This window comes from Sciurus carolinensis, chromosome 9, assembly GCF_902686445.1.
Source record: "Sciurus carolinensis chromosome 9, mSciCar1.2, whole genome shotgun sequence".
Taxonomy (NCBI): domain Eukaryota; kingdom Metazoa; phylum Chordata; class Mammalia; order Rodentia; family Sciuridae; genus Sciurus; species Sciurus carolinensis.
The window spans coordinates 132034034-132322391 of NC_062221.1; the positions used below are offsets into that span (position 1 = coordinate 132034034).

At 46.7% G+C, this 288358-nt stretch overlaps 1 protein-coding gene across 3 annotated transcripts; it reads right to left on the reverse strand.

Moving 5' to 3' along the window:
* Positions 1-7434: 7434 nt before the first annotated feature.
* Positions 7435-238260, reverse strand: Runx1 (RUNX family transcription factor 1). Of its 3 annotated transcripts, XM_047563271.1 has the most exons (9): positions 238127-238260; positions 237806-237917; positions 101173-101211; positions 95090-95343; positions 89119-89275; positions 70322-70426; positions 49066-49257; positions 18246-18407; positions 7435-11979 (listed from the first exon to the last, which is right to left on the reverse strand). In XM_047563271.1, exons 2-9 carry the CDS (start codon positions 237861-237863, stop codon positions 11504-11506), a joined length of 1443 nt encoding a protein of 480 aa, XP_047419227.1. In that variant the 5' UTR covers positions 237864-237917; positions 238127-238260; the 3' UTR covers positions 7435-11503. The 3 variants fall into 3 exon arrangements, with proteins under 3 accessions (XP_047419227.1, XP_047419228.1, XP_047419230.1); XM_047563272.1 differs by lacking the exon at positions 101173-101211; XM_047563274.1 differs by lacking the exons at positions 49066-49257; positions 101173-101211.
* Positions 238261-288358: the final 50098 nt, after the last annotated feature.

The window sequence follows — 288358 nt, forward strand, 5'->3', positions numbered from 1 at the left end:
TCTTCGACTGCTTGTCAAAGGCTTTTAAAAAGTCAGAAATGTCTGTAGACATATTGAATAGTTGAATGGACAAGATGGCAGATGAGGACCGGACATAGGAAAGAATGTAAAAAAGCTTTAAATTTGGGTGTAATTTTTAAGGGAACCTGATTACCAGGCAAATGGGTCACAGGCAAAGTGGGTTCTAGCAAAGTGAGAAGGGTATTTTTGGGTTTTCACACACCTTAGGGCAGAGGCCAGGGAGAGCTAGCAGTGTAGGCCTGTCATGGTAGATCTGGAGCTACCTTCCCTCTCCTCCCACTTCCCCATTGCTCTACAACCCCAGAACCCTGGAAGGCCCTTAGGAACCTGGAAGGAATCAGAACGCAAGAGAAAGCACTTTTTCTCCTGGTCAAAACTCCTGCCAGAGATGCCTCGTGGACACAGTTTATGTGTGTCAGTTAGTACTGGACTTGTCTGTAGTGACGGACAGACCCACAAAAGGAGGGGTTTATGGGACAGATGGATGTCTAATATTCTTCCATGTAGCTGAATCCAGACACAGGTGGTCCAGGGCATCCATGAGAGCTCCACCAGACATAGGGTCAAGCTCCTTCCAATGCCATCCTCCCTCTGTGGGGAGTGGTGTTCTTGTTTTAACCACCTCTACTCATTTCAGGGAACAAGACTGAGGAAGAGATGGAAGACCAGGGGAGAAGTATGCACACTGACTCTCTTTTAAGGAGGTTTCTGGGAAGCTGCCACACTCCACCTCTAATTAGATAACATTGGCCAGAAATTTGTCAGTTGGATCTCCAAGCTGCAAGGAGGTTGGGAGGTGTGGTCTTTTTCCCATGAAGTCATGTGCCCAAGGAAAGCTATTACTATGAAAGCCAGATTGGGGTAAACAACTAGCCATTTTTGTCTTTCTAAAGTTCATTATCTACACATATCCTGTTGTCTTGCAGGGATTAACCTAAAGGCCATCCTATTTGACAATAAAAATCAAGGCACACACAGGCTCAGTGAAAGTCGGCTTCTGTTTTCGAGTAGCAGCTGGGGTAGAGAGAAGGCGAAGCCCACCCTCAGGCTCCCAGTGTGGTTTTGTCTGCACATGAGCAGGAGGGACAAAGGAAGAGAAAATTCCTCTTCTGTGGACTTGGACAATGAGGAGAATATGGGGAGGAGAGTTCAAGGGTTCCCCTGACTTTGCAAAGGATCAGCTCTTGATCACTGAGTACTTGTCAGAAGATGGAAGACTGCTTTTTGACTAAACCTACATGTTTAAACCTACAGTGCTCTCAAGCAGCATTCCTGTTAAGGGAAGAGCAATTTTTTTTTTTTTCAGCTACCATAGTTTCCACTTGGGTAGATTCTCCATAGTTGGATCTGGAAGAAATACCAAAGAGTATTTAGTCAGCCTCTCCTTTTCCCACCTCAACATCAGCCTGGATCCCTAGGAAAACTTATCAGTCCCCAGATTTCCCTCTCAGGAAATGGCCATTTCATTCTTCTGGTTGCTTGAGCCAAAGACCTTTCTCGCATGCCATATACAATCCATATCCTCTTGACTCAAAGTTCAAGAGAGATTCAGAATTCAACCACTTCTCACCTCCTCTACTACAGTGTGGGTGAATGGAAACTGGAATCCAGCCCTGCTCCACTTACTGAGCTGGGTACTTTGCTCCAACGGCTGTGTCAACCTGGAAGAAGAGGTACCCTTATCAATTTTACCAAGATGCCCCATAGACTAGCAACTTCCCAATAAATTAGCCCAAGTCATCTCTCTACTGAAAAACCTCTTGCTCAACAGACAAGTCAAATGCCACAGTGGTGGCTCTATGACCTGTCCATGCCATCTCTGTGATTGTGTCTCCTTCTACTTCAACCATATGAGTCTCCAAGCCAGATCCTGCCATGGGTCCTTTGCACTTGCTGTTTCCTTTGCCTTTCAGGGCTCACTGGCACATCACAGGGAGCATGTCCCTGGATCCCACCCCATATCTTGTGTGGTGCATTCCACTCCCCTCCATAACCATATACATGTCTGCTGTGGGTTGAATCACATCTCCCAAAAGATACATTCAAGTTGTAACCCCTGGTACCTGTGAATGTGGCCTTATTTGGAAATTGTCTTTGCAGATAAAAATCAAGTAAAGATAAGGTCACACTGGGTAGGCTAATCCAATGACTGGTGTCATAAGAACATAGAAATTTGGGCACTAAACATAGGGGAGAATGTAGGAGGAGGAGATTGGGGTGATGTGTCAAGATGAGTGTCTCAGTCCATTTGTGCAAGCCTCTGAGACAGGGTAATTTAAAAACTACAGAAACTTGCTTCTCTACAATTATAGGGGACGGGAGTCCAAGATCATGGTGCTGGCAAGTTTGGAGTCTGGTGAGCTCTGTCTCTATTTTCAAGATGGTGCCTCATTGCTGAGCCCTCTAGAAGGGAGAGATGCTGTGTCCTCAGGTGGCAGAAGATACAAGCAGTTACAGAGGACCTGGCTGGTTCCTCCTAGTTCCATTCATGAGGGCTCAATCCTTATGACTTAGTTCCTTCCCAGCTTTTAATACTATCACATTGTGCTAAATAATATGAATTTCTACCTATGAATTTTGGAGTATACATTCAGATGATAGTAGCAGGGAGCACAAAAGATTGCAGCAGTCAGCAGGATTTGAAAACCTGGAACCAATTCTTTCCAAAAGAATCAACCTGGCCGACACCTTGATTTTAGGCTTCTGGCTTCCATACTGTGAGACAATAAATGTCTGTTGTTTTAAGCCACCCGGTTTGTTGTTCTTTGGTGTAGCAGACCTGATGCACCCGTCATATATTACTTATCACTTTGTTTCTCTGTCTCCTCGTTAGGTGGGAAAGGGTTTTCTCTGTGTTGTTCACTGCCATGTCTCCCAAGGATGGCATGGTGCTTGGCACACAGTAGATGCCACAAATACTTCCTGGAAAAATGAAAGTTTATTCAGCTGGGCCTGGCATGTGGACTCTCTGTACTGACTGTAGTCATTTTCTGCTGCATCCGCTGCCTCTCTTATCTGCAGTGGGTGGCTGACCCATCAGTGGCAGAGGAATGACTCAAATGGCATAGGTGCACGTCACTGAGGTGTCTGAACCTGGTGTCTTTCCAGGCTGCTGATAGGTCAGTGCCTCAGGGGTCTTAACAAGCCCTGCTTTCTGACTAAACCTACATGTTTAAACCTACAACGCTCTCAAGCAGCATTCCTGTTAAGGGAAGACCCTTTCCACCAGAGATGTGGCTCTTTCCTCTGGAACCAGAACTTAGGGAGAGTGAGAGTTATTCTAGGTCATGGTCTAGGTCTTTGTCACTTTGGAATTACCAATCATGATCAAAAAGGAAGCTCTCAACACACAGTTGTGAAATGAATTAATAAATAAGAACAGCTTACATTTTCAAAGAACTCATCATGTAGCAAGCAGTGTTCAAAGAACCTTATGTGCCTCCATGCATACCAATCTCACAACAAAACTATTTTACAGATTTACAAAGTGAGACTCAAAGACGTTTTCTTGGAATTCATGCTAAGAACCCTGGGGAGTCTATGGTAGTGTTACAGTCTAATAGAACTCCTTCTCTTTATGATCTGTGCAGGACAATAAGGCTTCATTGTGAAGACTGACAATGGCAACCCAGAGGGAATCCTCAGTGGCTGTTCAACTGTATTTGTACTAAGTGAAAAAATTAGGAACAATTCTGGAACAATTCTCTTCTCTCTTTCCAGTGCATTGTGTAGGTTTTTATTTTTTTTCTTCTCAGCAAATTGACTCTATGAGTTATACTTTGCTGAGCTAACAGGGTCTTTCATTTGCATGCACTCAGGAAAAAGTGCTGGTGAGGGAGGCAAGCCAAACAGGATAAACTCCCATGAGTCACCTGGTGGATAACGCACCTTGAACACCTGAGAGGGGAGGGTTGAGGTCATGTCTCTTCCTATGAGACTAGTCTTTGGGAAATGAAGTTGGTGAAAAACACAGCACATGAATACTCATACCAGCTCCATGGCACCTACTCGAACTCTTCTGTGCAGGGGACAATGCAAAGGCAGGTGCAGGTCAGCCTCAGAGCCAGGAAAGGAGGCAGAACCCCTGCAAACCTGAGCTTCCGGCAGTCTGCTATCTCTGGGGCTCCTTGGCTTACAGAAGCCTCACCTCAGTCTCTTCCTTCATCTTCACATGGTGTTCTCCCTAAATGCAAGATTTTGAGTAGGAATTTCTCTTTTTTATAAGAATATCAGTCAAATTGGATTAGGGACCCACCCTAATCCATTATGATCCCAACTAATTATATCTGTGATAATCTTATTTCCAGTTAGGACATTCAGAGGTACTAGGGGTTAGGATCATGAGTTTTGAGGGGACACAATTTGACCCATTATGGAAACTCTGCTGCTTTCTCCTTTTTGGCCAAATGACTCTGTGTGGGAGTATTTCTGTGTGTCTACGGTAGGTGGAGGGCATAGTGCTGCTTGGACTGTGGTTGAGATAGCACAGCCTGAGGCTGGGAGACAAGGCGGGGTCATGGCTTAGAGCAAAACCTGTGGGCTTGTACAGGGATCTGAACCCAGAATTTCATCCAATGTCGTTTAATTCAGTGTGTTCAATGACTCATATGACCTTGGCCTTCCCAGCCTGGTGCTCCAAGCAGCTGACCTCCTGGTGTGTGTACGTTCGTGTGTGCTCACTGGGTACGTTGGGTGCACATAGTGTGGGAGACAGAAATAGCTCTGAGAATGGTCCCTTTATTACCCTCCTGATAAAATTATTCTTACCCTTTTGGGTCTGGTGTTTCTTCATTTGTGTGTTTTCACTTTTTTTTTTTTTTTTTGGTTGGGGGTACTAGGGATTTGAACTCAGGGTTGCTTTACCACAGTACCACATCCCCAGCCCTATGATTTTTATTTTAAGACAGGGTCCACTAAGTTGCTTAGGGCTGTGCTAAATTGCTGAGGCTGGCCTTGAACTTGCCATCCTCCTGACTCAGCCTCCTCAGAGCCACTGAGATTAAAGGCATGGGCCACCACACCCGGCCTGCATTTCTTCCTTCTTGACATGACCATTCCTGTCTTTTGAAAATAAATGCCAATTATTCATTGAAGTCTTCCTCAGTGTTTTCAGGCTGTGTTTCATTAGTACCTTTTTGAATTTTTTTCATGCAATGTTATGACTCCACATTCTGTACTTTGATGTCTTGTTTATCGGTCTATAGTCTAATGTGTGGGTCTTGTGCAGAATAGAAATGCAGGATTCCTTACTTTAAAAGTTATTAATAAATTCAGAATGGCAGCAGAAGAAAATAAACCATTTGGGGCTCTCCTAAGAGCACCAGCCACAAGGTTGGCCTTGTCTACCCACCTGGCTCATGGGTTCAGAGTATCCTCAGTGCCAATAACTCAGCAAATATTGGCTGCATCAATCAATCAATCAATGAATATAAGAGTACACTTAAAAAATATGAAGGGCTGTCATTTTGTAAGAGAGACACTGCAGTTTTTAAAGCCTGCAGAACCCGTCACAATCACTGAGGTGAGAGAAAAGAGCGGACGTGTGCAGTCATTTGTAATAACAAATAGTCATACTTTGTATTCATGTTAAGACTTTTCATCTTCAAAACACTTTCAAAACATTAATTAATCCTTACAACAGCATCAATGAAATTGAAACTTGAAGGAGAATTTGAGGCATCCAAAGTTTAATTACCAATATTAGAATTTGGCACACTACTAACACTCCTCCTACCGGGACAGTCAACACATTCCGCTCCATCTCCCCTCCCGCTGAACAACAATGGGCACTGGGAGCTTAATCCTATGATATCAGGCAGGAAGGAGGCAAAGCTACCCAGAGAAGCTCTGGGGATGGGGAGAGGGACGCCTGCATCAGAGACAGAATTGCCTTTATTGGCTTCCGAGTTTCCTGACGATCTGGGATCTGTAGTCACAAACACAGGGTGGGCTCATTTTGAATGAAGATGTGGAGAATTCTACAAGGTCATAGGGCTTAGCCACTTATCCTGATCAGAAAGAAAAAATACATTGTATGTATGATACTCAGAGCACACATGTGCATATTTATATATATATATATATATATATATATATATATATATTATATATAATCATGGGTACGAGTTCTTGGAATCCTGAGGCACACTCGTATACTATGAGAGGACTTTTATCTGTATGACTTTGGAGAGTGAAGAAAAGCCTGGTGTTGCACAGTGCACAAAGAGCCAACCTAGTGAGCCCGTAGTGACAACAACATGGAACTGCTTCTAGAACCACAAGCATTTTTGACCTTTTGGATTTTGTAGGCTGGAGAGATGGGACCAGGCGCTGGTGCTCTCAACAGCAAGAGAAGCCTGTCCCCTCTAGGACTGTACTGTTGTTCTCCTGCCCCCCGAAGGGAGATGGAGCTTAACCTTCCCGTTTCTTAAGAGTCGACTATACGCGTAGTGACTCTCAGAAAGGACAGAATGGAAGGAGGGTGTAACAGGGTAACTTTGCAGAGAAGAAAACTGACAGCCACTCCCTCGGCCAGGGTATCAAGGTCAACATCAGAGTGCAAATGTTGTTATTTTCTTCTTCAGGGATAGATTCCTCCTTTGAGTCTTCAAAAGGTACAAAATCTGACACTAAAGTTCAGTTTAAAAGCCTGCTACAGAGAGTGGAAACCAACAGCCCCTGGCAAGCTCTGTTTTCTTCTTCCCAGGGCAGAGCCAAGACTAGAGAACCTGATCCTATCACCTGTTTCCTACCTCTGCTCCTTGGCTGTTGCCTCTAGGTCAGATCCTCTCTTGTTGACCCCTCTTGCTTTGCTTCCTGATACTTTTTGTGGTCACCTTGTGGACCATTTAAGACCACTTGGCAGTCCCATGAGATGGCAGGGACAGAGCTGAAGAAGCTCTTGGCAGTGGTTCTTGGGAGGAAGGTGCCTTGGATCCCACCAAGTCTTGAGACTGCAACATGCTACTGACACTGTGTGCAGGGATGGTGGTGCGGAAAGAATTTCTTTAAAAAAAACAATTCCCAACTACTACCTGAACCTGATTTGTGCATTTATAGAAATGAAGGTAGATGTGTATGACTGGTCTCAGGTTAAACATTCACCCTTTCTACCTTGTGTTTGAAAATCTCTTACAATTACTTTTCTTTCTTTGTCTTATTTTTATTCTAAACAAGCATTAAAACATGCTTTCAAGCTCCTTCATGCCCAAAGACTCAAGCCCAGGTGTCTGGGCCTTCTCTGGGCTATCATGCCTCAGAAACCAGGGCATGCTGGAAGGATGGAAGGGTGAGGGCCCAGACTTGGGCTTGAGATCACTTGTGGAAAATGTTTCCATGGTGTGTTGTAATGGGCTTCACTTCATATCGCAGGCATCCATCTCAGAGAAAGACAAAACCAATTTGATAGGGTGTACGTACTTGTCAAATTGTTTATTTGCCATTCACACTAGTTATAATATTGGATTTACAGAAGAAATTGTGGTACAAAGAAAGTAAGGCTGCAACGGCTCCTGGGCAGCAGCAGTCCACTGCCCTGCACAGGCTGGGCATGATGGACCCTCCCAGGAGAGGGGCAGCTGCCCACCCTGACTGTGTACAGTGGACTGTGCACAATGGAGTACCTACTCTCCTGTGCTACTTAGAAACACCTTGGAGAGGGGTTCTGGGGTATTCTCTCATCTTATCTGGTTGAAGACCTGAGCTTGGCAATTCCCTTCAGGAAATGTTCAGAATGTCAGTACCATGGAGAAAGAAGCCCACGCACCAATTTCCAGATGCTTGTAACCAGATCTAACAATTGTCGCACAAACAGACACTAGGTGGGGGCTTAAGTAGAACTACGTTTTCCATTGTTTCTCCAATAGATGTGTTCTATTGTCATTTCAATTTGGAAGTTTATTTTTCCATTAATTTTTATACATCCAGAATAACACAAATAACCAACAGTTCTTTTTGTTTTTGCACATTCATTTCCCCTAGAACAAAAAGTGAAACTTAAAAAAAAAAATTGGAACCATGCTATTTGCTGTTTACAAAAGTGAATAAGAAGTAGCTTGTTTTTAAGTCTAAAATAAACAAAATAGAAAGAAGCATTTTTCCCCTAGTATTTAGCAAACGTAAGAAAAAGTCCTTAGAAACACACACAAAAAAATTGAAAAAAGTTATTACAGGCATTAACAATATTTTATAATGAAGCTTAAAATCTATTTACATACATAAATACAATTAACTTTGTTGAACCCTTCTGGAAGGGGGAAAGAAAAAACAAGCCAAATGATCAGCTTCATCAATACTGACCTGGCTTAAGGGAGGGAAGAAATTCCCAACAAACAAACCAACAAACAAAAAACCTCAAACAAATGTATACTCCAAGGTAAACAAAAAGGTATTTTGTTCAGATGTAAAAAAAAACGTTTCTGTCTGAGATTATTGTTAAACCAATCTTTTTTCATGTATAAAAGACCCCAAACATGTCATCTCCCTAAAAAAAAAAAAAAACAACAAAAAACAAAACAAAACAAAAAAACCGTCAAAACCAAAAATCACCAGGACGGAATGTCCCAAGGAAATAGGAATCTGCAATCCTAAATTGCAGGACGTTTGAGTGAAACCATTCATTTCCTTTCTAATCAGAGCATTTCTGTTTATCTGCCCAGAAACCTTAGGCAGCAGAAAGGCTCTTTACTCCCTGATTGTAATTTGCCGAGGAAGGTTTCTCTTGCTGCATTTGGACAGCAAGCAGATCCAAAATGGTTGGCAATGTCTCTCTTCTGGAAGAAACCCATAAGCAGGAGAAAGGCTGACTCACCCTGTTCTTTATGCATAGGGAGAAGAACTGGACCTCCTGTGTTCTGGACATTTGGTATGGGGCAGGCTACTTCCTTCCAGAGAATGGGAGAATGCAGGAGGGAGAAGGTGGAGCTTGGAGGGGAGGGGAAGAGAAATGCTTTTCCAGATAGTGAGCAAAACAGAAAGAACTGAAATATGTGTCCATGTTGCAATCATATATAAGGGCGTGAATAAGCAGTAGAAATGGTGTGTTCAGTCTTTCTTCTCCTGGACAAATGCTCCCAGATACATCCAGTTATTACATGGTTGGCTTAAGTGTCTTACCAATATCTTAATTTACCTGAAGGCAGTGAATGCAATTCCTCAGGGGCAAAAATGTGTTTGTGTGAGACCTATCTTCAAAACAACTAATTTTTTTTCCAAAATGATTAAATACTGTAATATGCTGGTAAGGGTTTGTGAAGCTCTGAATGGCCAAGTAAATGAGTCTACAACAAAGCAATAAGCCCTCTCCACACATGGCTTTGCGAGTAAAGATTCAATATGAGATGATCCGATTCCCCTCTTAGGGTATTAGGCTGGTTTTGAGTTGGAATATCTTCAGGTACCAGAATTAAAGTGAAAAATATAATTTTTTTCCTTCATCTTTTTCTCAGGTAATATACAGAAACATGGGCTGAAAAGAACATTTAAGTTCTGTTCAGGGGAAATGGGCTAATGGTCCTTTTCAGAAATTAATTTTTAATTTTTCTTATATTTGATGGTAATTTAGCTGCAAAAAAGTGTGATATGGAATAATTTATTGAAACTGAATTGTGGTGGGAGTTTTATCTAAAATGAAAATGAATATACTCTGAGTTTCTCCAAGACCTGCTATAGCTCTTCTAGATAAGAACAACCTGACATCACAAGCTGCTTTACTCTTAAACTCTTACCAAAGTGCTACTGCATCTGTGTAAAACAAATAATCAATATATATATATAACTCAAGTTGTTTTAAATAAGTCCAGCTGTTTTGCTGCCTGCAGCCAAAGATCTAATTTGAATGCTTAAATTTATAAAATAAAAATCAAACACTGTTCTGAAGTCCTGCTTTCAAACACTCTTCAGAGTTGACCTGAAATTGTTTCAACTAATTAAGAGGTACATTAAATAACAACCAGACCATTTTGAGCACACGTCAAAATCAGCAGTTCGTATTTATGAGTTGTACAACAACTGCATTCTGACCAAGTCCTCCAATAAAAATAGTGCTATAAAATTTACAGTGACATTGGATACATTTGAATTGTAGCCATGGGCAGCAGTGTGAATGAACTTTCCTGTCATGTGCACAGGTAGAAGTGCACACACCCTGTAGGGCAGGGTCTCAGCCTGGTGGAAGAAACACAAAGCTGTTGGTGAGTGAACAACTGGAGATGGGGGTCCTGCAGAGGTGACATGAGGTTTTCCCACGATTCCTCTGAAGAAGGCAGAGGGAAATTGGCTTCTTCGGGCCTGGTTTTGGGCCCACCCTCTGAAAATCCAGTTGGAGACCTGTGGCCCTAAAAACACCCAGTTTTATTTCTTCTGCTCCCACTTTTTGGGGATAGTCACAAGTCCTATTCTGCATCAATAAATGGGTACTATATCAAAAAGAAATCTTTTCTTGCTACTCCAGAATTGAGTAGGTAAGAAAATGCTAAGTTCAATCATTTGGTTCCTAAGTAAATACTGCTCCTTCATACAGGTTAGTTTGGATATGTTCTGTTACAAAAAAATGTCTGAAATTCTCAGAAGGCCATGGAGTGAGTATAACCCCAGGCAGAAATAAATTCTCTTCATAGGTGTAATCATTAGCACCTACAGGACCAGATTTAACCTCTGAAAAGAGGGAGCCAGATATGAGACCCTGTGTTGAGCCTAGCAGAAAATGTCATACTTCTGATGTTTGGGTGATCCTCAGTGTTCTATTTAAAACATTGCTGCATTAGCTACCAACTTGTTTGATTAACATGAAAGGGAGTTTAATGTAAACAATATTTCTAGATAACCAAGCAATCACATTACCCACTCTTTTTTTCCAGCCTTCTTCAATGTGATACATTTAACTTTGGCTACTATAAAAAAATGTAGTACTTGATATTTTTCTTAATATAAGTACACTTAAATAGTTAAAAAAAGTATCAACACATAAGCAAATGTCTGAACATCAAGATACATAAATATCTAGGGATTCCTTGTGGGAATACAGTAGTTAAAAAATGACCCAAAGCTGTAGCTGTCTCTCAAAAACAAAAATTCTACCCAAAAGTCCAAAAGAAAAGTTAAATAAAACTTACAGAAAAGGGAATCATTTCTTTCAATTGTCAAAGCAAGAAAGAAGCAAGCTCAAATTCATATATATGTCTGTAAAAATAAAAACCACCCAAATGCAAATTTGCATTTTGCAATTTATAAGGTGCGGAAAAGAAAATTAGAAATAAGAATCAAAGAGGCCAAACAGGGTGAATTGCGTCCTCCCTGCCCCCCCGCAACCAAAATTCCACACTTTGGAATACACAACTTGGTTAAAAAGTTAAGTCACGGGTATAAAATCTTTCTTTTATTCACAGCATTGCTAAATCAGAAGCATTCACAGTTTCCCTCCGGGAACTTCCTGCGGGCCGGGCGACGCGCCCACGTGGCGCAGGGCTGGCTGCGCAGCCCGCGCTCAGTAGGGCCGCCACACGGCCTCCTCCAGGCGCGCGGCCGGGGCCATGTTGGTGGGCGAGTTGCTGTGGCTGCCCTCGGCCTCCACCACCTCGCTCTGGTTCGGGAGGCTGGGGTTGAGCAGCGCCGAGCCCGTGGAGGCGTTGGTGCAGGGTGGCAGGATGCGCGGCGGCGAGCGCTCGCCGCCCACCATGGAGAACTGGTAGGAGCCGGCCGAGGCGCCGTAGTACAGGTGGTAGGACGGCGAGCTGGCCTGGAACGGGCCGCCCTGCGCCTGCGACGAGCCGGGGTAGGGCGGCGGCAGGTACGTGTGGTAGCGCGTGGCCGAGCCCATGGCCGACATGCCGATGCCGATGCCCGACGTGACGGGCGTCGGGGAGTAGGTGAAGGCGCCGGGGTAGTGCATGCGAGGGTCTGAGATGGAGGGAAGCGCGGGGAACTGGCGCGGGTCGCCGAAGGCCGTCAAGTCCGGGGCCGCTGCGGGTGGAGGAGAAAAGGCCGCGTGAGTGTGGTGTTGGGAGGCCACGCCCCTTCCACCAGAAGGCCGCTGCCCGGGAAGTGAGGGCGCTTACCCAGAATGCTACTGCCCAGGAAGTGAGGGGGCTACCCTGAGTGCTGTGCCCCGGGAAGTGAGGGGGCTACCCAGGATGCCATGCCCCAGGAAGTGAGGGGGCTATCCAGAATGCTGCTGCCCAGGCAGTGAGGGGGCCACCCAGAGTGCCGTGCCCCAGGCAGTGAGGGGGCTACCCAGGATGCCGTGCCCCAGGCAGTGAGGGGGCTACCCAGAGTGCTGCTGCCCAGGAATTGAGGGGGCTACCCAGAATGCTGTGCCCCAGGCAGTGAGGGGGCTACCCAGAGTGCTGCTGCCCAGGAATTGAGGGGGCTACCCAGAGTGCTGTGCCCCAGGCAGTGAGGGGGCTACCCAGAGTGCTGCTGCCCAGGAATTGAGGGGGCTACCCAGAGTGCTGTGCCCCAGGCAGTGAGGAGGCTACCCTGAGTGCCATGCCCAGGCAGTGAGGGGGCTACCCAGGGTGCCATGCCCCAGGCAGTGAGGGGGCTCCCCAGAATGCTGCTGCCCAGGAAGTGAGGGGGCTACCCAGAATGCTGCTGTCTAAGAAGGCGGGGTTCTGCCCAGAATGCTAATCACCCAGGAAGGTGGTATGTAAAATGAATAGTGAGACAGTAATATAGGCTGCCATGTAATATGACGTATGCTATATGAAATGATGCGGTAAAATAAATACATGTACTATAGAGATATGCAGATGTGCTACAATGTAATATGTATAATATAGACAAAATAGTGATTTAATCTTAAATGGGCAAACTGCAGCCTATCAGCCAAATGTGTCTGGGGCCAAAGTTTTTTTTTTTTTTTTTTTAATGTTCTGGGAATTACAAATCAGTTTTACTTTTGTTTTTTTTTAATGGTGGGGAATAAAAAGTCCAAAGAATAATAGTATTTTCTGATGTAAAAATGATAGGGAATCCAAAATTCATTGTCCATTAATAAAGTTAGTGCCTCACTCTTTTATATATTGCCTGTGGCTGCTTTTGAGTTACCACTTTTGAGCAAAATTGAGTGATCATGAGGGAAACTGTACGGCCTACAGCCTTAAATATTTATTCTCTGGTTCTTCACTAAAAATAAAAATAAAAATAAAAAATAAATTGTCTACCCTCTGTATATGTTAATCAATACTAATGCCAACTAATATATTGATAATATGAATGTTAATGTATCAACAGTATACAATGACATATACTATGTGACAGAATAGATACACTGATATATTACTAGTGATCGAATATAACAGTATTAATATACACTATTATGTTATACATAATATTTAGGTTGAATCAGAAAACGCTTCCATTTTTGAAAGCCTGTTCTGAACAGTTGAAATTGGTACTTTCTTATTACCCAATATATGCATGCCATAGTGATGATTAAAAGTGAATGTAGGTATCATTAGCACTCCTCTCTCCCCATGTCTGTCTTCAGACTGGTTCCACATTTTTAGAAAAAATACAGTCTTGATTTCACTTGATATTCTCTAATATGTGCTCCAGGAGCTTGTTGAACCAAATTACCTTGATTTATCTATTCTAGTTTTGCACACATGGAAATTTTACCAGAAACAGTTAACCTTTTTATAAAATTCATTTCATAGGATTGGGAATTTACCTGTATCAACAAATGCTTTGGGTATCTGTTGTTCATTGTATCCCTCTGCATTTTTCTTACCCACAGGCTGCCCTTGGGAATTTCAAGCGGTTATGAGTGCAGGAAGGGTTTCCTATGTCCTGAAGATCAGAGTTTATCAGAAGTTGCACTTTAACTTCTTCAGTCAGATTATTTGTAGGGGTGACTGGGAAGTGTCTTGTGTATTGTAAGATGTTTGGCAGCATCTCTGGCCTTTACTTGCTAGATGTCAGTAGTGCCCCTCTTTCCATTCTGACAACCCAAAATACCTCCAGATATTGCAAAAATTATCTAAGAGCCGGCATGAGGGGTACAGTCAACCCTGGCTGAGAACCTCTGCAGATATAGGATGGCATCCTGGGTTTAGTTTTTTTTCTCAGAATTATTCATTAAATGAGCAGGCCAGGACTGTAGTCATTACATCAGCAAATCCAAAGACAGCAACAAAACAGAGCAGAAGCAAGAATTAAATGTTTACAATTTTATGTTCTCAAATCAACATATAACTCTAAGCTCAGATGGCATGCAGCCTGTGTCCTTTTGAGTTCGGCTGATAGAGATACTTGATGGAGCCAAAAGCTTGCTCTGAAAGGAAAGCTACCAGAGCGGATTAATCTGTTTTTGGAAGGCATCGGCTGTTGATCAACTTCCTCATATTTCAAGCCTATTATTCCAGCAGGGAGAGCTAGTGTTCTCTCTCTCTCCCTTTTTCTCTCCTCCCATCCTGCTCCCCCCACCCCCAATAATCTTTTATCGCACTAACACATTTTTTTAAAAAATGAACTCCTGTGTACATTTGGGGTGAATGTGATGAGGGGATATACTCCTCATCAGAGAGGTAATTAAAGTTTATAGAAACAGCCAAAGTCTACAGCAAATCCCTCCACTAATGAGGAAACCAGGAGTCTGACTTTCAAACAAACACTCCTGTTAATCTTTTCAAAGCGAGTCAGACATGTGGGCAGGGAAAACGTTGTAAACTGACAGTGGTTCTGGGGCTGCCCTTCCTTGGCCACTCTCTAGCTCATTCTCAAGCCAGGCCACACCTCATTCCACAGGGTTCATCCCTGCCTGCTTGCTAGGGCCATCTGTGAGCAAGCCCTGTGTCACTTGTTTTTGCTTATACAGAGAGCTGTGACACATTTGAGAGTTAACAGGAAGCTTGACTCCATTTTTCCAGTTAGATTTATGTAGTCTAGGGAGAAGCCGAGGTAGGAGGAAAAGCATTAGGCAAATACAATCAATTTGTTGTCATCTGATGCAATGCTCTGGACACAAATAAATGACTCTGCCCATTATTCCTCTTGCTTCATCTGCCCTGAGACAAAAAGGTGAATCTACTGGAAAAATGAATGAAAGGTCACCCTGTTTCACAGCAGTGTCTGGACATGCTCTGCCAGTCTGTTCCAACCACTACATGGTAATGTGGTGATGGTACCAAGTTACTGGAATCCTGAGTGCATCCCTGATTTGTCATGGCCATAAGTACTGGAATGATGTTACAGTCTCAGCTGTTGGGGGAAAATAATTCTTTCACTTGTGGGCAGAATATTTGAAAGATCCTGAAACACTGCCTGTGATTCTTCTTCTATCTATACAGTAGCAATGCCATTCCTCAAAAGACCATCCATTTGGTCAAATTATCTTTTTACACGTTTTGATAATAAAACAACCTAAGTCCTCTAGATATGCTCAAATTCAAACATTTTGTTCAAATATTTGTTTTTGTTTTTACATCTGGTCTAAACAGCCCTGATTATGACCCATCAGTCATGTAAGAGTCACCTATTGGGCTACAGCTTATCTATCCCTTTGGCAGGCTCGGTGCCCACTTATTTAGTAGCAGTGTGGGCAGAGGTGGGGACCCCTGATATTCATAGGGAGCTTTTCAAGAATAGGAAATCTGGGATTAGGAAATTCAGGTATTTTAGTTGGGAATGTTTCCCCATCGATGGGGCCAAATATTTGCCATGAGAGATCAAGTCTCCACTCTGTACCTTGACATGGATGAAAGCAGCCCCACTCTGGGGCCCCTCCCACTGCCCCCAAAGGATTAAACAACCTGAGCAGATAATGGCTGCTTTAAAAGGATCTTTTGCATGACTCAGATTAATGCATGCTGTCTGTCGCCCAGGTTGGCAGCTAAACATTAAATTTTTTTTTTTAAGAAGAAAAGAAAAGTAAACCTCCAGATGACAACTCTTTTCAGACAAGGTGTGGAGTCTGTCTGCAAAGGACAGGGAGAGAGACAGACAGTGTCCACGTATCCAGTGCAGAAGGAAGCCCAGGTGGGGCTGGGGGCTGGGAGAGGGCGACACACAAGGCTGACAGGCGGGATTAAAAGGTAAAGCAGCCACAGAGCAGTGTCAAGTTCTAAAGCTGTCGTCCGGGCAGCCACTTTCTTTTATGTACCCCAGCACCCCACCCCCGCCCCCAGGCTTACGACAACACTTTTTAGTCCCGTGCTCCAGGCTTGACTTCTCAGAGAGAGTTCTGCCAAGCCGAAGTGCGTCTCCCGTGCTGCTCTCTGCCCCTGGTGAGAGCTCGTCTGGAATTCACCAGTCCTCCCCCAGGACAGCAGAGCATCGTTCCCGAGTGTGCTGGAATAGCATGTGGTTTTTGTCCATGTCCCATTCCCATGCCACAAACATCCCGCCTTACTCCTTGGGTAATGGAAGTCCAGGTTATTTAGAAGCATAGGTATGATTATAGATTTGGGAATACACACGTTATATATTCCTTTAAAAGAAAAAGCCACCCTTACAGTTGAACACTGAGCAGCTGGAGGAGCCGACCCCTAGGGTTCTTGGACTATAGGTGCTAATGTTGGGTGGTAACCAGGTCAGAAGATTCATGTAATAAATTCTAAGGGACAGAACAGCAACAGGGACGTTTGTAAGGGAAACTGATGGTTTCAGATATAGACCATAACCAGTGGGCACAGCAGTACTGCTGAGGAGAACCAGTAAAAGCTGACAGGTGCCTTTGCAATCAAGCTCTGTTCCTAAGGGATAGGTTTTTAGAAACAAGCTGAACAGACGACATAATTCCTGTGACACTCAACTCCTTCGACCAGCATGTGCAATGAAAATATTGGCATCAGTGGCCAAAAAGAATGTGAAATCAGTACCTAGGTTGACTTTCCTGTTTTATTATAGCACCAAGGAATATCTGAAGGCAGTGGTTCTCGGCTGGGGGCAGTTTTGCTGCCCTGTGGACATTTGGCAATGTCTGGAGACATTGTCTGTTTCTGATTGTCACACCTAGGGGAGGGGTGTCTCTGGAACCTAGACACCACGGATGCTGCCAATATTCTGCAGTAGGTAGCACCCCTCCCCTGCCACAACAGAGAATCATGTGGCCCAAATGTCAGTGGTGCTCTTATGGAGGTGCTCTGAGAAGATACTTCTACCAAGCACTAAGAAGCAGCTAAGGCATCTGGTGAGATCTCAAGTCATCACACATGTTTGGGAAACTGCAGTTCACAACATTCAAAATGGCAGACATGACTCCTTTGCCCCTTTGCCTGACCCTGTAATCTGCTATAATCTGATCCCAAGAGCTAAAAAGCAAAACCTGCCACCCTCCCCTGGCTCCAACACACAGGCAAGTGTGTTTGCAGGCCTCATAATGCTTAAGTTCTCTGAAGTATTTCCATAGTTTGGTCCAGCTCCAATTTCAAAGCCCCAAATAGTAAGTTTCTTCTTTTGCTTTCAACAAAGGAATTTTTCTCTGTAACTCTGATTTCCCTGCCCACAAGCAAAGGTGAGTGCCAAGCCCAAAGGGCTCATAGGTTAAATGACTAATATTTAATGAGCTCATATTAACAACGATTATGCTAACCCTGACACCTGAGCTTTCCACTCTACCCCTCTAACCTTGGTCTGAACAGCTCTTAGTTGGGAATACCTCATTTGGGATATATTTACTTCCTATCCTGCATGTGCCCCATTGTGGGACCTGTGAAAACTCAGTACCACCAAATGGACCAGTCTCATCAGTCCAGAATTCAGTTGGAATAATGAGCTCTAAAAGATGGCCGCTTTGGCCTTTCGGTTGAACCTTTCAGCCACCATTCGTTCCTGAGAAACGTGAGCAACCCCCAGTGTCCAAGGAATCAAATTCTCCAGGCCACTTCTGTCTCACAGTCTCTGCCTTTGAGTGTCAAGAAAAATTGGTGCATGCTTGCCAGGTGTGGTGGCACACATCTGTATTCCCAGCAGCTCAGGAGCTGAGGCAAGAGGATGGCAAGTTCAAAGCCAGCCTCAGCAACTTAGCAAGGCCTGAAGCAACTTAGTGAGACCTTGTCTCAAAATAAAAATAAATAAATAAAAAGGGCTGGGGATCTAGTTCAATCCCTGGTATCAAAAAAAGGAGACTGCATATGGCAAGGGCTTTGGAGCAGACATAGGCAACTCTGTCATTAAGTCAGGTTCTAGTGAATTAATATGGTCTGCCAACCCGCTTTAGGCACCTCCTCTATAGTCTCCCAAACCTTCCACTGCAGCTGTGCTGCAAATATTTTCAGGAGACTTACTTGAGAGTCGACTGGAAAGTTCTGCAGAGAGACTTGTCATGCCACTGGCACGTCCAGGCGAAATAGGCGTTGCTGGGTGTACAGAAGGAGAGGCAATCGATCCCAGGTACTGGTAGGACTGGTCGTAGGACCACGGTGGGGACGGCTGAATCTGCCTTGTATCTGTAGGGAGTCAGGGAGGCAGGTTATAGGTTGTGTGGGGTTGGATTTAAAAGTAAAACTAAAAGAAATGAGTAACCTTTGTTTAAATATACTATAATGCACGTAGCCTGTTCACCAGTGTTCAATATGCCTACTTGAGTCCAAGAATCTGCCTGTTAACGTGCTTTTCCCCCTAAAAGATACTGAAGTACAGACACTGAAATATATTAGATTTTTGCCAGGTACCTATTCCTTGCAAAGATTAAATGAAATCTTATTATTTATTTAATCACACTACTAATGACAAGGAAGTAGATTATGCTTTTGAGTGTTCTGTTTAAACTATTGGACTATTGCACCTACAGTACTTGCTGACTTCAGGTATGGATCACTTGGACTATTTCAAGCTTCACCAATAATGAGTTATCATTTTCAGAAACATTTTATATATAAACTCAGGTGATCACCTGTCTCTGTATTCAGTAAGCAAAGGGATGTAGAGTTTGGTGAATTTTTTTAGACCTTTGATAAAAACATTCCATGGGCTTATAAGTGTTTTCTGTGCAGGTGGATTGTCTTCCAAGAACGACAGACAAGACCTGGCGGAGGAACTGGCAATGGCTCTAATGACCTGCCCACAAACCCAGCAGCGGTCCTGACTCTCTCAACCCAGGCAGCCCACTGCTTTTCAAGACTTGAAGTTTGCAAATGTTGAATGGCAGATTTTTTTTTTTAGTAAGTATTTTACAGATTGACATTATAATAAGATACTTGAGACAGAGCAGGGACAATAATCTGACTTCAAAAGATTGAGACGAAATGGAGTTTGTCGATTCGACTGCAGCACCCAGAAGACTCAGTTTTCCAGAGCATCACTGTTTGCAGATGTAAAAGCGAGGGGGTGGGGACTCTGGTAGGCAAAATGTGCTAGGAAATTTAAATCGGACACTGTCCCTCCTACAGGACAGTTATACATTTCTTTAGGGTTAAACATTAATTTTCTCTCTGTGACCCACCTTTATTGTGGATAAAGATAACAGCAAACTACATGACTCCCAAAGGTCTCTCCACAGTCAAAACCTCGTGACCGTGGGAGTCGCAATCCGGGAGGAGCAGGCTTCTTTAGGAAAACACCAGGTTTAGGTTTTGTGTATCCCATGCCATAACAAAATGAGTTTTTCCTGCTCATTATGAAATACGCGGATCTGCTCCTCAGAGACTTCATTTCCCGCAAAGTTGATCTCTTTTGAAGTTTATCTCTTTTTCTGTTTATCTCTTTGAAGTTGCCACAGTGGACAACAGAATCAGACATTTGGAGACCCGAGTCTTCCTCCCCACTCTTTCCCTGATAGCCTTCCTCCCTCCCTTGTACTGATCCACTTCTGTTCTTCCCCCTGCCCCCCTCAAACACAGCTGAAGTTTTAAGTTTCAGAAACCTGGTAGTTCCTGGGCAAATATTTTTTAACTTGGAATCTTTGAAATCTAATAGTAAAGAAAAGTCTTCATCCCCCCCGCCCCAATTTTAGAGAACTTGAAGAGATGGAAGGAAAATAAATGTTGAACTGCAGTTGAGGCTTCCATGTAATCTTACAGTTGCAGTGTTTCTGTAGCTGAAGGCAAACAGATACAGCAGACTCTTCAGTATCTCTGTGTTACCTGATGTATTTTGCTCCAAGTTAAAAAAAAAAAATCACACACTCAGATGTTTTCTATAAGACGCACTATGTTCTAGATACACATTTACTAAGCGAATATATAGTATTCAAATATTCTAATCACTTAAAAAGCAAACAAAAGAGGTTTTATAATTGTCATAAAGCCCTCTGGGGTGTGAATTGCGGTATAGTAATTCACGCCTTGTTGTGTAGACAGCCTAGTACCCCTAAACCCATGTCTAAAACCACACTAAGCATAAAGTATTATGCCATGATTCATGCTCTGTCATGTTTTACTGTAGTGAAAAAGTTGTGCTAGGCTTTTCTAAACTCATAATTAAACCATGCAAACGTTGCATAATATTTCACAGCCTTTTAAAAATATGCTTTGGTAAAATGATCTTTATGATTAAAGTCCAAGTTCTATGATTTTTTTTTAAACACGGGGTTAGTTACAGATTCAATATGATCTTACTTTACACCATAACTTAGCTTTCCAGGTTTCAGAGTCAGGGACACCACCACAAAACCTGAAGCCCACCCTCCCATCTGTTTCATTCCTGTGATCACAGTGAACTGTGTGCTTGGGTTCATTGCCAGTGGTGGGCCAGAAGGTGGTGATGGTGAGCCTTTCCTTGAATTTTTGGGTGTTTTCTTCTTGTACAAGTATTGTTAATGAAAAAGAAGACCAAAACGGGCGTGACAATAGGTGCTTTCTGCATTTAGTGTGCAGTCACCATCTTTGCTCTCACGGGGCCCACGTGAACACATGAAGGCAAGCATAGAAATGGCAGGGTGGTGGGCTGCTCGGAGCACTGGACTGCAGAAGTGGGCTTTGGACCTGTGTGTGTGGTGGGCAATGAAGTGACCCTGAATTACTCATTTATGCTTTCTTATTCTCGTCTCTGAAAGGATGTGATCTCTAAATTCCTTCTGATGGTGACAGCAGGATTCTCAATCAAATAAGTCCTATCCAGTATTGCTTGGCTTAACTTGTATGCAACTTGGGCTCGTATGTTAAGCAGAGCCAGGAAGAATCAGGTGGGGAATATGGTAATGAATGGTGCTTATGATTTGTGATCATAACTGTTATATGTTCTGGGAAGAGAAAATAGGGAGGGATAAGATGGAAGTTATCTAGACCATAGGTTGGGGACCATAGGTTGGGGAAGAGAAGCACTGTCATTCTCCAAAGCATAGGGCTATTTGTTCTTGAAGGGTTTCCTCCAATAAATCAACCCACCAAAAGTCATACAAGTTTATACTCTATGGCAGGCATGTGCTAATTTAGCTGATGACAGTGGTAAAACCAATATGGTTCTTGCCCCACTGCAACTTATGTCGGTGAAGATCTGAGGATTCTCTGGTGTTTCTGTTGCATTAGTCATCATACTGAGAGTTGCTTCATCCATACGTCCATCCATCCATCCATTTGGAAAGTTTTTTACTTGCTCATTCATTCATATTTCCACAAACATTTCTGCTTTACTTGGGGCACTGTGTTGGAGACTCACTAATGAATGGATTATAGTCCCTGCCTCTGAGATTTACAGCCATCGGGGGAATCTAAGGGCTGTATCAAGGCTAACTAGAAAATTAACTGTCTAATTTAGACTTACAACAGCTGTTCCCAAGGTAGAGGTGAGAACTCCAGAGGTATCTGTTGTGTACTTATGTTCTGCCTGTGAATGGAAAAGACTAGGGAAAACACAGAACTTAACTTTAAGATTTCAGTTTGAATTCTGCCTTCAACATAAACTAACTGTATGACTTTAAGCAAGTCATATTTTTTTCCTGCTCCTTAGTTTTCTGACTTTAAATGTTAATAGTAAGGAATAAGAAAGATAAGCCATACATAAATCAAGTATCACAATTTCTGACCATAGTTAATGCTCAATAAGTCTGAATAATTTTTATGATTGTATTACTGAAAAGAAAAAGAAGTCTATACCAAGAGACATCTGATGTTTATTGATAAGGCAACACATACTTGCTGCAGGACAAGGCTCAGGTGACAGTGCTTTGTTTCATGCTAAGGAGCTGAGCTCAGGAGATGAAATGGTAAAGGAATGAGGAAACTAGGAATTTTGGATGAGAAAGGAGAAGGCAAGAATTCAGTATCTTAAACTCATGTTTCCATTTTTTTAAAGGTACTGGGTTAGATTTGAAAAATGAAGCCTTTCCACATTGAGCTTTTTCCAGAATAAGTGATGTTTTGATGCAGGTTACATTTTGTAATAAATCTGCTTTTATTTATTTTTTTAAATACAGCATTAAAATGTCTCAAGTCAATAATGACCCTATCAATTAATGTCAAAATGCCCTGCTTCTCTAGTTTGAGCTCCAAATATACAGAGTCTAGGGTTGTCATTCTTGTCTTTACAACAAGAAAAAAGTTGAACAGACTGAATATCTATGATTTCCCTAGGATCTACTAGAGAAGTGGCGTTGTAGGACAGGCTACCATCCCAAACCTTGAGAGAGGTTAATACAGAGGATCACAGCGAGGGCTGCTTACCAAGGACACGTAAACTGATGGGAACAATGGTAACAAAGTTGTCAGAAGGGAAGCTGCAAATGGGCTAGTATGAGAGTAAGAAACTCCTGGGAGCTGAAGTCTTATTTGGGAAGGACATTTTTGTTTATTTGTTTTGTTTTGTATTTTGTTTTCCATTCATGAATCAATATAATCGTGGGCTATAGCTTAAGGAGCTTCAAGGCAGAGGCTATTTAAGGAGGATGTTGTAGGGAGACCCAAAGACGATAAGGGAGACTAGAGAAATTTGAATCGTCTGGCAGCTATAGCAGCAGTGAACATTAAACACATCCCAACTCCTGCCTAATCAAACTTAACTCACTCTAAAGACCTGTTTGCTGAAGTTCCTGCTGCCTGATAATTCGGGTCCAACTTACACCAAGAAATTTCAAGAGAAAACACAGCTTGAAAAGTTGTGAGGACCAGACTCAGATATGACACAAATTTTAGAGTTATCAGGAAAAATCAGCTATAATTAATGTTAAGGCTCTAATGGAAAAAGAAGACAACATACAAGAACAGATAGGAGATGGAAATTCTAAGAATGACTCAAGAAGAAATGTTGGAAATGGAAAACACTAACATAAATGAAGTATGCCTTTTATAGACTCATCAACAGACAGGGCATGACTGAGGAGAGAATCAGTAAACTTGAAGATGTGTAATAGAAACTTCCCAAACTAAAACGTAAGGAGAAAAATGGAAGGGAAAATCCAGAACATGCAAGAACTGTAGGATAATGTCAAAAGACATAACATATGTATAACTGGAATACCAGAAAGAGAACAGAGAGAGAATATAGAAGAAATATTTGAAGTATTAATGGCTGAGAAATTTCCAAAATCAATGAAAGATACCAAACTACAGATCCAGGAGCTCAGAAAACACCAAACAAGACGAACACCAAACCTACAGCAAGACAAAAAGTCATAGAAGAGAAATCTTTAAAGAAGCTGGTGGCAGGGCAGGGGGAATAACACTTCCCTATGGAGAAACAAGGATAAGAATCGTATTAGATTGCTCTTCAGAAACCATGCAGAGCAGAGTAAAACAACGTGTGGAAAGGTAAAAGCCACCAACCTAGGTGCTATGTCCAGCAAAATCATCTTTCAAATGTGAAGAAGAAAAAAAGACATTCGCTGACATACAAAACTGAAGTAATTCATTGCTGCGAGATAGGACCCACAAGAAATGTTAAAAGAAGTGCCAAACACAAGACCAAACCCTCATATCTGCATAAAGAAAAGAAGAGCATCAAAAAGAATAAACTAAGGTAAAATAAAATCTTATTTTTCTTATTGTTAACTGAGTTGAAAGATAACCCTTAAAGTGACAGTGGCTGCCCGGCACTGGCAGGTGCAGCATGGGGATAAAAGCATGGAGTAGTGACAGACGAGAGATGTGGTACAGCGTTACTCGATGGTGGGCTGAGATGAGTCACCTACTTTTCAAACTCTACAACAACCATGGAAGACTTTTTTTAAAAAAAAAAGTATATTTGACGATAACAGAGGAGCTAAAATAGAATCATATATGCATTATTAAAACCAGAGAAGATAGAAAAAGAGAGGGAAAGAAGAACCAGGTACAACAAATTTAAAAGTTATAAATATGGTAGATATTAATCCAACTGTGCCAGTAATTAGTTTAAGTATGAATGATCTGAACGCACCAATTTAAAGACAGATTGTCAGACTGGGTTAAAAGTAAGACCAACTACTCGCTGCCTCTAAGGGACTCACTTTAAATATGGACGTGTGTAGGTTAAAAGTAGAGGGAGGGAGAAAGACACACCATGCTAACAATCAACAAAAGAAAGCCAGCGTAGCTAAGTTAGTTGTCCACAAAACTAGCGAAGAAGAAGAAGAAGAAGGGATATTTTCAGTGATAAAGAGAATTTCGTGATCCTAATGGGTTGAACTCTCAAGGAAGAAATAGTCCTTAAGACATGTGCCAAGAAACCTGAGGCAAAAACTGACAGGACTACAAGGAAAACTGACAGACACTGTTACAGTCAGAGGAGTCAGTGTCCCTTTTTGAGTCTTCCATACATCAAGCAGGCAGAAAATTGGGACACTGTTGACCTGGGGAGTACTACCCGTCAACCTGATCTTGATGAATGACCAACTTGATCATTTATGGACTACTCCAATAAAAGAGCAAAACAATATATTTCTAAGCTCACATGTAAAGTTAACCAAGATAGAGACCACAAAACACACCTTAAACTTAAAAGTATTGCAGTCCTACAAAGTATTTTCTAAGGCCACATGAATTTAAACTAAAAAAACCCAAAAAACAAAAACCAAAAATACAGCTGGAACTCCCCCCCCAATTTTGGAGATTAAGCAGCACACTTCTAAATTACACAAGGCCAAATAGGAAGTATTAAGAGAAATCAAAAAGTGTTTTGAACTAAATGAAAATAAAAATAAACATCACAGCTTGTGGAATGCAGCAAAAGCAATGCTTGGAGGGAAATTTGTAGCACTGAATGCACATATTAAAAAATAAAGGTCCAAAATAAGCAATCAAAGCTTCCACTTTAAGAAACGAAAGTAATAGAGATCAATATAAACCTAAAGTAAGAAGAAAAGTAATTGAGAAAAATCAGCGAAACCAAATGCTTATTCTCTAAACAGTTTAAAATGTCCTGCTTCGTCCTCATGTTCTCTTCTGACCACAGAAGAGGACAGATAAGAGACATCTATTGGTCTGACCACCCACTTTCAGGGCCTTTTCAACATCTACCCTCTGAGCTTGGGTTTCCAGTAGTGCCAGCTGAGCTGTGACCCCTTCCCTCTGCCTGGGTTGGAAGGTTGATGGGGCTCTGTTGCTCAGATGATGAAATTAAAAAGCCCTTTCCTTGGCTCTTTGGAAATATCTCTAAAAGACCAGCTCTTTCAGGCACCTCTCAGAGCCATTTACAAATAAAGAGTAGGTGTGTGCCATGGGGCTTGATCATCTCTTTTTTAAAAATCTGAAACTGCTTAGTGAACATAGAAGCCTTTGGGGCCATCCTGGTTTTCTTCCCTAGAGGATTTTTTCCCCTCTTGCAGTTTGGAAGAAGCAGGGAAGTTCCCAGGGTGCCCTCCAAGTGCACCTCAGTCATGGGTAGCTGGTGTAATGCCCTCTTGGATGCCTCAGAACACACAACAGGATGTGACTCAGGACTCAGAGATGTGAGTCAGTTTCCAGGGTGATGTGTCAGGGCGAGCCCCAGTGGAGGCTTGCATCTCCTCATCTGGGACCCTAGGGAAGAAAGAGCTGGGCTTCTCTGCAAGCAAAAGGGGTGCCCCAAAGGCTTTGCAGCTACCAGCAGAGTTGTGGATAGCTTTCATGGCCCCTGGGGCTGAGTAATTCTATGCCATGAAAGGGAATTTTTCCTAAAATTTTTATAGTATTTGAGAAGCAATGTTTCCTCTGACTTCTGTGCAGGGAACAAGGCACAAGAATTAACAGTAGTGTCATCTCTGAGTTCCCCCAGGTAGCAGACACTGGATTAGCACCTTGTCACTGTATCAGTGGAGACCCATGATAACATGAGTCAGTTCCCATCAGTTCTGGATCCTGGAAAAAAAGGGGAGGTTGTGAAAGAGCTCTGGGGTTTGCCAACCATTTGTCTCTGGCTGGCTGCAGACATCTTGGTTAGTCATGTGTAGCTCAGATGCATTCATTGTTCCAGCAATTACTTTGAAGGGAAGCATCCAGACCAAGCCGGGACAGAGACCTGCCTGGGTATGCAATGTTTCAAGGCCTTCAGGGTTTGGAGGGATCCCTCCTCACTGCCAAGCAGCGGGCCTGGGAGGTGGCATACTGCCTGTGAGAGGGAGGAAGGGAACCGTGAGGCAGTCACCACCACTCACAGCTTCCGGGACCGACATTCCTCACACAGCCTGGAGAGGCATCGTGGCTTTGTGGTCAGGGCCCTGTGAATCTGGAACGTTTGTTCCTAACATCAGCGCCACTCCCAGCTCTGGTAGCTCATCCCAGAGTCCTTTTCCTCTCAAACCTCTGTTTCCTCATCTTTAAAAATGGGGGTAACCAGACTCACCTGCCTCACAGGTGTGAGAGTTAATTAATGTTTGTGGTGCAGCTTTGAGATCCACAGATGAAAGGCTCTCTATAAATGCAAAGTGCTATTCCTCATTAGAGTTGCCAGACAGTTCCCAGGGGAAACAGTTCAACCCTCACCACGAGGCCGCTCCCTCAGCCAGATCAGTCTGAGACGTGTCTGGAAAAGGGCTCTGTATTTAGGCAGAGTCCTTTCTGAGGAAGGGTTCAGGGATAAGTCACTGGCTTCCAGAAGAGACGGGTGTTTTTATAACTCGTCTCATTCTCTCTTGGCATTGTTTCCCTGAGGCGGAGGGAGAATGACCTTTGGTGCACTCAGTGGTGGGACCATGGCTCTGAGTACGTGGAAGGCAGCTTCTGGTCTCTGCTGTGTCCTCACCTGCAGACAAGTCATTTCCCTGTACTCTGTTAACCACGCATCCCTTGCAGACACCTCACCCACAAGGACTTTCTGCTCCTCTGCCCTCCGTGTATACTCTGTAGACCTGAAGGAACCCTACAGGATAAATTCCAGGATAATATGTGGTGGATTTGAATTTTTCCGTGAGGACCCTATCCTTCCTTCCATTCTTCCACTCAACACAAATCCTAAAATATGGAGGGTAAAATGGCCTTTGGCTCCATCCATAGGTCCGTCTTAGGAACTTTTGTCCTCTTTATTCCTTTGAAATGGATAAGTCTGAAGGGCCGGGAGGTCCCAGGCAGCCTCCAGCCCTTGGAACAAATTGGGGATCCCTGTTCACAGAAAACCAGTTACTGAACCCCAAGTGGATGCTATAAGCCGGAGAGGCATGGCATCTCCCAGGCTGCCCGGGACTAAAGAAGCACTGTTCTCGGGGACCATTCTGCACGCGAGGGCGGCATGTGCCACAGAGGATGTGCAGGCTGTGCTTGGGTGGTCTAGGACGGGAGATGTCAGAGCCCACCTGCAGTCCAGGATGGTGTGGGAGGCCAGTCTTTGTCGTGTGCTGATGAGGGGACTCCCGGCCTCCCAGAGGTGCCTGGGGTCTCCAACTAAACAGATGAAGAGGTGTGTCCCTTGGGCAGGTCACAGGTCGTAGTAAGTAATGCAACCAAGATTTTGTCAAGGAGTTTGTAATGCTCCAGGGTGGCAGCAGACGTGAAAAGAGGGCCACTGTCTCTGGAACTGCAGAGGCTGTAATGTGACAGGCGCCTCCGCCCATGAGTTGTCAGTGTTGAAGAACACGATGCTCTCAGTGAGATCTGAGTCCCCGCAGGTATCTGTCGTGCCATTCGGCAGCCCCTTCCCCTGGGGGCCATCCCTCCATCTCTGCAGGCCCAGGTCTCTGTGCTGAGTGCTGCCCCTGAGCCAAGGGCACCTCTGGTGGGGGAGGCAGCAGGGACGCCCTGCCCATCAGCTCCGCCATGGTGACCTCTGTGGGCCTCCCCTAGCTGCACTTTAACTTTGGCACTTTTGTGGTCTTGTCAAATGTTAGGGGTGCTTGAAAAATCCTAGAGTCACTTGAAGGCCATAAAGCCTTCGTAAAGTCTGTCATCTTCTGCTCCTGTGACCCAGGCCCTAATGCATCCTTATTGGATTTCATACCAGAGATTCTGGTTTTAAGCAGCAAATGCTGAAGCATGGCATTCTAATAAAATCAGGAGAAAGACCCATTTCATGCCAAAGGGAAAGAACGCTGGACAGTACCATGTAGAGAGCGGGGCGTATGTGGACCCAACACCTCATCTCTGAGCGTTCCCCCCAGGAGCCATAGGACTTGAGCACGGATACAGCAAACTGTTTTGCCGTCTCAGGGATCAGAATGGAGACCCCAACTTGGCCTCTCACTGTGTGCTGAGGCAGGTGACTGATTCTTTGTATACTTGGTTTCCCCCCCTGTGAAGAAGGGTGACTGGGTGATCGCGTCGCCCATTAGGTTATCGGGAAGATGAAACGTGACCCGAGCCTCTTCGTTTTCAATGCAGTCCTGGCCCCTGGGCGGCAGGACACAGTCCTCTCTCCCACGGGTAACAGCGTCTCACGAGCACGCTCAGCCAACTGCCCAGCAGACTCCCCATCCACGCCAGATGGTTCTCCATGTGACAGCGAGGAGAGAGGCTCAGTCCCCTGGGGTCGCCAGGAATGAGACTTCCTCAGCAAGCCAGCGTTCCAAGGGGCAAAGCAGGGCTTCCCAGTTGCTGCGTCTGCTGTGCCAGCAGAGCAGCGCCGACACCGCTAGGACTTAATGGGTGCCCTTCCTCTCGCGAGCACCAGTGGCCACTTTGTAGAATCCAGACACATGGCAGGGTCCCACATCTGTACCAGGACACAGAATCTGAGAGCGGGGTCTGAGGTGTGACTCATCCAATGGCAACTGTTCTTCAGGAGCTTCCATGCCACACTCCTAACTCAGAAGGATAGTCTGACAAAGGAAAATAGAGTAACCCCCCAAAGCTGAAGTGCCTACCCCCTTTGACAAATGCTGTGGGTGAAACCAGCTCAGCATCTGCCTCCAGGATGTTCTGTTCTGCACGTGCGGCACTACTGCATGACTACCGTTCTTGTCGCTCGTCACCTTCTTGTTTTACTTTTCCACACATCGAACCCAGGCTGCTAGAATTAACTCCTTGCTGTAAGAGCCAGGAGGCCAGAAGCGTGGGGCATTTCCGGGTGGGGGTGTTGAGCACCGTCTTCCGCACATCCTCTAGCTCCACCAGGCCACTGCACACAAGTCCCGCTCCCTTCTAGAGAAGTCTGAGAAATGGCCCACTCGTGCCTGCCTGTGACTGCTGGCCGCCTTTGCCTCTAACACCGCCCATCTTCTAGGAAACCTGGGGGAAAGACCTTGGCTGTTTGGAGGAAAGACACACTGTCATTCCAGTTGTCCTTTCTATCTCCCCCTCCTCGGTACTAGAAACAATGACAGGCCCAGGAAGCACATCCTCTTCACATAAGAAGGGGCCTGGTCCTCAACTGGAGATCACACCATTCGTGTACCTGCTGTCTGCTCTGTTGGTGACCTCAGAGAGACAGCGGGATGTGCAGCCCTGAGCTCAGCATCCGCCTGCCTTCCTAAACACGATGCCCTCTGGGCCCACTAGTTCCAGCTTATTCTCCACAGACATATCTTTGAAGGAGTAGTGTTGATTACACTTCTTAAATGCCAGGCTTCTCCATATGCAAAGATCCCCTAAGAAACAGCTCCTTTGCACTTCTCTTTATTTTTCTGAGAATTGCTGAATCACTCAGATAGTTGCCATCAAGAGCACAGCGAGGACAAAGGGGCCAAACTGTTCCCTCATCTGCTTGCTTGTTTCTGTGCAGGTTTTGAATTCTTGAGAATAATTGGACCTCTTAGGTCTCAAGCCCCAGGGAATCACTGTCAAATCCTTCTGCCGTACCAGGCAACTCCCTCTTCAAGTTCAAGGGCTGCAGTCCTCTCCCCCACCTCTTATGAGCTCCACGCAAGGGGCATTTGTTTGCTCAAGTTGCAGCCACTTTGCACACCCCAAAGAGCTGACCTTGATGTGAACTAATTGGGACTGCAATAGATTAACAACGCAGGTTGCCGAGGTGGAGTGTGCAGTAGAAAGGAGAGCTTTGAAGATAAGAGCTGTGTGCGCTTCATAAGCTCATCCCCGGTGCTCCGAACAAAGGACATAAACTAATAAAGTCAGATTCATCTGGGGGCAACCTACACTCACAGAGGAATATCACCCCACACTCTGATTCAGAAAGGCAAACGGAAATCTGCCGGAATTCTTTTAAACTCCCAACACAGATCTCAATTTAAAAAATGACACACACACACACACACACAGAGAAAAACTCCCGGTAATAAGCAGACCTCTGATGATCTAAAGATCCACAGCTTCATTTATTGACTTAGAGAAAGTAAATGGCATTTCAAATACAACCTTCATACCTTAATAGATGAGGTCACCCTGAGAAAGATGATACTGAGCCCAGCAGTGGGAAACCTCCCTCTAGAGAGCTGCTTTGATTTACAAGGTCAAGGAAGTCTTTCTCATAGAAGCAATAGGTTTTTAGTGACTTGGACTAAAATGGAAGAATTTAAAAAGAAATTAAGCATGGAGATTGAGACAGCCAACAATTACAAGACTGTTGGTCAACCAAAGGAATGACCTGTGGAGAACAGAGAAGCTCGAACCTAGAGGAGTCAAAACATTCACTGACACCCAAGCAACTCATGTTTGTCTTAGGCATGGAGATCCTGTGTGTATTGATGAAATCCTTGTGAGTTTCCTAGATGGATCTAAATGAGCATCTGTCACGTGGGTGATTTCTCCTCCAGGGGCTCTGAGCAGTATCTGGAGACATTTTTGCTTGTCTCAGAGTCTGGGGATGCTAGACTGGCATTCAATGGGTGGAGGGAGGCTGTTTCGCATCCTGTAGTGCACAGGATGGACCTGACTACAGCGAGTCATCCAGTCCTGATCCTGCCATAGTGTGTCCCATGTCCACCATGACAAGAAGCCAGAAGATGTGACCTCCAGAGATGTTCCTCAGACAGGGAGATACAGCGCAACATCATGCCCTGGGAGGAGTACACACGGTCCTGAGGGGTGTGGGGAGGTAAGCTGTATAAGGTGGGAAACTTCTGGAACCCCTGTGGGAATTCTGGGATGGCTGCAGTCTCCAAGCACCCAGGGACAACTCTGTCCCCACACCAGGATTTGGGACAACTGCTTTCTCACAGTCTCATTACTGGCACACAGACTTGGAGCTGGCATGTCAAGCCCTGGGTGAGTCGCAGGTGTAAATGACCAACAAGATCACTCCTGAGCTGACCGTCAGCTTTGCCACCTGAGAAGGGACAGGCCAGCACTTGCCTCTCTCGAGCTTCCCGGGCATGAGTCACATGTAACCAGATAATGATGCAAATCACTGTCAACATTTCTGAGGTTTTATTCCAGCATCTCATGGAATGATAGAGCAGAAATCAGCCTCAGAGACTTTCCATGCCAACCTCATTTCAAAGAAAGCTGAAGTGCAAAGTGAAGGTTCTCCCTCTACCCCCCCCCCCCCACAGCAGGTTAGTAACAAGGTAGGGACAGATCTTTCCGCTCTTTGTAGATAAGATGCTTAGAAACCATCCCCTTCTCCCATCCAGTCCCATATGCTGGCAAAAAAAAAAAAAAAAAAAAAAAAAAAAATTTAAAAATTAAAAATAAAAGAAAGACTGAGTTAAATCTCAAACAAACAAGAAGATACACGTGATCGCAAAGCACATTGCTGGCACAGGGTGCTGGGGACTACTTTATCTTGCTCAATGGTTGGTGGGATTCTGAGCTTTGTAGGGCTGACTCAGAATTCCATTTATTTCTCCTCTGCACCCTGAAACCAAGTCCAGACAACCCCAGATCTCAAATAAAAGTTGGTGTCTGCTGCTGTGAGTTCATGAATAACCCAGAGTCAAAATTAGGGAGGGAAGTGACCATTTACCCACTCTGTGTTTTAGGGGTGGGGTGGGGAGGAGGCAGGCTTCCAGAGACAAGGGCACGGCCACAGGATCACGTTGTCACCCTGCTTGCGCCTTTTCTTCTAATGGCCTTAAACTGCCAAGTGGCTGCAAGTACTGATTTTAAACCCTTTTATGGAAAGTGCCATACCCTTTTCTGCTCACATCACTTAAAATAATGAGTTAGCTGCACTTGTATTAGTCTGTCTTTCAAGTGGATTAAATTCATAGGCTCGCTCCCCTCCAGTCTCGCAAGCCTTGGCCTGGCTGTCTGAACCTCCAGATTAGACTGATGAGCACATGCCAGACAGCAATGAAACGCAATTACCTAGGCAAACTTTTGAAGGATTTGAGCCCTGGGGCACAGGCTGTTTACGAAAGACTAAAAGCACCGTTTGTACTGAGCAGGACCAGTTGCCCTGGTCGTTTGGAGCTCTGGATCCCGCCTGCCACTGGACTCCAGGCAGGATTTCTAGGGGCTGATAACATCAGACTTCTGTCCGCACCTCAGCACCTCAGGGTCTTTGCTCTGTTTTTCAACAAGAAAATACAAGTACCAACAAAAGCCTATTATAACATCTCTCTTTGTATTCACTGACTCTCTCTCTCTCATTGGTTTCTTTTATTTTAGTTTTGTATTGTGTACCACCCCAAAAAGAAATGCAGCCAGAAATTATCCTTTAGCTGATTGTCTCTGAGCTGCTTTGGAAATGAACAACCTTTCCAAAAAACAAGAACTTCCTGTCTTCTCAAAAAAAAAAAAAATTAGCAAACCAGTTTTCAAAGCACATCCAAAGAACTTTCCCTATGATTTGAACAAAAGAGACTTCTGAGGAATGGAGGGAAGAGGAGACACAAAGAAACCAGGAAGGGAAGACTTGACAGGAGAGTGACAGGAGGTCTTTCCTCTGCGGGTCCACATGTTACTATTATTATTTTTCTCAGACAGAGAACAGACAAAGAGGGGCTGCAGTGATTCTCGGCCCACCCATCAGATGGGGTCATGTGAACGATGGAGGACACAGCAGGGGGGGAGGTGGGGAAGGTCCACTGCTCCCTGGACTGGCGTGAAGCGTGAGTGAAGCGATCAGGTTGTGAGGGTGGGCCCCCGAAGCCCCAGGCCAGGCAGTGGGTCAGGCTGGGAAAGGGGCTTCCGTTAGGGGTAGGAAGGTGGGAAGGACAGCCAGAAATGAGTGAGTTTGGCAGGATGGGTTGCCAAGTGCTGGGAATGGAGCAGCACTTTCAGAGGAGGAGCAACACAAGGATGCCTGGACAACAGGAAGCAGGAAGCAGGCTGGTGCTTTGGAGGTAGTGGTGAGGTGGGGCTGGGATACCAAGGAAGTCATGAATAAATAAGAGTCTTACTTATTTATTGGGGTCTAGATCTCTAATTAAATGTGTGAACTAGGTCCAGGTATTTGTCAGACAGCCTCCGGTGAGGCTGAGCTGTCTGAGGAGGAAGGAAGACACAAGGAAAGCGGGTGAGAGCAGAGCATTTGGCCTGGGGCAGGGAACATCGGAGGGAAGGGTATTACTGCTTAGTTAACAGAGGCTGTGGAAAGTCACTGGACCAGAACGTCAAGAGGCATAGAGACTCGCCATCTTCCTCCTTGTCACAAAGCAAGGGAGAGGGCTCAGGGTGGGGTGGTGGGACTGGCCAGGCTCCCTGTCCCAGGCTCTCAGCTGGGATCAGGGAAGCAGAAAAAGGACAAGAAGCCAGGGGCCCTACCTGCGAGTTGGTGCTCTGGGAGAAAGGTAATCATTTGGGGAAGAAAATTCTGAAATTGGGTTTAAAACCTACAGAGAGAGTTGTAACCTGCTGCCCTGAGACCAGGGAAACTCCTTCCCCAATGACTTCTGCTGGCCCCTTTCCTGGAGATGTGAGCTAGCATCCTGGAGGCCCAGGGTAGTAAGACAGGGACACCAGCCCTCCTGGGATTCTCCTGACCTGCTGGCCTCAGAGCCCGGATGGCTCTGGGAGGGGAGGGATGTACGCAGTGCTGCCTTCTCATCGGGGGGTGGTTGGCTTTGATCACCCCGCAGCACAAAGGAAAGGGCCCCCCGAGATGACCGGGAAGCAGCGCTCACACACACGACCTCTCTGGTGACAGCAGAGGGCCATGTAGGGGGAGATGTCAAAGTGAGAGGACCCGAGTGGTCCGGGAACCTGGCAGAGGAGTCAGCCTGCAGCTCCATGGGGACAGAGATGTCCTGAAGGACACAGTGCAGTTACGGTGCGTTGACGATCGGCAGGATTTGGGGGTGGCGTGGGGTGGTGACAGGAAGGGGCTTCCTGGGTAGGAGGCCAGCATGGATGAAAGCCCGTGAACAGGATGGCAGCTCAGTCACCTCGGGGCCCAGGCTCCTTTCTGCCCAACCGCTGGTCATTTCAGAGCGTGGATGGGTGGAGGAGGACGGAGCAGCTCCTGGCCCCGAGCGTGGCGGCGTGGCTGGAGCAGCTCCATGGGCGGATCTCTGGCTCCTCTATCAGGCCCTCCCTGGCCATCAGCAGGTAGAAAAGGTGGCATCTGCTTGCTTCCTATGCCGTGTCCCTCTAAAGGGGACAGGCTCAAGCTGAGTGGGCCCTGCCAAGAGCACCGGGTGAGGAAGTCTGTGTGACAAGGTCCACGTGTGAAGCCACAGGGTCTTCACACATATTGTCACTCAGGGTCACAAAGAGGGTCTCACCCCAGGTCAGAGGGCAGCCTGAAGTCCCCAGAATTCCCATGTCCCATGGCTGTTCACGCTGTCTCACTCTGCCGTCTCTGAAAAGCTGTCCTTTGTCCTTCTCGGGAGGTTGGGAACCTCCACGTAGAGACGGAAGGTGGCCGAGCCCAGGGATTAATGCCACAGAGACCGACTGGCCCCGCCTCATCTCTGGCAGGTCGGGGTCTCCAGTGAAGTGAACGGCATGCACGTGCGCTTTGCCGTTTCTCCCAGGCTGAAGTTCAAAGTCTGTGATGTGGTCAGAGAATTAATAAATTGTTCAAGGGTGAGAAGGATGGCCTCCTGTTTCTCCTTGTAGGAAAAGCAGAAGAGAGTGACCATGGGCACCTCAGTGCCCAATAGGGAGGTCAGCGCCTCCGTCACTGTGAAGGGCACTGGGACTTTGTGGAACAACTAAAGGCCCTGGGCCAGGGCAGCTCTGTGGGAGCAACCCATGTGCTCCTGTGTGGGCTCCCCACGGGGGTCTCACTGCAAAAGGCAGGTTTATAACTTTGGAAAACTCTTTTCTTGACCTTATCCTATGAGCCCGTGTGTGGGCTATGAACACTGTGTGGTTCTAGGAAAAATAAGTCATTTCAGGGTGGCTTTGATTGACTAAGGATCCTTGAAGGGAGGCCAACCTGGAAGGAGCTGCCTCTGTCAGGGTCTCAGGAGGGAGGGTTTCCACAGGGCCTGCAGACACAGGTGCTGGTGGCCGGCTCTGTTCTCTGTTGATCACATGGGACAGAAGGCTGAACTGGGATAGAACCATTTGCTATTTCATCAGTGAAAAATCTGGAGCTGGGGGAAAAGTTCCCTTCTGCTTTCTGCTCCAGTTGCTGCAATGTTAGTAAAGGAGGAGGAAAATAAGAAGAGAAAACCTCCCGGACAGGCTGGTCAGTGGTGGAAGGCCCAAGGTTCAGCGCTGGTCAAGCTGGGTCTGCGTGCTCCCCACACACCCAGCTTCTCCACTGGGCTGCTCAACCCCCATGGTGACTGGGAATTTATTCTATAACAGGCCTCAAGTTCCTTGTTTTGCAGAAGGAAACTCTCCTTAATAAGAGGACTACTGTTGGTATTGTTTGTTTGTTTTTGAATTTCCAAAAATAAGGAAAAGTTTATAAAATCTGGGGAGGCAGTGCAGAAGGGGGAGGGGACCCCCGTATTTCCAAGTCTCCTCCTGGCCTCTCCCAGTCCCCCTGCTCCCAGGCACCCCTCCTCCTGGTTCTGAATGTGAAAATAAGCAGGCTGAGCCGCCTGGACTGGAGATGTGTCTAACAAGGCGCTCATTGTCTCAGACAGGTGTGAGATTGGACTTGATTCGGGGCCAACACCTCCAGTACCAGAGCCAGCTCTGTGAGCTAAAAACATGCACCAACCCTCCAGTAATACCACTGCAGCCAGCCAGAGACTCAACAATTTAAGGCTTAGCACACACAACATAAATCAGAGGAGGATGGACCAGCCGACCGGCAGCTTCTTGGGCAGGTGCCTGCAGACTGTCTGCAGATCAGACTCTGCCTGTTTGGGTTATTTGAGACTTTTTTTTTTTTTTTTTTTTGTAATATAAAGATGAGAACCTGGGTGGAGCCGTATGCAGAGGCACTCTGGGGTTTGCCCTATCTTGTTCCAACAGCCCCTCTTTTGCCTAAGTGCTGTTTTGAAGGGACTGCTCAGGACGGTTCACATTGCTACTCCAAACACCAGGAATGCCTTCAAACTGGGGAGGATGGGAGAGGACAGCTGAGCACTAGAATAAGCATGCTGTCCGTGTGACCTGAGGCAAGTCACTTACCTCTCTGGGCCTCCATTGCTCATCTCTTTAAGGAGGGGGCTGACCATCCCATGATGGTTGAGCTTTCTATGATTCATTCATCTCCAATGGTCACAAGTTCAAAGTCACCATAAAAACTGTCCAGATCAGGAGAAATCACTACCGCTGGGAGAGTAGTCTCAACACCTCAGACCACTGTGCTTCCGAGGGACATCCATCTCCCAGCATCCCCCTTCTTTTCTTCTTTAGAAACTTGTAGTTTTCAGACCACTGAGGCAAGCCCGGGGCACAAGTCCCTGAGAGTGTGGGCGTGACATGTCAAGAGCCATGAGCTGTGGGAGGTGGAGGTGGAGAGGAAGGTCCCTTTGGCTGATGAGCACTGGTCTCCAGTCCCTGTTCCTCCCAGTAAACTAGTAAGTAAGTTTAGGAGAGAGGATGACAGAGCAACCGAGTCTCAGTGACGGAAAGGAATCCAGAAGCCACTCCATCAATGCAGGGATCTCTCCAGCACCTCTGAGAGAAGGGCATTGGGTCGCTGCTAATTCCTGTGACATTCCAGGGTGGCTTTTGGCCCTGCTATTCATGACCCTGACCCTGAATTCATGGACAAGGACATGGCTGCCACAGGGGGCCTTTATCTGGCCTTAGCTTTCTCACCCTCTGCTGTGTACTTTTTAGTGGGTAAATGGCATGAAGCTGGCAGTGGTGTCCTGAACTGGGACAAGGGGACTGTCATTCAGGCACCAACCTTCAACCCCTCCCAGCCTCAGCCTGCCAGAGCCGCCTGGCGTTCCCACAGCTGTGGCTCCTGGGCTCTGCTCACACTTACACACCTGTTTGCTGTCCTTCTTCTGGCCCGACAGCCCAAGCCACAGCCGCAAGCAGGCTTAAAGGGCCCGGCTTGTGGGCGGAATCAGCAGAGAGAGGTATTTACTTAAAATCACACAGGAAGGTGAAACTTGGTTCAAAGAAATCCTTTTGTAGATGGTTCATTAAAAATGCCAAAGAGACTGACCATTCACATTCTTGAATGTGTCCAATTCATGCAAGTCACGGGATGGGTGAGGGGTCATCTCTGACCACTGCCCACGTGGGCCCTGTGGCAGGAAGTAACCTGTCAACTCCATGGCAGCTGTTGCTCTCCTCTCAAGTCAGGGAGCAGGGCTGAAAAGGACGGAGGGTGGTTTGGAGAAGGAGACTCTGTCCCTGCTCGTTTTAAAAATCCCTAGTCCCACAAGTGTGAAATTCAACATTGAAAAAAATGGATACGGCCGGGTGCAGGGGTGCACGCCTGTAATCCCAGAGACTCGGGAGGCTGGGGCAGAAGGACCTGAGTTCAAAGGCAGCCCCAGTAACTTAGTGAGGCCCTAAGCAACTTAGGGAGAGCCTGTCTCAAAATAAAAAAATAAAAAGGGCTGGGGAGGTGGCTCAGTGATTAAGAGCCCCTGAGTCAATCCCAGTACGAAAAAAAAAAAAAAGGGAGATACAAAGAAGCTATGATACCAAATCAAACCAGGGGGACCGATCATCGCATTGAGGAAAAGCATATTTCTAGAAAAAGACAGAGTAACGCTGAGCACGGTTAAATGCCCACATGAAAGTTCCATACTGAGCACAGATTTAAACCGCCAGTGGGAAGTGTGCCCTGGGCCAGGAGCCGGAAGACTAGGATTTCAGGACCACCATCGCCAGGGCCATTCACCAAACCTCTCTGCGTCTCTAGAACCTCTTGGGTAAAATAAAGAGCTTTGAGCCAAGAAGGTGAAGTTCTCTCTCAACTTTACAGTTTAAATTCTCATTTGGCCTTGTGGACCCTGTGAGTTTTCCCACAGAAACAACACTCAAATGAAAACACCACTAAAACCAGCACTTCCTCATCCCCGGGCTACAGTCACTGCTGAGGAATAAGGAGATGTGAACGGCCATCGCCACAGAGCAGCCGAGGCAGGACTGGACAGAGACACCGCAGGACTGGACGGACAGAGACACCACGCTCTGGCAACACACCAGCGCCACCGGTGACAGCGGTGAGAGCAGCGAGAGTCACATGGACAATACCACTGCCTGTCTTCAAGGGCACAGTCCCCACAAGTATTGTGACCGCCGCTGGTGCTCTGCGCGTGCTGACCTGCGAGGTCCTCACAGCTGTCCCAGGAGTTAGGTACTGTCGTTACCATGACCAGCTCACAGATGGGAACACAGGCACAGAGGACATAAGTGCTTCTTGCAAGGTCACACAACCCATGTCCAACATCTTCCACACGGACTCTAGGGTTAGTGTTATGGATCCACCTGCAGTTTTCCTATAAAGTGCATTCTGGGAGGCCCCAAGTCTAATTTGAGGCCTTTCTGATGATAAGATGGAAAGAACAGCTCTATCCTGGTTCGTGGGATGGATGGACAGAGAGCTGGCATTCTGCTTTGACATCTCTAGGCTGCTGTGTCCTTCTTGGAGGGAGCCATGAATGACCAGGGAGAAAGTTTGAAAATAAGAGCAATTCCTTATAGACCTGCTAATCCATCCCCCTCCCCCCAAGGCGTGAAAGAATCAAATGAGGAAATCGGGAAGAGATTCTGGAATACAAATAACAAGATTTCCTTTCCCTTCCACCTGAATTGGCCATCCGTAATTTTACACAAATTGAATTTTAAAGTCATGCTTTGTAATTTGTGGAAAATTATATTAAATTAAACAGATCCACGTCTGGGCAATGACTTCTCTTATTTAGACAACATATGGTGGCTCAGAGCCTCTCAAAGCTTGATCCACAGGAAAATATCAACCCCACCCTCAAAATAGCCTCCCTCGGAGGCAGAAGAGCGAGGGGCTCTGGGGGCCTTGTTCCTGGCTTCCCTATGAGTGTCAGGGGAGGAACATTAATTCTTAGGTACTGCAGTGTCTAGAAGCACAGAACACTAGAGTTTCAGGCCACCTAGTGAATCACTTACATGAGTGACAAGGGAGACCATGCCAGGTCATGTACAGAGAAGGCAGAACCTTCTCCCAACCTAACATGCACCTTGGTGGTTGGACTGCCTATATGAATCCATTCTATTGATGTGAGATATTATTGTTTTATTATTGCCCTTGGTCCTTGTTATAATGTTGCTGCCTCAACTGCTCCAACAACAACCCAGATGCAGACACAATCACGGACACGTTACAGTTTCAAAAGGCGGGGGGCGGGGGTGTGCATCTCCCATTCCAAACACTTCTGCGTTCATCCTTAGGATTCCAGCCTTGTTGGGTAACCAGCAGAAGTGTGTCCTAAAACCGAGGCAATTATGGTTGTTCCACGTAGCAAGCAATTTACAACAAAGTACAGATGAAGATTAACAGACCTTGAGACAAGAGATCTAAATAAACCACTTAACGGGCAGAAAGGCCAAGTCAAGCCCTTGAGCTTGTGCTGACTTTTACAGATATTTTAATAACTTTATCATTATATAATTTGCCATCTGATATGTTCAGAGAGATGCACTAATGGAGTGAGAGTGGCCACAACAGTGCTGTCATCCCCTGAGACTTCATAAAACATCCAAGTCCATTCCCCTCGTATGACTGGCAACACCAAGAAATGCATCCCTAGTCACATGATGTCTTCCTCCCTTTTGAAATCAAGATGCTCCTTTAAAACTACAGAAGCAGCCCTTCTAATGAGGAATTGGCACAGTGGATGTGCTCTGGGTCTTGCTTGGGTCTGGCCTTGGAATGACTCAGGTTGAACACCTATCGGTGCTGAGTAAAGAGAACTCCTTCCTAAGCAGTAACCAGTGACTTCCAGAGCTGGGAGAACTACGGGTGAGGTGCGGACACTCAAGGTGGTACTGACCCACAGACTTCCCTGAGGACCCTCGGCACTTAGGACACCAGTGGAGTGACTCCCAAGTGCATCCTCCTCTGTACTTCCAGAAGGACCTGGCTGCTCACTACAGTGGCCCAAGTCTTGTTAAACAGACTGGATTATATTGATCTAAGGAGCCTCAAGTCAGTGGCCCAATTCGGACTGCATGGTAGAACCAAGATGGCGGGGTGACACAGGCACCATCCCAGTTCCCATTGTGCTTTCAAGCTCAGGTCTCATGCCACCCATTAGCTGTAGGGTACATGAGATGCAGTGTCCTTCCACCCAGTCCACCTGATTCCCTCCAGGAGGAAGAGCAGGGAGTTCCATCTTTAGGAAGAGCAACTCCTTTCCACAGGGGGTAGTTAGCTATGATACGATACAGAGAGATCAGAATTGGAAGATGACTTTCCAAATCTTGCAACTCTATTCAGAAAGTTCTAAACCCTCAACACGACCTGGAGGTGGTATGACTTAATGATAATGATGGTGCCCAGGGCTGTGGCAGCTTAGCCTTCCTCTGGAGAAGGCTCTCCTGCCCCTGGCTCATTTAGGCACTTAATGTTTCCTCTTGAAAATGCTTATATATTTTTAAACAGAAAATGTTTTCTCGTGCTACTCGGGAGAGCTGGGATGGGCTAAAACTAAACCTCGAGACTTTTCGTAGCTTGCTTAACAGAAATCAGTGGTCCATTCCTTTGTCCCTCCGTCAATTCTCAGGAGTGCACAGAGAGGCAACAGATATACACCCCGGACTAATATTTGCTTTGGGGGTGAGCTCTGCTATTTTAAAAAATTATTATTTTGTCTTACTTCCTGTAGATGGTAACTGAATCTCTAAATGTACAATGTACAATGTTCTGCCAGGAAGAGGTGGTAGAAGAAAAGTCTACGGAAAGAAACTGGGTTTGTCAGTGAAGATTTTATTTGCGGGCCTTTTGCAATCCTGTATCTTTAATCTCCAAAACAACTGGCACTGGAGAAAAAAGAGGTCCAGGCCGGGCTGAGCTTTGAAAGGGAGATGTGAATATATGGCTCACACAGGCACAGAAGCGGCTGTTGGCGTGGGGAAGTCCCTTGCCTCACTCCATGTCCCCTGAAAGTCAGGCTGGGGCACTCGGAGGGCAGGAGGGAAATAAGGACAGACAAGCAATTGCAGTCCCCCCACCCCCTGCACAATTTAAATCCCAAATGCTGGATTTTAAAGAGTCCGAAAATAACAAATAATAATGCAAATGAATAAAACCACCTCAGTTTGAAGAACTAGGTCTGTAAGGGCCATTTTTCATAGCTAATGTAGAGTTTGCTCTTCTCTTGGCACAAACTTTTGCTAAACTTTGATATGACTTCATGGCTACCATCAAAATTTCTCTGATGAATATTCCTATTTGAAAGACTCTCTTCAGGTGATTTGTAAATGTGGGATAATGAGATATGCAAAGTAAACCACTATTCCTTTGAAACAGATGTCCGGCAACGATGCTTTGCAGTAAAACCATTTGTTAAAAAGGCAGCTTGTTTCAAAACAACAGTAATAGATTCAGCTTCGTCCAGGAGGTCATATCCTTGAGTCCATCCCAGCTGGCTGGCTTTGGTCTTTCTGTCCTTTTCTGCTGCTCTGCTTATTGATATTTATGCTGCTGTGGGCTTTTGGGGACGAGGGTGAGAGGCACCCAGGTCTCCTGTTTTGCTTCCTAGACACAGGGAAACCTCCCTTTCCCTACCACTATTGGGGGCCTCTGTTTGCATTTGTATGGGAGTTCGAGAAAATACTGAAAAATGTCTTACCTTATCTAGGAAAAAAGAAAAAAAGAAAAGAAATCACGTGTTCTGACTGGGAAATGAAAGTGCATAGCACTAACCAGCAAGGGGTGGACTGAGATGCTAACGGCTGGAAGATGAGACTGGGGTGTGCAGGCACATGGCCTTGCGTTCCCAGTCACTGTCCACCATACCTGTCATGGGGGATGGACATGCACAAGCTATATTTGGACAAACCTGAATGCCACTGGCTAATGACCTGGGTGTGGTGAGTTGAATGGTGGCCCTGGAAAAGGGGCCCGTGTTCCAACCCCCAGAACTGTGAAGGGGTCTTATTTGGGAAAAGGATCTTCACAGGTATAATTATGTGAAAGATCTCGAGGTCACCATGGACTTTGTGGGTGGGGCCTAACTTCAATGACATGTGTCTTTGTAAGAGACAGAGGAAGAGATGAGACAGAGAAGGTCATGTAAAGAGGGAAGAAGAAGAGTCTGGAGGGATGAAGCCACAAACTAAGGGACACCTGGAGCCACCAAAGTCACAAACTAAGGGACGCCTGGAGCCACCAAAGCCTAGAAGAGGCGGGAAGACTCCTCCTCTAGAGCCTGCAGAGGGAGCCTGGTCCTGCCAACACCTCGATGTTGGACTTCTGGTTTCAACTGTGAGAGGACAAATTTCTGTGGTTTTAACCACTGAATCTGTGGAACTTCATTGTAGCAGTGACACAAAACCAATATGCTTGGTATTGTCAATGCCAATTGTGATGCTGGCTCTTCCTAAGTGTTCTCTGGGCTGGTTCTAACATCCTTGCCTTACATTTCCCAATGGCTGTATGAGCTGCAAGGATAGTTTTAATTCCCATTTTTCAGATGAGGAAACTGAGGCTTCAAGAGGTTAAGTATCTTGCCAAAAGTCCTATAGCACATGTGGTAGAGGCCAGTTTAGGAGGACCAAGATGGTTTGCCTCTTGGACCCTCCTTCTTAGCCTTCTGCTCTGCTATCTTCCTAATGGTCTTGCTGTTTAGTATCAATATCAAATAAGTGCACCAACTACAGCTTTGTTAAAAACAAAGCTTCTTCCCAACAAAACCTTTTAATGCACATGTGTTCCCGGCCTCTAGGTTCACAAGCATCAAGGAAACGCTTGGAACCTGTACAGCTCCTCAGAATAGCTTATCATTAAGATCAAGCCCTAAAGTAAAATCTTTCCCCCTTCTAATTAGAATAGAGGCCCAGAAGGTACTAGCGTGCTCCCGAGAACACGGTCTGACCATTCCGAATGATACCCATGGAAACATTAGGTCTGCGAAGGAAGCCTGCTAAAATGTGGGTCGCGATTCCGAGCGTGTGGAGAGGTCACAGACTGGCAGCCCCTGTGAAGGGCTGACTTATTAAGTACTTAGCTGTAAGTACTTAAATATGTCGCAGGCACTGGAATGGTCTGTTCTGGGGACTGGGTTGGTCCCTGTGCCTCTCCGTAGACATCAGAGAAGGCACATAAGGCCTGGCCACTCTAAGCACCACGAAGCAACCCCAGGGAGTGACTAGCCAGCAAGAATGTCGGCTACCTGGACTCCAGAGACAAATGGCACAGGGGGACCGGAGGCAAGGACCAGCGGCTCCTTTTCCTGTCTCCTCTCTTCATCTCTCCATGTCTACAGTGGGTTCCTTACTTTGATGTCTCCCCACGTCCCTTATCTTCTAGTTCGTGTTGCACCAGCCAAGAATATAGAATGTGTTTGTTCTGCACTCATCCCTCCAGGTCTTCCTTTCTCTCTCCTTCCCCTTTCTTCCCCTCCTTTTCCATTTTCCTCCGTCTTTCCTCCCTCCCTCCCCACCTTCCCTCTTAGTTTGCTGGGAACACCGAGCCCAGGCCTGCTTTTCCCACGGGTTCTGGTGCTAGAGATCTTCAGGTTCCCAAGCCCTACTACATCTAGACCAGAGGGGTTTTTTAAAAAATGAAATCTTGAAATCTTGCATTTTCACATTACAAGCAGGTCTTATAAGTTGGTTTCTAGCATTGAATGTTTGGCTCTGTGTGATCACTGATGATCATTCATAGATTTCCATATGAGAATTTCTGGTCACATCTAATTCCATGGTAATCAATGCCCCCACCACCCGGCTTTGTTCTCAAACTTCTAGAATTGCTAGAAGAAAAAGACGGGAGGGCTGGGGAGGAGGGAACGAGAAGGGGTGGGTAATGCTCTGCAGCTGGTATTTCCTGCATGTCTGGGAAGGGACTTCATGCCATTTTTTGGAGCTTTCTGGGCAAGAGGCCCCCAGGCCTCTCATCTCCTTCTCTGGCATTGCTCCCTGGAATCAGGGGTTGTACCTGCACTCCCTACAGGAGGGTGGGAAAGTTTGTCGACACAGAGAATCAGCTGACAATGAGGAACCCCGCACAACTGAGAAACGAGGCTGTTGAGTACCTCACGGAAGCAAGAGAAAGCAACCTGCTTAAAGTAATGTTAACTTTGGGGGAAGAGAACTATCACTACAAGACTGGTTTGAAATACTGAAAACCAGACAATGATCTCGGAAGACAGGGTCCCCTTGGCCACATGGAACTCTCCAGGGGAGGCACCCCCCATTCTCCCACAAGCTGATCAGATGTTGCCTGGGTTTGGATAGTAAAGAGGCTTTGGTTCCAATGGACCCCGCAAGAAAGCCGCATCCCCAGGAAGGCAGCTGCCCCCTCAAAGGAAGCAGAGTGGCTGGGGGCCTTCTTTCTGCCTGTGCATCCCCCTTCATGCATGCTCAGAGGCTCATTATTTTGAGTTGTCTTTTCTCCCCATCTTTAAAAACAAATGTACACAACAAATGTACAGGTGGCACACCTGTAATCCCAGCAGCAAGTTCAAAGCCAGTCTCCGCAACTTAGTGAGGCCCTGTCTCAAAATAAAAAAATAAAATAAAGGACTGGGATGTGGCTCAGAGATTAAGCATCCCTGGGTTCAACCCCCAAACACCAGTACAAAAAAAAATGTACAAATGTACCAAAAGGGGACAGTTTAGTAAGACACCAACCAGAGACCCCAGAGTTATCATTATCATATATCAACCCTGAATCGTGACACATTTGGCACAGGACGGCTCTGTGAGCGGCTTGCCCAATACCTTCCCATCTGTCGCCTCAACACTGGTCAGTCCTGTCGCTAATCCATCCTTGACCCAACTACAAGCTTGGGAGAGACTTCCAGTCCACCTGTGCTGGCTTCACAAACTGCCAGAAAGGCCTGGGTTTGAATGAGAGTCCAAGCTTGTGGGTTTGGAGGAGGTGGGCAGTTTTTAACCTCCGAGGTTCAGCTTTCCTATTAACCACGAGAGACTGCGTGAGCACGGAACAAGGCAGACCAAGGTCTGCCCCTGCCGCACCCCAACTAGGCCAGCGGAAGCCGAAGCCTGTGGGGAGATGCTCCCAGTACCCAGGGGACACAGCAACAGCAACACTGCCTCAGTTCAGCTGGACTTGACCGTGTTCTACACCAGCCTGTGTGGCTCTAGCCTCATCTCCCAGGAAGGAGGAAGTCACGTGGCCTTCAATGTGGTTCCTCAGATTTGGTAAATCAGAGTTAAAATCTTAAAATGACTCACTCGGGTTGCCCAATGCCATCTCTCAATGGGAGGTGAGACCAAACAGGCCTTGGACCCCAGCTCTTAGAATCTGCCCTGTCCCCTGTATTAAAAGGAATATGAGAGTTCTGAAACTCGACGGTAGAAGTCAATGACTTCTCGACTTGCATAAACATGAGGCCATGACAAAATGGCTTTCTATTCAATGTTAAGACCTGGTAAAATAGGAAGTTGAAATTAACCTCAGCCCTTGTTAAAACCTCAACAAACAAACAGTGGTTTGGTGGCATGGCAACCTGCCCCCTCTCCATCTGCACCCGCTTCAGCTCATTCGAGGTGTCTATTTTGAGTGATTCTGAAGCACATCTGATTCTAGATAAACAGAGGTGCTCTTCAGTATCAGTGATTTCCTGCTAACAGAGGAGCTAGCTTAAGCCTCCTGCAGAGCAGCCAGCAAGGCAGCATCCCCAGCCTCTCTGTGAACCACAGCAACCCCCGAGTCCCCAGTTACAGAATCTCTGTAAAGCAGAAAAACATTCACACAGCACCACTGAAGGGCTGCCCTGCCCACTTTTCTTCAAACTACTGCTGCTATTTCAAAAAGAAGTTTCTTAAAGTATCATCTTAATCTGGATGCTCTAGGCTGACTCTGGAAATCAACCATTTTCCTCACGTTGAGAATAAAGTGAAGTCCTGGTGAGAGAGACTTGAGTATCATCCCTGTTAACTTCTAATTTCAAAAAAAAAAAAGGGGGCTACTCAGAACTCTACTTGTGTGTAACAGCATTTTCTTATAGGAAGAGAGAGAAAGAGATGGAGTGTGGAAAGGAAGGAGACAGAAGGAGGCGGGAAGTGTAAGTAAGGGGAAAAGAGGGAGGAAAAGTAGTTTTAAAGAAAATATCTTGATCACTCATTTCTAAGATGTTCCTTCCATTTTACAAGTGAAGTATTGCATATCAAATCCATATTTTGGAGAGAAAGAACATCAGCAATATAGTTAACACATTCTTTAGAGTAGCAACCAAGCCCCTAGGGTACTCTAAAAGCGAGTCATGATTGCTTAGATGTTGCAGAAGTAACAAGTTTTTTAAAGGAACAAGAAAGGGGTGATACTTGGCACTAAGCACACAGTCCTCCAAGGAGCTCAGATGCTGGTCCAAGGCCCGGCCTCCACCCCAGAGCCCAAGAGGGCTGCCTGCAGCGGACAAAGAACTCAGCCCACCACCTTCCCATCCCCCTCATTCTTCTTTTTTTCCTGACAAAGAGGCATATCTGATGAAAAGAGAAACCAGATTATATTTGCTCCTCACCCAAACCGTCCGAAACACAGCAGACTCAAGGTGACAATTTCGATTGCTTCCCTACAATTGAATTTTCCATTGCCTTTAAAGATGCTTAATATTTTTCCTTCTGAAGTCAGTAGAGACAAGGCAAATCCCTTTATCAGCCTAGCAGTACAAGTGGTCACTGAAACGATGAGATGAACCTTTGATCTTACACACTGAATTGGAAGATGACTTACGTTAATTTAAATGATCCTAAACACAAGATAAAATAATCTCCTTGGGAGCTTTATTTTCATCAGGAAGAAATCACCCTCCTGCCCAGAGTCCATCTCTCAGTTCACATGCGCACCAGCTGCCCTTGCTTGCCGCGTGCACTTGCATTGTGGGACCTTTAAAATCAGTGTGCACATTTTGAATGATCATAAATGCTTATAATGAAGCATGAGGAAACTGATTATTTCATGGGACTGCTTTCTAAATACACCTACAATGAGGTCGCAGATGAGGGAGAGCCTCGAACCTCAAGTTTTAGGTTTCTGTTGGTGTACGAAAGGGCTACCTACAGGCAGGTCACTGGGCACCGTGTACATGATTCATCATATGGGAAGACTTCTTTGGGAACTTTCTCCACAAATAAAAGTCACCTCCCCCAGGAACCTCACTGCGAGAGCGAATAGCCTGGGCTTTCCATAGTGCTCGGCAGAAGATGTGGGCATGCCTTTCAAGAGCCCCACGTGTGTGAGCTCCCAAAGAAAGCGGATGGCCCAGAAACCCTCATGAACAGGTGCCTCTTGTGCACCCCGCAACACAACTTGCATGCAGAAAATGCCTGGGGAAGCCGACCCCCCAAGGAGCTGCCCTATCCCCTGCGAGCTACCCACCCTTCTCCAGATGTGCTGTCTATCTTTTCTTTTGAATTGAACCAGCCTGCTTCTTGGAGAAGGGAATGTTACTGTGACCGTATCATATACAGCTGTGTCCTGCATGGCACAGAGAAAATGACGGCATTTTGGATATCTGAACTGGAACCATGCAGCAAGGTGGCATTGACAATCGGTGTCTCTCCAGTGTCAATAAACCATGTGAGTTATCTCATTTGGCAGAGAGGGTTTTATGTAATTATTGCATTTTACAGTATTTTTGTGATCGCTGACTGGCCCCTCGAGGTGGGGGGACTTGCATTCTTAATTGGTTTGCAACTACTATGCTTGAGGTATTGTCATCCACGCATTCTTACTACTTCTTAATATTTTAAAAAGTAACACACATTAGAAGCAAACCCATGAATACTTTGAATTCAACGAGAACTTGAAATATCCCCACCTTCGCCTTGCTAGACACGCATGTGTAGGTGTAAGTGTGTGTGTGTGTGTGTGTGTGTGTGTGATGTCTGCCATCCCTAAAGAGTAAGCAAGAAAGCAGCACAACCAAAGGTAATTCTTAAAAAAAATTCCAGATTGCACGTATGTGTACACACACACACACACACACACACACACACACACAGAGTTGGCCCTCCATATCCATCAGTTCTGTATCTAAGGATTCAATCAACCATGGGTTGTAAATATTTTCTTAAAAACTTTGTACTGAACATTAGAGTTTTTTCTTGTCATAATTCCTCAAATAATACTATTACAACGACTTATTTAACATTTACATCAGCTACTACAAGTAGTCTCGAGATAGCTGGAAGTATACAGGAAGATATGTGTAGGTGATATGCAAATATTAAGCCGTTTTATGTAAGGGACTTGAACACCCATGGAATTTGGCATCTGCATTGGGTCCCAGACCCTATCGCCCACAGATACTGAGGGACGCTGTGTGCACCTGTGTGTGTCCACATCTCCTCTGCCACTGCGGCAGGGCTTCTCGACCTGCGCATCCTGTGGCGCTCTGGCTGGGGACTGCACTCCTAACCAGCTCCCGGTGCTGCTGCTGGCTGGGGCTCCCTTAGAGCATCCAGGAAAAGTCGCGCTGTCTGGGTGGGTGGGAGCCGCGCCCCCCCTGGTACTTACCCTGCATCTGGCTCTGAGGCTGAGGGTTAAAGGCAGTGGAGTGGTTCAAGGAGGCCCGAGGGGTGGGCGTGGGGGCTGGGTGGTGCGGGCTGACCCTCATGGCCGTGCGCCGCAGCTGCTCCAGTTCACTGAGCCGCTCAGAAAAGGACAAGCTCCCGGGCTTGGTCTGATCATCTAGTTTCTGACGATGTCCTATTGTGGGGAGTGGGTGGGGAGGGGTGGGAGACAGAGAGGGAGATGGGGAAGGAGGGAGGGAAGAGATAAGAAAATGTATTGTGGAGTTCCTAAAACTGGGCTTCTCGTCTTTCCCTTCCCCCTTCCCTCATCCCCAACGTGGACTTGCCGGACATCAGCCCCCGGGGCTGGCTGCCTCTGAGAATTCGGGGTCATTGTCCCTGTAGCAGACTGGGGCCTCCTTGGGGCCTCCTTCATCACACTGGCCACGGGTGGTCCTCCGGCCGGGGTCCTGGCCCTCACCCTGCCCTCTGCTCCCCTCAGCTGGGCAGGACATATGCAGGAGGACACGGGAGGTGGCCCTGGCAGTGGCAGCAGGGCAGGGAGCTGTGTTACTCGCTGGCGCTCTGCCACAGCTGTGGGCTAGCCAGGAGAGGTGCCCTCCCAGCGGCACCAGGGTGCCACTCCCTACTGCAAACCCAAGGGCCCTCAGGCCTGAGCGGCAGAGGAGTGGGCCCTGAGGTCAGCAGCACGCCCCTTCCAACAGGAAGCGGGGTGTGGTGGTGAACCACAGCCCCTGGGGGTCAGATTTCCTGTAACACACAGCGCGGTGCATCCAGGGTGCTCCCTGGCCCCTCTCCCGCTCCAGGCAGGCTCCTCAGGGTTACTCTTTCTTCCCCGAAGCCCACTCTCTGGGTGCACCCCGATGAGGGAGTGGACAGGAAGGGTGACCTGCCAGCCCAGGCCCTCTGCAGCCCAGAGCAAGCAGTCAGTCAGTCTGGTGAGCTTCCACAGGCTGGTTCAGGAATCTAAAGTGGGAGGGTGGGCCCTCGCTGTCTCTGTGGACAGTAGGTGTCACTGTCACCAGGAACAGCTGGCCAAGGTGCTCACATGAGTTGTGCCAGGAGGATTGGGCCTCTGGCTTTGTCTCTTAATCTCCCAACAAAATGTCGCTAAAGGACAGATGGCAGAGCCGAGGTTCCCATGTGGAAAGTGGCCACAGTGGGCCTTGGCAATTCATTCCTCTTTCAAAGAGGATGGCCTCTGGCTCCCTCCTCACCCTTGAGGTGTGTCTGGATAGGGTCCTTGACCGATTTCACAAAAAATCCTCTGATTGTCAAGCAGCCTCAAAACACCACCGGCTTGTGCCCCCAGAAAGTGCTCCTTGCCTGCCCCGTCCCGATCCTAAAGTCCCAATCCTAAAGAGAAAGACTCCCCAACTCCACTCCCCGCAGTCCAGGGTAGGGCTGCCACCCAGAGCAGCACATTTTCTCCTGGTCCCCCATCACTACAATTATAAAATTAAATTGTATAACTCATGTTATGGTTCCAAATCTCCGCGGCTTGCCAGTTCTTCCTGCTGCGGGGCCCCTTGGCACAGTTGACACTGTCTCAAATTCCAGACCAGAAAAAAGGCCCACTATATTGCAGTGATTTTATCATTAACAAGACCTGTTTGGCTCCAAAAGGAGGAAAAATACTTAAGCATAATATTTGTGTAGTTCAAATGCAACGCTCCTTCTTTTCATGTGTCACCCAGGCAAATCTGGACTCTGATTCAGGGCTCCAACCCACAACACTCGAGTCAAACGCAAACAACCTGAGTCACGCAGGCTCGGCCGGCTCACATGTGAGAGGCCTCTTACGGGCTGAGTATTTTAAGCACCAGTTCTGTGAACAAAAGGGGCCAGGTCCGGGAGCAACCCCCATCATCCCTTTCCCTTGGAGGTACAAAAACGTCCTTTTCTAGAACATTCTATTTCTATCATGGTCCAATTCCATGTCCCTGAATGGAGTCCTCCTAGTTCCTCCCTCCTCTTATGACAGACCCTCACTTCCTGGTCACATAAAAATCTGAAGTTTCCTTGCAGAACAACACACAATTTCAACTCAAAAACCTTTTAAAACATAATTTAGCCCTTTAAATGCCTACTATAGTCTGATGCCTGGTGTGAGGAGTCAAGGAAAGAAAATGTCAGGAAACATGATTCTGGAGTGTTCTACGGCCTCAGAAAGAATGCTGGTCGGCAAGGGCTTCCAGCAGGTTCTGTCTACATTTCAACTTCACATTCCTTGGGCACCCGGTGGCATTTCTGAAGAACACGGTGTGAAGGACAGTGGGTGACCCAGGGAATGAGGTGTACAGGACTGTCCCCAAAGCATGGCGTCGGGTGTGGTGGCCTCTTCGGCCAGTCTTTGAAGAAAGCCTATCGGTGTGTCTGCCTCAGCAAACCTGGGGACAGGTGCCACCAAGAACACAAACAGGGGTAAGTCATCTCCAGCAGCCACTGCGACCCCACACTACAGAAGACTGTGATTTTTATTAGTCCCTCTTATTACCCTATGCTTAAAAAAAGTTTTAACATGTGAACCATTTCTGTACTCGCTGATACCTGCCAAAATCGTAGTCATTTACAGAGATTAACTGATGGCTGTCTGCTTTAGCAGGAATGTTCAGGCATAACTCTCAGAGAAAACAATTCTTCACTCTAAGCTATTCCCTAAGCCCCGAGACTCTCGGGGCTGAGTTTAATGCCAGAGGATTGGAGAAGAGCTCATTCCACATTCTCCCCACGTGTGTTCTGGGAGGAGGGAGGAGCGTGCTGCCTCTGGAGGGAACTTGACCCCCAGGCTCACAACAGCACCACGGAGATGCAGCTCAGGGCATCAGGAAAGGAACAGCATCATCAAGCCCAAGGTGTGGTCCAGATGCATTCAGGAGCTAGAGCCCAGGAACACCCAATTCTTCTTTTCCGAAACCACCAGGCTTTGTGTGCCAAATAGCAATATTTTGCATGAAATATAGGAGCTTCCGATATACACTTTCAGATGGGGGAAAATGGATGCTTTATGTCTTCAGTTTCCTGTACTTGTGTGCTATTAAAACATCAATTTGCCCCCTGAATTTTAAATAGAGGAGTATGGAAAATGTTCACTATGAAATTCACTTTTCTGCTTCCTCACTGAGGGTGGGACTTCGGAGAGCAACAGGGAATTCAACACAGGATCAACCCCTGGGAGAATTACGATACAGCCCCGAACATATGCATGTTGGCAACCTGCCTTTTGAGTGTGTTGAAAGTCAGGCATGAATGTTTACGGGGTGCTGCTTGAAACTGTGGCTACCCCAAGACTTCACGCTGGGCTATCTCCCTGAATCTTAAACAGAGTTGAAAAGGATCCTAAATTCCTTCATTACCATTTTTACATTTATGGAGAAAAAGTACTTGATTGGAATTTTATTATATATGCAGAGTCACAAAAAGAACGAAAAATACAATAAAAATAAATGAATGCCATTTGCTAAATGTTTTACTTCATTACAAAAACATTCCTGTAGTTTCCTGGGATGGCTGCCCATTAGGGTATTGCTAAGTGTTACAATATTTTATGACAGATAATGAGACAAGCTTTCATTTTTCTCCCGTAAAAACTAGACTGAGCGGGCACGCATGTCTCATTGATAACTGAAGGGGCTTTTTCAACACGCCATTGTGATCTGTGGTGGTAAGTGAAATATTGTGTATGATCTTCTATCAGGGAAAACTGATATGACTGAATTGCTCCCTTTCTTGGAAAAGTTAGGCTAGAGTGGCTAAGGCATTTCCTGGCAGTCAATAACTTGTTAGTCCATGTTTCTGACATGGGCTTACAGTTTTCTTGAGTCAACAGAAAAACTAGGAAGGTGTGTACTCAAATCATTGGCATGATGAGCAGTTGAGAAAAATCTAGTGAAAGGATAACACTAAAGAGAGCCCCGTGTGTGCATGCGTGTGTACAAACTGTGGTTCTCCTGAAAGGTAGCTGGACTTCATACTCTCACTTTTCAAAGGACAGCTGCTTTTCAATAGATGTGTGCTGATTAACCTGACACTAACTACATGGCTCTAGATAGAAAAAGGTGGGGTTTTTCCTTTCTTGGACTTAGTTTGGGAGAAGAAACTGATCCATGTGGAGACAGCTCACCTTTCCTGTGCAACAGCCTAACCTCTAGGCTTCAGGGCCATTGGGATTTTCAAGTGACAGTACTGAATGTGAATGTAATCCCTCCTGAAAACCTCTCGCAGGTGTGAAGTTACCCAGCCTCCTTCCAGCTCATGTAATGTTGGGAAACATTGTCCAATACTATAGATTATTTACATATTACACATACAATATGTAATGAAACAAAAAACATGTAGTTGGGTAAAATATGTGAATACATTACAATGTCCTGTATATTACATATCCTAAAGTCTATCACAAGTGCATGTTTACAGTCCAATGTTCTAGAAATGTAGACAGCCTCATCTCTCATATTGTGAAACCAACAGAATAGCACGCTTTGTAGTGGTTGTTGGGCAAAACTGGAGAAGGGCCAAGAAATGTATCCTATTTTTTAAGTGATATGCGGGAAGCAAAGTTCAGAGAGGTTGTGCCCTTTAACCCATCTCACACAGCTAGTTAGAGGAAGAGCACAGGTCTAAAACACATGCCCCTCAGCAGCCCAACCCACACACACTCACACTCAGTGCTCCTAGAAACAGAAGTTTCCGTGGACCCAAATAATGAGTTGCACACAGTGCTACGCAGTTCCAGTTCTAGAAGACAGGAGTGCGGGCACTTCACCTTCTATACCTGTACAATCTCACTTGTGTGCTGGTTGGTCTATGGTGGCAGTGTGGTGGCAGGCTTGAAGGAGGCACTTCAGCACCTGGAGGTTCCGGCTTGTGGGTCTGGAGTAGGGGGGCCTGAGAATTTGCATTTCTAGTAAGATCCCAGGTGCTGCCGCCACAGCCGCCAAGGGCGACACCTAGGAGCAGGTACTGGCCGGGGGGCGTCTCCGATGGTGAGAGCTGCCTGTGGGCACCTACTGCCCTTTGCTGACCTGTGTGCTGGGAAATAAAATACCAAATAGCCATCTCTCGGTACCCTTGGGAGAATGGTTCCAGGACCCTGTGGATACCAAATCCACAGACACTCAAGTCACTTATATAAGTGGCCAAGTGTTTGCAGATAACTATGCACATCCTCCTGTGTACTTTAAATAATCTCTGGACTATTTATAATACCGAATGCAATGTCAGCGTCGTGTAAATAACTGTTATACTATAGTGATTAGGGAATAAAGCCAACAAAAATGTGTTCACCTGTTCAGTACAGGGGCAATATTTGTTCGTATTTTCAACTAGTGGTTGGTTGAATCAGCAGATCGCAGAAGCCTCCAAAGCAGAGGCCAGCTGTCTGTTCCCACTGTGTTTAGACTGTGTCCAGGGCACTGAGCAATGGCCTCATGTGGTGAGAGCTATTTGGCAGTCCTTTCCTTTATTTTTTATTTCCACGTTTTTGATGTATACAGAGCAGCTGGAAGTCCTCTTCCCTTCTGGGTAGGTGGTACCTAACTAATGTCCACTCCCAGCATAACTTGACAGATTCTCCTGGAGCCCAGGTATGACAATCAGATGACCTGTAAGGCGAACCTGGATCCTCCAGTCGGAAGTTACCTCTGCCTCACCACCTGGGGGAGAACTTTGGGGAACGGCAAGAGGGGGTCACATGGAAACTTGTTCCATTCTAGAAATGCAGCCTAAGACCCGAAGCACCCTGAGGATCAGGGTGCTAATGCAGGTGCCGTAATCCTTCTCCCCTCCGGAGAAGAGACTCGGCACCAGGAGACGTCACCGCCAGTCTGGCACTCACACTAAATCTGCATTTCCTCCAAACTTTGCTGTGGACGAGAGCAAGTCTCTTCATCACACGGACTCCTTATCTGGAAGCCTGGAATTAAAGGACTAAGATGGATTACTTTGAGGGGCTCTAAAAGCATCCCTAGCAATTACTTCTGCTGTGATTATCCACTCAACCGGTTCTCGCTGGACGACTCTAAGCACCGTCTTTCTTGAACGACTTAAGATGACCTTGCTTACAACTTTCAGAATCTCCTTTTTGTCTCTTTCAGGTAGATACCTGGCCTTTGGGAGCCAGTCAAGATGGTCTTCAAAGCTTCACCTCAGTGCCCGCCAGGGCTTCCTCTCTGGGATTCCTCCTGGCGGGCCCTGCCTCCCTGAGTGCTGGTGGCCCACAGCGCGGCACAGGGTGACCTAGGCACTTGTTTTCCCTCTCTCTGCTGTTCTATCAGTGGCTTATCACACAGTGGCCGTTTGGCTGTTAGTGACTTGGAAGTCCATCTGCTCAGAGGTCCTCTGCTCCCTGCCCTTGAGCCTCCGCTGAGCCTTTCCCGTCTCCCTAACTGAGCAGGACATTCTGTTCTCCTGCCCCTGCCTCCTCTGCCCCTTTGTCGCCCCACAGCTGAGTCCAGAGGGAATGAGATGGTAAACGCGACCTAAAATATGGTCGGAACTTGTCGGGGCTGCAGCTGGCGAGAAAGAAGCCACTCTGCTGAATGGTGACCCAGGCTCCCTCTCTCCCGCTTCCTAGTGGGCTAGAAGACAATGGGGCCCACACCTCCTGGCAGTGGCAGGGGAATTTAAGTCCCCTGTCAGCTGCAGGTTCTGTGCAGGGCTTCTGTCCTCCTGTCGCAGCCTTTTCCTACCTTCTCAAGGTGGATAAGTCACACCAAATCACAGGAGAAGTCTGCCAGATGCAACCTCTTCTTAGGTACCACAAACATTTTCTACTGACCGGAGGGGCCTAGAGACACGTCTTACTCCAGGAGAATCAGCGCGGGGCATGGTGGTGCTGTCTGCGAGGAGCTTTTGCTCTCTTGCCGGGGACATCACAAGCCAGGGTCTGGAGTCCACCTGTGCACAGTGTCCCTGATTCCTGGGCCCAGAACACTCTTCTCTCAGACACCTGTGGCCCTGGTCCCCTCCCTCGGACCCTTCCCGGAAGGCCATCTTCTTAAGGGATCCCTGGGCATCCTAAGCGGCTGACTCTCCCCACCCAGCCCTTTGGCTTTGGTTCCCTCTGAGCACTTAATGTTACTAACGGTGCCTGTGTTCACCAGACCATAAGGGCCCTAAAGACAGGGATGGTGATGTTCCTAGTGCCTAAAAACACCTGGCGCATGTAGGCCCACAAAATGCTGACCAAGCAGCTGAAGCAGCAAATGGGTGCTCATGTCCTTCACGATTGGCATGGCCAATTGTCTCCACTGACACATCACAAATGACCCAGCACTTACCTCCATTACATACACACGCACATACATAATCATGTCCTTATATCACACATACACTGCACATACACACACATAAGCAAATACAAACATGCATACACATACAGGTCACATGCATCTACACCTACACACATCACATGCATATACATGGACTCATCACTCATACCATCTACTTCTATCCATATGTAATACAACACAAATCACACACCTACACAATACACACATCTAAACATCACACACGCACATACATACACACATCACATGCAAACACATACACATAGCACACGCATACACACATCATATACTTATTTCACATACACACACAAAGCATCCCATGATTGCCTTCAAGACCCAACTGACATAACAGCTCAGGTGAAGCATAACAAGACAGGTGGGGGAGTCACCACAAATCAGGAGGCAGAGGTCACCAAAGCCAAAGCAAGATCAAGAACTAGCAGCTTCAGGGCAAAGGTCACACAGGTCTGATCCTGCCTGCCTCTCTAGATCACACCTCCAAGACTCGGGGACGAAAACAAAATGCACACTTGGTTCTTGACTTCAAGGTTCCGAGACAGGCTGTGGAGTCTGTAGCCACCCAAGGACTTGTGGAGACCTGGGCCTCCAGAGGCAGAATTGGCCTCTGCAGGCTCTGCTGCCCCTGGTCACCACCTTCTTCTGTCTGTCTGGTGACTAAGGAGGTAGTGGCAGCTTAGGGTGGAGCACTGCCTGGTGTCTTCTGCTTTTGACCACAGGTGGCCCTCGGCGGGGGTGGAGAGGCAGCATCCTGGGGAGGGGGGTGCGGAGAGCGCAGGAACCCAAGATTCTCCATTCTCCACCCCTAACCACAGCATCACCAGCCTTCCTCAAGGCATTGTCTCAAGGACCCCCTTATCATGTAATTAAAAAGTAACCCGCCAGGTGGCTGCCAGAATGGCCCCCATCCTAGGACGCAGGGGGGTGGCCTCAGAGGGTGCGTTTGGGCTGCAGGGCAGGGGTGGGGTTAGCAGGTGAACAGCGGCTCCTGCAAGGTGCCTGCAGTTCCTGCCTGGCTGTGGAGTGCCGGCCGTCAGCAGGCCAAGCCAAGCGCGGGTGGACAGGAGGCCTTGGGAGGAAACAACTCCCCAGGCCTGCCAACTCGCCGTGCGTCAGAGTGTTTCCTGGCCGCCATTCTCTGCCCAGGCCTTCTCCCCTCCTGCAGGGTCTTGTCCCCCTCCTGTGTACACAGCAGGGTGCTGAGCAGGTTTGGAAAGGACCGAGGTGAACTTTCCAGACCCCTTTCAGGGCTGAGCAGTGCCCGGTAGGTGCTGCGGGATGCACGACGGAGTGAAGGAAGGAACGCCCTTTCGGTGGCCTCGGCGTGCTCCAGGGCCTGTGGGTGCAGGACGCACTCCCCTCTGTGCTTATAAAAAGGGGCTAGGAAGGTCCCTCCTACTTCTCAGAGCTCTGCCCACGCAGCCCCAGGGCCCTTCCCAGCAGCTGGGGGGGCGGCCACGGGACACCTGATTCTCCCCCTCCGTCATGTCATAAATGCCAACTGAAGTTCTAGACTGGCCGAAAGGAAGAGACTGGCCGAGGGCCTCGCAGGGACGGCCGACAGGCCCTGGCTGGCACCAAGGCCTAACTAGCCAGAAAGCCACAGTTACGAGTTGTTTTTATAGACGATTAGTCCTGCCGCCCACGTCCAGGGGAAAGGCTTTCGGGCTGTTTGGGGGATGACAGTTCCATCAGGCCTCAGGCAGCCTTTTCTCCAGGGCTGTCTGCCGAGACCTGGGGGAAGGGGACAGGAGAGGCCATGGGGGTCTCGGCTACCACTCACTTGAGCAGGCCAGTGGCTATTTGCCTGGACTCCCAAAGGGTCACAGTGTGGTACGGAAAATGATCCCACTGTCTGCCAGGTGGAGCTAGGAGGGAAAGTTCTATTTATTCCAAGACACGAGTGCCCCCATTCGCCCTGGTGACCACATCTGCGTCAGTCATGGTGCTGGACGGGTGACTTCCCTAGCAAACCCCAGCAATTCTCCCTTCAAAATCCTTTTCCAAGATCAGAAAGCTGCAGACCCTGCCCCTGGCCTATTGTTACCCCGAGACTCTGCCCAAGGAGGCTCCCCACTCCCTCTGCTAGGTCGGCAGTAGGAAAACCCTTGCCTTTTGACAAATGTTTTGAACTTTCCTGTCAGCTCCCTCCACAGTCACTCTTCTGTGTGACCACGCTGGTGTGTCAACACAGAATCCGCTCCAGAGGGCTGCATAAAGGGCTGCAGATCACGCCTGAGGGGCCCCGCCCCCGGCCTTCTGTCTTTCTCTTCCCCACCCCCAACTTTTAATTTTCTTATTTCTTTTTTTTTTTTTTTTTTAAACCACTTCTGCTTCCTTCATATTTTTTTCTTCTTCTGCAGCTGCAGCCTAGAGATATAGTAAAGCTACTGTATAGGATTTTGAAAGGAGGGCCGCTGAGAGCTTTCCAAGCTCCATACAAGCCGGTTATTCTCTGGCTTGTTTTCTTTGGCTTCAGGTTAGCAGCACAGAATGAGTCAAACAGTATTAACTTTCAATAGGGAAGTGGTGTGGTCAACCAGAGCTGTTTGCGGCTAGATTGTGAAGATAGGTAGGGCAGGTAATGAAGAACAGCCCATAATACTGCGTGGAGAAGCAGAGAGGCAGCCTCGCTCAGAAACACTCCAACAATTAAGTCAACAGAACTCACACCATCTTTTTCAGTTGGCTGAGGAATTCACACCAAGGTCTGTGGCCGGCCAAGCCGAGTTGGGGCTGGGACAATTGAATACTTTGTAGGTTTAAGGATGTCTTTTTTTTTTTTTTTTCCTTTTAATGTTGCCAAAGTCATGGGAAATCCAGTTAGGAAGAGTTCCCCGACTTACGGCATGTCACTCTTCCTGGACCTTTGTTCACCTCTTTCCCCAGCTTGGGGGGGTGCGCTGATGTGTTCCCCCTCCTCCCTCCCTCCACCTGCCCCTGCTCCACCCTCCGGTCATGATCTCAGACTCCCAGTTTGGCGCTCAGACCACAGCGGGTCATGGCTCTCCTTCTGGAAGGTGGAAGATGATGCTTTGAAGATAACTGCTTCTATAGACATCGAAACATACTTTTAGGAAGTGATAAGAACCTTGAAAATCACTAAGTCCCCTCCCTCTCCTTCTGCAGATGAAGACACTGAGGTTCTAAGAGGAGATGGGACAGCAGAGCTTCCTGGAGGAGGCGGGACCAGAATCCAGGACTGGGCTCTCTTGGGCAGCTCCCTTGCCCAGGGCTCAGGATTCCTTCTAGAGTTCAGCTGAGCTCCAAGAACAGCCCAGCCCTCAAGACCCAAATTTCAGTACTTTCGGTTCTTTTCCCCTGCACTACACACCTATTTATTTTGAGGTTGGCTGAATCTGCCAGGGAATAGAATGGATCTCTCTGATCCTGGGAGTGACCAGCATGTCAACAAATGAACAGAACAGCAACCTGGCCTCTGGAGTCCTGGAGGACTCTCACCTCCAAGCAGTTGCAGTTTTTAAAATTGGCACCAAGTCTCCGGAGTGTAGTATTTCACCACCCTGAAAGCTAACCCAGACATCTCAGGCAAGCCCCATGTATAAAAAGCCAGGGAGGACAGAAGGGCGAAGGCCCAAGGACCCAGCAAGTGCCCTGAGGGCTCATCTAGTTCCCTACTGTTCCCAAGCTACGTTCACTTTATTTGAGTGTTTCATAGAAAGTACATGGAATAATAAGAGTTGTAGTAAAAAATCATATTTGGTTTTGGCAAAGAAACATATATTCAGATAAAACTCAACTCTCAATTGTTTGTCAAGGTTCCTTCCTCTGTTCCTCACATTTTTAAAAAGTATATAGATGTAGGCCAAGGAAATTGGCAAAAGGTAAACCTTCTGAAAAGTGTGGATTCATAGTGTTGGATTTTTTCCCCTATAATTTTATTCTCATCAGTCCTGAAAGATATGACAATATCTACCTTTAAGAAACTAATAATCATCATATTTAAGATCCCTAAGATTTTTGTATAAAATATGCAGAATGGTAATGGTAGTTTTATATTATTATTTTTCTAGTAGCTTGCTATTATCTATTTGAAAGATTATTTGAACCACACTTTGACATGTAATATCTCAATTCCTACAAAATAACCTACGCAGTGGACAGAGTTTATATCGTTATTTTCATCTTACAGACAGACAGACAGACAGACACACACACACACACTTCAGAAGCTTCACCGAGGGATGGCAGGAAACTTCTAGATGCTAGGGCCTTGGCAGGGGACACAGGAACATAGGTGCTTACTGTCCAGCTAAGAAATGGAGCTGGTCGTGCTCATGCATGCCTATAATTTAAGTGACTCAGGAAGCTGAAGCAGGAGGATTTTAAGTTCAAGGTTGGTCCGGGCAACTTAGTGAGACCTTGTCTCAATAAAAAATAAAAAAGGCTGAGGGTGTGACTCAGTAGTGGAGCATCCCTGGGTTCAATCCCCCATACAGGAAAAAAAAAAATGGAGCTATAATTTGATAAGAACTTTTCATTGGAAAAGATCACCTCTCTTCCCCTACAGCAGAATGACGTGGTCACCACAGTTGTGCTTCAGAAATGAGGAATGAATTTGTGAAAGTCAGTCCAGGGCTTCAGTATTGGGAGTTTCCAATAGGCAGAGTGAAAGGAAAAAGAAAAAAGCCCTTATTATACTATATCCCAAGGGCCCAATTTGCGGGGATTTTTTTCTCTTTTAAATAACTTGGCAAAACTTTGGGCCCTGCTTGGGCAGGATTCCATTTGGTTCCCCTGGTAAGAACTGGGGGACCAGGGAAAAAGGAGCTGCCTGTGTCCCTGGGCATGTGCTTTATTGATGACAGTTAAAATTCAAGGGGGCATATCTGTGCCCAGCACTGGGACACGTCCTTCTATGTATTAATTCATTTAATCTGCACACGAATCCCCAAGGTAGGAATCCCATCGTCCTGGGTTTACGTTTGCAGAGCTGACAATGTGGAGGTCAGTTTAGTTATGAAGGAGAAGCAAGATGGCAGCCAGCTCTGGACCCTGGCCCTCAGCTTCTGCAGGTTTAGGTGGCCCCTCAGTTTCTCATTTAATTCTCACATTTCCTCAAGGCAGGTTGAGATCAGGAAGTCCATTCTACAGATGAAGAAACTGAGAGGTGCAGCCAGTAAGCAGCAGGGATCAGACCTGAGAGCCACGTCTTTGGGTTCTGATCTCCTCTCTCCCTGAAGCTTTGTGGGGTTCACTTCTGAGATGCTGGGCTTTGCCCTGAGAGTCTTGTCAGGCAAGAGCGAAAGATGTCACTCAGTTCTTGAACACGAATGAATTAAAAATACCATAAAACCACTCAAAGGTAAGTGAAAATAGGAGATGCCAGGAACAAATCCAAAAAGGGTCATAAATTTATACAGTGCTTAAGAACTGACTGACTTCAAATGTTTACTTTTTATCTCAAATGACCAGAAGATGACTTATAAGCCATGGTGAACAAAAACAAAAGCAAAAAATCAAGCAAGCACATAAAATATCAAATGTTTGCCAGTTCAGTATAGGAACGTACACTGGAAGATTTCGATAACAGTAAGGGCTTTAGTCAATACTTGCTTTAATGGAACCTGAGTATACGTAAGTCATGGAAGCACCAAATTAATGCATTGCCATTAACTGGCTTTATAGGGGTCTAGGGAGTTGGCAGATTAATTCCATTGTGTTACTTTAAAAAAGGCAAACAGAAAAGAATGATGCTTTGGGTACTGAAGTCTCTTTCTTTCTTTGTACCTTGGCTTTCACCTATGGAAGTAAGTCTAGAATATTTGCTATAGACTGGAGTCAATGTTCCCAGTGATACCACATAGTTTATGTGTAGAAATTGATGAAAATCATACTATGACAAGGAATTTCCTGTCCAACTAGATGTGTCTTTCTATGTGTCTGATAAGTCAGTTCTAACACACACTAGTAGATCACAAGTGACGTATCCCTTCCATAATGCCAACATTTCAAACTTTCATGGCTAAAAGCAAGTCTCTGAAAGAATGGTTTTTGTTTGTTGGTTTATTTGGTACTATTTATTTGAACCCAGGGGCACTTAACCACTAAGTTCCATCCTCAGCTCTTTTTATTCTAAGTTGCTGAGTCTGGCTTTGAGCTTGAGATCCTCCTACCTCAGTCTCCAGAGTCACTGGGATTAAAGGTGCTCACCACTGAGTCCAGCCAAAGAATGGTTTTTAAAGGAAGAGTACATGGAAAGAAGAGGGGAACTCGAAAGTTGCACATTAGCTCAGATGAACTTAAACGCAGATCCAAGACGAGGGCATAGGTTTACCTGATTTAAGTGAAACTTCTGGAATGTGTGTGTGGTGTAGTGGCAGAGAGTTAAGAGACCCCAGTGGATTGGCTTCTTACTAATGTCTTTCCTAGCTACCTGACTTCTAAGAAAACACACACGCCTTGGGGAAGATGATAATATTTTCAAAATGAAAAATGCAAAGCGTCTAGGGGATAAAACAAATTCAAATCTATCTAAAGGCAGAGAAGCAGACACATTATGATCCGCTATGATGCCATGACTGCCAATCACAATCCATCAGCAAGCTGTGGCTCCACCTGCCCCAACGGGAGATGCCTGCACAGCGACAGAGCCTGGCAGAGGCATGGGCAGCAGATGCAGCTGCTCCTCAGGGGGCTGCAGCACCATGCATCGGTGTAGGAACCCAAAGGGCGGCTAGAGATCCCGGGCATTGCGGGAGACACGTTGCACTGGCCTTGCATGGTCGCCCTTCATACCTGTGAGTGAGGCATCTGTGGATTCAACCAATTTGCAATTGAAAGTATTTGGGGGAAAAAAATCACATCTGTACTGAACACGTGCAGACTCTTTTTGTCTTGCCATTATTCCCTAAGCAATACAGCATAACAGCACTGACACTGGAGACATTATAATAATCTGGAGATGACTGAAGCAGACCAGGAGAATGTGAGAAGGTTCTATGCAAACACGAGGCCATTTATACCAGGAACTCCAGCATCCTGGGATTTTGGCATCTGTGGTGGGTCCTGGAATCCATCTCCAGAGGACACCGAGGGATGACTCCACCAGAATCCTGCCTGTGGAAGAATTCTCTAGCTGTATCATGTGCATATTGAAAAGGACCCACATGTTTGATCTCAACTACCAACTTCTGATGCTACTCAGACATGATTTTTTCCCCTGAATTCTTCACAAAGTGCTACATCTGGGGACAAGTCAATTTTACTCATTAGGGATTTAGGAATAGTACCCAGAGAGTTTCAAGGGCCCACACTTATGCCAGAAAAGAAATTTTACTGGGTCTAAATATGAAACAAAAAAACAAAAAAAAATCAAAATTTATAAATGTTTAATTCAATGCCAAAAAATGCAATACTGTGGCAACTTCAGGCATTTTTTTAAATTTAGGATTCATAGATTATTTTTTGTTTGTTTGTTTAGAGTTTTCTCATTTCCAAAAGGATTCCAAGACTAAACACAAATAATAGCCGACCTCTTCTGAACACTTATGGCGTGCCAGACAGGGCTCTAGGCAGCCCACAGAGGCTGTGGCTTTGGTTTCTCAGCCCGGTGACCTTAGTATGGCCACTGTCCCTGTTAGACAGAGGCTCAGCTGGACCAGATCTTACCCAGGAACTGGCACCCCCAGAGTCAGCCAGTGTGAACAAGAGAATCTCAACCCCTGGCCATAGTCCCTTGTTGGTGGCAGAGAAATCAGGGCCACAGGAAAGTAAATGAGTGACTCCTGGCCAGAAAATTTCAAAAAGAAATCACAAAGCCCTTTTAAAACAAAAAGAGCAAAAAGCGAGACCTAATGTACAACGTGGGTGCGTGTGGGTTTGCCCGACGTGACACAGGATGCCAGGGAGAGACCCTGGAAGGGCCCGGTTTGTGGGAATCCAGGACTATTTTGTTGACAATATTTTGTTACCCCTTTTGAGAACTAATTTAGAGATTATCTCGTCCCATTTTGCCTGGTTCGACCCAAGAGGAAAATGAGGACTAAAGTACTTAAGATAATTGCCCAAGTTCACACCCACAGGTCTGGTGGCGCCAATGTGAAAACCCAGGTCCCCAAGTTCAGCATCCAGAAATATTTTTAAACATTTTAAGATTAAAGAACGGAAGCCTAAATGTAGACAGGGTTTTTTTTTTTTCTTTCTTTCCTTTTTCTTTTAGCACGTCATAATGAATTCTAACATGCACTGCAATGTGTTAGTTTAGATCTCAATTCACTGGCACGGCATTCAAAATAGTGATATAGTTTTACAATGATCTGGATGGAAAGAATGGAAAGAGGTATTCACAGCCATGGCTTATGTTCCATTTCACATTTCCTTCCTCCTTGCTCTCTGTCTGCATTGTAGACTGAAAAGGCACCTAGTTCATTTCTTTGGGTTCTTCCTGGGACCTGAAAGGAATTGTTTTTCTTCCTTTTCCTAACAAAACAATTGTCACCTAAAACAATCTTGGTGTCTTCTGTATAAGACAATCCTGGGGGGCAGAAGCAGGTTTCCTTCTGGGTCCTCTCACAGACCATTTGCCCCAGGGGCCCTTTGAGACCTCCAGGGGAATCCAAGGGTCAGGAAGTCTTGCTGCATATAAAACTTTTTGGTCTAATTTGATACTACCAAAAGAACAAGCAGGAAGAGATTCTAAAGTTCAATGGAAACACTTAGGCGTGATTATTATTAATGCTTTAAAAACTGCCTTTGCTAAGTCTTCAGGAGTTGGGGAGCTTAGCACGGCGGAAACTGAAGTACCAGGGCGAAGGCCCCCCAGAAGCCCTCCGAGTGGGGAGGAGGGATGTGAGCAGGTCCAGGACCTTCCTCCTTGGGGACCCTCGGTCCCTCTCCTACTTCATATTTGGAAGGTAGGGAAGGAAGAACTATTTGCTTTTTCCTTGGTGGATCAAGATTTAATCTAGAGAGAACTGATGTCCAAATCCAAGGGACAAGGGAGCTAGCAGACCACCCATTCCCACCCAGGAGACCTGCGGTAGCCCCACCTGGCTACCTGTGCAGAGATGAATTGGCAACTGCAATCCTGAGATGGCAGACCTGTGAACCCATCTGACATTTCCATAACCAGCTGGAAAGAGCCACGGGTGTTTCCCCGTCCTGCAGGCTGCAAGCGCGCACTCGGGCCTTCCACCAAACCCGCTGAAGGAGAAGCGGACTCAGAAGGCTGCCCAGCTGGTCACGGGCCTCATCCCATTCTTTCCTGCGTGCCCACTGCAGGGGCCATGCTGTGCACTGCTCCTGGGTTAGGTCCCCACCAATGTGGGTCCCCAAGCAGAGCTAGGCGACGTACAGAATCGACTCCCGGCACATGTGACCGCGGTGACAGCATCCGTGTGTTAGGAGCTCCTCTGGGTGCGCTTCACTCCAGCCCCGCCTGGAGGAAGACACCAGTTCCCTCCCTACAGAGCAACAACTGCAGAGTGACAAGGCTCTGCGTGGGCGAAGGAAACCACTCGAGAACCAGGCCTGCGCTGGCAAACTCGAAAAGAAAGCACAGGCATGAGCACAGGCAGCTCCCAAACTTCAGCACAGTCCTCGGAACAGACGAGGGCCTCTGTGGCTCCCAGAGTCTGCACTGCTGGGTTTCATTTCTGGCTTCCTAGTTGGGTAACCTCAGCAAGGTCCTCAATTTCTTTCTGTTTTAATTTCCTTTCCTATTCTTTCAAAGATCACGTACAATAATATGCATGGAGCACTTTGAACAGTGTTAGGCAAATAATTAACACTGTCTCATACTAGCTGTTACTATGATTTTATTTTTAAGAGAAAATAACATTTTGAAGGAGTCCTGTATGTCACCCAATCAAAAGAACAATCTGTAAACATGCTCACCCTCCAGGTTTCTGACTACCTTGATTTTAAGTATTAAGTCCATCGCCACCTAAGTTCACAGCACACTGTCATCTCTGAAGATCCTGGGTCATAGGTAAGGTGTATGAGATTGGACATAGATAATAGGTTTTCTGTTTTCTTTTCAAGCTGTAGAGAAAATTATGTGCACAACATCGACTCAGTAAAGTACTTTAAAAAGTCCCTGGACCATGAGGGGCTAAGCCCTTCAGTTGACCTACTTTAACGATAACTCTCTATAACAAAAGATTAATCCACAAGACTGACACTCAGGAAAGTTCTCCAAAGTTTCAGGGAATGGCTCTGCCTTGCTATCTGTCACTGTGACTCTCAAGAGCTCCAGCAGAGCACAGTCACTATGAAGGTCTCCTTTACCCCAGGGCGTGGGTTGCCCCAGGAATGGCCGGCATTTGCTTCTGGACCTCTTGGAGTCTTAATCATGTTTCTCAGTGTTCCAGATACAACAGATATCTGACCAGAGAAGGGATGGCTGCCCAGACCACACCACCAGGGTGGCCCCCACGGGCCCCAGGGCGCCTAAACTCCCCCCAGTCAAACATCTCCTCCATCACGCCGAGCCTCACCATGCATTCAGATGATCTCATGAAACACCTGCAGAGAAAGTCCTTGGGTACCTCACCATGAACTCAGATCCTCGAAACTGCAGACACTGGCCCAAGGAGCTGAAGCTTTTCCACTGGATCCCCAGAAACAGGAAAACTACATACAATTACTCTTTGACATCCTTTTCCTGCAAAACCCGTTGCTGTACCTTTGGTGCTTAAGCTATCTTTCAATGTAGTAATGAGCCACCAACTGAAAACATCTCTCACTGCTGCTCCTAAGAACCCGGCTCAGCAGAGGGTACTAGCAGATGGTGCTTTCTCTCCACAATAAATCTAGTTTTTCAACAATTACTGATTTCTTTATTACTCTGAGAGGTGGGAAAAAAATCCCGTGGGATGTGGTGAAAGCACACTTTGGACTGACTCAGTGGCAGACCAGTGACTGTGAAAGAGCAAGTCACCATGTGAAATGGAGACCACTTCTGATTTCCTTAGGAATACTTCTGTGTGGCATCACCACTGAAAACCACGCAACAGGGAGGGCAACCCCCAGTTATCCAGCGACAAGCCCGACAGACTGACCGTGGCCCTTCTCCATGCTGCGGCCTGGACTCGGTTACCTGGACGGCGCGCCGGCCAGGGGAGCTTTCCCTCTGGTCTTCTGCACAAACCCTGCAAACTGGGTGCTCCACGGCTGCCAGGCGGCGCGACCGTCTGCCTTCCTAGACCATCTCGGGGCTGGGACCCATTGAGAACTCAAGTCAGCCACCTGCTCAGTTCAAGGCGGAGGGTGCCCAGGGCCAGGAGTGGTCATAAGATGATGTGCAGGACGGTCCTGGGATGGGGAATGGACAGGTGGGCCGATGGCTAAGAGTCCAGGGTTGGTATCAGGGCTCCTATTCTAACGCCGGCCTCCGCGCCTCCTTTCAGGCCGAGGCCAGTCACAGCGTCGCTCAGGGTTGCTGCCCTCGTCTTCGAGTGTTTAGCCTGCTGGCTCCCTTTCCCCTCTAACTCCCCAGAGTCTGTGATTTCCAGAAACAAGAGAACTTTGCCGCACTCTTCAACCAGAATGGCACAGAATTCCGACGCAGCGTCCTGGAGGAGACCGGGTGGTCTCCGTAATCCCGAGACCTGACGCCAGCTCGGGCCCTGAGGCTCATGCCCTCCCACTACAGTCAAAGCCCCTGGGCGTGGAGCGCCACTGAAGCAGCAGCCCCCAGCCCGAGTCAGACGCTCACCCAGGAAGGACAGGACGGCTCCAGAACCAGCAGCAGCCGCTCGGGCTGCACAGCACAAAGATGAAGGTCGGTATTTCCCAGGTCGCCCTGGGAGCCTGAGTGAGTTTGGCTTTTTAAATAGAAGTCTCTTGTGAAACATGAGATTGTCTACCTGGGGCTAAAACACCTCTTTATATCATACTTATTCTTATTGCCACCCATTTAATTTTTCCCTAGACCCCAAATTCCATTTGGCAGGAAAGACGGTGCACAAATCGGTGCCTCTCTGGAGCAGATCTCTTCTGCCTGTTCAAAGGGCCCCTTCCCCTACACCGTTCTGAAGCCATAAAACAGCGGGGGGCTGTGTAAGCTGCACGCACCAGAGGCCCATCGCAATCATGGAGATGTATTTTCCCCTTCTGACTGCCAATTCTTAAAAGTCAGAGCAGAAAACTATTTGTTTTCTGAAGTTGAACAACTTCTCAGGTCTTGGATGTTACAGGAAATGCTGGCAGGGGGGTAAAAGCAGCCTTTTGAGGCACGAGAGAGTAACGGACAGAGAGGGCACATCAGGGGTTCCCTGGTGTAAGCTGCCTTCTCAGCCAGGCCAGCCTCTGAGAGTCCACAGCCTCCTGAACGGCCTCCCCTGAGTCTGCTCATCACAGCTTCCTCCAGCCTCACAAAGTCCCACACCTTGGATGCAGGCCTGATTCCTCTGTGGTCCTCCAGGGACAGACAGGCCCTTTGATGTTGTCACATACAACACAGGGTCCCTCTTAGCCTTCAGCTAGCCACTCCTACTCTGGAAACCCAGGACGTGGGCACGGTGGTTCCTGGATTGTGTGATAACCGTATGGTCCTGCGTCTTTGGTCTGCTGTTTACATATACAGAGGAATCGGGGTGTTGTCCTGGACAAGGCCAGACGGCCTCTACGGGCTCGAAGAGAGAGGCTGAGAGGACCCTCAGGGAAACAGGTCAAGAAGTGGAGGGAGCCGCTGAGCACAGCCAGTGGAGGGAGGGGATCCGCTGGTGGAGCTGGGGCTTCCAGGCTGGGCGGGGCTCTCTGCAGGCTCCACCCACTCAGGGGCATCGGGGAAGTGGAGGTGGGGAGGGGAGCGGTCTGGAGGGCTGGAGGTGTGCCGGGGCTGCAGGACCCCGCAAGCTGCAGGGACCCTGAACTGCCTGAAGGGTCTCCTGGTGCGGAGAAGCCGCAGGGGTCACTCATACTTCCTGGGCTCGTTCTCTGCACCAGGCCCACATTTCAGTGGCTCTGATGAAGACACTCTCCTTATTATCCCCATTTTGCAGAAGAGGAAACAGGTTCAGGGAGGCCCTGAAACTCGCTGAAGGCCAAACAGCCTAACTGGCCGGCCCCAGAGCCCAAACTCAACCATTCTGCTTAACCCCTGGCCTCCTGCGTCTCAGCTTCTGGCGACAGTAGGAAGCCCCACTTCTCAATAGTCCAAACTCTGAGAAGAGGACGTCAGTGTCCTGTCAGGGACCTGGCGTGGCTCGAGACATGCAGGGGGGGGCCTGGGCTCCAGGCAGCCCACAGACAGGGACCGGTAGCCTAGTCTCAGGTCCTGGGTGGGGTGTGGCTCTGGAAGGGAGTATTACTCTTGTGTTTACTCAAAGATAGTCATTAAGTCACTGTGAAGAAATCTCTTCTGCAGACTAAACAACCCCACTCCTTTTTTAAAAGCTTTCCTCACACAAGCTATTTTTTGGTACCATCTTCTATATTTACTGGTCTCCCCAGGCAGTCTTCTACCCTCTCGTTCTCTATTTTAAACAATCCTGTAGTAAGATTTTGATCCACGCCAGAGAAAGAAAAGGCTCGTTTTCATAGTTTTCATCTCTGGCTTTAACAAATTAATGAAAGCTGATATCGACGGGGATCAGCCCCTTGTGGTCCACTTTGACCCTCAGGTCTTCTGTGGCCCATCCTGTGCCCGACCAATCTTCTAGTCACTGTTTCTGATAACACTGAACTTCACTTACTGTTGAAGGACACGTCCTTAGTCTCACATAGCCCTACAATGGTTCCAACAAGTCACTTGAGTTAGCTTAATTTCCTTTTGACCTCTAAGAGCATGATTCAAAAAGAGCCCAGAGCCCAGAGCCAATCGTCAATGATGAGGTTGAAATGCCTTTTCCCTGCAGGGGCCTGCGATCTCCCTGGGTGGGGGGACGGAAGCCACAGGCTGAGGCACGGTGGGTTCCCGAGTGCAGCAGGCCAGAGAGCACACCGACCCCGAGGGGGCCCACTTACTTCGGGGTTCCCGGGGTCCGTCCACTGTGATTTTGATGGCTCTGTGGTAGGTGGCTACTTGCGGTGGGTTTGTGAACACGGTGATGGTCAGAGTGAAGCTCTTCCCTGTTGGGACACAAAACAGAAAGAGGAGAATGAAGGGGTGGCCCCCTATGTCTGTGGGGTGAGTGATCACTCGTTAGTGCTCCCCAGCCCTTGAGCTGGAGAGGCGTGCGCTTCAGCCCGGGCGAGGGTCCCGGCCCCCGGGTCTGCTTTGTGGCATCTGGGGTGGATGCACACCTCTGATCACGGTCCAGGTGCAGCCACCCAGCTTTCCTCTAATCACCAATCAGCAATTCAGGCTTTACCTTCTTCCCAGTCAAAACTCTAGGGAACCCAGAGTTGGACTGGCAGCTCTCTGTCCCTGTCCCTCCTCCTCTACCCCCTCGCCCTCTCCAGTTATTTATAAAATCAGGGATAGAAGAAACTGCATCCATCTTTCCCTCTTTTTGCACATCTCAGGATTAGAAAAGATACACATTTTCTAAGTCTGAGGATATGCTAAATTAGCATTTCTCTGTGTTTCAAAATATTGATTGCTGGCTGGTTTTAAATATTATTTGTAAATACCAAACATTATCAGAGACAACTATGGGCTTGTCTAAAATGAAATTTATGGTCAATAAATGAGCTTAAGGATTTGTAACCAACAGACCAACGTTCAGTAAGCATTGTTAGCACAAACACACATGTGGAGTGCCTGGCAAATTCTTTACCTGTACTTGGGAAAGGTGAGCGCACCTCCGTTGCCTGTGTTTAATGATTTAAATGTGACTCTTCAGGACAAGTGACTCAGGGGATGGGTGCTGGGTGTGACCTCTGTCTGGACCTTTGGCAAGTCCTTACCTACACACCTTTGGGCCTCAGTGTCCTTGCCTGGAAGATGGGCACACAGAACTTCTACCTTCTAGTGTTTAGGGGAGGACGCAGGAGCTCGTGTGGGCAAAACAGGAAAACCGCATCCGGCTCAAGGTGTCCAAAGGTGTGTGGGCTTATTATGGCTCTCCTCTGTTTCTCAGAGCCTAAGATCTGACTCAGTGTGACATTTGATCCTATAGCTAAATCTAGTTCTTCAATTAGCACAATTTCTCTTAATCATGCATCATGAAATTCAAAATAAATTCAAAATAAATTCATTCAAAATAAATGAAAGGACAACACACTGTGTCCATCCACTCGTCTGCCCCAACATCACTTATCATTTTAAAACTCAACTATCTTCCTCCCCCACGTTAGAAAGAAAGGACTATTTTCAGTTGTCTTCCATGTTTTCCTAGAAGGGCCACAGCACGCTGGGGATCCTTCACGAGGAAGCCCCACCTAAGGATCCCGAGGAGGCCTGGGACTCTCCTAACCACGGAGGTGAGGGTGGGATGAGTGAGCCCGTTCTGCCAGGTCAGGTCTCAGAGGACCATCTGGAGGAGCAGGCAGGGGGCAGGTGGTCCACAGGGCTAGCTCACGGTGGCCAGGAGACCCTGCCTGCGCTCCTCTCCCCTGGAAGAGCCCTTCAGAGCTTCACCACCGTCAGGTGGATGTGATCTGGAGACACTCCGGATGGTGTCCTGCCCTGGCACCCCGCTGCTCTGGAGGAAAGGAGGGAAGAGGCTCTGGCCCGGCCCAGCAAGGAGGTCCGTCTCTCAGTCACGGGTCACTGACTGAGGACAGGTCAAGGAGCAGCAGCATCCACGTGACCCCTGCTGGGAAGCACGCTTCCTTCAGGCCCCCGGTCAGACCGTCCCTTCTCATCCAGGGCCCGTGAGGGCTACACCTGAGTTGTCAAGATGAACTCTTAGAACCAGCTTCTAGAATCTTCTCCATCATAGGGCCCCGGGGTCTCTGTCCCCCTGCCATTTCGCCAGCCACCCAGGAGTTGTTGCTTGAGGCCCCCTGCCTTTGAAGTTCATGGGTCACTGGCTGCCCATGCTGCAGGTGGCCTTCCCTGAGGAGGACAGTTTGCTCTGTGGCTGTTTCAAGCAGCCCCATAAACCATTCCTCACCTTCGACTAACCAGAGGTGGGGTTGTTGGGGTTTGTGGCTGTCGAGGCCTGAGTTCCCTGAGGAGAGGACAGGGACCCTGCTATGCACCCCACAGGCTGCCCTCAAAGAGGGGTGGGGACACCAGCAATGGCAGTGACGCTGCCCAGTCCTGAGAAGGCCCCAGGTGCATTGGGAGGGCAGAGACCGAGCCGGTTCCACCACCAGGGAGCCAGAGTCTGGGCACCCACACGAATGATCCCACCTCCCCATGGTGGGTGCCCGGTGCCCTCCAGGTGCCAACGCACCCATTGCCACCCGCAGGCCCCATGACACTGTGACTGCTCCCCTGTCACCCACGGCTTTGGCATTTCACAGACTTCATGAAAATGCAGCATCCATTCCTGGGGAAGCCGTGACGAACCACCACAAACCGGGAGGCTCAGAAGGACAGACATTCATTGGCTTATGGCTCTGGAGGCCACAAGTCCAAAGCCAAGGCGTGGGCAAGGCTGTGCTTCCTCCAAGGCAGCAGGTGGGGGACCTCCCTGCCTCTTTCTGGCTTCGGCTGGCTGCCAGCGGCTGAGTCCCGTCTCCCTCTCCTGTTAGGACAGCAGTCCTGGACTTGGGACCTGCCCAATCCAGGGCAACCTCACCTGAACTTGATTATGCCTGGGAAGTTACTATTTCTTCAGGAGAATATTTTGAGATTCCAGGCAGACATGAATTTTTAGGGGACACTGTTCAACCCAGCACAAACCGTCCTGAGTTTGCTTTGCCCTCTGAAATAGTCTTGCTCCTTCGGGGGACTCCCCTGGCTGTCCTATCCACAACTTCCTAAATGATATTGAAGAATGTCTGAGTTCACAATGTTGGCATTTCTAGTCTGTGTAGAGCTTACGACTTTCAAACACTCTCCCGGATAGTATTGCGTATAGTACTCACAACAACCTCATGAAATAAACAAGATAGACTTCACTGCCTTTGATGAACAGGTTACAACGCTAAGACTGAGAGAGGTTAAGTAACTTTCTCAAAGTCACACAGCTCCTATATACAGCAGGATCTCCAGAACTGACTCTTTGTTATTTGTGTTATTGTTGCTACTGTCATAAATCTCCACCTACAAACCCTGTGGACCAGGACAAGGAATCCAAACTCACGGTACCCTACCACTGTTCCAAAAAGTGAGCACTGTCCCTGTGACATGTACACACACTGTCCTCGACAGCTCACTGAGGACCTGGGTGAGGGTTGAAAAGCAGATTCTTTCCGGGCTGAGTCTGGGCTTTCAGCTGCTGACCCCTCAGGAGGAGCCCAGCCTACTGAGGAGGGAAACTCAACCCAGGGAGGATTTGCGAAGTCACTGTTCCTCTTCCTAAGTCTGAATGTTCCGTGCCTGCCGTGGCAAGAGCTGCCACGTGGGTCATTTCCCCGAGGTCCACGGTTCCCCCAGCAGCCGACATGTAGTCTTTGGCACCAGGGGCTCTGTCTGTAGCTGACTAAGTGCAGGGACATCTGCTTATTATCTGGCAGATGGGAATGACTGTCTTCTCACAGGTGACTGACGTTTCTCCAGGGTGAAAACCCTGCCTTCCGCTTCCTGTGTATTCTTGGGGCCAGACCTGGCATGCCCTTGACAATGGGCTCCAGGCAGCCACTGGGCATGGCTGCCTGATGCCCGCCTTCCGCCCACCAGCCCCCGGCTGCTGAGACAGCCCTTCTTGGCCAGCACCTGCAGAAGTGGGAGCTGCCCCCCGGAGCACACCTGTCATTAGCCAAATTCCCTCATTAGAACGACCTGCGGGCCTGGTATTTCAAGTGCGTGGGCGTGGGGAGCGATAGACTCTCAAGTGTTTTTCTCAGCAAGTTGTGGCCAGAAGAGCAAGAAGTCTAAGGAGAGCCAGAGGCCGGACTGACCACAAAACAACAGCCCCGGCTCGGCAGGGTGGCGGGGCGGAGGCCCGGCTGCCCCAGGGAGAACGCGTGTCTTATCCACAACCTAGCAGAGCCCCCAGCTCCCAGAAGCACGCGCTGGCCACAGGCCTCCGAGACCAGCAGAGGCTTTGGCCAGCGCACAGATGGCCCTGGGGCCGCCCCGAGGGTGCTGCTGGAAGCAGGAGCCCTTGGCCCCAGGGGCGAGCTGCAGGTCACGGGGGAGCTGCACGGAGGCCTTCCCTTCTCCTGCTCACAGACGCCTGGCCAAGGCAGCAGCAGACGTTCCAGCAGCTGTGCTCCAGGAGGCCACCGCGGAGAAGCACCAGGACTGAAAGGAAAGAGCAAAGAAAAGACGGGGGAGGAGGGTCGTCTTGACTTAGGTCTGGAAACTGCAAGGGAGCATCCCTTGATGATCTAACCCTATGGAGGTAGAAACACACCAGGGGACAACTACGAGTGCAGACTCTCAAGTAACCCACCTTTGTTCAAAAATGCCACTTGCTAGCTGTGTGGCCTCAGGCCAGGCACCTAACCTCTCTGGGGCCTCCGCTTTGTGACCTGTAAGATGGAAGATAACAGTCCTTCCATCTCATAGCCTTGCTATGCAGGTTAAATGAGCACTGGCTATTAAAGCAGGGCACTGAGCAAGCTCTCAGAAAATATTGGAAAATTATTAAAGATATGACACGTGTTCCTTCATGATACCAGAGCCGCGAGGGCTGGTGTGACCAGGAGCTGGATGAAGGACCGTGCGCATCTGACTTGTGCGTGTGTTCGGCAGGTGACGGAGCCGCTACCAGGCCCGAGTTCAACTCAAACTTTAAGTTCAAGTTCACTTCTGCCTCACCAGCTGGCAGCCTTTATAAGGTGCAACTGTGACTGGCTGGTCTGCTATGTAAACAAGCCAGGCCACGGCAACAAGTGTCGTCTCCCTTGACGCCAGTGTGTCCATCCAAATGGCAGGGCAAAATGCTCACTGCTTTATTTAGTTGGGAAGAAGGTCACGGGGTGAGCCTTCCTGGACACTGGCTGCTGAGACACGCTGACCAAGGCAAGGCTGCAGGAGGCCCTGGGTGGAGGCGGAACGGTGGAGTCACACGGCCCCAGTGCACTGATAAAGCCGGGCTGGACCGTGCAGGTCTACACGGCCAGCACACACCCTGCTTCTCAACCCGCCTGGGAGGTGGTTACACCCCAGAATTGCTGCAAATATGCAACCTGCTCCCCAAAAAGTCAAGGTGGGGAGGAAACCAAAGCAAAAAGTCCAGGGGGCGTTGCCGGGGTGGGCCCTGTGGAGGGGGCGGCCCGGACACCGCTGCGGAGCAGACGCGCACGCACACTCAGCGCCGGGAGCCCCCTCGCAGGGCTGCGCTGCCACCACCGCTCTCCGGTGTGGGTGCAGACCCGCGAGTCGCCTTCCCCTTTTGAGGGCTGTGCTGGGGGATCTGAAACTGGCCCTGTGTCACGGACAGGAAGGCGTCCAGCAAGCGCTCGGTCTTCCCTGAGGGTCAGACCCCGCAGAAGCACGATCTTAACATTTTTCACACACTTGTGTATCTCGGTAGGAAAGCAACCTGTGTTCACAACCTCAAAGCACCCAAGGGAGCGGGAAAGGAAAAGGAAAAGAAAAAACATGACTTTTGTTTTGACACTGGGGATTGAACCCGGGGGCACTTAACCACGGAGCCACATCCCCAGCCCTTTTTGTATTTTATTTAGAGACAGGGCCTCACTGAGTTGCTCAGAGCCTGCTAAGTTGCTGAGGCTGACTTTGAACCTGAGATCCTCCGAGAACCAGCAGGGCTCAAAGGCGGCTCTTTGCAAATGCGGGAATTCCCCACAGATCTGAAAGGGTGCAGGGGCATTTCTCCTTAGACTAAAGATTACTCCAGGTCTAATACTGATCATAGAAAACTAAGTATTAAAGTCAATGCACCGTTAGATTCCAGAGGCGATCTGCATTTTGGAGTATTTTTCACAATGCACTTTCAATTATTTCTCACTTTTCCACTGGAACAGCCTGACAAAATTCAAGCGTCCATGTCTCTGCCATTTCCTTACCCAAACACTTCTATTTCTGACAGTGGAACTGTGTAATTAATTTATTTGAGGATTTGTGAACTGGAAACAAACTCTTCAACTTGCACAAATCTCCTGATTTCTCTAAATTTAGTTGAATTCAGATGTCAATATATCTCCTCTCTTGTGCAAAATGCCCCATGTGTGTCCGGACAGGCAGAATGTGGACCAGAGGCTCAGGATTGGCACAACAACAAGCCCCAGAAGCCAGGGGCTTAAAATAGAGGACGCGGTTTTCCATAGGAACAGCATTTGTATGGAAAGATGGATCATTTGGAAAATAGCTGTTTTACTTGGAGAAAACCAAACCATGAGAAGCATTTTCTCTCAAGAAGTTCTATGGAGATGAGATATTTGAGCATGGAGGCACATTTGATTCATCCCTGTATCTTCTCTCGAGTGGTTATTAAAAAAAATCTGAAAAAGGAATCAAGAAATCAGTCTGTCAACTTGGACAGCTGGCTCATTTTGATGTTAACTCCACTTGGGGAGAACTGCTTTCCTTTTGGAGGTGGGAAGAGCTCAGAGTACAACAGGAATGGATGGGCAAGTCCATTCCTTTATGAGGGGCACAGTTGGTACTTCGGGTCCATATCCGAGGGTTCTACATCCAAGGGGTCAAACAACAACAGATCAAATTATTCAGGAGAAAGACACTGGCTCTGTACTGAACCTGGATGATACTTTCCCTGTCACTGGTCCATAAAGGATATAGTGTAACAACTATTTGCATAGCTTTGACATTGTATCAGGTATTATAAGTAATTTAGTCATGACTTAAAGTACATGGGGCAGCTGGGTGCAGGGCACATGCCTGTAATCCTAGTGACTCTGGAGGATTGCAAGTTTGAGGCCGGCCAAAACAAAAATTAAAAAATGGGGATGTAACCTAGCATTAGAGCATCTCCGGGTTTGATACCCTTACCACACACACATGTGCATACACACACACACACACACACACACACACACACAAATAATAATATAAAGGAAAGTATATTAGACAGAAGGATCTATGTAGGTTATATGCAAATACTAAGCCATGTTATTCAGAGGATCGGGATGTCCATGGAGTCTGGTATCTGCAGGGACCCTGATCTGCATTTCCTTTCCCCAGACTTCACATTCACTTTGCATCTTCCTGATTCTTTTGGCGCCAGTTCCCTGGGTCTCAGCGGAGTCGCCCACCTTAGCAGACCATAAATGCACAGCCCTGCTGCTGTCCCTCCACCCAGGGGAGCCTCTGCTTGGTACTGCCCCACCCAGGCTCCACTCATCCATCACTGTGTACTCCAGCCAGGGGCCATGCAGGGCAGGTGGCTGAAGTGACCTCCCGGGTTGGCTGACGCCCCAGCCTGTGTGTGCCCAGAGCCCAGAGGCTCGAGCACAAGTCCACGCCCCCTGCAGCCACAGCACAGAGGCCCAAGGCTGGGCAGCCTGAGGCCTTCAGATCCGGAGCATCCGCTACCTGAGCACTTGTTGCTGCAGGTAGGAGGACGGCCAGGTAGACTGGATGCTGAGAGGGCAGGGAGGGAAGCTCAAGGCCAGACTGAGGTGCCCGCTGACCTCTGGGTACAGCAACGTTGACTAAATGGGTGTCTGCAGCTAAACGTACACGTGCCCAAGGCTGCCTGATTGGAAACTAGTGCTCCGTCTCTGGATTGGTCTTGAGCCCCAGGAACCCTCCAAATGTCCTTTCCCCTCTCCAAACTTGATCTACATGGCTGGCTACGTTTGTATCAGGTGATGGCTCTTCTCTGCTTAAAACCCACTGGTGCCCTCTATGTTGTGAGGATCAGTTCAAATTCCCAGCTGGTTTCAAGGCCTTTACGGGCGCCCCAGCTCCCACCCTCTCCCGGGCTCCCGAGATGGCCGCCTCAGCTCCTCCGCAGGCCTGTGTTCCCACCCCACTCCACATTCTCCACTGGATGCCTCTACCTGAACAGGCTCTTGTCACCTGCAGGTCTCAGTAAAGGTGACAACTTGTCTGGGGAGCCCCGTTGTCCCTGTACCAGGTTAGGTACTGAGGTTCACTTGCTCCCGTCACACCGGCCCTTGGCCCTCATGCTGTCCACTACAAACAGTGATGGCCTGCTTGTCCCACCCCTCACTGGTCCCCGAAGGCTGTGACTTCCCCTCAGCCAAACTCTAAATCTTCAGTGCTAACCCCATGCCCGACACACAGTAGGCCCACGAGGGCCATGGGATGAAGGCAGGCAGGAAATGCCCTCTGTGGAGGTCCCCAGGGACAAGGCAAGGAACCATCACAACAAAACAGAAGTAGACGCTATGCCTCAACAACACGAGTCAGTGCCCAGCCAACGTCTGCAAGGATTATCGTGCAGGCACTTACTTGTGACTATTTAAGAAACTTGCTGCTTCTTGGACACTGTCACTTTAGGTCCGTAGTAAGATAAAGGAATGAGACCCCTGCTGTGAAGGAATGGGTCATGGAATCGCTGCCATTCCTGACTTTCAGATTCAGTGAGACACGTGCTGCCTCCAACCAGCTGTCTTCTCCCCCGCCCCAGTGACTGTCACCGTAGAAGGAAACAGTGTCACGTCGCTGTGGCGCTTCTTTCTGCCTTGTTACCTGCAAGCAATCTCACTTTGACCCTTCTAACAACCTTGTGGGGCTTGGATGAAAGGCACGTCACACCTATTCACAGAAGGGGACACTGAGGCCTTGAGGGGGTCCGGCAGGATGCCCTGTTTTCATGGGCTGTCACATGACCTGCAGAAATGTCACAGATGAACATGTGTTTCTTTGGGGTTATTATGAATCAGAGGAATATTAAATGGGACACAATGACCTCGGTGTAATCTAGAGCCCAGGGATTTGGCCAGAGTGCAAGATAACAGCGTAGAAAGATACCTCTCCAATTAACAGCCTGGTCAATCAGTTCTCGGATTCATATCTGGCCACAAGAGAAAAACATGCAGGACATTCACATGCAATTCAGGAGAAGGCTGAGATACAATCTCCAGAATGGCTTCCAGTGGGACAGCCGGCGTGGCCTGAAGTACAGTCCAGGGCAAACTGCAGTGACACTACCCTAAAACTCCCCTGGACTGGGTGGAGGCAGCAATTACGGCTCAGGAAGAATGTGATGCTGCTGGGTGCCAGCCTGTGCAGCCCAGCGACAGGACAAAGGGATTATTCTGCTTCATTGTTAAAATGCAGTGTTTATTGTTAAAATACGATCGGGAATTAAAAGGGGCATTATGAATCATAAATATTTGCATGCCATTAATGTTTGGACAAAGGAGTTGGAAAGGCTGAGTTGGGAGGACTTCTTTTCCCATGAAAAACAGTGCCTCGAATTACAGTGCATATTTAATTTCATCTCTTCCATTGCTAATCTGAAATCTCAGTGCCTGTTGCATAACCCTTTCGGGGCCTCAGAACTCCATGGGGCTGAGGAATAGGGATAAGTGTCAATATTTCCTTCTGGAAAACTCATCCACTTAGACCAACAAACAGCAGGCCTCTGGGCGATACCGTTTGCTTGCTGTGAACTCACGGTGGTCACTGTCTACTCCAGAGTTAGCAGCACTGCAGAGAGCTTACCAAGCAAAGAAATGAGCCCTGGCCTACGTTTTACTGGGAGTAATCCATCCTCTCTGCACCTCTGACTCCCAAGATTCAAGGCAAAATCAGGCTCAGACAGGTCAAGCTACTGGTTCACGGTCATAGACTTTTAAGCCAGGGAGTCTCAACTAAGGGCAGTCCTCTCTGCTCCTCAGGGAACATTTGGCAATCCTGCAGACATTTCTGGTTGTCACAACTGGGAAGGTGGTGCACTGGCTACTGGATCGAGGGCAGGGACGCTTCCGACACTCAACGAGTCACGGGACAGCCCTGCGCAGCACAAGGACCAGGCTGAAAGGTCGGCAGTGGCTCAGCTGAGTCTGCTTCCTCCTGGTGACGTACCCACTGAAGCCCGTACTACTCACTTGGCTCGATTGCCTGGGGCAAAACAGGCCCAGAAGTCATCCATGTGCGGACAGTTCAGGAGTGTCCACCACACGGCAGGCGCGGGCCTCGTGGCTGAGGATACCACCCAGTGCTTCTCTGGGAATGAGCTGGTCTTTTGCTTGTGGACGATTCTTGTTGGTCCTCCTCCTGGTGCTTTCTTTTTCACCGTGCTGGGGTCCAGGTGACCGCTGCAGTGGGCCTCTGCACACCACGGCTGTTCTGAAGCTTCCCCCCCAGCGACCTCCACTCCCAGGCACATCTAGTACCTGTGTGGCATGTGAGTTCTGGGAAGTCCCCAGCTCCATCACCAAGGGAGCTCCCATCTGGACTAACTCTCACCAGTCACAAAAGACTTGACACACAACTGAGCTCCCCGCCAAACCTGGGAACTCTGACTGCGGGGGGCTTTAAGGAAAGGGGAAGGGGAGTGTCCACGTGCAGTTAAAGCAAGCAAGTGAAGAGAAGAATAAAGGGAACAGTCACAGCCTCTTACTCCAGAAACCCAACCTGTGACCGAAGAACACCTGGAGGAGTCTCCTCGGATTCTGAGTTTTCAAACCATCTTTCCCTGAATCTCAGTACAAAAAACAGGTGACAGCTAACTACCTCACAGGGGCAGGTGGGGAGACACTCCAGAAGCACCCAGCCATGCCTCTGCCTGAGGGAGCCACAAACCCAACCTGTGGGTAGCAAACCTGGCTGTGCTCAGAGACGGGCCTTGGCCTCCCCTCCCAAGCGCTGTCTCTCTTTTTATTTCAGGTGCCCTTTCTGGAGTGTAGGGCTCTGTGGACGACAATGACCTGCTGTAAGTACTTTTTAATTCTAGTAAACTCCGCCCATTACATTAATTGATGTTCCTGAATCAGTGGATCTCTGGTACCTACAATGAAGCATTCGGGAAGAGCACTGAGGAACCAGCGGAGTTTTCTCTTGCTTCTGCCTTACCTATGGATGTCACCCAAGTGACCTCCACATGGGAGTGGCCACAGTCGGGAGGCTCCCCAGAAGAGCTGTCCCTGATGTGTGGACCACCTCACCAGCAGCCTTTCTCTCCTCTGGCCATCACACATCCCAGCCCTGATGCCAGTTGAGGTTGACAGATTTGCAGAGATGGCACAATTCTATGCACATTGAACACTGGGATGTTTTCATTTTTTTAAAAAAAGCTTCTTAAATTCAGTGATATTCTCTCATTTCATTTTTTATTATGTGTAAACTTTTTTTTTTGGTTTCTTTTTTTTTTTGGTACCAGGGATTGAACCCAGGAACGTTTAACCACTGAGCCACACCCCCAGCCTCTTTTTTATATTTTATTTGGAGACAGGGTCTTGCTAACTTGCTTAAGGCCTAAGTTGCTGAGGTTGGCTTTGAACTCGTGATCCTCCTGCCTCAGTCTCCAGAGCGGCTGGGATTACAGGTGTGCACCACTGCACCTGGCTATATGTAGATTTTTAAATCAAGTTTTTAAAGAACTTTGTGAGGAGATAGACATGTTAGGAGACATGACAGTTTATGGACGCTGTGGTGCTAGGTCTGGGCTTCTCCATCTGGGTTTCTCAGTCTCAGCGCGACTGATATTTTGGATTAGGACTTTGTTGGAGAAAATTGTCCTGCACATAGTAGGATATTTAGCAGAGCCCTGGCCTCTACCTCTAGAAGCCAGAAGCAGTCCTCAAAAATCATTTGTGACAACCAAAAATATCACATATTACCAAATGTCCCCTAGGGGTCAAGGACCTGCAGCTGATAACCACGGAACAATAAGAGTATCCTCAAAATTGATAAGCAGAGCAGTAGATGAAATGATAACTGCGACCTCTCCACAGTTTCAAATGGAAGGACAAGAGCAAAGCATTTACTGTAGGTTCTGGAGGTACTAGTTAAGGAGGCAGGCAAAGCCTTATTAATGACAGGTAGGTAGGTGGGTAGATAGATGACTGATACCACACAATGATTTCAAAGAGGAAGAAGGAACACAGCCATGAAGTCCTGAAACCAATGGCTTAAGCCAACTGGGTGTTTCTACCTCCAAACCCCCTCCCGCCTCGTAGGCTGTCACATCCGTGGCTGATGGCACTGGAGCCACCCGGATTGTTGTGCATCACACACCTCTGCTGAGGGCCAGCTGGGCCCCTCATTGGCCAGGCACCTCCCTAGCGTGGGATGCCCGTGCTCCATGATGATAGTCCTAAATCTCATGGTAGAAGCAGCCAGTAATCTCAGTTGCAAAATAAGCAGGAAGTTTATTTCTATCTTCTTTGGGGAAAAAACAGAGTTTAAGTGGCTCCTAAATGAATATTTCCTCACCGAGGAAACTGAGTGGCCCGAGCCTCTCAGGAGGTGGCTGGGATTCCCTCACAAGTTCTGGGTCCCCAACTCCCTGACACCCTCACTGAAGAAAATTCAGTGACAGCAAATGAAGTTCCTGAATGGGAACACAGGCTAAAAGAGGGCGGGCAACATGCTGGATTCCCACATCAGACAGCACTAAATGAACGCCATCACCAACAGACCAAGATATATTTCTGTTGTGTGTGGGACTTGAGTCGGAACCATGCACTCAGGGTAGCACCACTGAAATCCATGAATTCAGGTTGCTAAATTCCACCCCCATGTGTGGGGTTCACTGGCCCCACACCCTGCCAGGAAGCAGACAACACTGGCACATTTGAACAAATTCATAGGCAGCTCATTCAATCCACTTGACTCACTTAATTTCTATTAGTTTTTTATTTGAGCTTTAACTGAGAAATGTCATCAGCACACATTTAGTTCTCGATGACATCTTGGTCCAAGAAATTCCTCAATGGAAGTATGGAAACACACATACACACACACACACACACACACACATACATACAACTGGCTAGGTCCAACAGAGTTCAAAAGCATGCAACCACAGCGAATTGACAGTACAGTCTGTTTTCTGTATCCATGAGTTCTGCATCCATAGATTCAACCAACCACAGATCAGATCTATACTGAGCATGTATAGACTTTTTCTTGTCATTATTCCTAAACACTGTAGTAGAACAACTATTCACATGGCATTGACATTGAATTAGGTATGAGAAGCAGTCTAGAGAGAGCTCAAAGTGAATGGAAAGATGTGACGGGGTTGTATGCAAATCTGCACCCCTGATAGAGGGAACCGGAGCATCCGCAGATTTGGGTATCCAAGGCAGGGGGTGTCCTGGGGCCCATTCCCCACGGATACGGAGGGGTGACTGTACATGTTACTCATAAACATCCCCTTGCTGATCTAAACTTGTTTTATAATCATCAGCAGAGAGAGAACAGTCATCAGACATTACACCATCTCTCTGTTTCAACAAGTAATTTTTCTTTAAAACTGAAAAAAAATCCAGAAACACAGAATATGTTCTTCCATAACCAGCCTTCTCCACCCTCGCTCGCCCCTCGCCAACCAGCACAAAAAGAAAATACAAAACTGATTTATTAGAACCAGAGCCGCGTTGCAGCCGCTGGCTGGACCAGTGTTTATGTCTCTAATGCTTGCTGCAGAAACAGGAAGCTCTAAAAATCACTCAACCATTACTTCTCTCCGAGGCACTTTCTGATTGATAGTCTTCTGTCCTGACCAAAGAGAACTGGCTCCACCAAGCTGGCTGGCCAGGAAGGGGTTGAGGGCGGGCGAAGAGAACAGCTTCTGCCCATCAAGTGAAAAATACTGTTCATACAAATAACCTCAATTAAGAAAAGCTGTCGGACACCATGGGCAATGGCTGGCACTTCATAAAATCAGCAAGAGGACCATGAAGGGATAAACTGTGACACTGTTTGTTCCCGGCACAAGTTTTCAAGTCAGTTTTGCTCTGGTCCTTGCTATAGCCAAGCTTTAAGCAGGGCAGGGAACAACTCGCTTGAAGAAAGTGTTGTTCCTCTTTTATTGGCGAATGTAGAAGAGAGTAAGAAACTTGATCTCTAGAGATGAATTCGACATCAGATCACAGATGCAAGCTTGTGACCTGCCATGGAAAGGCGGTAATTGCCAGGGCTGGCCGAGGCTTGCCATATCAGAAGTGGGTCTTTTTCAACCTTATTTGCTCACTCAAGAAACCAGATTTCAATCTATATGCTATTTTAAAGTATAGATCAATAACATTAGAGAAAAAGTGGAAAGGGGGATGGGAGACCGGGTCTTAACATAACTGGTGTCTTCCTGTATTCTCTTCAGGAGATCTGATTGCCAGCCTATATCTAGAACATTATCCATGGAATGTCTCTGGGGTTGGCAGATGGATTTTTTTTTTTCCTTTCCCTGTAGTATGAAACCTATGATGTAGTAGAGAATGACTTAGATCCTAGTATATTATTGTGAGTCATTCAGACCATCTCTCCTTAAAAAGCACTACATAAGGACTTGTCTCTCATTTAGAATATTGGTGCAGTTCACCATTTCCCAAATATAACTTCTCTTCCTCACCACCACAGTCTGCTACCCATCTGAAGGGCAATGTGTCCATACTGCATCCCAAATACAGTAAAAGAAACTAACGGTGTAAATTCCTTAAGCAACCAACCTCATATAAATATGTACCAGCCCCAATTTCAACAAGAGAAATATCACCTCTGGGAAGACATCCACAGTGAGAGTGAAAAGAAGGAATTTCACCTTATAAAAGCATGAAGAAAGGGTCCTATTTTGAAAGTGGGCAAGGTTATAAAGTTGCCAGGGAGACCATCATAAATACCTAGAAATGAAACCCCATCCTGACAGGTCACAGAACACTTGGCATCCCCGGACTGGGCCTGGAATTCTCACGGTGGCCCTGCAGCCAGGGACTGGTGCATACAAGAGGAACAGGCTGTGGTGTCAATGACAGGGTGGGCCCTCTCCCCTTGACAAGTGATTACATTCACCCACACCTGGTGGCCATCCAAAGGCCGGGACAGGCAGCCTGAGTGGGATCTATTTCTAATCCCACTAACCAGGCCCTGGCTATAACAAAAGCAGGCCGTGACAGAAACAGTCCTGGAGTGAGGGAATGTTCACCTCATTTCTTCACTTACTTTTTCATTTTCCAGGTGTTTGCTACGTGAAACCTTATGCTAGACGATGCACCACGGACAACCCAATGTTCTAAATCCACAGACTCCTGGCCGGTCATCCATGGATCCCCAGAAGCTTTACAAACAAACTCCAGAAGCTCTGGAAATTTAAAATTGCACAGGAAATTTCCTACACATGTGCATATTTTTCCTACTTGGGAAAAGTCTTCCAAAGGATTTTCAAAATTATGTATGACATTTTCAAAATTGTACTCTTAGAAAAAAAGAGAAGGGAAATCTGCAAGGGATTCTCTTCCCCTATTTACAATGTGGCTGATGATATGGTTTAGTAGATTTCTTCTTTGGTTCTGAAATAAAATAACTAGGGCTGTATTCACGGATCGATTTCCCTCTAGCTGATTAAAAACAACAGGGACAAAGCACTCACAGATGTCATTGCTAAATTTCTTAGATGTCGCCTCCACCTGAAGCCATGACACACTTACTAATAACTCTGAATATATCCGTACCACCTGCATTAACTGCAGGTAAAAATTACGTAAACTGCCATGTCCATTAATCTCACTACAAAGAATTCCTTTTGGCCCTGAACTTGGGATTTTTCGGGAGGTGAATGATAGTCCCAGGCAAAATCTGCATTGCTCTGAACAACCAGAGGTATGCTCTCCTAATCTCTAATGCCCAGAGCCCCCTAACTCCCTCCTACTGGAAGCAGCTATCTCTTCTTCCTTAGCTATTTATCTCTTCTTCCTTTGGAAAGGTGGTCAACTTACATGGTGATACAGAATCAAAGGGAGAAACATTCCAAGGCTGAGATATAACCTGAATGAGATTTAAACTGCCAGGGAGAAAAAGGAGGAAATGGAAGAAAAGGAGGAAGGTCCCGGCTGCTGAGGCCTTCACCCATATTTTTAGGGGCCAGTGCAGTCAGCAGGGCCGTGGAAGCTGGACAGGCAGGTTTTCCCAGTTCCAGGCTGAACCCGAGGTTAGGAGCTGTGATTCTGGACTTCAGCCAGCACCCAGACAGATGAGTTTTGTAGAACAGAGAAAAACCCTTCCATGTGTAATCTCTAGCAATTTCTCTGAGGTTTACGATCCCTACAGTCTGGCAACTGGTAAAAGAAAGGGAACATCTTTTTCTACCTGTCATCCTACAGTAGGCCCCTGGCCCCTTTGGGGATCCATCAGAAGAGTGGCTTTTGATATGATTCAAAATCGGTATTGAAATGTGTGGATGAGCCATGACCAGGACCTTTAGGGTCACCATGGAGTGTATCAAGGCCAGGAGCATATTTCCAAAAGCAGAAAATGAAACGATAGTCTTAGGATCACTTAATAAAACATAATGAAACTTCTAATGGATAAGATTCAGTGAGGGAGATTAAGACTAATTGTCAAAATTAGTGAAAATCATCTGCTCTCCTCCTAATGGGAAGCAAATTGCAAAAAAAAAAAAAAAAGAAAGAAAGAAAAAAGCCTGGCAGGCCCTGATGTTGACACACTAGAAAGAGCAAAATCAAATTGTATTTTAAAACTACTAAGTAAAATTATGAGACCAAGTCAAATCGGGTCTCTTGACAGCTCATTTGTCTTAGGCATTGACAGCCCCCCCCCAAAAAAAAAATCACTCAAGACCAATATTACACACGCTAAACATAATTAGGTCAAATGTTCAATTAGTGTTCCTGTATTTTTGATTACTTATTATCATTCATGGGAAGGAGAGCCCATGAAAAACAAATATTGCCATTTACGGCATTGAGTTAATTTTTTCATTCCAGGGTATGAGAAGACATCCCAGCCTCGGCTGCAGCTATGTCACCCTGGGGGGGTTTATGCAAACTCAAGGGCACACTGGCACAAATCAGGCAGCAGAGCGCAAACAATCCACGCCTTGGAGAAACAGTTCACTGTTACCCAAGTCAACGTAAGCACCTATTAGTCACCCACTCAAAACAGAAATGGCCAACGAGGGACAAGAGATCAGCCCTCACCACCAGAAAAATAAGCACGCTGCTTTCAAAACCTCCTTCTCTATAATCGCCAACTTACTGCATCCTGCCAGAAAGCCACTATTGAACTCCTTATGGGAAAATGTCACTGGCGTGGGTCATTAAATAGCTTTCAAAACTTTTATAACCAAAATCTGACACACAGCCCCACACAGATGCATATTATGATAATAATACTTTCTCTGGAAAAGCAACCGAATGATACGCAGCTATCGATTCCTGAAAGTAGAAATCCACAAGAACTGAATTAAGACTGTTAGCCAGGCAGGTGGACACTGGCCTGGCAGTGGGGCCTCTTTCTTTTATTGGCTTCTCACCCACTCTGCCAGCGACTCATCCGGGGCCTTCAAGATGATTTCTAAACACACATCTCTGAATCATAATGCGAATTCCATTTGCTGAAAGGCAGGGACTTTTAATATAACAAGTGAACCCATTTAATGACTTGTGCTTTTATATCTTATAGCATCACTCATACTTTCAATAAGTGGATATAATTTTCTCTGTATTACCCTATTATTAACATAGTTAGTACCATGAGCATATATTTTTCAATCACGTTCTAAGTTTTTCATTTTCTCCAGCTATGATTCTATTATGAAAATGCTCCAGACAGCCAGGGTAACAAAAACAACAGCTCCCAAATTTATACACATTTGCCCCTTTCCCTCTCCCACTAATCCAACCTTAAGAATGTAGATTTTCTAATATTGTTGAGTGCCTCATAAAGAATAATGACTAGTCCTATAGTTGGGACTTTTCTTTTTTTTTTTCCCAATACAAGGACTATTATTACCAGGTATTTATCATGTCTCTTTTATTAAACTTGAAATAACTTTTATTCCTAAGCTTACTCAGTACTGTATTACAAAAAGGAGATTTTTAAAACAAACTGTCCTGCCTCTTTCAACTAAACTTTTGGTGTTTGTTCCCATTGTATAAAATATGGCTTAGGTTCTTACAATACAGAGAAAAGACAATACTTGAAAATAATTGGAAACTTGAGATGATTACAGTGAGCCAAGATTCCTCTTCCTGCTTTAATACTTTGATACAGTGTTAAAGAGGAATAAAAACAAAATTACCCCTATAGCTGAACTAATGCAACAGTTTCTTCGGATCTTCAGGTTTCTAATGTGATTAGTACCTAAAATGTCTGAGTGGGTCAATCTCTCCTCCCAAATTGTTAACAAGGCATTCAAAACAAATATAACAGGAAGGGCATATTGCTCTCAGTAATACTGACACGATTTCTTCCTATTTTACCCTAAAAAGATAAGTTTGCCTCAAACTATGCTTCCATGTTTTACATTAAGGATCCCTTAAAACTATTCAAAGTGGTCACTGGAAATTCTGTCACTTGTCACAGATAGCACATGAATCATAAGTTAAAGGTCTACAGTAAATAGATTCTTAATAACCAGAGAACCCCCTCCGTGTAGTGTTTCCATTGTGGTAAATTTTACATTTTCACAAATTAGTAAAACCTTGAGGGGTTTTGTTGAAATTTACAATGTGTTTTGCATGTTCCACATCAGTCTTAAACCAATTAGCAACAAAAAACAATAATGTAAAGTTAGATTCTGTTTAAAATATTAAATTTTAAATAAAAGATTTTTTTTAAAAAGCTTGTCATAGCAAAACAAGAAAGACCATCACAGCAACTGCTTCAAGTTTTAAAACCTGAGTTGGTTACCCCGTAAATACTTTGTGTTGCAAATTCAGTTTTGACAGATACATACCTCTTCCACTCCGACCGACAAACCTGAGGTCATTGAATCTTGCGACTTGGTTCTTCATGGCTGCGGTTGCATTTCTAAGCTCAGCCGAGTAGTTTTCATCATTGCCAGCCATCACAGTGACCAGGGTGCCATCTGGAACATCCCCCAGAGCCACCACCTAAACCCCAGTCAAGGGACAAATACAGACATCAGAACGTTATACATACACTGGTAAGTCATCTGTGCAGCAGTTGTTCTAAAATAAAATGTGTGTTTGATGATCCCTTCTAGTTTGCAGAGAAAACAGAACCATAACTTAAGCAATACAAAGTAACAGTTATTAATGGGAAGATTTGTTCTACTTGCATTATGAACAACTAAATATAAATTTTTTCCATACTAAACACTAAATTCACCTAATAAAGCTACCTAAGGTCACATTGCCCAGTCGGGCAATGGCAAGGACTTTGAAAAGCTGTGCCATCTCATGAGCAATTATCCTCTTAGTTCTACACATCTGGGAAACAACGTCTGTGTTTGTAAGTTTAGAACCTACCCTGTCCTCTGCTTGCTCAGACCTCCATTGATGGGGCTAATAGCCTGAACCTGAAGCACTAAAACTTATTTTTGCTAAAATTAAATTTGACCCTTGCTGATGATTCTTAAATGACTAAAACTGACCTCTTGCATTTCATTTTTGGTCCCTCTACTGGTTTTGATTACAGAAATTTCACTAGCAGTGAATTCTGGCAGGCAAGGGAAGAAAATCAGATGGGTTCCCTTTGATTACTTCGAATTACAAAACTGGCTGGCCTCAGAGAAAAGGTGCTCCCCTGGACCACTCTCAAATCAGGGGTGAGACTGGCTTGCATTTTTTGCATCGGTGAGTCCCAGAGATGTGTTAATTATATCCTAATAGATGACTGAGGTTGGATCCACACTGAGTTGATCTTGACCAGGAATTCCTTTAATGTAATGAAAAAAAGCATGGGTTTATCATCAGGGCTATTGAAGAAAACTGACAGATAAATATTTAGATTCTCAGGGAATGAAACAGGAGTGAGGCAAGGTGAGCTGTTCAGAAGGACATGGCCTGAGTTGGGTTTTTTTGTGCAATAGTATCCATTTCATAGCCATGGTCCGACCCTTCTAGAAATGGTTTATTTGGTCTTGACATTTATTATTGGCTTTATTTCCATTGTTTCAATTTTTGTTTTCAATGTGATCACAGAATTTCAAGTCACATTTGTTCCTGTCGTTTCTGATCTTCTCCATGGGACTTTCTCAGTCACTAATGACATTTGTGTTATTCATTCCAATGGTATAATCGTTTTCTGGTGGTTTTCCAACTACTAACAGTCAAGGATTCCTTAGTGTACTATTAAAATTCATCCCCCTGTTTTTCGTCTCCCCATTTCTACCTAATAATTGCTATACTATTTTTGGTGGGAATATTTTCAGTCCTCTTTCTGTATCTGAATAAGGACACCAGAGATGGCTTTGTCTGACATCAAAGTCACATTTCTCAGCTACCCCCTCTTCATTGTGAGCTTAGTCATGACCCCTTCACTGTGTCCTTCAGATGACCATGTGCTCTTTTTATTCACAGTGACTACTTTAGCTCCTAGGTTCTAAGGAACACAGCAGAAAATGAGCCTGTTACTCCAAGAGGCGGAATGCTCTGGATCCTAAGACTACTACTACTACTACTCCTATAGTAACTAGGTAAGTATCTTCCTCATCTATTTCACCCAATTTACACTGTCAAACAAGATCTGGGCCTCTTATCTCTGTTTGTAATCCTTTCATTTCAGTTGTTGGACATGTTTTCCATCAAGGAGACTTTAAAACATTGGTATTTATTCTCCAAGCAATCTCTAATTAGGTATTTAGTTCCCAATTATAAGTGTGTTTGTTGCCATTTAATTAAGAACCGTAATTCAACAATTTTCTTTTGTTTCAAAAGACATTACTGAGATAAATCTCCTTGATCGATTATTTTTACCTTTTCTTCCACTCCTACAAAATATGCTTGCTTTACTCTGCTCTTTTTAGTTTCTTAAAATTTCCTCCGTTTTTTCTTACTGTTTTCACTTCCCTCTGTGAACTTGGCTCACAGTGTTGAAATGCTCTCCTTCCACACTGATTTTGACTTCCTCATCCTCACCTCCCTGTGGTGAGCCAGACTTTTCTATTTTGATTCAACATGAAGTAAGTGTACAGGGTCCTGGTCAACGACATGACTTTCAAACTGAATAACTCATTGTTGGGGTCAAATCTGTAAAGAGATTAGGATGAATAAATCTTGTTTTCTAACCACCCAAACGCATTCTGAATCTCTGTGCTCCTGCCCCTGTTCCTCTGGTGCCCCTGCGTGTGCCTCTCATCTGTCCAACAGCATCCTCTTGAGTGAGCTACCACATTCTGGAGGCAGTCACCAAGTAGAAACAAATACGGCATGAAATTATCACAGTGGCTAGATATTGGAGTATAAGCACAAAAAAAAAAAAAAAAAAGAAAAGAAAATAGGAATGCAACTTTCACTGTTCCCATTTTCTAAAATGTAGTGGAAATCCAGGATTTTGGGGTGCTCGAAGATCGTTTACTTGGACTTTTACTGGTCTTTGAAGGATGGGGGGGCAGTTGTTTTTCCAGGAAATGACATTAATAATGTATCTCATCCAATTAACAAGCATTCTTGGGCTAGTTTAAAATGTTTAACATGTAAAACTAATGTGTCTGCGAATTTCATCCAGTTTTTGTCATTGATAGGCAACGTGAAGAGAACGGAAAAAATATCTCACTTCAAACAGAAGAAAGAAGCAACTGGAATGAAAAGCTATAAACAATAGGTAAGGGAACACAAACATTTACATTTTAACACAGACCAAACAGACAAGAAGGGACTTGCTGGCCAAAGACATCTCATATTTTGTTTTACTTCTCTGTTTTTAAAGTATCAGGAAGTTGGGCAAAATATCAAGTCTCTTCTACACTGTGTGGACCTCGCCATACTACTCTTGACTAGCCTGTTCACAGTTCAAATGCATTTTCAACCAATTCTAATGAGGTTGAAATTACAGTTACAATTCATTTACTTCAAATCCCTTAATCTTCCCGTGTTTCAAAGAAGGCTATGGAGTGGAACACAGAATTCAGCCTAGATGGCATTTAATGCATAGCTAGGGACCGTGATCTTGGCTCCAGAAACATTCCTTTTCTTTCCCTTTTTACTGAAAGCCTATCACCATCAGCACCCAAGGTCTCTGAACTTTTCTGCTTCAGACATGTTTGTGTCTTTGGACTCTGGTGTGCCGGGGCCTAAACAAACTGTAATATTAAAGCATTACAAAATCTATCCTAAGCCATTCGAACAGCCCTGTAGACTGCTTCTGTAAATACTGGGTAACTCGTAGCAAATTTAAGATTTTCTCAGTTGTAAAACTATGTATCTCATCAGGAGGAAGGGGGTAGAGAACAGGTTGAGAGGACAGGACACCTAATTAGGATAATTTTGATCTCTTTTAAAGAAAATTCATAATTTTAAATCTCTCATTAGTTCTAAAGATTAAAGCAGAGGATTTACATATAGAATTTCAGAAGATTCCTGAAGAGGCACTTAAACGCACTTTTCATCAATATCATCTGACTATACTTGTTTCACATTTTCTCTTCTTTATCATTGGGAAGATAGTAATTCTCTAAGGATTAACTTTCTAAAGAGATTGAGACTTAATTAAAATGAAATTTTAAAGGAGTACTTTCTGGAGAAACAGCTTAGGAGGTGTTTGGTGGGTGGGTAAGTACAGAGTACAGCCAGGACGACAATCAAGTCAGAAGGCAGGCGGGGTTGGAGTCTGACTTGCTTTTATCCCAATCTTTAGGTTTGCTTCTGCACTGCAAATTCTGTCTACTCTTTTGATCATGCAGTGAGCAGGTCTCCTTGAAGAAGGGGCCTCTCTTCGGGGATATTAATCAAGTGGTCTGCTTTCTCTACTATCCTTTTCTTTCCCCCAAATGTTCTCGAGAAACCCACTTGTACTTTTTTAAAGAGCTGTGCACCTTGACTTTGCAGTAGCCTACAGGCTATCACTGAGTAAAACAAATTCAGACTTTTTTTTTTTTTTTTTTTTTACAGTGAATTGTCTAAAGTCATTTTTAAAAGGAAACTTCTATACTTATTATGGGTTCTGCTAGGAGGAATTCTCTGATGGCTCATAAAAGCAACTTGTATGAAGAAAATAAGACTTTCATGTGGTGGCTGAAGACTTTGCATTGGCCTAACTCCTTTTCATTAAGCATTTAGTGTCTTGCTGTATTGGGGTGTGGGTTGCGAGGCAGCAAAGGGAGTTCAGAAGAGACCCTGATTTCCCTCTAAGGGAAGCCACGAATCCCTTCGAATCCTTTAGTGGGCTTAAATGGTTGAATATCAGCCTGTCTTCTCTCTGCTCTTATCTGACGTGACCCCAGGACCAGCCCTGACACCCTCAGAGAGTGAGTTAAGAGATCCTACATCTACATCGGAGTTCATTTATGTAAGAGGATTAGAATGGTTTAAAATCGAAATGCACCCCCAACCCAAATCTAAATAAATAGAGGAAGGGAAGAAAGAGTCCTGTGGCCTCTCCCCTTATTCTCATTCCCTCCCCCACCCTGCAAAAACAAAAACAAAAACAAAAAAACACGCTTTCAAAAAACTCAGTGCAAAAGGAGGCAACTGTAAATTGTTTTTTTTTTTTTTAAATCACAATCTAACTTTGGAAAGTGTTTAAGCTTAAAAATGAAGAATTCCAACTTTTTTTATAAAGTGAACACTATTCATTGTAATTAGATCAAAATATGGCTAAGGCCTGAACCTATAAAAACCTTATATTACATTAATCTTCCCCTTAAAAGGAACAATTATTTACCAAAAAGCCCCCAACATTTTAAGAGTAGCCTATCTGTACTGCCTGAATCACCTGCCTTATTTAGTCCTTCAAATGAACAGGAAATGAGCGCACTGATTGTGCTAAAAAGCTGCACTTCTTAAAACCCACCGAAGACAGAATCCCCTCCGCAGAAATTAAATTCCTCCTGCTTGCTGCCAGGGTAGTAGGGTGGTTGTTTAAAAACGCCCGAGGTTGTTTATATATCCTAGTTGAAGGCCAAGATTTTTAAAGGCAGCTCAAAGCTAAGGCAAGATGAGGGGTGAAAACGGAACCCAGACCTTTTGAGCTGCTGGTCTGAAGTTGCCGGGTCCACGCGGCACCCTCCACTAACAGAAAAACTGGCGGATTGGACCTCTGGGTTCTCAAAAGACACCTCGTCACCTTTTGCTGCCTGGGGCTTAATCTAGGTGAGCTGCGATAACGTTCTGAAGGGTTCCAGGAAAAGAAACAGGATTTGCTACTTGCGGCTTTTGGCAGGAGCAGACTTAGAAGCTCGCAAAACTCCTCAGAAAACTTTTGCAAACTTAGCTATGCCTGCCGTGGACTTTGTACATGCTAATTCCTATAGGGCGGGTTTTAAAAGGAGGGGGAAATCCCTGACAGTTTTCCTTGGTGGTTTGTTTTTACGACCGGAAGATATAAAAGTATCTCTATTTTATTTCCTGATGCCTTCATCTGAGAGACAAAATGTTTTGAGTGTTAAGCCAGAGGTTGGGGGCTTGTCCCTGGCTAGTTTATAACTTTTCCTACTTTGTATCGAAGGTAAGGCCCTTGCCAGGGAAGTCCCGACTGGCCTTCAGTGAATCTCTTAGGGGCATCCTGATTTTTTAGTCCTCCCTGGATGCTGCCCGGGAGGATCGAGGCGGGTCCCTTCCGAGGGTCGCCACGGCAACGCAGCATCCCCTCATCCCTAGCGAGGAATAAGGACCAGGGGCGGCGAGGGGTAGCGCCGTCCGCTTTCTGGAACCCAGCCCCGCCCGCCTAGCCGCTTCCTCCGGGGTCGCCCCGGGGCATCGGCCGATCTTTGCCGGTTCTCCCGCCACCCACTCCAGGTTGAGTACCTTGAAAGCGATGGGCAGCGTCTTGTTGCAGCGCCAGTGCGTGGGCAGCACAGAACAGAGGAAGTTGGGGCTGTCGGTGCGCACCAGCTCGCCCGGGTGGTCGGCTAGCACCTCCACCATGCTGCGGTCGCCGCTCCTCAGCTTGCCGGCCAGGGCGGCGCCGGCGTCCGGGGCGCCCAGCGGCAGCGCCTCGCTCATCTTGCCTGGGCTCAGCGCGGTGGAAGGCGGCGTGAAGCGGCGGCTCGTGCTGGCATCTACGGGGATACGCATCACAACAAGCCGATTGAGTAAGGACCCTGCAAACAGCTCCTACCGGACGGCGACAGGGGCGCAGATCTTCAGCAAGCAGCTCCCGGGAGACCAACATACAAGTTCAGGGGCCTTTATTACTGCGGGAGGGCTAGGGAGGAGGGGAGACGAAGTTACCAACAGTTCAGGATGGGGAAAGTTCTAGTTACGCTGATCGGCCTCAGACCCAGGCAAGACTCCTAGCAACCGACCGCTTAGTGCATTAAAAAGTGGGCGACCAGGATCCAAAGTCAAACTGCAAAGGGCGCCTATCTTCTCCTGAGTCTTGCTTTGAAAGTTCAACTTCAGTCTTTGGCTATTACAAATGTTCCCGGAGGCAAAATTCCCGCACTCTCTAAAATATTAATGCGGAGAGCAAAACGACCAGCAAATACATGATTTGAAAGTTCCAGTAGTTAATCGCCTGTCAGTTTTTTGTTTTTTTTTTTTTTTTTTTTTTTTAATGCAGGTGAGTTTTGTCTAAAGTCCCAACAGAACAGAAAATACAGGAGTGTCTTCCATACAGGGTGCCCCCTTTATCATGAAAAACTGGCTTCGGTCCTCAAAAGCAAGAGCTGCGACTTCCAAAAGTTGTGCTAATGTATGTGAACGTATATATAAATATATACATATGCTACTTCATAAAATATTTACAGTATAATCTGTAGAGAATTTAAACACAACAGAAATCCATTAATGTCCGCTGCAGATTTTTTTTTTTTTTTTTTAAGTAGCCTTGAAAATCAGCTTCAGTAGTTGGAAGAGGGCTGGACTAGAATTACTTGTCATGTTCTCTCAACAGATTCTGGCAAATTACTCAGTGCGGAAAATTCGGCTTTTCAAAAATTTCTAGTTAACTTAAAAAAAAAAAAAAGTCCAAGTCGATGATACTCTGGGTACAGCACTCCAGATCTGAGAACTCGGGTTTGGGGATGTTGGTTAAGTTTGTGGCTGATCCTGTGGTTTGGTGGGAGTTGAGCTGTAGCCGAGTCACACACATGCAGACACGCACCCTTCAGAAGCCAGCCACTGTCTATATCGGCTCGGTGAGTCAACCCGGACTTGGGCAGTAGCGAGATGATCTTCCTCCAATGTCGCCCCAGCGCCGGCGGGTTAGCTCCTCCGACGCACAAATACCCAGGAGCACCACGTAACCGCAGCAGGTGGAGCGGGCCTTGAGACCAGGCTCTGCGGCGCAGATGGAAACACACCAGTCGGCTCGAGTTACACACGCGCGCACACTCCCACGCACACTGCCAAGCACACGCAACTTCACGGTTAGCTTCGAACCACAGCGCACTCTCTCCCGCAGTTGTCAAAGGAAACAATCGGGAAAAAGTTCACAGCCAGGAAAGAAGTATAAACATCCAGCCAAGAAGCCAGTTCATTCAAAAGTAAGAAAGAAAGGGGGAAAAAAAAAAAGGAAAAGAAAAAAAAAAAAAAAAAAAAAAAAAGGTCCAACGCAGGTCAAGGAGAAGCAGCAAAGGTTGACTTTCCTGTGGCGTCCCCAGGAGCCCGGGTTAGAGATGCCTGCCGGCGCAGGGCCGGGCAGCGTGGTGCCCTGGCTGGGTCCGGCCGCGGGGCGCCCGTCCCGCCCGCGCCCGCTGGCTCTATGAATGAGAGTGCCTGGAAATGAACGTGCTTTTACTGTAAGCCCGGCCCGAGGAATTCCATTCCCTCAGCTCGTTTGCATAGGGGCGGCCGGCGGCCAATCACAGGCCTTTCCGGTATCAGCCAGGGCGCGGCTCACTGCCGCCTGCTCCTGGAATTGGCCCGCGCGCCCCCGCCGCGGCGCGCTACTGTACGCAGGCTCGGCGGGGAGTCCGTGGCGGCTGCCGTGGCCACTCCCGCGCTCCCCGCACCCACGCGAGGCGACGCCGTACACATGCACACCCTCGCCGGAGGTCCCTCCCTGGTGCTGACCCCAGCACTGCAGCTACGCGCTCGGTTGCACTGCGGTTCGCCAGGGTTTTGCAGCGAGCGGCGGTGCCACAGGCGGCCACCGTCCGGAGACCCAGAAGGAGAAATGAGGACCCAGCCCGTGAACTGCGCCAGGAGAGGCCTAGGCACCAGCTACAGGGAGGCGCCTGGCGCGCCTTGGAAACTCAGCGACCGCGAGGCTCCCGGGACGGTCCCAGGCTCTGGGAAGGCGCCCACTGCTAAAGCTCCGCTTCCCGGGCAGGGGTGGGATTCGGCCGCAAGGGGGCCGGAGGGCCGGGGCCCGGGTCGAGAGTGGCTCTGCGCGCCCCCAAGGCCTGGTTGTCAGCTACAGCGAATGACGCCGACCCGTTTAATTAGACCAGACGATGCTCCACAACACGGTTGTCGTGTTTTCGCGTTCTCTCGGTGTGTTTTCTTTAATCAGTGGGCTCGGCCTCGCACACGGCGCGCTCCTCTGGCGGAGCGTGCTCAGCTGCCAGCAGAGGTTCTAGTTCGAGAAGACCCCAAAGAACCCGAGGCCGGAAAGAAAGTTGAAAGCATCCGCTCAGCTCGCTCCCTGCTTGCGGAGCGTAGCTCCCCAAGGGGACGGAGGACGGCCGCGGCGGGGCCCGGCGTGGTCTGCTCAGAGCGGGGCCACCCCACATCCACCCTTCAGCTCCCCGGAAACGGCCCCAGCGCCTCCCCGCCCCCGCGCTCCAGCGGCCGGGGTGTTGAACCCACCCGGCTTTGCGCGCGGCAGGGAACTTCCCCCTAGGCCCGTCCCCGCGGCGCCGCGGGCATTTTCGCGGAGCTTAAAGGACCCGCCCCTGGCCCGGCGCGCTGCCCGCTCCCGCCCCCCATCCGGCAAGGCTTGCTCCCTTCCCCGACCCCCAGTTCCTTCGGGGCCCTTCATCCGCCGAGGGTCTCTCAACCTCGCCATCGAGCTCCTCACCCCTCCCTAGGACAAGGCCGAGCCCCTCAACATGAACTCCCCCGCGCCGGGGTCCCTCGGTTGTCCCCGCGGGTCACCTCCCTCCCCCCGCGGACGTGCGGCTAGGGTGCTGGGCGCTGCCTCTGGGGTCTGACGGAGGAGGAGGCCGTGGCGGGTCGGGCGCCCAGGCCGCTTCCCTAGCCCGGGGCCTGGAGAAGCCGGCTAGCTGCGCAGGGAGCGGGAGAGGCCTTCCCCAGGCGCTGCGGGCCGCTGGGTCGGGGCGGACGCCAGGGGGCAGCAGCGGCCCTCGCTCGACGCCGGGGCTCCAGGCGGCAGCGCCCTGCATCCGGAGCGCCCCGACGGCGAGAGCTCTGCGGTTCTGCCCGGCGGCCTTCGGGTTGCTCTTGTAAGAACTTGAGTTTGGGGAGACACGACAGGAAACGGCCGCCGGAGACAGCTTGAGCGGCTGCGTCGTGGCCCTAGGCAGGCAGCACAGCCGACCTGGCTGGGAACGCCCGGACCTGGGGTCCCTGCTGTCCAGACCCGGCTGAGTCCGGTCTTTTCCTCAAGTCCTCCGCCTGGGCACCTCTGTCGGCCCATCCAGGGCTCTGGGTGCTGCAGGTGGCTCGGGTGCCCGGGCAAAGCCGCACTCTCTCCATTCCCGGGCCTCGCCGCCCCCCAGCCTCCTCTACTTCTCTCCCCAAGGTGGGCCCGTCCTGTAACTTTTTAACGCCAGAAAACCAGGGTCACTGCCAGCACCGAACTATATTTTCTTTGTTTAATTGAGTCTGGGGTCTTCGGAAGAAAAATGCTCTGCGTTTTTCTTTCTAAGTGAGTTTTGAAGAAGCCCGGATCACTTGTAAAACCCCCGATCGTCCGTCCGGCCTCTGACACTGCACCTCGGCTGCGTGGGGCAGATTCTTGCTTTTTTTCCGCCTCCAGCTGCCGCTCTCCTGCCCGGGGCCATCCTTAACTTGTGGCCAGGCGCAGATTCTGCCCGCTCTAAAGGCGAGTTCGGGGCTAGTGGAACCTGTTCTCCCGGGCTCGGCTCAAAGGCGCTCCCTAGGAGCCGACCGAGGGCTCCTGGGGCCACCGGCAAGTGCATCCCCACTTGTCGGGGACAGAGATGAGCAAGAGTGTAGCAGAGACAACAGTGGACTCTGATTCCAGGGGAAGGAGCTGACTCAGGTGTAATCTGCTCCCCTGGGACTCGGGCCCATTGCCTAAAACCCTAAACCCCTAAACCTGGGCCGGGACTGCGGGTCGGGACTTGGACTGGGTCTCCGGGCGGGGACCGAGCTGAATTTTCTAGGGCAGTCCCCTGGGCGCTGCCCCACGGAGTTTCAACCCATAGACCCCGAGTTCGAAGCTCGAAGACGATAATACCAACGAAAGCTTCTAGATAGGGCCGCCCGACTCGTGGGCTTCCCCGGACCTGGGCGCCATGGAAATGCGCTGCTGCGCGGTGCACACTTGAAAAGTCAGAAAACAAACAAAAAACCACCGCCCCTTCCTTACAGAGGAACTGAAATGAATGGCAAGCGGGCAGCATGGGGCTCCGCTGGTGGGTACCGGGAGCCCTTTAGTCGGAAGGATTTTTTTTTTAACCGAGTTTATAAAGTACTGTAACACTGCGTAGAAAATAAGTAATTCCTTTCCACCGAGAGCGCTCATTAGAAGGACCGTATAGAATTTCCTTTCCTTTGCCTGAGAAAGGAAACCTTACCAAGTTCACTCCCAGTGTTACCCAGAAAAATACAAAAATTTACATAATACAAATGAAAAGATGAGACGCAGTGATATATTGGGAGGATGCTCTATGGGAGTCTTCTAAATTTGTTGCAGAGGGGATAATTGAAGATGTTCAAACAGGAATGAAATAGAAGTTTCCACCGTGAATTTAAAAGAAGTAGTTGATTATCTGGAAGACAACTGCTTCACTGAAGAACAATAACAATTAACTGACGTTTTCTATTCACAATTTTAGCTGGGCTCAGAATACACCTAAATGTTTTGTATTTAAATATCTAAGTGTTTTGTATTTTTGCTTTTTCAAAACCTTCTCCAAGATAAAATGAGTTTAAAAGTGGGATTGGAATCTCAACAATTTTCTTTAATATCATTGTGATATTTCCAAGATTAGATTTCTAAAGAATGTACTATTTCTGAAAGAATTATTTCTATTGCTTCTGTTTTAATTAGAGAATGTATCTTCCTATTGGTTCTGGACCGATTTGCTGCTGTTGGAAATAATGTCACAGGGATAAGGAACAATTCTGAGGAATACAGGTCCACATAACCTGCTATTCTCACTGTCCAGTTTTGAACATTGAAATTTAATTTTTTTTTCTCCCTGAAGTGACTTCGAGGTTATTTCACTTTTGAAATTTAATTACAAGGGGGCTGAGATTCCTTTTTCTTGCACTGTATCCTTCCCCTGTAGGAATATGCCCCTGGAATGCTGGGGTTAATGTGTGATTATCTCACTGTAACTTCGGGAATCACTGGTGCACCTCACAAGTAGCAAACTGAGAATATTTTTAAATTAATCTTTTTTAAATTTAGGGATGCTTAGTAAACATTTTACCCTTGTAAAATTTTGCATTACCACAGCTATAACAAAGGTAATAAACTGGGTTATAGGAGATAGAAGCCTAGCTTTATTTTTTAGAGAGTTGTATAGAGTCATTTAATAACAGCAGAATGTACAAGTGGTAAATGTCATAGAACTGAGGGTATCATTTAAGGTTTCATTGGAATATTTTATATGGTATGACATCTACAATACAGAACTGCTTTTAAGTATATTGGAATCAGCAAAAAAAGCTTGGATTATCTGGTAAAATTATATAATAAGTTTCATATATTCATAAACATAAAATCATGTATATGAATAGGTTAATATGCCTTTTTTATAAAAAAAATCTTTTAAAATTTAACATACCGTGAATATCTCTAGAAGGATTCATTCCATGTATGCATTCTGAAATAATAGAAAGTAGGAAAATAAAAATAGTAATATGAATATACTTGCAACCAATTGATAGTTATTGAAATTTCATCCTAATTATAATAACTGCAAGTTTAAAAACATTTCTACTGAATTCAGTTTTTTTTCATTCCTTGTCATACTCTTTAGCACTGGAAGTTTATTTTACGCCATTGTCCAAATATATCCAGCCTATTTGGCACAAAACTAAAATAGCAAATCATCAAATAAAAAATAGACTGTGACATAGACATATGATTTTGTGTGTCTTTCACCACTGTGTTCCATTGCTTGCTAATACTGAATCTTTGTGTCTTAGAATCTCTCCTTTTAAGCTCTGCATGGGATTTATTTAATAGAGATTAAAAATACATCTGGAAAGGTGTAGAAATGAATCAGAATTCCAGGTGAAATTAAAATCAAACTCTAATTGAATTTAAGAACACTTAAAAATCTGTAACACAGCAAAGCTAAGTGCAAGAAATAAAAGCAATGAAAACATAAACAATTTGAAATATGTCTTTTAAAAGGGGTAAGTGGCTGATTAGACATTATGGCCATTTACTTCCAATGACAGGATGTTTTAGAAATATTCTCCCCTTCCTTGTTTTCCTTCTCTTTCTTATCTAGAAGGGCAGGTTGTTTATATTGAAACCACTCTTGAATTAACAAACAATATCAATTATTATTGGAAATAATTGTCATAAGACAATTTCCAAACATAAAGTACTTACTTCTTGCTGCTGCAGGGACAGCTTTAGGTAAGTACATGAAACTAAGTCATATGAAGCTATTCTCTTTTCCTTTAATACTTACATGTAGTATTTTAATTCAAAATTACCCTATCAGCCTTGTGTATTGATAAAGGTCAGTACCCAAAAAATATTAAGAAAATACTACTTTTCAAAACCTTAGGATTTGAACATTTCAATTAGCACAGACCTAAAGCTTTCGGCTCTACTCTACAATATTAGTATAATGTGACTTTAAAAAAACGTTAAAAATAAGGAGGTAATTATTTCAGATTTCCAGACGCTGTTTAAATAGGGAGGAGAACAAGATGTGCAGCTCCTTAGTTGTATATTTTTGCCAAAGCAAAAAGAGCAAATAAAATAATTAGGACTTCTGAAGGGCTGCCCTATAATGAAAGATTAAAGGACTTAAATACGTATAGTCTCGAAAGAGCTTCCTTAACACAAAAATTTTTAAAAGATTGTGGTTTACAAGTACATAAAATGACTCTATAAAGATTTTCTTAGAGAACAGGGCAGGGACAGAATCATTTGCACTAATTATGAATGACAAGGTAAGAAACTACCAGTGTACCCCAAAGTAGGCAAACTCTGTTTGAACAGCATGGAGGTGCGTGGGGGATTTCAGACAGCAGGGTTTACACTGGAGACCCAGCGGAACCAAGTGCCCTGGCAGTTCTCTCTCAGGACCCTGAGAAGCCTCTCTGTGTCTGAGGCTGAGAAATTTCAGGAGAGTGAAAAGGAAGGGTTCATGCCAAGAAAAGCCAAGACTTTTGTTTTTTAACCTCAAAGGCAAAAGCAAGAGGCTTTTGAAAGGTATGCATGTTACCTGTTAAACACTTTCTAACCTTGAGAACTCAGGGGTGCAGGTGAGGAGAACCTGTGGGGATTTGAAGGAATTTGGCTCCAGAGATGGAAAAGGTGCTCACCAACCCTGGGCTGCAGGAGAGGAGAGGTTGTGTGTGTCCCTGATAGTAGAGGTGGAATCTGGCTGACTGTCCCCCTTGCCATTGCCACTGAGTACTATCATACACCAGGCGGTGATTATATGCCTCGCCCAATTGAATCCCTGCAAAACCATTTCCTCTCTCATTCTACAGACCAGAAACCTCATCAACCCTGCCTTGGTTCACTTCAACAAACGCACAAACACACACACACACACACACACACACACACTCACTCACATGAACATATGGGTTCACACGGTGTGAGCCATGTTTCTTTTGATCACAACTGTGTATTTTTATGGGCATCCTTTGCGGAGTTGGGAAAAATTTAACTCTGATTTCATCTTTCACTTGAATCTTCCCGGGTGACATGCATTGTCTTTAGCAGAAAATATCTCTGGAATTTTCACCATGCAAATATCAAATATTTAGGAGTCACGTCCTGACATCATTTCTGGTCATCCAGAGAGGGCTTGAGGAGCAGGCTGTTTCATTTGAGGTGTTTTTAAAGTCATAATAAATATAAAATGGCTTTCTCCATCTTTTCTCAACTCCATTCATCCCAGCCAGCACCTTTTAAGTCTTTTCTAGAATATGAAGCATTTGATTTTCCTCCCTTGAGCAGTTCCTGTGTGCCAGGCAGGGTGCTAGGCTCACTGGTGACAAAGTACAAAGGGATGGCAGCAAAGAGGTATCATAGCTGCTGACAGACTCATGTGCAGGGGCCAGGGAGCTGGTGGGAAGGGGCACAGGGAGAAGAGGACCCAGTAGAGATTGTTTCTAAGAGAGACTGATTTGACTCTTGCAGGTTGGGTAGATTTGTAGGTGGTGTGGAGGGATAGAGGAAGGACCTAGGGAGTGGAGGGTGGGGTGGGAGAAGGCCCTCCAGGGCAGAAGGAGCATCTTGAGCCACATGAACTTGTGAAACAGACCAGCCTGTCAGCTCCAGTGCAGTTGGAGCGTAGGCTTGAGATCAGACTAGGGAAGGCGGGTGTGGTGGCTCAGGAGGATATGGACAGAGAGATAATGGGCAGCTTACACAACCTGAAGGCATGCGAACCCCAACATGAGGGCTGTGGGTTCTCTAGACACCATGCACCCTGGAAAATAGAAACAGATACACCTTTTAGGAAAATAAGCCTGTCGAAGGCGGATATGTGAATTGGAGCAGATAGAAACGAGAATCAAGGGAGCTACACCACTGTCAGACAGGTTCTTGAGGATCTGAATCAAGGGAGCTGCAGAGGAGGGACATGAAGGCTGAAGGTGAAGGAGAGGCAAAGTTTACCCAGCTTCTGGCCACTAGCAGCAGCAGAGAACGACGCGCGAGCGTGGGTTTGGAGGTAAATGTCAGAGTTCATCTTTGGACGTGCAGAGTAGAATTGGAGGTGCTGCTGGTGGGACAAGGAGTCAGAGAGACCTGGGAACGGCCTTGTGGAAGTATTGAGTGGATCATCCTCAGAATATCTGTGGCAACTTGATATTCCTCAGAGAACATGTCCCTGGAGAAGAGGGCATTAAGGGGCTCTGGGATCATAGACATTCCAAAGATGAGCACAGAGAGAAGAATTGACCAAGGAGACTGAGCTGGGAAGGCAAAGGAGAGAACGGGGCCTGAGAAACTTAAGAGATGGGAGTCTGCAGAGGAAAGTCATGCCCCCAAACCAGAGAGAGGTTTTGAAGAGGAGGACGGACAAGATCGTGTTGGGTCTGACTGTAGGAAGCATGGACCGTACCTGTGCCAGAAGGGAGGAGCAGAATCAGCAGATGGGGGACAAAGAGAGACGGGGGGGGGGGGGGGGGGGGGGGGGCAGGAAAGCCAATGGGCGCAGGGAAGGGGAGGGAGAGGATTGTGGAAGAGAAGGAACCCAGCTGAGTGGCAGAGGGCGGAGAAGGACAAGGTTCAGGGGCGTGCGTGTGTGTGTGTGTGTGTGTGTGTGCAAGAAGAAGAGACAGGAGGAGAGGAGCGACTCCCATGCGTTTTACTAAAGCACAAGGTCCTCAGCCCGCCTCAAGCCCGCTCTTCTGTTGCTTTCCCACGGCACCAGCGCCTCCCGGTTTCCAGACTGGAATCTGTGGATTTATGTTGACTTCATCCGATTTGTTACCAACGAGTTTTCTTTGCGTGATTATAACTTATCTCCCCGTTGCCATCACTGGGTTCAGGTTTTCTGACCTCTTGCCAGATTCCTTACAAAGATCGCTTTAAAAGGGTTCCCACTAATCTCAGGCGGCACTTCCAGCTTCACCTCCCACACCACAGCTCGGCCAGCTTGCCTCCTGGACTCAGCGCAGCTCCTCAGCACAACCTGCCGGGTGAAGTGTCCCCTCCCTGTCCTTGTCCTGGAAGGGGGTATCAAGGCTCTCTGCCTCCCTCTCAGGGACCTTGTGGCCTCCATATCTCCAGAATCACTCATGAACTCTGCTTTGTGTAGGAGTCGTTTTAATATATCGGGGTGTGGGCTTGGGTCAGAGGCAAGTGACAGAATCTCTTCTTCCTGGCTTCCGGTTTCTAGGCAGAACAACATTATTTTGTGTAAAACTCTGGACTCCTTTCTACACTCTTACTCATCCTTTATCATAAAAGATTGAAGTATCTGGTTAGTAACTTTGGAAACAAGAACGTTATGAACAATCCTAAACTGGAACCCCAAGATTCCCCCCTAATCCCTGTGTGTATGATGAGCTATTATGCTGTGGCTATGGTCCATGGAAAAGAGGGGTGTTTCATATGTAATTAAGGGAACTAATCAGTTGGTTTTGAGGCAACCTCTGGGGAGATTGGCCTTGGGGGCCTCGTCTAATCAGGGGAGACTGTTCATAATGGAGAACTTCTCTGATGGGGGCAGAGGCAAAGTCCCTTCCTGGAAGATAGAAGAGGCACAGGCAGGAACAGGACAGCAGTTCCCTGAACCTGAGGGTGAGCCCCTGGCAGCTAGCCAGCAAGGAGACAGGGGCACCATCCTGTAGCTTTGTGGAATTGCATCTGCCAGCCTCCTGAATAAGCCTGCATGTGGGTTCTCCCCTAAAACCTGGAGCTAAGAGCTTGATTTGGCTAATCCCTTAACCTTGGTCTTGTGGAATCCTGAGCAAAGAACCCAGGGGAGACCACTGTCCTTCTAGCCTACAGAACTGTGAGTTCATAAATAGGTATTGTTTAAAAACTAAATTTGGTAACTTGCTGATTTTGTAACAGTGGAAAACTAATACACTGAGCATATGCGCTTCCTCCTCCTATTACTTTGGCAGACACTTCCTGTGTGTCAGTGAGTCTCCCTATTTCTGGGGTTCAATGGGCAGGAAGTTGCATACCTAAGTTCCAAAAGTACTGTTGGTGACAAAGGTGGTGTTTTGATCATGTCCATGTGTTTGACTCCTCTGCCCATCTCACACTTCATTCTGGTTCATTAGGAGCAGGGATGCCTTTCAACTGCCCCCAACCCCAAGTCCATTTATACAGTTGCCTTATTCCCTTCTGATCCACTCTCACCCCCACACACAGAACCACTGGACCTTCAGTGCCTCACACATGAGGCTGTGTCTTACTTATCTTTAAATTTGCTGGCACCAATGCATAAACTGAAGCTGCATCGGAAGCCCTGGGGGTCTACTGCAGGTTCTGATTCAGCAGGTCTGGGGAGGAGCCTGAGATTCTTGCAGTTCCCCAAAGCTTCCAGTTATACAGCTGTGACTGCTGGTCCAACTCTGAGTGTGGACTCAGAGTTGGCAAGGCCCCCAGAACACAGTTTGGTCTCCAGCAAAAATCTCACCCAGCACAGACTTTTAAACAGGAAATTTTAAGTTTTTCATAGACAGCAATGTAAATTGATCATAAAGTCATCTTGGGTTGGACTTTTTAAGCTATTGTTAATGGGCAATGTTTGTGTCCCCCTCGAGATTCACATTAAAGTCATCGTCCCCAAAGTGAGAACATCAGGACCTTCGAGAGATAAGGAGGTTAAGATGAAGTTGTGAAGGTGGGATCCTGGTGGTGGGATGAGCGCCTTTATTAGAAGAGAGATCCTTCTCTCCATCTCTCCATGCCTTGCGAGGACGGAGCAAGAAGATAGTCATCTGAAAGCCAGGAAGAAGGCACTTGCCAGGGTGCTGGTACCCTGATCTCTGACTTGCCAGCTTCCAGAAGTGTCAGAAACGAATGCTTGCTATTTAGGTCACCAAGTCTATGGAGTTGTGTTACAGCAGCCTGAGCTAGCCAAGCCAACTACCATCATGGCGGCTGTCTTTGACCAGTGAGTTTTCTGTTAGGCCTGTGCTGAACGCTCTCCATACATTATCCAACTTCACCCTCCAGGGAAGGGTGCCCCACAGACATCAAGGAGGAAGTGAAGATTCAGTAACTGGTCCATTTTGAACCCAAACTCCACTGACAGTTTGCCACAAGAGTGCCTCGTTATAACCAGCAACCTAAACCGCCTTCCAAGACGGTCCACATTCTAATATTTTGCCTTTAAACCAGGTGGGCATTTTTTCTTATCCTAGAACAGCACCATCTGATAGAAACATAATACATGCATATAATTTAAAAATTCCTAGCAGCCAAACTTTTTTACCTTTTTAAGTAAAAAGAAAATGGATGAAATTAATTTTAATTAGGTCTTATTTAACCCAGTCTTTTCAAAACATTGTCAGTGGGACATGTCATCGAGGTGAAAATTATTGGTGAGATATTTTACATCTTTTTGGTTGTCGTATCACACCTTCCAAACCCTGTGAGTTCTTCATATTTGCAGCACATCGCAATTGGGTGTAACCACGTTGTAGGGCTCAGCAGTCACTTGCAGCTAGTGGCTATCATATTGCAACTCCATAGGGACACTTCAGCCCGAAGAACAATTCTGCTACTGTTCTTTGGAGCCCTGCCTTTAACCTGCTACTAGTGAAGACCATTAAAACAGGCACCTTTCTTGGCTCGTATTTTCCCCCTGGCTATCCTGAAATGAAGTTCAGAATTTTTACTATAGCATCACTTGGTGAACTCAGAGGCACACACACACACACACACACACACACACACACACACACACAAATACATGGCAGCTACTGGATTGCCCAGGCTACTAACCACTGTCAACACCACCAATGCAACTCCACAGCCCAGGATGAGCCGCAGCTGTTGATTTCCACTTGGCACTTGTTAACCACCGACGGCCTCAGCCTATAAACTACTACTTTGGTTTTCTTTGAAGTCTGAAAAAAATATTATAAAAAGCCTCTCTAGTCCCTTTCTTTTCCTATAACAATAGTTTTCTATGACATCCATCCAGTGGATTCTTAAATATCAGCCATACAGCCTAGAAATAAAGGTTCTGTTTTTAATAGGTCACAATTTAAAAATTGCTAAGCAGCTAAAGAAACTCACTCTCAAATAGGAAACCCTACAAACAGATGTCCTTTGAAATATGGCGGGTAGATTTTTCAAAAAGTCACTCAGCATGTCAATATGTTAGCAACCTATCAGTTAAACTTCAGTAATAGTTCAGTGTAGCAGGGCCACTTGTACTCTGAGTTATGGACTCCCTCCCCCTGTCTTCAGAAGACAAAGCAAAGGTTTGTCTTAGGAACCTCTGGCCTTACCTCCCTGTCTCCTGGGAGCCTGGAGGACCCACTGTGTCTTTTAAGCAGCATACCTGTTTCCATCCTTCAGTCCTGTGAGTGGACTATGAGGTCAAGGGCTGATGTGTGGACCCTAGAAAGAGTGTAGACCCTTCTTCTCATTCTCTCTAGCACCATTAGCCCTGGAAGGTTAGTTTAGAACCTGCAGTGAGAACTCAGTCTCTGCCTAAAACTATCTCCTCTTTGAATGCCATCCTTCTCTAAGCATTATGGGAAAGCACCCATGTGTTAGCAGGCATCTCAAAAATCATCTGAACTTGAGAAACAGGGAGGTAAGTTTAGGGACTTGAGCCTGACTTGGAGTTCTCTAATTGAGCACTCTGAGGACAGTAGGGTTTGCTGGTGGATGATGGAAGCAGTATCTATAAAACAGCTAATGCTATTATAACCGGCTTTATTTTAGGCATTTTAGTTAATATATTTAAAGCCATTTTAACCACAATGAATTTGAAACAAAATAGATTGTTTTTTCTAGGTTTCCTAAGAAACAAATGAATGGATGTATGAAAAAATAAATAGGTTCATTTCATTTTCCTGTGGTCACCTCACAAAAAATTCTCCTCCCCAAATTGAATAGTTTCTTTTGATTCCCTCTGATTATAATTTACCTTTTCTCTTGCACTTGGGTATTTATGAAATAGGAAGGTAGACTTTTTTTCTTAATCAACATTTATGTTTAAAAGTCACTGAGTCATTTTGACTGGCTCTTGAACTATTAGCCATACAGAGGAGGGTTGGGATTAGTTCAGAACCAACTCAAGATAATACATTTTAATGACTATCATTTTCCAGAATTTCTCTCCTTTCACATAAGATTTTCTATTCTTTTCAAGCAGGCCAAGGGACATATGACATGAAACACAAATAAATAGCAAACAAATAACTTAGCTTTTTTTTTTTTTTTTTTTTTTTTTTTTGCGGTGCTGGGGATTTGAACCCAGGGCCTTGTGCTTGTGAGGCAAGCACTCTACCCATTGAGCTATATCCCCAACCCATAACTTAGCTTTTATATCTTCTGGAAAATAGTAAAACTGCATTACTGCTGTGTTCTGCAGTTTACATATGGATTAAGTATAGACCAAAACACACAGTTACTTAGTGTATGTTACCTGTAATGATTTATTATTACATCTATTAAATATAAAAAAATCTGCTTTTTCACTAATTCTTTTCTTTGTTAGCCCAATTAGTAAAGTTTCCCTATTATCTTACACAGTTTACAGCTTTAAATAATAGCTTTAAAATAATAGAAACATAAAACACAGTCTAATTTCTTTAAAATAAACAACTGTGAAGTTCTTCATTATTATTACTACTTTAGTACCTCAGAGCATTGCTTTTTTATTTTTTAATTTGTTCTAATTAGTTATACATGACAGTAGAATGCATTTGGACACATAGTACACAAATGGAGAGATCAGTGCTTTTTATTGAGATAATTTTTTTTTCTATTTATGATTTTACATAGACTGTCCCACAAAGGCAGCAGAACTCATGAGAAAAGAAATTTAGAAGATTAAGATAAATCTTTGGTCTGAATTGCCTATTTTGAATACAGGAACTGAACTCAAGAATCAAGAGTGAGAAGTGTAGCTAAACTGTGAGATATCTATATTGATCAGTTAAATAATATATTACAAATATCTGCCTTAGAATATTCCATAAGCACTCAGGCAAGAAGGCAAATGCTTTCATATTAATCCTGCTATTTTCAAATTTGGAAAGTCAACTTTTAGAGAAAATAGTGGGCTAAGGCTGCCCCTGCCCTACTTTCTTGTGGGATCGTGGAATTATCATACTCCATAAAAGCTTTAAAATGTCACATTGCAGTGTAAAATAAAAAACAGAGAAAAAACCCAGCAACAACAGAAGTAATAATTCTAGTCTCTATGATTATATTTTGAAAATTTTATAAAATTGTCAATGATAATGATATGAGAATGACCACATATTTTCAGATGATATTAATAATACTATATGATTGATATTCAAGAAATAATCCCATTTTACAGATAATGTACCATACACTAAAATGGAACAGTTAACATTTTTGGACACTTTTGACAAAACAACATTGTCTGTTTTTCAATCAGACAATGGTTAAGTCAGATTTAAACTTTTTAAATAGGATTATTTCAGATATCCTTAGAAATATGCTGCCATTTTAAATCTATCGGCTATGTTAAACAGATTTTACTACCTTTTTGAACAAGTAAGTGGTGTTAATTCTCTAGAGTCTATCTCTTCCTGAAAAAAAAAGGAAGAGTGAAAAGAATTGTTTTTCAAATTAAAAATAATTTTCTGAAAATGGATATTACCTGATAGCTAATTTTCAACTTAAACTTCCATGCATAATTTGAAAGCTTTACACAGAAATCGCCCATAGAATTTAAACATAATGGAGCACAAAATAACATTTGAGGAATGTTATCACATATTTTTGCAGAGTAGGTAGGTTTTTAAAAATAGCAATAGCAAAGGAACAGAATTTGACCACACATGACCACAAACGAGCCCCCAAATGAATTCTAGTTCATTTTGTCTCCAACCGCTGACCAAGGACTGTACTCATACCTTGTGGTTATACCACTCTCCCATATTTTCCTGCTTTGGTAATTACCTGAACAATTCAAATGCACACGAAGATTCCCATTTTGAGGGGAATTTCAAATGTACTCTTGGTTAATACAGATTTCGAGAAGGACCTGAAGTGAGTATCTGCTATAAATGGGGATTTTTGGGAATCTCTTTAAAGAGCTCATTTTAAATAGTTCTGTGATTGTCAAGTTTTCAATTAGGGAGCATGCCAGCCTGGAGAGAAAACTATCCTAGGTCAAGTCTTCCCCTAGCACAGAAATTGTATGTTTCTCTCTAAACCAAGAACTCTCCTGTACCGAAGCCACCAAATGATGAGGAGGACTTCTAAGGAGAGAGGAAAGGTCCACAGAGGACGCCAGGAGGGGCTCTTCTGTGGGTCTGCAAATGCCACCCGGGGCACAAGGTGCCATGCTGTCAGAGGAGCCGGCTCCTGGCCTAGTGGGATGGCCTGCTGGGCAGTAGGTGCCACTCACTGAGACCTGAGCAGACCCCTCTCCTGATTCACTCTCTGCCCTGGGCATCACTAGTCAACACTGGCAAACTGAACAGGGACACAAAATGAAGGGCATGATGTCCATTTCCCTTCCCCCTCACTAACCCAGCTCACCAGAGAATTCATTTCTCTCTTTTAGCCTCAGGCTCTATAGGCTAGCAATTTTCATTTCGTTACTGAAATGATTTGCCCCCTAAGCTGCCCAATTAGAGTGGAAGTGGATTAAGACTTCAGGTTAACTCCTTTGTTACCAGGAAGAAGAAAGAATAAAGATACAGGTAAGTTTTGTTTTCACTTTGTGTGTGTGTGTGTTTTTTTTTCTGATCAGGATAAACCTATAGATTAATCATACTCTTCCCCAAAGACAATCCTTTAGTGAAAACATGATCCTGCCTTAAGGTATGTAACAAAATAAAAGCCTCTTTAATCAGAATTTTTTAAAATACTGACCATCTTTATATTTAAAAGTGCTCTTGAATTCTTATGCATAAAAGTAGGAGATTTGAATATAAACTAGAAAGTTATAATGACACAAGAAACACGCCACTCCCACATTACAGAGAATGAATATAGCAAGCATGGAAACTTTCCCTGGTGTTAGCTTGAACTATCTGAACCTTTAAAAAAATTTTTTAAAAGGCAGTGTGGATAGATGTCTAGAAAATGCTGGGTCACCTCAAGTTTGAAGCTTGTTAATTAGTTTTTCCCCCAGAACCTAAAAACAAAAACTTCTATAGTAAAAACATCCTTTCTTTATTGATCTTTAAGATTTTGGAACACTGAAGTGCAAAGTCCATGAACCATAAATAACTCATCAGGAGCAACCAATGAAAGGAGAACCTTATCTCTGTTGGAGGTCTGTTTATTTGCAATGGACAAAAGGAAAGGGGATTCAGTCTCTCTGAAATAAGCTAAATTCCCCTCTGAGATAAATTCTTGAATCTTCAAAAGTAACTATGGTTATTTTCTATTTTTTTTATTTTTCAGGAGCACATACATAGTGTACACATGATTGGCTTAGCAGGTGGAGGACATAATTTACATCCCAGGAAGAGCCTGGGTAGCAGAACAGCAGGTCATGAATGCACTGGATCTTGGTTATGTTGGATTTTGATAGGTTTTGGGGTTCATGAAGCAACTGGCTCATTTGACATTTGGGGATCCATCAAGTGTCCCTAGTTTTTGAAGAGAGGGGAAAGTTGTGGAATCATAAGAGTGGAAGCCTATGTGTCAATAGCGCTTTGGTGACCAAACCCATTTTAGTGGACAAATAATAGAGGTCTCTCACATTTTCTGAGCTACACTGAGCTCCAAGCAATGTGGCAAGACCTTCTCTTCCATTATCCTTTCTGCTAAAGCTATTAAGTGAGGAACTATTAACTTGCTCAAGACCAAGTAAAGATGGAACCTGAAAGTAATCCTTTGACCCTGGTACAATTGTGTATATTAAAAAAAAAAAAAAAAAATTGTTCTTCATATTTCTCCTTTAAGAAGTTTTATAGACAAAGACTTTCTAAGAGGGTGACTTTTGCTTTTGGTGACAGACCTTCCCTGGGGTGAAGGGGCTTTGCCAATAGGCCAGCTCTTGCAGGTATGGAGCAGAGAAAGAAGGAACACAGAACCCAGAGAGAGGGATAAATATTTCAATGACTTTTCCAGAATGGTACTTAAGGAGCAGAGCCCAACTCAATTTGGGTTTGAGCCCATGGCCTTATGGTTTAAATATAAAATGCATTAAAGCTCTTTATTTAGAGAGCCATATACCAGTTTTAGGGAACAGCCCTGATTCTCCCTCTGACTTCAGTGGGAAGACAATGCAGATAGGTGTCTCAATGCTGTCATTAGTATCCATTATTTATTAGGACTTGATGGTGTACTCAAAGTCAGCCAGGAGGGTCACGTGCCCCTTTGGTGCAAGATTGACTCTAAGGACAGCACTTCCAAGTGTGCAGCCTCAAGAGGCCCTTGACAGGGTGAGAAGACCATGGCAGCCCATCCCTGCAGGTCAAGGGCTTCCGGGTCCAGGTGCTGAGAAGAACTGGGCCTCTGTCAACTTAGGAAAAAAAAACGGAAGGATCCTGCCATGAGAAGTGACTGAAGAGTCACTTCTAAAGCACAGAGCATGACGTATTTGTTGGTTATTAGTTAATATGAATAACAAAAGAAAAGGAGAAGAGGAAACAGAACCACCCAACAACTGGAAGATAGAGTCTTCCACACACAGAAAAGTACTGCTTCCTCAGGCTTTCCTGGGATTGACGGCAATTTGAATTATGGCAGTTTACTTCTGACTGTTGCATACCGTTCAAAAAGAGTTTGAAAGCCTCTTGCCTAAAACGTCCTTCTATCTCAGTACCCATTTTGTCCTGAGTCACGTGGCTCGCTGTGTTAACTCTCCATGGCTCCAGAGGTCTCCTGACCTCCCTGTGCCTCAGTTTCCTCCTTCACCAAGTCTAAAACCGTGTCATTCTCAGGAAGTCCAAATCAAATCATAGCTTCTGAAACACGTTTAGAAGCTGGACATGGTCATCCAAGGTAAAGGACTATTATGAAATAATTCAGAGCAAAGCTGTTTTGAAGGCCACCCTTCTACCGAAAAGCATCGAATCATTTTGTTCAAGAGGTATCAGGAAAAGGAGGCTCCCAGATATGATTTGGCTTTTCCAATCTCATTTCCAAACAGTGACTGATCTGGGGTGTAAATTTTTTTTTGTTTATTTTTATTTTTTTTTTTGGTACTGGGTATTGAACCCAGGGGCATTTAACCACTGAGTCACATCCCTAGTTCTTTTTTGTATTTTATTTAGAGATGGAATCTCACTGAGTTGCTTAGGTCATCACTAAGTTGCTGAGGCTGGCTTTGAACTCACGCTCCTCCTGCCTCAGCCTCCCGAGTCATTGGGATTACAGGCATGTGCCACCATGCCCAGCTACCTGGAGTGTAAATTCTTGTCTCTCCTCCATAGCCTGCCTCTCCTCCAAAAGCCAGTTTGTTACGTCTTAAAAAAAGAAGGGCTGTGTGAAAAATTTTTTTAAAATAGGAAATTATAACTCCTGAAATGCTAAGTTGATTTTCTTCCCTCTCAAAGTGGTTTCCTGGTTGCTGTCACATATAATCAACTCCAATCCTAAAAAGAAGTCATAGGAATCGAGTCTACAGCTCCAAGAAGAGAGGCAGATGGAGAATTCTTAGAAATTCTTAAGATTTAAGAAAATACAATAGGAAGAGTAAACATCATTAATCTCCTACCCCAAATGACAATTGAACATTTGTTTTTTACAAGTATTGGAAAGGAAGAAAGAAGAATGTTTCTTTCCTTTCTTTCATGATCTAAACTGAAAATAAGGGGAGAACCAAAAAAACAAAAAAGTCTCCCCTAATGTTCTCTTTGGCTCTTCAGGGTAAAAGTGGTGTGAAACATAGACATGAATGATACAGCAAGGTCGTTGCTCAATTTTGTGTTGAAACACTGTTTTAACTGTCATGAGGGCCAGGATGGCAAATATTGCATCAATTCCTCTGCAAGGTGTTTCCTGGGCTTCGCAGACAGGGGCTGGGGCGGTGCGATCTATTCTTGTGAAGGGCAGATAAAGTTTTCTGCCCCACCATTATCTCTTGGTGCTGAAGTTGTAGATAACAGAGTTTCACACCCCCAGCCAAGTCCTGCTTTCCCAATTTGTAAGTCCTTATTGCTAAAGTCTTTGGTGTGTGTGTGTGTGTGTGTGTGTGTGTTTTATCAGACACATTTTATCATCCTTCTCCAAACGCCCTTAGTCAAAGTCAGCCTTTGAACTCCCTGTGCTTATGCATCGAATGGGACCAATGATTCAGGATATGTAAAAAGCTTATCTCATAATTCTAAAGAAAGAGGAACAGAACCATTGATCTTTCTGCTAGAATAGATCTTGGGCTGGTGTGTGTGTGTGCACACGTGCTTAGGGATAAGATGTATAATCTTATTATTTATCTTCAGGGTATAATGTAATAGATTACATTATAAAGATGTTTTTTGCCTTTTGTTTTTGGCCTCAGTAAACCTGAATCCTGGGGCAGTGCAAGCATGCTGTGGTCCAACTTGTCTTGGATTATGCTAAATGTTCCTTTGCCCCTGGGGTCGGGTTCAGGGTCTGACCCCAGGACTCCTGGTGTGCACTGTGTACCAGGCTGACTCCATGGTCAGGGCTTCGGAAGACTCTTGCTCTCAATTGATCTGGTGATCTCTGAAACTGAGCATCCAGTCTTTGTACAAAGTATCAATGCTTGTTTGTATTGCTTACATTTTAATGTGGAAAACAGAATCCATTTGGAGCATAGATAGGTTTATAACTTTGTCCTTCCTTCCTTCCTTCCTTCCTTCCTTCCTTCCTTCCTTCCTTCCTTCCTTCCTTCCTTCCTCTCTCTCTTTCTCTATCTCTTTCTCCCCTTCTCCTCTTTCTCCTCCTCTTCCTCCTTCTCCCTTTTTAAATTTTTTCACCGTTACTTTTCAGATTGTAAATCAGCTGCCCAGTGTTTTGGGGAGAGAATATCCACAGGCCAGGGTGGTCCCTGAAACAAGCCAGTGGATTCAGTTTTACACAAATCAAGACTTGAACAAACTGCTCTGGACCAGCCTCCCTAGCCAGCTCCCAGGCCGCATTCACAGTTTAGTGATCCCTACCCCACGGCTCTGACTTCTCGGCTGGCCCTTCCCCTGCTCTCTGAGGGAGACCCGAGTCTGCATTTGTGGGTCTGAGTCACACCGTGTGGCTCCCTGGAGTCTGGCAGGCCGGGCAAGGGCCATCAATTTTTTTGCTTCCTTACCTTCCCCCCCAATGGCTGGAGCACTCAGACTCTCCCAGGCCCTATTTTTCTCTTTTTGGCAATTTCCAGATGGAATCTTCAGTGATGAAGATAATTTTCAGAATTTTTTTTTTTTTTTTTTTTTTTTTCTGGCACAGAATCCATTTTGGTTTCTGGGAACTAAGAACAAATGACCTGTCCTTCTGAAGGCAAGAACTGCATAATGGAAGCTAACTGCAGAGGCAGAAGCCAATCCTGTACTTTGTCCTCTCCACGCCAGCCAGGGACCTGAGTGTGAGAGTAAATCTCACCCTGCCCACCGACATGCTGCGGCTGTTCTGAGCTGCCCACAGAGCCCTCTGTGGACTGGACGGAGTCCAGACACCACCCTCTGCATGACTGTCCTGGTCCTCACCCTGTCCAGCACAGCACCCAGGTGAGCATGGTGCTGGAGGCGTGGTTTTTCAATACAAGACCCATGAAGAGGACCCAGAGGCCTTTGTTGGAGTTTACTGGGGGCAAAAGGAGCTGTCAGATTAGGGGAAAGAGTCGCTTCTTGATTTAGTCTCATAAAGTCGTGTTACAGGACCCAGGGGATGGAGAGTCAATCTCAATGAACGCTGGCTAGAGCCAGTGGTCCTCACAGGGACACAGACTCAAGGGAATCATGTAAGGAACATAGGTGACATTAACCGGAGCAGCCACCCGTGTCTGGTTTTAGATGCCTTGCACCCAGCAGCCCTGGGAGGGGGGCTGCTCATGTCCATGAAGCACAGAGAAGGGAGATCTGCCAAGGTTACGTGTCAGACTGTCAAGGTCATGTGCCTTCAGAGAGGAGTGGCCTGGGGTCTGCTCTGTGGGGCGGGGGAAAGGAGCAGTCCCTCCAGCCACACCCCGTCCCTAGGCTGCCGGCAGCTCCTCCTGGTCCTCCTTCCCACTCCTGTCCTGACCCTGCCACAGTCACGCAGTCAGAGAGTGAGGGAATTGGATCATGGTTTCCTTCGTCCGGACTCCCAGAGGGCTTTCCAGGGCATTTGGAGTTCCAGGCCCCCATGTACTGGTCCAGCCGGCACCCCGGCTGGGAGTCCCTGTCTTCCTCAGCTTGCTCTGCTGTGGCCCGGTTCTGTCCCCAGACATACCACGCTCTTCCTGCCTCGGGACATTTCCACTTCTTTCCTTCTGCCTGGACTCCCTCCCACCTGTTGGCTTCTCAGGCTGCTCAGCGCCATCTACTAACGCAATTGCTTCTTATCCCTGCACCACCCCGATACCACCAATGCTGTCATCTTGCTGAATTTACTGATCTGTTGTCTATCTCCGTCTTCTGAGGGACAGTGCGGAGGATGTAACGAGGGAGTGTGTCCCGTTCACTGCTGGAGAGTGCCCAGCTCCGGCACAGGGAACTGAGTCAACAGTCAATACATACTTCGTTTTTTTGGAATGAATGAATGAATGAATGAATGAATGACTCGCTGGCGACGCACTGCCACCTCCTTCAGCCTGTCGGCACCCTGAGGAGGCCCAGATCTCAGACTGAAGGAAAAACCACTTCCAGGTGTTAAGTGGTGGGAAAACCATCTCCCTCTGCCCCTGCTGCTTGCTCCTTTGTCACTGGGTGACACTGGAGCCCCAGGCAACCTCTTCCCCCTTCTTCTCTGTTTTGCGGTTCTCTTGGAGCCTCGAGGGCTTGGAGGTTGATGCGGTCAACAGCCTAAGGAACCCCCTGTGACCACATCTGAGTTTCGGGCACAGCAACAACCACAACTGGCCAGCAGCACTGGAGCCTCTTCCTAACACATTGCTGCAGATGCTTTGGTTATGCAAATGCATGGTTTTTCTCTTTCAGATGGTAAACATTTCTGGCCAAATCAGAACCAGACACACCCTGCAAGAAGACTTGTCTGTATACTCTGGTTTCCATAGTGCCAGCCTATTTCCCCTTTCTTCAATGGCAGACCACTGTTTGCTTTGCTTTTCTTGTCTTGGGGGTACAAGCTCCTCTTTGCATTTGGGAATCCCATGTCTGACGCGTATTTCAAGCCCCAGGTCAGTGTTAGATTCGTTTCCAGATATGTGGGACAGGTATGAATGAGTAGTGATTGGATCCAAGCTACACCATCCAAGTTCTTGCAAGCAACCCAGTGGGTGGGGCAGGGGAGAACACCAGGCAACCCACCTGGGGTGCTTCACTAGGTCTATCCAGCCCTGGAGCAGGCCTAGAATTGACAGGAGAAGGAGGGAGCTGTCCCTTGCAGGAACTTTGCTCTTCGATGAGCAAGGGTCTGGGAAAGAGAGCAACCTCAGGGCTGTGATGCAGGCTGCCTATCTGCAAAGGAAAGCAGATGTGCAGTTGGGAGTCCATTTGCTGCAGAGAGAGGAACACAGGTTGGAAACCAGGACAGGAGCATGCACCCCTTTGGGGACAGCATGTGGCAGCCACCAGACTCCTGCTTCTTCCAGGCTCCATGCTTCCTAAGCCTGGACACCTTGCTTTGCTTTTTTCTCTTTCAGCCTTACACTATTTTGAGTTAGGATTCAGGACAGAGTCCCGATCAGGGCATTTTGCACTGCCCTGTGCCACAGGGTTCAGTCTGGGGCAGGCATGGGGACCTTTACATTGTATTGTTTAATAATTCACATGGCAGCATTGTAGGGGAACTCGCAACTGCTTCTTAAAAGTAATTAATTGATTTTCTGACATATCAGTTAACAATATTACACTGATACAAAGTTGTGTTTAGGCTCTTGATTGGACTGGAGGCTGCATGGATTAAATTCAGCCTAGAGTTTAGCTTAGGAGACTCTAAAAATATGCCTCTATAAAAGGAAAGGCTTTTTACATGGAGTGTTGTCTAAAAATCTAAACCATATGTCCTTTCCGGGGCTGTCAATGGAGTAAAATATAGGTTTGAGTGTGTGTAGCTGCTCAGACTTGCATTATTTGGGAGACGTGAAATAACCTGCTGTTACTCAGTGAGTCTCACACTCTGGAACAAGTCGCCCAGGCTGTGCAGAGGGAAACAGGAGGAACTCCATCCAAATGTGGCTTGCTACGGCTCTTGGAAGAAAGCAATGCACACTCTGTCCTGAGCCTGATCATCTCCTGGCAGGCAGGCAGACTCCTTTGGTAGCTGACTTTGCAAGATCCATTCATTGCCCGTGATGCAGGTCTTGTACAAGAGGAGGATTCCTGTCAGCAACGCAGATGTTATTAATGGGGACATTAAGACATAGATTGGTTAAGTGGCTTGCCCTAGGTCATGTCATGAGGCAGTGGGCTGTTGGGAACAGGGACTTTCTGACATCTTGGCTTCTACAGGGATGGATTCATGTGACAAACTTTCATGAGGAGCAAGTCCATGTATATTTAAACACCTAAAGAATACATGGAAATTTTGGGGTGGGGGTAGCATTTCTTCTTCATTCCTGATACTTCCAGACATGAAGTGGAAGTGACTGCCGGACCGAGGCTCTGTTCTTTGTTCCCTGCACTTGGTTGGGAGGTGAGTATAGGGGGAGGAGTGGCAGCTCAGGAATGCAGCCTTCTCCTCCATCCCTCTTCCTGGGCTGGTGACTGCAGGAAACACACATCAAGTGGTGTGTCTTGCAGTCCAGCATCGGCACAGCCATGCCTGAGACAGGCAAGTGAGCTCAGCAGTAGAAGCCACGGTCCTGTGCTGCGAAGACCCATTGGACAACCTTGCAAAAGCAAGGGTTTTGACTTGCACGTGTCTTGCTTCTTTCTGTCTACATGTTAATTGATTTGGAGCTCAGCAAGCCTGCCATTTATCTTCAGCATCCAAAAAGAGATCTGAGCGTAAAGCCAGATGATGACAGAGCAAGCCCGTTTGAGTCCAATATACATAGAGCTGAGGTCTTCCATCCCAGCTGTGTTGCTTGCTCTGGGCTGGTCATTTAGTCTGCTTCTCGAATTGCAGAATGGAGATAACCATTCTTAATTGATAACACCGTTATGGCGATAAAATGCGATATTCTGTGGGACAAGTTTTAGAACACGTTTACCCCAGTAGGTTCGCAATTAGCGGGACCTGAATTATTTTCTATTGCAAATTATCAGAAGATACAGAAAAAGTGCTTAAAAATCTTATTACATTTCTATATTGTGTTATTTTACTTTTTAATATTTTGAGAGCATCTTAAGTTCTGACTGAGACTTCGAGGAGGAGGGAACTTTCGTGGAAGGATTAATGTCTGTATGAAGGAAAGGGAGGGCACCCTTTAAGACAAAAAAAGTTCAGGGAACATCTCACAGGGAAAACCAAGTTCATCACTGACCCAGTTCTGCTAAGGACGGTCCTTGACATTCCTCGATTAACTGTGTGCCCCTTCCTTCTTCCTTGCTTAGCCTAACGTAAAGACTCACGTTTCTAGTATCTGCTTTGCTTGCACAGATGTTTTATGATGAGCCTCAAGAGGGAGAAAGGAATTTTTTAAACCATGTGGAGAAGCATTATATGCAAATAAAAGTGTTCTCATTGATATTCATGTGACTCTATCAATCAAGTTTATTACCGTGTTTGTTGCTTTTTGGCAAAGTGGAAGGTGTTGTCAGACTTACAGAAATAAGTGCAAGAGATCAATAATGTTTGGATGACTCACTTCAGAATTATCTCCAAATATTAACACTCACAAATTCCTTTTTTTCTAGGTCAGAGGTGTTTTTGCTGAGACAGAGAACAAAAGTGAGCATCATGAAAGTCTGACAAGAAGTATCCTGGGATCCACAGTGCCGAATACCAACAGGGGCTTCACGTTTTATCTTTGGGAGTACAAAGTCTTTTACTCCAAAATATAGGTTGTCTTTTTTTACCTTTTAAAAATATGGTACCAGGAGCTCCAAAGCAGATTCAATAATGCATATTCTGAAAGTTATTTAGGTTAAGAATAGAAGAGGGTTTTTGTTGTTGTTGTTGGGGGAGTGGGGGAAGACATGAATTATTAACCATGGCTCTAGAGATGGAAGGAAGCTTTAAGATCTTGCTGAAGTCACGGATTGATTTCCTGACACATCAAGTGAGATGAAACTCAAGTGGCCCGTCGGCATCACACGTTAGACTCACAATCTCCTGGTAAATGCAGAGCTACGTTTCAGTTGCTGGGAGTTTGTGTTTTGGGGCAGGGTGGAGGCAAGGTGATCCATGTTGCCTTCTAATTAACATGTGAATTCTAGGTTCAATTCATGTGGCAAAAGCATTTTCCATGTGAAAAGTCCTATCCTGGGCAGTCTGGGGAGTGAAATTCACGCAGCCATGACCCCTCAACCCTTAACAAGCACATAGTCTGAAAGATGGATCATCAAGTACCCCCAGTGCTGGCTAGGATGCAATGAAGGGGATCATGGAGATGACCAAGCGCTATGGGGGCTCAAGAAAGGGGAGAAATGGGCTCCATCTGGGCATGCTTTGAGGTGTGCAGAGGACTGAGTCTGGTGAGGTTTGAGAGGCTCTATGGGGCCAAGGAATTTGAGATAACAGCAGGACATGAGCAAAGTCAAGGAAGTGGGAAAGCACAGTGGCACACGTAGGAGGTGGCTGCATCACACACCAGCATGGAAGAGGCCCAGGCAGGGCACAGGGTAGACAGGGAGGCTGACCCTGGGACAGGGCAGTATTTAGTGAGCTGCCAGGACTGGCTTGGTCCTTTATGTATGCTATCTGCTGAGTGTTCACAACAACACTTGGGAAAGACAGCAGGCATGTTCTAATTTCATAAATATAATAGAAGATTTACAGAGGGACAGTAATACCCAAGACCACTCAACCAGTAAATGGCAGATCCCAGACTTAGGTTTAGAGCTGGAACCTAAGGTTCAGCAGCACTGGTGCTGTGAATCCATGCCATTTCCAGCATAGCAGGAATCCTGTAACTGAGTCTATAACCAAGGGCTTTGGAGACTTCTTTCCCAAGGGCAGGTGAGCATCATATAAGGAGTTTGAGTGACAGAAAAACCTAAGCGGCCATACTTCGGGAAGAGCCTAAGGAATCAGTGAGAAGTATGACAGGGCAGAGGTTGGAAGCCCCTCAACCAGTGAGGAGATATGGCAGCCATCTTGGTGAGGGGCTGTGGTAGCCAAGGAAACAGAAGGAGGGTGGAGAAGACAGGATGGAAGAGAATACTTAGAACTTCCCAACTGGACAATGTCCAGGTGCTTAGCCTGGGTGACGGGGAGATTGAAAAATACCAACATTAGGGATCATCAGGTGGCTCTGAGTTGAACTAAAAGAACTAAATTCTACATTAGCATTCTACATCCTAATTCTGAATGCATGAGTATTTGATTATTAGCCAGCAAAAGAGATGCTGGACAAAGTGGTAATATTAAATCAAATTAGGCACACTCCTGCTGGGTGAGAAATTTAATGAAATGATATTGGTTTTGCTCTTGGCAAAAATATCTCAAAGAAGAGACGTGGGAAAGTGGGCAGACACGTAGAGAAAATGAGAGAGAGCCTGGAATGGTTGGCCCTCACGCAAGTGCTGAAATGAATGTGAAGCTTGGCGTTACAGAAGGCAAGCCAATTATCATCACAGGAACTTGGAATCAATTTGTAAGATGGCTCAACTGAACCCCAGATGCATCAACAAAAGAATAGAAGATGGTTCTAAAGTCCTTGGCTTTTCCCCAAGTAATGATGCTATGTTAAGGTCAGGTTGATTTGAAAAATCACTGTGCAACAGTCTGAGCTCTTCCCTGGGTGGTGCTCATGAGATGGGCGATGCGTGAGATGACACTTCTCACCTTGAGAAGCTCTAGGGAAGACTTCTCAACATACGTGCATGACATCTGTCCTCGGGCTGGTGAGTTACAAGCATCCAGCTGATCAGCAGTATTGCCAGGTTAGCTCTGGCACTTAGTGAAGTAGCCATCTGCAGTTGCAAGGGGTAGATGGAGGGGTCTTTGTTTTTAAGTTTATTTTGAAAATTGGCTTTGCTTGTATATTGTGCTCTCATTGATGCCCTTGATTTTTATTTCTTGGTATGGGATGGCTTTATTATCATGAAGACTATACTATAAATCTTTCACAAACTTCATAAATTATATAAAATAAGATATGAGATATACACAGGAAATTACAATATAGTATACTTCAAGATAGATCATAATGCTCAGCATATGCCAGACACTATCATTATATATCAATTAATTATAAATTAACTCATCAATTCCATTCACTTTCACATCAATGCTATGAGGTAGGTATTATCTTATGCATGTTTTGTAGATGAGGAAACTGAGGCAAATAGCTGTCAAATAACTTACCCAGCCTCCTAGCAGAGGTGGGATCTGAACCTAGAAAGTTTGGTTCCTGAATGAATCTCTTGGTTAGTCTGCTAACCTGCTTCCCTTGATAGCAGACTTAATCCTTAGCATGGCTTTGCAAGCACAGTCTGTGAGAAGGGCTATCAGTGGAGAGACAGGACTTCTGGAGAAGTGACCTTTGACCTAGTGACCACTGGGAGATGTGACCTCTGACCGAGTGACCAATGGGAACCAATTTAACTAAATTCAGCAAAGTCTGCATTTTATATGTGAGCCCAGCTCTTTTGATTTCTCGACCTATTTACAGAATTCGCACCGAAGCTCTGGTTGGAGCATCTCAGCAGGCACCACTGGTCAAGCTTTGTGCGGTGAGCTGGGTGGGCCTCACTCCTTCCTCAGTGGCTTTCTCTCCACCACACATCTGGCTCACACTCAGCAGAGGTTCACACTTCCGGTGTGTGTGTGGGGGGGGGCGGTTACCAAATTAGCATGAAGATGAAAATATTTTCTTTTTTGATTGAGTGGTCTTCTTATAGAACGGAGACAAAATTAGATACAGGAAGTGGCAGGTATTTTTGTAACTGATGCTTGATCATTGAGCTTTATTAGATTCAGATTTTTGCCCCAAAGAAACAAAAGAACGTTAGAAAAGACTAAGATGAATCAAATTGTGAGGGGAACATGCACATTCTGTATTAGTTACATTTTTGAGGCACACTGGAGAAGTGGAGATAAGCATTCAGTCAGTGGAGAAATAAGAATGAACTCAAGGGCCATGTCTGATGTGTGAACATAGTAAAGTAGCAAAGGGATCTTTGTCAAAGAAAGGATTCTCTTTGTCTTTAGCAAGCTGGGCTGGCTCCTTTTTGTGATCACCTCCTGGGAGTCTCAGGTAGTTTCTTCCAAGGATCCATTTTAGCAACTGAGTACATTTTAAGGCTCACTCCTACCCACGTGGAGGGACGTTTGTTTCTTTTAATGTTTTCTTCTTCTACAACCAAAACCTATTCAAGACCCTGCGGTTTTCTTCCAACTGATAGCAAATTAGGGCCTAGTCATAATTGGAGGAGGATTTTCCTATTTCTGGAAATGAGAGAAGCAAGTAGGAGAACAACTGAGGTAGCTGGTATGAACTACCATGGAGCGACTCACCAGAAGCACATGGAGAAATCTACCAATAGCAGACTAAATTGAACAGTCAGTGTAAACCCTGTAGGCCGCACCCCTGCTCCTCATGTTTCAGCTGGACTTGCCACCTTCCGGGAACACCCAGGTGACTCTCTGAAGAAGGTCTGAACACCTGAGATGGCCAAGACCTTTCCATCTCTCGCCTGAGGCCTAGAGTTGAGCAGGTGGGCTCCGCGGCCAGCCCTGCTCCTCTGTGATGCTGACAGAGCAGCGATGACACCCTTGGCCCGTGGGCAAGTCACACCGGCACGTAGAAAGCCCTTTTGTAGGAATAGCAGGAGTTATTTAAACATCACTTCTTCCCTTTTTCTACCTTGATGGTGGTAAAACTTACTCAACATGAAATTGATCATTTCCACCATTTTTAAGTGGACGGTTATGTAGGATTAAGTACAGCCTTACACAAACATTGCTGTGGAGCACATGCCCAGGTTGAAACTCTGCAGCCACTAAACAACAGCTCCCCATTCCACCAGCCCGGGGGTCACCATTCGCTTTCTGTCTCCAGCAGGTGACTGTTCTAGAAAACTCATGGCAGCAGAATCACAGCATTTGCCTTTTGCATCTGGCTTACTTCACTAAGCTTAATGTCCTCAAGCTTCTTCCGTGTCGTAGGTGTGTCTGAATCTCCCTCCTTTTCCAGTCTGACTGACATCCCACTGGATGTGTGGGCCACCTTCTGCTTATCCATTCACCTGCTAGTCCCACCCTGAGGCTCTTGTGACTAGTGCTGTTATGAACGTGAGTGTACAAATACAAACCTTATTCACTCCACTGACATAAGTAGACTTTTTAAAATATGCAAGTCCAATATGATCAAACCCTTTAGAAGATCTGTGACAGGATAACATTATCTTAACTCATTTTCTTGGAATACTTTTGGTCCTTTGGGTGGATCCAGTCTCTGGCTCAGCAGGCGTCTGATGGCTGCCCACTGTGCTCTGGGCACCATGTTTGACCCTGCGGCTTCCACAGGTGTCTCTAGCAAGAAGACAGACCAACAAGTGAGGGAATTGGGGCTGGCACTCCGTGTGCCCTCAGCAAGGACCATGCTGGTTACCAAGGAGAAGAGGGCAGCAGGGCATCGGAGAGTGGCCATACAAGAACTGAAAAGGAATTTGTGTAACATGCCGCCCCTGGACTGACCGATCAGCACATCTTCTTCTCTCAGAGCTTTTATGAGGTAGGTAGTTTATTGTCCCTACATGATAGGCAAAGAGCTAGGACTCGGAGGGTCAAGGTCACAGAGTTCTGAACTACTCTGTTGTACTGGTGTTCCGCACAGCAATCGGCAGGGCAAGGTGGAGGAAGCATGGAGGGTAGTCCAGAAAGAGAAACTGAGGGGGATCCCGTGGACTTGTGGGGAAGCATGGAGGCCCTGGGGACAAGGCGTCCTTCCCAGGTGGCTTGGAAACAGGGTTCCAGTTGAGTGCTGGAGCCCCCAGTGGGGAACCTGGAGAGGAGCCCCTCAGTTTCCCATCTCTCCACCAATGTCTGTTGAGATGGGCTGGCACCTGCAGAGACCCTATGCTAGGAAATCACAGGGTATTTTCTGCCCAATTTGGGTTCCTGCTGCTTGGAAGCTTCTGGCATAAATAGATGGAAAAAATCAACAGCATATTTACTGAATAGGTATGTAGCTGCCATTGATTGCTTATTCTAAGCCAGACACTATTCTAAGCACTCACTTTCAGGAATATTCTAACTCTTCCCATCTATCCTTAGATGAAGGTACTACCAGTACCCTCTTTTACAGAGGTAGAAATTGAGTCCTGGGGAAATTGAGCCCTTTGTTTATTGTAATATAGTTCGTATTTGGCAGGGCAGTGATATGGAGCAAAGTAGGCCCCAAAGGGTCAGTGGTTATTATCAATATCCTGTGTATGCGGCAGACATTAAAGGTCAACTTTCTCTCTTTAGCATGATACGGTGAGGTTTTTGATGAATCCTCTTATGGAACAGCTTTGCACAACCGTTAAGACAGGTGGCAATATAGTTCAGTGTGCCCAGAGAGGAAAGACAAGACTCAGACGCACGGGGACCGCTCATGCCCTTTCATCTCGTGCAACAGTAAAGATGAAATGTCTATATTTAAGTTATGTTCTTTAAGAGGGGGGCTGTCATTGTCCGTTAGCTTTGTGGTTTTCATTTCTTTCCAGTTCACAATTGGCCTTGTGAGGAAATTGAATAGCAATGAGCCAGGCCCTGCTCACCCTTGATGACAGTTAAGTACATTTTTAAGTCATGACGTCATGAAAACCCGCAGCACATTTCTAAAGAGTCAGAGCCTGATCTCAAGCAAAACTCTAATTTTAGTTGTTTCTAAAAACACACAAACCCCCAAACCCACAACCTCATTGTCAACTTTGTAAAACCTAGATGTCCCGTGGGAATCCAGAGCACTCAAGTGCAAAACTGAGCTTGTGGTGACCTCCACACCTACCGCTCGCCCTTCTCCCTCAGCTCCGTGAGCGGCGACTCTGCTGCCCATCACTCATGAGAGAAATCTCAAGTCTCTTTCTCATCATTGCAACCTCCTTCCCATCCACTGGTCCATGTGCTTGGCCCTCTCTTCAAGGCCAAGTGTCTGTGGAGCTTATTTAGTATATTCCCTTGCGTCTGGCCTTGACCTCCAACTTCCCTCTTCCACGTTCCTGCTGAACAAGGTCTTTCATATTCAAACCTGAACTCATTCTTTTTCTCCGTTCCTATAGTCCTGGCTACCAGAAGGTTCTCACACTGGGGCCTCAGTCCACACCCCTATGTTCTAATGAATCTAATGGCTTCATTATATTGACTGTTTTGTTTTTCTAGCATAAAACCACCTCTTGAGCCAGAGCCTTTACTCAGCAGCGACCTTGTGTGGAGCATTTGGCACCTCCCCTGATAACTACGGCTCTTCAGAGAAGCTCACTCATCAACCCGTCTTTGGACACTGCACTTCGATGGCCTTCATGGGGATCATCTTGCTTTTGCCTTTTCAGGAACATTTCAGTTCAACTTGACTTCAGTAAATCTCTGGTGACCACTTGCTGGGTCCTAGGCTCTCTGCTGTGTGGGGAACATGGAGATGAACATCCCTGTCTTTGAGGCCACCAGGTTGGCAGTCCATGTCTACAAGATGTAATGGTGGCACTGAGTGGAAAGTGACTAATTCTCTTGGTGGTGTGTGTGGAGGTCTTCCTGTGTTCCTGGAGCTGGTGATGTAAGGGTTAGGCCTGCTAAAGGATGGATTGGAAATAGATGGGTGGTGGTAGTGGTAGTGGGAAGCCAAGAGGAGACAGTCCAGATGGAGTAAGAAACGTGCACAGGTGTGCAAGAGCAAAGGGGATGACATCTGGGAGACTCCTGTGAGGCTGAGCACTGCCGATCAGGCCCCTGGACTTCAAGAAGCAGGGCCTTGGTTATTGTGCTAAAGAGTTTAAGTTGTATCTCATTCTTTGGGATTTCTATTTATTTGCTATTTCAGTTAACTATAACAAATCACCCTAGGCTGGGTGGTTTAAATTGCAAACGTTCATTTCTTATAGTTCTGGAGTTTAGGAAACCCAGCATCAAGGTGCCAGCAGATTCAGTTCCAGCGAGGGCCTCCCTCCTATTTTGCATATGGCTACCTTGCCCCTGTATCTTCACACAGCAAAGAGGGAAGAAGCAAGAAGCTCCATGCCTCTCACTGTAAGGGCACTACCAATTCACAGTACTCCTCCGCCAAGACCTAATTACCTCTGGAAGGTCTTAATAACATTACATTGGGAGTTAAGAGTTCAACATATAAATGGGGAAGGGGGAGCAAACATTTAGTACATAACATTCTCCCAGACACCTTTACTACCAAGATCTACCTAAAGGCAATGAAATTCATAAGCTCTTTGCAAATCACCTCATCCTTTCAGAGTAATTCTTCTGAAAATTTCTATAGCATTGGTAGTTTAGGTCATGTATGCGAAAACTTAATTATAGAAATCTCTATTATCTAAGAGGATCATGCAAATTTGTTTTTTTTGCATCTCTAATGTTATATGTTGAATTATGTCCCCCCCAAAAGATGGGTGGAAGTCCTAACCCTAACGTTCGTGTCTGTGACCTTATTTGGAAATAAAGTCTTTGAGGTTACAATCGAGTTAAGATGAGGTCATTAGTGTGAGCCCTAATCCAAAATGACTTGCTATCCTTATAGGAAGAGCAAAGCACCATAGGAAGACAGACACATAGGACAAGATCATGTGGTGTCAGAGGCAATGACCAGAGTGGTGTGCCACCATGGGTAGCTGGGAAGGAGCAGAGAAGGATTCTTCTCCCTTACAGATTTCAGAGGGCATGGGAATTGGCTTATACCTTTGATTTTGTACTTCAAGACTCTAGAACTATGAGACACTAAATTTCTGTTTGTTGGTTGGTTTTTAAAGCAACATACCCAGTCTGTATTGTACATCCTTACAATAGCCCAGGAAATGAATATATGCAAGTATTGTCAACTGTGTGTTTTTTAGAAGTCAATGAATAAGCCTACCTTAGAATCATTACAGCACAGCTCAGAAAGTTGTTCAAGAAACATTTACCAATCAATTATCTGATAGGTGCGTGGAGTCGGGTGGGAGTTTGGGAGAAAGGGAAGAGAGTCATCTGTCCTCCCCAGCTGCTGGGTTCCCATGTGTTCCTCCTCATGTATCTCACTTGGTCCTGGAAAATCTGTGCTTCTCTGTCATTTAACTATGGTCTCCATGGTCATTAAAAGAAAAAAAAGAAAAAAGAAAAAAAAAGGGCTGAACATAGGCACAATTGTTAACAGAAACTATCTTTAGAGGTGATGTTTTGGGTAATTGCGATCAACTTCTTGCTTTAGTTGGAAAAGACCATGTATTTCTTTCGTAATGAAAGGAATATTTTTTCAAAAAAGGCAAATGTCTTATGTGCCTAATATGAAAAGACAGCATATATTTGTTATTGATTGATTAAATCTGTCAGCGTTTTGATCCACAGCAAACACAAATGGAGTTTTTCTAAAGCTCTTTGGGGCCTCTCATAAAGCAGGCTTTTTAGCCAATGTTTTGAATATATCAGGTTAAAGTATGCGAAATAGTCTCTCCAAGTGGGATTTAATATAATGCAATAAGAACTGAAGATTTAATAGAGGATTTCGTTCCTAAGCAGGGGAAGAATCAGGTAGTTGTTTATCATTCTTCATACGGAGTCTTTAGTACCCTGCAGACATCAGCACCTTGCAAAGAAAATCAAAGCTACTCAACAGAGAAGCAGGAAGGTGGTGGGCGATGCAGATACCGTCTAGAAGGCTGGCTGGGAGCTAGCTGTGGTTTCTCTCACTGCATGGCTTTTCCCGGGAGGCCCCGAATCCTTCCCTTTGGCTAAAGCTCTGTGGAAAGGGCAGCTACTGGAACGAGTCATTGGCAAAGAGGTGTGAATCCAAGCATTTCAGAGAACTTGACGTCTACTTTATCAGAGCAGGGAGAAAATTCATGAAGAATGTGAGCCGATTAAAGAGATGGGGTTTAGAGGAGACTGACACAGGAAAGGCAGAGAGTCCTGCAAGGCACCTTTGAAGAATTTTTGGGTGACAGGTGGAGCTTCAGCCTCTTTTTCCTGGGCCACATCCCTATGGCAGAACACATAAGATGTGAGGCCACCAGTGCAGTTTATTCGGGCACACGAGTAAGGCACCCAGGTGTTCAGTTTGTTAATTAGACTTTCCATTTGGTGACTCTAACCTAGGATGCAATGTGCAGACATCTGGCTTTGTGTTGGGTGGAAGGTGGTGGCCAGAGCCCTGGGCCAAAGATGGCATCTCCTCTGTGCTTTGGGAAGATGCACACGGCGGGGGGGCAACTCGTTTCTCCTGAGCCCTTTCCTTTGGCAACAGATGGCGTGCTTGTATATTGAGATCCTGCGTCTTTCCTTGAATTTGCCATTTACTTTTGACACTGACACTAGTTTACAAAGCATAAGTCCGCACAAGGGATATTTTAGAGCACAATAAGGCTGCTGCCATTAGAACAGATTAATTACAATGTCTGTCACATCCTTGAAACACATTGTCTAAGAAGAGCTTGCTTTGGGGACAAAAAAATCAAGTTATGTATTGCAGTGATGATATTTCAGAGGTTCAAACCCGTATAAAGCTACTGGATGGACTAGCTAGCTGACTCTGGAACAGTTTTTTTCTAGAGTAGTGGTTCCAAAAATGACTGCATGTTATGATCACCTAGAGAGTTCTTTAAAAGCATGCTGCCCAGACCTATTTCCAATACCAGAGAAAATCACTCTCTAGGAATAGGACCTAGCCATTATTCTTTAAAAAGAAAAATTCCTGAAGTGATTCCAATAGGCAGTCGAGTCTAAGAACTACCCACTACTCCAGATCGACACTGTCTATAAATAGCCCTTAGTTTGATGTGGTGATTTAGATTTAAATTAATACAATTTAAAGTTACTTTTTTAGTCACAATAACCAAATTTCAAGCAATCAATGACCACGTGTGGCTAGTAACTACCATATTGAACCACATTGAGGAACGGGTCCACTATTGTAGAATTTCTATTACTTTTCTTAGAGTCTGGATGGAGTTTGAGGTTTTTATCTACAACACTAATATGAAGGAATACTGAATGGCCACACTGCCAACAAGAATTTGACATAAAAGAATCTTGCCATAGCTTTTTTTTTTTTTTAATTTGAAATGTATCTCTGAAACAATCAAGTTATAACTAGAAGGGTAACTGAAATCATGTAAGATTTTTCTGGCCAAAGTCATATCCTCCTTGGCTGAAGAACCTGCTGTACAGGTTGAAACAGTAATCTGTTTCTCGAGCCCTACAGGGCTGTCATTGGTGCTCATAGTTGTCTCATGGTGGTGACTTTGGTCACATTACCACGCCACTAAAAAGGACAGGCCCCACAGAATGCACTGGTAAGGTCTGGGGCTCAGAAAGACCCCTAGAGGCCTGCCAGTTGATTTCTGGATCTCTTTGGGACTTCACTTTGTGAGCAAATGCCCTTTAGAACTCCCAACTCTCTGCCTTAAATCCTTAGTCTGTAGGAAGCAACCAGTCATGTCCCTTTTATCCCAACTCTGTAAATCAGCCTGCAACAACTTGCCACTAAAAAACAGAAAGTGAGAAGCAGACTTCCTCTTAGTTTAGTAATTCAAATTGTTAAACTCAGTCTTTCTTTGGAAAAATCAGATCTATAACGTAGCGCTCTCAACAAGCTGTCTAACTTAATCACGACATGTTTAGGAGTTTGATTGCGAAATGCTCCCATAACAACATTGTCGAGTGAAGCATCTCAGGGAAAAACACAAAGCTGGACCTGTTGATTGACTTGAAACAGTGCTTTGATAATTTGATTCCATTTGAATTCACAGAAATAGATATATTCCCAGAAACATTTTTGTGGGGGATGGACTATCCATGAAGGATCTGACTTCTCTGCTCTTTATCTGAGACAGATTCTCAAAGTTTTGGCTTTTTATGGCTCTTGTCATTGAGTTTTATGATCCTCAGGGTACCTTTTGTCTAAACAGCATCATCATGGGAGGAGAGACTGTTACTGGTTTTAATAAAATATCAATGAAGAAACAACTTGAAGTTTTGATAGATAATTCATCTAGGAAAAACAGTGACATGAACAAAATCGTTGATTTTTTTAAGAGATGAAGCTGACCTCTCAAGAAGACCCCCAGTTCCATAGCTTTTATCCAAATCACTTCTGTTTCTATCTTATCAAAAGCACAGATGTGCACACACACGCGTGTGCGGGCACACACACACACACACACACACACACACACACACACTCCTTACAGTGAGTTCTCCAGAGTCTCAGAGGTGCTACCTTGGTGTTCTACAAATTGTTTTCATCCTGGAATATTCTGAAACTTTTCTAATATTTAAGTATTCGTATAGCACCTTTTCAATACTAATCACTGTAGCAGACACAAAATAAGACACAATTTCTTGTTCTTTAGGTATGAATGATATATCCTTTGGGTAAATGATTAGATAGATAGATAGATACATAGATAGATAGATAGATAGATAGAACCTCACTCTATTCAATCTCATTTAGAGATGAAATATTAAGTTTTGAGAAAAGAAAAAAAAATTGCAAGTCAACCAATTCAGAGATAGTTATTCAATTCCAAGGCCATATCCATTTCTTTCTTGTTTTGTAGAAAATGGTAGTTCCCACACCCAGCCCCTTCTCCAAAGTTTTATGGCCGAATCTGCAGGCAACTCACATTCAACATCCTATGAACTCACCAAGCAGTCTCTGGTCATGAGCAAGGCTGGGTAGAATTGACAAGAGAAGCCCATCTCTGTTGTCTAGTTGACATTTGGGCTGGAATCAGGTGGGTCTTGTTTAGTATAAGGATTATTGAATTTACCTCTGAGTTGTCCTATGTCATTCTTGGAGCCCAGCATCCTGATGAATGTATAAAAGGAGATTTGAAGTGGTTTGTGGTGATCGTCTTTACACACTGTGCTTAGAGGTGACTCACTCTTAAAATTCCTCCAATAATATTATTATTTTTCTAAGTGTCTGGAAGGTAGTGTCTGTGTTTGCTGAGGATTGTTTACATTTGAAAACAAGTTAATCGTGTCTTTTATTAAGTAGCTAACAGCAGTAATCTGGTAGGTAGTTCAAAACCATGTTATGTTTTTTGGACAAGATGACCTGAGGAGGGCAGCCAAATAAGGTTTATCTGGAGTCCCACCTCTGATGGATTGGTACTGGCTGATTCTGAGACCATACGCAGGAGGAGGTGTGCTGTGATCAATTAGTGATGTCTGTCGTAGGCAAGAGGGGAAGATGTGACTTGTGCATAAGAGATAGTTCCAGTCTCTGGTGTAGAGCTAAGCATGTAGAGAGGACGGTGTACCATAGGTATAGGATGACCAGGTTTGTGGTGAAAGAGACCTTGAGAAATTTGAGCTTAACTCCTTAGGCAGTGGAGAGTCATGGCACAGGCTTGAGCCTAACTGCAGTATGATCATATCTGAATTTTTAGGAAACCAACTTGACTGAATGAGGTGAACTGAGGTGGGAAAGGGTAACCATGGAACTTGGAGCCTAAATTAGAAAAGTGAGGGACAGGGCAGGTGCAGGAGCGTCCCATGGCCTCAGAGTCAATGGCAACCATGAGATGCTACTTTTGGATGATGGAGAGGTGTTTTGATTTATAAGAAGCATTGCTATTAACTTGTAGAGTTCCCTTCTTCTTTTACCTAGTTCCCAAGTAGAAAGGTAGTGCACCACAGACATTATAAAAATGTTTATTGATACATAAGACCATGTGTGAATGAATGAAAGTGGGGAGCAGGAGATGGTTTTGAGGGGAAAAGGGCACATTTTGTTTTAGATATCCTGAGTTTGGGGTGTTGGTAGAGCCTCAGTAGAGATATCTGCCGACCAGAGAGCTCCCCGGTCCTCTTCAGTCCTTCTGCTTTACTACTGATGGGTTGTAGGTTTTTCCTTCTACATGATTACTCCCTGCACTCTGCTTCCCACACAGCTCATTTAAGAAGCTCCCGTAGACAGCAGGCCAGGGGTCTCTTCCTCTCTAAGATAAGGACCACTTCTGGAGGACTTCATCAAATGCCACCACTTGTACCACAAGGTGCCATTCAACTTTCATGGCTCCCTGATATCAGGCAGAGTATTCTCCCCATTCTACAGAGCCAGAAACTGAAACTGACGCTCACACAGATGGTTCCCAGCTCAAGTCGGGGAGCTGGGATTCCACCCCAAGTCTCCCTCCCTCCAGACTTGATTCTTGTCTCATCTTCCCATGCTGCCTCTCACTACTAATTGATATATTGTGGAACATGCTCATCCTATGCTGGCTTTCATCTTAGTTGATTGTGTGTAGAGGACCCTTTATTACTCTGAATTTTCTCTATTTCTTTCCCACTGTTTCAGTCAGCTTTCCGCTACTATAACAAATACCTGAGATAATCAACTTACAAAGCAAAAAGGTATATCATGGCTCACAGTTTGGAAGTTTCAACTGGGATCAGTTGGCCCCATTGCATTTAGGCCTGTGATGAAGTGGGAATATATGGTTGGAGGAAGTCTGTTCACCTCATGGTTAGGTAAGCAAGAGAGAGAGAGTGAAAGAACAGACTGGGGTCCCATAATCCCTTTTGAGGTCATTCTCAATGACCTAAAACTTCCCACCAGACCCAACTCCTTTTAGGTTCCCACCACCTCCAGTAGTGCCACACTGCAGACCAAGACTTTATTTACTACATGAACATTCCGGAGCCAAATGGTAGCACCCACTTACCCATTTCTCTCATCCCTGCTCTGACCACTGAGCCACTCTTTCCTCCTCACCCTCCTTGTCTCTGCCCTCATTGCATCTGTGTTCTCTTTTGGGTTTCCACTTCTCTTTCTCCCATGAGTCCAGACTCACATGTGTGCATGATGATCTCACACTCTTGGAGTGGTACTAGAATCACTTGTCAAGAAAACAGGGGATAGATATGGATATAAAGTCATGCCTGTGCAACTCAAGCTGCTGGTTTCAGCTGGAGATCGTGAGCACACCCACGAGATGCTGCTATTTTGAGCTCTGGGTGGCTGGGGACACCTTGGTGGTGGAGGTGTTCAGAAGTAACGGCTTTCCCACCGTCCGTGCCCACCTCCTTCTAAAGAGCTGTCGTCTCCTGCATGCTGTGAGATGGATGCTTGCTGCATACCACCAACCACTTTGTCAGTAGGAACTCGTGTTTCCAAACATCTCCATTACTAGGTCAAATTACATCCAGAGCCATGATGCGCGGATGCTATTTACATTTACTTTTCATTGACTCCAAGTTTCTAATGTTTTAGGACGTGAACACTAAACCCAACATCTGACATTTTATGAGTGGTGGGATGCTCTCAATCCTTCACCAAGTTTTGATGGATTTTTATTTTATGACTTCTGGCAAGTGGGAGTCATTACGATTTATTACTAGAAAAGGGAACAGAGACGGTTGTCGCTATGTCCAATGTACACTGAGTTAAAAATAGAAAAATCTCAAGACCCGTGTTCTTTCTTGAATAAAATTCCCTAGGTCTTTCCTGCATCTTCCTCTGGCTGGGCATGCAGCACACTGGACTGGACTTCCTGATGGGTCAACAAGTTCCTGCATCAGCTTGGAACTTCCTGGCTCTGTGCCATAGCACGTGTCTTGTTTGGGGGTCTTGGCGATGGGACGATGGCCACTGTTGTAAATCTGCAGCTGCTGGTATTGCCACCACAGGCTAACAAATCCCCAAGGATGATGTGACAAGAGGAACTGGCCTCACCTGTGTGATACCTGGGTGGAACTTATGGATGCTGATGCTGGGTTTCCTCAGTGGCTGCTTGGAGGTGCTAGAGGATTAATACCCCATTGGGTGAGTTTTTGACACATGAGAGACAGTAAATGGGAGGACTCAGAAGATAAGTCTTTCACCTTTGTTCTAAGGCATGGCAGATTCATGCGGGTGTGTGAATCTGGGTATGTCCTGAGATGCCAGGTGCTCAGATGGCTTTCTTGGAGGCCATGGCTGACCAGTCATGCAGCGTCTTAGATCAGCTCTCTCCCCTCTTGTGCCTCTTTTTCATTCTTTCACTACTTTCTTGGGGTCGTGCACCCTGTCACTCCACTCCAATGAGGTTTTCACATACACTATTTCAGCACAAGTTCTGCTTTCTACCCGTCTTAAGCTAAGACACTGTTCTGTCCCTTCTACTAGATGGTGAGCTCCCAGAGGGCACAGGTCACTTCATATCCATGTTTCTCTTGGTAGACCTAGATATTTAATCCATCTTTGCTGAATGGACATGACTGGGATGGCTGACCAGCCTGAGGGAGCTTAGCCAAGGGGACCGGAGTCACTTAGGCTTGACTTGGACATTCACTTGGATGTTCGACCTGCCACCCAAACATTGGTCCAGCCTGCTATGTCTTGGGAGATGTTGGAAACATGACCTTGGATGTGAGTACACAGGCTGGCTCACATACTGGTGCTTTGGGGGAAAGGAAAAACATGAGAGAGAAGTGGAAACCAAAGGTGTGGGGCCATCTTGGTGGGCCCTGGTCCCTGGGGTCTGGTGGAGACAGAGAAAGCTGTGGTGAGATCATGGAAGCAAAACTCTGATGGACGTTGACTCTTCTGGAAGAGGGCTATGTGGTGTGAATCAGGGAAGGGGGTCAAAGCAGGGGTGGGAGTTGGGCAGAGAGTGGGCGAATGGTTCAGGGGTCCACAGGGTTCACCCGTCAAAGACTTTTAGCTGCCCGTCAGGAAACAACAGGTATAGCCTTTCATTTTTCCTCTTTCCCTTTTATTGGGATTTTCCTGTACTCATTTTCTTTCTCCCCTACTGTCTGTCTTTTCCATACTTCATGTCTTCACTCTACATTTGTTGGTTCAAAATATGATCTCTTTACACTTAATAAATTCTTAACCCAATGACATTTTTTAAAAGAGTGAAATTAATAAAAGAGGATTAAGGAGGAAACCAAAGTAGAGTTCTATAATGAAAGTAATGTGTTGCCCACATGGTAACCCATCCTACTGGATGCATTCTTAAGGTTCATGAAAAGCACCCAGACGTGGATCCTGCAGCCGTGGGCTCTCCTTTTACGATCAGGACACAGCAGGAGATTTGGTCTCTCCTAACTGGGGTGGAGTGGGTCAGATCTTGGTTAAATGCTGCTTCTGCTGTTCTAATGTTACATGGGTGAGCACTTGGTTTCTTCATTGTTATACAGTAATACCTCCATAGACACCTGTGCTGTGGAAGTTCAGGGAAGATCAACGAAGTAAAGGCTAAATACGATCTGAATATATTCACCAGTGTCCTCGGTGCAGGGGTTTTAATGTGTGGCAAAAATTGATTGACATGAATGATCACAATCATGGAACCAGCCCCAAACAGACAAGAGGGAGGCTTTTTGCACAATGGCTAAAGCAGGATTTCTGACTTGAAGCTATTGGCATTTTGGGTCAGATACCCCTTTGTCATGGAGAGTTTTACTCTGTATTGTGGAAGTTGAGCACATCTTGACCTCTACCTACTAGAGGCCAGCAGCACATCTACTCCTGATGTCACGTCCCAAAAATGCCTCTAGACATCGGCGAACGTCCCCTGAGGGGCAAAATCACTCCAAGGTAAAAATCCCAGGGCGAGAGCATGTCCAGTAGAGCTATGGGCTCCCTCCTTTATATATTCATGTTTTGAATAAAACTCAAAAAGCAAACATAACAGATGCATCCATAAACAGCCAGGCGGGTTGGTCGGGTGGTATACACAGTGCGTTTGCCAGTGTTTATACAGAGCACATGACTATGCTTCGCCAGGGCCAGTGACACAATTCAGAGTTTACTTTCAATCTACACCAGGAAGGGAATCACATGGGGGGACGAGAAGCCGGGAGTCTGCCCTCCCGGCGGCCCCCTTCCGGATCACGAAGCACATGTGAGCAGCGAGTGTGAATTGATTTATGACTCCAACGATATTTGTCCACATACATCAAATAAAAGCTGAGACTTCAAGACACAAGCCACATGATTCCCCGCCCCCCCATACTCATGTGTGACGACCATTTAGAATTCAGCCCCTCTGGTTTTTTTTTTTTTTTTTTAAACAATAGCTCGCTGTCATTTCCAGAAAATGTTTTAAATTAGTATAAAACTTGGCTAAATTTAGCTTTTATAGAAGAAAGAATAAAACATAATTAACTGTTTAAAGAAGAAAACAGAAACCACATGAAGGAATGAGACTTTCTGGCGAGAAATCTAACAGTAGTGCTTGGTAGCTAAGCCATCTCCTGTGTAACAGATGTTCGCGAATTTAAATGGGAATAGGACGGGCATCCTGGTAGACGTTTCTGTGATAAAAAGCTGCTAACTGTGTGGAGATACAAGTCTGGCACAGGTGTGGTATTTTGTCTCTCTTATTGCGTGGAGACGAAACTGTGTGATCACTGGTGTGGACAAAGCAATCCCAGTGTGGCCAGAAATATTGACAGATTGAACGCTCTGGAGGGTCCTGGCCGGCGGGGCCTGTTTTTGTGCACTGTGTGCTAATAATTGCCAGGCGAGTGAAAAGCAAGCACCAGGTCTTCAGCTTTGAGCATTAGCCTCTGTTTTGTGCAAAACATATTATATCTACTGCAATTTTTCTGCAAATACTTGCCAGTTGAGAAGAGCTATTTTTTCCCCTCCCTATTCAGACTACTATTTATGGTGCTGTAGTGAGGAAAGGGGCAAATTTGATTTAAAAACTGAAAATGATTCTCTGTTTGTTTTTTTAAAAATATTCCAAAAATTCGACACAGAGCAGACAGAGACAAAGGATCCTATTGTACTGCTGACCTAGGTGTGCCGCGTCTCCGACGGAGCCTGCCCCAGAGCATGTGAGATTATGCACACACGGGTCCAATCTTCACCACCTAATAAAGGCTCATTGAATCAAAGGCCAGGTTATCATTTATCCTGCAGGACTGACTAGTGCAACATTCTTTCTTTAATGCAGTCTTTTCTTAATACTCAAACAATTATAGCTATTATTATTGTTGTTGTTACTGTAATATTTTAAAAACACAGATGAACTTGGTAACGTGCCATTGTAACATTGTGGATGTTGGCCAAAAAAAGTACAATAATGTATTGTTGAGCTGGAGTTCCTCTGTGATTCACAGGCTCTGGGATAATCCAATAACTTAATCCGCTCTTTCTTTCTTTTCTTTTTTTTTTCTTTCTCTTTTTTTTCCCCCCATGCTAGGGATTGAACCCAGGGCACCTTTCACTGAGCTATATCCCCAGACCTTTTTAGTTTTTATTTTGAAACAGGGTCTCACCAAGTTGCTTAGAGTCTCACTCAGTTACCTAGGCTGGCCTCAAACTTGTGATCCTCCTGCCTCAGCCTCCCAAGCTGCTGGGCTTATTGGCATGCCTCACTGTGCCTGGCTCAGGTCTTGCTCAGTTTCCACATTTCATCTTCTTTGCAGGGCTCAAATTAATAGTAAATGAGACAACCAGCAAGCACCTTAAGAGATTAACTCATATTTGGTCACTTTTTATTTGAAATCATTCTAAATATCAAGGCGTGGTTTTCTTTTGTTTGAAAAATTCTCAAAAAATGGATCAGAAAACTTTTGATGTTCAGTGTGGGGTTCTGTGTTAATTCTTTATGTCATAGCTGATTCCATCAGGTGATGCAATTTCCTAGAAAAAAAATACTTCTGTTCCCTGGGTTCAGGAAGAGAAAACCTCCACTCTGACTCAGTTATCTTACTTTCCACCTATCTTTTCTGAAATATTCAACAGAGGGTGCCAGATGAGGTCAAGTCTCTATTTTTTAAAATTTGGATTCTCTGTGACTTGTGGATTTACTAGTAATCAAAAAAACCTCTGTGTCTCTACAAAATGAGAAGTGAAGTTTACAGCCTTTTCTTTTACCTGCTTTCCCTGCCAAATGCCAAACCTTATCACATGAGCTACCAAGGGCTTTTGTTGCGTAGGCAACCTGTGTTTCCCACGCACACAGGATATCACGAATGGCTTCTAAAGTTTGCATTTTGGTTAACAGGAGCAACTAAAAAGTTATCAGTTAGACACAGTCCACAGTGAACATTTTCAGTGATACACAGAGGGGCTGACATAGGAAATGCCTCTGTGAATCGTCCATGAGTTCTTCTGAAGCAGTCTCAGGTCTACATTGCCAGGAGAACTGAAGTTAGTGTGTTTTATCCTCTTTCACTGAAGAGTCATCTCCACCAGGACCAAAAGCTAGCAAATCCTCTCTCAGAACTTAATATGTATCTACACTACTCCAGCTTCTAATTTAGAGTTCTCTTAGTTCTCATTAGAATGAAGAGTTACCATGATTTCTTCTCCTAAGCTTTAATTTCCTTAGTCTGACATCTTGCACACAGTCCAGTGAGGCAAATTTTTTCCCTAGGTCCTCTCAGTTTCCTTTCTGTTCTGCTTTTATTCTTGGAAATTAATGCTTTCCTATATGTGGGTATCTTTCTGACCTGCCAGAAGCCACATCTCTCCAAGAATAAGGAAGAAAAACTGGCCTGTCATTAAAATTTCTAAAAAAGCAAATACTATTCTTTCTTCTCAACACTTTTTTGGCTTGATATTAGCTTTTGTAATACTCTCTTGTTTTGTCTTTGCCTGCTTATAGAGTAGCAGAAAGAACTACCTTCCACGCTAACTTTCAGTCAGACAGGCTTCTAAGAACATTCTGATGGTAAAGGGATCCTCGTTTTGTTGTTATCTGGCAGTGTTAGCCCAAAGGGACTTATGTTTCTCACTGGCAAAAACCATTCTGAATAGAACTTGTATTGACCACTGCTTTCCTAGGCTCAGTTCGTATGCAGGCAAATTTCATATTTTAAGTTTTCTTCTCAAAATTTTTAGAGAGGAATTTATAAGCAAATCATTTGACAAATGGCTGATAGAACTCTTAGATGCTTTCTATGTTAGAAAATACTAATGGACCAAATGGTGGGTTTTCCTTCAAAAAGAAGAAAGAAAGAAAAAGAAAAAGAAAACACTATTTCGGGGCACAAAAAAATTTCAAGAAACAGGTTATATGGTATGTAGCCGGGTTCAACAGATTCAGTCAGAATGAGAGGAGAAACAGAAGTCCCTCAGTCTCAGTCTTGAGCATTTTAAACAAGTACCAGTGGGGCCTCAGGGTTCAGCTTCAGAAAACTGTGGAACAAAAGCTTCAGGAAGCCTTCCCCAAGGCTAACAAGGGCTAACTAGAGGATGTGTAAAACTTTCTCCCTGGATGGGTGGGTGGTCTAAGCATATCAGCAAAAGCAAAAGTCTGTGAAGCAGAGCTGCATTTGCTAGTGAAGATAACTAGACTTCAATCAGCTACATGAGTCATCCAGAAAACTCTGGAACATTTCAAATTCTATATTCTTTGGATCACTTTGCTTCCAGGTTTTATTTTATTCATTGATTTTATTTTTCTTCCTCCCAGACAAGACCTTTCAGGTTAGCCCAACAATTGCACAACATATAACCAAGTCTGCCTCTCCCTTTTATATTTTCTTTTGTTTTTTAATTTAAAGGGCAATCAACAGCCACCACCCATATAATGATCTGCAATAAGGAGACTAAAGCAATTCAACCTTGTTAACTTTTTTGGATTCTTTTCAGTGTAAAAATAAATAGCATTAGCTTCTTCTGGTATGCAGACAATTCCATCTGCTTTTGCTTTGCATGTCCAATGGGTGGTTGAGTTGAGAAATAAAGCCAGAAAGTGGCTATTGAGAATCTTGTGGAAAGGCAGCTGCCAATGCGATGGTGAAACATTAATGATTTATGAGGCAAATTAATAATGGCAGCTTCCACATGAGCCCCAGCCCGGAATTCCTGGACCATAAGTAAAGGGTTGCATGTGGTCTACCAAGTGGTAAGTATTCATTAGAGCTCTAGTGTCCTGGTTAAATGCGTTTTATGTTAGTCATCAAAACCTAGAATTGCTCAAACCAAGTTCTAAATACACAGAAAATAATAAACAACACACTACAGGAATATTAACTCGCATGATTTTTAAAATAGGTTCTTTGACAGTACAAAGCCCATGTCCCTGTGTGTGAGGACAGGGGACCGCGTGTATACATATTCACACGCTAACCTGGAGACACGAAGAAGAGTTTACATCCAGTGGATTTCTAAGTGCTAAATCAGAGTGGAGGGAAGACATGAAGTTACCACATTCAGATTTTTCTAGAAGCAGGAGGAGTATGAGCTTTGCAGAAGTCTGCCATTAACTAGTTTCACTTTACCTTGAACTATTCTGCGCCCCAGAGAAGTACGGTGATACTTTACCTAGAACTTTCATAAGGGAGTGCAGGAACTTTCTGGTGCTTTAAAGAGTGATAATTAGTAGGTGTCTCTTTCACTGGGCTCAGAAACCTTTAATTTGTTTCTGGCTTTTCCAATACATATTTGCCCTCTTCAACTTGAAATTAAATAAATTCAGGCCTTGGTTGCCTCCTTGAGGGGAACAACGACCCAGCAATGACTCTTGAGACATCAGCATAGGGAACTTAAAATGTCTGATCCTGGCACTGCCTCAGGAGGATTTTAGCTACCTCTGTACCGAGGAGGCTGGAGTGGTCCTCCTTGGGTCTCTGCATTCTGAAGGTCTGGGCAGAGTCCCTCTCTAGTCTCACTGTCTGATCAGAGCACCAATAGCTAGAGTATCATTCGGACAAGCCTTAATCCAGAATTGTGACAATTGGTATGTTCATCCTATTGTCCAAGAGTTGGCTGGACTTCCTTCAGTCTTCTCCATGTCTTGGAAGTTGGGGATGGGATGACCCCAGAGAGAACTGGCCAAGGCTCAAGAATGGAACTGTCATTCCTCTGGGAGAGTCAGAACTGCTTACAAGACAGTGATCTAAATCAACATGGTGTGAGAGAAAGATCTCTGAGACCTGTGTTTTCCTCCTGGTTCCGTAACTAATGAGGAGCGAGACATGGGCCAGTTTCCTCCTTGGTACTATTTCCACAATTCCAGATGAAACCCATGTAATGGCATCCATGAACTGCCACTGGGATACTCTGTCACTAGCCTTCTGTTCTCTTTTTCAGTGCTCCAAAATGCAGCTTTTCTACCCCCACATTCCTGAGGGCAGGAGAAATAAGTGAATACAAGCACAGAAGTTACTCTTGGATGGAGAAAGTCGAGGCCAACTGTGGAGGTGCCTTTGCTAGGAGTTGGGGGAGCCTGTGGTTTCCTGCCAGTGCCCACTGAACTCTAAGACACTGTATGAGGTCTGCCTCCAACTCTCCTGGAATTTCAGCCTCTCCCGTTCCTGTAGCAGCTCCTGGAGCTCCTTCCAAATAAAATCCACGTGCTGTTGTGTAGGAACAGCCATCTACTCTCACATACAGCTTTAACTCTGTGCCCAGTTCAAGCCACCCCAAGCTTGGCATCTGACTCCATCGCAGTCTGAATAGGAGACATAGGCTGACCCAAGCCTAGGTCCAGAGAAACCTGCTTGGCTTTGTGATTGCTAACATAACCCACAGCCAGCCTTTCAAATTCCTTGGCTTCTCTTTTATGACATGGTCAGACTCTTGCTAAAGAGCTTTCTGAATGTCAGCTCCTAGACACTGTGGAAAATGTGTCTTTGCCCACCACGCTCTCCTCCAAGGTCATTTTACTAAAGCCAGATAACTGGAAGATGAATGTATGGAATCTAATTTCTTAATGGTATGGAAGGCTAAAAATAGCTTTATTGTTTGATGTTCAGCTATAGATGATTTCTCTTTCTTCCTTTTTTTTCTTTACATTTGGAGGATTATTTAATGAGAGACATATGCAACGTGTTAAAGCTTGAAACTTCCTTCATCTCAGTAATGCAGAAAACTCCTAAAACTGTTGACTTTCTTTTGGAGGGTCCTTGGAACCGTGCAAAATAGGATCTGATTCCTCAAGGAAAACAATGAAGGAAAAGTACCTTCAAATTTATGGGCCTCCCTTACTACTCCCATCCAGTTCAGGATTCAATTAGTGAGATTCAAATGCCAGAGAGGTTATGGTAATGGGGTGTTTGGAAATCATTCCTAGAGGCTCCTGCCTGGACTGGGGTGGACCTTGGTGCTCACAGGACAGAACGTGGGAGCAGGTCCTGGTGTTGGTTGAATTATTGGGCCAGGTAATCTTCCACAGGTCATTTGTAGCCACCTTACCAAGATTTATAACACTGAATTTGAATGTACGCTGACGTGCTCAAGTAAAAATTACATATTAATTTACCTGTCCATGATAACTGTCTCTGGCAAGAGTCTACATGTGAGTGCTCGAATATTTTCTCATTACTGGCCCTCGGTGAGGTTTCCTAGTCACTTGACACTCTCCTCCAGGAGCACCCGCCTTCCTTCCCTATTCTCCAAGTTCAGGTACAAGTGTCCATTATGGCTCTAAGAGCAAGTCTTGATTGTGCTTAATTGATATGTCCATTAGTCTGATGGACACAAATGGCATTAAACGCCAGGATTGGACACAGATTGAAAACAAGAGGTCCTTTGTAGCCACCTGGGAGAGTGAGCAGGGATTCTGAAGGCAGAGTGGTGAGGACAATTAGCAGGACTAATGGGCTCTTTCCAGGAGTGAGATGACTCCAGATGCCCGTCCGGTGGGCGACTCTGTGTCTATGTGGGTAGTGGGTCACAGTGGTCCCCGTTCAGCAGTGGCACGACTTTGTGCGGCTAACGTGAAGCAGCAAGATGGTGAGTGGGCTCGAAACCTCGGGTCAGCCTGAAGGAAAGGTTCCTCCTCCTGGCCTCCATGTGTCCCCGTCAAGTGTGGACCCGGGAGCTCGGGGCCAGCAGCCAGGTTACCTCCCTGCCTCGGGCTCACTGCTGCCAGAACGCCAGGCCTGCCTCCAACACCCGTCCCTTCTGCCCCTATGGACTCGCTATGCACCTCCAAGTCATCGGGCTACATGGAAAGCTTAGGCGAGCATGGTCCACGGGGACAATCAATCATGTCATCAGGATCCCTTTCGGAAGAAAAGAACCACAGCTGTCTCAGAGAAAATAAGCTAATTTCACTCTGATTTAGTTTAATGATCATGTTTTTTTACACTGTGTGGAAAAATACAAAGAACTGCTCAGGAACTAAAAACAGAAATGGACCTGTTTTGAGAACATTCCCCTGCTGACTTTACCAGATGGGATGCACCCCATCCAGCCCCCAGCAAGAGTCACACTATGGATCCAAGGCCCAGCCTGATGCACAGTAACTAAAACCAGAATTCCTACAGCTTAAACCTGTCTTTACCATCGTTTTGGGTGAAGAAATTCCAGTTTTCTGGTAGGGACACCAAAAAAGGATAAAAGGACCAATTCATCAAAAGCCATTTTATTGATACAAAAGAGAGAAGTTATTATAGAGTGCCAACATGACTGTGGTCTTCATTCAGTGATTAGACCAGCGATCGATCTATTTATTTATTTATTTATTTATTTATTTTTGGTACCAGGGATTGAACTCAGGGTCACATAACCACTGAGCCAAATCCCCAGTCCTTTTTTGTATTTTGTCTTGAGAGAGGATGTTGCTGAATTCCTTAGAGCCTTGCTAAGTTGCTGAGGCTGGCTTTGAACTTGTGATCCTCCTGCCTCAGTCTCCCAACCTGCTGGAATTACAGGCATGTGCACCACTATCCTTGGCCTCCTATGTGTTATTTATGTTGACATTTTCTCAAAGAAGCTAGGGATTTATAAGATTGTAACTTTGGGATTGCTCTAAAGCACTCAAGTGAAAATTGCATATCAATTTACCTGTCCATTGACAATTGGGTCTTATAAAACTGGGGGAGGAGAAACGTGAAAACCTTTCAAATCCATTGCAAACAAGCATGATTGAAGCATATTTTCATTTTATACTGCTCAACACTGGGCCAGTGTTGATGGCAGTTATGGAGGGATTTTTCTAAATAAAGAATTTGCTCATGTAATACCCTTCTCTTTCCTCCAAATCTTTCTTTTCTGTTTTAGTAGTATAGGAAGAAAGAAAAGATTTAGGAAGTCACCTGATGTACTTAGTACAGACCCCAACATTTTTCTTATTTTTTGAGTTTCTCACCCTTAATGAACAAAGAAAGGTCTCGAGTTACATAGGAATCAGAATAAAGTTATGTGGACTCAGATCATGTGATAGTTCTTTTGTTCAGCTATTCTTTTGAGTATTAGGCAAGGAGCATTCTTCATTGGTTGATATCTGTGTGCCAAAGCGTGCCAGCCCATGAAAGGTGTGGTTGCACACTGTGTGGCTTTAGGTAGGTGGTCTGATGTGAGTGCTTCTTCTAGCTTGAACGTCAATGGCAAACTTGGCTCTCACTGTTCCCATGCAATCTGTGGAGGGAGGAGAGGGTCTGTCATCTCCACTTGGGTCACGTGCATGGGAGAACGGGGGACGTTGGGTCTGTACTGATATGGCTGCAGAGTGTACTAGCCACTGGAATCGTGAAGGGAAAATGAAAAGAAAGGGAATTATCTTATTTTTAGTAATTTCAGAGGTGAGCTTCTGAGAGTAAACTTGTAACTCTAATATATTCTTTGGTGAATGTCTGTCCATCAGCCAACAATCAACTACTGTAAAATTTCAAAGATTGTAAGTAAAAAACGGCATCACATGCTCTAAACCTCCTCAACATCCTAGCTGAGCACCAAGACTGGGAGCCGAGGTTTACTGACCCTGCCCAGATTCATGGAAGAGGATTGTATCACATGTCCCTAGCCCAGGAAAAGAGCAAAGATCAAAATTCACACCATCGTGAGTCAAGCTAGCATGAAGTCTGGGTTGTCTAGGTTGCGTTCAAGTTTATTCTTTTGTTTTCCATGTTACTTTCCAAGTTATTTTTCTGACATCTAAGATTACTATGAGTCCAGTTAAATAAATCATTTCATCGGGAGCAGGCATGCCATTATAGTTATTACCGAGCTGTGCAGTGTCTCAGAAGCGCTTGCTGAGCATCTTCTACGTGCCAGCCCTACAGGGGTGAATCTTCATCAGTTATCTACGTACACGCCACGGTTTCAGATGGATGACGACATCACATTACAGGCAATACAGACAAAGGCCTCCTTTGCTTTTTCAAGCATAAGATGATTCAGCCATCTCCCAGAGGCCTGGAGACAAGTCACTGTGCTCTTGCTCCTGGGTGTAGAAGCCACTTCTGCGACCTTGGCACCTCCCCCTTTGAGAGAGGTTTTTCTTACCCACTTCTCAGTCACACACCCCACCAGAGTGCCCCACCATCCACCTCAAGTCTCACCCTCCTCCTGCCCTTCAGCCCCAGGACCTGTTTCCTACTCCCACTGCTCTCCTGAAATTGCGTTCTCAAATGTCACCCATGTCACCCGCTGCTGATTCACTTCTTCCCTTCCAGACTTCTCTGCAACACCCCTGACAATACCCTTCCCGAAACGCTCTCTGCCCTCGGTGGTACCTGGACAGGGTAGCAGCCTGACTCCTCCACCTCTGAGGGCTCCTTCCTTCTCTTTGCTCTTGTCCCCTGAATACTGGCATCCTGACCACTTTCTCTTGTCTTGCCGTGACCCTTTCTTGTAGAGCTGTGTATTTCCTGGGATTGACTTACTGTCTCTGAACGTGACCAACAACCCTCTTCCTCCAGACTCAGCTTCTCCTTGAACTCCAGCCTCCTGTCTCCGCTGATAGTTGGACACCCCATCTCCTGATTAGGTTTAGAATTCCACACGTCCTTCGAACTCATGGAGTCCCTCTCCCTAGGGACCTCTCCGGCCTGGTTGTCTGGTCTGGGATAGGGCACCCTGCCCTCCCTCTCAGTCCGACTCTGTCAGTTCTATCCTCACCATCCCCGTACCTGCGCCACCGTTTGGCTTGTCCCGCCAGCTGCTCCTGCCCTCATCTCCTCTGTGGTCAGCTCTCCCCAGCTCTAGTCTCTCCCCACTCTCCATTTGTGTCTCACAGTTTCTCAGGATCATCTTTCCAAAAAAAGACAGAACTAACACGCTTTCCTCTTCCAAAGCTCCTTATTGCATTCTGAGCCCCAGTTCACATTTCAGCCTTTGCTTCTGCTCTTCCTGGGCCACATCACAATGGCCCTTCACGACCCAGGGCCACAGAGGCTGCTGCAGGAGAGCCTTGCTAATCAGAGGGCACAGCTCCGCAAGCTTCATGCACAGAGCCTCCCGGGCCAGGCTCGGTCAATGCACAGACCTGGGGTGGTGGTCACAAGGGGGCTGAGCTGTGACATTCCTACTGTCTCTAGCCTTGGCTGCTCCCTACAAAAGGACTGGTGAGCCCCACAGGACTCCACAGGTGGGCATCTTGTGTCACCTGACTTCAGAGAACAGGCCAGCTCTTCTACCTTCCCACGCATCCAGCTCCCTCCTCCTGCCCCCGGCCCTCCTGGGGTCCTTCACCAGCTACTTCTCAACTCTTCCAAGCCAGTTTATTCTCTAAAGGCCACCTCCTTTTTATTTAACCCACGGTCATTAATGCTCTCTTCTTCTCCTGACCAAATACGGCACCGTATCTGGGCCTCAGCTGGCTCCATGATCGTGCAGCCTGGTTTTACACGCGTCATCTGGCTACACGGATTGTAAGTCTTCTGCGTCTGGAAACTGAATTTTGTTCCTCGTGATAGCATCCAACAAGGAGCCCCTGGCACGTGAGCCCTCTGGTTTCCAGCCCTTTGCATATGGCAGCCCCTGACACGTGAGCCCTAGCTCCTAGCCAAGGTGTAAGAAGTGTTGGTCGAGCAAATCTTGAAGGATGACATTGCAGATTCCTTTGGCCACCGTCACTCTCAGCAGTGTTGGTGAACTATACACGTATACCATACGAACATGAATCTATTTCAATTTATGACTTTCTATAGGGCTTCTAGATAGAGCGACTTTTGGAATAAAGACACCCACCCACACTCTATCACACAAATGATGTAAATGACTGAACAATCTCAAACATTATTTATGTAAATACAAATGACTATGCTAAAACTTCATTTTCTGAAAGTGAAATCACCATTACAAGGCAGGTCATGTCTTTTTTATCCTTTTGTTCATTTTGGTGCTCATGAAGGTGTCCCGTGTACGACAGGGTGATTTTTCTGGTAGTAGGAACGCTTTTCACAGAAGCCCTGTCTGTTGTGGTAAATGATACAATAACATTTTTTCCCCTGCATAAGTCTACATTTTCCTTCAACCCGCCCCCTCAGAGGCCTGTGCACCTCCCGAGGGGACTTTGCAATCATGCCATCCACAGACGCTCTCCTAGGCTCCAGCCTTCCCTGAAAGTGCTCCCTGAGATCTCCACAGACGTTCTGCAGGTCCTTGACTAATGTTTGGAAAGTCACTGTCATGCCGTGAGGAAGCAGTGGCGGATCTCTGAGCCCTGCTCACGAGGACACGTCACCTTTGTGGCTCACACTGTAGCCCGAGACCCCAACCTCCCTCGTCCCTCCCCACACGACTTTTCCAGGGTGCTGCTTCCTAATCCCCCTCTCCTCAGCTGCCTCGCCCACCTAGACATTACTTACAAAGAAATCCTTCAATTTTGAAGTGAAGATTGGTGTTTCAGCTCTAGCTTTAAAAAGGTCTTGTATTTTTTTTAAATTCAATTTTTCATATAAATTATAAGAGGTCTAAAAGCAGAACAACAGCAACAGAAAGAAGGCCTCTTCCAACCTGGTGTGGTGGTGCACGCCTGTCGTCCCAGTGGCTTGGGAGGCTGAGGCAGGAGAATCGCGAGTTCAAAGTTAGGCTCAGCAACTTAGCGAGGCCCTAAGCAACTCAGTGAGACCCTGTCTCTAAATAAAATATTAAAAAGACTGGGGATGTGGCTCAGTGGTTAAGTGCCCCTGGGTTCAATCCCCGGTTCCAAAAAAATAAAAAAAAAGAAGGCCTCTTCCACAAAAGGACTTTCAAAGGGCTGGATAGGCCCTGGTTTCAAGAGGAGAATTTCTCAGAAGACTCCAAAGTGCTCTGCTTTAAATTACTCCAGGCCCAGGTGTGGAGGGCCAGGGCCCCGGAGCACAGACATCTGTGTTGGGGCTGAGGACCTGGGACGGGGCTGAGGTGGCGTCCTGGCTGCAGTGATCAGCACTCCCCAGACCTGGGAATGGCTGGTCAATGAGGTTGGGGCTCCCGGGCAGCTGAAATGACCGAGCGGCCAGTCCCAGGCTGTCTCGGCTGTGCTGAAACGGGGGCATCTGCAGTTTCTGGCTGGGAGATGCTCACTTGTTTATGCGACTTCTGCCTCGTCCCCAAACAACTCGACGGGGCTTGTTTGTAGAATTGCAAGAAAGGAATGAACAGATGTTGGCCATGTTTCGGTGAAGTCTGACGGAAGAGTAGGGGAATGAGCGAAAGGACACACCGCAGTCCTTTGTGTTAAACCACCTATGTCTGTGTAGGTATTTTCACTAGCCTGCTTTTGGGGTTCACTGGGGAGCTTAACTAGCAGGATTTTCAATGCATAGTCTCTGTCTCTGTCCGTGTTTTCCAACTGCTGAATTGGAAAGTAAATTTCTGTAAGGAAAGTTGTGTTTTTCACTTAAAAAAAAAAAAGACATAAAATTTCTCCCATAAAAGCCGAGATGTAAATTTCAGGGTTGGATAAAACACTCCGACCCGGCCGGTGCAATGCTCTGGCCAGGGAATGGCTGAGGTGGCACTTTGAGAAAGTCGACCAGCCCTTGGAGGAGGGAAGGGGATCTGCTTGATGCCCAGGTGTCTCCGGGTGAGCTTGGCAAGGAAGCAGAACCACGACGGTGGCCCAACCCCAGAGACCCGCGCCGGGCACCACACTCATGCCAGCCAGGAAAGGACAGTGAGGCCATCCTGACTCTTACCCTGGAACAGTCCGGGCAGAGTGGAAGGGGGCATCTCAGTCCTGCCCTTCATCTTGTGTGGCCGACCACACCATGTCCCCCTGAAGGTACAGATAGGAAAACCCCACCAGGCCTTCTTCCAGGCTCCTGCAGGTGAACCAATCTGGGTGTCCCCCTGAACTGACCGGCATAAAGTAGACCACAGCCCTGCTGGCATCTTGTCCTCAGAACTAGAGTCACGGTTGCACTGACAACCCAGGGTCACAGAATTCAATAATACTGAGGGGCCTTAGAAATCTTTTAGCAAACCGAGATGGACTTAAACAATTGCTGCAGTACCTTCTAAATGCCCAAAGCCAAGCAAACAGTATTGCCATCCGTCTGAGTCTCTCGGTTTACGAAGGAGGAGGACCATCTCAGGTGAATTGACTGCCAAGGTCTCAGTGCTACCTTGTTACAAGGGATGTTTAATTGCCCTGAACGACATTTAATTAATTAATTTATTTTTTCACGGTGCTGGGGATTGAGCCCAGGGCCTTGTGCTTACAAGGCAAGCACTCTACCAACTGAGCTACATCCCCAGCCCTTTATTTTTCAAATTATATGATAACAGAACTTGTGAGAAAGAAGCTGCATTGAGGAGAAATTGGAAAGCAATTTTGTTCTGCGTATCTAAGGTATGATTAATGAGATCAGTCGATACGCAAGAAGCTTCCAACCCTTATAAGGACAACTCAAGAGTAATTAACTATGCAGATAATTACGAGATGATTTAGTTGCGTGTCATAGAATACCTGTGGTGGGCAGAGTACCGAAGAGTGGCCCCCCAGATTCCCCACCCTAGTCCTCATGTGTGTCTAACTTCCAGCATGTTCAGGACAAGCAGCAGCACCCTGCGGAATCCCAGAGAACTTGATTAAACTTCTGTTGATAAATCTTCATTGACATGAGTGAATGATTACAGTGCTGCTAGCCGGGCTTCGCTCCCTAATAGCTCATCATGAAGTTCGTTAGAGAAGACATTAGCAGCAATTTGTCAACAGCCTCTGGACACCAAGTGACAAGGTATTCACCTTTGGCAGTGTTACCAAATGTGAGGATCTCCTGGCAGGAGGGAATTCATCATCCATTCATTTGCCAAAGGGACAGTTCACCCCGTGTGGCTCAGATTTGTTGAAGCCACACTCTAACAAGTTCTAAAAGTCAGCAAGAGGAAAATGACAGCAATCCCAGTAAAGTGTCCCTTGTCACTTAAATTTGAGGACCTGCCTGGAATTTCTCTTGTCTTTCTAATAAACTGCAATTCTTTTGAATGGTTTTTTTTTTTTTTTTTTTTTTTTTTTGGTGTGGAGATTGAACCACTGAGCCACATCCCCAGCCCTTTTTATTTTTTGTTTTGAGAGAGGGTCTCACTAAATTGCTGAGGGCCTCACTAAGTTTCTGAGGCTGACCTCAAACTTGCCATTCTCTTGCCTCGGCCTCCTGAGCTGCTGGAATTATAGGCATGAGCCTTGAATAGGAGCCTTCTTTTTTAAAAAGTGCATGGAATTGGTATTATGCTGAGTGCCTGAGATTTCAATTTGGGGTCCTTGGGTACTTCTTGTTCATACCCAGTGATATCTGGCATGGATCAGAGAGTCAATACCTAACACCAGAAGAAATGAATCCATTGTAAGCTTACAACGGCTTCATGGCTCAGACAACTCTCTTGTTGTATCAACTTATTGAATCACTGTCCTTATCACTTTGGAAAGTAAAAAAATAACGTCCTCACTTCTCCTAAAAAGAAACTGAGGTTTGGAGGTTTCATATGTCTGTTTCATATGCCTGGTTCTTTCTGGTTTCTGGCCACGGGTACTGTTCACTGACCACACTGGGTCCGGCGTGAGGCTGGTCTTTCACACACATTTCACCCCTGTTGGAGCTCAGTCCTTCCTCATGCATTACTTCCTCGCTCCGTGAGGTTTGTTTCTTTATCTCTAGTTTTAGTTCAGTGGCTCAGTGAGGTTACATAACTTGAGCTGGGTTGCAGTTTGTGACTAATCCAGCTGGCTTTTAACAGTACATCTGTCTACTGAAGAGTGCAAGAACTTCCTCTATAATTGGCCTGTCCTGCCAGCTGAGGTTCAAAGTGATGACCATTGCCACTTTTAAGTCTGAAATTCACAAAACACCAACTTAAGTCATGGTTAAACTGACAGCTCAATTAAAGAGAATGTTTTGTTTTGTTTTGTTTTGTTTTTTTCTTTTTAAAGTACAACTTTGCATCATTTTTATGCAGTCTAACCAAATTAAATTCAATCCAACAAACCTGGATAAGAGTCTGTTTGTGCAAATTCTGTGGGATACCCAGTGTCCATGTCCCCTTTTTTCTAGGAATAGAGTTCCAATTTCATAGGGGACCACCATGTGCTTAGATAAAAGATGTCATTTCCCATCTTTTTGTGTAGCTGGGCAGTCATGTGAATATATTTTAGATGGGATTCTTTAAAGGGCCATTTTGTCTTTCCTCCTCCCTCTGGCTAGACTGTAGACACGATGTCTGGAGCTTTGACAGCCATCCTGGGTTATGAGGCATCCTTATGAATGGTAGCCAAGGGTTAAGCAATGAAAGATATGAGGAGCCTGGATCCCTGATGGCATGATAGGACTATTGGATCAGGCATCTTACATCCAGAATTGCCAAATGAAAGGAATAAAATGTTACCTTGAACAAGGTACTACTACTTTTTTTTTTCTGATCTCTGAATGCAATTTCTAGCAGTTGGAGAACAGAAAAACTGAACAAAATACATTTATTGGTCTCTATGAAAGACGAATCCGTGACTTGCTGGATTATGAGCTGGATGTGATTTGATCTAATGGATGTAAATTCAGTGGAGAAGCATTCCAGAAAAAGAAGAAATGAATTCTTCTAAGAGGTGGATGTCAAGAAAGGTGTACTGTCTTGAATGGAGGCAAATAAGAAGTGAAGGAGAAAACTCAGTAAGGAGAGTCTGATGGCCAAGAAGTGAAGGATAAGTAACCGTGACTTTGCTGCAACAATGGTGTTGGTATTTCTGAGGTGATCTCCCGAGAGATTTCTGCAAAGCATCCACCATCAGTCGAGGCTGGACCTCGCTGTGTGGACTCCACACAGCAAGGTGGAGTGCGTCCTTTGGGATATTACAATACAGTCAAGTTCCTTTCTTTAAACACGATATCTCTTAATTGGTAATATTTTAAGCTATAGAAAGAGTGGGTCTCCTTTATCCACAGGGCTGAGTTGAGTGGATGGCTTTCATAAGATCCAGTTTTCAGGCCTGGGTCCAAGTCTTTCTTTGACTAAGGTGGGAGAGGGGAGGAAGAAGGGAAGGGCCATTGGCTTATCAATGGGATGCAAAGAGAAACCACCCAGCCCCTTCCAGGCTGGGGCCAGGAGTGTCCTACTGATCTCCGGGCCTCTCTCCCCACTGTGACATGGATCTTGTATTCCAGATGGTGCAAGGTGGAAGCACCGGGGATCCTGAGTCACTGCCTGGGAACAGTCCTTACGGAGAAGTTTCCTTTGTGTGCAAGGGAAACTAGGCTTGGCTGTGTGAAGACACTGGGACTTGGGAATTTTCATAATAGCAGCTATTACCCTGATTCCAGCATTACTCTGTGGCAAAGAAAATCAGCCTGACTCTCTAGTAAAATGAGTGAGTGTTGGTGGACCTTTGGTCGGAGGCATGGGATCTGGAGTTGACCCAATTCTGGGCTTCAATTTGATTTCTGGTTTGGCAGTTTCCAAGCCTCTTCCACCTGAGATTTTTACTTATAAAATGGGAATCGCGGTTGTACCTCTTCCCTAGTTCAGTGTTTTCAAAGTGTGGCCGTACAGATCACCTGCATCAGAAATACCTTCAGTTCCGCTACCTTCTGCTAGTGCAGATCACTGGTGCCCACGCAGAAGCTACCGAACCCCCAGATTTGGGGTGGGTGAGGGGCTTGCATGTCTGTCTTTTCAACAGGCTCCCAGGTGATTCTCCTGCTCACTGAAGTTTGGAAAGTGCACTGTGAGGAGTTGGTAAGGATAATGAGACCCTGTGAACCAAGTGTCTATCGCCATATCCAGCCTGTGGGACGTGCTTCATAAATGGAAGAGATTATTTTTTATCACTCACAGAACACAAGGGTGCTGGTTCTAACTTACTCGGGAAAAGTTGAGCGAGTCCGAGAAAGGTGAGAAGGGAGATGGCCTCCCTCTCTGTAGGATCTCACTCTGAGCTCCAGGGATGGCAGGAGGGCAGGCACACTGAATGTAACCCGATTTGACTTAAATGGAAGGTTGAGGCAAATTGCTGTGATGTCTTGTGTATTCAACAACGAAATAACCTGAATGCAGGCGAAGGAGAAGGTCGCTCTCCTACTGACCAAATCCCTTAAGACTCCCTGGCTTTGCGAAGGTGAATTTTTAAGCATTGATGGAAACGCGTTAATGAGTATATAAAAATGTGGTTGGCTGGTGACCACGGTGCCTGAAGCTCTACTGAAAATTATTGACAGCTATATTGCTTATTCCTGTAGTGGTTAGGAAATGAAATGCCTTTCTCTAATCAAGTAATTGCATTAAGGAGCTACTGGGAACATTTGGTTGCTTTTCCGGAATAGGCAAGAAGTCAAGTGTGGTCCAACCAGGTTAACTGTCAAGAAGAGTTTGGCTCAAATTTCTTTTAGTTCAACTAACATTTTTTTTCTTCTTACATATGTAAGCAAAAGTAAAAATAAAGCCGACTAATAGTCAAAACAAAACAGCACATTTATAATCCTGCCTGTTTCCTTAAAGAAATTCAGCAAAATATGTATTTTGGTGAGGGGGACAGTGGTAGATGTGGGTTTTGACACAGGGTCAAGTCTAAAACGAGCCACAAAAGCTGGCACCAGCAGGGTGTCCCAAGATTCAGCGGGCAGCTCCGTGCCCAGCTCCACAACATTTCCCTTTCCTCTGCGGGGAGAGTCATGGTGCATTTTGCTATAAGCCAAGCAGGGAGAGAGAGAGAGAGAGAGAGAGAGAGAGATTCAAATTATGATGGTTTTCATTGGTAGGACTGTCCTACAAATACAGGGTCGAAGAAATTTCTCATCTGAAAGATTAACTGGAGGAAATTTTGAGCACCCAGGACAAGAACCTAAGCTGAGAGGAAAATGATTGGATTGTGCTGATGTTGGCACAGTGAAATCTCCAGTCCCTGGGGTCCCCCAAGGGTCCCTTTTCTATGTGCATGTTCTTGAAGGTACAGGCGAGGAGTGAAAATGGTCGGGGATCCGGGGACTGGGCCGTGTGGTTTCACACTGTCAACTTCTCGGCTAGTCCTTTAGCCATCACACTGCACCGAGTGTCCTTTTTGTGCTATGCCTAGCCAGAACCCGGAGAGGTTGGTGCTCCTCAGCCAGGATGGGTGACCACCTCCCTCATGGGCCATGGTTCCCAGGCCCTGGACCTGGAGTAGAGTGGATTCGAGTGGCTAGAACTTTGGATCACCATCCCATAATCCATCTCTTCCTCTCCTTCTCGTCCATGCACACAGTAAGATGTAGGGTGTATCACTATGTCATCCGTCTCAATCCCAAATTACTTCCATTTGGGAGGTAAACTCACTCTTTTCCCTTGGCCTTGAATTTGCCCACCAGACTTGCTGCGAAGATTGAGCTTCACGATAGACTAAGGATTTCCCTGTGGCAGGACCACAGGCTCCAGAGTACAGCTGTACTGCTGGGATGGCCAGCCTACTGTTCTCCTTTAAGGGACAGTGCTTTACAACTGGAGCCGATCTGATGCAGGGACAGGCGACACAGGAAGGAAGCCAACCTCCAGGCCTCCGAGCTTGGTGACATGATGCTTGCCGTGACCCGAAGCCCAGGCTTCAGTCCCTGACAGCAGCCAGGTGCCAGGCTGGGAGGGAAACGCTGACCTGCCCGATCTGGGTGTTACAAGTGTTTGCTAATATTTGCTGACTGCTTTGAAGATGAGAAGCATTATGGGGCACTAAGTACAATAATTATCAATTATAAAGCTTCACGCAACTCCCTGGAAAATTAAGGATAAATGGGTAGGAAATGGAAGTGTTTGTGACAGGAATCCAGGAGCCAAGGTGACTTGTGAAAGGCGAGGAACTCGACACACGTGTCCTTAGCTTGCACCAGCCAGGAGTCACGTGACTTTGGATAGTCAGGGCTGCCTTGAGCCCGAGGAGGAGTCCTGGGGAAGGCAGGACGGAGGTCCCTCAGGCGTTCCCAGCAGGGGTGCCCGTGCATGGCTTCCTTTCCGAGAGCATCCGTGCCAGAGTGTGGTGCCCTTGGAACACCCTATTTGGGGTGTGGGCTTTCCCTCATCATTCTGTATTATCTGAAGGCCGCAGGGTGATCAACCCAAGACCTTTTGGCCATTTGATATTCACACATTCAGACCCCGTGGTGGTGATATTCGCACACCAGTCCTTACACTCTTGCCTGGACCCTGGAGTGAGGGACACCTTCTCTGGCTTACAAACTAAGCTTTCTCGCCTTGGAAGTCCAACTTCCCTAGGTCACTGGAGTCATTAAGATGGTGTTCTATCTGGCTGTGGGCACTGTGCCATGGGCAGTTGACATTACAGCCTCACCTGAGGTGTTGGGCAGGGTCCATGCCGGTGTTCAACCCCTTGGCCTGTCGTGGCACCACTGGGAATCTGTCCAGGGTTGGTTGGTCAGCATGAGCCTCTTACCCCATCCATCTTTGAAAAGTTGATGGGAAAATGAAAACTCTTTCCAGTGCATCTTCTTCTTGAGCATCTGCAGAATTGGGGTGCACCCACGGGAGTCAGAGAGCACGCTCTCATCTTAGATAAGTGATTCCCAATGGGCCGATGTGGGACCACCACACAGGAGAGCCGACACAGTGCCTCTGACGGAGGGGATGGCTAACGCCCATGCCAAGCCTGGAATCTGCCAGCCCCCGGTCACGTGGTTGCCGACAGGCCCCTTCGCCTTCTCAGGCTCAGTGTCAGCACGTGAGGGACGGAGTCTAGCTAGATAGTTAAACTCCTGTGTACTCTTCAGACTCAGTGTCTTTTGAGCTAACTCTAAAATGTTTTTGCCAGGTGCAAGGGAAAGAGAGCATTATGGGCACGTGGGAGAAGCTGCCAGCTGCGTGACCCTAGCAGGGTATCTAATGCGTCTGTACCAGTGTCTCAGCCTCAGCGCGGAGCTGCCTATGGGATCTGAGGATCACACACATTAATGTGGCAAAGCACACAGATAGTCCCTAGCGCACACCAAATGCCTTGTGGGTGTTCATTAATAACAATAAACAAAATAAACTACGAATCCTTCAGCAGCTAGAGAAAGACAAAGAGCAAGAAAGGCCCATTGCCAGCCACAAACATTTTAAAAGTGAAACCCACAGAGATACAAAGACCTTCTCAACGTCCTAAAGGAGACTGGTGTTTACACGAGGCTAGGAAGGCGTTCAGTGTCCAGGGTTGGAAGGACAGTGAAGGGTTGACTCTGCCAGGAACACAGAGCCCAAGGGAGAAAGCTTGGCCCGGATCAGGAGGCAGAAGCAGAGAAGCATGGAGAACTGAGTAGTGATCCAGTCAGGCTGGAGGGGACAGGCTCCTTGGTCAGAGCCCACCCATCCTGAGCTAGGGCACCAGTGAGTGGAGGCGGGGCAGCCATGCAAGTGGACAACCAGTGACAGGCTCACGGGCTACCTGGAGCCTCAGTGCCTGTGAACAGGAGTGGGGGCAGGAGGGTGCACAGCAGGGCAGGGAGATAAGGTCATGGTGAGGCCAACACATACAAAGAGGTCAGCAAACGTGAGTATAGGGAAAAACAGACAGGAAGTGGGCCCTGGAGCCCAAAAGCAGGACTCAGGTGGGGTCCAGCAACAGATCAGTGTCAGTCACAGAGGAGCTAGGGGCAAAATCTGGGCATCCCAGGTGACAGAGCTGTTCTGTGTGTGGCAGACTGAAGCCACGTGTGCACCAAGGTATTTCCTGTTCTTTCTGGGCCCAGGACTATAGAAATGTCCAGAACCCCATAGTAGAAGCTGGCTTGTGACCAGCAGAATAGCAGTAGGGATGGGGGTGCCATTCCTGCCTGGTTCCAAGACTCCCCTGCACAATCCTCCACTGTTTTGCTCTCCTGCCAGCTGTTTGCAGAGCAGCATGGCAGCCTTGGAAGGTGGACAGGGCCACAGTGGAAGGATCCTGGGTCAGGGATCTGATCAGGAACACCTATCTTGGACTTCATTGTGATTGACCACTCAGGTTGGTGGGTTTCTTTGGTACATAAGCTAGTGTTACTCAGTCACTCAACTGAGTCTTTCAAGGACAAAGTCGATCTAAGGTTAAGGTCAAAGATATCCTAAGACCTGCCTGGTCTGGAGAAGCAATGGAGGGTCCTGGCTACCACCTGGAAAGTAGCTGAATTTTATGAGAGTTTTTATTTTTGGTGAACTGTGCCTAATTTTTATCCCAGGACCAGACAGCTAAAGACAAAATACTCTTGGTCCCTTAATGTTTTAGTCAACTTTTCGCTGCTGTGACTAATTTTAGGGAAGAAAAGTTTATTTGGGGACTCATGGTTTCAGAGGTCTTAGTTCATAGAAGGCTGGCCCCTCAGGGCCAGGGTGAGGCAGCACATCAAGAGTGTGGCAGAGGGAAGTAGCTCACATGATGATCAGGAAGCAGAGGGAGAGGTCTCCACTTGTCAGATACAAAATATATACCCAAAGCCTGGCCCCAATGTCCTGCCTCCTCCAGTCACTCCCCACTTCAGTTACCACTCAGTTCATCCCAATCAGGGGCTAAATTCACTGATTGTATTAAGACGCTCACAACCAATCATTTCTCCTCTGGACCTTCTTGCATTTTCCCACACGTGAGCTTTTGGGGGACACCACGTCTAAGTCCTAATACTTACATAGGATGGAACCCTTAAAAAGGCCCTCATTAGTGACCAGATTTGAACAAAACTTACTTCAATTTTAGAAACAAGGGTATTCATACATTTTCTTGGGAAAGTGATTAAATTGTGACTTTTGAAGAAAAGTCTGAGTTAATTATCCACAATGGATTTTGAAATTGAGTGATCCTGATCCAATAAATTTCAGAGCCTGGTAAGTCTGCTTAACAACTGTATTAGTAGGACAGAGGCCGGTGCTTCAAGACAAACAGTGGCCTCCTAAGAATGACATCTGACCCTAAGCCAGCCTGTAATTCCAGTTCCTACGTGAGCAAGGATTTTAGTCATGATGTACAGGCAATATCCTTTCCCAAATAAACCTTCCATGGGAGAAGGGAGATCACCAGACGAACACAGGGTGAAGGATGAGCTCTCCCAGTGAGCTGTTTCTGAGCCAGGGTGCCTCCCTCTGTGTCCTTCAGCATGGAGAAGTTCTCATCCACTTTAATGGAAGTTCTATTTATGTGTCTCTTAAATTTATAGATTTTTTTAATGTTTGAGAAGTTCATTGCACTTTTTGCTTTCACCAAATATTTTAAGACACTGAGAAAGAAGAGGCTGTGATCTGCCAAAGGCAAGGGACCAAGTGCCCTTTGTAACTTAAGTTTGCTTAGAACTCAAAACAGGATGTTGAATTTGAGCAGAGTCTTTCTCTGCTTTTAATTCTCCTCTTAACTCTTCCCTTTGGATGGGATCCGAGAGATTCCATCACCTGGAAGAGAGACGTTCCATCACCGGGCACTTTCCCCCTGCCTTCCTGCAACTCTTGACGTCTCTCCACGCTTGATCCTTGCAGTTAATACGTTGGCTTCTTTCCTGCTCCACCCCGGTGTTTTGAGTCTAGGCTTGGGTTTAAAATGTAAAGCTGAAGGATCTTGGCTGTATGGTCAAAATTCAGGTTCATGCACTGTGAACTTCCCCCTCCCGGGTCACAGACATACAGTCCTCCCATGACTGTTTCGCAAAAAGCAACGAGGACAGGGAAAATGTGCGTTCCTCCCAAGAGGAACTACCACCAGCACCTCCCTGCCACACCATTGTCACTCTCCTGAGCATGTGGATAAAATTCACCGTAGGGATAGAATTTGGATGCAGGTTCTTGAACTTTGCCAGTCCAAATATGCGCCCACTCTTGTGTTCCTTAAGAGACACCACAGCAAACAGGGAGGAAATACCACAGCCCTACTCCACAACAGCGCTTTTTCCTTGGCATTATTTAAAAGCTCCCAGGCAGCATGGAGCTGGGGAACCCCAGGGTATGTGTCTGCTGGTTGACCCTGGTCCTCTTGAGTGCGGGGCCTTGGCTTTATGGTATCCATGTCTTTGCAGCACAGAGGGATCACCCAGCACGTGCTGAGGATGCGGAGGAGTCCACTTGCTTTCCAAAGACCCTTCCTGGCTTCTCTGGGCTCTGAGCTACTGCTTGGTGTTCATGGTCAACTGGGACAGAGCTGACAATGACGACCCCATCTTCCCCGCCTCCAGGACAGGACATGATGGCCTTTCAAAGTTCAAAGGAGGCTTTGTAAAAGATGAGGGGAGCTGCTGAAGAGGCTGGGGAAGCCCAGAACGGAGTGAGGTCTCACCCCAACTGGTCCCCGTCAGTGCTTCCCTGAGTATCAGCGTCTTGGGCCACAAAGTGAGCAGCTGTGCTCTCGTGACCTCTCAGACCCTCCACACTGCTCAAAACCATCCTTCCATTTCAGCAGTGCCGGGGAGGAGAGTAGGAATGAGCCTGAGAGGGGAGTTTGACAACCAGGAGAGCTTTTGACACCCACCCCTCAAAGTGCCGTTCAAGTCTGGGACCACCCCTGGGAAGTAGGACTTCAGCACGGAGTTGAGGGCAGAGAGATGTGGGTTCCGACAGGATCAGCGGGGCACGGTTTAGCAGCTGCTCTGTCGGATGAGGGGGCTCTGAAGGCACAGTCGAGGTGGACAGATCCCTCGGGAAGGGATTTGGAGGGACTCGCAGGCCAGACCGTCAGCCACTGAAGGAGCGCTGAACCTGGTCCCCTGAGCTGGGCTCTCAGTCTCTGCTTTCTTCAATTTCAAATGAGTAAAGCTCATTCACACAGGTGGACAGCTGGGCTGCCAACAGGACCTGTCCCTGTCTCGCAGAGCTGGCCAGGGAAGGGGAGTGACAGCCCACTGTAACCAGGGTCCGGCACAGTTGGAGACTTACGCTGACCCCCAGGGAGCAGAGAAGAAGGCGCCACCCCTCCACCCGGCGACCAGACCTGGGATTCCAACAGGCACGTGTTGAAGCTGTCCTCCTCAAGGAGCAAAGACGTGGGCGATGTCTGTAGGTCAAGTGCTTCATGGCAGAGACGGACACCTCAGTACTAACCTAGGATCGCAGACTCCCTCTAGAGCCAAGCGCATGTCCCTCAGAGCAAGTGTTGAAGAAACGAAAGGCCAGGTAAGGACAGGAGGGCACTCAGCGCCATGGGAGGTGGCCAGGGCAGGTGGGCTCTCAGGGCCAAGAATGAGGGAAAGAAGAGCAAATTCTGGTTTCCAATCCAGCATTTGCCGCATGCCAGCTTTGTCACGGGGTGCACTAGGTCCCCCTCTGGGTACGATTTCCTCCTCTACATATTGAGTGCAAAATGTCGGGGCTCTCTTCTGGCTGGCTCTGAGTCACAACAGTGGACAGCGCAGCTGCCCTCTGCAGTGTCCTCAGACGTGCCCACACTCACGTGGAGGACGTGTGCTTGTGCATACTGGTGCACGTACACGCACACAGCAGCCTTCCCGCCCACTGCCACACACACATGCACACGCGCACACGGGTGCAGACACAATGCACACCACGCACACGCGCCTTGACACTTCCACGTGGGTGCAACACATACACACTCACACTCGTTCCCACGTGCTCCCCCGTGCGTGCTCACAGGCCCTCATCCACGCACGCCCCCACCCAGGCACACACTCAGCGCTCACACGTGTGCACATGCCCCCCTACGTGCACGCACACTCTCTCACGCACACAGACACATAAAGGCACTCCGATCTCAAGTCCAATATTCCACACTTCATTTCCAAATTTTCAGAAAGCCGTAACAGACCCGTCAGGAAAGGAAAATAAAAATCATCTGGCGTGTTTTTATACGATCCTGATGGTCTCGCAGCCGCTGGCCTAGACCCTTTTTCCACTGCGCGGGGCCAGACGCTCCGGTTTTATGAAGGCATCTCTTCTAGGGAAGGAAAGCATTAAGAGGAAAGAGCAAAGGGAATGACATTTATGACAAGGAGAGCAAGAAACGGAAAAGGAGCCCTTCTACTCCCATCCAGGGCGAAAATAAATTTAAAAATACAAAAGGATGTTTAGCGTGTTCCTGCAGAATATTTGTATAAAGAACTGCGCGTCCTTGTTTACTTTCTGTGGAGTCCCATTTCCTCCCTAGAATTCCTGGTGCTCCTACTCACCCGTTATGGGGCTCTTGAGATGAAAGTCAGAGATACAGAGAGCGCACGCACGCGCCCCCTGGGCAGGATCCCGCCAGGCGGGGCTGCCAACCAGGAGCATTCTGATCAGGCCGCTGTCTCCCTGCTCCTCACTGCTCTCTGTCCCCAGCTGAGGAGGGCAGTCCTCAGTCCTGCCTGGTGACAGCTGCATGGCCCTTGGTCACAAACAGTGCCCATTCCCAGGCCTGAGCACCGGGACTGGGATTGCTAGGGGCCAGCCAGGTCTTGGCTGGTCCACCGCAGAGTTGTCTGTCCCAGCAGGGCCACCGGCATGTCCTCTGCAGAATGACAAGTCTTGGCAAAGAGAGATTAATGAGCCCGAGATGACATGACAAGAAAGTAGTAGCGGGGGAACTTGCTTTTACGTCACCTACGACCAAATATCGTTCTTTTGCTTCTGTACCATGAATATTAAAGAATAGTGAAAAATGATAATCATTTCAAAATGTTTCACCAAGTGCCTGTCACCACCTCAGGTGCCTTTCATGGGTCAGTTTATCTAATCCTCACAATCCTGTGAGGTGGACACTTTTGTTATCCCTGTGGAAACTGAGCGCAAAAGGTTAAGCCACTTGGATGAAGCCCAACTGACACAGGAGGGAGAAGGGAGACTTTGGTCCCACTACTCCAAGTCCCAGGGGAAGGCATGGCTCCCTCCCCTCCCAGCAGACTTCCAAAGGAACAGCACCTGAGTCTCACCTATCACGGACACCATGGTGGGCTTCACCCCACCCCGCCAATCAATGGCGACTTACTTTCTCCCCAGGAGCTGATAATTGATCTGTTCACAAGTTTGTGGAAAATGGAAATTAATGTCATTGGTCCCTCTGTTTATTTTTGCTTTTCCTACTGAAATAGCTAACATGGTGGCGTCTGCCATTTAAGAGTTGTAGCAAGGTTGCTTCTAAATTAATTTCCATCCCAGAGTTTTCAAACTTCACTTTTGATGGTGATGAAGGCTACAAACAAGAAACTGAAATTCCTGCAAATCATTTTCCTCACTAAAATGTGCCTGGTAAGGTGGAGAAGCAGGCCCAGGAGCTGAGAGTAAAGGCATATTAAGAAGAGCCTTCCGACCCGTTTCCCATGTCTTTAATAATTGAAAAAAAATCTTAGGGATGTAATAAAAACAAATTAATAAACACATTTTTAAAATTAGTGTTTGCTCTCCCATTCAGCTTTGATGGGACTGAAGGCATAAATCGTTGGCCTCTCACCACCAGCTAGACGGAGCTGTTAACTGCCATAGACAAGGCGGCATTGAAGTGGCTGAGCTCTGCCCCCAACCCCCAAGCACAGGGACCCAGCGTTGGAGGCGTGTGAAGGCACCAAATGCCACTTCTTGTGTCCAGCTGTAAAGGTCTGCTTCAGTGTTTTGAAGACCAAAGGATTCTCCAGCCCATGGTGGGAAGTGACAGAGCCACTTTAAAAACAGTGACAAGTCACGAAGCGATTACAACAGAAGGGGCACCAATTGGTACGAGTTCTGGGGTCCTCTGAGACCCCCAGTGGGATCCTCAGTACTGGTTTGGAGGCCGGTGTCGGAGCCTGGACAAGCCACATAGTACTCCACCAGTACACGGCCACTGGTTTCCCACACAGAGCTGCAGTTTGCTGTGTCACAGAGTCAACTACTTCAGAGGAACATCTTTTCCATGTCAGATCAAAACCAGCTTTGAGGCCTCCTGAGTGCAGGTGCTAAGGCTGAGCCGACTAGAGGAACAGCAGGTGCCTTCCTGCCTCCTTCCCTCTTGGCCTCGTGCCTTGCAGTCTGGGAAAAGTCCTGATGGACATTTCTGGGTGGATAGTTTCCTCCCCAGTTCTGTCAGCTGCATTCAGCTTTCTGCGACCTTCCCAGGCATCTGAATGTCCTCAGAAGGCAGGTAGCAGAGCTGCGTAGATCGAGGATGGAGTCCTGAGCTGCCTTTCGGGACAGAATAAGTGAGTTGGTCTACACTCTCTATGGGGATCTGGTGTAGCCTGTTGCTTTGGCCTGGTGTTCCCTCCAAAGCAGCGCTTCCCTCTGTGGGTTCCTGAGGCGTGCAGGGCAGTGTGGGATGTTGGGAGGGAGGCCGGGGAAGTGCAGAGACTGAGGTCCTGGCTAACAGAATCCTTCGGCATGGCCTCTGAAGAGCCAAGTGTGGGACAGGGCCCTCCCCAAAGCAGGGGCTTCAGGAGCCATTAGTGGGCAGGCCGGCATGGAAGGAGGAGACTTTGCTTCCACTAGCAAGACTTGCCCTCACTGGATCCTCAGGTGACCTCCTGGTTGTCTATCAATTCAAGACTGAGACTGTCTAGAATAACATTTCATCCTGAGTCCAACTGACAGTGTTGACACAGGAATGCAGATGAGGGGAGCCACAGTGTACCCTGCTCTCAGGCTTCCCCTCCCCCAAGCCCAGGAGCTTCTGGAACATTCCAACAATGCTGTAAGGTGTCCATGCAGCTTCCACCACAGGGAGCGAATGACCTGACCTGTGGAAAACCTTAAAGTGACTCACCTGAGGGGAAAACTGGGCTCTGTGACTTGAAAATGTGATGCTGACAGGAAGCTTTCTCATTTCTGAACTTTGCACTCTCCTTGCTTAGCAAGGCTGAGTTCACGTATTTTAGGAAGCCGTATTTGGGTTGACATCCAGCTAAGACAACTTAGTAACCACACAGGCGATTCTGCAAGAGTTCTTAGAGTGGTGAAATCAAGAACGAAAAGTTCTCGCTCCCCATTCAGAAACCCACTGAGCCGGGAGGCACAAGCCAGGGTTTTCACATTACAGGCTCCTTCTGTGTGAAGAGGAAGTTCAGTTTTCATTTATCTCTGGCGCCCTTTGAAGTAGAAGCCTCTGTCTGCTTAATGGCCCAAACCAGAAAGAGTAGGATGAATTCCTTTTACATTAAACAAATCCAAGTCTGAGAAGGCAGTAATATTTCTAAACAAGTAAACCCGCCTCCATCCTGACATGTGCTCACTCAAGATGGTTCCCCAGCACTGTTGCTAACGTTGCAAAAATCTGTGGCGCTTCACAGGAGGGAGCTGACGGAGGGGACAGAGGAGACCCCCTGATGGCTCTTCCTGCCTCAAACCCACCTCTTCTTCTAATTCATTCTACTCACAGGGCAGTCTGTCTCCTGCAGGGACCGAGAAAACACGGAGAGATAGAAAGAGAAGAGAGGGCAAGAAAGGGAGAGAAGATGAAACGTGGAGAAATAGCAAAAGGAAATGAAAAGAACTTAACTGCTCAGTTTCTTCTCCTGCCTGACCCAATTATCAGATTTTGCATTTAAGTTTAAGACAGAAGATCAAACAGCAAGAGGCACTTTGTACTTCTGCCAGGAGACCATATGATATCTCTCAGTGACTCTCCTGCATGCCAGGAATACAGAACCGTGCCTCTCAGCCGCCCGCATATGGTGCTATGCGTAAAAAACAGCAACATTCATAAGTGACTGCACTCATGGATCATGTCCAGGATTTACGGCACTTTATCAGTTCAAGAAGAAAGGCCGTGGCACAATCTAATTTTAACTTTCCACAAATAAGTCAAAAGTGGAATGAGAACTGAAAGAAAGACCAAGGCTGGTGTCACGCTTACTTTGCAAAATTGATCATCTCGAGGGTCGTTTTTTATGTGGTACAGAGCTTTTGACAAGGTATGGATCGTGTCTGCTCCGGGTATTTTGACATTTCTGGCAGGGGCCATATGTGTTCCCCACAAATGGGAAGGACTGGATGGCAAACCTTCCCTGATTTCTACTCACGCTGCCAGCTGGCCTCCTGGGAGAATGACTTTAAGAACACGTTGATGTCCCTAGAGCTCATGGGAGCCATGGTATTTCATGGGGTCCGTGCCTTCGAAGAAAGATTTGTGCAGCTAAATGAGATAGATGCCTTGAAAGAGCTGCTTCCCAGCATCGAGAGAGCGTTGGGAAATCCTGATCCCCCTTCCAGCCTGGGAGTTTGTGAAGCGAGGGGTAACAAGTTTTGGAAGCACCGTGGAGGACGCCCTCTCTATGAGTGGCAGCAGAACTAGGTTGGACACAGCAGAACTCGTTGATCCACATTGAATCAGCTCAGATTCTTTTGAGATTTTTTCAAATTTAGCCCTATTTTCTTCTCCTTTTATTTTATTTTTTTTCAAGATGACAGAGACAGCAGAACATGGAAATGACTGCTTTGTTCCAATCCTGGATGGTTGGGCGTTTCAAGACTGACCTTGAAGGTCACCGCCCTCATGGCCCCTGTGCAGCCCCCACTTCCGCTCGCCCTGGAGGAGAGCTCACTTCCTCCTCTGCACCTTCACTGTGCTCCTAAGTCGGTCAGAGGTTCTGCTGTGTCTTGCTGTGGCGATTAACTTCCGTGCCTTGTTCTTTGCATCTGTGAAGTCACCTGTCCTCACAGTAACCCTTGGAAGAAGGCACCCTATGGGGTCCGTTTTACAGACCACTATGGACCCACAGAACGTGGAGGAGAAGTCTGACCGCATGGAGAAGAGTGGGGAACGGTGGTCAACCTGGGTGGAGAGTGTGCAGCAGCTCTGTGCGTTACTCTTGCAACTTTCCTGTGTGTTCAAATTATTTCAAAATGAAAGGGAAAAAAATCTCAAAGGTTAGATGATTCTGGATTTTAGTAATGACCACGTGACTCACTATCAATCTGTAAACTATGGGCTTTACCTATGTCAGCTCATTCTATCATCGCTCTCTTACAAGGTTATGTATGTATCATATATTTATCCCAACTGTATACCTGAGGAAACTGAAGCTTAGAGTGATCGAAGAATACGTCCCAAAAGGCTGTGCTTGTATAGCCCAGGCTGTGCTCATCTACACTTGGAATTGGCTTATTAACAGTGTTAAGCTCCGAAGAGCTGTGAAGAAATACCATGAATGTCAGGTCAGTTCTTTTTACCAAAGAGAACTTGATGAGATAGTGGCCGCTAATCAAGACTCTGACTCCAGAGGTATAGTATAAATCTTAAACTTTCTTAGCTCTTCTTAACTAATTTCCAGATAATAGATAAATAAGGGGACTCTTAATTGATTTCCAGATAATAAATAAATAAGGGGAAAGGCTAAGCATTTGGAACTTTGTTAATTTTAACACTTCCTTGTGATCATTAGGGTTTAAACAATGGTAATTCTTTTACTTTGTCTTAAAAATATGTTATTATCTTGATCTCTTTTATCACCTCCTGGGTACATTAACATTTTTTGTTATACATCTATCCATCATTTATCCAGCCACCATCCATCCATCATCCCTCCCTCCATCCCTCCTTCCATCCACCCACCCCTCCATCCATACATGTACCAAGTTATCCATCCATCCTTCCATCACCTGCCATGTATGATGTGTGTACCATGAACAGGTCTACGTCCAAGGGAAGGCACATACCTTGCCTTCACTGAGTTGGAGGCAGAGACGCGTGTGTAACTATACCAGGGGAAGAGTGCAGGTCACCGAGAGGACACTAGATAGGGGAGGTAAATGCCAGCAGTTCAGAGGAGGGAGAAATGCTCCTGCTGTGGGGCCCGCGATTGCAACAATCAAACCTCAAGCACCACATATTTTACAGAACAAGCACAACACCATGTTGTGTGGTTCACCAGCTCTTTATGAGGGATTTCTGTGGCTGCCCAGATGGAGCAGTGCACTGCATTGATGTCCTCCCTGGAAGCACCATCTCTGGGAGGATCTTAGTGACCCTTGTCACCAACACAGGTAGTAACTGATTACTTAGAGACCAAAATATTTCTAAACATGGGTTAGGGTAATTTCTCCTAAACACATTAATAGGCCAGCATTTAACTTTATGTGGAATTTTAACATCCTGCTATCTAGATCTTTCCACAGTTTATTTATTTATATGGCACCTGGGCAAGTTCCCTTTCACTAGGAAAACTGAGAATTTCACTATCTGTTCTTCTGATTTCCAGAGGAGTTATACAATATTGAACTGGGGAGCCCAACCTGACCCCTGGGGACCCAGAATTAATGCTTTTCATTTATGAAAACGCCCATTTGGTTTCTGTCTTTCTATCAATATTCTGTAGCCAAACATCTTCCAATTCCATAGTAATTAAATAAATAGATGTTTTTACTGGGCTCTCTGCCAAAGGACCTTTGGAAGTGAAAATTGTTTATATCTGCTGATCCTATTTGCCCATTTGCTTATTCTTTACATAAAGATATCTGTAATGTACATTACTCTAAAAAGCAAGCAAATGAAAATAACCAAAAGCAAACCCATCTTCTGAGGAAGAGTGGGTAAGTGCAATTTCTGTTTGCTGCTTTCCGAAATGAGTCATATATTACTATCACTCAGGACATTTGCTATTTGATAGAATTCTATCATAAAATAAAACACCACCCCAATTGATCTTTTGTAAAAATTAGATGTTCATGTGTTAGGCTTATTTACTATAAACTACATGCTGTGATGGATAAGTGAGACATGACTTTCCACTTAAAGGGAAAAGTGGTTTGGGATTTTCCATTGATCAAATCTGCGGAATGACAAGAATTCCCCTTCCAGTCGGTCGTGTGCACACTGTTGCTACAGGCACTGCTTTTCAGGCCTCTCCTCTAGGATCTTCCTACATTTTCCAGTTGCATAGACAGAACTCACGGGTCTAAGACCCAGAAGTGACCTTTGACCCTCTTCTCCCTCAACATCTTCCTTGGGGTTATATCATTAATACCACTTTTACATTAGTGATTCCTAAGTCTAAGTCCCCGGCCCAGAACACGTTCCCTGGAATTGCAGATTTCAATTTCTGGAAGACATTGAGGTCTCTACTTATACATTTGATGGGATCTTTAAAACCAGTATATTTCAAATTAGGCCCATCACACGGATGGATTCCCTAGCTCACTGGATGACAATGTTATAAGGTTTTTTCCACCTAGATCTTAGGTCTGTCACCCGGATTTTCTAGATTTCAGTCCTGTATGCAGGGGTAGATGCAGTCTTTCATTTACACTCCTCAATTCTCTAGAAAATATTCTCCACCAGGCACCTGTGGTATTATATTGTAATGGCTGGCATATTTGATTTGTTGTTACACCTAGGGCAAACTTCTGTGTATGGAGATAGACAAGGGAAGTCAAGTCCTTACAGCTCCCTGGTTTCCTGACTTGGATTGGATAAGTCACATAATCTCTCTAGGATCCAGTGTTGTCCTGTGTGGGGGATTTTTGCCTGTGAAAATTTTATAACATCTCACAGATCTAAACTATTTTAAAAAATTTTTTATTTGTTCTGATTAGTTGTACATGACTGTAGAATGCATTTATACATTTTGACAGCTCATACATAAATGGAGTGTAACCTCATTTTTCTGATTGTACATATTGCAGGATCACATGGGTCATGCAGTCATATGTGTACATGGTAATAATATCTGTTTCACTTTACTATCTTTCCTTTCCTTCATACCCCTTCCCCTTCCTTCATTCCCCTCTACCTAATATAAAGTAACTCTAGTCTTCCCTACCCCTGCTTATTGTTAATTAACATCCACATATCAGAGAAAACATTTGGCCTTTGGTTTTTTGGGCTTGACTTATTTCACTTAGCATGATATTCTCTAACTCCATCCATTTACCAGCAAATGCCATAATTTCATTCTTCTTTAAAACTGAATAATATTCCATCGTGTATATTTATACCACATTTCCTTTATCCATTCACTTGTTGAAGGGCATCTGGGTTGGTTCGATAGTTTAGTAAACTGTTTTTTAACATGCCTTTTATTTTCTCTTAGCGTCAGTTTTCCACTTTGTACCCATTAATGTAATATAAATGTCTTTTTTCACAGTCTTTTTTCCCTTATTCTGCGTGTTCATTATGATAACCCTCCAATACTTCCTCTTGTAGGTCCCAAGTACTCATTTAATTCGCCAAGAGAACAGTGGTGGCCTCTCATCATGTCATTGGAAACCCGTCATATTAAACCCTGTTCCCTGGCGCTATCACCACTGGGCAAAGGGGCCATGGGACATTCAGTGTCTAAGGAGCGTTTTCACCCTTTCTACTGCTGTCAGCCTCACATGCGAGGGACACCAAATCCTCTACCCACCTGCAGGTCGACACCCACCCTGTCGTCATGGCTGTTAAAATGCACCCCATGGGGGAAACTGGAGCTGGCTCCCCCCCCCGCCCCCCCGTGAGTGTGCTCTTAGGATCCCTTTGCCTTCATTATCTCAGTAGTTCTGATGAGTTAGCATCCCGGCTTGGGCCATCCTAACCATTGCTTCACATCTCTCTCTTCCTATGCATATAAAGTTTTAGACCAAGAGCCTCTGTCCTGTTTTGATTCATTGCTTTTCAAATTATTTTTAAAAGTCAAGAGCAAAGAGATGAACTAATTGATGGTATTTCTTTTCAAGGTGCCCGACAGTTTTTAGCCGTCTTAATCACTTGACAAGTGAGACTGTGCCACTCTGGGTCCTCTGAGGCAGAACAAGAATGACCCCCGGCGTGAGCTGACCTGGGGTGCAACGGAGGTCCATCCAGATTAGTTAAAGACACGCTGGAGCTCCACCAAGGAACTCTCCTGAAACTAGGGCAAGTTGTACGTGAAACCCCGTTTTCAAACTGAAACCATGAATAAAAAAAAGGTGGTTCGGTGTGGTTTTTACTCAAAACCAGGTGAAGCTTTGTGGTTCAGCCAAGTTTTGACTTGAAGACAGAAAGAGCTTGCTGTGTTTGGCTGGATCTCATTTTAACTTTCATGTTCCATTTGGTTCTGTTTCCCAAACCTGAAATCTGGGGTTCATATGATGGGCATGAGATGAGGGACCGGCATGAAATCTGGTGCAGATGAAAACAACCTCAGCTTTGCAGGGGCCACCCCACCCTCCTGGGCCCCTGTCTGCTCCTCCTTTCTCCTGACACTCCTTCCAGAAAGGATCTGGCCCACACTGGGCTTTTTTTAAAAATACCCTACAAAAATAGCAAAGACTGTTTTGCTCTTGTTTATTCTGACAGATCCATTACTGAATCAGCTTTTGCAAGTCAGCCATTAAAACTTTTGAGGAAAAAAATTTTAAGCGACAGACTGTAATGTTACATATGTATATAATATTGATATTGCTTTAAGTATCTATTGTGTGCCAGATACTTGAACTTATTAAATTCTCACAATATTTTACAAAAAAGGGAAATTAGACTCAGAGAAATTGGATAACAGACCCATATACTTAAGAGAAGGTGAGCAAGGTGATAGATTGAGTATCCTTTATCTGAAATGCTTAGGATCAGAAGTATTTTAGATTTCATTTTTTAAAAATTTTAGAATATTTGCACATACCTAATGAGATTGCATAGGACTGGACCCCAAATCTCCACAGGAAATTCAATTAGGCTTCATAGACACCTTATTTGAAGGTAATTTGATACAATATTTTTAGTGCACCTCCATTTTGAATCATCTAGAACATAAGATCAGGTGTGTAATTACCTGTTTGTGGCATGATGTTGGTGCTCAAAAATATTGGATTTTATGGTATCTCCGATTTTCAAGTTAAGGATGCTCAACCTATACTACGTAGATTCGTCTAGTAAGTGGTAGAGGAAAACGTTACCTTCTCCCCATGGTCTTTCTCTAGTTCTTTCCTTTAGATCATGGTGCCTAGAAATCAGGCCAGATTTCTACTTTCCGGGGGTTTTCAACTTGGCAAAGGAGCCAAAATACATGCCTAAAACCATATTCTATGGAGAAAACTCTAATGTCCAATGAGTTGCCCAAGTTTCAAGCTGTGTGAGGTCAGAGGAGAGGGAAGATCATTCTGAGTAGATAAACGAGAGGTTTATTATGGAGTGTCACGTTAAAAAGCAGAGTTGAAAAAAAGAGAGACTTCACCTAAATTGTGAAGGATCTTGGTTCTATGGCCAATGGGTTGAATTCTACCCATAGGGGGAAACCAGTGGATATTTTTTAATCAGTATTGACAAAATCAGAAAAAATTGCAGTCTAAAACCTAGGATTTAACTTTAAAAGTTATTCATATCTCACTGAAAAATTGGAAGAAGCTTCTAAAAATGTAGTCATTGGCCTATTTTTTTAAGAAAAAGTCAGAAAAAAATGACTCATTTTTTTACACAGCTCAACAATGAGATGTACTTGGAATTGTAGATTAATACAAGCATTTGCTTGAATTTTGGGTTAGTATTTATTAGTACATAAACTGCATCTGTCAACTGCCTACTTTCTCAAATTGAAATATTTCCCAAAATATATGAGCTTTTTGATTTTTTTTTCCCCACAGTCATCACCTCCCAGGAGAAAAATGAGATCAAATTTAAATTCTTCCTAATGAGAGGAATGGAATACTAAGGAATAAGATCTCAGGTAGGGTAGGACCTTGGAGTAGCTCAGCCAGCATGATGTCTAAGATCATCTCTACGCTGATAGCAACTTTCATCCCCTTGGGGGTGATATGGCCTCCACTGGAAATGGCAGACAAGGCCCCAAGCTTGCTCTGGCATGTGCTTTTGGTGAACATAATGAAAGTTCTAGAATCTGACAAAGGTCGTATCTCAGAAAGGTGGACAGAAACAATCTCCAAACCAAACAGGCTGACAATTGACAGAGCTGTGCCCCAGAAGACAAAGTTCAAGCAGAACCTAGAGAACCCTCTGGGAGGGCAATCTTGTTAGAGCATCATGGTCTACCACACGACGGGGGGTCATGCTTTCCTTTGGCTATCAGTTATTTCCGTAAGATGATTTTTATTTATATTTTTTACCAAGCAGTCTGGTAAATTTATGGCAATAGAAAAGTCAAGAAAAGTCATATGTGAGTTCTTCAAAACCCAACTGCATAAGGGGATCAACTTTACAATAGACTCCTAAAGTCCAGAACTTACACTGACTCCCAAACGGCCTCCTTACACAGGGAACGTTCCTTCCTTTAAGTGATAATAGTGAACTCTGTGGACATTCAACCAACCAACTCCACGGACATTCCTTGGAGAAACCTTGCTTAATGAAGAATTTGATAAGCTAATCAAGTATTTGAGCACGTAGTGTTCTCTTTTGATTGTTGTTGCTTTGCTGTGGCTACGGCACAAAGTCCTGTTTCTTTTCAATCAAGATCCTCCATTTTATCTTTAAAAAGAAAATGAAAAATCTAAAAAGTTGGGCCTTTGTACTTCCTACCATTCCCAAAGATCACCTGTTCATCATCCCTCAAAATGAATATTTTGAACCTATACCATAATATTTGGCAAGAGTGTAATTATTTTCGACTATCTTCCAGTTGGAGAATACTTTTATTTTTTTCCAGAAGCTACCAAAAGCCATCTCTGGAGGATTATCTTGGTTCATGGAGCTTGGGTTATGGACTTCAGTACTGAGCTGGTTGCTGATTTTTATAATTTGACTATATTTTGACAAATCATTCCAAGAAATTGTTGTATCAGTCAAAAGTCTAACTTGATGGCTTATCCTCTCTAACCTACAACCATCTACTTGAGCAGAGAGAAGGACTAGAATTCAGCCTGAAAGCGTCCTTAAGCTATCCTAAAAATGCTGATGAGGGATTTGATCTGGACTGGATTCTTCCTAACTTCACACACACTCGAGAAGTCACTCCTGGGACTTGAAAGCACACTAGGGTGACTTGTCCATGAACCTGTGTGGGGGATGTCGCCAGAGAGGTCTGAACGCTGTCTCTATCTTGGACCCAATATCCTAACTCATGTGACCCCGAGCTATGTGAGGGATGTGCCTGTTTCCTCATTTGCTTCATAGTTCCCTCCCGGGTCCATGAGGCAATGTGGACAGCGTCCAGGGTCTTCACCAAATAAGGCATGCTTTTCGTCCAATGAGCAAGCAGCCCGTTCAGACATTCTTGCACGCTGACCAACTGTCCACTGACGAGTGCGAGGTGCTCCTTGGGGTGAGTTTTCCACAGAGCTCACAAGTAGGTGGTCTTGCTGGGGCAAAAGAATGGGAAGGTGCTTTCACAAATGAAAAGGGATTGAGCCTTTCTTCCCTTTCGACTGTCCTCAAAAAAAATCACACAAAGTCTGGAGTTGATGTGTTATTATTCATACTTTCCCAGGAGGGGAAAAAAAATGCCTTCAAACTTACGGATTCTCTTTTTACAAGAATAACAAGATGTCACTGGGAGAACATTATTTTATTGGGGAATTTTTTTTTTCTGCCACAGCTTCACATATTTCACACTTGTGTGTTTCCTGGTTGAAAAGCACTAGCTTTTCCAACATTTGCTGCTCACTTTGTGAGTCAGATTGGGGCAAGGAAATTCCAGTATTTATGAACAGCTGTAGAGGGTAATTAAGGGACAGTCTGATGTTTCTGCCAGTTGCTGATAAACCGTGGGCTGTTTTATTATTTAAACCTCTGTCTGCTTGAAGCTCATTTTTCTGACTTGGGATATGTTTTCCAAAGCCACCTGGATGCAAAAGGAGTTTTTAAGTGACCCAAGAGTCTCCCTTGTCAGAGTTCTCAGACAAAAGAAACACCTCTGTCCGTCCTGGGCCAGGCAAGCTCCTGGTGTCTTTTAGAGACAGACCAGGTCCTTTGAGTTGGGGAGGGTGAAGATTCTATGCTTCCTGCCAGGTTCGGAGCTCTGAATTCTCCAGGGGCACGAGGCTGCCTGGCAATGGTCAAAGCTCAAGAATGCTGCAGGTATGCCCACACCTGGGTTCCGGAGCTTCACAGCAGGTAGCAGGAGAGAAAGGGTCTAGAGCCCCTGCTCCAGACACGCTCCGAGTTTCATATCTGGTAAACCCTCTTGGTCTTTCCTTTAAGTCGCCATCTCTATCAACCAGGTATTTTTTTTTTTCTTTTTTTAGCATAGGTTGATAACTCAGAGGTTAATGCCAAGTATTCTTTATAATTGCAATCAAGCAATATTTATTAAGAAAAGTTTCTCTCTGGGTGTCCTACCGGATGATTTGTCAGAGAATTATGCAGGTACATACGTGGATTAGTAGGATTTATGGTTTCCTTCAGCAGATGTTGACAAATGTTAATATAAAACCCACCAGACTGATACTTAGTCTTTCTGGAAGTGTCCGTACCTGCCATTTAATGGCTTCCATCCTTTTAACCTGTGTTGTATCTATTGCTCAACATTTTGATTATCTTCCCCAAAGTCATATGCACTCACAGGTCACTTAACAACAGGGACACATTCTAACCTTAGAGACACATCATAGAGTGTAGTTACACAAACTAAGGAAGCTACAACGTCACTAAGTGATGTCATCTTATGGGACCATGGTCAAATGGGGTCCATTGCTGATTGAAATGTCCTTGTGTGTGGCATGACTGTGTATCATCTGGATAAGTCTGTCCCACATCTCCTTTTAAGTGCATTTGATAGTACTCTGATGACGTTTCTAGTGTTATAAAAATATCAGCTTTGAGCCAGGCACTGCGGTGCACACCTGTAATCCCAGCATTCCAGAGGCCGAGGCAGGAGGATTGCAAGTTCAAAGCCAGCCTCAGCAACTTAGCGGGGACCTAAGCAACTTAGAGAGACCCTGCTGCTATATAAAAATATAAAAAAGGGCTGGGGATGTGGTTCACTGGTTAAGCTCCACTGGGTTCAAATTCTGATACCTCATACCCCTAAAAAATCAGCTCTGAAAAGCTGAGCCAAGTTTTCATTGACAAGCTTTTGGTTGCCTTGGTTCAAAAGCAACATAATACAGTGCAACGGTGAGGACCGAGCAGCAGAGATGCTGGCTCCGCAAAGCCCAGGGTGATGAGTGAGCTCAGGAGGCTCCAGAACCAGGTTGCCTGGTTCCAGCACAGCTCTGCCCTACTCATTCATGGCCTAGGGCTGCTGACCCTAAGATGGGATAATAACACCTATCCTGCAGGTGCTGGATGCGCATTAAGCACTTAGAAGCGTGCCTAGCTGGAGAGTGCGTACTGCGGAAGGGTCTGCTAGGATTACTTTGATCCTGACTTTTTTGCAGGGGAGCAGGTCGGTGAACCCCTCTGGGTCTTGGTCTTTGCATATGAACTTTAGGTCAACTTCTCTGAAACCATTCACCCGAATTGTTTTTTTCCTAAGGAAGGCAACTTGCAATCACCTAGGGAAGGTCACACAAAGGAACAAACTGTATAATTTATCCACCAAAGGCAGGTCAATGGGCATAGCCAGGCCAGTACCATCTGCCCACATGGATCAGGCCTGGTCCTGAGCCGCGTACCCACGGGTGCCTGTGAAGATATAGGGGCAGAACATGCGGTCTCAAATGATAAAGGTTACATTTAAATTGCCCTCAAGTGAAACAACTGCTCCCGAAACTTGCCATGCTATTTGAATCCAAGCTTTTTTCAACATCCATCCTTATTTATTCCTGACTCAGGAGGAGAATCAATGATACCAAAGGAGGAGACACTGAATTAAAAGTCAATGTGTGGATTTTTGTCTGCTGTTTTCTCTCATAAGGCCACATCTACTTTCCCGAGAGAAATGGTTTTCCCTGTTGCTGATGGAAAGTTAAGTCTCCTCATAAGGAGGATTTCCCTTCCAGAAATTCAAAACGAGGAAAGCATCCGACAATGTAATTTTGTGCCAGGGAGTAGTCTTTTCCAAAGATTCAAATGGAATAATTTGTTTTTCATGGTTTACAGGTAGTAGATAAAACTTACATGGAAAAATGGACGAGAAGAAATGGAAAATAAGACACAGGCCCTGGAATCGTAAGCTGAAAAAGCAATTTGTTTTCCTTCGGCTGTGCCCAGAAATAACTTGAGGTCAACAAGTGAGTATTTCTACTGGAAGAATCAGCTACAATTAGGTCGCCAACTTAGAGAAGAAGTGGGCGGGAAGTTCAACACCAACTCTATCATTATAAAGGCACTTTATCAGCAGAACTGTCAGTGATGGATTGTTGACTTAAGATGATTAAGAGGATAAAATATCAAAGCAGAAGATGAGGAGTTTGTGGAAGCCCCCCTCTTAAGATCGACAGCTGCCAAGTTTCCAAATATGGGAAAGTTGCTTTAATAACATCCTTGGGGACTTCATTTGAACACTGTGCCTTCCTCACCCATCTGATGAGAGAAACATGGATGCTTCTTCTCGGGGTCTCTGTTTGGCCTTGGAAACGTGGGCCATACATTTAATTATGATGGTAACCAAATGCCATCTCTGCTATTGTTGAGGATAACTGAGGTAATACTATTCTGACTTTCTGCTGGAACATTGGATGTGGAGCCCAAAACAGTAGGATTCAAGCTTCCCCCTTAAACAATAAACACAAATGAACAAGCCTGGTGCTGATGAACTGATACTCTGAGGATTGGCCTAGCTCGCCCAAGAATGGATATATATATTTTTTTGGAAGTTTGTTTAAAAATCTAAAAAGAGACTTGTTAATGTGATACCTATTGTCACATTATTTATGGTTTATTAACGATTACATTTTACAAATATCAGATCCCTATGAACCATAGAATTCAGGGAATATTATTCCTGCTTTATTAATAACTGATTTTTCACAGTAGCTTTACTGGATAATTACTTTGATCCATTTGGTCTGATCATTGCACCGTCTGAACTACCCATTGATGATCTATGTTTTTTTTTTTTTTTTCCAAATCTCCTTTCACCATAATAGGTGGCTTTAAGTTTCATAATTGGTGTTTCCATTTCATTAGCAACACAACGGCTCTGAGTCCTGGCTTTTGGTATCTGAAGCTCAGCGCCAGGGGTGCAACCCAGAGTCCCTGGCACAACCTGCTTCTCCACAGGGGCTGACGCTTGCACAAAAGCCTGAGGAGGTCTCAGAGGGTCTGGGGAGCATGCAACTGTCAAGCCAGGCAGAAGCGTCCAACACCAGGCCGCTGCGGGCTCGCACGGGTACCCAGCGGTGCCAGGAGACCTTCCCGCGGCAGGTGCCTCGGGCCCTGCGGTCATTTCCACCACCACAGTCCCTGAGTGCTTTTCTCCTGCAATCGCCAAGACCACGAACCCCCCTACCCTCCTTACCAAGGATTTTAAGAGTCTCCCTTGCCACATATGAGGTGCTCAGAACTCTTCTAGGAACACTTGCAAGTCCCACTTACCCACAGAGCTACCATTTCTATTTCATGCTCAATAAAATGAAGGTTTACTGATGACGGAAAGGCGGATCTTACCAGGGTCCCAGGGTCAGTTCAAGGCTGTTATGAAGTCAGAAGGGGTGTGTGTGTGTGTGTGTGTGTGTGTGTGTGTGAGAGAGAGAGAGAGAGAGAGAGAGAGAGAGAGAGAGAGGGAGAGAGCGATCCGAGACTGGGAAAGCTACCATCCACTAGGTTCTTAGTTGTCCGCGTTCTCTTTATGGTGGAGAAAACACAGCCTCATTAATAATCATGGCATCGTCTCCACCTTTAACTTAGAAATGAACTTGGACAAATTCAGCGATTCCCACAATCTCACAAACACTAGGTGGAAGAACTGCGGATTAGCCAAGTTGGCCTGTCCTGGTGATCTATGACACTAAGCTGCTTCCCAAGTGACTCTTCAGGAACATTCCAGACACCAGTTCTGAGTCCTCAGTGGCTCTTTCCCCCATCCATAGACGTCTGGTAGGTCACGAAGGGACAAGGCAGTGAATGTCAGCGCAAGTGCACAAGGTAGACTTTTTGAAGGATGCGACTTATTGGAACCCACCCCCCAAATCACACCCAAAGCATCTGTATTGCTTTTTAATGTGACTTGTAGGAAGGCCGAGAATTAGAAATCCTGGTGGTAACGTGAATCATAGGAAATGCTAAGCTAAACTAAACTCCGAGTGAGTCATTCTTTCCAGAAACAATGGCCCTTATTTCTCCAAAACTCCTAATAGACCTTTACAAATAGGGTTATAAAAAAAAGCTATTTAAATTTAATACTACTGTTACTTCCACTAATAATTACCAAAATAGCTTTATTACTAATCTTATTACTGATAATAAATAGCTTTCCAATTTTGATAAGTTGTTATCAACATGTTGGATTCTTATGTTATCAAAACATCAAATAACATGCCTGAATATCAAATAAATGCTAATTACATTTAATGGTAATGATCCACCATCTTTTTATTGTCTTGTCTCACTCATACAATGTCTCTAGTATCCTTGGCCCATGAAAAATTTGGTTCTTGGAAAGCTGGACGAAGACTTAGAAACTAAAGAGGTGGAATATTTGGAACTTAGCCAGCAGCTGGGAGTGGGGTGAAGGGTGGGGACATCAAGGTCCACTCTGAAGTCCCAGTCTCACTAACCAAGGGCCAGTGGTGCCATCGGCAGAAGGAGGTAAGTTAGAGAGTCTGAGCAGATGTTGATGCATGCAGCTAGGGACACAACAGCTTCAGGTTCCTCAGGGGACATCCCAAAGGATGTGTTCAAGAGTTGATTGAAAGCCAGTCCAGGGCTGCGAGGCAGGCTGGCCTGGCAGGTTAGTTACCAGGTAAGGGCCAGTAGTGTCAAGGCTGAGTGGCGAGCTTCCCCAAGGGTGAAGGTGGACCCGACAGAATAAATAGCAGCCAGAACAGAAACTGGCCGTATCAGGATGAGACACACATGACACAGCCAGCATGAAAAAAGAAGGGTCAAGGGGCAGGGGATCCTTTTTCAAAGAATGCGTATCATCACATTGGTCACCAAAGTGGCTCAATCTTGGTGCGTCATTGTGAACCACAGAGTCCCTCCTGAGGGCTGGAGAGAATCGCAAAGAACCCTAGAACGACCTGGTCTGCCACAGAACTCCCCCACGGGGAACCATCGCCGTGGCTACCGCTCCTGGGTGTGTGTGGGGGACAGCTGACTCGCTATTTCAGAGGACGCGGTGGCTGAAGGAACATAACGGAGATGACGGGAATTGCAGAGTCGAGAAAGAAGGTATTTTTAAGAAGAGAGAAATGCCTCCCTGCTGGAGAGAAACCAAGAGAGGAGAGGAGAGGAGAGGAGAGGAGTGCGGGGAGGGAAGAGACGGGAGTGAAGCGCGGCAGTTCTAGAGGGAGCCGGGCCACCTGTCCTGCCTGGAAAGCAGCGGGCGAGTGCAGGGTTCATTCAAGGAGGAGACAGGGCGCTGCTGGCCACGTCCTGGAGGGAAGGAGGTCAACGGTGCCTTCCGCACGGTGCTGCCGTTCCAGGAGCACAGGGCCAAGGGGATCTTCCCAGAGGTCAGGTGCCTGGGATGGAGGTCGGGGTTGGCTGCCCAGGACTGGATTGGGCACGGCCTCTGAAGAGGGAGCATGGTCGGGGTTGTGCAGGGGCCAGTCAGGGGCCGAGGGCATAGGTTAGAACGAAGAGGTTGTGGTTCCAACAACACAGAGAACGGAGAAAGGAGGTGGTGGGGTCTCCGAGAGGGGGACAGCTTGCTGGGGTCATCACGCGTGAATAAGGAACGGAGGTGACAAGTTCAGAACTCGCCCAAAGACGGAAGGGACTTAGCGTGACTCCTAGACAGGAAGGTCCTTTGTTCCCCCATGGCCACCGCAGGTCTTGCAGGGGTGTTGGCGGGTTGTGGGCTGCTGGAGGGACGTGGGTGAAATGCCTGGACTCTGGTGGCAGAACCAAGGTTATCAAAGGACCCTGCCTGCGCGGGGGGAAGACGTGGCCAGGGGCATCAGGGTCACCACGAACGTGGAAAATACAGTCAGTAGGCGTGAGGACCGTCCAAAGGAAGAAGTCAAAACTGTGGACGAAGGAACATCCCAGAGCGTGAGATCTCGGAGATGACACCATGTTCGCTCTGAACGCTCTTAGCCCACGGTGAGCACTGAAATAGTCCAAGACCAAGCGCAGGCCGACCCCGGCGCTGACCTGGTTCCATGCTGGGGAGGTGTCCCGAGAGCAGTCGCGTCTACCCAGAGTCTCAGCATGTGAGACAGGATTGGTGAAGATGCGGTCACACTGAGTTAGGGTGGGCGCTCTGTTCAGTGACCAGCGTCAACTTAAGAAGAGCACAGAGGTTCACGGGGACCCGCCACGTGAAGACAGGCAGAGACTGGAGTCACACGGCACAATCCCAGGAAAATCAAGGACTGCTGGGAGCCACCAGAAGAGGGAATAAGCAAGGGAAGATTGTCCTGCAGAGCCCCGAGGGACCACGGCCCTGCTGACATCTGGATCCTGGAACGGCAAGAGAACACATTTCTGCTGTCTGAAGCCACCCAGCTTGTGGCAATTTGCTGGGGCAGATCTAGGAGGCTCACAAGGTCCCTCTACCCTGTCCCTGAGCGTTTTCCTGTCCCCCTGGGAAGCCAGTCCTGGGGCACCTGAGCTGACTTCCCACCCAGGTAAGTGCCTCTCTTTGGCCGCCTGGTCCTTCCAGGTTCTGACTTAACATCCTTGTTCCTTTGAACTTCAGTCAGTGGCTGGAGGCTGGAGGGGAAGGTTGTTTTGACTAAGCTCCCCACTGTGTGGCTTCCAGGTCAGACAGTCAGCCTTTGTTCTGTGAGTCACTGCCCAAAGATTCAATTAAGTCTTGCCTCCTCCGCCTGCAGGCAGAGCTTGGTGACTTGGGGAGAACAGGAGCACTTAGCCAGCGACTGAGGAAAGCCAGACACGCAAGGGGAACCGAGTGCTGACACAGGCAGGAGCGCCCGAGATTAGGGGCCCCAGACGGTGGGCGGCGACAAGTGGGGTCCCCCGCATGGCTTCCTGGCTCGGCAGCTGTTGATGCCTGACACACTCGTTTAGGCCCCGAAAGAGAAAGTGAGGGGGTTGGTGAGATCCTGGGAGGAGGCTCAGCGATGGGGGATCAGACACGTTAGCACCACTGTCCCTTTCACACGGAGGAGAAAGAATCACGACGTGAGTCTGGTCGGGATCTTTGTGGCGGGAGGATTCCTTTGAAGTCTGACATCACTAAGAAAATTCTCATAAAAACCAAAAGTGGGGGGAGAGACAGAACATCTTATCCTGGCAAGGAGCGCCCGGGAGAACGTGGACCTGAGGCGCTCTGCAGAAACGGGAACCAGGCCAAATCCGGTCGCTCAGAAAAGGAGATCCCCACTCCCCCAAAATAAAAAAAGTCAAATAAAACAGACCAGATTCCTCGAAGGACCTGGAAAATGCTGCCTTTGTGGGCCGGTTTTCTCCACAGGGAGGAGCCCCTGTCCTAGGTGCACAGGTGGCCCCAGAGTCCCAGGGACACGCAGGCCTGGTTTGGCGCCCGGGGAAGGGGTGATTTCTGCTGGCCTCTCTCCCCATGCGGGCTGGTGAGGCCCAGAGCGGCCGTGCTGTGAGTTCCCACGGCCCTTCTGTAATCATGGCCTGAGCACAGGGGCAGGTAAGACGGGACCCGCGGAAGGTGCCCTGGTATCCCCTTTGACTGGCACCACACAGGGGACCCGCCACACTGCCACCAGCAGCCTAGGTCTGGGCCTTGCTCTGTGCTATGACATCATTCAGTACTTTCCAAAAATGCGCCCCAAGCACTCAGCGGCTCCTTCTCCTCCTTCCACCCAAGGGCCTGTCCTTCCCATCTCTGTGCCCCCGAGTCCTGCCAGAGGCTGCCTCCCAGGACCGGCCTTCCCTGGGAACGGGAGCTTGTGAGTTCCACTGCCGTTTCCTGCTCTGGCTGGTCCTCCCTGCTCACTCCCGACTCTTGGCTCCAGAGCTGAGCAGCATGTGATCGACTTACGAGGATTATTTTTTCCAATGAACCCCTCTCATACCCACAGTCCTGGGTCAGACACAGCCCCTGTGTGTGGTGGTTGTTTGAGATCACGGCTGAATATGTCCACAGCTGGCGCATTCTGCCCCTGTAGCGGACCATGGGCAGGACACGTTCAGGCTCTTAGGAAGGAGAATAGAAGGTATGGCTTTCTAGGTTTGGGAGTCCCCAGATCCTCAGAGAACTGAAATGATGCCAATAGTTGGGGGTTTAGGGAGGGCAGGGAGGTATGGAAGATCTGCCTTTGGGATAGCCCCTTAGTTTATACTAAGGTGTAAATGACTGATAGCTGTACACAAAGCCGGAATTGAAGGGGACTCCCTGGTCCTCATTTGCCTTCTCTATGCTGGGGAGGATGGCGTTCTCTTTTGTTGGTTACTTAACCTCTCTCTGCCTTAGACCTCTCATCTCTTGGAGGTTCCTTAGAGAGTGGAGGGACAACAAAATGAAATGGCACAGAGAGGAAGCACCATAAATGTGAGCTATACTCACAATTACTAGGGTCACCCCTGCCCTGTGCTTCTGTGACTCTATGATTCATTTTCCTGCACAGGGACTGACCTGAGTATTGAGGTTCTATCTTTCTGCTGCTTCAGAGCTGCTTCCCATCTGAAGGACTGTTCTTCGTGTCTCCTTGTCAGTTTCTCTCTTAGTCCATTTTTCATTACTATAACAAAGTACCTGAGGTAGGTTACTTTATAAACAAAAAAGGTTTGTGTGGGGTTTATGGTTCTGGAATTTTAGGGGCCATATCAGGTGATGCTCTTGTTTGTTTGCTTTTGTTCTTTTCTCTTTCCACATTTTTTAATTGGTGCATTACAGTTGTACATAGTGTTGGGATTTGTTGTTACATACTTGTGCATGCACACACTAGAGAAACATCACTTGGTCAGAAGCACTTCCCCCAGGTGATGATCTTTTCACTGGCAACCTCCCAAGGCAGCCCAGAGCATCCAGTGACAAATGACAGGGAGGGTGTGTGTGCGTGTGTCTGTCTGCAGGGTCTCCGCTCATCCTGACCAGTCAGGGGCTCTCTGAACATGCCGGCCCTTTCCTGAGCCCGCATCCTTGGACACGCCTTCAAGAAGCATCTCTGGACACGTGCTGACCTTATCTTACAGTCACCGTCCAGCTCTCACCTCGAGCCAGGCTCTGTTCTAGGCAGGGAGACGATTGCTGTTATTATCAGGACATTCATCGCCATTTGCAGGTAGAGGCACAGAGAGGCTGCCTGGCTTGCCTGAGGTCACATGACCGACATGTGGCAGATGGGATGGGCTTCCAGGTGCGAAAAGTCTGAACCGGGGTGAGCTGAGCTCCCCCAGATTCACATCCACTCAGAACCACAGAACATGACCTGGTTCTGTGCTGATCTAAGTGTTCTTGCTGATCTAAGTCGTTAGGTGAGACCACGCTGGGTTAGGGCGAGCTCCGAATCTGTGACTGGTGTCCTTCCAAGAAGCGATGCTAGGGTAGACACTGGAGTGACGGAGTCAGAAGCCAAGGAGGCTGAGGGCCACTGGAGGCCACTAGCAGGCAGAGAGAGGCAGGCGGGATCCTCCCCGAGAGGCTGCGGACGGAGCACGCCCTGCCCACACCTTGATTTTGGACTTCTCGCCTCTAGAATAGTAAGAATGAATTTCTGTGGTGTCGTGTTCAGCCACTCAGTTGGTGGCAACATGCTTTTGCAGCCATGGGAAGGTAATGCACGGCCTCTGCAGAGCCAAGGGGGCTTCTCTGTGGCCCGCGGAGGCCCTGCTCTTTCCAGGAGCCCAGAGAGGCCAGGCTGGCTCCCCCGATGCTCCACTCACCGACAGGCAAGAACCGCTCTGCTCACACACTGCGCGGGGCCCCGGGCTTCTCCCACGAGATGGCGTTCTGGGAGGGTCGTAGTATTGGAGCGCAAACCAAGAGCCAAGCCCATTCCCGGCAGATGAACTTCGGGAAGGTGGACACCTGGTGCCTCAGTTTCCATTTATAAAAAATTGTGCCTGTGAGTAACTGGGAGTCAGGAGCATTGTTGACTCTGGGGATGAAGCAGGCCTCTGTCTCAGGTAAGTAATGTTCAAGAAGAGACAGGCGACAATCACTTCATTGACAAGCATGAAGATTCCAGAGAGTGAAGAGGGTAGGAAGAAAAATCACAAGAAGATGACATTGAACATGATGAAGTTAAAACCCCAACCCGTGGAGGGCGAATCCCTTTGGCCAGGAATGTCACACGTCACACAAACACCCTCACAGCGGTGCGGTAGCGTCGGGCAAGCTCAGACACCTCTGGTCCCTGGACTGGCCCAGCTGGGGTTAGAGGGCAGCCGGCTTGTGGCCAGTGGCCTTTCCAAGTGCAGATTTTCCATCTCGGGGCCGCAAAGGGGATGACTAGGCAGGCAGGCGGCCCGGGCCTCTGCAGGGAGGAGCAGAGAGGCCTTCCCAGGCCAGTGGCTCAGGCTGAGCTGGCAGCGAGGCCCACAGTTCCCCGAAAGGGCCAGGCACCTTCCCTGCCAGGAAGAGCAGATGGGGCCACAGGAAGCACCCTGAGAGGTGCTGGGTTCCACGTGCCTCTGGTCAGGCAGATGCCTTCGCCCCTGCATGTGCTTTTCAGGACTCCAAAGCCAGGAGCTGGGAAAGCTTCCAGGAGGAACCAAAGGCAAACTTCCAAACTAACACCTTAGCGACGTCATCCACGAACACGGGTAATTTCAAATGCAAGTAGAGCGACTTAGCAATTGGATAGGACAACACAAAAACCAGAGTCGTGTTAGGGATGGCACAGTAGAAACTACTATTATAAAAGAAGAATTGTGGAGAGATGGGCCATTCTAAACGTAAACAAAATGGCCCGGGGCCACCGTCCTTCACGGCTTTCCTCTGGAGGTGTCTTCTCAGACAGAAGGCATTGGTAGGAGTGGGGCAGGGGTGGGGAAGGTCAGTCTGCTCGGCCCTAGACACACGTGTGTTCACACCCACACACACACGTGGATGTGTGGCCCAGGAACGGGAGGCTTGGGGTGAATGCAGTGGGCTGATGTCTCCCCGTCACTCTTTGAGAGCCCCCCTCGCTATTTCCTAAAAGTTGAGTTCCATCCTACCCTTTGAAGTCAGGCAAGTGCTTTGGTGGGAATTGTGTTCCCTCTGAGGTGACAGCAGGTTAGATTGTCTCAAAGACCCACAGAAATAAGGGCATCTCTCATCAGTGAATGGAGGAGACAATAAAGGTCAAGGCTTAGAGCATGGAGCGAGTTTTGACAATCACTGGGTCATTTAAGGGTACCAGAACATTCTGGAAGAAGGACATTGTCTTGACCACAGTCATTCCATTTTTCTTTAAGAATTAAAAATAATCTTGTAAGAAATTTAATAAGCTTGAAAGAAGGACAGGATATTTGCTGAAGAGGTTGACTCTGCAGTTCAGATGATGGATGGTCTCTTTCCATTGCGGGGACGCCGTGGAAGCTTTCGTATTTTAAGCTCATGTATATACACGCAGACTTTTATACCAGTAGTTAATTTAGTCAATAAGATGTCACTGGACCTAAGAAAATAGGAATTCACTTCCAGCCTAAATATTGACTGGGCACTTCTGTTCTCGGACACCCTCAAGTCCACAGCCAAATTCTGGGGCGGCGATTCTGGTTTCCTGACTGGAATTGTGACTTGCAGCTCCGGGCAAGCCGGCAACCCGGGTGGCGGGAGGGCCAGGGAGCGTGAGCCAGCTGGGCTCTGGCACCTGGCGCTGGGCTGAGAGGAAACTTGACCGGGAGCCGAAGTCAACAAGGGGCTCTCGGGAGTGGGCTGGGCAGGGCCGGGGGGCCCTCAGGGCCTGCAGGCCCATGAACCTGTACACAGTACTCTGCCCTTCCCAGCAGGCTGTCCCACCCCGGCACTGGCCACCCAGGGCGGGACTTAATAACCTGGGAACTAATTCTCATTGGTTTTGGAAAATTAAAAATGATAGAGTGAGTCACACACTAATATCATCTTCCTTTTTTAGGGAACGGTATCGCAGCTCTGAGGTTTGACCTCTCTGGAATAACGACTGCTACTTCGGGGAGCTTTTCAACCAGATTTAAATGCTACACTTTACCCATTGCCACCTATTGCCATGGGTTCATAGCTAAGGCCACTAGGAACAAATGGTCTCTTGGTGCCCCTCTTCCCTCCTCTGCCTCTCAGGGTGTACACACACGGGGGTGCATGTGTGCGTGTCTTGATGCGCTTGTGCTCTTGCACTTTAGAACCCATGGCAGCTGGACTTGCTTTTCAGAATTATGGGCACAGAGAATGATCTGAAGCCCCCAGGCTGCTTTCCAACGCCCGAGGCGCGTTCACCTGGATGATTCTGCAGCCTGTCCACGGGTCTCAGGCTGGGGAGCACCATGGTGGCACATGGCTGTGGACATTCCACCAGTCACCCTGCAGCCTCTGAGCTCCCCAGGTTGGATCCGCTCCAGCAGGGGTGAGTCACTTGACACCCTCCAGCCCAGCCGAAGAGCTTAGAGGTGACACCTCTGCTGAGGCGCGGGTTGAGGACGGGATTCAACTGGGGGAAACGTGAAAAGAGCCAACGATCTGGCAGAAGAGGCCGCCGGAAAGGGAGGCTATCGGAGTGAGGCTGGGGGCAGAGGCAGCGCGGGGGAACCTGCCTCTCTGGAGGAGAGAACCTCGTCCCTGTCAGGTTAACGTTCACGAGTATTCCATGCATCCTAACCTCGCACGGAACGCCGTCAAGCAGGGAGTGATTTTTAAGTCACACTCTTAAAGAACAGCAGGATGGTCGCACCCTATTTTTTTCAAAAACCATTTGGCATAAAATCTGTGCCGATCATGCAGTGAAATAGGGAAAGCAGCAGATTCACCCCCACACCCGCCCTAACATGCGTCTGACCCTTAGCAGCCCTTTCTCAAACCCCCGGACTGTGTCTGCAGTCAGACCACGAGCTCGCTGGGGGCTGTGGGGAGGCACAAACGAGGGCGGGATCCTGGGCTTCAAAGCAGAGTTCCTGGAACAGTTTTGACACTTCAACGCAACAGCGGCTCCAACGGGAACACCAGACTCGTCCCTCCCCCGCTGTCCACCTCTGCTGTCCTTCACAGCAGATCTCTTATTGAAACTGTCAGTGCAAAAAAAAAAAAAAGAGTTGGTTTCACAGAGAGCCTTGGTACAGAAAGTGTCGCCGAGATGACCTAGAAGCCAGGGGTTTCTGCAGCCCCCCTCTCCCCAGCTGAGACTTCACACTGTGAGACCAAGAAGTTACCACGCCTAACAACCCCTTCCCCAATTGAAAAAAAAAAAAAAACCCATAAGGGTTTAGATCTTGAGCAATAGGACATAGATACCACCACAATATTTTGCAAAATTCAGGAACATTGCCACATTTTCCACCGGACTAACTTTTGAGACAAAAAAGTAATTTGAACTTGTGATTTCTTGAACAAAAATTCCCTGCGCTGAGCTGAAGAACTTTACTTGGGAGAGCGAAATGACTAACTTGTCGTTCCCACAATGAGAAACACATTCTCACGGCTGGCCAGCCAGCCACTTGCTGTCATTACGCCACAGGCTAAAACTGCATTCATCAATAATGAGTTAAAACATGAATGAAATCTTTAAATGAACTGGGAAAATAAAGTCATGGTTTAAACATCCCACCCTCACCCCCAAAGAAAGAGAGAATGTCGGTTGGCAGTTGACATAAAGATCATTTCCAAAATGAATCCCAAACCCGACAGCCCATATTTAATTTCAAACTGAGTGCTTCAATTTCACAATTAATAAAACCCCAAACGTGGGCACGTCTCTGCTGAAGTGGCATAGGAAACATAACGTCTCTGAGCGTGCCTCTTCCTGCAGCGTATCTGGCCTGGAGTCTACAGAGCCCGTGGACATCAAAGTAGGCAGAGGAGATGGTGTGCGGAACCCCAGATAGCTGGAGGAAGGGGAACTCTCCTTTGCAAGAGCAATTGCTAAAATTAGATGGCCAGGGAGCCTCAGCCCTGGAGGATCTTGCTGACCATCTGCTCCGATAGGTGATGGATCCCCTACTTACTGCCAGACCTTCAAAGAGAAGGGCTTATCCCACAGGCAGGAATGTCCATCAGGCCCCAAGAGGCTTTCTGTCTGGAGACTCTCCCTGCATCTCCCTGAAATTCCTCATGCTGATATGCAGACCCCTTTTCTTTCCGCCGTGATCCTCCACGCAGGGGGAGCTGGCAGGCGCCATGTTTGCTCTGCAGACTTTCTAAAACGGTTTTCAGAATCCGCGACCATCCCTGCACCCTCCCTCCCCTCGCTTGGGATGCTCCTCTTGGCCTCCTCTGTGCATCTGAGGTGCATGTGGGAACCAGATCTGCACGATGGGGTGGAAGGGTCAAGGTCAGCAGTGCACTTGGGCGTGCGGGTCGCCTGGGATGCCCTGGAGCATCTCCCCCTGTCCTCTCTCCCTTCCATCCATGTTGCCATGGTGACAGTGTCTAAATGTCTATCCCTCGGGATGTAAGCGTTGGGGTAAGCTTAAATTTTGAGGTCATCAGGAAAAGGTCGAGCTCTCTAATACTGATACCTTTGCTGCCCTGATTTCCTCCCCAGAAAATATGTAGGGAAGCGAGAAGGTTGGAGATCAGAGATGAAGAGACTAAGAAAAGGGATTAGGGAAAGGGACTTGTGTGGGGCCACAGAGATCAACCCCGTTCCCCTGAGAACATTCCTGTGGCTTCCTCCAAGCACCACAAGACGTCCAGAGACCACTGCGTGACTCTCAGAGATAACGGGGCAGTTCCTGGCCCTCCCTCCCGGACATCCTCCACCTTCTTCCTCCTCCTCTGGGTGGCTTTCTTGGCTTTGGTCACCATGAGCCTCAACTTCGCAGAGCGAGGAAGGAGCCAGAAGGTCCAGTCCTCAGCTCATCTTGCCAACTTCTTTTTTCTTAAGACCCAAACAAACCACAAACCCTCTTACCCCACTGCACATCCATCCATGAGGTACAATCATGAACTCTGTCTTCCAGAGCAAAACCGTTCCTTTTGAAGGAGGCGGCTTTGAGCACTCTATCCCACAGATGGGGCGTTTTACTGACCTGATCCGAGGCAGGCCACAGTGGTAAGTGGGTCTGCTAGGGAACTGCTGAGCTGCTGTGGCCGGCAGCTCTGGGAGCCCTGGACGCAGGGCTGTGTGTGAGCCGGGCACAGACACCTGGGCAGAATGGCCCTTTATCTCATGCCAGCTGGACCCAGAGTCAGGGTTTGGAGGCTGGAGCGATCTGGCTGCTCTTGGCAGGGGTTCCCCAAACTACCCTGGTGGCTGTGCCTCCAGGTCCGCCCCAGAATAACACATTGTCAGCATATGTTAACAGGATGCTTTTGCTCCAAAGATCACAAAATGCGTTCCATTTAGTGTCTGTTCTGCAAGTGTTACTATCTGTGTTTTATAGGCAACAAAACCAAGATACAGTGAGGTCACGGAGCCCCATGTCTGAGTCTGAGTGAGTTAGGGCTGACCTGGGGACCTGCGCTTCCTGAGTCTCAGGCTGCTGCTCACCAGCTTTCTTTCCCCTGACCTTTTCAAAATCTTTCCAGAATAGTCTCTCTGGCTGGCAGATCTCAGGGTCTGGTAGGAGTTAAAAGGAACACGTGTGCTCTGAACTGCCTGGAAGAGGGAGTGGTATTAAAAACACAGGCGCAGTTAGTGTTGAGCATGTGGGGACCCAGATGAAAGGAGTCGGCTGCTGCAGCCCTGGGTTTTGTGACCACACGTGGTTACTGAAAATAAGTCCAAGAGCTGGCTCTCCCCGTCCTCTCCCACGGAGCACAAGCCCATGCAGATCCCAGTCTTCCTCGTTTAAGAAATGTGACCACCATGGTCCACTGAACCTTCTGAGGGACTCACCACTGACAGCCTTCAGCAGGGAGACACCACTGGACTCTGGCTTAGCGGGGTTTTCCTAGTGTTTTCAGCTGGCCTTCTCCAGAGCCAGCTTCATCTTCCTTGGGCAGAACCAGCTGGACTTCCAACCAAGACTTCTTGTTGGAGACCAACTTATAATATTTGATTTTATTGCAAATGAGCCTTTACTAATAATCCAGATGAAGGCAAGTGATTCCCAGAGTTAGAACTGTCAGTGGAAGGCTCGAAAACATTTCCAGACACAAGACTGAAAAGGAATTCGAGGGGTTTTTGACTCAAGGTAGGGCCGCAATAATTCCCCAAAAGGGAACTAGAATTCACTGTTTTTTTTTTTTTTTTTTTAACTTATAGGGAAGAAGAGGGCACAATTTTCATCAGGACTTCAGGAGTGTTTAACAACCAACCAGCAAACATTTGCCATGCACCGACTGCAGGTGGGGTTCTGGTTCGTGCCCGCTCCTAGGGCAGAGTGATTCATGCGCTCTTCACTGGTATGAAAAGCAGAAACTACTCTCAGCTCTTGGACGTCCTTGGCCATCTCTCAGCTGTCTCACATTCGTTGATTTTAATGTGACCTCCTAACTTGAATTCTGTTCTGAAAGAGATGGGGACAGGGTCACCTGTGGTGGCAGCAGCGCACACACCAGGACTGGCTACTCACCAGGCTGGCCCTGAGCCACTTCTCCTGCTAGGCTGAGCAGGAAGAGGGGGCAGAAAGTGAAAGGCAGGTCCCTCGAGTCCAGGCGCCTGTGTCCCTACCCTGCCTCCCCCTCTCCTCTTTAGATCAGCAGCTTCCAGTTCTCTGACCCAGAGGAACGTGGTTCCGCCATGTCCTCCTTCCAAGCTGCCACCAAAACACACTGCCTTCTCTCAAAGCAGCCTTTCTCCCTTGACCAAGAGCACCTGACTTCTCGCCTCTGTGTGCAACGGTTTCCTATTTGGACTTTTTAAGTTTTTCATTTTTTCTAAATAGCTATGTGCATGTTTGATTACATGAGTGGTATGAATCTACATCGTTTACAACCATAGAAATGAAATGAATGTGTACAATGAATCAAAATGCAGTCTGTATGAATGGTATGCCTTTACTCCATGTACAGAGAATCAAAAGGTATCCCATTTGTTTACAATAAAAAAAAAGACATAAATCAAATAAACCATTCTCAGACATATAAAAAAATGTTTTGTGGGTAAAAAAAATGCAGTCTGTAAAAAATTAATACAAATAAATAATTTTAAAAAATAGCTTTCTTGAGATAAAATTTGCATATAATACAATTCACTTCTTTAAAATGTACACTTTTGTTTTTTTGTCTTTTATAAAGTTTTTGGTAGGATAAAATGTGTACCAAATAAAATTTTCCGTTTTAACATGTTTAAGTATATAGTTCAGTGGCATTCATTAAATTCATGTTATTGTCCAGCTATCACCAATATCTATTTCTGACACATTTTCATCACCCAAACATTCAATTCAATAATTAGGAATAGTTAGAAATTGGTTCAACATGCTAAAGTTCACATATGAAGAAACCTATACTTCACATCGTTCTCTATGGTGGACAACCAAAAGATATCCCCTAAGATCAAGAATAACACAAGGACGTTCACTTTTGCCTTTTTAACTTAATGCAGTACTGCAAGTTCCAGCCAAAGCAATTAGTCAAGAAAAAGAAATAAAAGGCATTCAAATTGGAAAGGAAAAAGTAAACTTATCTTGGTTCATAGCTGGCATGATTTTATATGTAGAAAACCCTAAAGAATCCTTTAAAATCCTGTTAGATCTAATAAAGGAATGCTTCAGAGTTGCAGTGTATATCCTTAGTACATGAAAACCAATTGCATTTCCATATACTTGCTGTGAACAATCCAGAAAGGGAATTAAAAATCAATTCCTATTATCATAGCATCAGAAGAGCAAGACAGAAATAAACTTAACCAGAAGGCAGAAGTCTTGTACACTAAAACTGCAAAACATCACTCAAGGAAAAAAAAAAAGACTTCAGCAAATGGAAAGACAGTGGCCTGTTCGTGGCTGGAAGGCTTAACGTTAATGAGATGTTGACATCATCCAAGGCAGTCCACAGAGCCACTGTGGTCCCTATCAAAATCCCAGTGGGAAAAAAATCATAAGACCCTTCCCGAGTGCCAGTTGTCATCTGCACTGCTGTTGCTCCTGCCTGTCTGGCACTCTCTTGACAGGTATCCACATGGATCCCTGTCCCTCCTCAGTCACAGGACCCCCAGCAAGCTCTTGATGTGGCCCCCCTCACCTTGTCCTCCAGGCATCTCTATTTGTCTGTTCTCCACTCACTTGCCACAATGTCTATTTTAATTATTTATTTTCAACTTCTTCTCTTAAATCCAAATGTCACAAGGAGAGGGACTTTCGTGCATGCTTACTGCTCTATTCCCAGCAACTAGCTCACACCAGGCACACGGTCATCCCCCAAGATGGAGATTTATTGAATGCAAGCAGCAGTGGGAGAAAAACATTCAAGTCATTTTCGTAATAAAACACGAGACTACTAATGGAATTTTTCCCTCATACTTTCCTTCGCCGAGCGGAGCTTTATGGCGAGACGTATTGGTTGCAAGAACAACACGACTTCATTACCCGTCCAAAGAGGTGGTGAGTTCATATGTTTCCTCCTGTTTGAAAAGCAAGTCCACTTGGGCTCTTTTCACATCATCAACTCTCCTGCCAAGGTACTGTTCCCTGAATCACAATGCATTTGAAATCACTTCCCAGTCTGAAAAAGTCATCAAGGTATCTTAATCCGTCTTAATCTCCAGTGGCAGAGGCCCCTGTGCGAGGGGAGACGCAGTTATGACTCAGCGTGAGATGCCAGAACTTGGCTTTGGCTGGTTGGGAGCAAATCCCCACGGCAGGGGAGAGAGCAGACAGCTGGCAGGGGAGAGCGGGTACGCCGTGAACCAGTGACGAGGACAGTCTCCGCCATGGGCGACCCCTGCGCGCTCAGACACGGCTCCTGCCGACCAAATGTGTGCCTGCACACGCTCGACCAGGGTTTTCACTTTAATGATGATGAGCGAACAAGAAGGAAGAGAACCGTCTGTTAAAGGAGATGACTCACCCACGTCTCATTTGCAGTCCGTCCTGGGAACGTTCTGCTGAGATACATCACACTGATCTCACACAGCCATGAAATCTCCAGGACATCGCCAAGCCACAGCCTGGTTGCCAGGTTGCCACGTCGAGGTGGCACCTCTGCTGGAGGAAGAAGAGATGGCTACCTCCCTGAGACCAGCAGCGAGCGTTTCCCACCCCGAGATGGAAGAAGCTGAGTGCTGAAGTGAGTCCCGGGACCCCAAACCCTGGACTGCATCTTAAAAACACTCATGAAGTAAAAGAAACGAAAATCAAACCTACGCTTCAGAATCTCTCCTTCAAATACCTTCTTTGTGCAAAGCACCAAGTGGGTACCTTCCAGCTTGGTGTTCCTCTCTTGATCCATCAGGTTTCCACAATAATCCTCGTCGCCCCTGGCTGGGATTTCTTTCAAGTAGAGAGCCTTCTCGGTCCGAGAAAGCTGTGGCAATTGCCCTTGGGACCAGGTACAGTCTAAGAAGGAAGAACCTTGGGGTGGAACGGTGGTCATTCATTAGCTCTGGGGTCAACTCAGGACAAGGGATCGACTTGATACAGGTCACGCCCGGGTGCTGACACGCCAGGGTATGGCCAAGTGCCTGGTTGTGCCAAAATTTGGTTGCATCAAATAACTCTAGAAAACCAGAGGCCCAGAAACTAGAAAGACGACATGCCTTCTGCACAGGTTAACGAGACCCCAGTGACGCTGTGATAGTAGCTCCCCCATGGCATTGGACTGGCAGACCTTAGCCTTGTGGCACATTTCAAAGGACACTGAATGAAACCAGCTCCCCACTGTGTCCTTCGTAGAACAGAATGACGACCTCGGGGCACAGCACATGTCATGAGTAAAGCCACAGATGGCTCTTACACCAGAGCCCAGACAGGTTGGCCCCGATTTGATCTTGTCCGTTGTTGAGTTAACCAGGTGATTCTCCCAGGTGGAGCTGGGATCCTTTGCAATGGGACCCTGTGGCTTCTGCACCTGCGGAGCTCAGTGTGGGATGAAGTGGGTTTTCAGGCTCTTGATGGGGTAGCTCCAGGTTCAGCCTGTGGTCCGAGTCCTGGGGAGGTGGCTGTCTTGTGCTCCCAGGTCACACTCGGCCCTGGAAGGCACGTGGTGACTCCAGGAGCACAGTGTGGATGTGATGGCCTTCGTTTGACTCCCGGAGGAGCTTTGCTTTGGCTCTTCCTAAAGTGGGCCTGGACCTTCTTTTAGTTTTGATTCCTGTGCCTCAGTATTTAGGATCCACTTCCGCCTTCCCGCGGTAGCAAACACCTCTAAGCCTAAGGTCACCTCTGGGTGTCCAAAGAGAAGTCATCATGGCTACTTCATTCAGCTGCACAAAGCTGTCTAGAAATCATGTTCTTTTTTCTTTCTTTTTTTTTTTTGGTACTGGGGATTGAACCCAGGGGTGCTTAACCACTGAGCTACATCCCCAGACCCTTTTTATATTTTATTTATTTAGAGGCAGAGTCTTGATGAGTTGCTTAGGGCCTCACTAAGTTGCTGAGGCTGGGTTTGAACTTGAGATCCTCCTGCCTCGGCCTCCCTGCCTCCTGCTGGGATTCTTGGTGTGGACCACCACGCCCAGATTAGAAATCATGTCTTTATTAAGATTGACTGTCTTCCCTACACCAATGTGCTCACCCCATTTGACAGAGTGATGGTGAAAGAGGAAAGAGGGAGAGGGATGGATAGATGGACGGACAGACCAATCAACAGACAGAAAGCCTCCGCTCGATTCTTTAAAGACTCTCCCCCTACTACACATACTGTTTGGAATTCTATGTCCTATAAACACCACTAGAATCCTGTGTGACTCATTTTATGTCCCCAGAAATAGCCTCTTCTGTCCTCTAAAGTACCACGTCATTTTAAATGCCAGACTTGAGTCAAACTGGAGTCAGATGCGACTGAGGCCCCCACACTTTACCCCTAATTTCATGAATCTATTTTAAGAAATGCAACATTACCTATTCTCCATCAGTTTTTAAACCTAGGGACCGCTGGTTTTCCAAACATACCACACCACCTAAAAGGCAGTCTCCCCAGCCCCCCTTGTCCCTGGCACCTGACCGTCGGGTGCACACCCCGGGGTAAATATTCCAGCTGCCTTGGCTTCCTTCCTACAGCTGGGCCCCGGTGGGAGAGCCCCTGAAACGCCATCAGCACTGACTGGCTGGGCATCTTCCTCTATGGATGCTGTACCCGAAGAAAGAGCGGGCCATGTGGTGGCAGCTGTGGGCCCTGCCATCACGTGTCTCCCGTGCCGGTACCGGGGGCGTGGGGTGGTCTCGTCCTGGGCTTCCTCAGCTGCGCTGGCAGCTTGTCACCTGGCCTTGACCTGCTTAAAGTGCTTTCTTCCAACTGGACCGTGGGGTGGCCAGCACAGCACCCCAGCTGGACCGCCCGGGACTGGCTTTCACTGGGCAATAACCACAGCTGGGAAAAGTCCCTCGAGGGTCCCCAGCCATGACTACGCCTCCTCTGGCTCATGTTTGGCAGGCTCGTCTGATCTGAGGTCATCCTTCAAGGCAGGGCTGACAAAAGCCTCCGCCGTTGTCACCACCAGGCCTCTAAGAGGAGCTGAACGGCAGCCTCATGGCCAGCGACTCTGTCCTGTAGTGGTTCTGAGCTGTGTCTCCAAGAGAAGGGACGAAAGGGCACACATTGGAGATCTCAGGTGGGAAAATCCAATGAAAAATCTGCTTTGCTTCCATGGAAGCCTCGAGCAGGCGACTGAGCTAAATGTTCTTTTCAGGAAGCATAACAAGGATATTCCATCTGGTTAACAAAATAAAGTCACATTCTGTCTCTCAAGGCTTTCAAAGCACCCTTCCTCTGGCAGACATGTGGCTCAAAGGGGCACTCTCCAGCAGATGTGGATTTGGGTTCCTGCTCTGCTGGGTGACTCTGGGCAAGTTAAAAAACCTCTCTGATCTGCATAAGGATAACAAGAGTACCATTAGCTTGGTTGCTACCTACGAAGCTCTAGGCACAGCCCTGAACCCAGCCGTGCTCAGTATATGCCGGGTGACAGTACGATTATTACCACATCCTTTTTGGAGTGGTGAACAGGAGCATGGAGAAGCGGCATCAGTAAATGCTTTGACCCGGGCGCTCAGCCTGGTGCTTAGAGGAGCTGGAGGCAGGGCCCAAGTCAGTGCTTGTACTCGGTCCTGCTCCACAGGCTGAAAGGTGGGCAACACAGAAGAAGGCAGCAGTGGCTGGTCAGGAGGGAGCCCGGGGCAGGACGCGGCCCTTCCTGCTTTGACCACGACAGTCCTGCTCACTGCTGCTGAGACACCCTGCCATTCTGACCACGCGCCCCATCTCGCCGACCCACCAGGAAGGAAGAACGGACGCGACGGCCTTCGCCACCGCGATGTGGGAGCATGTTAAGAGCCAGCAGGGGCTGTGTTGGGTCAAGTTAAAATACTAGTAGGACAGACCTGCCGTGTGTGGACAGGTGCTGTGGGAAAGGCCCCTCGCCCACAAGACTGCTGGACGCCCCGGGCTGTTGGGACCTCCACTCTGATCCTTCCAGCCCCTGCTCCTCTCGGGGCTGCACACCTCCCTTGCTTCCCGTCTACCTGCCCTCACGCGGATGTCAGAAAGGGACCCGGGTTCAAGTTCAGCGCGCAGAGCCTGCCTTGCGCTCCCCTCAGTGCTCCTCACCCTGAGTGACGGCCACCAGCTTGTAGCCCCCTTGACACCGGCCTCGGCTGCTTCGCTCCAGGAGAGTCCCCTGCCAGTCCCCTGCGTCACTGTTCTTCCCCGCTCAGCCCTGCTATTCTTTAAACACATGGTTTCAACATCCTCCAAACCCATCCTCTTGTTTCTTTCTGCACCCCCCACACTAGTGAGGTCCCTTCTCCACCCAGGACTTCAATGTCCCCTCTGTAAGCAATGATCCTGAGCCTCCATTACGTCCGGTCTCTGCACCCCGTCATTCGAAGTCCCTTAGGATGCAGGTGGGCGTTGAGGCTCCAGCTTGATGTCCGCCTTTCCCTCCTCCCTCCCCCAGCCCCAGCAGGCCGTCCTCTGTGGACACACGCTGCGGGTGTTCTTGACCTCTGGTCTTTGATCTGCGGTGCTCCCTGGCAGCAAGCCCCCCGCCGCCCTCATCTACTTTGGAAAGTTATATCTAACTCGGGCGCAGTTAAAACCACGTCCTCAACAGCTTTCCCAGTCCCTGCACCCCGGACTGGATTCTTCCCTGCTTGATGGCACCTTTGTCATGGCCCCCTTGGCTCGGTGGGGCCGCCCGACCTGCGCATCACACTTGTGAGCGCTTGCTCTCCTGCTGGAGGCAGCTTCTTAGTTCTTGGCGCTTATTCCTCTCTTGACCCCCCGCCCTTCATAGCAGTGAGCACTGATTTCAACGATCACTTGGAAGGTGCTCAGCGTGTGACGGTGAGCGTGTCAATGACATGTCAATCACCATCACCCAAGTGTGTGTCAGCCGTGGCCTGGGAGAGTTCCAGAGGCCCAAGGAGGAGGGTCCAGAACACGGTGACATATAGAAAGGAAGAGGGGGACTTTTGGGTGTGCACACTTGTGTAGGCAGATCTTCCAATGATGTCCCATTGACTTGATTGAACTTGCAGCATAAGAATATTCAGTGTCAAGATCAAACTCAGTGAGCACAGGGCACGCATTTGGCTCTGCACTATCACCCCCTTCTCCTTTGCTGCAGAGAAGACAGAGAAGGACTTGGCTCTTCTAACCATACCAAAAAGAGCTGCAGATCCGAAGGGGGAGAAAGTAAGGGGAGAGAGAGAGAGAGAGAGAGAGAGAACAAAAACGGAGGCCCCTGCTATAGTGGAGAGTCTGAGCTTGGCTTTGGTGATTGCTGGTCGTGTGTGTGTTGAATTACAGGCAATTATCGGTGGGCTCCCTGTTGGCCCTAAAGAATTTAGAACCGCGCGTCAAAGGGAAATCTGATCCAGCGGGAGGGAAATCCTGTTGCATCTTTTCACCCGTGCCAACTCTGCTGAGTTGGAACCTTCCCACGGTGCATTTGATTCTTGAAATCTCACAAATAGTTGTTGGTGAAAGTTTATGTGAGGATAAAATTCTCTGCCAGGTCACATGGCTTTTTAGGGGTCCCCACTGGGATTATGAAAATGCTCTATGACTTTGAAGGCTGAAATAAATCCTGCTGAAGGCCTCTACTGACCAGCAGTCTATCCATAAGGGAAGAACCAATTTTTTTAATGTAGACCAACTGTGTGCGGTTCACTAAGAGGATCTCAGGGTGCTGCAGAACTAGGGGGTTTAGTCTGATTCCTCAAAGAGCAATCATAGTCTTATTTGTGAAATTAGTTACACGTCATTGTACTCCAGGGACGTGACCACTTGCAGAGGAGCATCTCAGACACCTGAGCCTGTGTCACTGAGAAACAGACCCCAGGATGGTCCAAATGCTTCGTGGAGCCAGACCAGCTAGAAAGCAATGCCCTGAATGGGTCCCCCTTGCTGTCACTGCTCATTTCTGCCCCAGCCTTTGCCTATAAGAGGGACACACTATGCTTCTGATTGAGAAGGAATGAAGGTTATTGGGTAAAGAAAATGGAAGCCAAATATCCAAAGATGACCCTTTAGGTTCTTATCTTCTAGGTCGGATTAAAATTTTGACTCTGACTAAACACAGAGCGTGGGCCAGACAGCTTGACATTCCTGCACTGAGTGCAAGAAAGTGCAACCAAGCACACGCGACCTTCAAGCTCAAAATCCTACCAGTTCACCCTGAGGCTGTCCACAGATCACACCCTGGGGAAAACATTCTCCACGAAGGTCCATCCTGAGCGTCCTCACAGAGCTGCACAAAAGGAAGATGCTGGCCGTGAGGTCTCACGTGAGAACTGTTCGGGAGCCGTACCCTGAAGTCTGTGACAGCTGAATCCTGTCTGTCAAGGATCAGATGGATTCTGTTATGTCTGGCTTGGAGGCACAGGAAGGCCATCCTCGTTGCGTATTCTGTCTTCAAGGTGGGTTTCCCCAACACCCACAACCATGAAGCATGATTACTCCACAAAGTCCAGGAGTATTAAACAAAACAAAGACCTCAGTACCCTAGATATGAGGCAGTGACAACTGCAGCTGGAATTGCATGGTCACCAAGCTCCTTTCCATAAGCTCTTCTGTCTCCACGCTTAAACAAGCTGAGGTCCAGGCATCAACAGTTGCGGCCTATGCACCTGTTACTATCCATGTCCCGGGAGCAGGCCCTTTGCCAGTGGAGAGAAAGTCTCTACCTGGCTGTATTTTGGATTTCTTTCTAGTCCTGGCTTCTGGAACACTACTTGGTGGAGAACTATGAGGAACAAATTTGCTAAGCGAACCAGCAGGGGAACCTAAGAGATGGCCAGTCACAACACCCTGAGTAGGGAGCTCACCCACTCTCCGCTCACAAGGCCTGCGTAGGATACCGTCTCAGGGCATCCAGTAATCTAGGAATGGCAGAGCCATGTCATCTCCTTGGCTCTTGACCCAATCCTAAGCCCAGGACGAACAGGACAATGGAACCTGGCCACTTTCCTACAGAACATCTTTCTCTGTCCCCTGCTCAGAGGCAATGAGACAGCCACATGTGATTGGCTCAGAGCTGTCTCTTGGGGTACAAACAGGTTTCCTGCCCTCACCGTCAGTGAGTGCTGATACATTGGGATGAGGTGGATCCTCAGGGGGCTCAAACAGAAAGGAGAACCTGAAACAACTTGGCTTTGGTCAAGGGAAGCAGAGGAAGGTAAAGGACACATCTTCACTAACAGAGTGGGAGACAAGAGATCTCAGTGCCCCGGAGAGCCAGGGCCTGTGGAAAGGACTCTGTTGATCATCAAGCGCAGTCGATGGCACGCGGGTATCGTCATTTCGACAGTGAGTGGAAGCAGAAGCGCGTTCATAACTGTGAAACAGAAAAGAAGCTGCTAATGACCATTTTGTCTTAGAGCATGGCAGGAGGCCCGCGCCCTCTCCACGCGGCCAGCTCCTTCCCCCGGCTTTCATGTGGGCAGTGCTGTTGTACTTTCTCTGTTCAAATCAAGTCTGGAGAAAGCCACAAAAAGAGATCTGGACCCTCCAGCTTAACGGACTCTGGAAAGCAGCTGGCTTGTAACGTGAGTCCTTCCAGCCCGGCTTTCTCTTTTGTGTGTTTTTCTCTGACCTAAAGAATGGGTTATTGGGTGTCTCCCGGCAGGTGCCGCGGGATTAAGGAGGTGGCTGGTCAGAAACAAACTTTGAATTAGGGTGTTTTCAAAAACTAGTTTACTAAAGTAAATATGATCTTTAGCTTAATCCCCCGTGTCTAACGTGAGGTTCAAATTTAACAGTGAGGTTAAAGAATTGCTGGGCATGTGCATCTATGATTTGTGGGTGCCTCTGGGCCCTGCCGCAGGAGTTACCTCTTAGTTGTTAAGGATGCTGTCTCCAGAACATTCCTGTTTATCAGGCCCCGTGATCTAAAAGCTCAAATGCCCACATTATTTTTCTTTTTTGGCAATAGCGGGAGAAAACAAAGTGAAATATTAATAAACTTACTGCAGGGAATTTTTACTGTTTTAAAAGTCGCTTTTAAGGGACGGTGCAAGATCTGTGGGGGTTCACAGCCGACTCACACTCCTACAGCTCTGGGCCATGATAAATGATCAGATTTTCATTATGATGACTCTCAGATATTTGGAAAGATGCTTCAGGGTTGTGAATCATTGAGGAAAGATTGACTCAATGGTATGTTTTAGTGCATCAACTCTGTCAATATACCTAGTGCTCCAAGAACTGGTGTCCATGTGCTTTATGACTCTGTGGACACAGACGCAGGGTAAGATCTGGGTGCATATTCCATTGCCACTCCCACACTTGTTACCAAACAGAAAGTCCCAGGAGGAGGATTTTGGAAGGAAATGATATACTGGGACACATGGACACAAGAATATGGTGACTGTTTGCATGTGGAAACTCTAACTCCAAATTTTGGATCTAAAGATCTAACTTCAGGACTGGGGATATAGCTCAGTTGGTAGAGTGCTTGCCTTGCAAGCACAAGACCCTGGGTTCAAATCCCCAGCACCACAAAAAAAAAAAAAAAAAAAAAAAAAAAGATCTAACTTCAAACTCCAGCTCCTCCTCACAGAAACTGAGCAGGACCTTGGACAACCACTTAACCTTGAAGAGATTCATCTACCTGTCTCTCCACTGAGATGAATAGGAACACCTGTCCTCTCACAGGATGGTGAGGAGGAGGGAGGCGACTGGCCAGAGCCCTCTGGCTACTCAGAGGAGAATACAAACCAGGTGTCCATGAGGGTTTTCAGTGCAAACTGGACAATAAACATCTTAGGCTTTGTGAACCAGATCTCCATCAAAGCTTCTCAGCTCTGTTGAGGCGAGGAGGCAGGGAAAGCAGCCATCGATGATAAACAAGTGAACGGGCATGGAAGTGTTCCAATGGAACATCACCTGCCAAATCAGGCAGTGGCCACACCTGGCCCACGGACTGTCTATCATTTGCTGACCCCCCATATAAATGATAGCCCTGGCCACGTTCGGACGATGCAGACACCCTTAGTACAGTGTGCTCACAAGCGAGCCCCCAGGGTTCCTGGGCACGTCCTCACCTTTTCCCTCTCATATAGTGCCCTGCCTTTCTCAAGCCAACGGTGCTTCTAAGCCACAGAAATGGTATCAGAGGTGCCAAAGGAGCTGGGCTTCAACTCCTGGCTCACAGAGCTGATGACATTTGAGAGCTATCACCTTCAGGCTGCAAAATCTAATCTAATCAAGACTAATCCATGGATGCCTTTAAATATAGCCAGGCGTGGTGGTGCACACCTGTAATCCCAGCGACTTGGGAGGCTGAAGCAGGAGGATTGAGTTCAAAGCCAGCTCAGCAATTTAGTGAGGCCATAAGCAACTTACCAAGATCCTGTCTCTAAATAAAGTATTACAAAGGACTGGGGATGTGGCTCAGTAGTTAAGTGCCCCTGGGTTTGATGCCCAGTACCTAAGTAAATAAACATACATAACATATACAATATATAGCACATGATATGCCACTATGTATCCATAACTGTGTTTATATCTATCTACCTACCTATAGTTCTAACTGAATATCAACTGATTTTATTACTTCTGTACTTTCACAGATCCACAAACGGGAACAGTTGCCACCATAGAAGCACTCTGAGAAAGCAAAGTGAGCAGAGTTTACTCAAGTGCCTCACCCCCAAACTGGAGATGGATTATAATGTAAAAAGAGGAGAGCAGAGGGCGGCTCGTGTCCAGGGGTGGCTGGGGAGCCGCCCCCACAAGTGCAGCAGGCTGGAGCAAGAGCTGGCGCCACCTTCCCAACCCTAGGATGAGATCTAGGTGCAGAGGCCGTCACCACTGAAGTCACCAAAGAAGGAGCCACGAGGAGGATCTTGGGAGGAAATGACGCACACTAGCTGGTACGCAAAGACCGTCAGGATCAAAACTCAGGAATTCATAGCTGCCGGAACAGCGTTTCCATCTCTAGTAACTTACCCCATGAGATGTGCCCAAAGATTACGTTCAGAGATGTGTGTTGCACCATTAATTATTGTGGGGAAACCTCAAAAACAACCGGTTGTCAATGCTTTAAGGCTGGTGTGGTTAATTACTGTGCGAAGGAATTCCATAGAAAGCAAGGTAATATTTTAGAACAATGGGACAAAAATGCTCATAATATTTTTAAGAGATAAAGGTAGTTTGCAAAGGAATCCTTGAGGTCTGATGCCACCTAAGCATGCATTTCACCGTCATGGGAATATGCCCATTACCCTGCTAGCTGCATACTTGGGAGCAATGCTAGGATTTTCAATGATGTTGATTTCTTTAATTCTGATTTTTCCAATAAAATTTTGCGATAAGAAAAAAGTAAACATTATTAAAAAAAATCAACATCAGGATTAACCGAAGTCACCTGATCTTTAACTGAATTACTTCTGAAAGGACACAGATGCTTGCATTTGGCATCTGGATATGTCTTCAAGTTGAAGGCTGCGCACAGTCAGACTGTTTTCAGTTTCCTGCAGCTGCTGAGTTCGTGGTGATAAATCCTGCTGGGTGATCACCTATGCAGGTGAAAGACCTTGAGGGACAGATTCCTGATGAGGAGTCAGACGATCTTCCTTCTTGTCCCGAGAGGGCACCTACATCCCTGTGGCCTTGGGCATATTTCATAACTCACTCTAGGCAGGAGCTAATCTCCCTTGCTCAGTTTACCTCAGGAGAGTTCCCGGGAAGGTTGGGTACGACAGGTGGGGCTTTGTCCTCCTCAGGAGGACTGAAACCTGAGTGCTCTGAACCGCGAAGGCTGAGGAGCCAGTGCAAAGGGCTGCCAAATACCCTTCACCATATTTGCTTTGGACAATAGCCACTGGTGTTCAGCCAAGGGGGCTCCTCGGTGGGCACTGCCAGGGCATCCTTAGAGTTCAGCTTCTCACTATGTAGGGGCGAACCCCCTGCTGTTGCTGCAGAGCCAGCTCTGGCGTGGATCTGTCCCAGCACTGGATCCCGCATCCACATGGCTTGTTTGTGTATCTCCCCTTGGGGACACAGAATGCTCTGATCAGAGCGGACCCCCCCTCCGTCCTCGTAGCTCCCTGCAGGGTCTGGGTGACACTGCCAACCCACCCAGCCTACCGCCCTGACGGGGACTGAGAAGACGAGGAAGAGAGTGTCTCGGCTCTGGTCGAGCCCCAAGAAGAGGAGAGGAAGCAGCCAGCGGATGCCGGAGGGCCAGCTCTGCCGAGTGGCGAGGGCAGACGGTGGGCAGAACTGCCTGGGTTTGTTCACCAGCTCTGCCATTTCGGGAGTGAGACCTGGCAAAGCCCGGAATCCCGCTGCACGCCAGCTTCCTCGCCTGCCTGTGCCCCTTAAGTAACTCGAGCGTTGCCCTGAGGGTCAAGCTGGCCAGTCCACGGAAAGTGTGCAGGATGGTGCCACCTGAGTCCCACTGTCACCGCCAGAGGGACGCGGGGATGTGGCGCTGTCAACCAGAGTTCTGGGGTTCATTCAGCCTCGTCCCGGCCTGAGCTCGAGCATGCCGAGGAGTGCAGAGTGTGACCAGGCGGAGGGACGTGCCGGGTGCCTAGGTGGACAGGCAGGTGGGGGGGCCAGGAGACGGGGGCTGCAGGTGGGAGGGGCCGATGCACGCCAGGAAGAGACATCGCAGCCTGAGGTCAAGAAAAATGAGCTCGGACCCATGACTCTGGTGTCCCGCCATCGCCAGAGAAGGAGCTTCCCTCAGCCTCCTTCTGGGTTGAAATGGTGAAGGGCAGTGACAGCGTGGGCCCCAGTGTGGACGCTCGCAGGCTGGAGAGGGGAAGAGAGCAGCCAAGAGTGCAGCAGGGTCTGGATTGGGCAGAGGAAAGCCGGGCAGGAGAGAGGGAGGCAGAGATGAGGAAAGGCAGGTCGCGCTGCCCAAGAGCGGTCTCCCGCAGGGGCTGGGAGGCTCCCGGGACCACTAAGGCCCCAACCCCAGTTCCCCTGAAGAGGGCCTGTGGCTGAGCTCTGCAGGGGAGAAGACCACAGACCCAGACTCCCACGAGCTAGCCCCGGCTACGTACAGCAGGTCACCACGGTGCAGGACGCATGGAAAACCGGGACACCAAAGCTCCAGGGGACGCCTGTCCCTGGCTTCCGTGTAAGGTGAACATGGATCTCAAACCAAAATCAAAAGCAGAACTCAGCCCGAGCTGCCCTGACCTTGTGTGACAGCCCTCTGCTCCACCTGGGCAGGGTCCTGCTTTGTCACCTGCACAGTAGGGGCAATACTGGTCCCACAGGGCTCTTGTGAATGGGAAATGATGCAGGTAGAAGGCTCCTCCAAGTGCAGGGCTTGGACACGCTGGGTGCATAATAAATGCCCCTCCACTTCCTCCTTCCTCTGGGACCTCTGTATACGCCTGGTAAGCAGGAGACTTTTGCCTGTCCTGAGTTTGTTGGCACTTGTCATGAGCACCCTTGTCTCAAGTTGACGTCTTGGCCCCACCACCAAGGGGACCCAGACTGTGGAGGGGGCAGCCCTGATCCTTACAGGCCTCGGGTCCAGGGCTCAGGGTGTCATGTAGGAACTTTATTTCTGGAGTCATGTCCAGGCCTAAAGGGACCCAGACAGGAGCCTCTGGGGCCCTCCTGCACCCAGGCACCTGCCTGTGGAGGTTCCTTTGGTTGGGCCCACGTGGGGATCTGAGTTATTTGCCTGGGGAGCCTGTGGCATTGGGCTTCCTGGGTTTTAAGCATGAGCATGTTCTGCAGTCGAGGCAGGGACACCAGGACCTGGGGTGGGAGGCGATGCGCTGGCAGAGCAGGTGATGGGAGGGACAGATGGAGCAGCCTCCTGGGGACTGAGCTGGCTAGCCTGATTCAGAAGGTGAGGAGGGGCCTTCCGTTCAGGTTCGGGGGCTCGCCCTCCTGTGCTGGCTCAGGGTGGGCAATGCCCGTCTTCCCAGAGTTCGAGGTCAGAGACGTCACTCCGCCAGGTCTCGGAGGCTCAGACACCAGCGCAGATGGATTTCCTGCTTAAGTAGTTCTCAGAACCCTGCTGGTTTGACAGGAGAGAAGAAGATAAGGCGTATGTAGCAGGCAGCTCTGAGCTAGCAGAAGGACGGATGCAGAGGGGGAAGACTTGGGAACCACCAGCTGGCAGACGGTTAATGCGTCACACTTTGGTGAGGGACCCGGCTTATAATCATCCACGTCTGAACTGGAAAAGGTCTGGGAAGTTTCCAGAACCAGCTGTGAGAGGGTGTAAGAATTCTGAACTGGAAATGAGAATGCTTGAGGCCTCGTTCTGGGGCTGTCCTGTGTGACTTTGGACAAGATACGTCCTCTCTGGGCCATAAGGGGGTTGTTGAAGTTGGCCCGGCTGTGAATTGCTCTGGGTCTGTTTCAGTGACTAAGGCGCGGGGGAGTCTGACGTTCATCTTTCTCACAGTGAGTGCTCTCAGGTTTGCTGTTATGGAAACCATCTTTCCCAAAGGGATCTATCTGTGAGGCATTCACACGGGGCACCAGCAGCCCTTCCAGAGAGATCTAAAGTCTTCAGCTAACGAGCAGAAGTTTCCACTTGATTTGGAAGGGCTGACAGCCGTGGGGCAGCAAGTGCGTCCCTGGGCTCCTAAGTGACACCTGGAAACCAGCTTTGCCTTCACACAAGGACCAGGATCCAGCACCTGTCCTGGAGCTGACACAGACTGCAATGGGGCAGACTCAGTCTCTAGCTCTACCCTCACCCAGAGGCTGCTTCCACCGCAGAGGTGGCCCAAGGACAGCAGAGGCTCAGACGGGAAGCAGGCGTTTCAACAGTCACATTAGACGATGGATCATAGAGTAAATTGCAATCAGGTGAATGATGTTCCTCCAGATTTGTATGTTGAAGCCACAAGCCCCAGTACCTCAGAATGTGACCTAACTGGGAGGCTGGATTTTTTAGAGGTAATTAAGATGAGGACATTAGGCTGGGCCCTAATCCAATACGACTGGGATCCTTTTAGGAAGAGGGAAACTGGACATAGGAAGATGGGGGATGAGGTGTGGACACCCCTACAAACCAAGGAGGGGGGCCTGGAGTATCCTTCCTCTCAGCCCTCAGGTGGATCAATCCTGTCGACACCTTGATCTTGGATTTCTAGGTTCCAGAAGTGTGAGACGATAAATGTTGTTGTTTGAGCCCCCAGTCTGTGGTACCTCTTACGGCAGGCCTAGCAAACACATATTCAGGTCCTATCAAACTTCCATGAAAAACCTCTCCTCTGCAGGCCTGCCAAGCAGTTTATTAGGGTGATCTTATGTTGTCCAATTAGCTACTTAATTGGGGGAATCGGCTCAGGCACTCTGCCCATACACAGACCCATGGGTACACTGGTCAGTGAATGGATGATCCTTGTTTGAAAATGACTCTCCTTTCTCTGGGTAGTCACCTCTCAATGCAGGCACTCTCCATTTGACAGGGGGAGTCAGGCTGTGTTTCAGCCCCCACGGTCTCCTCAGCTGGAAACAGTTGTGCAGTGCCCCACCTGCCCACATTGTGGGCACCCCGTCCCTAAGTTTGGGGTACACTCATTCCCCATGACTGGCAAAGTGAAATTGAACTCTGGAACCAGAAAGTCCGGGTCAGGCCCTGCGACCCTGGCCACGGAATAGTGGTTGGGTTTCCTCTTCTGTGAAAGGGGCTAACGGCTCCCGGAACATAAGGGCTGTTTTGAGGAGTGCGCGGCTGTCCACACCAAAGTACCTGGGATGTGCATTTATGAGCTGACTAACTAACCAATTAAGTATCCAATGAAGCAGATGGTCTTAACTTTCCAGGCATTGGAAAGGCATTTCTTCTCTATCAGAAACACTTGGTGCAATTGTTGTTTGTGGGATGAGCAATGATGATGGACACTCCAAACACAGAATTTACCTTAATCACTGTTGGCATTTGTGTGTGTGTGTGTGTGTGTGTGTGTGCGTGTGTGTGTGCGCACGTGTGTGTGTGTGTGTGTGTGTGTGCCGTGTTCACATGCACAACATAAAAATTCACCAAGTGCTATAGTTTGAGTCATGAATGTCCCCCAGAGACCCACGTGGCAAAGCCTTGGTCTCCAGAGAGGCTCTGTTGGGAGGCTCTCTTTAAGAGGCCGGCCTGGTGGGAGGTCTTTAGGTGCTTCCTTGAAGAAGAGGTGGGCCTTGGCCCCTTCTCACTCTCTACTGCTTCTCTGTGAGTGGTTTTGTCCCACTGTGTTCCCACCATGATTGTGACTTGTCACAGGGACAACTGATCATGGCGTCATGCCTCCAAAATAGCCCAAATCAACCATTTCTCTTCGCAAGTTGATTTTCTCAAATTATTTGTCATAGTGACGGAATGCCCAGCATGGTTGCCCTGCTCACATAACGCTCTCAGGGGACTGAGAAATAAACCTCTGAAATCAACAGAGAAGTCAGTTATCAACATTTGCACGCCTGTAATCCCAGCGGCTGGGGAGGCTGAGGCAGGAGGATTGCAAGTTCAAAGTCAGCCTCAGCAAAGGCAAAGCACTAAGCAACTCAGTGAGACCCTGTGTCTAAATAAAATACAAAACAGGGCTGGAGATGTGACTCAGTGCCCGAGTGCCCCTGAGTTCAATCCCTGGTACCAAAAACAAAAAAAGAAAAAGAAAGAAAAGTCTCACCATTTGGATGCAGAGATGGGATGGAGAACACGGCTCAGTTCTGAGGTCAGAGAGTGCCAGCTGGGGTTTCTTCTACTTTCTACCTGAGTTTGTTCCTTGGGGAGGCTGATAGTTCCCCTCCCCCCTCCAGCCAGTCACAGGGGCTGCGTCTACCTCCCCCCCCGCTGGGCCCTGGGGCAGGGCAGAGTTGGGGCGGGGCCAGGACCCTGGAAGGCAGGGGACTCGTGCAGGGGGACAGGGGCAGGGGAGAAGGCACCCAGAGCATGCTGCCTGGTGGAGGTGCCTCCCTGCCATGGGGGCAGCCCAGAGCCATTGTTTTGGGGCTTTCTAGAACGTGGAAGTTCCCATGTTAGGATTCCAAGTTGCAAGAACAGCCCGGACACACACGCCTGTCAGAATCCATGCCTTCTCTGTGGAACAGTCAACCTAGTCACCCGAGCAGCTTTCTGGGGCGACAGTCCACTCCAGGCTGAACACAGGGAGCTAGAGGGACGTGGAGAGAGCAGCCAGCCCTGAAGGAGCTCTTGACCCGGTCGGACTCACTAGCAGCGCTGGGGAGAAAGGTGTCTTTCTTTGAGGCTAAAGAGACCAGAAGAGGCTGCAGCAGGTGGCAAGGGACAGGGGGAGGCGTGAGGAGCAGGCTCCTCTTGGCCTTGCTCTGGGGGAGCAGTCACCCCGGAGAGCTAGCAGGAGAGGGATGGAGACAAAGCCTGCTGCCGTGGCCTGACCCCAGGGTCCTGGTGCTGGGACAACTTAGCCACCAGTTTTCCAGGACAAAAAGCCTGGCCTTAGAGCACTGGGAAGATTCCCACAATCACCACCAGTCACCCCAGTCCTAACCCAGCGGTGCTGCCTGAGACCATGTGCTGCCTTTTAAAGATGTCGGTGACCAAAGTCCAGGCAATTAGCTCGGGTCATCGAAGAGGTAGGCCGCAATGCGTCTTGAGTACTTGTTACTTTCGTTTAGGTTTGTATGATTTCCTTTTGCGTCATGTGCATGTTTCACATCCAGCTGACGAAATCCCTGAAAATGGAGCTGCGGGAGGCCTGTGGGCTCCACTGCAGGAGGAGGAAGCAGGCCTTCGCCCAGGTTTCCTGCCCCCTCCCAGTAGGGCGAGTGGATGGGCTGGGGTGGCAGCTGCATGCAGAGGGTCAGGGGCTGCCACGGCCATGTCCCGCCCACCAGCAGTCCTTGGCAGGAGATCCAAGGGCTCCAGGTGACTTAGGGGCCAGCCGTGCAAAGCAGGCTGGGCTTCCCTGCACTTTGGCCTCGGGCTGGTCAGCCCTGCCCGTGGGCCAGTGCCTGGCTTTTCGACCTGGTGGTTCCCCAACTGCAAATGCCTCTGGATACAGAGTCCTGGAGCCCGTATGTGGGAAAAGTGGGGGGACCAGTCGACATTGCTTGGTTCCAGGGGTGGCTGCTGGGGAGGGGCCCACACAGATGATGGATGGAAGAGAGAGCAAGACCAGCACCTGTGGGCACCAGGGGACCTAGGGTGTCACAGGCTGCTTCCTTGCCCCAAATGTAAAGTTAAACATACTTTATCATTTACTATTTAAAGTTGTTACATATTTTATTTACATAGTAGTTTACATATAACTAATATGTGCCACATTTATGCAATTATATACAAATATATGAAATAAATATAAATGAACAAATGAATTTAGCCTGACCCATGGCTGCCCAACCAAAGATGACATTTCCCAGCCTCTCTCACAGCTACTTGTCACCCTATTTGTTTAGGTTCGGGTCAATGGATTGTAAGTAGCATTGTAGGTAAGTTTGAGATCCTATTCTTAAAGGGAAACAGTAGACGTTCCCCTTCCATGTTCTCCCTTTCTGCTGACTGGAATATGGATGCGATGTTGGGAGCTGGAGCAGCCATTTTGAACCATGAATAGGAGCCAGATGTCACAGAGGGGAGCCCATCAAGGTAGAGGAGGCCTGGTGCCTTGTGCTTGTGAAGGTGCCAAGCCAACCTACTGAGGGGTCTACAAGAGAAACACTTCAGTCTTGCGTGAGCCCAATAATTTGTAATCTCTTACAGCAGCTGAGCCCATACCCAACTACAATTTGATGTATGTGCCTGCCTGTTATTAAAAATCAGAGCATTGTCCGTGGTAAAAGTGGCTCTATGAGCATTCTCCAAAAGACATCACAGAATTTTAGTTAACTTTCTGCATGTTATCCCTTTAACTTTTCAGTGAGTTTTGGTTATATAATTTTCTGCCCTAAACTACATTATAGTGTTCCCTGTCTTCCTGTGATTTTGTGGTGATTCCACTTAACTTAGGTTAATAACACTCTGAAAATACATGGAAAATTCTTGAAACTGAGAAGCTTGATAACATCTCGTGCCATCCCACTCAGTCCCGGGAATGTGAATCAACCTTTTGTCCAGAGTAACCGCACAGTATGTACTACCCACCCTTTAGGCCCCCGAGTAGCCCCCTTGGTTTGCAGATCAACAATGGTGGCATTGCAGTGCTTGGGTACAAGTGATCCTTATTTTTCTTAATAATGGCCCCAAAGCAGAGACTAGTGGTGTTGGCAATTCAGATAAGCCAAAGAGAAACCAGAAGGTGCTTCCTTTAACTGAGAAGGTGAAAGTTCTCTACTTAATAAGGAAAGAAAAGAAATACAAGATCTTGTAGTGAGACTGACTCGGTCTGTGAAGTTGTGAAGAAGCGAGAAAAAATTCATGCTATTTAGCTGTCACACCTCAAACTGAAAATGTTACAGCCCAGTGAGGGTAAATTAAGATGCAAAAGACAATGAGTTACAGAGTTCAGTGCTGTCTTTGGTCAGGCATCCCCTGCGGTCCTTGGATGCAGCGGGACCACCTTATAAGTCGGTAAGCACCAGGTTGTGGTTTTGTTTGTTTTTAATTCAGAGAGATCAGTTGCAGCTGACTTTCCAAGCACACACTGCATGGTTCCAGGTGGGCAATATGGCCTCCTAACCGAGGCACCTTGCAACTCCACGTTCTTCTGTGGACTTCTCAGTATCCAGTTAGAATTCAGAGCACAGATCATATCCTTTGGAATATCCACCATGTCTGGGAGTAAGTGATGGATTACATCTTTAGCAACAACCAAAAGCCACTGAAGACTGAGACAAGAAATGAAGTGGTAACGAAGACTGGCAGTACTTGCCTTGGTCCAAAGTGAGGTGCAACTGAAGAGTTAAAAGGATGTTTTACCTGGTTAACCAACAAACTGACTCATTTCCAAAGAGCAGATCCAAAGATGTTGAAAGTCATGATGATACTGTTGCAATGGTACCCCCTGCTCACCCCCACCAGGGCTACGTAGAAGAAGGAGACTACAATTTTAGATGCACATATTCTGAAATATAGCCTTATAATCAGGTTTATAATTTTCTACTCGTAACTTAAGACACCTTTCAATTTATTTGTTTATGATGATTTGTAAATGAGAAAGTCCATTTAGGCTTTTCTGTGAAGACTGCAGGGTTAACAATGGGACTACTTGTGCATCAGTTGGGGCAATTGCCTCAAAAGTTCCTCCTTCAAAGCCTTCAAAGCTCTGTGCTGCACCCCCACCCTGCCCAGCCTGCACCATCACAGACTCCCTTGGGGCTTCCCTTGGGGCTCCCTATGGCCCCCCGCTGCCTCAGGAGACACCCAAGTTCCCCCAGTAGACTGGACACCTTACTATTCATAGCTGGCTCAGGTCAGCCCTGGTTCCTCTCCTCTCCCTCCCTGAGGGTGACTCACCCTCTGGTCTGAGTTTTCACTCCTTTGTATCCACATAAAGTTGAGTTTATCATTCTTAGGGTCCATATCTGGCCTGCTGAAATATATGGATCTTCTTTGAGTATCTGGGCCAAGCCAAGAAATTTTCAATAGGAGAAAGTAGATAATCAGAGAGAGGCCATGAGCTAAAGGACAGAAAGCTAGTGGGAGCCACCAGCCAGCCAGGTCCTCCAGTAAGACAGATGCAGAGGGATTGCCCAGGGGGAACTGTTCAACAGGAAAGCCAGCCAATCTGAAGACTTTTGTGAGGGAGGAGATGGGAAAATCACAGGGCTCTCTGGAAATCTTCGGGAACAGGGTAGGTTCTTCCTCATCTAGGATATCAATTGGTCATGAAATCTGGAAGATTCCTGAAGGTGTATGTGCTGTCTCTACCCTTTGGTTTTGGACACAGAAGAAAAGCAAATTTGAAACTCCAGGGGGTAGCTACAAGGACTGCAGGTCGCTGTGATGATGGGACTCCTTCCAGAGGTGGCCCAGGGGTCTCTTCCTGCTGGACTGTCCACCATCCTCCACAGAAGCCCTTTCTGTGACACAAGTCCCTTTTTTAATGTTTGTTCTTTGCAATGCTCAGAGAAAGTCCTGTCTTCCTGATCTGAGAACACTGAGCTTTGCAGACTGGGCGAAACTATTTTCAGGTTAATTCTCAGTTACACCCTATGCCTCTGAGGGTCAAGTTGTTCGGTTTCCAGCGAATTTGTGGTCTTACCTGTGGTTACCCGCTGACTTCTCATCTGCCCCGCTTATCTGATAACAGGCAAATGGAGAAAGAGCTTTTAATACCCCTGAAAAGGGGAAGGTTGGTAGAATTATTCACCGCATGGAATCAGGCCAGTCAACTTACTTCAAGAAGGGGAAAAAATCTGAATACTGGAGTTTGGGGTCCCTTTTCCTCCAGATTTTGGCAATTGAGGTTCTCCTGTAAATCTCTCTCTGCATTGAGCGACGTGTGTGTTTATGAAAACCAGGTCGAAGCACCACATTCTGCAGAACCAGCAACTTCAGCACCACCTAAACCATGATTTTCATGACAGTTCATAAATTTTGACCCCATTTGTTCGGGGGTCGAGGATCTGCCAGCATCCGCCCAGGGAAGTCATCGGTCGGTCCATCCCTCCTAGCGGAGGCATCTTTTAGAAAAAAAAGAAAAAAAAAAAAAAAAAAAAAAAAAAAAACAATGGGCGAAGTAACTGAAAGAGAGACGCAGAATGCAACAGCCAGAAACGGCGGGGACGCGAGCGGCGGGGACAGGAAAGGAGGCGGTGGCGCGGGCCGGCGCGCCGCGCGCTGCAGCACGGAACTTCTGCAAAAGCCTCCCGCCTGCGCGTTATCAGCGGCGCGCAGGCCTGCGGTTTTCTCGCTCTCGCAACCCTGCTTTAACTGCCGGTTTATTTTTCGACAAACAGGATGCCTCCATCTGAGGCTGTCAGCATCCAGGGCTCTTTGAGAGAAAAGAGGTAGTGCGGCCCCACCCCAGGGGCAGCGCCCGGCCGGTTGCAAGAAGCTTCCCAGCGAAGTGAAAAGCTGCAGGTGCAGCCGGGAGCGCATCAGGGGGCGCGGGCCCAGCCCGCGCTGCAGAAACCGACCCCACCGCCCGCCTCCGCAAGCGTCCCGAGGCAGAGCCCCCGTCTCCCGGGAACAACTCCAAGGACGGGATGGTCCGCCTTAAACTTGAACGTGCGCGCAGGTCCCTTGGGGCTCCAGGGAACGACACTGCTCAGCTCCCAGCGATGCTGATGCGCTGGTCCAGAGGCCGCCCTGGGCACTGGCAGCGCTTTGGGAGAGCCCGCGGGGTTGGAAACGTGTGAGCAGGGTCGTATTCACTCCCCAGACTCTGGTTTAACACGAGCCACCTTGCTGGGAAAGGAAATTCCTTCATGTTCCCGAAGAACACCCTCAGAGATTCAGGCAGCCTAGATCAGGTCCTGAGCCACCAGGTGGTGGGGGAGGGGTGGCAGGCGCCAAAGCAAATAAAGACAGGCTGGAAAAATGCCCAACACGTCGGGCTCCAGACCCCGACGTTTTGCATTTGGAACTCAACGCACGTCCACAGTCTTTAGAAACTGGATGGTTTTGTGTCACCGCACCGAATTGGGAGCCCATATTCGATCTCGAACCTGCTTTAGGATCTCGTGGCATGCACTTTAAAATGTGTGTCTTCCACTCACGTTGAATTAGCAGTACATGTTACGTGAGAACTAACTAAGCAGACGTGCAAGTCCCCTTCGCGTCAAGTCACAGGGAAGCCTCCCTGTCTAGAAGGTGTGGGTCCTGCCAGAGGCCCTGCTGTCAGACACAGGATCGGTTCTGCTCAGTTTTGCTCGGGCCTGAAATTGCATGAAGATTCTAGTTAGACTTCTTCAAAATCCGTCAGACTTCCTGCTACAGAATGTTTCTGGAAGCCCACTGAGAAGGCAGTGTTATTAACCATCCAGCTTCTGAAAACGGTGGACGTGCGTGACCTGTCTCCTCTCCCTCACCCTCCCTGGCCCTGGTGTAAAATGACTCCCAGCTTCCTCCTTGAACCCTTCTCAGTTCAAGGCTTCTCATATAGCAGTCGGTGACTTTCCTGGACTGTGGCTGCTTTGGAACTGGTGACATTCGGCTGAGCACCCTGTCTGTTTCCTATGGCTCCTGCTTGGGCTTTTCTCACCAACTCGGTGGTGAGTTCCTTGAAGGCTGTTTCTTGCAGTCCAATCTCTGTATTCCAGGCCATTAAAAATATGCTGTCGGGAGGCTGAGGCAGGAGGACCATGAATTCAAAGCCAGCTTTAGCAACTTATTGAGGCCCTAAGCAACTCAGCAAGACCCTGTCTCGAAAATACATACATATATATAAATATATATATATATAATAATTACAAATATATATTATATATATTTAAAAAAAGGGGCTGGGCATGTGGTTCAGTGGTTGAGTACCCCTGGTTCAATCCCTGGTACAAAAAATTAAAAATAAATGAATAAAATATGCTGTCATGGCCACACTGACTATTTGGTAGATTTGCAAATGGCTTGTGGAGGTTAGCAGACACACTCATTGTGTGTAGCATCAGAAGCTAGGAAGAAAAATGGGAGTTCCAGGAGAATCTGGGTTACATGGTTGCAAAAGACCCAGAGGACATGGAGAAAAGCAGCTTGGATCCTTGGCTCATCTGCCTGCTGTAGGAACTGGGGCGGGGGCTCCTTTGTGCTACATGGAGTTTAAATTCTACTTGAAATCTAGATCCAAGTCTATGAACCAAATGGTGGGTTTATTCTTCACCCTCATCTTCAAAGGCAGGTCTGTGCGTGGCTTCTCTCCACGGTCCCCTCTTCCTCTTCAGGCCTGGCTGGCTTCCTCCTTGCTTTTTGTCTGGCTGGTGGTCAGCTCAAATGCTCACCTCCAAGCTCAGTTAGAGGAACTTTCAGTATATTGCACACAGCTAGGCAAATTAAAAGAACAGGCATATAGTAATGAGCTTGCTTTAATCTGGTCTCAGTATCACTTGCTGTGTAGCCTAGGTTTTTATTCTTGGCCATTCTAAGTTTCAGAATTTTTGTTCCCTAAGCTTTGAGTCTCCATGTTGTCTTGGACAACATCAGCGTCACAGAATGGGCTCCTAAGGCATCTGGTGAGTCAGTGACATGTGCACAGAGCCACCCGAGGGAGCCTGGCACACCTTAGGTGCTCCTAACCCACTTTCCAGGAAACAGAACACCTAGAGTGAAAGAAAGGACAGGAGTATTTCTCCATAACTGTGTTCCTGGCGATAGGACAAGGTTCGATTTCTGCATCTTGTCACTGTTCACATTTTGGGACTGGAAATTCTTTGTTGTGGGACTGTCTGGTGCAGAGCAGTATGGTTAGTAGCACCTTTGGCCTCTGCCTACTAGTTGCTAGTATGGCCTCCCCTACTCTAGCCCCAGCCCCTGAGTTGCATCAACTCAAAATATCTCGAGATGTGAGCAGATCAATCACCCACAGTCCCATGCCACTCCTTACCCCAGTTAAACAACATTGGTATAAAATATTCTAGTTTGACATTCGTGGAGAAGGAAAATAATTAGAACAACTACTCTGGCAAGATAAATGTGATATAAATAAATGAAAAAGACATCGAACAAGTAGATCCACTGGAAAAGGAGCTAAGGGACCAGATCTTAAGAACACAAACATTGCAACAGTTAGAACTGATTAAATACTGTAAATGCATTAAAACCATAAAACCCCAAACCGTAAAACTGCTAGAGGAAAACAGAGGAAAATCTTAATATTGATCCCAGTAAAGATTTTTGGATAAGATCCCCAAAACACAAAGAATAAAAAGCATAAATAGACAAGTAGGATTACATCAAACTAAAATCTTCTGCACAGCAAAATAAGCAATCAGCGGAATGAAGAGGCAACTTACAGAATGGAAGAAAATATTCAAAAACCATATATTCAAAGTACACAAGGCGCTCAGACGACTCAATAGTAGGATAACAAGTAACCTGGCTAAAACACAAGCAAAGGACCTGGAAGAACATTTCTTAGAAGATGACCCACAAATGGCTGTAAGTATATAAAAATGCTCAGCATCACTGATCACCAGAGATATGCAAACGAACCACAATGAGAGATGATCTCACACCTGTTAGGAGAAACATTACCAAAAAGCCGAGAGAGAACAAGAGTTGGCAGTGGTGTTGGACAAAAGGGATCTCTTGCACACCCTTGGTGAACATAAGTTAGTAGATCCCTTGTGAAAAATGGTAGGGAAGTTCATCACAAAACTAAAAAACAGAACCACTCCATAACCTAGCAATCCCAAAGGAAATGGAATCACTCTGTTGAATAGATATGTGCACTCCCATGTTGATTGCAGCATAATCCACAATAGCCAAGATAAGGAATCAGCCTAGGTGTACATCAGCAGATTGTTGAATAAAGCAAATGTGCATATCAACACAAGGGAATATTATACAGTTCTGAAAAAAAGAAGGAAATCCTTTGATTTGCAACACCATAGGTGAACCTGAAAGACATTATATTAAATAAAATAAGCCAAACAATGACAAATATCCCATGCTCTCACATGTGGAATCTATGAAATGGCCAATCAAAAAATGTTTGTGTACCATAAATATATACAATTTTATTCATCAATAAAATTTTAAAATAAGGCATTTATTTGGGTGGAGGGTCCACTAAAGAACATTCCTGAATGGAACAATGGGGCTCAACACTGACAGAATCTTAGCTGGTGTATGTGGGCAAAAGTGGGAGCTTCTGGCTGACAGATGGACAGGGCTGGTATTTTTTTTTTTTTTTTTTTTGGTGCTGGGAATTGAACCCAGGGCCTTGTGCTTGTGAGGCAAGCACTCTACCAACTGAGCTCTATCCCCAGTCTGGACAGGCCTGGTAGAGGAGTAGGTTCAGAGGGGCTTTGAGGAATGACTGGCACATGTTCTGTAATTGTTTGACCATCTCGAATGGAAGAGGAACGCACAGATGCAACATCACGGGCCCAGCATCTCACTGAGGGGAACTCACCCCTAAATTGAGAGATACAGGAAAAGGGTGCTGGACAAAGTGGGTTGATGTGCAGAGGGACAGACCACACAACCACGCAGCATTCCATGGTTTTTGTCAGTGTCTTAGAGTAGCCCAGTGTGGAGTGGACAGATCTCATGTATCAGTCCTGTGATCCTGGGCTCTCTTGGCCATAGACATTCACTTTTCCCCACAGATGCTCAATTTAAAGCACAAACCAGTTCAGGAACAGAATGAAATCCCTGGACCGTGGTGTTTCTCTCATGCTTCTCCAGGTAGGCACGCCCAGCCTCCCTGAGGACACCCACAGAACTTTTAGCCTGACCGCCTTTGGACAGAAGTTGGACCGTCTCATGCTGCCTTCTCTCTGCTCTAACACCTCCACACCATGCTTCTTACCCTCAGCTGAACACAGGAGTTAAGGGTGGAACCAAGTCTGGGTGGAGGCCCAGCCAGTTGCTTCCTACTATCATCGTGGTGTGTATGTTTTGGGGGGGATTACCATAACCTCTTCTGATCATACCCTTTGGGATTTTTATACCCCAACAGTAAGCAGGTGGCTGGTGAAGCTTCATCCAACCATCCATCCATCCAAACACCTGTCCATCATTCATCCTCCATCATCCACCCATCCACTCATCCATCCATTCACCCATGCATCCATCCACCCATGCATCCATTCATCCGTCCACCCATCCACCCATTCATCCATCCATTCATTCACCCATCCACCATCTAACCATCCACCCATCCATTCACCCATTTTTTTCTACCTTCCAACATTTGTTGAGTGCTCACACCCTGCCAGATTCTGTGAATAAAGAGATAAACGAGACATCGAACTACCTCTCAGATTGCTCAGAGTCTTGGGAGGATGCATTTATAAGCAGAAGAGCCTGACTCTTGTTTTGGTAAGTGCTTCAGTAGATGTATGAACTGAATAAACTTCAGCCTGATGTAGAATGTGACCCTTTGCCAGAGCTCCCAATGGTGGCCCCAGGACACTTGCTCCTCTAGCATCACTCCGGCAGTCCGACTGTGTCAGAACATGATTGGAGTGTGTCTGCCAGGCCTGTGACAGGGACACCGGGAGGGGGGCTGTTCTGTGCTCTCCCAACACCCGTGCAGACACAGACCTCAGCCTTCAGCACCTGCATGACCGAGCGACAGCCCCATCACGTGGCTCCAAGGACTCTGCTACCAGAAACTACGGAAGAATGAGAGCCAGTCAGAGGAGCACAGAGAAGTGGCTCTCAGAGGGCATTTGAAAATGTGGTGTGGACAAATGAAACCCAGCAGGCTCTGGGGTTTCCGAACCTTTTGACTCAATCTATCATCTGTAGAGCCTTGAAATCTTTCACTGCCTGGGATTTTTAGTTACCTCTCTCCGAGATAAAAAAAACAAATCTCTGAAGAAATGTGATGATCTCCATTGGGAAAAGAGAAGGACACTGAGGTTTTCAGAGTTCGGCTCAGAAGGATTCAGTTACGACACTGCGCACTTCAAACCCAGTTTAAAGAGAGTTCAGGTCTCCACCGTCACTACATCCTCATCCTGCCCCAGGGCACCGGCAATCAAGGATGAGGTTGATCCATTTTAAATTTATCCCAAAGGGCCAGCGTTCCCTTTGCTGCTCTCTAGAAGGCCACATCTTGAGAACCTGCCCAGGTGGTGGCCAAGCGCCCTGCCACCGAGTTCCCATCTGGGAGATGCTTGGAACGGGGCGCAGCTCACAGCAAATGCTTCCTCAGGAGCGCTGCCCCCGACGGTGCTCCCTTCTCACTCCTGCGGGGTGGCTACTCTCTTCTGAATCGTCTTGCCTGCGTGCATCGACCCAGCGGCATGGAGACATCCTTCCGAGAATACCTAACTGTCCTCCCTTTGCTCTGGAAAAACTGTCACCTTCCCTCCTCTGCTCTTAGCTGTGGGGATGCGGCTGGCTGCCTTGATTCCATCCCTTGCTCATTGACCACCAGCTTGACATTGACAACTCGGGTGTACATTAGGGACGGGGTGGAGCAGGGTCAAGTCAGGTTGTGGGGTGCCAATGTGTTGAAGAGGTTCAAGAACGCCATGCCATTTCCTGTCCTAGGTCCACTAATGGACGGGAAGTAACCACAGCACGTTAGCTCCTAGGGTTTTTCTGCAGCTCTCTGGTTCTCCCAGTCCGGATTTTATCCCCTGGGGCTCATTTGGGGTGTTGGGAGAATCAGACTTGCTGGGGACGGGGGTTGCTAATGGCATCTGGTGGGCAGGCCAGGGAGGCTGCTTAATATCCTATAATGCACAGGACAGGTCCCCCCACAAGGAACAGCCTGGCTCCAAACACCCACAGCAGTGCGGTCGGACACCCTCCAGTGTCAAGGGAGGCCAGCCTCAGCCTGCCTGATGTCGATGACAGAGGCCACGACAGCCGAGCCACCCTAGGCAATCACTCCCTTTTCCGGGTGGGCAGTGGGAGCAGGAGGTCATGGCACAGAGGCCATGCAGCCGGAGTGAGGCCCAGCTCCGCCTGGGCTCTTTCTGCCACATCGTGCTTCATCCAAACGTCAGCAATTTGCTGCACAGGTGGAAGGTGTGGTCTGCACAGTGCACCAGGTGCACCGGGTGGCCGTGTACAGTCGCTGGAAAGAGCGTCGGGGTTTGCTTTTTAGATCTGGTTCTGCGTCGTGTGTAAAGCAGAAAGTGGGAACGCTGAGGGGCAGTGTGGGAACGCTGAGGGGCTGTTTCTAGTTAAAAAGTAAACTGGGGTGGAAACCTGGACAGTCCCAGGAAACTAGACGGAGTGACCGTGCCAGCTTCCTGTGCATTTCTCATTCAGGGCTCACAATGACCCTAGGAGGTCACACTGTCACCTTCTGCTCTACAGCAAGGAGAGGCAGGGCAGGAGGGGAGGGCACTGCCCAGGTGACGCAGCAGGGCGAGGCAGAGGTGGCATCTGAGCACAGACCCCACAGGCTGCACCTGTGGCCCTGGCCCTGCCCGTGTCTCAGAGAGGCCTCGTGAGAGCCGGTGAACCAGAGTTGGGAGAGTCGCCCCCTCCGAGAAGCTGCGTGGCTGGGGCTGCTTTGTAACCCTCTCTGCTTCATTTTCCGCTTTTGCTTTTATCCAGTGGGCGGTGACCCCACGCCCGTATGGTAGGTTCATGTTTCGGTGCTGGGGATGGAACCCAGGGCCTCGCGCAGGTGAGCACGCCTCCCGCCACAGAGCTCAGCCCCGGCTCTCACCAGGCTTTTGTTGCTGTTGTTCTTTGTAGAAGCGTGTGATAGTAGAGTGGCTTTGACACGTTATACACACAAGGAGTATAACATTCTAATTCGGATCCCCTTCTGCGGACTGAACATGATGTGGAGCTGCACTGGTGGTGTCTTCATCTGTAAGCATGGGAAAGTGATGTCCCATTCATTCTACTGCCTTTCCTGTGCCCAAGCTCTCCCTTCCCTTCATTTCCCTTTGTCTAGTCCAATGAACTTCTATTCTTCCCTCCCTGCCCCTTATTGTGTGTTAGCACCTGCATATCAGAGAGAACATTTGGCCTGTGGTTTTTTGGGGGTTGGCTTATTTCACTTAGCATGATAGTCTCCAGTCCCATCCATTTACCAGCAAATGCCATTCTTCGTTAGGGCTGAGTAATATTCCATTGTGTATAGGTAACACATTTTCATTATCCATTCATCTATTGAAGAGCATCTAGTCTGGTTCCATAGCTTAGCTATTGTGAATTGAGCTGCTATGAACATTGATGTGGCTGCATCACTGTGGTATGCTGATCGTAAGTCCTTTGGGTATGGGCCAAGGAGCGGGATAACTGGGTCAAATGGTGGTTCCGTTCCAAGTTTTCTGAGGAATCTCCACACTGCTTTCCAGAGTGGTTGCACCAATTTGCAGTCCCACCAGCAGTGAATGAGTGGACCCGTCCCCCACATCCTCACCAACATTTATTGTTACTTGTATTCTTGATAATTGCCATTCAATCAAGAACATGAAGAGAGAGCCTACATAGTAGGAGAAGATCTTTTCTGCCTGTACCTCAGAGCATTCATCTCTAGGATGCATAAAGAACACAAAAAACTTAACACCAAAAAACAAATAACTCAATAAGTTGGCAAAAGATCTGCCCAGGCACTTCGCAGAAGAGGAAATAGAACTGGATAACAAATACATGCGAAAATGCTCATTGTGTCCAGCAGTTAGAGAAATGCAAATCGAAACTACCCTGAGCTCCCATCTCACTCCAGTCAGAATGGCAGTTACCATAAGAAGCAGCTGGGGACACGGTGGGAGCACTTGGTGACTGCTGGCTGCTGTCACGACTTGTAAGTCACCGTGTGCCTGAATTCCCGCGTGACTCTAACACGGCAACCAGGATCGCCAGGCGGATTGCTGGGGCCACGCAGGCTGGGGCTGCCTGACCTGCTCTCCCTCTCCCTCCCCTGGGGTGTGGCCCCGGCTTCCTGGAGAGCAGAGACAGGAGCTGGTCCTGGTGACTCCCGCTGCTGCTGCAGGTCCTAGGCTGATGTGGTGGAGGTGAAACCTGCCACTCGAGACGGCCGGACCCCTGGGCCTCAGAGGGTGCTGCTGCAGGCTGTCCGTGGGACCTGGGGGGCCGAGAGTCAAGAAAGGACCTAACTCTTGACCCAAGGGGACGGTGGAGGCCACTCCCCTGAGAGGGAGAGAAGAGGGAAGGAGAGAGGCCGGCCGGCCCTGTCCTGGGGTGCACGCGGCACTAGTAAGCAGGAGGAAGCACGCAGGGTGGTTCCTGAGTCGCAAGGTTGAACCGCATACAGTCTCCGGCTTACTTCGTGGAGTGTGAATTCCCTGCCAATCCTACTCTCTGTATAAGGAAAGCAGCTGCTCTGACCTTTCCAAAGGAGCTTCATTGTTTTACTTTATTATTATTTTTTATTGCAGAGAATAATTAGCTTGAGCACGTTTTAATTTGTTCCCATTTAGCTGTTTGCATAGCAACCATTAGAGCCCGGCAGCTCGCCTGCCTCTGCCCGGACTCTCGCTGGCGGCCCAGGAGCTGGCTGCAGGGAAGAGAGGGAGCATTAACTATCGCATTCCCTACGCACCCCCAGAGTACCCCGTGGAAAGGGGAAGGAGCTTTCAGCGACTCCGTGGTAATTGACTGTAGAGCAATTGGATGAGAGATGCCTTTTACACAAATACAGGTTGAAAGGGGAGAAATGGAGGCCTCGAACCCACTGCGTGAAGAAAGCATTTGCAGCGGTGTAGAAGGCTGGTGGCGTGGGCTTTTGAAATGAGGAAAGAGAGACTGAGCTTACAGGCCACCAGTGAGGGATTAGCACTGGCGTGGGAGGGCCCTGTCCTCGGAGGGACTGCGCCTCTTCTTCATGTCTCACCTAACTCATCTGCTGCTTCTGGGTAGAACTGTCGACCACAGCAATGACTGGAGGCAGTGTTTGGCTCAAGCCTCCCAGCAAACCCTGGCCAAGGTCAAGGTCAGAGTGAGGGTCATCAAGGTGCTGGCTCCCAGGGCCTCTCTGCCTCCTGAGGGCAGCCCCTGGTCACTGGGTAGACGGTTCTGGGTGTTCTGTACTGGGCCTGGACCAGGATGGGTTAGGAGATGCACCGGGGACACACAGCATTTAGTCTCTCTTAAGGTGGCACAAGTGCAGGGTGGACCTTGACCCGAGGAGCCTTTCCTGGGCACAGCCTGGCACGTGTTACCCTGGTCTCACTTCTGATGGACACGGAGGCTGACAGTAAAACAACGAGGGTGTGTCCGCCAGCGTCTTGAGTCAGGCGGGAGGCGGCTGTGTGGTGATGGGGTGGTGATGGGGAGGGGCCGTGGGGCTGAGCCGAGCAGGCGGGGGAGGCCTGGACACCGAGGGGGGAGCCGAAGTCACTGGATGCGTCCAGAGTTACAGTGAGAGGTGCCCTGGCCTGCAGCCACCCAGAGGGGCCTCGGTCAGCCCTTACTCTGCATGGTCCAGCCCGACATGGGTCAAACAGATACTCTCAACTCACCTGCCCTCTACGGCTCTGCTGCACAAGGGCCTCCGTTTGCACCTGGCCCCTTCATTTCCCAGCAGCTGCCCTGGGCCAGGTTCTCTCTCTTCGTAAGCCCCACTGCCCTCAATCACGTGGGATCAAACACAAGAAGCCTGCTTACAGGGGCGTGTAAGGGTTTAGTCTGGTAAGGCAAAGAAAGGCTTGGCAGAGGCAGGTCCCAGGTACGTACTATGTGCTCAGTAAACGCCAGCCACTATTATGACCGGTTGTGATAAGTGTGGGCCCATCTTCTGCCCAGGAGCCCTGAGGTCATGCTGCCCTGACCTGTGGTAGGGGAAGCAGACCCACTCTTCTTCTTCCTAAGTGCCTCATTTGAAGCGCACCCAAATGCCCTTTGGTGGTATTTTCGTGTGTTGCCTTTTTGACCTTCTCTGTGTGTCCAAAGCTTCATATGTGTTACCTCAAATCCTCAAATTGGAGGTCATTATCCTTTCTTTGCTAGCAGGAAAGCTGGGGCTCTGGGAGGTTGAGTCAATGGTTCAAGTTCACACAGGTAGTAAAGCTGGCGACAGGGTAGAAGCCACAGGATTCCAAAGCCCCCCACCCCACCTCTCTGCTGCTCAGGCCTGTCCCCCTCGCAAACTCCCCCAGAGACAACTTGTGGAACTAAACCCCATTTCTTGAACTTGACAAAATCACACTAGGAACCTCTATGAATATACAGCAGTGAATTCTACCTTCATGTGTAGCTATAAAGTACTAAATAAAAACTAAATAAGTAGAAAGATCCTTCTAGCAGAGGAAGGGGAACAGGAAGAGGGAGGGGTGTGGGGAAAGAGGAGGCACTGGGGACTGACGTGGAGCAAATTAAATTCCATGCGTCCACGATTATGTCAGCATGAACCCTACTATTATGAATAACTATAATGCACTAATAAAAGCATTTTAAAAAAGGACCAGTGACAACAGAGATCAGTAAAGAAGCAGAGAAACTGGATCCCTCATATACTGGGGGTGTGAACATCAGATGGGAGAGTCACTGGAAAGCAGCTCAGTAGTTTCTTAAAAAACCAAACAGGCAACTACTGCATGACCCTGCAATCGCACCACTTGGCACTGATCCCAGAAAAGGGAGAATTTATGTTCATACAAAAATTTATACGTGAATAATTTTAGCAGCTTTATTTATTAATAGCCCCAAACTGGAAACAGCCTGGTTGTTCTTCCACAGGTGATTTGGTTAAACACACTAGGGTACATTCATACCATAGAGAAAAAAAGAAAGTAAAAGATATTTTTGTTGATAATATCACGCATTTCCAAAACCTTAGTTTTCTCTGAAACTGGTGCATCTGACAATTAAACATATATGTTATTGTAAAAAAAAATACAAGAAAAAGAAATTAAAAAAAGAAAACATAACTCCTTCCAGATCTTTCTATTAAAAAAAATAAAAATACAAGAAAAAGAAATTAAAAAAAAAAAAGAAAGCATAACTCCTTCTAGATCTTTCCGGATTGTTGCCTCTGGGGGAAGAGAGAGGCTGAGTCCAGAGGAACAGAGACACAGTATTTGTAGGCCTGTGGGGACTTTCTGATTCAAATTGGGTGACCACGGAGGGCTGAGAAGTATCACGAGTTATGTTTGAAGTTTGCAAATCTCTTTTTAATTTTCATTTGGGGATGTGCTTTATAAGGCGGATGCTATAATTATATCAGTGCAGGAGGGCAGGCATGTAATTTGTCAGTAAATAACTGCGTGGATTGTGGGGCACGCTCAGCAGCTTTCCTCATCTGAGGCACCGTCAGGAGGCCAAGGCCCCTGGGCAGCACCTGCTGCCTGGGGAGGGCTCTGCCTGAGGCAGTGCAGCCTGGGGAGAAGTTCCAGGGGCTTCCCCAAAGCACGAGGGTTTTGAATGATGCCCCCCACCCCTGTGTGTGTGCGTGTGTGTGAGAGAGAGAGAGAGAAAGGGCACACGAGAGAGCTTTGTTTTTTTCAGAGAGAGGCCGCTTCTGAGTATATGATCCTCTACTGAGCAGAGCTGTGAGGACATTTATTCCTGACGGGGACGGGAGTCTGAAGTCACATTTTGTAGAGCAGTGACTTCCTCTCACTTCCCAGTGGCCCTTGCTGTCCAGCGGGAGCCTGGCAGCTGGGTGGAAAGCATCCCTTCTGCACCGACGTGCACATTTGCATTCTGCTGGCTTAGATTTCGCCATGGACGCTTGTCCACACCAACCTGGTTCACTGTGACTTGGCCCATGGTGGGTGGGCTGTGGTGGGAAGGGGGTGCTGGGTTTGTGGGAGAGAACATGCAAAGGGCTCAGAGAAGTGGAGGGGCTTCTGGAACAACTGCCTTCCTAATGCAACCTGAGGAAGATCCTAGGGGCTTAAGGACCCTCACATGTCCCCCAAGTTATTGCTTCATCTGCAAGGGGACTGAGATCTATCCAAGGCCGAGGAAATCAAGAGGATTTTGGAGTCTGCTAATTATTTGGACTCTCAAATGGATTCAGTCCCATCAGGTCCAGTATCTGCAAAGTTCTGTAGGTGGAAGCCAAGGAGACCTGGTTTTTGGTTCTGACTCAGGTATTGTCCAACGGTGGGACCATGGACAAGTCCAAGGTCTCCTGAGGCCCTAAGGAGAGAGTGTTTTAATCTTTCTTTCTAAAAGTTTTGAAAAAACAGTTATATATAATAGCTGTATGTATAGTTATATATTATTTCAGATCCTCACGGAAACTATACAAAACTACTGTACACAACTACATACACAAAACATATGCACACACATAAAACTGACGAACCACCATCAGGTGAGGATAATGTCTCTCATAGTTCAGATCTCTCATAGTTCATTGTGTTTTAAACAGATTCATCTACCTCTGTGACACAATTATGCCATTGTGTCTTAGTTTTGAATATTACCCAGGAAAAGCATATGGAAGGCAGAGTCTTTTTTTTTTTTTTTTTCTTTTCAAATGCAGTAATGATGTGGGGTGATTGACAGTCGAACAGAATTTCCATTGTTGGCAGGTCTACATTTTTATACGGTCCCACACCCTTGGCCGTCCTAATATTTGTTAAAGGTTGCTAACATTTCTTTCCTCTGGGACTTGAGGGCAATCGCTCTTTTGATCTTTATACACACTGGATCCAACAACAATAAAAAAGCAGCTTGAGTTTCTGTTCCTACCTGCGATGTCTACACGATCTCGTTTTCACCTATTCCTGCCACAGTAGGAAGAGGGCTGAGCTGTGAGCCAAATCCTGAAGGGCGTAACCACCTCGCCCCCTCTTCATGGTTTCATACATGCATGTGGCCTCAGATTTTATAAATTCCATACTTTCAAAGTGGGTTCGTGTCAAGCTCAACTGCGACTATTAGTGAACCACACAGATGCGGCCTGCAGATGGTGTGGGAGGGGGGCTCGGTGTGTGGAGTTCAAAGTGCAACAGAAGCTGTGTAAGAAAGGACAGCAGACTGAGGTTGGTGTCGAAAGTGCTCCCCGGGAAAAGGACCAAGGCATTTCAGCTAGCCTGCATTCTTCTCTGCACCTTCTGAGGCTATAGGAATAAAAAACATTGAAGGCTCCGTGTATTATGAAATTTGCATAAGAAAGGGAAGCGTCCCTTCACTGAGCGAGGAGAGAGCTTCTTTCACGTCATCTTTCGCCTCCCCTAGTACAACTTACCCCTGATGGAATGTGACCAGCGTGACATGCAATGTGTTCAGGGTCCTTTCGTTTGCTCTTTTTAAGACACCCCTATCTGGCAAGTTGACTACTGCAATATTTTCTAGATCTTTCTTCAGGATCTACTCTTAACCATGTGCCTGGTCTGCAAAATCTTACACATTCTCAGCAGAAAGTCAGTGCCATCAAGACTTCCAACGAGGGAAGACAGAGGCTGCTTTGTGGCTTTGCTCCCAGGTTATATTTGAGGTACTGCTCACATTTGATCAATGCATTCTCCATCTAAGACCAGAAAAGATTCTTTTGAGGAATCGGCGTCCACAAGGAACACCCAAAGACCAGGAGCACACGCTGGAAGGCTGACAAACCAGGGAAAGCAGCAACTCTGCAGAATGTGAGAAGTGACTCTTTCTCTCTCCTGGTGGACATGGCTTCCAGACCTGGCACGTGGAGCCTGGACTTAGAATCAATTTAACACGGGCTTCATGTTCACACAAAGAGGCATCAGTCTTGAAATCAGTAGAGTGCTGAGCAATACCAACTAGGAGACTGAGATTTCTATTTCTGGTGACCCCAAAATGCTTCCATTGGAGTCCCTATAATGTCTGTTTAAATAAAGTCCATCCAAAAATAGACAGCAAAGAGCATGAAATGGGAGGGTAGCATTGTGTACAAGATCCACAATCCTCTGAGTGAACCTTGATCTTGCAAAATGGAAGATCTGTGTTATTTCCTATTGCAAGTAAAAACCTGAATAAGGACTTTCTTTCCTTTTCTCAATTTTTTTTAAACGAAGCATTGACTCAGGGACGGAGATTTGCATCCACATTCAGGAAGTAGACAGGGCCAGTAATTACAAAGCAAAAATAATGTGTCTTTGCAGCAATACGGGGTGGAGACAGCATTACATCTCCTAGACAGAGGGCTGCTATCTGCCTTTCATATCTCTATGAAAGATAAGAACACCTTTAGGTAAACTCAATGGGGATCATTTGAAAGAAAGTTTCACTTAAGAAATTCGATAGAGGCTTGGCAATGCAGCTCAGTGGTAGAGCACTTGCCTAGCACGTGTGAGGCTCTGGCTTCAATGCCCATTGTGTGCGTGCATGTGCGCGTGCACACACACATACACACACACACACACACACACACAATCTGCAGAGATATGAGGGTTTGGGGTAATGGAGTTTTGAGAATTCAAAAAAATGAGGAAGAGAAGAAGAGAGAGAATAATTTCCTTCTATTTGAGCCAGGCGCGGTGGCTCTGACGTGTACCATCCCAGTAGTGATGGGGCTGCGTTCATTTTGCTCACAACCGTGGTTAGTGAGTGTGATTCTGGGCTTTGGCATTGAAAATTCTTATGACCTTGTCTCCCATGAAGCCTGCTCTCTGCCCCACCCCACCCCACTTCCTATTATTTTGCTTGCAATTAGGCAAGAATAAATATCCACCCCCAGCATCCATCTACCATTCCAAGGACTGAGGAAGAACTGAGTGTGCATGTGCAGACCCTGGGTGTCCCGGGTGGGGGTGGAGGATGGATTCTAGGAACCTCCTTGGAGACCAAAGTCCATTACATAAAACGCAGAGTGTTTGCTATAACCTGTGCGTATCCTCCCAGACACTTGAACTCACCTTGGGTCACTTGTAATACCTAATACCATGTATGTGTCACAGACATGCTTGTTATACTGTATTGTTTAGGGATCAACGAAAAGGGAGAGCGTGGACATGTTCGGTGCAGACACAATTTTCTTCCCTGAATATTTTCCATCTGCTGTTTGTGGAACCCGTGGCTGAGGAAGCCCTGGATACACAGGGTTGGTTGTGTTTCAAGCGCACTCCTGACATAGAAAACAAACTCGACAAGATGTGACTTTGGTGCCAGGGTCTTTGGTGCCAGGTATAGCTGATGCAAAACAGCCTCACTTAATTCCAATCCCCCCTCCTACCTCTCAGCTGTTCTTTATTCTGCAGGCTAGAAAGTGACCACTCTATCATTCTAGGTCATTTCCAGCCAGAGACTTGTGACACAGTTCGAGCCTACATCATATGGAAGCTTCCTTTCCTGAATGAAAAGATCAGGCCCCAAAGGAGAAGTACTGAAGGTCTCCCAGCTCCTTCCTGGACAGATCTGGTAAGGGGCCATCTTTCCCTGGCTCAGCATGGAGGGGTCAAAATGCAGGGGCACCCTGCATTCCTCTGTATCAGCTCTGGGTTGCTGGCCACTGACCACCTCTCCACACACAGACCAGCACCATCTGCCAAGAGCCACTGTGGCCAGCTTCTCCTTCACGTGTAGGTGAACACGATTTTTACAGATAAGTCCAAGCAAGAGCTTCACTCTCTTTTTGTCACTGTAATAAAATGCATCATTTCGGTAGGCTTCAAATATAGGACTCATTGGTTTTTCCATCTTAACTCCTCTGGTATCATTCAATGTAATCAGGAGAATAGAGATGAAGGAGAAAGGTACGGGGAGAGAGAGAAAGATCCAGAAAGCCAAGAGAGGATGGGAGTGTGTCAAAATAAGTTTTGAACCCTGTTTTGTGTTCATGAGGCCCCCTGCCCCCCACCCCCTGTGCCTTCTTACAGCACTACTGGATCATGTCCATGGTCTGCAAAGATCTCAGAGGAAATGTTCCCTTTCTACCACTCAAGGACGCCATGATTTTATTTTCTGCAGGAGGTTGGGGGAAAGGTCCAGAAAAAGAGAGAGAGAAAAAGAAAAAATGAGAAAGGAATTGGTGGCACACAAGAAGGAGGGACAGAGGAAGACAAGTAATAAGGAAAAGTGTTTTTGGATTTTAGTGTCTATTCGGGCACCAGAGCTGCTTCTGCAGATTTCTCTAAAGAATAAAATTTGGAAAAAAAAAATAGTGAATGTTGGAAACAGACTTCCATGTGCAAAAAGGCAGGATAACTTTTCCTACCAAAAAAAAAAAAAAGAAGAAGAAAAAATATTTAAAATACTTTAAAAAATTGCTTCGTGGTGTTAAACTAAAAAGATTTGATGTGTTTTAGGATTAAGGCGGTCAAAGATTTTGAACAGGAACTTGGTAATTCAGAGGCAAGTTGGTTGAGAACACTATTAGCCCCTTTTGCAGAACTTGAACGAGACAAAGACATTTATTGACTCATCTAGGTCACTGGGAAGTTACCTGAGAAACTGAAAATGAGCATGAGTTTCCTGTGTGGGCCTCTCCGCCTGCCCCCAACCAGACTCGAAGCCAAAGCTGCTTTGTCTCTGAGCCTTGACAAAGAGCTGAAGACAAATGTCGCCCATAAGGGAGGAAATGGCCAGTTTCAGAGCCCTGAAGAACCTGTACATGGTTCAACAGGCAAATGGCTCTTTCCTTCAGCAGAGCCTTCCAGAAAACAAAGCTACCCAGAACTCTTAGTGAGGGGAATCACCTCTACTGTCCCTGTGTGTTCAGACCCAAGACCATGTTGTGACGTGTCCCAATTAGCCCCCATCTTTAACAGCTCAGCTTGTGAAGTGAAATTCCACAAAGGGCTCTTGCTATTTTTCTGGCTTCTTTATGACCACTGACAAAGAGAGGAAGGGGTGACCTGAAGGGTCATCAGACCATCCACTGGGCTGGAGAGCTCACAGACTCCCATGCCCCATGTGGGGTCCTGCAGTTCTGCCTTGGCCAAGGCTGGCCCCTGCCTAGACCACCCTTCTTTCTGCTCTTTATTCTCACCCTCCCCATCTTCTCTGCTACGTCCTGCAGGGATCCTTTTTGCTCAGAGCAGACAGAAGTTGACCAAGTAACTGCCATTTTAAAGAGCTGAGTATCTTCGATAAGTAGCCATGGTTATTGCTTAAATGCCTGCCCAGTGTGACCGGGCCTATCACTTTCCACAGGTTATCCAGTGCAGTCCTCAGAGCTGCTATATTGATAGGTACTGCAGCTGTCCTGGTTTTGCAGACAGATGAGGAAACTGAGGCTCAACAGAAAAGTTTTATCTGCTATTTGACTAAAACCAGAAGATACAAGAAAGAATAGGTCCTCATGGTGTCCCTGAGCATGCTCCACTTTCAGACTTCCTGCCTGTGCCTCTTGTAATAGTGGCCACTCTTAAACATCCAACCAAGCCCCAGATTTTCTATGAAGGCCTGTGTGTGTGCAGGGGCTATAAACCCTCCTCTGTCCCAGCACCAGGCCAGCCTTGCTGTCCCTGTAAGGGGCTACATGAACTTCTAAGCATACCTTCCATATCTATTTCCATAGGACAGAAGTAGCTCTCTACTGCTGGTCTCTTCCAACAGCTCTAAAAAGCTTCTTGCCCTCAGATCCTGGATTCGCTGCTGTTCCTGAAGATGTTTCTGTCACCGATTGCTTTTTGTCCTGAGCCCAGTGTGTGAGCCCCCTGCAACCCCATGGGTGCTTTTGGGGAATGGTCTGAAGTTCAGTGATGATCCTGGTGGAGGAAGCAAAGCCGAGGTGGCGGCTTCTTTGGGGGACTGCTTTTTGCCCTTTTAAAACGTAAGCATTTTCCTTAGCGGCACCCTGCCCCAAAGGAAAAAGAAAACAGGCTGGGGATGTGGCTCAGTGGTTAGGCGCTCCTGGGTTCAATCCCTGGTGCCAAAGCATCTCAAAATTGCCATTTTGTTCTTCTCAAAAGTTCCTCAGCATGCAAATAAATTAAATAGCAAATGGTACAAATATGATATTTAGATAGTTTTTCTTTCCTTATTATTATTATTATTATTTTACATTTGAAAAAATAGTTTCAAAATGCATGGGCAGTTTCAGATCTGAAACCCTATCTCAAGAGGTCCCATTCTTCAATGGCCTGGACAGGACCCAGGATCCTGTACCACAGAGCCCTTACAGGTCAGGAGCGCGAGACTGGCTGAGACACACCATTCAGGAGGACATTGTGTCCCCACCCCACCACCCAGCATTCACAGGTTGAAGTCCCAATTCCCAGTCCCTCAGAATGGGACTCTTCTGATGTAGGGTCTATTAAAGAGGACCTTTAGGGGGACTGAGGTACTGGTGTGGGCCTGAATCCAACGTGCTTGGTGTCCTTTTGGAAAGAGATCAGGACACAGACATACCTACAGCCAAGGGGAGAGGCCCTGGGAGAAACCAAGCCTGCTGACACCTTTGTCTCAGATTTCTGATCTCCAGAACTGTGAGGAACAAATTTCTGTCTTTCAAGCCACCGAGTCTGTGGTATTTTGTTCTGGCAGCCTGAGCTGACTAACATAGCTTTCACCTGGTGGCCGATGGCACGAACAGTTTAATCCATGGCTCTCTGTAATCTTAAGTTTTCAGTTGGGCTAGAAGAAGTGTTTGGATAGAGATATATTTTTTTAAAACAGCGGCAGACTGGTGCTCATGTCGCAGCATGCTGCACACGCTGGGTCTTGTATTCTCAGTCCCCTTTGAAAGGCCCCAGTAGACTGGAGTCACCCAGAAGCAAGTGACAAGCAGTGTTGCTGAGATTTCTACCTGTGGTTCTAGGAACTGAGAGGCACCTCAGCATTCAGACTTTGCACAGACCACTAAGCCACTTCTAAGAACCAGGGTACCTGAGGCATTTTGCAAAAATATGTACGTGCCGGGGCTTTTCCTCTCCCCACCTACCGCAGCCCTTGTAGCCCACACATTACCCCTTCCGAGGGGATCAGAGTGGGGTTCTGCAAGAATTTTATGCTGCAAACCACACGTGACCATTCCAGGGAATCTGAACAGCATCTTATCTCCCTGCCTAAGCAAACCCAGTGGGAACCTGGTGTGGTATGATAGAAAAGAGCCGCACGCTCTGTGGTAGACCACACTCATTTCGAGTGCCAGCGTCTCAGATGCTGGCCTGACTCTCACGAGGAAGGGAACAATGGTTTGCTGCGTTCCACGTCTCTCTTTCCCCCCATTTCCACACGGGTATCTGGCTAAAAATGAGTTACGAGTTTCCTTCTGTGAGAATTGCACCGACTGATAAAGTACCATCCCAGGAAGAAAACAAGATGCTGGGTCTGGCTCTCAGGGGCAGCTGGGAGGGAGCACAGGCTATAAATTACAGGCAGGAGAGTGACCGCATGGGGCACTGCCAGTGGCCAGGCTGTGGGAACAGAGAGAACTGTGGGGGAGAACAATTCACTGGCGGGGAGAGTGTTGCTTCTAGTTTCAGCAGCTAAGGCCGTGTCTAAATGCTGCAAGAAAAAAAGTGATGTTTGTCACCTCTCCATCTGGGTGAGCTGGGTGGACAGCAAATCTGGACAATGAACACCCTCATATTGATGATGGATCATTGAGATGGAATTAACCAGGAAGCAGTCACAATTAAACTCGATCCTCTGAAATTAAATCTCCATATTATATTATCAGGGTCCAGATTCCAACCCCAGGTCCTTTTAGCCAGGGGGAAGGAATAAGACCTTCCTAAATGAGCCCTTGTGAGTCAAAGCCCTGTCCTCGTGGGCCCCTTAAAATTGGCTGGTCCTTGTTCCTCAACTGGGGTAGTTCGGATGACTCTCACAGCCGCCCTGGGAGCCCTGCTGGGACTCCGCTCCTTCTATTTCCTGGTGTCTGCAAAGGTCACCATGTCCCCTAATTATCTTTGCTGTTGGGACAGTAAGAACAGCTCCAAGAGCCAGCACTATAGGCTGACATCCAAACTTATCGCCCAGGGGAATGTTCAAAAATTTCCTGAATCTGCTTTCCTGAGTCCATAAAATAGGAAACAATAAATGTCGGAGGGGGTACTGGAAGCCAGTAGAGGCAGGAAGATCTCTTTTCTGTTATTCTACAAATATTGCTTCCTTTGCCTCTTAGCAGCCCAGAGGAAATGCAGCGCGGGGGCAGATGGCAGCTTTTCACCGGCCGGTGCCTCTGCCATACTGCTGCACGACTCTGCAAGACCTGTGACTCACTCACGTCCGCATGATTCAACTTCACTAAATTTCCTCAGCTGCCAGGAAAGGAGCACTGAGCACCCTTTAATTTGAAGCTCAGAATCAGTTAATGACTTGCTTTCTTCCCTTCTCCCTCTATCCTCCCCATCACCCCACCGCGAGAGCGCGCGCACACACACAGGCACCCATGTGTGCGCATGCGCACACGCACATCTTTGCCAAGTTTTTAAATTTCAGGGACCCGGAAGCACAGAAGCTCTGTGGCATTCACAATGGCATTTGTGGTGACACAGTGGCTGGCAAACCCTCTGCATTCCCCTGCACACTTGACTGTATGAATAAATAATGAGTCACAGATACTGTTTGGGTGTGCTTGAGAATTTGTAGCCAGAAAATTAATTATTCCTCTATCCCATCCCACTCCACCCGGGCTCTGCCAAACCAGCAAGCCACACTCAACATTGGTCAAAGCGTGTGCCTGACACACTGAGAAGCCTCCGTGACATTTTTATGTCATTATTTTTGTTTGTCTAAGAGCAGCCTTCTTTTACCACTAAAGATACACAAAACACGCACATGCACACACACACGCACACAGCCACTCATGGCTCAACCCCAGCTTTGCATATTTTAAGACAGCGGTGCAAAAATGCAGACAGGTTTTGCACACTAGCTGAGCCTCTTTGTAAGCGTGCAGTCTAACAATTTTAGCTGCGAGAATGCTTGACTTAGAGACGTCCACATTACTCTTTTTGACAGAGACCTCACATGCGAAATTCACTTGCTTGCTTCCTCTCTTGAAAGACACCGGTTGCCTCTTTGCAGTTGAGGCCACAAGGCAAAACACAGTCCAAGTCCATCCTGACAGTTTCACCTAAGCAAGTCTGCCCGGTTCCTGGGCTCTGCTTTTGGGGACAGCACATCGCCACTGTGGCCCTGGTTGAAGGTGTACCCGTCAGCCTCCTCCTGCCCACACTGGCTCCAGCCCTCCGGATCGGCTCAGTACACGTGCCAGCTGAGCCCCGGGGCAGGCTGCAGCCCGGGCCACACAGCACGCTGAGTTAAGCATAACTCAGACGGACTCATTCCACACCACAGGGAACCGTCACCTAAAAGCCAAGCTTCCTAATCTCTAGGACTTTTAAGCAAGGACATCACAACTTCCTTGCACTTGACAGCTCTCACACACCAACTGAGCACTTCAGCAGCTTAACTAAGCATTTATTAAAACATTTCTGAAGAGCTGCCATCCGATGAATAAGTAATCCAATAGCCTCGTAATCACACGCCTCTGTTTGAATTCTTCCCACCACAGTGACAGGGAGCCGACCGGCACCGAGGTGGACTGCACCCAGGTCCAACAGGCTGCCATTTCCTTACATGCAGAGCGAGCAAAGTAGATATTAAAAGACCAGCGCGTACTCACCTCTCATGAAGCACTGTGGGTACGAAGGAAATGACTCAAATATGCTGTCTGAAGCCATCGCTTCCTTCTGAAAATGTACCCTCTTCTGAAGGCGGGGGATTCAATGATTTACCTTAAGAGCGAAAACCAAGAAAGGTCACTGTTTCAACCTCACCTCTCCCCCTGGCTCCCTGCATCTCCTTTTCCTCCCCCTCCGCACCACTGGGACTCCCCGAGCCCTATGAAAAAAATGTACCTTCGCGAAAACAAATATTCAAATTGTTAAAGATTAAGAAGGGGGAAAAAAAAGCGCTGTCTTGGGTGTGGGTTGAGGATGCTTACCACTCTGTGGAACCTTGTGGTTTGCATTCAGTGTGATTCGTCCTGCCTGCTGACCACTATGCCGGGCTCAGACTTCTGACTCTGCCAGGCTACCCAACTTGTGGTTCTGTGGTTGTTTATGAGGCCCAAAGAAGTTTTCACACAACCCAAATTACAAATTTAACTGTTCCCCTTTCCACAGTCCATGTTAATTGGCTCCTGCCAATCATGTGACTCCAGTGATGTCAATTTTTTTTTTTTTTTTTTTTAACTTTCTGAGCAATGTCCTTCCTTCTCTCCACCTGCCCTCCCCCAGGCTGGGTAAGAAAATAATCGAGAGGAGTTTGCAAGAGAGGGAATGTAAAAAAGTGACTCAGTCTCTTATTATATCTCCCTGCTCTTTGCTGATTTAGTATAGTTCGGCTCCTGTTGTTCTTATTTGTGGTTTTTGGAACAACTGATTATTTTGATAAAGATTTCATTGCTGCTTATTCAATAGTAATTCAATGCTGGCATCAAGCTGCTGCTTAGGCAGGATGTGGCTGCCATCATTTGAAATGCTGGGCATTAGCTGCGGCAGAGTTCAGTCCTTGGTAAAGACTATAATGGCATAAGTGAAACTATAAAAGGGAAAAATAAATAAAAGGAAAGGTTTTGGTGAGAGTCTGACCCCCTAAAAGGGACGAGCAACTTACTGCTATTTTAAAGCCTGAAAAAAGGAAAGCATTTTAATTTTGAAATGAAAAGACGATTTTAATAAAACCCAAATTATGTGGTTTGGGGCTGGGGCTGTAGCTCAGCCGTAGAGTGCTTGCCTAGCATGCATGAGTCCCTGGGTTCAAGCCTCAACACCACAGAACAACAATAACAACATTATGTGGTTTTACTCCCGCATTTCTTGAAGTGAAGAGATAAAATCATGGCATCTCTTAGCAGCCATATCCACACCCACACTCACACACAAAGTAGGAAGCTAGAGGAAAACAAGGGAAGAATTTCTGCATTCTGGGTGGCTACTCTGCAACTATATATTTTTGTTTTTACCCGTCAAGGTCTGCCCACTGAAGACCTTGCTCATTGTTCAAGTTCAACCTCAGATCAATAGGCTGATCCACACCTGCAGGATCAACTCCGCTTTGAGCCCATTGAGACTGCTCCTGCTCACAGGGCTGCCCAAGGAACATTGCCTGTGCATCTTCTGCCGAAGGAAGCCAGGCTTGTTCAGAGGGGCTAAGATATAGGATAATTCTGGTGTGGGCGACTCATTCTGCGCACATGTTTTTATGTACTTTTTCTACCCCTTGGTTTTACCTGCTGACAAACAAAGCACATTCTCTTTGTAGTTCTAGGAGGAAGAACGCCTTTCCTTTCACAATTAATTTCTTCATTGCAGTCTGATCTGCATACACCTTCCACTTTGCACAAGTGAAGTCGTGACACGCACTTGATAGAAACCGTGAGTTGAGATGAATCCAGTCCGAATTTCTAGCAACCACCGGCAAAGGCATTTTGAAGACTCCTAGCCCACAAATAATCCCTCCGCTCTTCCGGCGCACTTCATGCTGCACAAAGAGACCCACCTCGATGTCACCTTTGATGGCACGGTTCTTTCAAAAGGAGCAGGCATGAGCCTTACTCATTCCTGTTTTGACCCAAGCAGGAATTGAAACTTTAGAAACTGCTTTCTCTTAGACTGCTGAGAAGTCAGCTCGCCCAATGTCATGCATTGCTCACATTTAAGAGAATATCATGCCTGAATTTCTTTTATGAAGCTCCTTAATATCTCAATGCGATGCTTCTGAAGGCAAGTCCATGGCTGACACCATCCACCTTGTGTTCCTGTGTTGTTACAGTCCCTAAAAGTCAAGTCTGAGTCGAGGCCTGATTGGGTTCTGTTCTCCCCTCTCCACTGAGGGTGTGGGGCTTCTGGGAGCCGAGGACCGTGACTGCAGCTGCCATCCCAAGGTCGACTCAGACTTAGTAATGACAGAGAAATTCAAGTGCGATGCGTGCAGAGTAATTTGGAGACTATTTCGTTTTAGAAACTCCCTGGATGATTTCGGCCTAGAATTCTAGATGCCTGCGCAGAGGGTTTGAATATGGCGGCTTCTCTCTGTGGCCTAGTTAAAGCCTAGGTGTCTTTCCCAGTGGGGACTTCATAGGACAGGTCAGAATTTGAAGAAGGCTGTGAGGCTGGGGCTGGCCAAGGCCTGGCTGCACACGTCACGCTCTGGCTGCTTCCAGCTGGCAGCAGGGGCAGAGTACAAAGAAAGGCCTCGCCGGGCCCAGGCCTCACACGCCTCCCCTGGGCTCAACGGCCACAGCCACCGCAGCTAGCTTCACAGTGTGTGAAGCAACTGCAGGGCTTTTCTGGGCCTCCTCCAGGTCCTGACAGTAAGACTCAGCCGGCTGCTGGTGAACTTGGCCTTCCTGCTTCCTTAGAAGCCTGAGCCGAAAAGACTCGTCTGTCATCAATGAACGGCCTGGAGAAACACTTAATCGCATCTACACCAGAACTGTTTAGGATTCTTTAACTTCATGCATGGACCCACACCCTCTGTCCTTTCTTCGAGTGACTCAGACCCTGGGCTCCTGGCTTGGGAATCATCCCTGAGTGACTCCAGCAAACTGTGGCTTTGCCAAGTAAGTGGACGACAGTTTCCATCCTTGCTCAGATTGACTGCAGCTTCTAAATGCCACTCTGGGGGGCGGGGTGAGGAATACGCTCAGGTGTCATTTTTAATGACCGTATAAAAATACCAGCAAAGGTTGAAAGATGTATAGTTGCATAACCCTATAATTAATGTACAGAGCTGTGTGTGCAATCCAATCCAATTAAAACACTCTCTGATCGGCACTTTTATCACCATTACCGCATCCTATCTTTGAGCGCCACAAGTCTAATGATAAAATCTTCTCTGGCCAGGAAATGGAGGTAAATAAAGATGGATCCCCATCTTGGATGTCATCTAAAATCTCAAAAGGATGATGCGCCTGAATTTTCTGTGTAGGATGAATTTTATTATTTTCTGATTCTGTGTTTTCCAACAGGAGCTAATTTGGAAAGTTCCATGCTGGCCAGCCATGCGCTCAGTGATGATTCCGAAATCAAAGCATAGACATTGAAGTTTCATGGACTGAACATAGCTTGCTCTTGGCAAATCCAAGGGTGAGAGGTAACTGGACAGCCCAAAGCATCCACCTGTTACAGATTTCTCCTTAGACACTTGGGATGGTGCCCAGATTAGGTACAGCTCTATTTGCCCAGTCTCTCCCTTCTCCAGGTATAATGCAAATTTAAGCCACTAGAAGAACTTATTTGACAGCCAAGCAAGATCTTCACATGTATATTTTTTTCTGTAACTGAAGAAGTATTGTTCTGTGGGGAAATTGGATATAAAAAAGGGAAGATATTCAAACTAAGCCACCAAACGAATGCTGTCTTTTGATGGGATACACTCTTGAGAAGTGTTTTAAACAGAGGTGGTTAAGCCTCTTTGCCTTGGACCTGAGGACTGTGCGCTGGCAGCGAGACACCACCTGGGAACTTGCTAGGAATCAGTATCTTGGGCTCCATCCCAGGCCTCTTGAATCAGAGTCCGTATTTGTGCAAGATGGGGGGACCCTGTGCCCATTGAAGTTGGGGGAACTCGCTCTGAGCGAAGTCAACACTGCACATTCTGGAATTTAGCAGGAAAGGGCAAAGTGCTAATTGCTTACACTCGTGGAGATCTCTTTTTCCCCGTTTTCTGAAGCATCTGACTTTACCACCTTGTTGCGTTGGCATGATTACTTAAGTCCTGGATGTTTCTAGACAGCAGAAACCCACAGGAGGCATGGCCCATGTTCCTCCCTAGTGACCTTCTGCGAGTGTCACTTGGACCACTCATCTCACGCTGAGTTTGGTTCAAGTCTTCAGCTCGGGGTCTGGCACCACGTGGGGAGACCCCCCTGCTGCGTGGCTGGTGGCCACGGGCTGTGCCCAGAAGATGTTCTCCTGCAGGACCAGCGGACTCTCGGTCTTCACCTACTTTGCACGTTAATCCTGTGAGTTCTCCAGACACGCCGCGCTGCAGGCGGCCTTGGGTCCCACGGAACTCTTCTCCTCCCCCAGTGGGTCCTACCCCTGCTCTCCCGTGACCACAATGCCCATGTCATGCCCTGCCCTTGCTTCAGGAGAAGCGCTTGCTGCTAGTAACAGCCAAACCTTCCAGGGTCCAGAGGCTCCGTTTCACAGGCACCCAGGGGTTGACTCCTTAGATGCATCTGGATCGTTTCAGGCCTGCTTTGAGCCAGAAAGCTTGTTTGGAATAGTTTCTCCTTACAGAGTTTTGGCCCTTCTGTTTCTGGTGCCATTTGACACCAGGAGGGTAAAACTGGGAAACTTAAACAAACCCTCTTTGAATGCTAGGAAGGTTCAGGCATTCGAGGTTTGGTCAAGTGATGGAAAACATTCTGAGCTTGTACTGAACTTTCCAACCAGTTTCTCCAACCTGGAGGCTAATTTTAGTAGGGGACCCACACAGGGAAAAACAAAGGGGAATGAGGAAACCAAAAGGACTCTGGGTTAGAGAAGCCAGAACTCACATTGGTAGGATAAAGCAACGCTCAGTACTTCAGTGTAGATGGCAAATAATGGTTCACATCCCAAGTATGATCAGAGCACTTGGCCTTAGGAACTTTGGACTTTTATTTTAATTGCTACTTCTTTTCCTGGTGGTAGGCAAATTAACACACTTCCACATGACTATCTAGAAACCAATGCATAATACGACTTTTGTCACTGGGGTGCAGTGCGGATCGGTGACTGTTGGAACTATGCAAAGTGGTTTTGGATGGACTAAGAAAGAGGTCTGTGGTTGACATTTTAATATGGAAACATCTAACATGTGAATTTTAATATTTGCACTTGCCAAGTACCATGAAGACATGGCATCAGGATCCCACATTAGAGGTCCAGGTAAGAACAAGTTGAAAATAGTTGATGCTAAAAAAAAAATCCTGTGTTCATGACTTAAGTTTTGAATTCAGTGTTATTTTGAAATAATATCATTTAGTCCTACAGATGCAAACTGAAATTCTTTCAGAACCTCAAAATGTCAAAATTAAAAAAAAAACATACATTTTACCAAGAAACAAAATTGGCACTTGAAATTGTGTAGAGTGTATTTTAATTTCTGCCTCTTTGAATTCCTTTTTCTTCTTGTTACCGGTTCAGAAACTGACTGGATTTCTGGATGGAAAGCAGGAAGGAAGATCTGGTCTGTGTTTCAGTTCTGATTTCATCTCCTCAAACTTTTAGTTCATTTAGTTCATTAGAAGTAGAGAGAAGAAATGGAGCTATCTATCACCTATAGTGCACCAATTATACCACAACTACCAGGACATGGTCATGAGCATCTGAGGCTCTTGTTATCAATGATTAGTCACATGACATCATCTCTGGGACCCAGATTTGCAGAATACAAGCATATGTGTGTGTAAAATGCATATGAATGTATAAAATTGTGATAAAAACATTTAATATGAAATCCACTCTCCTAACAAATTATGATGATGATGATGATGATGATGATGATGATGCTGGAGATCATATCCAGAGCCTGATACATGCTAGCAAACATTTTACCACAGAGATACACTCCCAGCCCCAACAGATTTTTAATGTCCACTATAACCTGTACAATATAACCTGTAAGCCTGACATTGTGCCTATTCATCTCTGAAACTTATTCATCTTGCATAATTGAAACTTTATGCCAGTTGGTTAGCAATTTCCCATTTCCTTCTCATCTCTGCCTCCTGGCATTCTACTTTCTGATTCCAAGAGTCTGACTACTTTGGATTCCTCCTGTAAGTTTATCATGCGGCATTTGTCTTTCTGTGACTGTCTTAGTCACCTGGCATGAGGCCCTCCAGGTTGGCTGCCACACATTGCAGAATTTCCTCCTTTTTAGGACTGAGTAATATTCTGTTGCATGCACGCACCACATTTTCTTTACCCATTATCTGCTAATGGACATCTAGGTTGTTTTCACATCTTGGCTACTGGAAATAATGCTGCAGTAAACATAAGAGTGTGTGCATCCTTGGGGATCCTGATTTTAATTCTTCTGGATAAACGTGGAGGCCTGGGATTGATGGGTTACATAGCAGCAATTTAAGTTTTTGAGGAACCTTCATACTGTTTTCCATAGCAGTTGCACTACTTTGCATTCCTACCAACAACCACACACACATATATACAAATGGAAGACACTGCTTCCCACGTAGGACCTGTATCTGAGATAACCCTCCTTTTAGGATAAGGGAGTTTGGACGGCTGGCGAGCATTAGTAAAATGAAAAGCTTATTCAGCACAAAATGTGGAAGCCTTCATCTGGTATCCATCTAGAGGCAGGGATCTTTGCCTGGAGGACACACGGGAGTTTTAATGGCCTTTGATTATTATGGAGATATTACCCTTTGGTTGCGTGCCTAGGTTTTTTTTTTTTTTTTTTCCCCTTCAGATTTTACCGCTGCTTATGTTATAACTCAAAGTCTGTACTGAGAATGGAGGTTCAAAGATTTCATGTCTTGCCCATCAGGACCATGTGATGTGAACCGGGCCTCTAGAACTTACTCTCACCAGAATAGTTCTTCAGCAGACACCAGAGGGTTTCAGGGCAGAACATCAGCGGGGACTCTGAAACATTTTGAGCTGCTTGAGGGTTTGATTTCTTATGTCTCCTTTAGTATTGTCCCAGAGAACAAGTTGAATACCATGCACCTTCAAATTTTGCAGGTGATCTTTAAGCTTTTCCTGTGGTGCTTTTATTTTTAAACACATAATTCATTCATATTCTTCTGACAAGCCTCATATACCCATTCCTGCTCCTTTTTAAATCCCTATATTTCCATGATGGATAAGCTTCTTATTTTTATCCTTTGTCCTTGGCTATGGCCATAGCAATGTGTATATGTATGTATTTAGATTTATCTTCACTAAAAAAACCAGCCCTTAAGGCCCTGGCCCTCCATCCCCCATCTGTATGGATTTACATTGGGTCACCCCACATGCTGCTCAGACTCATGGGTTTTATCATCTTCTGCATCCCAGGTGCAGTGCGCCTCCACCCACGGATGCTCCACAGCATAGCAACAGTGCTTGCCTTTAACCCTTGTTATCATTCACATCAATTAACTTGCCTTAGTCTAATGTAGAATCATTCATCCTCCCCTTTATGCCTGCATTGTTTGCCTCTTCTGAACTTTTACTTTACCAAGTATCAGGAACACCCCAGTTTCCCTGCAACCTGGGTTATTTCTTTGAGTAGTTTTATCAAGTACTCATTTGGTTACTTCACTGAGAATTTATTTCCTGATCCTAGGTGAGGCAGAGCTGGTCGTGTTCAGAAAGTCCACAGTCTTATGAGTCATTCATGGAAGAACTGAATGAACAGCAGAAACCAAATGTGTAGGTCTGGCTGGGCCTGGGCCTGGGTTGGTGCTGGGGTGGGACTGGGCTGGGGCAGGGTGAGTGGGCTCCCAGGATGCCAACCTGAAGAGGCATTGTCTGTCAGTGTCAATCAAGTCTTGCACGACCCTGAGAGTGAGCACCTCCTTCAAGTTTGCGCCTTAGGTACTGGTACGTGACTTGCCTCACCCTGATCCTGACCCTGGAATTGGCTCACAGAACTAAGCAGAGACCATGGGGTCAGTAGAGGGTGGTACCTGAATCAGAAAGGGATTCTGTAGCTTAAAAACCTACAGCCACAAAATTGTGGAGTCCTGAGCTGGACCTTGACAGATCGCAGGGTTTATTTTGTTTATGTTAGACTTGCACTTTTGAGAGATTAAAAAAAAGGGAGACCTATAGAGAGAACCCTGATACGGAAGGCTTGTTTCTCTAAGCCCTGCCTGCCTGGGAGAGGGCGAGCATCCTAGCCCGGCAGATAAAAGAGTTGATGGAGGAGACTAGAGAAGGACCCATCTGGACGTTTCAAACTTGGTCCAAGTAAAGGAGGCTTCAAAGGCCACGCTGAAGAATTGCCCTTACTCTGTTCACAGTGGGGATCATGGAAAACCTTGGATTATAAAGATGATGGGACAATCGTGGAACTTCTGGAAAATTGATCTGGTGTTTGTGTCTGTGATTATTTTATTGATGGACTGACTCTTGAACATTGGTCTTGACTATTTTTGGTCATTATTGTGTCTCCAGCATCTAACAGTGCATCTGGCATGTAGAAACTCTGAGGAATGAATTAGAGATGGATGGATGGATGGATGAGGCTTACTGGGGGACTAGAGCCAGGGAGTCAGGCTGAACTCTGTCAGCTATGGAATGACATGCCTCTTAACTAGGGAGGTGGGTAGTGGGCGTGAGAGGCGATGGGACTACAACTGCATGAGTGTCCATAGGCTTTTGCATCTCTTAGTAATCACATCCTTTGTGCCATAACTGTAGTCCTCTCCCACTGACCTTGGCCTTGTCCAAAGACTTGCTTTGGCCAATGAGATAGTCACAAACCTGATGCAAGCAGAGGCTTGGAGTGGAAAAACAGTGCACATTAGAATCTGTCCAGGTGGCTGTCCTGGAAGGGAGACACATGGAAGAGAGTCAGTCGGCCCAGCCCAGGCCACGGTAGGTAGCTCAGCTGAGAGCCAGCTGAATGTCAGACACGCTTCACCCAACCTGGAAAAACTAGCCAGTCAAACACAGCCATGGCCAACAGAACTGTCTGCCTTCCCACAGAGTCATGAGTGGCGGTGCATGATTATTTTAAGCTGTAGGGTGGTTTGCAACATTGCATTATTGGGGCAATTGGAAGAGATACAGATGCAGAAAGCATGAGCACAGAGCCGCCACCAAGGCAGCGAGCAGGGTCAGCTAGTTTGCAAAGGGAAAGAGAGTTCAGAGCAGAAGGTGGGGAATGCAGGTAGAAGGAAGTGGGAGGAGGGAGGAGCCGAGGAAGCAGCGGGAGGAGGAGGGTAAAGACAAGGAGTCAGCACCCGCCCAGGAGGAAGAGGCTTCAGGGGATGGGAGGGCAGCAAGGTGAGATGTCAGATAGACCCAGACGCGGAGAGTGAAGACCGGAGAGTTCACTGACTTAACAAGAGCCCCTGGAGATCTGTTCCTTCATGACACCTGTCAGACTAAGCAACAGAGTGACCTCCAATTTTGCTGGTATGCAGACAAGCAGTTCCTCCTCTGCTTGACTGGGAAGTTCATAGGAAGTTAATGGTTACATATGTATCTAAGTGGGTGACATGGCTTTCTCCTTTCAATTCAACTCAGAAACATTTATAAGAAATCTACTTCATAGAGCATGGACAAAGTACAGCTGGAGAAAGACAGATTCTGAGTTCCCATGGTTGCTGCTTTCCTAAAACAGATGGGTTTTGAGGGAAAAGAAAGAGGCCTTTGAAGAGACGGATAGCGACCTTCCTCCATGGCTGTAGGCAGTGAGTCTGAGCAGGATGCTCAGTTAACCTGTGCTATTAAGATAGGATGGCTACTTGGGTGGCACACGCCTATAATCCCAGTGGCTCAGGAGGCTGAGGCAGGAGGATCATAAGTTTGAGGTCAGCCTTAGCAACTGAGTGAGACCCTGTCTCAAAGTAAAACATTTTTTCCAAAGGGCTGGGGATGTGGCACAGTGGTAAAGTACTCCTAGGTCAATCTCCAGTATCCAAAAAACAAAAAAAGATAATGGATATAAGAAAACAGAGGTGTGAGACATTCCAGAAATTTCTGAAAGAAATATTTGAAGAGAGGCATTTGGACATCTGATCCTCAGTAAAGATATAAAAAAGGTCAAGAGTGGCGTTTGGAGAGCCTTCAGGGACAGGGCTTGGGTGGGGTGTGGCTGAGGCATAGAGAGGAATCCCGCTTACACATGAACTTTAGAGAGAGGGACTTAAGTGGGACACAAAGCATTTGTCCTTAAGTCTGGGGCCTGATGCCCCCGGAGGGAAGTGGCTTCTTACAGGGTAGGACGCGCTTGTGCCCTCCTCCAAGAGTCCTTAGATATGGGATTCCCAGGTGAGATTCGGCATTATTTGAAAAGAAATTCTTCCCAAGAACATGGACATCTCAGGCAAGGAGATTTCGGCCCAAAGAGGTTATAATGCAGACCACAGGGACAGGAACTGGGGCCACCACCTTGGAGAAGGCCAGCAGGACCCTAATGAACTGGTCAATGCCGAACCCACAAGAGCTCCAGGGGAGGAGCAGCCCCGAGAGACGTCTCGGGCACCCAGAGCAAGCCATGCTATCCGCCAAGCAGCCACCGTGTCCTCCTCTCCCTCTCCCTTTGTCCTCTCCAGCATGGCAGCACAAGGAGCCTTGGCGGACCAGTGGGGTGGGACAGAGCAGCTCCAGGCCTAGGAAGGAAGGAAGGAAGGAGATTGATGGCACCATCCACCAGCAGCCTGCCCGACGGCTCCAAACGCGATGACCGGCGACCACCCAGTGTGCCGTCTTCCTTCTTCGAGCCTGTGATTTAGAGTGACTGTGGGATCTTTCTCTTCAGAAAAAGGATCGCAACACTGCGTGTGTTTGAAAGGACAGGGGAAGACAAGAATAAAGAGGCTTTTCAAAAAGTGGATGCGTCCTGCAGTGTCTGTCAACCTCAATGGCGCACAGATACCAAGCGAGGACTTACAAGGAAATGGCGTTCCACCCCCGAAAGGAAGGACATTCCTACATGTGGTAGGACATGGGTGGACCCCGGAAACATGCTGGATGGAAGGAGGCCGGCAGAGGATCCGGCTCACAGGGGTACCCGGAACGGGCAAAGTCAGAGAGAGAGTAGAACAGAGGTACCAGGGGGGAGAGGAGGGCCGAGCAATGGCAAGCCATTGATTAGTAGGTACAGGGTTTGGACTGAAGGAGGAAAAATTCTGGAGACAGACAGTTGTGATGATTTTACAACATGAATGTAATTAATGCCACTTACGTAATTATAGAATAACTGTTATAGTGTGCATATTGTACCACAATAAAAAAAAAATCAAGTGGCTTTTATCATTAGACCCAACAAATTCTTTGTGTCCAAAATAACCATTTAAAACCATGGTGTGCCTTTTTTTTTTTGGTACCAGGGATGAACCCAGGGGTCCTTAACCACTGAGTCACATCCCCAGCCCTTTATTATATTTTGAGATAAGTTCTCACTAGGTTGCTTAGGGCATCACTAAGTTGCTGAGGCTGACCTCAAACTTTCGACCCTCCTGCCTCAGCCTCCAGAGTTACTGGAATTACAGGTGTGCACTCCCGTGCCAAGCTGCATATCTTTTCTTTAAATAAAAGTTCACACAGTTCCTGGGGGTGCTGACTTCCTTGTTAGAGTTTATCTCCACCCCAGCTCCTGTCTTTAGGTGACTGGTTTCGTGTCCTCCGTTTATATCTTGAGATCCTCAAGAAAATTTGTTTAATTCAGTGTGTGACCCAGTTAATCTAGTCCTCTTTACCTGATAGGCTTTTACTAAATATTGTCTGTATGATATTGGAAATGAAATGAAAAGAGTGTCCAGAAATATGATTTTGCATAAAGTTCCTGCCTTTGACTGTCCCTTACACGATAATCCACGCCTTTGACATACTTATAAAAGAATTTAGCGTGTAGCTTAATTAGTTGAGGAAAAGTGAAATTTAAGGTCTTTTTATGCCTCCCCAGGGCATAAATTAGCTTGTATTAGTGTTGACTTAAAAGCTATCAAGACACACACACTCACACACACTCAGTCCAGGATATGGATTCCGCCTGGCCACGGCCTCCCCGGGCAGGAACAGGCCAGCAGGCCTAGCGTGTCTATTATCTCTCAGTGTCTTCTGTTCTTGTAGGTAGCTGACCTCACCCAGGGCAGATCCGGAGGCGATAACAGGTTTAATGGTGAGTCAGGTGCTGGGTCCTTTCTCTACAGCATCCTCTCTTGAGGAGAGGATCTCGTTTGCTCCCTGAGAGTTCTATTGGCTGCCACCCCTGGTTAGTCCCACACGAAACCTATCTTTTCCTGGAATCGACTCAGGTGCTCAACAAAGCTTTCTAAGTGTCTGTCACCCACATCAACTGTCCACCATGGAATCACGCTGGTGAATTGTCGCATCGTTCCGGAAATGGCGCACCTCCCAGGATACCCTTTGTAGAGACGCCAGTGGAAATTCAAAATACAAGATGGAGTCGGGACTCCAGGTTTCCAACTATGTCCCTGTGCTGTGCTTTTAAACTAGCTTTCCACCTTTCTTTACATCACAGATCCAACCCAGGGAGCGTTAGCTTGTTGTCTTTTTGTGGGGGTAGAATGGAAACATTTGGACCCCCCGGGTGATTCTTTGGTACTCCAAGCCCACAACTTCACGAAGCCACTTATTTTTGGCCCTTCACTTATGTTGAAGTTCAAGTTTATCTCTTACCAAGCACCTGTGTCTGTGATGTAGTGAGGGTAGGGTGGCCAGATATAACAAACTAAAACCCCAAATCAAAAGGACATGTATTGTTAACTTTGAATTTTAGAGAGATAATAAATTTTTAGCATGTCCCAAACATTGCATGAGACATCTGCATCCATTCGTTGTTTATCTGAAATTAAAATTGAACTAGGAACATGTAAGACATTTAATTTAACTTAACTCGCTTTGTGTGGCAACTCCCATGGTTGGCAAGATGTGAGGTATGCGTGCATACTCATCTCCCCTGGGAAGCAGGAAACTTTAGGGGTTCATTTAAACAAATAGGAGATAACTAAGCACGCCATTGAACTTCGATTGCTGCAGGCTGGTGTGGATTTTTTTCTTCCTCTTTCTTGCAACCCTTTCAGGCTCACCCACTGGAGACTTGTCCATCAGCAAGAAACAATGGCGAAAGGGATCATTTACCTTATTCTTTGCACGCTGGACTCACCTGCTTTCTGGTCCAGGAGGACTGACTGTGGTATTGTTCTTCTCTGCCCCTTTTCCAAAGGAGAGCCTCGGCGTGCTAATTGCCGGGTGGCAGCTACACCAGACGCGAGTGGAGGACAGCTGGGTGCTGGGCACGCTCTGCTAGGAGCGTTTAGGGTTTCCATTGTAGTCAGGATCATAATCCTGGGCCCTCCATCTGCACTAACTGCTGTTTTAGGTCTCCAGCCATCGACCAGAGCCGAAAACATAAACACCTCCCCGCGCTGGCCCTTATCATTTTCTTTTTATGTTGGCTTAGGAAACACACCTGAGAGACCAAACGCTCACAATGAACCCAGCAATTACCAACCACCAGGGGCAGGGCGCTGGAGGGTGGGCGGCGGCTGGCCTCCGGCTTCCCTTCTGGTCCAGGGCCCCGATCTGCATCTGGGAGGCGCTCACCTCTGCCCAGAGGCAGCTCCTGTCAGTGCTGCCAAAGACAGGGAACCTAGGGGAAGTGTCTCCCGATTTATTTTGAGGTAACGGCTGGTTCAGGTTATATGTGGTACCGGGAAGACTATTGAATAAAGACGCAGAGACAGGACATGGCTGGCTTGTCTGCTGTCCTGGGCACATTTAATTGCAGAATTGTTAAAAGGAAAATTGCAACCTTTTTGTTGTTCCCAGGTATGGTTTAGCAGAAAATTCCCAAAAGAACATTAGAAAGGGGTTATTGAGGGTGAGGGTCGGAAGAGACATTGGAAAATAACACTTCCTATCTTTGGGGCTGAGTTTTTCGTTAATTTCACAAATACTTATTGAGCACGTTCTATGTATCAAGCACTATTTTTAGGGAGCAAGATAGACAAAACACCGGTCCCATTTAAGTTCTGAGGCAAGGTAATTGGCAACAAGGGTTATTACCATGAACTTGGGAGCCATACTGCACGGGTTTGAAATCCTAGCTCAGTCACTTAGAAGCTATGTGTCTTTGGGCAGGCTACCTAACGAACGTACCTTGGTTTTCTCACCTGTCAAATGAGAATACCATCTGTCCCTCATAGGACTGTGAAATGGAAGTCAGTATTTCTCACCTTGATTAAACCGGCTGAAGCCTGTGAAGCACTGTTCTTGGCATGTTCCATGTACTAAGTGCACGTTAGCTTTGATTTGGTTATGCTGCTATTCAGTACTAATGGATGTGCTATCTGTGTGACCTTTGTCTTAAATGATGGGGAAAGGAAAGACTAGGAAGGCATGATTTTACATTCATATTCCCTCCCGTGGATAGTACATTGCTTTTGTCATGTTTTACTGTGGTCCCCAAACATCAAGAACAATCTTTCTGTTACAATTTGAATCTGGATTGTCCCCTGAAGTCTTAGGTGTTGAAGGCTTGGTCCCCAATGCAGCAATGTTCAGAGATGAGGCTTTTAGGAAATGATTGGATTATGAGGGTTCTGACCTCACAAGTGGATTAATCCACTTAGCTGTTTTAATAATTTGAATGGAGTACCGGGAGATGGTGGAAACCGTAAGCTGGTGGGGCATGGTTGAAGGAAGTAGGTCACTGGGAGCAGGCCCTTGTGGACTATGTGTTGTCCCCAACCCTTTCCTTTCTCCCTCCCTCCCTCTCTCTCTCTCTCTGCTTCCCACCTGCCATGAGCTGGGCAGCTCTTCTCTGCCATGCACTTTTGCCATGATGTTCCTGCCTTGGAGCAAGCCAACCATGGGCTGAAATCTCTGAAACTCTTAGTCAAAATAAATCTTTCCTCCTCTAAGTTGTTTTTCTCAGGTATCTGTCACAGCGACGAAAAGTTAACATTCTTCCTTTAAACAGTTCTTTAAAGCTTATCAGAACATCAGTGATATGAACCACCAATAGGAACATGTAGAAAGTATGTTTGCCACCAACCAGCTACAAATCAGAATGACCGTACTGTGTGGTTGAACTTCTGTGTGTTCCCTGTGGCTTATGACCACAGTCCTATGCCTTTTGCTTGTCTTTCTGCCATGAGATTGACAACATCTTGCCACAACTAAGGCACGGTTTGCAGGCAATGTGAGGAAGAAATCACCTCTGTGGTTGTCCACAATTAACAGTGACACAATTTGTGGTCCTAATAGAGCTCACCCCAACTTATATATTGAATCCAACCAATATCCAACTACCCACCGTTCTGTTCCTCTGAAGCCAAGGGTTGCTTTTTTTTCATTCATCAGTTGAATTTTTTTTTTTTTTTTTGGTCCTGGGGATTGAACTCAAGGGCAGATGATAAACACCACAAATGCATTTCTCATTTACATTAGTTTCTGGACAGAATTTTCTGGATAGTAGCTTTGCACTCTCTGTCTCTCACCTGCCCCCCTTTCTCTCTCTCATTTTTGCTTCATTTGTACTCAGGATTCTGTATGCAGCAGGGCCAGGACTATGGGAGGCAAGATTCCTTCAACATGAACCCTTCTTCCAGGATCCTGGGTACATCACGTATCTTACTAATTGCCAAATGACTTCTCTTTTAATGATTTCTAATACCTATTAATAGATTTACACCCTAAATCAAGGAAACCCAACATTTTCTGTAGACAAAGAAAAGTGGAGTTTTGAATCTCAACTAAAGTCAGAGGCTAGACTAAGAACAGATAGAAACTAACGACAGGAGGCACTTCCTCCTCTGGTAGCCATATTTTCATTTGGAAAGTTATTTCTTTTTAAGAATGTAAGAGGAAAACCATGTTTTATTTGTATTAATTATCAAATTAATGATATTTGATAACGTGAAATACTTTCTTTTTGTAAAGGATATAAGAATTGATGGGTCAATTATTGGAAAACACTCAGTGCTGACTTCACCAACAATAGAATACAGTAAGAGCTTACTAATGACAGCAGTCGTGATTGCTTGACTCCTGCTGAGTGCCTTACAAAGGTGACTTCGCTTTGTTTTCATGACACTATTTTAATTCCCATTTTGCAGATGAGAAAACTGAGGCATAAAGAGGCAAAGTAATTTCAAACTCCACGGTCAGAGAGTGGGGGAGATTCTGCTGTCACTGCTCTGGGTTTTAAGTGCTCACCCTATTCCATGTCTTTGCTTTTATTCTTTGTTTGTATTTTTACTTGAAGAATCCACCAAGATAGGAAAGGGGAGTTTTGTTCCAACAGGATTTCAATTTCACATGCCTTGTAGATCAGTACTGGGATGGTTCACTGGAGATTAATAGAAATATTTTCTTTAAAGTTCAGAAGATTCGTGGGAGGTAGTTCCCCAATTTTATTGTCTTTTGTCTCTACAATATATATTATTTATAAGGTGTTCAATTATACTACAAAGGGGTCATATGTTCCCTTTGGAGATTTAAAAAGCATTTTTTGAGGGAGGGATATTATAAATTGGCCATGCCCAGGCCTGCATTTGTCCATGTCCCTATAAAAGGTAGGATACATTTAGGTCATTTTAGGTCTTATTCAATTAGTAGTTCACAGAATTGTCTGTGAAGAAATTTCAAATGAACATTGAATCTGTCCTTCCTCCAAGACTTCTGGCTTTTCCTAACCACTCACAAAGTTAATGTCAAGTGCCACCTAGGCAAGAGCTATCGCCGTATCTTCCCTAACAGAGCATGATATTTGGAGGGTCAAGGGAATGCGTCGTTCGTTGTTATGGTCCTTTAGAACTTAGGAAGGGGCAGGGCCCCGCGCATTTCTGTTGAGAACTGTATCAGTCATCTGTAGCCACAATCGCGCTACATTACAAACACCCAGAAGAGCTGAGTGCACTTGACAATGAACGGTCATCATCGTTCTCAGGTCTATGGATCAGCTGGGCTATTCTGCTTCCGGCTGGGCCCACTCATGGGGCTGTGGTCAGCTGCAGGCTGGATGAGCCGCTTTGCTGGCCTTGTCTGGGCTCTTCCGCATGCTGGGGTTGCTAGCCTAGGACAGCCTCAGCGGGGAGAGCTGCACCCTCCTCTGTGTGGTCTCCCATCCTGCAGGATGCTCACCAGGCAGCTTCACGTAGGGGTGACAGTGAGCAGAAAACCGCACGTCTCTCCAGGTCTGCGCTTGGAATTGACACATTACCATTTCTACTGCTTTCTAATGACCTAACGAAGTCACAAGGCCATCCCAACTCAAGGAGTGGGAAATAGAATTCATCTCTTGGTCAGAAGAGATTCACAGTCACATTACAAGTGGCTCGTATGCAAGGAGGGCCAAAGAACTAGGAGTGGTTTTGGAATCAGTCTGCCACAACTAGAATAAATAAAGACTGACCCCAAAACACCACTGGCCCTACTTTCCTAACTGGGCACCAAAAGTGGTGTCATGAAGTGAAAAGAGGGTCAGGGATGAAGCAACTGGTGCCGGTCCCTTGCCTTTCCACAGCTGCTTGAACTGGCCTTGCCACAGCCTCCATCACAACCTCTCTGAGGTTGTCATGGGAATCCAACTGGACAATGTGCGTTGGATTGCTTCTTAAATTATAAATCTCCATGCCTCTGTGGCCTGTCATGGCTGTTATGGCACTCGAGGTTGGGAAGCCTGCCTGAATCTCCACGGATTTAACAGATCCTGAACAGCATCTTGGGAGAGCGTGTAAATCCACAGTAGAAGACCACTTTTCTCGCTCCACTCTAAGGTTGGGTCTGATGAATCCTGGGACTCAGAGGTGGTCACCATGGTAGTGAAGTTATCATAGGAGCCTCCTGAAACATGGAGACTTGGTAGACATGCTGCTTAACACCACCCTCTGCCCAGAAGAGTAGATGTTCATTCCCTGCTCCCACATCCCAGAAAGGCTGCATGCTGAAAATACGACTTCTGCCTTTGTCGCTGCCTGAGGATTGACAAGCTCTTAAAATAACGTCACAATTTCTCTTTCAGATTTCATGACTTCGCAGTGGAATGGGGCCTTCTCCCTTGACTGACACCTGGGTTGATTTGATTCCCCCCCTCTCGTGAAGCATTTTGTGATTAAACTGGAGATGTAGTTTGCATAAAGGACTTACGAGGAGTTTCTTGCATATGCCAGTGGGCTGGTCCTGCTTATGAGTCAAATGTGGATGCAAATGTTTAACACATTGGAAGAAACGGCATTTAGGGAAAAAGAGACCCAAACTGATTGGATTTGTGATGGAGACAGCCCACACTATGTGACTCTACAGAGTCTAGGGCATCCACTAAAATCAGATGGATCTGTAGATATTTAGTTTTCCTAAAAACATGTGAGATCTAAAATTAAAAGACCTAGCCAGGACAAGAGAGATGTCAGAATTTGTTGTTTAGATTTCATTCTCCAAGAGATTTGTCACTGCATGTGTAAATCGTCAACTCAAACTTAACTTAGATGACACTACAAATAGTATATGCAAAATGGAAACTGCAAACCCACAATATATACTTCCACCCTCTTCTTGACATCTACATATCCCATACTCTGCGTGAAGCTTCACCTGCCGTTCATTTAAATCCAACCCCAGGCAACGGGGCACGGTTCTGCGCATGCGCTCATTAGTTCCTTTGCTATGGCGCTGCTTCACTTGGGTCGCCTTAAACCAGATGGAAACAGCAGAGGCTGGCTTTTTCTTTCCTAATTTGCATGCCACTTACCTTTTCCTGGCTCCACTTCCCGTCCCTGTTTTGGGAAAGGGGCGGAGATTAGAAGGTGGCCTTGGAGGAAGGCCCTGTCTTTGGGCCTGAGCGCCATCAGGGCGCAATGGCAGAGGGCAGGTGGGTGGGGCCTCTGCGGCGACCGTGAGCAGGACTGTCTGCCAACAGCAGCAGCACTGTGCTGGGAGGAAAGACAGCACTGTCCTTTTTTCATTAAGTGTATTTATAAACACACTGAGCATGAAGCATTTTTCCTTTCTTCACAGTGATGGATGATTATATGTCTATGAGATGTTTTCATTTATTTGGCGCCAGAGTAATCAAAATCAGTTGAAACTGTCCCACTGAAGGGAAAGAAAACAAGTAGGCTGGGACAGCCTGGGCTCCTTCCCTCCTGCTCTTCCAGGGGAGGAGCTGGCAGAGGGCTCCTCTGCAGAGGAACATGCTCTTCAGCTGGTAATTGCTCCCAGTCCTGCTCATGGCTGCCATCCACGCAGGCTGCCGCTCTGCAGGACGTTCAAAGCAGTCGCCTCCTCTCTGGAAGCCGTGTGGGAGCGTCAGGGCCAGGCTGTGCGTGACTCTGTTTAGGCTGAGAAGGAGCTGGTCCCAGAAAACCTTTGTGAATGAAACACTCCTGCTTTCATGTCTGCCCTGGCCCGTGTTCTGGGTCAGGCATCCTGATCTCCAACATCCTGTTTAAACTGGTGTTTTCCACTACATACAGACAAAACTATTTCTATTATAAGCTCCTAGTGATTGTGCAAAGACAAGCAATGGGGATTAGGTAGGAAAGCAGAGTTGCCCCACATGTGTGAGAGATACAGAAAGCAGAACCCAGTTGCTCCTTCTGATGGGATTCTTTGGACAGCTACATGGCTCCGATCTTTGTTTTACAAATGCAATGTTAATTTTGAAAGGCCACCGTTTTGTGAGTTTATCCAGCCTAAACCACAGGATAATGTTGCTTGCTTCTGGTCATCTCTCTGCTTTATGGTTTTCCATACAGACTTGTTTACGAGCACGGGAGTTAAGACCCTCAATTCCGGTGAGACCACTCATCACCTTCAAGGAATTAAGTTGAATACTGGAGCAGAGAAGGAATTTCCACCTCTTGAATAGATTCCAGAACTTTAGAAAGTGAATTGAAGGAATTTCTTTCTCAATTAAACAGGAAGAGTTTAAACTCTTTCCAAACAGATGTGGAAAAGAATGAGCCTCAGTGTTCACCCCCTCAAAACACCGTGTATGAGTGTCTGCAGGGGTCCTGGGGACTCTGCTCCCTGGTCACTGAAGCTATCAGCCAAGACTGACCGTCCATTCGGCTCATCTGAACTAGTGACACAGTGAAGGGGTCTAAGTAAGCCTGAATGTCCCCAAAGCTAAATCAAACAGTATGTAGATGGCAAATAAGACTTAATACCTTATGATCAATTTGGATAGACTGAGGTCAAACTCATTCCAGGCTGGGGAGGAGGAAGACTTAAAAACTATATGGTATCCACAGCAGCCATTCTGGGAATATGTCACCTTGTGTGGCAAAGGAACTTCACAGATGTGATTAAGGATCTCAAGGTGGTGGGCGAGTGGGGAGTGGCCTGGGGTGTCTGGGTGGGCTCAGAGTCATCAGGAGCACTCAACAGTGGACTGGAGAGGCGGATGTGTCCGTGTCCAAGGGCTACAACGTGAGAAAGACTTGGCTACCCCCGGTGGCTTTGAAGATGGAGGAGGGGGCCACAGGCCAAGGAATGCAGGCATCTGCTGGACACTGAGAAGGGCAAGGAAAGGTATTCTCCCCTGGGGTCTCCAGAAGGCAAGGCAGCCCTGCTGGCACCCTGATGTTAGCCCCACAGGAACCATGTCAGGTTTCTAATCCAAAGAACCATAGGAAGATGAATCCGTATTGTTTTAAGTCAATGAATTTGTGGTACTAAGTCACAGCAGCAATGGGAACATAACACAGGGCGAACTCTTCCAGGAAATTTACCTGGTTTATGTTCTGAAATTTGTGCAAACTGCCTAAATGGTATTTTCCTGTGTTTTTAAGAGTACAAACTATTATTCTTGAACCTTTACCAATACCCAGAAAAGATAAGCCAATGCTGCAACCATTTTGAGCATATGTAACTTGGTAATGTAGCAAGGAAATCACAATAAATCACATTATCAATACATCAAAACTATTTTGATCTTTGAGGGTGCTCTTTCACCATGTACATGTTTCTAGTTTTAAGAAAACTATAATTGTATTTATAGCATCCTAGTAAAAACAATGTTTCACAGTCTTTAGCTATAGGACATTTGTGATCTATCCTATAGGTCTTAAACTACTGACATTGCAGTGACCAAACTCTTCATGTGAAGGACAGTTGCTTTGATACCTTCACTTACAAGAGAGGAAAATTTAACCTCTCCACTCTGCATCCAAGTAGCATTTGTAAGCAAGAGGGTGGAATAAAATCATAATGTTAAAAGTTTCTCTGGTATAGATACAGCATCTTTTCTGTAGGGAGTAAGGACTGATACTGACATTGACTAACTAATAGGCCTTCCCAATGTTTCTTAAAACATTTTAGCTGTGAACTTGGAGGTGCCTAATTTTTAAGATATTTAAAATTAATGTTGGATCAGTTTGCAAAAGTCAGACAGATGTGGCTGAAAAATTCTTCATGTTCCAAATGAACTTTCTCTAATCAAAAAAAATTAATCAGTGTAATTAAAAACAGGTTTATAGTACTCAGAGAGGAACACCAGAGAAGGGGACTCTTGGGCCCCAGGAGAGATCATTTGAGTTATTCTTGGGATGGCAATCCTGATTTTAAATGTTTAGGTTTTCATTTAGTCGCTATGAAACCTAGGTCTTCACTAAGGGAGGAACTGATTAATTCAGAAACAGACAGTAACCAACTTCCTCCCAGTGAGGTAAGATGACATCACTTCGAAGTCCAGGCGATATGCTAAATACCTTTTCAAAATAGCCAATCACATTGGCTGAAGTGAAATGACCACCACCAACCAGGATCACCCATCCTCCATCATCCCGCCCCATTACCTCAGCCTTCAGAAAAAGTCCTGGTGAGCAAAGACAGGGGCACTCAGCCAAGTCTTACACAAAGCCCTGCGATACCTTCATCTCTGAATACATAGATCATGTTCAAGACTTCTGTGACAGAAGGGGATCCTATGGACAGCTTAACTCTGGGTCTTTCTAACTAGTGCTTTTCCCTCATAGACAGAGCCAACTGAGTCATTTACAAGGAGCCCCTCCTATTTTTATAGACATCTCTTCCATTTTAGTCAAAATCATATCTAAACTGGAACACGTGGTGGCTTTTGGCTGAGTTTGGAGTCCTTCATTTCTGCCTGTAGTGTCTCTTGAATGTCTAGCATTCTCACTGCAGAATATTCCGTTTCCTTAAGGACACACAAGACCTCACACACTTGTGCGTGGACGTGGTCACCTACATTCAGGGCAGGCTGGACCATTTGTGAGTGTCTCGTCACTTTGTACTGCTCTACTAGGACACCTCGGACTGGCTGACTTACACGCCAGCCAAGTCTGGCTCACAGCTCTGGAGGCTGGCAAGTCCAAAGGCATGGTCCGGTCACTTGGTGAGGGACTCAAGAGTCATGCCATTGCAGAGGGCAGAGGAGGAAGAACGGGCAAGAGCACGAGAGCCCAGCCTTGCCTTTACACCCATCTGTTCCTGAAATAACCAACTTCCTTAGTAACAACATCCATCCCTGCATGAAGCCAGAGCCCATGGTCTGATCATTAGGTCCCACCTTCCCACACTTGCTTTGGGGATTGAGTTTCCAATGCAAGGACTTTGGAGGACACCATCGCAGAAGATCTTGTGCAGAATGAATATGTGGGTTTCTTCTTCAAAACTTATTAAGAATTTCAAGATGAGCCGGATGTGGTAGTACATGCCTATAATAATCCCTGCAACTCAGTAGGCTGAGGCAGAAGGATTACAAGTTCAAGGCCAGTCTCGGCAACTTAGAGAGACCCTGCTTCAAACTGAAAAACAAGGACTGGGGATGTGGCTCAGTGGTAGAGTGCCCCTGGGTTAAATCCCTGGTATAGCAAAAAAAAAAAAAAAAAAAAAGAAAGAAAGATAGAAAGAAAGAAATTTCAAGATGGCAACCAAGGAGCACTAAATCAACGAGAGGTGTTTCTGCATATGAGAGACCTGGGTGACCTAGCAGGGTACATACCCAGGAGGACACCCTTGACTCCATTAGTAATCACACTCACACACACACTCCTTCACAGGTACACAAGAAAGAACATTCTTGTAGTAATTTAGGTTAAATATGTTTGGTGCTAAAACTCCTTTCTTTCTTATAAAAATTATTCCTAACTTGGTCATAATATGTCAATGATGAAAACACTACTTCCTTAATTTGAAATGTCCATAGTTTATAAAGAATTTTATATACATTTTCTTCTTTGATTTCAAAAAACTCTTATGGTTCCTAATATGCCATTAAGCAAACAGGCTAAGTGACTTATCCAGGGTTGTGCTAAATTTTTTTTTCTGACTGTAAGTGTACTACATAGAAAATTTGAAAACTATAAAGAAAGAAAAAAATATTTATTATCCATAAAATTCCCCAATTAGGGATAACCACTATTAAAATTTTGTTCATTCTAAATTTATTTTTTCATGAATTTTTATGCAATAATTTGTATAAGTTATCATAATTTTTATATCTAAATTGGGATCATATCATAATACTGGTTAATAATCTCTTTTTTAGCAATGCCATACAAACCTTTTCCTTGTTATTAAACATTCTTATAGAGCATCATGTTTAATGATACCATAGAATCCCATCGTGGTTGGTGAAGAATCGGTTTTGGAACGAGAGAGAAATGTTCAATAGAGAAAATGACACAAGTAGTGCTCACTCCTCTTCCTTTTCCCATCATAACTTTTTAAATTCCAGATTAAGAGAGAGAAACTGAGGCTCCAAGAATTTGCACACTTTGCTAGAAGTCACATAGCCATTAAAGCAAAGCAAGAATTTGAACCCAAGTCTGTGACAAGGCGAAGCTGGTGTTCAAAGCCTCGTGACAATGCCCATCACATGTAATGTTGCTGCTTTCCGCAGAAGAAAGGCTGAGGGCTGAGCACACCCCTCAGAGCCTTGGAGACTTTCAAAGCCTGGCCGTTCTCTGTTATTGGGAAGAGGAAGCCAGGAGAGGCCATGAAACTGTGAGGGTCAGAGACACATTCAAGTAATAATGACAAGGGCCGACAGGGTCTCCCTCTGGACCAAAAAGTGCCACTCCAGAAATTATTTCCTCTCCAAAGGGAATCCTTTTGGTAACAGTTGAATTCGCACATTAGGAAAATTGAGCAAAGATGACTGTGCAGGAGGGGGCTGGCTTGGTTTTCATCTTTAGGAAACAACATTTGGGATGAACTCCCAAATCATGTTTGTTTTCACTCTCTGAAAACGTAGGACAATTTTGCAGAAAAAATTATATTTCTTCGAGTTTACAGGGAACACCAGTGGGAAGTGATTTCCTTGGTGTAACATTTTTTACCTTCCATATGTGGTCCCCTCCTATTTCATCAGCTGGTCCCTGGTTGGCATTCTGAGAACCAGGAACCTAGTCTAAAAGGGAAATGGAAATAATTCCTTGTATTTATGTTAAATCAGGAACTTTGTGATGAGTGAGAACAGCTTACTTATCTTGACTTATTTTGACTACAAAAGGATCCCCCAAGAGCAGAGGCCATTGGTGGAGGTATGAGTTTACCACAGATGCTGTAACAAATAACTGCACACTTCATGACTTCAAACAATGGGCATTTATTCTCTCCATAGTTCTGGAGTCCAGAGCTCCTCAGTCAAGGTGTTGGCAGAGCTGTGCCCCATCCATGGACAACTCCTCTACCTTTCCCAGGCTCTGGAGGTTTCAGGTAACTGGGACTTATGACTGTCACTCCAGCCTCTGCCTCTGTCTTCTCATAGTCTTCTCTTCTGTGCCTGTGTCTTCTGTTCTGTCTCTAACAAGGACATCTGCCATTGGGTTTAGGGCTCACCTGAATAATCCAGGATGTTCTCATCTGGAGATTCTTAACTATATCTGCAATGATTCTTTTTCCAAATTAAGCTATGTTCACCAGTCTTGGGGTATTTAGGACATGGACAGATCTTTTTGGGGGACACCATTCAATTTTTAACAGCAGGAAGCTTAGATGCCTGTGGGTCCCTGAGGAAGAGCTGCCAAACCTCCTGAGTTCAGACCTTGGTGTGGCCTCCTTCATCCCTGGATGAGGCCCTCATGAAGAAGGAAGAGCTCAGAGCCAAAAGGCTGACAGGGTTGCAAAGGCAGACAGGTCTCGACATTCAGGTCCTCTATTTACAAAATGATGTCTGTGGGTTCCTGAGGGGCCTTGAGATAGCTGAGGGAGAGAAAGCCAGTCCCACAGGTATGGCAAAGAAGATGCCAGGCCATGTGGGGTGACCCCTGGGAAGATTCCTGCCTAGAGATGGAAGATTACCAAAGACTCAGGCCCTGCTTCCTGCCCAGTGTCCTGGCATGACGTAGCCCTGAGACTGAGCTTCCACTCTGGGCAAGAGGGTACCTTGGAATTGGAGATGAGCCTCCTGGCCTACTGAAGAACTGAGCATCACAATAGAAGCTGAAGGTGGTACTATTTTAATTGAATTACAGTTCTCCAGAGAAATGGAACCTTTAGGAAATCACACACACACACACACACACACACACACACACACACACACAATGAGAAAAAAAGAGGGTGTCGTGGGGTTGTGGTCCTGGCAGCTCTGAAATCTGCAATGCCAGCTGGTGGGCTGGCAGTTGAGGTGACAGCTGAGGGTGTAGCCTGAGTTCAAGTTTCACAACACAGCAGGGATTCCAGGGTGCAATCTTCCTTTTGGGGATCCTCAGACTTTACTGATAATCTACTTCACTCAGTCTCCAGATTGCAAATATTAGTGGCAGCTAGCTACTTCCACAGCAACATCTAGACAGGCCTTGGCTCAAATGACTGGGCCAAGCTAGCACAGGACACACTGCCAGGTGTGGAGTTGGAACTGAGACCTGTTTCTGAGTGCCCAGCAAGGGCCTGTCTTGTGCCATGTGCTGGGGAGGTGGGGGTGGATGGGACACAGTTGACCCGTTGATCCACACCACACCACGACACCCCAGAGGTCACAACATCCCGAGGTGCAGAGGCTATCAGGAGAACACTGAGCTAGGCGCAGTGCTGGCCTGAGAGATCTGAGAGGAACTTGCCAGACTGGAGGAAAATAGGTGTGAACCGGGGCAAGCGGAGGAGGCAGAGGAAGGAAGAGCCGCAGAGGAAGGAGTTGCCTCTGAGGTGGAGAGGGAGCTAGGAGGCGGAGGAGGATGGGGAGCCTAAGAAGCTGTTGGAGATCAATTCCTTATGCCTGCAAAATATGGGCATGGAGAGGTGTCACAGGGCGAGCTTGGGGCTGAGCGCCCTGCATCCTCTGAGATGCAGGAGTCCGACCTTAGCTCAAGAGCCCTGTGCAGCCGGCACTGAGTGGGGGATGGCCAGACCTGCCTTCTCAGAAGTCAGCTCTGGCTGTTATTGACTGCAGGTGAACTGGAGGTGAGGGTCAGGGCCTGGACAGTGGAGGGATCCCTGTGAGATGCGAGAATGGCCAGAGTTAGGGTCACAGCCTGGGGCTGGACAGCAAAGTGTATTTAAGAGAGCCCAAATCAACCAAATTCTACCCACCCCATTTTTAGATCACAGCTGGAGTTTGGGAGGATCAACAGGTGGAAACACACTTTCGAATTCGTCATCCCAGGAGGACATGCAATTTAACATCTGTACCCTGGTGTCACATCTGTGAATACCTTACAGTCTTTCTTCTCCTCTCAACTTTAATGCTGAATGAACTTAGAGGTTGTCCTTTTCCAAATGCTTGATACTTGATGTCTAGTGTAAAGTGGTTCTAACCACAAAAAAGGAAAAATGAAAAGACTTCTTAGGAATGAACTAATTGCATGTAAAAGAAAGAAGAAAGAAAGGTGGATGGTCTTGTCAAGATGAGATGCTTTGCATCCCCAGGTCTTTACAGGGATGCCCATGGTCTCAGGGGAGCCCCTTCCCCATGTCACCCCAAATGTTGAAATCTTCTCGATTTACTTCAGCAGCCCCTGGCCTTTCGTTGAGAAGCTGAAAATTGGAGTGAATTATAATCGAATGTTATTCAACCTTTCCATATTAAAGTGAACATGAGATCAAATTGTTGATTTTCCCAAACTTTATGTCATTCTGTATTTGCTTAGTTTTCCCATGCCAGGACATACAGCTCACAGGATCCCAAAGTGGGAGGACCATTCAAACTTTGCCAAATCTATAATGTGAAGGACAAAAGAAAGAGAAAAAAAACAGCAACCTAGGCGAGGTGTACTTGAACGTGAATGAAATCTCCAGCTCTGCCTTGGCAACGGAATGAAATGAACTCAGCCCACACTTGGCATTTGGGCTGCTCATGTCCTGCTCCACCTCCCAAGTGGTCTGAATTCTACCAGACCAGAGACACGTTCTGCCAGATGCTTCCCCAATATGTGTGCTTCGTGTGGAATGGAATCCATATGTTCCTTATCCATTTACACTTAAATCATCAAGATGTTACTTGACGATGCCTCTGTGATTTACAGATCTCTCAGTCTTTTTTTTATTTCAAAAGGGAAAATCATGTTTTGTAATGTGTAGACTTGAAACCACAAATTTGTACAATGAAGAAAAATATGCGTCTGCTGTTTTCTTTCTTTTTGCTTCCAAGCTTCAAAGGGGATGTTGCCAACTTGCAAACACATGACTTACCAGAAGCATCCACGTCGACTGCATGGGCCCAGGGCTCCCCTGCTTTCATTATTGTTATGATTCCCCATCATGGGAAAAGCGTGGGGCGGAGAGAAGGAAACTAAGAAAGAATGCTTTACAGAAAAATTGATAAGAATGAGGAAAAGGAAGAAGGATGAAGAGAGGGTGGAAGGGCAGAATTAAAAATTTCAGAACATCTGGGTGCTTGGTATATTCAGGTAGAATAAGTGAAATATGCTTATCAGGAGTAGCTTGAGTTGGACAATTATTTTATCATTCATTGTTTTAAAAGATATTTGTCGAGTGCCTTGTGTGCAGCAGACTGTGGCAAAATAAAGATGGAAGCAAAGTCTTTGACATTTCTCCTATCCAGAAACTGGTCCGTTTTTTTTTTCCCACTGGATCTAAGCTGGCCTGTGGCTACTTTGATCAGTGCAGTTTGGTGAAAGGGACATTATGCCAGTTCTGGACCTAAACTTCCAGAAGGTTGACATTTTCATCTTGGCCTATGGAACCTGTCCGCCATGCTGAGGTCATGTGTGGACCCAGTCAATAGCTCCAACTGGGTCACTGCATGACAGCTGGCATTAGCTGCTAGGCCTGTGAGTGTGCCATCTTGGTTGTCCACCCACGCGAGTGCACCATCTTGGTTGTCCACCCACGCGAGTGCGCCATCTTGGATGTCCACCCACATGAGTGCACCATCTTGGTTGTCCACCCATGTGAGTGCGCCATCTTGGATGTCCATTCATGCAATCCTTTAGATATAAAGAATGCACTAGCATTTTATTACTCCTCTCTTTGGAGCCAAAATGTTACTTTTCTGGAAAACCCTTGCCACTTTGGTGGTCAGAGGTACTTGCTCATACCATGAGGTTCGTGAGATAGGTCTTCAGAAGTCTCATGCCATCACTGGCATACATAAATGATGTACATTTTCCTAGGCAGCGAGCCTTTTCCTTTTAACAATTTCATGACCAAATAACAATCATTGCCTTCATAGAACCTCTCCTTATTTGCACCAAAGTGATTTATTTTTCTGGAAACTAGTTTTGCTTTGTTCTTCAGAATCATTTTCTTTGTCTTTGATGTAAATCTGGAGGAAATGCATGAGTGACTTCTGAAAGATTGACGGTCCTCCACCTTTATTGCTTCCTATATTTTTATTTCTTCCCACTGGTTTTTGAGAAATAGTACTGATAGATGCCATTTTTGAGTATACTATGTGCCAGAAACTATGCTGATTGTAGCAAATATTATCTCATTTAGTTCTAACAACACCCCTTTTGAAGTAGGTATTATTTTACTGTTCAGGAAGGAGAGACAGAGGAATTCAAATTCTTGCTCAGGGCCACACAAATATTGATAGAACTAGGATTTGAGTTCATATTCCTCTTGTGAGATCATAGCATCCTGCCTTCTTATCTTCTGATGTTCTGACTCATCCACAGGAAGTCACTTGTTCTTTCAACCATCATCTCAAAAGTTCCACAGACATCTAATGTACTCAATAGTTTTACAAAATGATGTTAGGTGAAGGGCCAGTAAAAATGAAGAGGACATTCTTCACGTTCATGAGGAGATTTTTCTGGGCAAGAATCTGAGCCTTGTTTAATTTGTCAGCAAAATGGTACTATAGATATTTTTTCTCTTCCTTGATGTATCAGTAGGACTAGGCTGCATTATGATGTGGTGACAAACAATCCCACATTTTCAGTAGTTTTTTTTCCTGTGCTATTTTTCCCTGAGGCTTAGGTAGGGACCCAGTTGCATGTTGTCATCATTTTCACTCTGGGATATAGCACTGTCTAAATCACTAATGGTCATGTGGCAGAAGAAAAAGAGAACTCTGGAGGTCTCAGTGGGACCAGGAATTGGCTCACCTAGAAATTAATGCACTCTGTTCACAGTCACAATGCATTAGCCAGGGCAGTCATATCTGCCACAAGTAGCCAAGACAGGTAGAAGTGCCAGGGGGGAAGAAACAGAATATTTGGAGATCACACTAATGCTTACCTGTGGTAATTTAAGGATTCATAATCTAATATGTGGAAGGATTTTAAAAACAGAAAAACATTATATATGCCTGAAATATTATTAGTGTCATGGAATCCTACTGAGAGACATGTTACTTTCAGGATTTCTTCAAATTCCTCCTTCCAGGCTAAAATGGGAAGAAGGTCCTTAATAATCAGTCTGTTATGGTTTGGATATGAACCTCCCCCATACCTGCCCAAAGCTATGGTGTTAAGGCAGGAATATTCAAAGGTAAATGGTTGGGTTGTGAGAGCTGTAACCTCGTCAGTCCATCCTAGTTGGAATGAACTGACTGACTGGTAACTGTAGGCAGGTGGGGCATGACTGGAGGAGATAGATCGCTGGGTGCAAGCACTGGAAAGGTGCATCTTCCCTGTGGCTCCTTCTCTGCTTCTTGGCCACCATGAGCTGAGAGCATTCCTCCCCCACACCTTTCTGCCATGTTGTACTGTCTCACCTTGAGCCCAGAGCAATGGAGTTGGCCAACCATGGACTAAATCTCTGAAACCACAAACCAAAATGAACTTTCTCTCCTCTAAGTTGTTGTTGTCAGGTGTTTTGATAAAATTGTTTCTTTTCTTCTTTGTTTACTTTTATTTGCTTTTTTATTTTTATTTTTTCAATGTATATGACAAGCCTTCTGCTAACAGCTCTGAAGGACTATCTTGAGGTGGACCAGTGCTACTGTCAATGACAAAGGAAAATCCTGGTTACAGTTCACATGCACACAGGCACACACACACAGTCTGATAAAATTACTAAAATGAGTTATGTTTTGGGGTCTGTTATGGTTCAGCTATGAAATGTCCACCAAAATCTCATGCCTGGGTGTGGGAAGCCATCCTTATTTAGCAGAATCAGACTAGGTTAAGCCATGAGACGCAGAGGCCTGGCTTCTAGGAACTGCCGGGAAGCATGTGGTGCTGTGTGGGAGTGGTTCCCTGTCTCCTTCTGGAATTTTCCCCTTAAGAGAATGGCTCCCCTAACTCCACCTATCCTGTCCATCACAGAAGAAGCTCCTCCCAGTCCTGACCCCCTTTACCTGCATATTATAAATAAAGAGAGTTGGGTGACTCCCTGTTGCTGTTGTAAGAGGCCAGAGCTGGTATGACCAGACCCGCCATGCCCCATCTCACATGAAAAGAGTATTGGCTCTTGTGTGTTTACTGAGTAGATAAGTTTTTGGGTAATAGATAGAAAAACCACTCACATCCTCCTCCGGCAGTTAACCCTTTTCTCCTCCACGCAGGACATGGCAGAGAGGACCTCAACACATGGGTAATGAAAGAAAATTTACAGTTGAAATGATTGGGTTACTAGAGCCTTAACTTAACCAGTGTGTTAATCCATTGATGGGGATTAACTGGGTGGAAACTGTAGGCAGATAGGGTGAGGCTGGAGGAGGTGTGTCACTGGGGGTGTGATGTTGGGTTTATATTTTGTCGCTGGAGAGTGGAGCCATCTCTCTGCTTCTGGATAGCCATGCTCTGAGCTGCCATCCTTTACCACACTCTTCGACCACGATGTTTTGCCTCATCTTGGGTCCAGAGCAATGGACTTGCCCATCTATAGACTGCGAGCTCTGAACCTGTAAGCTCTCAAATAAACTCTTCCTGCTCTGAAATTGTTCTCGTCAGATCTTGTGGTCACAGCTATGAAAGAGCTGACTGACAGGGTCTGATATCTTGAAAAGATAGGCACTCACCTAGAGCCTGCCATTTTTCCCTCAAGTTCTTTCCTATCCATCTCCTCAGTAGAGGCTCGGAAAGCCAGGCAGTCACAACCCAAGGGCAAGGGCAAGAGGGAGCAACCTGAGCAGAGCTTTGCTGGTCTCCTGCCTGGGGAGGTGGCAAGGGATGATCAGTCCTACCAAGGCAATAAGACTGGAAGAGCCAGAATTCTGGTCTCTGAGCTGATTTTCCCCAAAAGATTCTTGTTGATTCTTGAAGAGTTCAGGCTGAGAGTCAGAGAATTAAAGTAGAAATCAGTTGTCAAGAGGCCACAAAATTGATACAGGACCCTGGTTACTCATGCTATTGGGGTCAAAGACACTAGTCCAGGATCTGCCAAAGGAGAGGAGCCTTGTTAACAACCCAGCTGGGACCCTGAAGTACAGATGTCCTTCAGGATCTGCTGGGGGTGGGTTCCAGGACTCCTGCAGATATCAACACTTAAGGATGCTCAAGTCCTCTATGTAAAATAGAATAGTACTTGCATACAACCTGTGCTCCTTCTCCATATACCTGACATCATCTTGAGGTTACTTATAAGACCCACTACAATGTCAGCGCTATGTTAGTAGCTGTTACGTAGTGCTGCGTAGGGAATACTGGCATGAGAGTCTGTACCGTTCAGCACAGAGGCAACCATCATAGGCCCAAATGCATAGAGCATGAATGAAACCCAGGGTGAGTGACACTCAGACAAGGAGAGCTGGAGACCGAGGATCAATCCACGGGAGAGTGGGAGACCACAGGTGCCTGCCCACCGCTTCCTTTGTGTGGATTCTGTGCAGTGCTCAGTAGGTAGTGAGTTCAAGATTAGATTTTTGGATCATTCTGGAATTCTTTTTAATGATTTTGATCCACAGTTGGTTGATTCTGCAGATGAGGAACTGGTGGATGCTGAGGGCCTACTACACTGTAGTTTAGGAGTCAGGGAAAACCAAATTAGATAAAGCCTTTTAAAGACTAGAATCCAATTTCAGGTTAGCTCCATCCCTGATTGGATTAAGGAATCCTCTTCTGTGTTAACCAGCTTCAAGTGACCAAAGAAACCCCCTGCAAGGTACATAAGATTATCCAGAAATTTTACGTTTTTCCCATAATGAATGTTTAGGATTCAATTAAAATTACCAGGCACACCTACAAATAGGACCAAGAGGGAGAGAAAATGTTTGAAAAACTTTCAGCTACATACTTAAGAAGTATGGTTAATATGCAAAATAAAATAGATGACAAGATAAAGAATTCTACTGAGAACTACAATGTATAAATTCAATGAAAATGAAATTTTAAATTGTGCAACAGATATGATTGTTAGCAAATTATGCAGCTGAAGAATAGACTGGTTGCCTGAAATTCAGGTCCATAGGAAACATACAAACTAAAGCAGAAAGGAAAGACTTCTATGCAATAAAATGCAAAATACTTTTGTAAGATAAACAAAAGGACATCAACAAATGAAAATAATCACAATACATTTAATAAATCTTTTCTATTGATTACAAAACTCAGTATTTTAAGAAACAGTAATTTTCCCTAAATTGAACTTTTGATTCAATATGTTCTTACAGAAAATTCACAGCAAGATTGTGTTCATGTGTGTAGAAATTGACAAACTTATTGCAAACTATATAGAGAGGCAAAGAATCAAGAAGAGCCTTGTCTATCTACAAGATGACAAAATTGGAGGACTTGTATAATAAAATCTCAAGATTTATTAGAAAACCACAGTTATTGAGATGATATGGCATACAGTGTAATTCAGTATGACTACTGTTGAAGAAAAAATAGATCAATGGTGAAAGAAGAGAGGGTGAAAAAAAGAAGCAAACACATCCAGTGGGGGAAATAATGGTCTCTTAAATATCCATAAGGAAAGTCACCAGGGAAAAATAAATTCCAATCCCTACCTCACACCATGCACATAAATTAACTGTAGGCAAGTTTTAGCTCTAAATATGAAATGTTAAATTATAAGACTTCCAGGAGATAATGTAATTTCTTCACTGCCTTCGTGAGCTAGACAAAGATTCTTAACTATGAAACAAGTGAAGTGGATCACATTGAAATCAAGAACTTCTGTTCATCATATGAGACCAATAAGTAGGTGAAAATATATGCCAGAGAAAGGAAAGGAGGGAGTGAGGGAGGGAGAGAGAGAGAGAGAGAGAGAGAGAGAGAGAGAGAGAGAGATGCAATATTTGTAATGCATATATTTGACAAGACACCCAGAACAATACAAAAAGGGTAGATAACTAAAGAGAAAAGATTTCAATACAGAAGTATTGAACAGTCACTGGGAAAGAAACGAGCTCTAATTGGTCAATAACCGTATGCAAAGATGCCTGACTGTGGTTCAGTCCAGTTAACACAAATTAAAGTAACAGCAGAATAGCTCTAGTCATCTACCAGAATGACTAAAAAGAAGCTGGCCGTACAGGTGCTATTCAGGCTGAGAATGTCCTGAAGTCCTCGTGTTCCTACATTGCTGGTGGGTGCACATTGGTATCGTCACTTGGAAAAATGTCAGAGAGTTTTTACTGAAGCTGAAGGTATTCATGTTCTTTGCCTGGAAGTTGTGCTCTTGGTGTAGATGTAACTGAACTGCAGATGCCCGCAGTGAATACCACCTGTGAGAATAGTCTTGGCAGCAGCATTCTTAGCTGTCCCAAATGTCCATCAACTGTAGAATGGATAAATTGGGACTTTATAGAATGGGGCACCACATAGCAATGAAAATAAATAAATATATTACTGATATAATACAGAGGACTATCAGAATCAAATATTGAAAGAAAGCTGCGGACACCATCAAAAGCACGTACCCCGTGATGCCATCCATATAAACTTCAACAAAAGGCACACTATCTGTCATGAGGGCACTGGAGGTAGTCATCTTTGGGAAGTGGAGAGAGGTGGCTGAGGGGGTATGGGAATTTGGGGATCCTGATAATATTTTATTTCCTTCTTTGTGTGATGGTTTAATGAGTCTGTTCATTTTCTGAAAATAAAGCAAGTTTTGTAGTAGAGCCTGCATGTATTTTCTGCTTAAGTAAAAAAGTTCATATGAAAACACTAAAAGTTCTATAGGACAAATAAATTGAGCCATTGAAAAACATCATTCTTCCCAAAGAATCCTTGCAATGATAAATATTGAGCACAGATTCACTTTCTTGCGTTGCTATAATCAAATCCTTTGCAAAGTAGAAAATTATCAGATGTTTATTTAAATGTCTGTCTTGATGCCACTAATAACATGTTGAAATAAACATACAAAATATGAAATACTTATGATTATTTTGAATTTTTATTTGTCTCTGTTCCTTTTAGATACAGAAACTTTTAAAGATAAATTTGTAGGCTTTAAGGAAAAATGTTTCTTTGAACAATGAAATCCACTAAAATGCTTTTTCAATGTTTGTTTCTGAAATTAGTTATGTAAAATAATAATGAAATTAGTTTTTTTAAATTTTATAACCTGTTACTATGAAAGCACATAGTCTCACTTTAATTTTGTCTGCTTTATTTAAAAACAGCTGTGAGGGTTGGACGTGGTGGTATAGGCCTGTAATCTCAGTGACTCAAGAGGCTGAGGCAGGGGAATTGCAAGTTCAAGGCCAGCCTCAGCAATTTAGCAAGACCTTAAGCAACTTAGTGAGACCCTGTCTCAAAATAAAAAAAAATATAAAGGGCTGGGGATGTAGCTCAGTGGTTAAGTGGTCCTGGGTTGAATCCCTGGTACCAAAAAGAAAAGAAAAGACAACTGTGAGAATTCAATGTTGAGACTTCTTCCACAATAACTCTGTAAAGCAGAATTGGAAAAAATGACTCTACTTCCTTTTAAAGATGAGAAAACTGATGCAGGGGGTGTTAACCAAATTCTCCAAGACCTCACATCCAGCAGAGACAAAGGGCCAGGGTGTAAACGTCGACATTGACTATGTGGGTGTTTTTCCTAAGTTTACATTTGGATCCTCTCTACCTTGATGTGGGCTGAGAAAGCTCAGGATCCTGTCGGTTCTGCCCTGACCGAGCTGGATCAGAGCAGAAAAGAAAGCTGTGTTCTCAAAGCTGGGTTGAAATGACTGGAGATCTAGAACAAGACAAGACCAATTTCCACGACCAAACCATAAGGCAAGAAATAGAAAAATGATAGTCACCTTACTATAGTTTTTATTGATAAAAAAAAAAAAACGCAGAAAATGAGAAACACATAGAACAAGATATAGAAAATATCATCTCAAGATGACCATCTGTTTCTTAAAAGGTTCCATTGCTTCATAAAACAACACTTAAAATCTTCCAGCCTCTCTTTCATCTCTTAAATGGGTTAGGAAATGATGTGATTGCCAATCACATACCTCCCTCGCTTGTAGTGACTTTGGGACCATAAGATGAACTGGCCGGTGTGCTTTGGGCTCATTTCTGAGCTACTTGGGGCTCATTCTCCGTGGGTGTGAAACTTTGACCAACTCGGCCTCCCTTCCCTGTCTCGCTGCCCAATTGCTCCTTCTTCTGTCTGGTATCTGGTTCTCCCTGTCCTGCTGCTGATCTATTATCCTGTCTCTGAAACCTGGCATTTCCCTACTAGCTCCATGTCAGGAACCCAGCCGGGTCTTTCCTTTCTCCATATTTTTGCTCATTCCTGTCTCTTTGCACCTCGGGGTGAGGACTGCATATCTGACCACGATGTCCACTGCTGGGTTCTGAGCTCATAAATGGGATCCCGAGGCTGTTACTGGATGCCCTGTGCCAAGTGCTGCCATCCATACTCGTTATTGGCAAGGAGCAGCATGCAACGGTGGCTCAAGCGACGTGACAATTTCGTTGTCCTCTTTAAAGTTCGTGGGAAGATTGCTTCCCCTCGGTGCAGCCCAGGGTTTGTGTCATCGGGACCCGAGCTGTTCCCATTCTTCCTTCTCTGTGACCTTTGGCCAACTGGACTAAAGGTCACAAGATGGCTGACGTAGCCTCAGCTGGCACATTTGCATTCCTGCTACAGTGCAGTCAGGAAGAAATTGATGTCAAAAACATTCCCCCAACAAGCTGTCCATTGATTCCTTTATGCTTCCCTGTGTGTCTCACGGTGGGGGACTAAATACCTACTCATCTCTAACTGACCAGCAGCGAGGAGACCGGGATTTCCATTCCTGGTTCAGACCAACCCGAATTCATCCTGAGTTCTGGGCAGGCCTAACTTTTTGAGGCTGAAGGGGCCTCTGGTTAACTCTGGAACACAGTATTGGGAGGGCAAAGCTATGGGCAAACGTGGAACCAGCCTGAAGCTGGTTTTGCACAGGCTCTGTGCTCCCAGAGGGTCTGGGTGCTCTCAGCTGCCCTTGACCGCGGGTACAGTAAACCCCAAAGGCAGCACACATCTGGCTTGAACGGATGGACGGTGGCTGAGCAGCCAGTGATCCTGGGGTCTGGGTGCCCTCTTCCATACTCATGCAGACGTGCCAGCACCCCCTGGTCCTGCATTTGCCCGTGAAGGGGTTGCTTTGGGTTCCATTGTCGCCCTGGTCCTGCAGTTTATCACTCTGCCTTCTCTATTTATAACTAATCTCTGGGGCTTCCAGGAAGCTCGCCTGTATCGGGTTCCTTTTTCTAGGCAGGCTTCCCCTCTTGGAGTCCTTTCCCTCTCCCTGTTCCCCGCCCTCCTCCGGGGCAGCCTTCTCTGAGTTGGTCTGCCTGCCATGGGTCTGATGTTGCTTAGATTGGAAAGTCAGGTTTATTGAAGGAAAATCGAAACGTAGTAAAAGTCAGCATGCTTAGGGGGAAGGTGGGATGTGTTTTGGCACCAGCTGTGACATTGTCCCTGCAGTTCCTAGAGAGCCCTTCCATCAGAGCCCAGAGTCTGGCCTCCAATGACCTCCCTCTCTCCTTCTGGACTGTGGCTTAGCTTCACCAGGGCAGGGCCTGTCTACCACTCGTGGTTTTGATCCCCAGACAGCAGCTCCATCCACAACTGCTTCGGTTGTTTCTAAACTACCTGGTGCATGGTATTTATCATAGCAGCCTGGACTAAGGCATTATTCCTGAAAATTCGGCCTCGGTGTTCTGCCCTCTAAGAAGTTCTCTGTGGTCCCACGAGCTGAATAATGGTTCCTTTTTCTGGTCTCCTGTAAGAAGGTTGGCTTATGGGCACTTAGCACACGGAGCACACTTAGCTGTTCTGTCTCTACAGCCAGACATGCCTGTGACTCTGTCAGGAGTGGGGCCGTGTCACCAAGCCTGTCTCATCTCCAGAGCTGGCATGGAGGGCTCTCTCTGCCTGCTCGTTCCCAGACTGCAGTTCCATCCCACAATCCCTTTCAGTTTGACGCACTGAAATTATTATCTGATTTCTACAGAAGTGTGTGGTGCACCAGGTCACAGAGCTCATTTTCACACCATGTTTGGATGGTGTGAAATAATCTCCCGCCCATGCATCTGGCTCTCCTGCTTCCCTTCGTCATCTGAATCTTCCTTGCCCAACACATGTGCCTGCCGTGATCCCCTCGCTCCAAACTTTATTTTGAGAAAGAAAATTTTTTTCTAAGTCTTCATGCTGTCACATAAAATGCTTTAATATAGAAATCCTATGCTCTACAAAACCCTTCTCCAGTTATAATAAATATAACTCTGACAAACGTTATCAGGCTTGTCTTTCAACAGTCCACTTAACTGCTTCCTTTGGTCCCCATTACTACCAAAGATCCTTCATGATGTTCAGATAAACCCTCAGACTCACCAGTTATCACAGGATGCACTTGACATCCATCTGCTCCGAGGGTGTGGGCAGCACGGGCGTTCCTCCAGTGGGAGTTCTTACACCAGCCATCTACCCACAGGAGAGGAATCCACACTGGCCTATGGAATCTCCTCTGGCCTCAAAGCCCCATACCTTCTAAATGCACCCATATATCTTGTAACATCCTCAGAGGCATGACTTTTAGGGTTCCCTTAGGAATCGTGTCTAAGAAACCCCAAACAGGGCACCTAATTAGGCTCATTTGTGGTTTCCCCTAGTCCACTGGTTCACTATCTATTGGCGCCATTTTTAACAATAACACAGTTGGCATTTATTCTTATCAGGTGTCAGGGAGGACACAGATAATCAAGGGTTGATTCTGACCTGGAAGGTGAGTTTGGGCTCATTTCCCCTTTGTCCATACTCACATAAATAAACACCAAATTCATTAGTGTGGAATCAAGGGCATCCAGTCCCAGGACAAGTGCCTTCCATGTTTAGTCACCCTCCTCCCTATCTTCAGCATCCGTTACATCTACTGTCTCACCCTTTTATGGAAACAAATTACCTATGTGTCTCACTCCAATGGTTTCCCCACTTAGAAATCTTTCTCCCTTACCTTTTTTGCTTTTTCTTTTTTCCAATTCACTATCCTTTCTGAAACTCCCAGACCAACTGTACCATGCTCAATTATTTATTTCAATCACTCTAGGTTCTATGCTCAGAATAGCCCAATAGGCACCACTGTAAGAAAGCTTGTAACAGCAGTTCTTAAATGAAATTGCAGGAAAATTCCTAATGTGTATTTGGCCTGCGTTCCTAGAGAGGGCATTGAGAATTATGAGTCTTTGAAGTACCATGCTCAGATTCTTCATTGTAAGCACTGTGGGCACAGTGACCCCTTCCATTAAATATCTCTGACATGGCTCCCCAGGTAGATTAAATCATTCTCATGTCTTTGCCCCTCTGCCTTTTGTTCACACTTTTATTTCAAATGAAAGATAGAAACAGACAAGGTTGTCACCTTGAAATTTTGTGTGAATTCTTACTGTGGTTTCAACAAGGCTGCTGGTCCTTGGACTGTAGGGAAATCTCATCTTTGAGTCCTGTACTTAAATAAGTATAGTCATGTTGTGAAAAATACTGTTGAGAATTTCTTGTAATCTCAACAATTATTGAAATATTCAAATGTTGATTCCAATAATAGATCACTAGAACATATCTGAACAGTTTCAAAGATGAATATACCTGAGTCCACAATGTTTCATAAAGGTTTATAATTCTAGCAAGTTCTTGAGTGCTGGGGCCATGGTTACCCTCCCTCAGTTAATGCTCAGCACAGCCCTATGGGGCAAATTCTATTATCGTCTCCATGTAACTAAGGAAGGAACTCAATGCTATGGTCTGGATGTAGTTAATCAGCCAAGGTTAATGTGTTGGAAGCTTGGTTCCCAGTGCAGCAATGTTAAGAGAGAGAGTTGGACCTTTAAGAGGGTCCTAGTGCGAGGTGATTGGGTCATTAAGGGCATTGTCCTTGGAACAATTTAGTATTGTTTTCATGAGAATCCAGTGAGTTTTCATGACAGTGTTATAGAAGAGTGAGCCTGGTTGGGAAGTGGCCCTCGTATTTCATGTCTGGTGATGTGATCTCCTTCTCACACATTCTCTTGTCGTCATGCTATTTGTCATTAAGCCTTCAATAGAGGTCAAATAGAACCACCCAATCTTGAACTTTGAGCCTCCAAACTGTGAGCTAAATAAACCTCTTTTTTTTTTTTTTTCAAATTTCTCAGCCTTAGGTATTCTGTTACAGTTATGGAAAATAGTTGAATGTACTCAGGGTTAGAGATATCAAGCAACTTAGCTGTGATCACACAGCTTTCAAGAGCTGGAGCTCAGATGCAAAGCCAGGGATACTCATTACAGAGCCTGACTCAGAACTCCAGGTTGTATTACCTCTCTTGCACCTTGGAGGATGTCAAGGACCCTAAGGAGTCTTCATTTTTATTTTCTTCAAAGCTCATATTTAGACTGTTCTCTCTGCTCCTCTCTTCTCAAGTGTCCATGGAGAACAATTTCAAGGTCATCTTTAAATTCACCAGATATGGACCCCCTGGAACAATTCATAAGTTGACTTAACTATCCATTGATGACCTTTTTGGGAACTCTGTAAAGATTATTTTTATAACATCACTAAAATACACTGTAACATTTTGGCTTTTAAGGTCACTTTAGCTACTTGGCCCACTTTGATGGGAGTTTGATATTTTCAGGAAGCATCTGATATTAGTTTCATACATGGAGAAACCAAGATAGGGTTGAAGCTTATAGTTTTGGGGGGTATTTTTCTTAGTGACAATATTTGGGTCATTGGGTTTGTGACTTCATATGTTATTATGCTAACATGAATATTCCCAATCTACAAATCTATCTGTGTTCCACTTGCATGGCATAAGAGTGATCACATCAATCACTCAAGGTTGCCCAAGTCTCCAATCAAAGGCAGAAATGTGTGATATTTTATACTTTACTCTTGATATTGTATAATCATACAAGTTAAATTCACATTTATGCACATTGAGTATATGAAAATAAAAATATTTTAAATGATCTCTTGGAATATTTTTGTCCAATTCAGTAAGTGTCATGAGCTACATTCCTGAGGCCTTAGCAAGGGTACCCAGACAGAATGGTAGAATCCATCCTGTTCTTGAGACTATTGCAAAAGATTCTATTTTTTCCTGAAGCATATGTGGTTTAATTTTATTTGACTGGTATTTCTGAGTTAGTATGCTAAGGAAGCAGGAAATGAACTAGTCTTTACCCATTCATTTTTTTTTTTTTTTTACTAATTCAAGCATTTATGAAGCCCCTTCTATTAATCTTGATTCTGTAAATTAGATTATGACAGTACTTTTATTAGTTTAGTCTCCGATTATAATGCTTATTTCTTACTGGTCTAAAACCTAGTTCCAGACCTCATGAAAAATTCACTTTGTAAAAATCTCAAAATAGTAATATCCTAGGTGTACAGGAGGTAGAAAAATCAGCAGTAAATGAAAAGTGGAACTTGGAAATTTCATTCTCCTCCCTTGCCATCTGACAATACCAGACTCTAACTGAAAATATCACTCCAGGGTTACACAGACTTCTCTTGCTAGAGAGTTTTTAGGCCTAGAAATAAAGCCTCAGGTACTGAGTATTCCCAAAGGAAGGTAACAAATGGAAATAATTTTCAGATGTCTCTGCATTTTGGGGTCAGAACTTGACCACTAGGAAGTTGTTCAAACTATATTTATTTGCCCATTTATAGACTATCTATCTATCTATCTATCTATCTGTCTATCTATCTATCTATCTATGTACACATCCATCCATCCACTGGCCTGTCACTAATCTATTTATCCACCTATTTAATTATCCGTCCACCCATTGATTATCTATCCATGCATCATCTATTTCCTATGAATCATATATCACATTTGAGATAATTCCTAAAATGGATATAGCTAAGGCAGAGCAAACTTGTTGATGTGTTATCTCTGGAATGCTCAGGGTGACTTTTGGTCTCAGGGGACTGTGATTTTTCCTGGTGCTAATGATGACCACATGGCTATGGAGATAGGCCGTGATAAAGGGTGTGTATAGGCCCTTCATCTTTATGACACACCATCTCAGAATTAATCCAAGTGCTCATTGTGGTCCCATTGACTCAAATTAGTCTTCTATTGATAATTTAAATTTTTTATTTAGCTGCAGTTTAAACTCTAATATATGGAGGTGTAAAGAGACATCAGGTTACCAGGGGTATTTTTCCATCAGACATACTGTTCTATTAGCAAAAAACCTCTCCTGTATACAGGAATGTAAAATTAAACCCAAGAGCATAATAAAAGGGAAAAAAAAAACTGTTAACCAATACATCTGGGTTAGATGAAAGAGGGACTTGTTATGCTTTTATTTTTCTTATGATATTTTTGTAAAGTAAGCAGTCCAGTATCCAAAATAGCCTCTTACCCCAAGAGGCTGTTAATTTCTAGAGATTAAACCTCTCACCTGAAGAAAATGTTTATTTAAGTCTTTTAATTCCACGAGGTTTCAAAGCAAAGAGCCAACAATGACCTGAATTAGCTCCTTCCTTCCCCAGAATGCAATATATGCTAAAGAGCATCACATATATGCTCAGTGTGCAAAGTCTGAGAAAGAAATAAAGCGTTTATAGGAAATGTGTTTATTGACAAGTGTGAATTACCACGTGTGTTGGGTGGAGCTGAGTGGTCTCCCAGAGCTCTGGCTTAATCAAACAAGAGGACCATGCTTGTGGTGTCTCACTTTGAGTATAATGAGGTCAACCACTGTCATTGCTGCTTCATCTCAGTGTTGACTCAGAATACTTCCAGTTAGGCCCAACACCCAAATCCTCCTCATAAATTCTGTTAAACCACAGATCCCCTTCTTACTTTCCGCCCCCTCTACGTCTTATTCTCACTCCTCCTCCTCCATTTCCCAAGGTCCCTCTGGACCCTTGGTTCCTCCATGTTCGTACAATCCATCAGGATCCACCTGGCTCAGGTTCCTTCACTCACAGGGTCTGTTGCTTTTCACTGGGAATCTCCTTTACTTCTGTCTTCTTGTCATCCAGAGCTAGCACAATGCCACCTATGTACCCACCCACCAAGGGCCTTCTCTACCCTCAGGCCCGAGTTTCAGAGAGCTGGAGAAAGTCACCAAGAACCTTCCACCAGTCACACCATGAAACTCAAGTGGCTGAGCCAACCTTGCCTCTTCTCTACACCCCTCTTCCTCCCTAGCTTCCTGACGCACAGCAGGTTGTCTGGCCTCTGTGGACAACCAGAATCCCCTCAACTTCCTGCCTCAAACGTGCAGAGGAGAACAAGCACCCAGCTCCATCTTCCACTTGGCCTCCTCCTTTCCACTCTCCGCTCCAGTTCTGCAGCTGCACTCTGCGCCGAGACCCTGTCGGTCCCTCAAAACTGTTTCCTCCACCATCTGTACTGTGTCCTCACCTCCCACTCTTTATTTGGTCCTTCCCTTAGCAGAAAACTACGTGTCTGTGGTTCCCTGTGTCCAAACACAGTGATAGTTTTTGAGAAATACCTCCATGAGACACTCCTCTTGACCTCCTCTATTCCATTGGTTCCCAATCCCCTGACTCCAGACACGCAGACACAGCACCCTTTATGGTATGTGAGTTCCACCAGCAGTGCAGTGTAGACGAGGAGCGGTTGTACCCACTGGAGGATGGAGCTTGGCAGCCTCCAACTTGAGCTGGGAACTCGCCTCTTCCCAACTCTCTCTACAAGTCAGATGAGAGCTCCTGGTCATCCTTCTGAGTCATTGTTTCTCTTCAGTCTTCAAATTTCTCTTGGCACCCTCCCTCCTGGCCCTTGCAGGGGGTGACATCTCTTCTTAACACTCCAAGCAATGGAGACCAACACAAGTGACTCCTTCAGTGTCCTGGCCCACGCACTGACAGCTGGGTGGATCTGTTTTCAGATCCCTGGAATTTCTACAGAGAAAGGAATATCCACTTCTCACAGCCGATGCCCCCACGCCCTCTCCTCCCTGGATTTCTGTGATCACCTACTGCAGGTTTTCTGTCCCCTGTAGTTCTCCTCCCTCTCTTCAGCAGGGATCTCTTCTCTGCCTCCCACAAAAGTGTTTCTCAATCTGAGGCCCTTCTTGGCCTTCGAAGCCTTACCCTGCATTCTTTTCCTCGGTGAAGTACTTCTTAAATAAGACTCCTGACAATCTGAGTTCTCTCTTTTAAAGGTACGTGACATTATGGAAACTGGAGTCCTGACGCACAGTGGGGTTGCCTGTGTCCTTTCCTGTGTGGCCTGTGAGTTCCTTGTGAGCAGGGTCAGGCCCCGTCTGTCTGGTTGTGGCTTATGGAGAAGACAGTCAGTAAATACTGTTGGACTTCATTCAGGGGGCCGATCGGCTTTCTCCCTGATGTCTGTTGATATTACATACCAGCCGCTCCTGCAGAGGGTCTCCTGTCCTGGCCCTTGTCCTCCACCCTCATTTTGCAAACCTCTTGGAAGCCCCAGGCATCTAGACAGTATTTCTTACTCTCATTTATATTCATCTTCCTTCTGTGTGTGTGTGTGCAAGTGTTTTTACATCTGACTTTACCAGAGAATTTCCTGTTTGGCTACCTCTTTAGATACTTCCCCATTTTCTTCCCAGTCTGGATTCCACTGGGGACAGGTCTCTCTCTTCCGGTTGAGGTGACCTGCTGTTGGTCCTCAGGTCTTGGCACCCACCCGTCAAGCTCCAAGTCCTTAACACTCTGCCTTCTCCGAGGTGGCTGCCAGCTGCCCGGCGCGCAGGCGGGGCGGCACCCAGAACACCCTGCTCCTTCTGTCTCAGCGGCTGCTGTCGTTTCCTGCTGGTTACGGTAGATCCAGAGAAGCGGCTCGGCCACGCTTCCCCTTTCGGCTGAAGTTGATTTCCAGCAGCTGTCCTGTCCCCGGGCCTCCCATCCCCAGCACCCCCTCTGCTGTCACGGGGTCTCTGGTAGTGACTGTTTGATCCGCGCCTGGAAACCATCACCGCTTCCTCTTCTGGGTGGGTGGTCTCCAGCACATTCCCGCTGCCCCCCTTTCCTTTAATCTTCCCCCAGCTTCTCTCCTGCCCAGTCAGTCCTCCACCGTGGCACTCATTACCCTTCAGGTGTCCGTGGCCTTGACCGTCCCGGCTACTGATCCTGCTTCTTTTGAGTGAGGCCTTTCCTAGTCCTTGGTGTGGCAGGCTGGTCAGGGACCTGCAGCTGTAACTCCCCCACGGAGGCAAGCGGTGGCGTTTCCCGTCCTGTGTGAGATCCAACATGCGTCCGCAGTGGACTAGACTTTACGCTTACTAATTTGGCATGTGGACATAAGCACTCATTCTAGGCTCGTTGCTAATTATTCTTGTCTATGTATCCTTGGCACCAGGTAGTACTTTCTGTTTTCTATATGGATTTTTTTTCAATACTTGTTTGAACTTCTGCTTTTTACAGAAGAAAGCCTTGACAATTGGCATTCCTTATATTTTTATTTTGACTTGGCAAGTTTTTTATTCTCCAGCTTTTATAGAACAAAGTTTATTATTCCTGGAACAATATTATTTCATCACTATTATTTGGACATTATTATTTGAGCATTTTGGAGGGTTATCTTCATGAGGTATACATGATTTGTAGGAAGAAAATCAGATTTTGTTCCAAGAATACCAGCAGTAGAGGGATCAGAACCGCAGTGATAGTTACCATTCACTCACACAAATAAAACACCTATCATGTGCCAGACGCCCTGCCAGATGTCGGGGAGAAGGAGGGGTATTTGTATGATTCCTACCCCGTGACGCCTACTTCCTGGGGAGGAATATCAATCTTCACACAGATGAAAATAAAGATTAGACCCATGATCAGGTGTGGCAGAGGCTGTGGTCACTGACTCCACCCAACCTGTCTCTAGGCCTTTGGTGGTCGAACCCCTGAGACAGCTGGGGTCAAGACCGTCCAGCCAGAGACGGGGACCACATGGCCCTAAGAGTGAGGGGCCTCTGTTTAGCAATGACTTACGCAGCACTCTGGCTAGCCACTGCGCTAAGTCCCTTACCCACCTGGCTCCTTTCGTGCTTCTAAGAACCCTTCGAAGTAATCCTGTTATTACCCTCCTTTTATAGATGAGGAGATGGAGGAGCAGAGTGGTTAAATGCTGAGTTCAAGGTCACGCCCCTTGCACTAGAGGAAGCTGGGGTCCAAACCCAGTCACTGTGGCTTCAGGGTCAGTGTTCCTGACCCTGGCACAAGCTCCCGCGTGGATGTCTTTTAATCTTGTACTTGTGTGTACACGGTCTCCGCGTGGAAACACGCTGGGCGCTGTGTGTTAGTGTGTGCACCGGGCCCAAGGCCAGCTCCTCGCTCCATACTGCGCATTCGATGCTGCCTGAGCCTATGGTGTCCACCGTGTGACCTGCTCTTCTTGACTATAGACACCCAAAGTATAGAAGGCTCTTAGAAAATGAATCTCTGGGGCTGGGGTTGTGGCTCAGTGGTAGAGCACTCGCCTAGCAGGCGTAAGGCCCTGGGTTCCATCCTCAGTACAGCATTAAAAAAGTAAAGGTCCACCTACAACTAAAAGAAAACAAGAATTTGAAAAAAAAGAAAATGAATCTCTGTCATGGAGAGGGCAGTTCCGCAGATCATGCGTGATCCCAATACTCAGAGGTCCCTCGGTCACTCATCTGACACGAGCGTCTAATTGCTGCTGCAAATGGGGTCCTGATACAGTTTTGAAAAAAATCAAAATCCAAGTACACATAGAATCAGGACGGTTCAGAGACGCTTTCCCTACTACTGTCGAACTGCACGCGCACTTCTGCTGAAAATAAACGCAGGCGAGAAAACGTCTTTTCTGCCACCTGATCCTCATTTGGTGGCCAGTCATGCTGAGCAGGACTGACCTTTGACCTCAGTAGACCACGACCACTGGGGGACACATGGGAGCACATGGTCCATGCAAGAGAAGAACTGTGGGCCAGGAATGGCGGAGCTCGGAGCTGCTCTTCCCAGGGTCCTCTCGGGAAGCCCTGCGTGGGCGGCATGTTCACCCTGTCACCGCCTTCTTAGCGGCTGTGCCTTCAACTGCATTATCTGCCGGGGAAGAAACTTTCCCAGAGTCCGCCAACAGTTGTCGTGTGGCTTGTGGCTCTCACAGCTGTCTCCAGCTGCTGTCCGCCCAGCAGCAAGGGGCAAGAAGAAAGGCGATTTCCAGGTCTGTGCCCAGGTGGCCCCTGCCCGAGCCAGGCCAGGGCCACAGCGAACCCAGCGAGCCCGGCACAGGTGGGTTTGGACAGAGGCGATGATGCTCCGGGATGTCCGGCTGTTGGGCTCCCGCTCACCACTCCCTGCCAAGTGCCAACCCACAAATGGCCCCTCAGCCACCCAGAAAGGGCCTGAGGGTTCCATAGGATGTTGGAATCCTTGTCCATCAGGTTCTTCATGTGAATCGTGCAAAAAGTCCTACCGTAGCTGGAGCTCCACAAATATGGGTCCCCTCCTAATTTCTCTGAGTCCCAGGAGGCCAAGTGACCTGACAGTCACTGTTGAGTAAAACAGGAGTGAGGCTGAGTGGAGGCCATCCTTCCCAGGCAAGGCCACCTCTCAGGGCCTGTCTTTGTGCCTGGAGGGTGAACAGCTGGGGCCACATGACAGAGAGCGCTTTTCTGGCTGCATCGAGTGCTCCCTGCGTGCTGGCCGGGACCGCTTTCCCTCCACCAAGGTGCTGTCCACGGGCTAGATAAAGATGGCCAGGGCACATTCCAGGCTCCGGACGAGTTTAAAATGGAGTAAAGAAAGAAATATACTAGTGGGCCTAGTTCAAGCCCAAGTTGACCCGATGCCAAGAGGAAAGGGCAAGAGTCATCTTGGAAAAGGAAACGAGGGGGAGCACCCGACACTCAGACCAAGTCCTTGAAGGATCTTTAGGATGTAAGAACATGTAGCCTTTCTGTTAAAGGTAACGCATGTCTGTAGGGGTCCTGGAACATTAGGACAGTATGAAAAAGGAGAATGAAATTACCACATTCCCTAGCACTCAGAGCACAACACAGGCGTGGTCCATGCTGACAGAATCCTAGAAGCTTCCTCAGGGTTCCCGTGTTTGAAGCCGTTACAGGGCAGCGGACCTGCCTCCTTGACTGGACCTCACCCACTGTCGCTGCCCAGTGCCACGCCCCTGCGCCTCTCCAGCTGCCTTCTTAGTGGAGCTGCCGTCACAGCAGGGCATTTCAGGTGCAGGAAATGAAGCCGAGTCCAGGTGTGTTCAAGAACAGTGTCCAGCTTCACCGAAGGGTAAGGTTTGTGAACAGAAATGTGCAGGAGCTAGATAGGGGTAAGAGTGGAGGCTGGCCTGTCAGGTTGCTCTGAGTGACGGGATGTGCTGTGGGCGCTGTCAGAGGTGACTGGGAGTCTGTGATGGGATCCACCAAGTTTGGACCATGTGACAGGCAAGGGTGAATGGAAAGCCCTGGAGGTCGCATGTCAGGGGTGTGTCACCCACAACTAATAGTAAATACTGCAAAATGGAGAATAAAGTGTGCTTATGTCTGCAGAGCCCAAACTGTGGAGGCAGCAGCTGCTGACTGTTCAGATGCTCACAATGTCTATGAAGGGCCCCAGCTCTTTCCATTGCTCTGCTGAGCTTTTGTATATAACTAGGTTTGTGCTTCATCGACACAAGATGGCTGCTGCAGCTCCAGGCATCGTGGTTTCAAACTAGAACATGAATCAAGGATATTGACAGGTGAAGGAAAACTTGTCTGTATCACTCTCACCTTTAATCAGTGTCCTAGTGTACCACAAATGGGTGGCTTAGAACAACACAGAAGCATATTCTTTTCAAAGTCTGGGGACTAGAAGTCTGAAATCAAGGTTTGGAGAGGACCATGTTCCCTCTGGAGGCCTGGGGGAGGAGCTCCTTACTCTCTCCCGGGTCCTGGTGCTTGCTAGTCTGCCTTCTGTGGCTCGCAGCTCTGTCACCCCCATTTCTGCTTCTACCTTCACATGCCTCTTCCCTGCCTATCTTTTCTGCATCCCTGTGTGTCTAAATATTCATCTCCTCACAAAGACACCTGTCACTGGACGAGGGTCCACTCTAATCCAACAGGACCTCAGCTGAACTTGATTACCTTGCAAGGACTGTATTTCCACAAATGTCACCTTCATGGATACCGAGGATTAGGACTTTGAGTGCATCTTTTCAGAGAGGTACAATTCCATCCACTAAAACTGAGGATCAAAATTGTTCTCCTAGCTCCCCACAGGTACTCCCTACACCTCACGGCCAGCTCTGTTCATCCCGTGGCCTGGGGAACATCCACCATCTACGTTGACTAAGAGCTCTCTGGTTGATACCTGAAGAGAGTCAGAATTCAGATAACAAGAAGAGAAAGAGCAGGAGTTCCTTCTAAAGGGGCCCTAGGCTCTGCCTAGTAGGGAGACAACTTAGGAACATGCACATTGCTAAGAATACACAGGGAGTCCCTCATTCCCATCTTCAGATGGAAACTCGGAGGGATGAAGGAAGGTACAGATGACCAGGTTGCCCATCACTGGAGCCAAGAGCAGCGCAATTTCTGACTGTCCCACTCCAACGCATCCTCTTGGCAGGCTTTGACTTTCCTGTGATCAGGGACAGCCATGGAGGAAGATCATTCAAAATGCTAAACGACCTACAATGCGCAGGTGTTGGATGGATGACAGCAGAGCACAAGCCGAAGGTCTGTGTGCCCCGTGGAACACCAGCCATGGACTGTCACTTCCTTTCCCTGATCTTGACCCGGGTGTGGATTATTTTATTGTCCTTAGATGGAGTCCTTTAGTGAGCTTCAGTTTAAACACAGTCATATCACAGAGTGATTTTTCTGGCTGGAGCCAGAACTGACTTCCTCCTTCCAGCCGAGCCCCTGGGAGACTCCTCCTGCCCGCCAGGTTGGCGTCTGGACACGGAGGTGTGAGCTCAGAGCGCTGGCTCACTCACTGAGAAAGCGCCCCGCCGGGCTTTTCTGTGTTCACCTGTGTGCCGGGGAAAGAACCTGAGTAGTGATTGAGGAACTGAGTGGGCGAAGATTGATTCCTGCCTCTGCACTCTGTCCAGGGGCCTCCCGTGTGCCGCGACGTCCTCCTGACCCTGTCTCCCCACGATGGAAGGTTCCAGTGGTATCGGACTTGAACTTTCCTTTCAGCTAACAAGTTCGTTCATTACCTGCTGAATTGTGTTTTGCCTAAATTCGTGTGTTGGGGTCCTAACTCCAGGGACCTTGGAATGTGACCTGCCTCCTTTGGAGATAGAACTTCATGGAGGCAATCGAGTTAAAGCGAGGTCATTTGGGTGGCCTCTAATCTGGTATGACTGGTGTCTTTATATAAAGGGGGAGTTTAGACGTAAAGACACACAGGGAGGAAAGACACTATGAAGACAGGGCGAGAAGGTGCCATCCCCAGGCCAGAGAGAGACCTCAGAAGTTCCCAGCTGTGCCGACACCTTGAGCTCAGACTTCCACCACTGGAACTCTGGGACAATGTCTTCCATTTAGGCCACTCCCCTGTTCCGGCAGCCTCAGCTAACTAATACAAAGTGCTAACTCAAATCGCATCGTTATAGAGTGGTAACAAGGCACACACGATCTTACTGAATCCTAACATCGTCTGAGGTTTAAATAATTTCCAATTTCTCAGCGGTCAGACATTCCCTCCAGGAACCAATTTAAAGATAAGGAAAGACAGGTTCGCACGTGACTTGAACAAGGTCACCCAGGGTGGTGGGGGGCCGCTCTGGGCCACAAACTCACCACCTGCTTCCTCGGTGCCTGCTCTGTCGTCAGCATCACACCTGGAGCAGGCCCATGGGGAGCTTGAGTTA

Coding starts and splice junctions, on each gene's coding strand:
- Runx1 (XM_047563271.1), bottom strand. CDS start 237,863: ATGGCTTCAGACAGCATATTTGAGTCATTTCCTTCGTACCCACAGTGC. Junction 95,344..101,172: donor TCCTTCTAGAGATATTCACG/GTATGTTAAATT, acceptor GTATCCCCGTAG/ATGCCAGCACGAGCCGCCGC. Junction 11,980..18,245: donor ACTTTCCAGTCGACTCTCAA/GTAAGTCTCCTG, acceptor CTCCACCCGCAG/CGGCCCCGGACTTGACGGCC.